Source organism: Catharus ustulatus, chromosome 1 (assembly GCF_009819885.2).
Source record: "Catharus ustulatus isolate bCatUst1 chromosome 1, bCatUst1.pri.v2, whole genome shotgun sequence".
Classification (NCBI taxonomy): Eukaryota; Metazoa; Chordata; class Aves; order Passeriformes; family Turdidae; genus Catharus; species Catharus ustulatus.
The window spans coordinates 148994329-149242874 of record NC_046221.1 but is presented as its reverse complement, the minus strand read 5'-3'; the positions used below and the strand labels follow the sequence as shown (position 1 = coordinate 149242874).

Sequence of the window (248546 nt, the reverse complement as noted above, 5' to 3'; positions counted from 1 at the left end):
CCATGTCCCTGTCCAAAAATTGTGTTCTTGAATTAAGATCGTGTTAGCAGAGTAGATCTGTGCTCATTTGAGCAAAGCTGCCTGATGTGAGCACATTTCCTTAGTCTATAGTGAAGTCCAGTGGATGAAGTGCAACCCTAGGAACACACATGATGTTCCCAGTCCCACTGTTGACATGCTGCTGGTGAAAGGACATTCCCTCACATCATCTCTTCATGTCCCATCTCTCCTCACTGTAGAACTTTTATCTGTCACTGTTAAAGCTTGCAAGTCCGTAGAGGAGCTGCAAGTCTTCCAAGAAGACAAGTGGGACTGATTTGAACAGGCTGGGCACTGGGTACAAAACCTTATCTGGGGGACAGGAAGTTGCCATCCCCAGCTCCTGCTTCTCCAGTGCCAGCCTCTCCTGCCCCCAGGTGCCAATCCATGTTTGCAGTGACACTTTCACAGGTGAGGTGTCACATCACCTCACTCTTGGCCTGTCTGAGGTCTGTTCCTCTCCTATGCACTCCTTTGTCTCATTCGTGTCACTGCCTTGTCATTGCCTTCTTGCTTTTCTGCACCTGATGTGATTGCTTGCCTTCTACTGTTATTAGCATCACATGGGAAACACTGAATTATTGCATGTGAGAAACATGCTGCCAAAAAGAAGAGTTTTCCTTTTAATAAATGGCACCGAGGCATTGGCCTTGGGAGGAGGTGAAACAGAGAGCAAATGGCTGGAGGTTTTTTTTTAGGGAAACACGGGGGTTAACCTCATCTCCATGTCAGTGATGGAACAACAGGCTAAAATAGCAGCAAGGATGCACACTGGACACCTTCTAGGAATAAACAAAAAAAAAATTCCTTTTCAGGAATAGGGATGCTGAAGCAGCTGCTTAAAAGGGATGGGGAATAGCTTTGAAGAGCATCCCTCAGCAATCCTGACCCTGTGGTACGACAGGACCAAGTTGTCCACCAAGATCTCTTTCTCGGTTCAATTTTCCTGCTGGTAAGACTTGAATGGGAAGCAAAGAGTTACCTCTGTTAATTATCATTACTTTACATTTCAAATGGAACTGCATCTTCATTTTCTACCTCTTCCAGGTAAAAACCTGCAACTGTGGAGCTATGACTAATTCCAGACTCATTTAAGTCAATACCTCGGGCTGTCAGCTGAGAAACTGGGACACGTCCCCTGCCGTGGCCAGTTCAGATGCAGAGCCAGAGCCTGGGGTGGCAGCAGGGACCGAGCCCACCTTCCCATCCAAAGCCACCGGGTGAGCCAGAGCCCAGTTCCTGTCCTGTACAGTGACAAAAACAGCTCTCAGTGAGACCTGAGGACACAAAACCAGTGGCACCCTGCAGGACCAGGGTCAGCCCAGCTCCTACATCCAGGTTTTCATCTGGTCTTTACTAAGCATCATCAGAAAATTAGGAATAACTAGAAAAAAGCCTTGGAATTAGGGGTTAAAACAAAAAAAATTATATTGAGTCCAATTATGAGCTGAGGAGAGGAAACACTTTATAGCCAGCTGGCTGGAGCCCCGAGAGCTTCAGCCATCCATTACAGAGGGCAGGGTGAGGGAGCGAGCGCGGCCACCTCCAGCCTTCACCAACAGCTCTGGGCGGATTAGGAAAGCTGCTTTTCCTTCACGGGGGAGTTTCACTGCAGAGAAATGGAGCACTTGAGGGCACATCATAAGTCTCAGCTTGAACACTCTGCTCTGGTGCTTTCCAGGCAAGGCGGGAGAGCCTGGCTGGTGCAGAGCCCTGGATGCTCAGCCTGAGGGATGCTTTGGTTCTCCGCCGTGCTGTGAAATGGGACTGAGCAGACTATGTGGGAGGCAAAATGTGTTCTGGAAAATATTGGAAACATAGTACTAAGCTGATTAACTCATTTGAACAATTTTACTTAGCTGCAACAGTTGCCCCACATGAAAAGTGCAGCTGCAAGGATTTGCACAAACAGAAACGCTCCCACATGCAGGAAAGCCAGATAAGCCCGTGCCTGTCGTCATTACAGCAAGACATTTTAGTACTTTGGGGACATTGCAGGGTATTTCTGCCTCTGTTTAAGTTTTAATCCAGAGCATGGAGGTACTGTTATGCTGACATGTTTTGTCCATATCCCTTAGGTCCCAGACTCAACCTGGTTTTGGCAATTCTTGGCAGGTAAAACTTTTGTCAGGAACATGAGAAATTGTGGGATTCAGGGCTCCCACTGTCTAATTCCACCTGGGGACAGCAGCTGCTTGTTTTACCCTGAGGCAGTATCTCTTCTGTCCTCCTCCACTTCCATGAGTTGCACAGTATTAGGCAGGGGAAATCAGGCTTTCTCCATGCTTCCCCTCTTTCTCCATGTTATTAGTCCCATAACAAGCTGCCTCTCAATCTCAAAATATGAGCCTTTTGGACAGTGTTCTGCTAATCCCATGAGGGACTTGGCAACCAACAGGAAAACCAAGATTGTCTGGAGTATTATCCAAACACGTTGGACCAAGGACCACCCTGAGCCTTCAGCATTTCTCTTGGGTCACCAGTCACACACTCCTCCCTGTTAAATTAAAACCACTCTAAAAAACAGTGTGGTTTTAAGCACTAGCAGCAGGGCGTTTATATGGGATTTTCAGCCTGATGCTTCTCCAGGGGCCAGTTTGGGACCTCCTGAGAGTAGGATATTGTCTCAAAGTATTCCCTGCAAACCATCAAGAAGCATTGGTATCTAAACACACAGTAACAGTTCTGCCGTCTCTGGCGCATTAGCTGCAAATCCATTTTACCCTCTCTAGATGTTTCACAGCTTGTGGCTGATGCTTTCGCTCCAATTTCCTGTGCTTCCAATTATAGGTTTGAAGCAGCAGCAGACCTCCACGAGAAACAGGAGCTGGGGTGGCTGCATGCTCCCTCAGTGCCAGGCAAGGCACAGAGCTGCTGTAGGGAACCAGGGGCTGTGGGCATGGATCTCCATGGAAATAGGTCCTGGGGAAGAGCAGAGCCATGCTGGGGGTTGCATTCTGCCATTCAGTTTGTTCTGAATGGTAGCACTGTAAAAATCAATATGGCACTTTAAAAATGGATTATGAGGAGTTAAATGACAAGTCTCCAAAGAGGAGTTGCAAATCAAGAGTGATCCCATGGGAGTTGTTATAGAGGGAATATTTAGGAAGCTGTTCTTGGCTGTTTACTTAAGAGGTCACAACAGATAAGCAATTGAGTAGAGATCCATGTGTGATGCTCTTGTTAGAGGGGCTAATATGACCCTAGGATGTATAAATGGGAATATTGAGTGGTAGGGGAAACATATTAGCTCTATACATGACATTAATGAGACAAAACAAGTCCAGTTCAGCTGTCAACACTTAAAAATCATGTTGTAACACTGAGGAAGGTTAGGTGAAAAGCTGTAAGGCTAATGAAAGCATGTCTTACAATGACCCAAAGGAGCACAATCCATTTGTATTATCCAAAAGGAATATAAGGGATGAATTGATCTATAAGTATCTATACATGGAGGAGGAATACAGTACCAGAGACTACTTAACCTAGCAGGCAAAGGCATATAAAAAGAGTGGAGCTAAAAAAAAATCCAGTTGAAAGTGAGGCACATTTTTCTCCTTAATGATCTTGTAATTAACCACTGGAGGAGCTGACATGGGATATGGTAGGTTCTCCATCACCCAAAAAGATACTTAAATTAAGCGTGGATGTCTTTGTACATGATGTAGCTCATGTATCAATGTGGGAATTGCTGGGCAAAACTCCATGGTCTGCATTATGCAGGAGGGCAGAGGAAACCACCATGGTGGTGCCTTCTGGCTGTGAAATCTATGAAACTATCAAAGTGATGACATCTGTATATCATATCCCAGCAGCATCCTGCCTATTTATGCAATACATGTTATGAAAATACTCTTTTAAGGATATTTAGAGGGCTTTAAATATTTTATTAGAGGGGTTTTTTTATATACTCTACCTGTAAAACCAGGTAGATGAAATAAACCTTAAAATAATAATAAAAAAAATCCTGAAATAGATTTTCTATACCCCCAAATCCCAGTCTTAAAGCCAGTATCTCAGGATACTCTGGGCTTTCAATATTATGCTCCAAGGACTCAGGCCTTTATCGTGGTTTAAAGCTTCTATTTCACAGATTTATAGATGGTAAACTCAGGAGAGACTACTGTGAATATCTAATCTGACTCTGTACATAACAGAGGCCACAGGGCATCCCTCAATTGCTTCCAGGCCACACTGAAAGCTTCCAGATTCTTCCTTCCAGACTATAGCCAAGACACAGCCTTCCCCTCCATCCTCGCGGATAAACTTCAGATCATCTCACATCTCACCACATCCTTCCTTCTGCCCCTGACAAATGAAATCTTTCCTGGCACATGTCCCTTCAAATTGCTGCTGCAAAGATCATTTGCCATTCCTATGTCTCCTTGATGGCTCTCCCTTTTGCCTTTTCACCAACACATCTCCTGTTCCTCCTGTCCCTACCTCTGCCTCTTCATCCCATCTGGTATCAGCTCACTCCAGCCTCTCATGGCCCCCTTGCTACCTTTTTTTTTCATATCCCTTTCTTTTTTCCTGAGCAAACCTCATGTGGTGTAGCACCAATTCATGTAGAAGGACCCTAAATCACATCAGTGCTGGTAAATGAAAATATTCTCAGAGCATTCGCACCCACTGGGGACAGGGAATGGGGGTTGGGGTCAGTTCATCACACCTTGTCTCTGCCACTCCTTCCTCTTCAGATGGACAGATCACACTCCTCCCCTTCTCCAGTGGGAGATAGTTCTCCACAAACTTCTTCAACATGAGTCCTTCCCATGGGCTCCAGTTTTCCACAAACTGCTCCAGTGTGAGTCTCTTCCATGGGGTGCAGTCCTTTAGGACCAAAATGCTCCAATGTGGTCCTTCACAGGGTCAGCATACCTGCTCCAGACCAAGCTTCTCTCTCCAGGTCTGCAGGTCCCTGCCAGGAGCCTGATCCAGCACAGGCTTCCCATGGGGTCACAGCCTCCTTTGGGCACCCACCAGTGTGGGGCCCCCCATGGGCTGCAGGTGGATCTCTGCTCTGGTGCCTGGAGCACCTCCTCCCCTCCTTCCTCACTGACCCTGTTGTCTGCAGGGCAGTTTTGCTCACATATTCTCACTCCTCTCCCCACTTTATTCTGAAGAGGTGTTTTTCCCCTTTTTAAATACATTATCAGAGTGGTATTATGGCATTGCTGATGGGTTTGGCCTTGACCTGGAGCTGGCTGGCATTGGCTCTGTCAGACATGGGGGAAGCTTCTGGCAGCTTCTCACAGAAACCACCCCTGTAGTGCCACTGTTATCAAAACCCTGCCACTCAAACCCAACACAGTGTATCAGTGACAGATCCTTGTCACTGGATTCTTGTGCAGGGAGAAATCGTTCATGTGAATTATTAAATGTCTGGATATCATTTCAAGGCATACAACAGTGTGGTACAGTTTCCACCTAGACAAACCCTGCATTTTAATGCTCTTTGTCCTTCTGAAAGACCCCAGCTTGATAAACCTCAGTGCAGGAGGCTGGCATCATGGGGCAAGGAAGAGGAGGTGCCACAGCAGGGGAGCAGGCTGGAAAAATCAGATCACGGAGGAGCTCATCCCAGACCTTGCTTGCTAGAGAAGAGCTCCTTGCCCTCTGTGTGTGAGTGCTGCTCTGCCTGGGGTAATAGGTAAGTGAGGAGGAGGGATGCACAGGAGAATCTACTGCCTTCACTGCTTCTGCTCCATGAAAACTGACAAACACCCTCTTTTACAAAGACTCACTGCACAGAGGTTTTTTTTAACGGAATACTGCTCTAAACAACTGCACAAGGTTACCTTACTTTATGTTGCAGCAGAGTTTAATCCTTCTGGAGCCAAACTGCATAAAATTGCCAAAAACTGACACATATCTCTGCTCAGTGCTGCCTATTGACACGCAGGCACCTCTGGCCAAGCTGAGAGGAAAACATCTGTCAGAAGGTGTTAATGAGACCATCACATGTAGCAGGCAAGACCCAACCAGCTCAGCAAGATCTGACAAAATTCATGTTCTCATCGGGTGATCGCAGCTATCTATGGTTCCACTCAGCTGTCAGGGAATCACTCGCACATATCCTTCCTCACACGGATATTTTATGAATTTCAGAGTTAGCAGGAAGCAAATCTGCCCTTTGAGGATCATCTGGCAAAAAGAGATTTGGTCAGTACCTTGCAGGGGCTGCTACAGGAAAACAAAGCAGTATTAAAGAACGCCCTAAGTGTCCGTCTCTCTGAGCCAGCGCAGTTGATGCCTGGGGGTGGGAAGTATTTTTTTTAGCAGAGATGTGAAGTTAAATGCCCCACTGTTTGTAACTAGTCCTGATGCCACGGGTTTTTTTGCAGGAATAAATGGGTAGCTTCAATCTTTATACCTGCCAGGAGTCCTGAAGGAAACACTGCTGCTGGAGAGGGTGCATGGCATGTTTTCAGGTTGTCAGGCAGTGGAGTCATGGCTTTAAACACTGGTGAGTTAAAGCAGAAGGGAGGGGGGTGGGGGGAAGGGAGAGAGGGGGAGCAGTAGTTCACAGAGAAAATTTTCATTTAATTAACTGATAATTTACATCTCACTGTACAAATCAGAGCTAAGCATATCTGTCCCAGCCAATGTATATGACTCACAGTTTGTCAAATAGATATTCTGGAAGTGAGAAGTTACAGAAATAAAAGTCATGAATTATCAGTTGCTCTTCTATTCTCGTGGACAGCAACCTTTATTACACGTAAATTCCATTTATAGCCATTGCAAACAGGAAGAATAGCTAAAATCAAGTTTGCATGGATAGAAAAGTGACGAAACAAGAATCTAAACCAGAGGATGGATTTCACCCTGTTGTGTGAGAGGATCCACCTGTTCAGCACAAAACACCTGCAAAGTGTTTCCAGGCTCTGCCTGGGGATTCCCCATCCCAGTCTGCTGCAGACAGCTGCAGCACTGACACACATCCTAAAAGCTGCAGTTTCCCTCTGTTGACCACCTGAGGAAGCTCAGATAGAGACTGTGGTATACTAAAGTTAATAAACCACAGATGAGCCCTACTTGCTAATGCATCTTGAAGGCAAATTCATAGACAAGTCCCAAAAAATTCAAAGAATTTCCAATGAGATACCTGGTTTGATGCATGAGCCCTTCTCTGCAGTATGCTGAGATCCTGCCATGCTACCTACAAAGATAAAAGCAGCAAATGCCTCTTCACACACATTTAAAAGTCACAGCACAGAATCTGAGCTGAACAGCCAAAGAAGAAATGGCTCATTTTTAATGTGAGGTCCATAAAAAGTTCGCTGTGGACAAAACAGCCCTGTCCTGCTCTTGAGAGCCAACATGGGCTTTTGCCATGGCTTGTTGGAAGGACACACATGGTTTGTCTGCAGAGTGGTAAGCTCATTTCTCAATGTTTCTTTAACATGACAAGAAATGCCAAGGGTTTGCACAGTGGGAAAAAGAGCCTCATACCAAAACATCTCAGGTGAGACACCCCTTTCAAGGCAGCTCCTGCCCCATGTCTCTCTTGTAAAGATAAATCAAGCAGGAGGACTACATTGTGTATTTTTTTTTCCTCTGGAGTATATCTATGGAGTCAACAAATAGGTGGATATAAATTTAGCTGTTTAACTGATTCCACTTTTTAGAAATTTAACAAACAAATGTGCATACCAGTAGGTATTGGGAAAACAGTGTTTTCTGTCTGAGGCAGCAAAATGAATGGAAAGCAATATTCAAACACCGAAAGTTAGCAGACTAGGTACAAAAATATACCAGTTGCTAGGAGATGGCATTTAATTTGGAATTTTAGGCAGTAAGTAAAAATTAAGTTATAAGAAGAAATGTTGTTAAGGGCAGAAATCAGGCCAAAGCAAGAGGCTGTTTATGAAAGAGAGCACAGCAAGGATGCTGCCCAGCCACATGCCGTGGGGCCAGAGGTGAATGGGAAGGTTATTGACTTGACCATGAGAACAAAAGCCCTGCCAGTGAAAGACAGCAAGAACAAAACTCTTTCCTGGTTGAGGTTGCTGAGAGATGTGCTACTAAAGTAAATAAGGGCTGTACTTCAACCTGCAAATATCACCTTTGCTTGTCATGGAAATCCAACCAGAAGCTAAAATGTTGTGAAACTCAGCTCATTCCCCCTAGTTGTGAAAATTACAGAAAAAACACAGCAAAGTTCATTGCTTGTGAAGTTGGGTCCCCAAACCAGATTCTGCTGATTTCTTTTACCACTGAAAACCTTACTTTTTTCATAGCATTAGAATTGATAAATGCTTGGTTTTAAGACTAGACCATCATGTGAAACCATATGGATTCAACAGCAAGGCTAGCAGGGAATGAGAGGGGCTGGCTGCTCCTTACAGCAGCCCAGTCCTTGGTGGAAATTGTCCAAGTAGGATTTTAGTCTGGTTGAAATACAGGGCAAAATTGCAATAGATCTCAAGAGGTCATTTTCTTCCCCCCTCACTAAGGTAAAGGGTTGTGTGTACAATGGTAATCACCTACACATACAGAGAACAAGCCCCACTTCTGGTTCCTGAAGGTATATGCAAGTATTAGAAGCAGTGTTTGCCTTCAGCAACACCCCAGGATAATTTCCACCTCAGACATCCCTTTGACCAAGGCTGGTAAGCATTTCTGCAATACTTGGTCACCGTGATTACATTCATTAGTCAGATCAAAATATTGGGGTCCCAAGATCAAGACAGAAGTTCTGGCTTTTTACAGCTTTGATATTACCTGTAATCCTGATGCTGGAGCACTACTTGTTTAGACTTACTTTGGATAGTGCTTGTCAAAATGATTAATAATTTTCTCTGGACAGCAGCCAAAGATCAGAATCCATGCTGACATCTGCAATCTGCCAGAAGGCTTTGATATTGTCAACAGGGCTATGGTGAAGCCTAAATAACCACTGGTTGAGGGGGTATGTTCTCCTTGCTCAGAAGTCCAAAGGACTGTCCTCTTTGCTGACCCAGCTTGTCTTCCAAAGGATAACTACTGATTGCAGACAGTGCTGGCTGCTTCACTGGCCTCTGCAGAACAAAGTTTCTGGCAGAAAGGCAGTAATGTGCATGATGTTAGATCAGTACTGATGGTGGCACTGGCATCTCCTCTTCAGGCAGCCCAGAGAGCAGAGCAGGTACCATCTGGTCTGCACCCTTGCCAGGGTTCTCTGCAGTGAGGAGGGGCTGGACAAGGACTGATTGGGTGTTATTCAATCCCTCTGATTGATTCCACTGGTTGAGTGGCAGAGTATCAGCCAGTGAGTGTTGGCTGGATTTTTGTCATTACCTGTGGTTAAGAGCCCAACCACCACAGCCCTGACTGTATCTCTCATATTTTATCATCTCTAGATGACGCTGCTTAAGTGGGAGGGTTGAACCAGATGTCCTCCAGAGGTCCTTTTCCACCTCAGTCATTCTGTGATTCTCTGATTTTTGTGCAAGCAATGATTGCTGAACTTACAGAGCTCACTGTAAAGCTCAGTGTGAGACCTCTCCTTTGGGAACTTGCTCTTCCACCCCTGTGAGAGGCCCAGCCTGTGCTGAAAGGCTTTCCAGTTGCACTGGGAAGACCTCCAGGAGGTACCTGGAGGATGCTTTGAGGAAGGATGATAATGATGATGTACACCTAGTGCAGGAAAGCACAGGCCCTTGCAGAAGTTCAGGGATGCACTTGGGTCACAACAACCCCATGCAACATTCCAGGTTTGGGGCAGAGTGCCTGGAAAGCTGCACGATGGAAAAGGACCTGGAAGTGTTGGCCAACAGCGATTGAACATGAATCACAAGTGCCAGATGGCCAAGAGGCCAATGGCCTGCACCAGAAAACGTGGTCAGGACCAGGTCAGTGATTTTCCCCCTGTACTTTGCACTGGTGAGGCCACACCTGAAGTGCTGATTCTGGGCCCCAGTTTTGGGCCCCTCACTTGAAGAAGGACATTGAGATGTTGGAGTGTGTCCAGAGAAGGGCAATGGAGCTGGAGAAGGGTCTGGAGCACAAGTCAGATGAGGAGCAGCTGAGGGAGCTGGGGGTGTTTAGCCTGGAGAAAAGGAGGCTCAGGGGAGACCTTGGCACTCTACAATCCCCTGAAAGGAGGCTGGAGCCAGGTCGGTCTCTTGCCCTAGGTAGTAAATGACAGGACAAAGGGAAATGGGCTCGGGTTTCACCAAGGGAGGTTTATATTGGATATTGGGAAATATGTCTTTACAGAAGGGGTGGCCAGGCACTGGAACAGGCTGCCCAGGGAAGTGATGGAGTCACCATCCCTGGAGGTGTTTAAAAAATGTGTAGGTGTGTCACTTAGGGACATGGTTTAGTGGTGAACTTGGCAGTGCTGGGTTAGCAGTTGGACTTGATCTAAGAGATCTTTTCCAACCTAAATGATTCTACAATTCCATGATGGCATGGCCACTCTGGGTTGCAGCCAGCTTTTCTCCCAGAATGACTGGAACTTCCATTGCTTCTGCTGGCAGCAAGCACAGATTTATCAGTGGGTGATGGAGGCAGTAACCTTCATCGCTAACTGCCAGGAGCACGGGGCCAACTGCCCACACTGTCCATCTGTCCACACTGTGGCCTAGCCTGGGGCTCCCTTCAGCCCAATGTGGGGTTTGAATGAAAAAGAAAGAAAGAGAAATGTAAAAGAAGCATGTGGGAAGCATTACAATTTTTTCAGCTTATTTTTTAAGAGTGTGTTCCTGGGCTTTCAAGGGACAGCAGGAGAGTTTTGCCCCTACAAAGTGAGTTACGGAGTGAAAGAAAAAATCCCAGAGTATCCTCACTTCCCAGTTTGTAATTGTTTGCAGTGATTTCAACCTGAAATATCGTGCTAAAGCAAATAATATCCTGGGCTGCATTAGAAGCATGGTCAACAGGTGATGCATGAGCTGATGCTCCCCTTCTGTTCTGCTCTTACAAGACCTCACCTGGAGTACTGCATCCAGCTCTGAGACATCGGCAATGGAAAGGCATGGACCTGTTGGAGCAGGTCTCCAGAGGAGGGCCACAGAGATTAACAGAGGGATGGAACATCTCTCCTAGGAAGGCAGGCTGAGAGAGTTGATGCTATTCAGCCTGGAGAAGAAGGCTCCAGGGAAGCCTTTAGCAGCCTTCCAGTACCTAAAGGGATTTCACAAGAATGAAAGAGACTTTTTACCAGGGCCTGTAGTGACAGAACAAACAAACTGAACACTTGATAGATTTAGATTAGATATGTGGTGATTTGACCGGGCTGGATCCCAGGTGCCTATCAAAGCCAATCTATCACTCCCCTCCTCAGCTGGACAGGGAAGAGAAAATATAAAGAAAGGCTTCTGGGTTGGAATAAGAACAGGGAGAGATCACTCAGCAATTACCATCACTGTCAAAACAGAATTAACTTGTGGGAATTTGTTGAATTTATTTCAAATAAAAATAAGAGCAGGATAACGAGAAGCAAACCTAATCTTAAAAATACTTTGCCCCACCCCTTCCTCCTTCCCAGGGTTTAACTTCATTCATTATTCTCAGTCTCCTCCCCACAGCAGTGCGGAGAACAGGGAATGTGGGTTATGGTCAATTCATCTCAGGCTGTTTCTGCCTCTTCTTCCCCCTCAGGGAGAGTCCTTCCCACAGGAATCCATGAACTTCTTCAGTGTGAGTCTTCCCCACAGGCTGCAGCTCTCCACAATCTGCTCCAGCATGGGTGCCTTCCATGGGGTGCAGTCCATCAGGAACAGGCTGCTCCAATGTGGGTCCCTTGCAGGGTCACAAGTCCTGCCAGCAAACCTGCTCTCCAGTGTGGGCTCCTCTTCAAGGGTCCACAGTCCTGCCAGGAGCCTCCTCCATGCAGGCTTCCAGGGTATCACAGCCTCCTTGGGCATCCACCTGTGCCAGCATGGGCTCCTCCAGGGGCTGCAGGTGGATCTCTGCATCCCTGTGATCTCCAGGGGCTGCAGGTGGATCTCTGTATCCCTGTGATCTCCATGGGCTGCGGGTGGATCTCTGCATCCCTGTGATCCTCCAGGGGCTGTGGGTGGATCTCTGCATCCCTGTGATCTCCATGGGCTCAGGGGCACAGCTGCCTCACCATTTTCTGCACCAGGGGCTGCAGGGGAATCTCTGCTACGGCACCTGAAGCACCTCCTGCCCCTCCTTCCTCACGGACCTGGGTGTCTGCAGTGCTGTTTCTCTCACACATTCTAACTCCAGTCTTCTCTGGCTGCAATTACTTCTGTGCAATAATTTTTTGTTTTCATTCTAAAATATATTATCACAGAGGCATTGCTACCACAGCTGATGGGTTCAGCCTTTGCCAGCTGCAGATCCATCCTGGAGCTGGCTGAGATTTGCTCTGCTGGACATGATAGAACTTCCAGCAGCTTCTCACACAAGCTACCTCTATAGCCCCCCTGCTACCAGAGTCTTGCCATGCAAACCCAATACAGATATCAGAAGAAATTCTTTACTGGGAGGTGGTCACAGTATAACTGATTTCCCAGAGAAGCTGTGGGTGCCCCATTCCTGAAAATGCTTAAGGTCAGTTTGGATGGAGTTTTGAGCTTTTGAGAAACCAGATCTATTGCAAGATGACTCTGCCCATGGCAGAGGGTGGATTAGCTGTTTGTTGAAGGTCCCTTCCAACCATTCTGTGGTTCCATGATTTGGCCATGTTTTGATTTGGGGGCACTTCACAAACCTTTAGGTCACTTTAAGCAACACAGCTCCTGAGAGGTCTGGGAAGTGAATTATGTTTCTTTTCTGTATCTAGAGCTGAAAATAAGTAACTTCTTGGAGAGGTAAGTACCCTCGAAATGCAGGGACTGGTACACAGACCAGTCAGTGACACCAGCAGCCACCTGGCTGCTTGCTCCCTGGCGAACAGCAGCTTCCAGACATTAGCAGGATGTCTGTGTGCTTTCAGCAGAACTCACCCCCACATGCACGGACTGTGGGCTGGCTGGGCCTGTGGTCTCTGCTGCCATTGATACACAAAGCCTGAGACAGTCTGGTGACCTGTGGGAGGGAGGGAGGAAGGAAGGATTCCAGGAAGGAAGGATTCCAGGAAGGAAGGAAGGATTCCAGGAAGGAAGGAAGGAAGGATTCCAGGAAGGAAGGAAGGAAGGATTCCAGGAAGGAAGGAAGGAAGGAAGGAAGGAAGGAAGGAAGGAAGGGCACAAGGCACTGCCAGTATCCAATGGCAGCATCATGTGAATTTTAAGAAATATGAAAGGGGGATAGAATTTGTTACCAATTTCCCTTTATTTTCCTATTTCTCTTCTTTTAAAATTGAATGTTGAGGAGATATGTTGATTTTGAGGGTCCTGCTGTAACCCCAACTGTAACTTGATGTTCATGGGGGAGGGAGGGAGAGAGGAAGAGGTTGGTGTATTTTTCATGTGGGGAAAAGAAGAGAAGAGAGTCCAGGACAAACTATTTCTGAGGTCTACTCAAGGCTCAGTGGGGATCCCAAACACCACCCTTCCAACCAGTTTAAAGCCACAGGAGCCAGCTGTGCACACCCTGAAGGGACCAAGGTCATGCCAGTGAATAGAAGTGACTGCTAAAACTTCCCTTTCTGCAGCAGCATGGCTCACTGAACCCAGGCAATCTGGAGAGCTGAGCTGGGCTCAGCCCAGCCAAGCCAAGCCCAGCCTGAGGATTCTCCACTTCCCTGGCTGAGCTTGAGGAGCCTTCTTATTTCCTCAGCAGCTTCTTTGGGTTTACACTCACCACCTACCTATGGAAATGGGGATGGGGACTCACACCCACCTACTCTGTGCAGCAGAGCAGGCTGTGTGGAGAAGATAGATTAAAGTAATCTTGGTGATTGTGTTTTACCTTTTGATGCCCTGGATGTTTGTTCCTTTATCATGTATTAATTATTGGCATTCTCTAGGCTTCCTTCTGTCTTAATCTGATTTAAAACAGACATTTGCATTTGAAAAGTAGCTAGCATGTATAGCAAATCCTTTCCCTTGGTTTGCTATTAATGCAGCCAGCTTTGATGTATTATATTAATTCTGTTTGCCAGGGGTGAAATCAGCACACCACCTATGGAGAGGCACCTCCTTGGTGAACCTACTGCTTTTACCCACAGGCAAAGCATCTACCTACCCTGGTGAAAAACCTGGGTGCTGACTGCAGCAGCGTGGTCACATCCCTGCTCCTCTCCCTGCTGCCTTCCACCTGGGAGGCTCTGCACTGTGCCCACAATGACACGACCTGAGGACCTGCCACCAGTGAAGGGTGGATTTACAGAACAGGGATTAGACATCCATGGTAGTGGAGGAAGTGAGAACTAACTACATGACAGGGCACCAAATCAGAAGCTGAGGGTTGTGCAGGGAACGAGGAAGGCAAGTGCAGGGGAACTCCTGGCTAGAAGAAGACTAAGTGCGATCAGGATTTGCGTGATGGTCTTTCTGAGGGTTGCATGCACTGAGGCTGAAATGCATGTGTGCTTCAGAATAATCCAACTTTTATGTAGCAATGTCTCAGCCAGTTGAGGAATAGACTAAATCAATTCTCTGGTGAGCTCAATATCAGTATTTCCTTTATTTCCTTTTTTTCTTATTATTTTTTTTATTATTTTACTGTATCACTTAAATAATTTAAGGCTTTGGGAAGTTGTCCTGAGTCTAATTGATCAGTTTGAGCTGGTGGAAAGGGCATGGGGAGCTGCTGGTGTAACCCCCTCGGGCTGTACAGCCTGTAACTGTGAGTACAGTACAACTGTACTGGTGAGTGATGGGCACAGGACAGGTGACCAAAGGAGCAGTGCCTGCCCTGCTCATGTGACAGTAGCAGAGGTGGCTCAAGTCACCAGCCTCAATCCACCATGGCTGCTTGTGCAGGCTTTCCCTCTGCTCTGCTGAGGTCTGCCAGCCAGGCTGCCTGGAGCAGCCTTTCCTCACCCTGCTCTGGCACAATATTCCAGATCAGCTGTGACTCCTTGAATGACTCCTGCTCTCAGGGCTGGGTAAGAAGGCATATTTCTGTGTGGCAGAGCTGGGGAGGGGATGGGCTTTGGCAGGAAGCAGTGCCAAGCAGTAGGGTCTAGAAACCAGGCACTCCCAGAACAGCATGTCTGATCATGGCATTAGTTGAATAGAAACAGCTCAAAATAAACTTGTTTCTTCTTAAACGCTCACATACAGTGAGCGTTTTGCACCATGTTGACTTGGTTTGAAAAGCATTTTAGTTAAATTATTACAACTTCTGCCTCTGGACAAAACTTAAAGAGTTTCCAGAGCTCATTTACCAAAGGAGTTGGAAAAGTTATTTCAAGTTAACAGCCTACATTACAGTAGTAGTTATTTGAACAGGTGGGGACTGGGGGAAGTAGGGACATTAGCCAAATCATGAATCATAAGCTAATCAGATTGCCACCCATGTTTGCACCAAAAGAAAAGCCATGCACGAAAATACATCACCAGCTACAGCACTGACTCAGCAAGGACCCAAACTTTTGTTGGGGTTTATTGCAGTAAATGGCTACACTTCAGCTTGGTAGGGGCAGAAGCTGTCTCTGGAAGCCACCAGGGAGCCTGGCTCCCCTCTGACAACTCTGAGGGTATGGGACTTCTTTGTACTGTTTGCTTCTCACTGCATTTCTTCTCCATCCAAACAGGGAGGAGTTTGGAGCCTTGCACTCTTTAACAAGGTCTTTTCTTCCTGCCCTTGGATTTGGACTCTTTCCGCAGGTGAGCAGGAGAAGCAAAGGGCCCAACTTTAGCTACCCCAGGAGGGCACCTCAGGACATCCATAGCCTTTATCTCCTGCAGGGAAGCTCCTCTCTCTGGAGCAGTAGGATGTATCTGGCTGTCCAGGAAGAAGTGGGTCACAGAGCTGTTCCCTGACCCATCCAAAACACAAGCAAAAAGCTGTGCAGAGCCATGCCATGGCCCAGCTATGCTGGGAAGCAAGGACTGCAGCAGCTCTGCACTGGGGTGGGTGTTCTTCAGTGAGAAGTCCCTAGAGTGAAAAAAATATGGAGATTTAAATGGATTTAGAATAAAGTAAAATAAAACTACACGACTGAAACTCTGTTGATGTTAGTGAAATTCCTTGTGTCTTACACCAGCGGGCAGAAAATCAGATCTAAAGTGCTGAGGCTGCTGGCAGATACTTTCCTGTTTGTGTGTGCAGTGGAGAAAAGTGCTTGTTTGGTGCTGATTGCAGACTATGGAATAAGAGCAATTTCTCATCCCACCTCCACAGAAGCTATTTAAATAGTTCTACACCCACTTTGAAAGATGCTCAGTTAGAAAGGAGTAAATCTGGAAGTTATTACTCCTCAAAGAAAGAAGTGCCAGTAAGCAGGCTCTGCTGAGGCTGCCGGTGCTCTCGGGGATAGCAGCCGCCCAGGAGCTCTCCCTTGGCCAGCCTGCCTTTGCAGTGGCACAGTTATTATTAGGCAGCCTGCAGAGCAAACACACGCTGCAGGAAAGAGCCCTTGGAGCTGACCCTTTGTCCCACTGAGGCTCGGGGCCAAAGCCCAGCTGGCTACATGCAGGCTCCTCGCAGGCTGCACGAGCCCCCACGTGCTCTCCATCCAGCACAGGAGCCGAGGGAGCAACCAGCAAAACCCAAGGATGTGCCAGGAGAAGCAATAGGCAGAGCGCTAATTAGAAAAGCCCTTATGAAATACTGGGGACAGAATGGTGTCACGTGCAGTCATTCCATGCCTCCCTTTCCTCTCCCTGGGGATTGCCAGTCACAAAGTCACAAATCAGAGTGTTTGCCAGCTCTTCCCCAAAACTGGAGGTGCAGATTTAAGCCGTGGCACCTCTGCAGGATGCTGCCCACCACCCAGCCGCTCTCCCGCTGCCCACATTCCCCTCTGCCAGACCTCCCGCCCCGCTGGACAGTGCAGGGGGAGGCCCTTCCCCAGAGCAGTTGCTGGCCAGGTCTCTTCCTGGGGGATTTGGAGGGAAATGTTAAACTCAGGTGGGGAACTGGGCCAGCTCTGTGCACAGAGAGCCAGGTGGGACCCAGGAACCTTGCAGCTGGTCACCCTCAGGTCACCTCCAGTCCTGGTCACACCTGAGAGAAGGCACTCAGGAGCCTTCCCACCCCCACCACACTACATGTTCATGGATTTAAGTTGTTTCCAAATTAGGTTGGATCCAAAGAGAGACTTTTATGAATTGTTGCACTCAAAATAGCCACAGAGCACTAAGTCCTCAAATGAATCTCACACAATGCTACTGTCAGAGCCAGCTGCTTGTACTCAGACCCTTAGCACTGCCATCCTGCTCTGTAACCAGCATACCAGGGCCCCAACCCTACAGCAAGTTTCAGGCAATGCCTTGTCTGTCTCAGGCTTTTGCCCAGTAGAGCTCTGCATTGAGATTAAGATGTTAATATTTATAAGCCTCTGGTTTTACTATCTGTTTAGTATCATGGTAAATCAGGTGCCTGCACTGCTATCTCTCCAACTCACCTGAAAATCTCACCTTCTTAACAAAGGGCAGTTACATTTTTTCTTAAAAATAAACCAATTATAAAATCACTGTGATTTTCTCACATTTAAACAGCCAATTATTTCTGAGGACATGAGAAACAGCTGTTGCAATGTTGAAGCTCAAACAGTTACATCTCTGCTATTTTAATGGGTAAGAGTCGATATTTTTATTCCCATGTGATATTACCAAGACATGATAAGCAACCATAGCATTAGTATTAATTTGTGGAGCAAAGATCACTTCAATTAACATTCCACAAACAACTCTTTGAAAGCCTGTTGTGTTTTTCCCCCCTTTTTTCCCCTCTTCCTTTGTTTTTTGATAAAGCGCCACAACCCTGGGTAAGAGCAGTTTTTACCTTTAAGAGCAATTTTAGGCAGAGACCGTTTTAAAAGTAGCCTTAACTCTTTCCAGACAGGAGAGTGGACTTCAAAAAATGCTTTGCAAAGTTTAACTTGGCATTGTGAACCACTGAATAAAGGGAGAGCACTGACTTTGCCTCCTACCAGAAGGTGAACAAATATCAAACAGGAGTCAGTTCCTCTCCCACAGTCTTCAGGTGAGGACTTCTGCTAAAAGCATTGCTCTTCAATCTGTGTATGATCACCCAAACCAAAGTGGCATCTGCAGGTACTTGGCATCTGTGGAAACCAGGCTGATAAATACAAAGCCAAGCCTGGAGCTCCAGGCTGTGGGTTCTGCAAGGCTTTGCTTTATTCTTTGGAAATCCTTGTTGCACTTAGCCAGGGAAAAGCAGGTGTGTGGCACAAAGAATGGTGATTTGAGCTAAGCATGGAACAGAGTAACATTTTTTAACTACACGTGTCTGTCGACAAGCCCTTTCAAATATCTTAGCTCCATTGTATTTTTTATCCTTTTTCCCCTAGGATCATGACAGTGGTGATAAATCAGCTCTCATGCTGTCCTATTAGCCAAGAAAATATTATCAATCCCATGTAGTTGGAAATGTGAGACCCACAGGTAGTCTAATAGAGTGATTACCTCAGGTAGCTACCTGAAACAAGCCAGTCTCAGCAGGGGAATCCCATTCCACCCCCTCAGAGAGGGGGCTCTCCTGGAAATAGTGAGGGTGATTTTAGGTCTCCTACTTGGACAAACATTTTAAACACAGAGTTACTAGATTTAAGAAAAAGGGGATAGGGATGGGTGAGTGAGTGCGAACATTTTTCTCTTATGTTTTGAGTGGATTTCAGTGCAAGAAGCAAGATTCTATGCTCAGGTTTGAACTCCATAGATGGAGAAACATCTAATGCCCAGTGAATCAGTCAAGGACATTACTCAATAGTATCAAAACTAACACAATCCAGGTGTGTGAAGCAGTAGGAAATTTTTCGCATTAAAAAAGTAGAGGGTACCTCCAGATTTAACTGACAGCTGAGCCAGGAATTCTGAGGAATTAAATTTTGAAGTCATGTAAAGCTATAGCTGGACACCAAGAGAGACCCAAAAATTAGGAGCCCACACTAATCTACCTCTCTAAGAATTTTGCCCCAAGTGACTTGCCACAGATTGGGCAGGTGTTAAGTTACAAAGTCAGAAATAGAAAACCAATTCCCTCTCCTGGCCTTTCACTTAAAGGCTTGGACAGATTCCCAGACAACTGTCAGCCACATGAAGATGTAAATTATTTGGAAGAGTGCAAAGGGTAATGAACCAGGGTCAAAAGCCCCCTGCAAACCTGCAGACCCTTAGCAGGCAGCAGTGGCCAGAGCAAACCTGGGGTTGGTGACTCGTTCTTGCCACGTGGATACACTGAAAAACCCTTTCACCACTGATTCTTCCTTATCTTCAGGCAGAATTTCTATTACACACTGGTTTCTGCTCCATCATCTACCTGCCAGGTGGCAAATGCAGGCAGAGAAAGGTAGGCTTCCTTTTCTGGAGCGCTCAGCCTCCAGTGCCTGCCCAGGCTGTGGATAACTCTCCAGCCAAAGGGCTGAAGGCTGGCTGTGTGATTCCTGCCACGCTGCCCACAGGGCCTGAGCAGCACCAATGAAGTGGGCTGGGCACAGGCTGGTTTCAGTCTGTGACATAGCAAAGTTGTAAACAGTGTGTGATGGCTGGTTTAGAAAGGTCTTCAAAAAGGCAGCTGATCACCATAGCCACTCTCTCCCCAGCTACAGGCACTCACACATCTCCTGGAGTAGGTTCTGCCTAGCACAATGGGATCCAGATCTCTCTGGAGCAACCAGACTGTAACTCAGGAATCCTACAGGTAAAATCTGCTAGTGGTGATCTGTAGAGGTTTATTTCTCTGTGGTCTAAAATGACAACCTCATTGCCTTTTTCCAGATACAAATATTTCAAACCTGAAATATTCACTGGTGCTGTGAAGTCAGCAAGAGTGTGGGTACCTTAAGTGCAGGGCAGTTCAGCTGGAAACCCAACAGTTTTCATTTCCCTCCTCCACCTCCCCTTTGCAGGGAGCATTGTACCACAGGCTTACCAGGACCTCATCCTCAAAATCTATTTGCAACAGCTACCATCCTTGGCACAGGCAGCAAAGCTCAGAGCCTTCTCTTTCTGTTTGAAACTGGTCCCCAGAGGCTTAATTTGCAGAGCAAATTTGCAGTAATGGGATTCCAGATTCCACCTTCCTGTGCCTGACAGAAGGTGCCTCTGTGAGCTGCCTTGGTTCACTTTTCAAGAAGCTGACCTCTTTTTTTTCCTGAAACAGCATCTCAGTTCTGGAATGTGGGCTGTGACAAATGTTTCAAAGAAGGACTACGGGGCTAATGAATAGATTAACATTTAATCACACTTCCCCACTATTGGGTCATTGTCAAAAATTTCTGACCCCTGTACCTAAACCTACACCAGCCACAAATATGACTTAGTTCTCAGAATCTGACTTTTTCTTATTATTCCCAACTTCTTCCTGCAACGGTCCTCCCCACAGGCAAATTATTTTTGAAGGGAATTGTCTTCTCTTGGCTCCAACTACAGGATTGACCTGGATTTTCTACCAGTAATGCACCCTTCCATAGTAAGCTCTCATCACATTTCCTGAAGAGACACTGTCTTCACACACATTATGGTGCATTTCTCCTCCTCAATTCAGCATCAGTGCAGGGAGAAGAGGAGAGGACACAAGAGAAGCCTCAGCTCATTCCTAGGACATGCATGGAAGAGCCCAGAGGTAGGGAAGCTTTTGGCTGATGCAAGGTGTCTGTCCCTCAGGTGGTGTAATACCCCTCTGTATCTGGCAGATTGAGAGGGGGATTGCAATCCAGGGAAGGCAAATCGGTTACTCTTTTAATGTAGGACAGAGCAACAAGGCAAGCACGTTGGGACAGGCTTTAGCATCAGATAGTCACTGGACATCCAGGGTCTTGTGCAAGCATCTGGAAGTCCATCGCAGGTCATTTCCCCACTATTATTTACTGAGCTAGCAGGACTGAAACAGGTGTGTTCATTGGTGCTGCAATCCCCCTTTCCAGTGCTGCGGGTGCCAAAGCAGGGTGGGGCTCCAGCTGTGTTCCTGCCATCCCCTCCAGCCTGGGTTCACCATACAGGCCATCGTGCCCGAATGATGAGGGCTTTCCCGGAACACAGGCTGCTGGCGATGGCACTGAATGCCGGGGAGCAGATAAGGTTAAGCTCAAACACATAGCTGCAAGGACGGCTGGGTGCTTCAGCAGCTCCCTACAGACCACTCGTTCATCAGCATGGTTGTGCTGTCTGCCAACCCCGAGGAGCCGCCTCAGTGGTGCGGAGGGCCCGCTCCCAGGGGACGCGGACCACACCGCAGCCCCCCACAGCGCACCCCCCCCACAGCGCATCCCTCCCCTCCACAGCGCATTCCCCCCCGCAGCACACCGCATCCCGGCCGGCGATGGCTCCGGGTGCCCCGGGGGCGAGGGCAGCCCCAGGCTGGCAGCGGAGCCACGTCCCCACCGGGGAGAGGGGCCGCGACCACGGTCCCCAGCCCTGCCCGCACCGCACAGAACGCTTGCCAGCAGGCGCCTCGTAACTGGGATTTTGGGTCTCAGCCCCGGGTTTGGGTCTGTTCCCTCGGGGCCGCTCCAGCAGAGCGGCGCCGCACTCGGCAGGGGGCGGCAGCGGCGGCGCCGCCAGAGACCCGGGTCGGGGCACCCTCGGCCGGGGGCTGAGGGCTGCACTGGCAGGGGGGCGGAGCGGGCAGGCGGCGAAGGAACCCCCGAGGCGGGGCTCACAGGATGTCACCCACGGGGCAGCCCCAAGCACACCGGTCCGGACAACACCGACCGAGAACCGCCGATACCACCCCAGCAGCGGCGCCCCCCGCCCGCCGGGTTATCAATGGGCGCGGCGGAAGCCCCGCCCCCCCGGACGTGACGCCCGCCAATGGCGGCGCGGGGTGCGCGGCGGGGTGAGGTCAGCGCGCGGGGCCGGGGCGGGGGCGGCGCGGGCCGGGTGCGGCGGGCGGGGGTCGCGGCCCCGGGCGGGCGGGGTGGGCGAGCGCGGGGCTCGGCGGCCGCTGCTGCCGCGGCCCGGGGGAGGCGGGAAGGAGGGAGGGGCGAGCAGCAGAGGGAGGAGGAGAAACAGAGGGAGGAGGAGAAACAGAGGGAGGAGGGTCCTCGCCGCCGCTGCTCCGTCCTGGGGGCCATTCAGCGGGAGCGAGGCAAGGAGCGAGCGACGCCGGGGCCAGGCGTGGGGCGCCGGGCGATGCGGGGCTTCGTCAGGCTGCGGCGCGGCGGCCGCGGGCTGTGAGCCGGCGGGTTGGGCCGGGCCGGGCTGGGCTGGGCTGGCGGCGCGGGGCGGAGAGGGGTGGGCGGGAGCGTGGCGGAGCCGAGAGCCGGCAGCGGCGGGAAGGCGGGAGCGGCGCTGCCCGGTGCCCGCCCCGCGCGGGGGGCCGGCCCTGAGTGCATGCGGGGCGCCCCGCCGGGCCGCCGCCGGGCCGCCGCCCGCCGCCCCTGAGACACCGGCGGCGAGAAAGTTGCGGCGGTCGCCCACATGCGCGGCCGCGGCCGGCGGCTTGGGGAACGGCGCCGAGCGGAGGTGGGCGAAGAGAGTTTGAAGCGCTCGCCGGCGGGAAGATGGCGGAGCGGAGCTGAGAGCGGCGCCCGGCGAGCTCGGGCTGCCCCCGCCTTCCTCCGCAGCCCCCCGGACCCCCGCCGGACACATGCAGGCCAAAAAACGCTACCTGACGCTGCTCTCTGCCGGCACCTGTCTTGCCCTGCTGCTCTACCTGGGAGGCGTGCGGCTGCGGGCGGCACGGCACTCGCCGCCCGGTAGCCGGCATGGCCCGCGCCCCGGCGGCGCCGAGCGGCCCTGGCCCCGCTTCCCCGACGCCCTGCGGCCCTTCGCGCCCGCCGAGCGCCCGGGCCCCGAGGGCGGCGGGCGCGTCTCCCCCCGTCAGCGGCGGGACGCCAGCGCCGGCCTCTACCGCGGGCGCCGCTGCCGCATGGAGTCCTGCTTCGACTTCGCTCAGTGCCGGAAAAACGGCTTCAAGGTCTACGTGTACCCGCAGCAGAAGGGGGAGAAGATCGCTGAGAGCTACCAAAACGTCCTGGCCGCTATCGAGGGCTCCCGGTTCTATACCTCGGACCCCGGGCAGGCCTGCCTCTTCGTCCTCAGCCTGGACACGCTGGACCGAGATCAGCTCTCGCCCCAGTATGTGCACAACCTCCGCTCCAAGGTGCAGAGCCTCCACCTGTGGAACAACGGCAGAAACCACCTAATTTTTAATTTATACTCCGGCACCTGGCCCGACTACACTGAGGATGTGGGGTTCGACATTGGCCAGGCTATGCTGGCCAAAGCTAGCATCAGTACTGAAAACTTCAGACCCAACTTTGACGTTTCTATCCCGCTCTTTTCTAAGGATCATCCTAGGACAGGAGGGGAGAAGGGATTTTTGAGGTTTAACACCATCCCTCCTCTCAGGAAGTACATGTTGGTATTCAAGGGGAAAAGGTACCTGACGGGGATAGGGTCAGACACCAGGAATGCCTTATATCACGTCCATAACGGAGAGGATGTTGTCCTCCTGACAACCTGCAAGCATGGCAAAGACTGGCAAAAGCACAAGGATTCGCGCTGCGATCGAGACAACACCGAATACGAAAAGTAAGTGAGCGGTGTCCCTTCCCCGTGGTTGTATCTCCAGGGCATGCCGGCACGCTCTCCGCCGCGGGCGGCCCGGGCCGCCGGGCAGATGTGAGCAGATGTGTGCCGGTGCGCTGGCAGTGGCCGGAGGAAAGCATTCATCGCTCCTTTGGGCGAGTCGATGGCTTCTCCCGTCAGCCGCGAGGCTGCCGGCTGGCCCGTGCTGCCTTGGCCGGCGGAGCTGGCGGGGATGCACTGAAGGGCGATGCGGTGTCCTGCAGCCGTGGCGTTCCTCGCCCAGGGACTGATGACCTGTATCCGCAGCCTGATGGCTTTCCAAACATTGCCAGCGGCCGACGTGCTGTTGGAGGATGCGCTGGCATTTGGCACGGCTTTTTGTCCCCCCCAGCGCCTCTTAGGCTAGATGCCCTGCGCCTTCCCTGCCCTGAGACAAAGTTTGTACGAGTCCTCAGTTCTCTCCGGGTCGCATGTGAGCCGGGCTCCCGAAGTGCGTTGGTTGCTGAGGGCGATGGCTGGGATGTGCTCCCCAAAAAGCATTGCCTGGCATGTGACCTGTATCTGTGTATCTTCACAAGCCAGTAACTTGCCTTGCCGTGTTTCTTCTCTCAGTTCAAACCAGCACAGTATCAGTAAAGAAATAAGGAAGGAGTGTTGGCTGTGTTTGTATCCTGTGTCTGAGTTTCTGGTTTTTAAATGTGAGAGGATACACCAGTGATGCGAGCTCAGCATGTGCTTTCTGTGAATGCCTGGTTGCTTGCCTTTTATCGACTTTTATTTTTATTTGTTGGTAATGTCACTATGAAGCCAGATTTTTTTCTCGCTGTACTGCTGCCCTTGTTTTCCAGTCTGCTTTTCAGGTTTGTATATATAGCTGCTGGGAAAATCGCTTCTGGGAATTACCTCCAGGATTGCGATGCTGACTAAGCCGTTTGCAGCTGATTAGTTCATTTAAATGCTGACCACCACTATGTTTGCTGCAGAATAGGTGCCTGTATATGAAGTTTTTCACATGAGAGTATTTCCTGGGTAATATGAATTACACACTGAATTAAAGCAGAGCAGCCGTACAGCACTGGGTGATGTGCAGTGGAGCTGCATCCAGAGCTGCCAACGGCTGGAGGGTTTTGTGGTGCACAGGGGAACGTGGGTGGAAAAATACTTCTGGAGAGCATTTGGGAAGACACTACGTTGGCATTAATACTGGCGAAAATTTCCGACTGGCTGGCTGTTTCTCCACCGAAACTATCCCTGGGGGTTGGGAAGAGACCGGGAAGGTCAGCATTGCAAAGTCGGGAAGCCTGCATGAACTGCCCCGGTGAACTCTGCTCACCTTTTGATTACTGTAATTCTGCTGCAGAGGGGGAGGAAAGAGCAGTGCAAATACTCAGTGGACTTTTAATCCCATTCATTTTCAGAAAACTGATGGGCGAGTGGTGAAATAATGGACACGTGGAAGCGGTACAGCATCAGTGCTGGGTGATCAGTAGAGATACTAAGCTAAGCTCATGTTGTTTGTCACCTGGGAGTCCCTTTGGCTTGTGATCTCCTTAAGGGAATATATGCTTTGGGAAAGAAGGGAGACCTGACAATTGCAGCCTTTCAGGATGTATTGGTTTTTTGGTTTTAGCTCTGAGCAATTGGAGCTAATTTACAGATGGGAAAAATCCTGGTTGTTTGCTGTATACTACAGTGTGTGTGCTGTAAAATTGTCATAAAACCAAACATACCTGCCTGTGGTTTCACGCGAGTCCAATTTTTTACAGCTATGCCATTTGGTCTAATAAAAGATAGACATTTCCCTGTGAGTTCTGCTCCCCTGAAGTGTCTTTTCCACTTATTGTGGTGAGCCTCGGGGGGTACGATAGCATGAATCCAACTGGTATGCTGTGCTATTCAGACAAAAGCATACTTGCCGCTAGGATGCAGCTGTATCTGGAGTGGGGGGCTTCAACGTTTGTTGCAATGCTGCTGTTAAAAGACAGGAACTAAAAACTGATGCTGACAAGAAAATAAGATTACTCCACGATTTGAGGCAGTCTCAGTGTATGGTCACACTGCTGAGGTGAAGGGGCTTGCTCTAGTGAACAACTGCAGCTGCTGCAGCTCTTCGACCCAGCATCTTACCCGAGCAAGGGCACCTGGCAGAGTGTGCTGCTGCCCCTTCTCACTGTGCCTGGGTGCCGATGCACAGCCGAGTGTGCCATCTGCTGCTCTCCCAGCACTGTATCCTGCCACGGCCCGTGTGTTCTGGCTCCTCTGTGCCCATAGGGACCATGCCTGGTGCTTCACTCTCTTTATAAAATCTGCCAGGGTCGCATCCCCAGGGTACCATGACACAGCTGTCCAGTTGAAATGCTTCTGTGCTGATGTGTAACTCAGGTGTGAAAGCTGTAGAAAGAACTAAATTTTTCATCCCACGTAAAGCAGCATCTGATCATCAATGGGGCTGTAGTGTTTGGAAAGAAGTGTCTCTAAATATATCTGGGCCTTGAAAACTGCACATGGAGTGGCTCTTGTGAGGCGTTTGAGGCTTGGATTTAACAATACATCCTCAAGGTTTTAATCAAAAAGAAGGAAAAACTTGCTCTCCAGGATATGTCTACTGCCATATCCATTTGCAGTTGGGAGTTGCATATTGTGCTTTTCTGTGCTGATTTTCCGATTCTCTTCTGTGATGCTTACATCACCTCATGTGAAAAACAGTAGTGTAGGTGCCCTGGCCGTGGAGAGCTGGCCTTGAGATACCGGTACTTGCTGGGATGATGTATGAATGATTTGGTCTAGGTTGGAGGCCTTGCCAAGCCAGGTAAATTAGGTGACCAGATTTTAGAAAGTGCTAGCAGGGTAGTGGTGTTATGATGTGTTAGGCTTGGAGCTGCACAGACCACAAGTTCCTTGTTGATGGGGTTTCATCTAGGTGTAACATTTGGAGCTGGGTTCACATGAGGTCCAACAGTCTGTTGGATGTGGTGTTTCCTCTCTAGGAGATTGAAAAAAACAAGAAAGGTGACTTCCTGACCCCTGGAAAAGTATATAGAGTGTCTTATTTTTTTGGGGATGAGGAGGGATGGTCATGTGTGTATTTGACTGTCTCTGTGAATTGTATTGAAAGATCCATCTGTATGTCACAGCTAATTAATTTGCATCCTAGTTATGCATCTCAGCAGATAAAGCTGAGGCAGACTAAAATGAATTACATTATCATGATTAGACTGCTAGCAAACAGGATATAAAAGAAAACAAAGAAAACCTCTGGTTTTCTTTACAGTGTCCTTGGCTGTCAGATTTGGCCTTTGTCACCCAGCAGTAGGGCAACCGGGCTTTCTGAATTCCTGCACAATAAGATTTCAGCCTCAAGCTTTCCATTTCACAAAGGGTTAAGGGAATAAAAGCTGCTGCTGCTGAAGTTTGAAGACAGCCTCTTAAATATTTAATGACAGTCTAAATATATACATATGTACAATGTGTTTTAAACAAAGGCAGAATTCATATACAGGCTTAACTGGTTCCAAATAATTACTTTTTGGAAGGTAATATAGATGACTGTGGATTCCAAAAGAAATGGAGAAATTTCATGTTCTAGTAAAGCCAGATGCAGAGAAGAGGTTTACACCAAAATAAGGATCTTTCTAGGAAAGTAAAATAATGTCTGTGGCATGTCCCCTGACATCCAGCAGCCCTGCTCTTGGAAGATGGAGAGGGTAGCGGTGACATGAGGTCTTACCAGAAGCTCATTCAGGGGGACTTTGTCCTCATCCATGCTTGATATCTAAAGTTAATTATGAGAATTAAGCAAAACGGGAAAAAAAAAAGAAGGAAGGAGTAGAATGGAGAAGGAAAAGTGAGGAAAATAATGTGAGCTATGGTGGAAGACAAATAGCATAATGAAGTGTTCTTTATAATGAGATTTTCTGATTAGTCAATGCTCAAAAAGCTTGTGTGATCATGACTGAACTGAGAAAGGGAGGTAAAACACACAGGACCTCTGCCAGAGGAGGTTGGAGGCGTGTGGTAGTGGAGGAGGAGCCGATGGAAGGAGCTGCTCACAGATCTACCTGGGGCTGCTGGGTGCTGGCGGAAGAGGGAGGGAGCAGCAGCACCTTGCATGCTTGTACCAGTGAGACATCTCTGCAGGGCACACGGTAGCACTAGGCAGGGTTGGATGTGTACTTCCACAGGAGAATATATCCAGCTGAACATTTTCATTGATGCCTGGTACCCGGTAGGTTTACCTGGTGTGCACTCTACTGGTGGAACATGTGCCAATCACAGCTGAACCTCCCAACCTTGAAAATCCTGAGTAAAGGTCACAATCATGCAATAGGCACAGAATGGGAAGAAAAGCAAGTTTTAGTTTTCCTTCCTTCCCACTAGGAATAAAATACACATACTGAAAGAAAGAAGTGGTAGAAGTGCACGTGAGAGATGACTTTGCCGCTCAGCAGACTGGCATGAGAATGTGAAGTAAGGCTTAGGCTTGCCCGTCTGACATGTGGTGGTTATGTGAACACTCCGTATGCACGTATGTACACGTTTCAAACAAAGGTGAAATTCTTGTATTTTTAATATACTGAGCTTCTGTGTATTGTACTAAAATACAAATATAAATGCCACACTTAATCACTCACTGGATTATTTTTTGAATTATCCAAAAACCTTCACAAGTCAGCTCATTTGCAGCTATTTAGGACAAGTCTGAGAAATCACCCAGGTTCAGAGTGGCTGTTGTTCAGGACGTCTGAAATGAGATGGGAACCACTCAATGCATCTTGTATATCACCATGCTGATTTGGGAGCTTGGATAAAACTCAAAAACTACTGAGAGTGCTTGGGCATTTTCCCAGAGTATCTTGGCTCCTACAGAGACCTGTCCCCACCAGACTACTTTTTAATATTGATTTCTGAGAAACTGGAAATTTGCCTGGTTTACAATACATTTATCCCAAATGCAGTAAGCAGGTAAATAACAAAGCTTTAATGGACGTCTGAGAATATAGGGCTTGCTCTATTGTGTTCTTTCTCTTGCTGTCTGTATTTATTGTAGAGTGTCCTTATGTGCCTGTTGATCCTGATTTAATGCAACTAGGGCCCTGAGGGGTAGGAGCTTCCAGAGGCTCCGGGCTGATGCCCTGGCAGCAGCTGGGGTGACAGGAGCATCCCTAAGCTCCCAGCCAGCCCTGGGATCCTCAGCCTGGCTGTTTGGACAGGCTCCTTCCTCTCTGTGGAGGTTGGGAGTGGGTGGATTTGTGTGCCGGAGCGTGTTCCCCACGTGAGCAGTGCCGCATGTGTGGCCGGGTGTGGAGGGTCAGGCCCTGGCAGAGGAGCCCACCCTGCCCGTGGGCCTTAAACCAGGCGCCCTCCTAACCTCAAGTAATTAAGTTTTCTTGTGGGCTGAGTTGTTATTATTGTAATTGGTTGCCCCAGGCCTTTCTGTATCTTTCCGTGAAGCATCTCATACGAGGCTGTGTGGTGACAAAGCGTTATAATAGATGGGTGATCTGGTCTGCAGCAGGTGTTTTCTACACGCAGAATGTATGTGAACACAGCTTTCACAGCTAGAGGGGCTCTGCTTTTATTTTTCCTGCCTAGGAAAGCTGATCTAGGATAGTTTATTGAGAGATACTCATCATTGAAGAGAGACTTGATGATACAACAAAATTCAAAGAAAAAAAGATGTGAGTTATCATTTTACGTAGAAGTAATCTGGAAACAAATAGTTTTAAGGGCTTATTGAACCCAGATCAGGACGGAGCTAAGAGTAACAGTTCCAGTTACCTGTTTTGGCAAGAGGAAGTCCTCTTCTGCCCCCAGTGAGGCCAGTGGCATCGGCAAGAAGGTGATGGAGAGCATCCCTTGGTGCTCCTGCCTCCTTTCCCTCCCTGGCTGGGTGTTTCACAGGGCAAAGTCCAACTTCTGCAGGACATTTTGTGGTGGCCTAAAGTAAGCTTCACTGAAACTGCTCCTAAGGGAGAGAGGTGGCTGGATTTGGTTCTCTTGCAGGTTGCATGCAGCTGCCTGCTGCTCCCTGCTGCGTTGAGGGTGTTCTTAGCAGTGGGCCTGTTTACATCCATGCATCTCTGAAGTAGTGTATCTTACTGGGAGAATGGGCTTGAACAAGAGCTTCCAGCTTGAGACAAACCTGAGCAAAAAAAAAATACTACTAGTCTGACTGCTGGAGATAATCCTTTTGCCCCACATACAGTCCTGGAACAGCCCACTGGAAAGAACCAGCAGTCGCTTGCGAGAGAGGGAAGTAAATGAAACTGTTCGGCACGAAGCACTTATTTACTCAACAGATGTGAGTCAAGAGAATGTGCTGTAATCTGATGATTTCTGGAGTATTATGTGTGATTGTTTTCCTTTTCTCTCTGAAGGGTTTCTTTCAGAAAATCCTCGGAGTTTTGTGGTCTTGGATAAACAAACTGTTTTGCTAACCAGAGAAGAATAATTGGTAGGTACATGGACAACTCTCTGGCCTGTGAATGGAGTTAAATGCTGTGTTCCGAGCTGCTAAGGTTGTTGCCTGGAAAGGGTGACCTAGAACAGAGACTAGGCAGAGCAAAAGCAATAAAATAGGTCTCTGTTGAAAGGATGTTCTTTGGCAGCGTAAGAGCCTGGCTGGGGCTACACCCAAATCAAATCCAAGATGGATCCTGGTCATGAGTCTTTACACTTTTATAAGTTTTGGTTAGTCTATGTATCAATTATACAACCACAGCCCCAGGCTATGAAGTCTCAGCCCCCTAGTTTGCCCCCTTTCCCTCACTGTTGTTTCTGCTTTTTGGGTACCAGTTGTCCTTGATTCTCTAGCTAGGAAGGGATTGTTTTGTCTAACTACCCTGTGAATAGAACTTACTAACACCTAATATGAAGTTTCAGAGTTACACACTAAGCAGCAGAGATTCTGAAAAATATAAAAGCTAAAACCCAAGGCATCAAGGTGACTGACTTCTCACAGACTTGGCTATATCTAGACAATGATGCAAGATTTACACTCTTGTCTCATGTCATACAAATATTAGTTTAGCCTATGAGAATGTGTGAATAAAACTTCAGGTTATATTTAAGGTTCTGCACCTTTCCACATTGCCAGGTATTTGGGACATATAGGTTTCAAAACGTTGTGGTTTACTCTGAGCAATAGTTTTGTTCCTCTTCCTCTGTTGATCCAGCTATGCTGTGCTTTTTTGTGGGGCTTTGTGTTGCTCTTTTTTCAATCCAGATTTCAGGAGGAAACAGGACATGTACCATCACTGTTTTGCCCTTAATGTAGGAGCCTCCTCAGTGAACGGCAGGAGTCATTGATGCTATGTAATGGTGACACAACTCATCCGCACAGCTCTGGAGAAGGCAAGGAGGGAGGGAGCTGTGCAGGAGGTGCCTGCGACACCAGGTATGCGCAGGAACAATTAAAGATCTCAGCCAGAGAATGGTGGGAGTCCTTTCTTCCACTTATATAACAAATCAAAATTTTTAACATTTGACAGCCATGCATGGATAGAAACTATCCTGGTATTGTGGCACAGGTGCCACATAACCTGCAAGGGTATTTGAAGGCCAAAAGGTGAGACATCAGCATCCTGCTGTGGTGGAGAAAAAAACAGTTTAAGAAATTAATTCCTAATGAGAATGAAAGAGAAGAGATTAGCTTCACATAAGAGGGGGTAAGTAGTGTTTTAAGAAATACAGGCCCTACCTCAGCACAATGTTTTGTCTTAACTGCTTTGCTGGAAAAAACTGGTATGAATGCTGCCAGGCTGGTGGCTTTCCAACACAATCTAACTTCCTAAAATGTTATCATTTTTTAGAATAAGAAAACATAACTGTAAGCCAGTCAGGAGGCTTAGACCTACTCAATAATGGGAGAAAGAAGAGGCTGTTTTCTTTAAACATTTTGTGTTTCTGCACTTGTCTCTCCCACCAGCTCTTGCTGAGATTTAGCTTCAGATTTTCGGGTGGTTTAGTGCCATCTCCTTGGCTAGGATGCTAAATGGGTGTTCCCTGAAAGTGGTAGAGGTAGGATGTTTGTGTTGGCTAAATCAGGCTCCCATTTCATACTCCAGTAAGACAGACTTCTCAGCCCTCCTGCAGTCCCTGGGAGAAGTGAGGTGCTGGCAGGGCTGTTGCAGGTGCTCCTGCCTTCCATCTGGATGTGGTCTCAAGACTGAAGTCCAACAGCCAGGATTGCCACTGGCAACCATGGTTATGTTTCTATATGCTTTTAAAGTGGAAAGAAGTCTTTCCTTTTCCTAAGAATTTTGGGGGCTTACTTTAGTGCTTTATAATGTTTAGAGCCTGTGTAAAACTGAAATACTACTAATTCATGTTTTCTGTATCCCCCTCTCAGGAAGCATCAGTGAGTGTAGGTCTAAAAGGTAAAAGGTGACAGTTGTCAGAAGCAGTATAAAGCAGTTCTTCTCTGTGTGTCTGGCGAGGGCAAATAGCCTCTAAAGCTTTTTTGGGGTTTGACTTGTCCTGGGTCACGACATGTTTGGTACATGAACATTTTAACTCTCCTTGCTTCACTCAGCTGCTACCAAGACCACTGCTTTTCCAGGCACTGAAATGCTGTCATTCCTGATCGCTCCTACAAGGGCTCCTGCGGTGCAGTTAGCAAATTCAGTAAAGCTTCTGTAAGTTGACTTATTTCTCCATGATGGTTTCTAGTCCAGAAATACATGAAAACAAAATAATTCCTGGGTTCCTAAGTGAATTTCCCATTTATTCACTTTTTCCCCCTCTAATATCCTCTTTGTGTTTATGAATGAAACAGAATTAGGGCTAATTTAGTTGATTGGCTGCAAAACAAAAGTATTCAATGCTAAGAATGGGGAATGAGAAGGCCTTTCTGAAATGTTACTTCTTTGCATAATTGTAATAGATTATAATTATACATTTGGGTGTTTAGCAGTGGATTTGCTGTAAACACGGTCGTGGGAAATCTCTCGTTGCTCACTTGTGTCGGTTCGAGTCCCAGTGCGGTCCTGTCGATGGCTGTACCAGCATCTCTAACATCATTTTCTCTTCAGGCAGGATGATGTGCCACAGAGAATGCAATCTCCAGTTCCCTTCCCGGCTCCTCCTACAAAATTACAGCTGGTCGATATGACCATGTCAGACTCTTGACACGAATCAATAAGATCAATCATTCTTCAGCTCCTAAACAAAATTGAGAGCGTGATGCTGACGGCCTGCACGTAGCAGTAAATTCCTAAAGGAAAATTGCATACCACAGTGTTTGCTGAGGGTATCCGTGGGGGATCCTGTCCCGTTAATAATTAGTTCTCTAAGGCTGTAAAACAGGAGCATGGTATAAATAGTTTGCTAGAGCTGCAGTTTGTGTTATGACCCCTGCAGCCTTCAGGCTGATGGGGAACATCACCTGACCAACAGCAGTGTGGGAGACAGGGAGCATGGCAGTGTTTGGGTAGGAATCCTGTTTTTCTTCATTCTCCTAGAAGATCTTGACTTCTGATGCTGGTTTTTGCCAGCGAATAATTGCAGACATTTTATCACAATACTGGAATTCCTGGTGCAGTCAGGTTGTTCAGTGCATTACTACCATAAAAGCCATTAGAACTGTAGTTTTTGTAGTGGTCAAGAATAAATTCAGAGGCTGCTTCTAATAATCAGAATCTTTGTCTGAAGGGAAGGACAAATTTTTGTTATGATGTCTGAGTTTATATCTCTGAAATCTTGTTTTGGTGTGTCTGCTCATAGACTCAATCAGCTGCTTCAGGAAGATAAACACATGAATGTTTAATCTTATGAGTTTGCCACCAACCATTGTGCTGGGTGTGAACAGATTTTTCTTTTAATTAAATGTAATTTATCTAATCCTAATGGGAAACATAATTATAGGATTTATTTTTTAATACTGTGATTTCAGAATTATTTTATAAAGAAGAGTAACACTTCCCCCTTAAGGGCAGTTTAAAAATCAGCAAACAAAATAGAAAAAATTAAAGTACACTTTGCTAAAAGTAATAAATCTCAGACAAGATGCAAAAAAAAAAAAAGCAGCTGATATGTTGAAGCTGCAATAAAGCTGAAAATTAATGATCAGTAGGTTGCTGCTGCAAGAGTGAGTGAATGCATTATGGATTTGAGGAGACGCCTATAGCTTATTAAATGCCAGCAAATTTTTGCATAAGCAGTAGAAAACCATGATCAGAAATTGTAAAACGGTGTGAACTCCAGCTGGAAGATCCAGTACCACAAAGGATATGTGCACCATGTGTATGGTTGAAACATAAGAAAGTGCTTTGCAGGATCATGATCTAAAGTTGCACACTAAGCTCCTTTAGTTTCTGATCGGAGGGATTTAAATGTTTCAATAAGGCATGACTGTAGTCGCAAGAAGGGATTTATCATACTTTACATAAGAAGGTGTGTGTGACTGTTTAAAATAATTTAAAACAAATAACATCCCTTCACCCTTCCACACTCCCTTACTTTTTTTTTCTCTAAACCCAAAAGCTAAGACTACTACTTGAATTGTAATGGAATAATATATCAAGTGAGTGATCACATCAGGCATGGACACTTACCAAATCACAGCGAGATAACTGTGAATAACTCTCTAGTTTCAACAATTTGCATGGCCATTAACAATTGATGGGTTTCCCTTAGAACCGCATTATCTATGGCAGCAGGATCTATTCCTGTGCACCGCTCCTGCATACTAAGTGCCAGACAAATTCTCAAAACTGAGGATAATAAAAAATCTGACAGCAGCAAGGTGAATGAAGCAGGTAGGAATTTCATGGCAACATTTTTTGAAGATAGGGAAATATTTCAGGCAGTCCTGCATTTTTGTAACTGTTCTTCATCCCCTTTCCCTGCCTACTTCTTTTACTACAGTTCTGCAAGTTTAATTCAAGCTGTTGTTAGGTTTCTCTTCACTGCTTGGTCTCACTTCAGATTTGATGGTCAGTCTGGCCCGTGGATCAATTGAAGTAAGATTTTAAAATACTTTTTGTTACAATTTTGTGTTGGACAGTTGTCTTCAGAAGCTTTTATGCATATGTGACAAAAGATAAAAATTGTGCTGAATTTAGCTGTCCTAGATTGTTGGGTGGCCCTTTCATGGGAGTGATTTCAAGCAGGTGCTAAAAATGTGCTTTCCTTATTAGAATCATGCCACCATTTTAATAAGTGTGCGACACATCCCTTATTCCTGGTGCTTTCATCTCTGCCTGACAGCATGTCAGTTCTTTCCAGGTTCCTCTACCAAGCTGACTTTTCCAGCCCCAAATCTTTCTCTTTCTCTTTATTTCTCTTTCTCACCCTCTTCCCTCTCCCCCTTTCTTCTCATGGCACTGTTGTTGTGGCGAGATGAAAGCAGCTGAGTGAGGCGGTGGTGGGGAAAGCTCGGGTAATCAAAGCACACAAGCGGCTGGAGCTGCGTGAAGGCAGGTGGGTGACACATCAAAGTCAGGGTACGTGTGCTTGCTGCTCTCACCTCTCCTTGTAAATGACCCCCCTGCCATAAACAGAGTTCCTGGGGTTAATTTGTGAGTTCACGCGCACACAAATGCAATTACTTTTCTACGGCCTTCCTAAAATTTACTTGCAGAGACCAGTAATAAAATTTTAGCTTTGTTCCTTGGAGTATGGCTTTTGCAGATGTGGTGTGTAAGGAGACAAGTACCATTGCTGTTGATAGCAGGAGGTGGTTGTTCACCTTCAGCTGAGGATAGCCCATCACCTTATTGTCCCAGTATTGTTTCAGGGTTGCTGTAGGCAGGATGAGAGCTGCAAGGTCTGAGCTGCGTCTGGCTGTCCCCAGCTGGTCCTTCTGTGGTCAGAGACCCTGAGACCGTGTTGTCAAGGGACCCCTTGGCTGGAGCAGGCAGCACCCTTTGCTCAGCCACACGTGGGTGCTGCTCCCTGAGCTCTGCACCCAGTGTGGAGGATTCAGGTCCCCTCAGCTCAGTAGAAGCCCCAAACTCCCACTCGTCTCTAAACTCTGTACATGTCTCTTGACGTGGAGCTAACAATGGGACTGGCTGTTTTCTCAGCTGTTGCCTCTCCTCAGATCCTCCTTTGTCTTTGCCATGGAGCTCAGCAGCTGAGCACCCCAAGGTCTGGGTTGACTCTTGCTCTGTGTTTGTGCAGGGAGACCTGGTCCTTGTCTTAACTGTTTGTGCTGAAGGTATCAAAAAAATCATTGCACTCTGCTCCTGCCATTTTTGACAAGACTCTTCCTCACTGCCTGCTGATGCTTGTTTTAGTTACTGTTCCTGAGAACCAAAAAAACCAGGGAACTTGTCTCTTGGATGTCTGTATCACAACATTAGTGAATTCCAGTGACAACAGGTTTTCATCTTTTGTTTTATTAGCTGTTTCTGATGGCCTGTAATAATAACCCTTTCTAGAAAAGTTTTTTTTTACTCTTTTCATTTTTAATGAAAATTCTTTATGACACAGGTCATAATAAAATAATTCTCAGTGAAATTCTGTGTGTTGTTTGGTTCTAAAATTGGTGACTGAAGAATTTAGAGATAGTGTTGTGATCCCTGGTGCCCTGTTGGTGTAGTTACTGGTTATAGCAATAGTTCTTACTTTAACTTTGGTCTCAGAGTAACCATGTTTCACAATAATCAATGCACTGATTACTGTAATTGCAGCTTGTGGTACTGTGGTCTTACAATTAACCGACTGGGCCAATAAAGTATGGAATTTAATGAATATTTGTAAACAAACTTGATTAGGAAGTAGGTTAAGGAGATATGCACTGGTGGAGGATAATAGAAGAAACCCATCCTCACCTTTGATAGATAGAAGAGATGGAAATCTGAAAATGAGCAGCAAAGCATAGAAACCATCCCACTGCTGTTCATGTTGCACTTACTGCTGCACCATGTCTTAAAAATCTCTCCTTAAAAAAAACCAAGGAAGATGACTCCCCACTGCAATGAGATCCTGTGTACACAATTTCAGTCTCTTCTGCAGAACTTTAAAGCATTATCAGACATGATGTTGAAAACTGGGTTTACAATGTAGGGGTGGTATCAACCTTAAGTAAAGAAGTGTCTATTGTCACCCCGTGATTAAATCATAATGCAATTAAAATGAAAAAGGAAACCACCATTGAAAATGGGGAATAGATTTCATAGTGGTGCCTCTGGGGAGGGGGATGGCTGACATCTGGTAGTTGCTGGAAAGTTGGCTGTGTTCTACTGTCCTTTAGGAACTGCATCCCATTTTTGCTTGTTATGGGTCATGCTTTGTGTGCTTTCCTCTGATTGTGTTCACATGTTTCAGATGCATGTCGTTCATCTCAGGTATAGAGACCTGTCCTGCACCCTCTGTCAGGCCATTTGGGAACGTTTTCTATGAGTCTGGCAAGTTAACAGTAAAAGGATACGTCAGGCTTTGGATGGTTGCTTGTAGGTTGCCAGAAATCCCTTTACACTTCCTTGCTTTCTCTCTTTTCTTTCTCTGTCTTTAAGAACTTGACTTTTACTTGCAGGTTTTCCTGGCTGAGTACATGGGTGTCTCTAACAAAAATAGCATTAAATCCTGCTTACCTCACCTCTTCTGCAAAGTTTGGCATTAATGGAAATGCATGAAAGGGAAACATGTAAGGAGCCTTGGTCAGAGCTCCTGCCCTAAGCAATAGGCTGGTGAGTGTCTGCTCCTGCTGCAGGAGCTTGGAGGGGAGAGGCTCTTCCGGCAGCTACAGTTCGTCTGTTTGCTTCCTACCTGCTGGTTTCCAACAGTATTAATTTTTATGCATTTATTGTATTTAATTAAAAGCAGGGCTGCTTACAGCAATACTTGCGGAGATTCCGCCTCTCCCCCAAAGGCAACAAATAGGCATCTGGTATTTGTTTCGTATAACACAATCCTCATAAAATGAAAACTAATAAAACATAATTATCTGTAAAGGCTTGTTTTATAAGCCTAGGAATGAGCTTGTTCCTGCATTGTTTTTGTCTAGTTGTTAAGATGGTTTTAACCCCTCTCCAGATTAACAGAGAATCAGTTATTACAGTGTTTTAAACCCTGGTTTAAAAGGTAGGAGGTGGTGTGAATGCATGCACAGGATAGCACTATCGGATCTCTAGAGGTGAGAATAGTCTTTCTGTTCCTTTTAGAAGTTTTTCCCATACAAACAATGGGTTTTATTTGAAAGCTTTGGTGAAGTAAAAGGGAAGGAAATCTGTGGGCTACACTAACAATTCAGTATTTCTGAGCTGTAGGCCTTAAAGCTGGGCTTGAGCCCTTTCTGCACACTGCTCACACTGCAATGTGCAAAGTGTCATGCTTGGATGTGTGTGGGTTTCCTTGATTTGGCCCTCACTGCATTACTGAACAGACTTTTTTAACTGCTATGTATCTTCATTTCTCAGAGCATTGCTGGCCTGATCCACCTCCAGCAGTTCTCAGGAGTCCCAGCACAGGATTCAGCGGTTTGAAGAGCTAATTGTACTAATTTCATCTTATATTTGCTGCTTGCTATTTCTTTGTGGACAACTATGCCATTTTGCTTACTTTTGGCTTGTAACCCTGCAAAGCCCTGCCTGCCACCACATGCTAGCAGTATATTTTTTTGGGAAAAAGTGAAACCAAATCATTTAAACCAATTAGTTAGTAAGGTGAGCATGCAAGTGGCTTGTGGCTGTCTAAAGATGAACTGTGTAAACCAAATCCTTTTAGAAAACTCTCAGTCCAAACATACTATTTTTAATTTTTTTTAAATAGTAGTAAGCAAGAATCCAGTTTTTTGTAATTAAAGCTGGAAGCTGTAGGGCTGCAACACACCTTCAACTCCAGCATGTTTTGGAATATGTTTGTTTCAATCCTGTCCTTCTGTGCACAATTAATTAAAGTGACAGAAGAGAGCTTTGCTCAGCTTTTTGGTGAATTGTAGCCTTCTCAAAACCAGATATGACTTAGGTATTGCTTTCTCTCTACAAGACAAGCCTTGTAATTTTGTGTCTTGGTGAGTGACTGCATTTGTTCTGCGAGTCTCAGAAACAATGGGATTGGGAGCACATAACAAATTGCTAAAGGACAGCACTTTGGAGAGAAGAATCTTCTTCAAGTGCCTCATTCCCTGCATTTTTTGTTTTGCAGAGGCTGCCTTGATCCAGCCCCAGGTATAGAGATCCACTGCTGGGGCAAGGAGATGCTCCACTGACAAGTCCTGCTTTCTGGACAGCAGAGGTGCCTGGGCACAGCCATGTGCTGAACTGCTGCTGCCCTGTATTGAAGTAATTTCCTTGAAATACATCTTCCTTGAAATATGCATGTTATTCCTCATATCTGGGGATACTAGTGTAATCTGCTTATTGCTGACTTCACTTGTTTAACAGCACTGTTGTGGCTGCTCTGAGTCCTCAGCCAGAGCACGGCCAGCAGCAGCAGGGGAGGTGTTAGGAGGCACCCGACTGCCTTATGTGATGTTGCTTTCTATGGCCAGAAGTCTTTGATCTATTCAAACAGAAGCCTGAGAAGTGGGGGATGGATTCCACATTGCAGGCTGATGTGTAAATGCATCCTTTTGCACCAAAGTCTCATTTAACGTAAAAGCTAAATGTGCCCTGTCTGTCAGAGGCTGCGGAGTCTGGCTACAAATCAAATGGTCTGAGATGTTTCCAATCCCCACACAGTATATAATGTTCCATTTACTTTTTCATGCAAGGTCTGGAATTCAACTGTTGTATTTTTTATCTAGGATATTACTCCACCTAGGTGTAGAGTAGGGAGATACCTCCCTAGAAGGTTTGCTGGTTCTTAATTCATTAATATCTCCAGAATGTTCTGTGACATTGTGGCTTTGCATTAACAGCAATAGAATTGAATTTAAAAGTTTGGGTGGCTTCTGATTCTGACTTCTTATTTCTCAGGAATTATTTGGTTTCACTTTACCAGTGCAAATAGAGTGAACCCTTTAGCTTCAGTCCTGCTATCAGTGTGGCATGGACTCATTTGTTCTCTTACCCATTGTGTGCAGAGTGATCGCTTTTGCCACATTTTCTTTTAAATGCAACGTAAAGTGAAATCCTGTTATTTGCACACATCCTGTGGCATGCATCTTCAAAGTATCTAGGCAACCTTTATGTAGATGACACTTTTAACTTTTCCATCATTATGAGTGTGGTCCTGTGAAAAGAAGCAGGATGTAAAAGGGAGGGAAGAAAGGGCTGGCTTGAACTACTTTGGGCAGCTTGAGTCACTTGTAAGACTCTTTGTAGGAAGTAGGGCACACACTGAAGATCTCTGCTCTCTTACACTTAAAACATCAACTTCAAACTATTCCATGTTTTTCCTTTGAGCTTGGGCAGGCAGGGGATCTCCTGGTTCTGCTGGAGCTGACAGTAGATCTATCAGGAAAGGGGGACTTAAGAGCCTCTGCAGTCCCACACCAAGCGGTGGACTTCCTTGTGTGGTTCTCGGCTCCAGGCGCAGGAAGATGAGTGGTCCAAAATATCTGCAGCTGTAGTCCTGGGAGGTTTGTGTGTTCTGACAGCTTTTGAGTTCAGCTGTGCTTCTCAGAAAACAAGAGCTGAAGGGAAGACTTGAAAGAGTTAAGGGGAAGCCACCATTGCAACCCCTGCAAGGAAGAAGTAAAGCTTACTCAAAGGAGATTTTTTTAATAAAAGTGTGTCTGTGGGGTCAAGTGTGACCATGACCCATCAATGTGCAGATGGAGCAGGCATCACTACTGCAGCAGTATGAGTTGAGAATTGGTCTCCAAAGCCAAGGTCACTGGGATATGCTGGACAAGGAATGTTGTGTCCCCAGACTTTGTATCAGGATGGATGTAATCTTTTAGAGCAGTTGTGCTTTAGCTAGATTGAGCAAGCATCCTCCAGGCAGGAAGCAAGGCCATCACACCATGTACTGGGGTTGTTGTGGCAGAAATAGGATTGGTGTCCTCATGCTTGATGCTTAGTGAATTGGGGCTGTGGATGATCAGCATGGTGCATGTTGGTATTAAGGAACATGGTGGTGCTGTAGGTCAGTGTACACAACATAATAACCACACTCCCCCTGTCCTCCCCATCAACAAGCAGCGCACACAAATCTCACTTTGCTGCCCTAGCCTGGTGCTGGAGAACATATGTTCCCTATCCAACTCTTACGAGGATGAGGGTGTTTGGAAGCCTGGGACAGTGGTTTGGGGAGATAAAAAGTTGTGTGTCTGTGATTTACATTTACTGGGAGGTGATTCCTTTGGGCTCTCATTGCATTCAGGGTGTCAGCCCAAATATGAGTGACCATGACAGCATCTTTTCACATGCAGTTGAGTTGGCCCAGAGGAGCAGGCCGAAGGGAAGGGTTGGGAGGCACTGTATCCATTGTTGCCCCAGATGCTGGGTTTTAGGAGGTGGCAGCTCCAAGCAACTCACTGAAGTTTCCCTGGCAGAGCAGAAGATGAAGCTCAGGTTTCTCAAGACTCCTGTTGCCAGATCCTCTTCTGCATACTCATGCCACCCCTCTGGTGTTTATCCATAGCTGAACCTGAGTGTCTAGCAATAGTAGGACAGTGAGAGTAGCTGTTTCTTAGGGAATGATAAAAGGGAAAAGTTTGGAATGGCCTGGACCAAATATTTAAAGCATGGGGAGGAAGGGCCCAGGTTTTTATGTCTGAATGCTTAGGACAGAAAATGAAAGCTGTTGCAAGGTAAGGCAACTATGTTCATAGCCAGAGGTTGGGTTTGGGCTATTATTATTATTATTATTATTATTATTATTATTATTAAAGGCCAGCTGTTTATATAATCTTGACTTAATTTCTGTGCTACAAAAGGCTAAAATCATTAACTAGGACTTCATGATTAATGTCCAGTTTGCCTGTAATAAGGTTACCGCTGGTAAATATCCCCATGCAGTCATTTATTTATTTGGCCTTATGTCCGTGGGTTGGTCATGAAAACATAGATGGATATTGTCTACTCTCACCTTGACTATTTTTAATTACAGAGCAGTAATAGTCAAGTGGGATAGCATTTTGGGTGGTTGGTGTGGGAATAAAGCGACGTGGTAAATTGAACCATGGTAGCTCACTTGGGACAGTGGTGAGTTGTTACTACATTATGGTGGGAGAAGCTGCCAAAGGAGTACTACAGTACAGTTAAGTGGGACTGTTAGTGACGTGACTGAGTGAATTCATTAGTGGCAATGGCCTATTCTTGTATTTGCTTTTCCTTACAACTGCTGGAGGAAGCTGCTCAGGTGAAACAAGACCAGTGGGAAGAAGGGAGGAGGAAAAGAGACTCCAAAGACCTGGTGCTGAAATGCAGCAGTTTCCTGGATGGGATTTACTGAATACTGGCAGTTTGCTGTCAGAGTGGTGTACTCCTGATGAAACATCTTCATGTAGGTGCTGTCTTTGTGCATCTGCTTGTTGGGTAGGTTGGAAACAAGTGGAGGAAAGGACAGACATACTTCTGTCAGGTGGAGGCTCTGTGCAAAAGAACTGAAACAAGGCAACAGCTGCCTTTGGCAGAGGATATATTCTCAGTTACTGGTGTTTTCACAGGCAAATAGCAATAAACTTGCGGGGGTGTTTGAGATAGAAAAATGCACAGACAAAGGTGCTATCTTTGAGCTTCCAAAGGAAAGCCAAAGTGAAGAGCTGGAGGCTGTAGACAGTACATTATTTTCTTAAGTATAGACAGAGCTGTTGTCTGACCTATTTCTATTTATCAGCATCTTTGTTAGGAATTAGTCGGCTGAGGGACCTTGTAATTTTTGTAGTTAGGGGAAGATAATAAAGATGACCCTGAAGTAGGAGTGGCTTAGAAAAAAACCAGTACACACTTGTCTTTAAACAGTAGAATAAAGTCCTGTAGCAGAGGGTATGCTCATGATCAAGGGCGTGAAGGTTTATGCTTGCTTCTGTAGAAAAAAGGGGTCTCTGGTTGAGCTGTGCCAAGGTGTGTGAGATGACTTCTGCCCTGCCAGGGTGGCCCAGTGCTGGGGTTTATGTGTAATGGGTGAGATATCTTCTGAAGATCAAGAGAAACAGGGTGAACATTAAAGAGCTCTCAAGGAGCTAAATATTGTGTATGAAAACCCAAGGATGGAAGGAGGGGGAGAGTTAAGAATTAGAGAAGCAGCACTACATCTTTTATTATAAAAGCTCTTCCTTCTCAGTTCTGTTTCCTCTCAAGTCTGTTAGAAGTAGGGTTGCAGTGTTTGGGTATTGAGGAGGTGAGAAGGTTACTCTCTCAATTTTTAATGTGTTATTGTTGAAACAAATATGCCTGCACCAGAAATGCTCATCATATCTTGAAACACCTCCATGTTGACCTGTAGAACTTCTGGTGTGAGGGCATTTGATTCTGGCACTCTGGCATCTTGATTCACAAACAAACCAAATCTGTGAGCTGTCAGTACTGAATGGTACACCCCAAGCATGTGATTTCAAAGCACAAACCTTGTGTGAACTTGCTCCACTGCTCAAAATTTTGTTAGAAACCAAACAAAAATGCCAAAGCATGATCATCTGAGGGACATCTGTCAGGGTTTGTGCTGAGACAGCTATACACTGAGATATCCAGCTCTACTGAGGTACTGTGTCACCTGAAACTGGTATGAAACCAGTAGGGAGGCAGAAGGGGGACAGCCTGCAGGGAGATGCCATCTGCACCACAGGCTTCCTGGGAGTTGCAGCCAGGCCTCTGGTTTAAAGAGTATGATTTTCTTTTAAACATGGTAAAAATGATGTGCAAGATGTATTTTTAAACAGAGCATGTTTGTTTTGTATCCCTTTGGCAGAGAGTTTGTGTCTGTGTAATCACTGTAGCTAAACTGTCTTTTCAGTCTCACACCCATTATGCAAATGTTGTATTACGTCCTTATGTGTTTTAGTTTTGATTTTTATTTTGTGCAGAGAATCAGGCACAGTTGCATTGGGAAGCAGGTGTTGCAGTGGTATTTGAGACACTTTGCTGCTACATGGGAAGGGTGATGGGGAGCAGGCAGGGAAGGGAAGATACAGAAGATTAGGCAATGCCTGCTTTCTGTGCCTGTGCAGGAAATGGTTAAGCACCCACCTGAGCCTCAGCTTCTGGTGATGGAAACATCTAAAGGATGTCATTGTCTACTGAATTAAAATGCAATACTTGAAAGTGTCTCACAACACAAAGGTTTATCAAACATTGCATTTGGAGAGCACTGGGAAGTGCTAAAAGGGCCCTGGCTGCGTGCATGATGGGAGCTCAAGCTGGATTCTTTCTACAGGATTTTTCTGCCCCTGCTTTCCTGTTTGAGACCTAAGAGTGTGTCTAAAGAGTGGTTAATGAAATGAACTTTGAAACCTGTTTAGATACTCTATCTGACAAAAGCTGACTTTTTTTCTTCCTAATTACAAATGCTGCCTGTGTTTTTGCTCCAGTTTTTTGTAATAGCTGATCCAACATGCCTTGCACATTTTTCCTGTTACATTATGCCTTGGAAGTTTTGACCTCTAACTTTTCATAGTAGTTTGTAAATTATGTATGCAAATGTTCTGTATTGTTACCATATGAACTCCATGGAGATGGGGTGTCTTGAGTTGTTTGGTTTGGTATGTGCATCCCCAAACTTGCAGCAGTACTCTATTTTGCACTCACTTGTACTGAAAAAACTTTTGTCTGTGCATGCAGAAAACCTGGAGTTGCTCTCAGCCCGTTTAAGATAATGGATCACTTGAAAGATTGTTGCCTAGTATTTATTGCTGCTCACCAGAGGATAATTTCAATAAGAGTTTATCATATTTATTCAGCAGCAGACTAATAAATTCAGATTTGTTTAAACAAAGACTGGAGGAAGAACCTGCTAAACGCTTATGGTTATATTCATGGCAGGCATAAGCTACTCCATTTCGCTCAATGTACTTCTACCTGCTTATGTCACCAGTTAATTTGGCTCTTAATATCTTATTTTCAGCACATTTTTTTCTTCTGGGTACTGCAGTCATATTCATCCCTGATGTAAGTCTATTGTAGATAATGGCATGTCTGATGCTGTTTGTCAGTGGAAGCGTTTGATTTGTTGTTGTGGCAAAGTCTAGATAAAGAAAAACACTGTTTCAGGAAGGCATGATCTAATATGCTGAACTTGAATCCGGGAAGGTCTTGAATATGAATTCTCCTGTGCTGTGCTTGTGGCTTTGTACAGTTCAGTTAATCTGAATTTTCCACCCTTATATTTAAATACAATAAAGTACAGTGTTTGTATATGGAAAATATGTGCAAGTACATTTGTAGTTTGAGATTTTTGCTGGGAGTAAATCTAAAAATGAAGAAACCAGGAGTGAAACGAGTAGTCAAATGATGCCTGGGAGTGCATATGAATGAATGAAAGGTACATTTTGACATAATACAAGCTTAAAGCTGTGTTAATCTCATATAACTTGCTCTACCTGTGTTTGGTATTGCTTCTGGAAGCCAAATGGATGTTAATAAAAACAAAAACTTTGACCCAAACTGAGATTTCTTGCACCAAAGTATAATTTGCAGAGCCATATCCTTTGTGGGAAGGGAGACAGAAGTAGGTGGAGTGTTTTATGTCTGGTGGTGTCCACATTTTTCTCTGCTCTGGGGTGTATGTGATTTAAGTGTCTCTGCATGTTCAGAACTGATGTATAGATCATGGGTTTCATTTACATGCCTGCATGTACACACACATCTTAATTAGAACTGAGTACGCCATGACTTTCTCTGTTTGGCTGGTTGTCATCCCACCAACTTGCCCTTTCTTTGCTTTTAATCATCTTTGCTATTAGGTCACTGCAAACTCTCTGAAATAATATGCACTACATATGTTAGCTGTGAAAACCAAATAAACCTTCAGAGGTGAAGAGTTGTTCTTAAAGTACACAGGTACCACAACAACTCGGACACATGAAACAACTCAGCATATGAAACACGGTCAGGTTTGCAGGCTTTCTTCTTGACTCTGCTACTCTTTTGGACTCTGAAATCCATTTCAGACCTAGCCACAGCAGTGGCAAGAGCAGCACAACCTGACCGAATAGTCCCATGCCCCTTTTGGTGCTGGGTGGTTTAACCAGTGCTTGTGCTCCATCAGAGATTTTGGCGTTCACAGAAGATGGTGATGTCTTGAAAAGCTCTGCCTCAGTGAAAGTCTGGTGTTTGGACCTGTGGAATATGGAGGGTTAATAATGTTTGGGAGGAAAATGTAATGGGTGGTGACCTTTTCCATGTAAAATTAAGCAGAGGAATGCCATGGTTATTAACCTAAAAAGACTATGAACAATTGTTGACTTTCTAGGAAATGTTTGTGTCTTTTGGTGGTTTTTCTTCCATCACAAATAGACTTTCTGTGTCCTGGTAGTGAATCACAATTTTTTTTCCACTTAATTTTTAGTTAAAAAGTAAAAGAGAGAAAACTTTTTTATGCTAGTGGTTGGAAAGCTGAGGAACCTGTAGGAGATAACTAAAGTGGTAAAGATTATTGAACCAAGCAATGGAAGTAACAGGTTCTTGTGCCTTTGAATCCTTGATTAAAAAAAAAATTATTAATACTACTAATATGTTGGTTTCTTAATGTGACCTACTCTCACAGTGTAAATGATTTTTTATGTGGGCACTATGCATTCTGAAATACACAGTAAAACAAAGCAACTGTTGTATACATTTTTACCATTAGGAGTAGTGTTTGAAGTCCAGTGCTGATGCAAGCTTAAAATTATTGGCCAACAGGGAGTAAGAGAAATCTGGACAATTTTTTATGCTTTTTAAAGTTTTCCCATATGTATTTAAAACACCTGAGCATGCGTATCCCTGCAGTCTCTGGGCTGCAAGTGTTTATGTGCTTGATGACCTTCTGCAGGCAGCACTTGCCTGACAGCCTCAAAGATACACTTGCAGTTAGTATTTCTGCACAGATGTTACAGGGTTTTAATTGCTTTTGTGTCCGGACTGCTGGTAGGACTCTGTTATTTGCATGAATAAATGCTAGAAGGTGGATATCAGACTGAAATGGTGTTGTGCTGGGGCTCATGGATGTGTCGATGGTACAAGATGGGGCTCCTAACAAAAGGCTGCTGTTGTTGGCTGCATCTGCCCTTCTTCTGGAAAGAATGAGAGGAGAGAGTCACCAAGCAGCGACTCTTTATTCCACCTGATCTTGCAGGACCTCGCCGTTGAAATAGCCATAAGTGGTTTTAAATGGTGCTGTCCTGTGTTGTCAACAGGGAGTGTAACACACCACCAAGTTGTCTGGAAATGCCCATTCCTTGTGTCTGTACTGCTGGGGGACAGGTGTGATGGGAGCAGCTGGAGTTTGGCTGGCACTGCTTCAGCTGCTGCTCTGCCCAGGAAACACCAGTGTTCCGCTGCATGGCCTGGAATGGGGTGGGAAGTTGAATTTTTGTTGCTATTCAGAGCAAAACAGCGATGGAAACTGCAAAATTCAGAGTTTGCAACTATCAGTTTGGGCTAGCAGATTGATTTTGAGGATAAGGGTGAGGAAGAGAACTAGGTGCTTTGGCAAATTGTATTTGTGCCATTATGGCCTTGGAGTATCAGATGTTAGGCACTCCTAAGAGCACAGGGGCATTGGAGTCTGTATATGGCTTTGTTACTAAATGGAGATAGCAAAGATAAATGGCCTGCATGGTGTTTGTGTAGAGATACTTTGTGCACTAACCATGCAGTCTCACTGCAGGGTGGAGGTTACTGGACTCTGTGGGTTTTGACCCTTGCTTCTTAGCATGGAATTGGGGAAAGTGGCATTGATATTGCAGAGGACTGTCCTTGGAGCCTCCTCTCAGCTAGTGACTGAAATCTGGTGTCAGGATTGTAAGGGGAGATTTTAAAGGCTGTGCAGCTGGGCAGCCGCTACCAGGAATACTGTTAATGAGTGTTTATGACCCTTCCTGGTGCCTTTGGTGGTTTTGGTGCAATAAATGGACACCTTTTTAGTGCTGGTTTGAAAAGGGACAAACTATTTTTGTTTGATTGCTCCTGATTTGCACCAAGTGTGCTGTAACCTCTGCCAGTCTCCATGCATTAACAAACTTCTTAAAGGTTTTACGGACATTTTCCATTAGCTGCACCGTAGCTGTTGCCATGAATATTTAATGAGCTGTACTTTTTGTTACTTTTATTCTTTTTTTCATTGCTGTGCTTTGACAAAAGTGGATATTTGCCCTCATAGATCAGATGGCCTGCACACCCCACTTGTACCTTCCCCTTCAGTTTTTATCTGCAGTTTAGCAAGACCTTAAACTTCTCCTCCTCCTCCTGGCCCTCCTCCATAGCCCTCAGGGAGCGGTTCCTTTTCCAGCAGAATTTGCAATTGAACTTCACTGAGCACAATGGCTGTCCCGTGCCTCGCCTGGGTGCCAGGGGATGAATTCCCCATGCTTCATGGATCGCTGGCCCTTCTTTATCTGCAGCAGAAACAGAGGAATGCCTACAAGACAGAGCCACTTCTGAGGGCGCACATGGATCCACAGTGTCTGGGATACCCTCTGACTATTTCATTTCTTTGCTGAAGGAACCACATTATTCTGATTTGTAGCCCAAGTCCTCTGTGGTGGCAATTTGTTAGATTCGTATTTCTTCCCTTGTCATCTTTCTGTGTCTTTGTTGGCTCCTGTTCCCCACCTCTTGTGCACATCCACAGGCTATGTTTTGTTCTCAAGGAAGACTGTCTTACATTTTCCAGGAGGGAGGATAATGCATGCCCAGGATATCCAACTGCATGGGGCAAAGGTGGAGGTGTTATGGCATTAAGATGAGTTTTACTAAGTGAGTGAGGTATCTGCTTAGCTACATTTAAACATTTCCTAAACAATAATGCATAACAACCCTGCTGGGGTTTGTGTGCCCAGCTAGCCCAGTGGAGTTGCAGGATGGGGGATGGAATTTGTCTGGACTGTGCAGCAACTCCGTGTCAGAGCTGGGGGCAGGGCATGATGCCCTTCTATGGCCATCTGTGTATCTCCTTCAATACGAATTTGGGGGTGAAGCTCTTGAGTTCATATCATTTGAATTGTGGTCACTGTTGAATTGATATCCATATGTGCTGGTGCAGATTAATGTGTAAATGGGAAATCTATTGCGAAGTCCCAGCAAGCCCTTTGTGCAGGAGCAGGTTTCCACCCCTGCTGTGTTATGGTGGTGCTTTAGCAGCCTGTGTTACACATCTGGGTTTCTGTGGTTGCAGAGGCACTGAAGGGCATGATGCTGTACCCACTGAGTAGTTCAGCAGTTATCTCAACCATGGTCCATGCTGCCGAGAGCAGGGGTGGGATGCTACATATGTTGTCTGTTCAGAGAAGTTTTGTGCAGTTTAAGAACATCTTCCTGCTGGGAATTGTCTCAGTAGGTCTATTTCTAATTGTTAATTTGGATGTAACTTGTTACAGCCAAGTTATAACCACATATCCTGGGTTGGTTTTTATGGCAGCTCTTAGTGTGAGGCTGGACTGAGGGTTAGAAAAATATTTGATGGTACAACAAAGGCTGGGGGCAAGAGGCTTTTCCTTCACTATCATCTTTTTGACTGGAGCAACCACATTGCTTCATTCTCCAAAGCTTCCTGCAAATTCTGTTTGGTCTCTGTACTTCTGATGCTGAGCTAAACCTTGTCAATAGAGAGTTTGAAACCTGCTTTGCAAATTAGTTCCTGAAGCCTATGGTCACAGTCATGACATTGTGGGTGTCATAACTGCAGGGGCCTCGTGTGCCCAACATATCTTCTGAGTTTGCTTTCCAGGACATGAAAATTGAAATAGTCAGTTCTGGAGGCAGGTGCTGAGGAGTACATGGAGGGCTGGGGCTTGAGAGACCAAAGCACTTCTCATTGCAGCCTACCTGGATTGATGCTGGATTGTGACGACAGTGAGATTGGGCTTTGCAAAACCTACTTAAAATTTCGCAATTGCTCCACAGGTAAGTAATAACTCTGAGGTAGCAAATGCATTTGTTCTATCTCACAGACCTACCACTCTACCAACTGCTGCTCATTGCAGCAGTTGCAGCCATGTAGGGGCGAGGGAATGGGGCTGCTTGTGGCACTCTGCCGGGCCCCCATGCTACCTTTAGCTGAGGAGGGAGGGAGAGATGATGTCCACAAAACCTTTACAGGAAGGGAAATGCTCCTGGTGTCCTGTAGGCATGGAAAAATGCACAGAAGGCAGAAGGAGTACTACTGGTAAATATTTAATCATGGTGTTAGGTTTTACTTTCTGAGAATAAATATGAAAATGTTTCATGGGTGGAGAATTGTAAAAGCGTTACTGGAAAGCAAGTGGTGGCTGTATTGAGCTTGCTTTCTTTCCCATGCAAAAAGCTTTTGTCTCCTTGTAGGTACTCCCCATCACCTATGGTATGCTTCCATGCCAGAATAAACTGATATATGTAATCTTGCTTCTTTTGGATTTAGGGAGTGAGGAGAACCTGTGCCTCACTCTTTGCCTTCCTCTCTGCACTGAGAAGAGAACTGGGGCTCAGGTGTAATTTTTTTGGAGGTGAACTTGGCTACTGTCTTGTCATCAAAGGACTACTAACCTGCAGTCTCTGAATTGGACATGCTTAACAAAAACATTACTAACAAGCTCCTCTCTTTTTAATCACCTTCAAAAGACATGTCTTGGAAACATCCAGGCTTCCCCACTCTCCCCTGTCCTGTCCCTGGGGGAAAAACGTCTCTGATTGCTTAAACTTGGATTTCCCTAAATGAGAGTTTACAAGCAATTGGGACACTTCCATCATTGCTCTAGCCTTTTATTCAAGATAATATTAAGAGACATCATAACATCACAGTGTCAGAACAAACAAAGCCCTATGTAATTTTATCCCATATTAATGCGGAGCGTCGCAGATGGTGCTATCATTAGACAGCAATCTATAAAAATGGCCCATGAGACAAAGCCCTGGCACAATTATTTATTCTTCAATTATTTATTCAGCCCTTTAGGATGTGTAATACTGACAGACAGCACAGAATGTACTGCCTACCAATTTGCAGATCTTGATTGACTGAGTCCTCCGTCATCGGTGGAATAAAACGTGTACGGGGGGAGGGTGATGTTGCATGGCTTTGAATTTTATTTTTTGTTTGTTTTCCTGTTTATTACATGACTTTAAGGCTACTACTTTGAAGCAACCTCATCCACCCTTTTGTTCATCTGTTTATTGCAGTTAATTGCAGGGAAGATTTAGTGTTCTGAACCTGAGGTTTTTAATCTCTTGTGTGTTTGGAGCCACGGGTTGATTTCCTCACAGAAGTAACATCAGCTGGCCAGCCTTGCGGGGCAGATTAATTGGGTGGGCGCCTGCTTTCCTGCCAACCCTGTCAATCCAGGGAGCTGTGCTCTCAGCAGTTGACAGTGCTGTGTGTTCTTCACAGACCCACTGGTTTCCAGTTGGATTAATGGGTGAAGATGCAGACTTGTTTGGTTAAGATTCTCTGGCCCAAGACATGGCCTGGTCCTGACAGCTATTACTGTTGCAGCAGCATTTTCAGAGAGGAATTTAACCCTGTGATGAATTTTAACTGTTGCTTTACCATGAGAGTGATGTCACATCCATCAAAAGGAGCGCATCTGCCTCTAAATATACCTTTGCTTCCTCTGTGATAAGACAAATGTTTCTGTGATTACCCAGTGAACCAGAACTGGGAACTGATCTGGTTTAAAGCTAAGGACTGATTTAGGTTTGTGCTCCAAGTGTCGTTGTCCAAAATGGCTCGTATTAATCAGAAAAATCCTCCTAAGCAGCTGTATTATATTAACAGTAATATTAATTCTGTAGGATTTTAGAGTCTAAATAAGATGCAAATTTATCTGTCACTAGTGTCTGCTTTCTCTTCCTGGTATGTGTTGGTTAGGTTCATCTCTTTGGCACCCATATTGTCAAAGACCCTACCTTTGTACTGAAGCATACCTTAAACTACTGCCCGAAGGTATCCTTCTGTACTGTTGGGTTGTTTTTTTATAAAATCTATAATTGGAAAAGTCTCCCCTCCTTCACCACAGCACTTGTCTTCATATGTGTGGTAAAAATGAACAATGACTCTTTCACTCAGAAGCACTATTTCAGTTATTTATAGATTATATTAACTGCGTGTCTTTAAAACAGTAAAATCCAACCCGGCTCTTTAATTTGATATTGAGTCATTCTGGCAAGTCCTTTGTATTTAGCTGGTAAATTTTGGGTTGGTGTAAGTAACCTCCTGATTTTTTAATTTAGCACTAAATCTGTAACAAGTGCCTTGTGACCAGCAAGATAAAGTCTCTAATTAGATTAGTTTGCAATTTCTAGGTGCCTAGGACCAAGTTAGCTGTTTTTTTATTGATGAGGTAGGATCTTTTGGTCATCTGCTTCATTTAACTAATTTCTTAAATTTTACCTAAATCTTATTCTGGATTTTAAAAATAGATGGAAAAAATATATATGTATTCCATATTCCAGCCCTGCTGGAGCTGCCGTTACTTGGCAGAACATTTAAATTGTGTGGAAAGGGGTTGGGGGCTGCTGTGTTGTCAGTTGTTTAACCCAGGCAGCCTCCTTTGGCTTCTGGGTCCACTTCTCCCCACATCCCCTTCCCTTTTCCAGCCTTCGTGACCAAGGCTTTGCCTGCTTCAGCATTCCTGAGACAACAGGTCCTGATCCAAGCTAAGCACGTGTGGGGGATGTTTTGTGTGTGCTGGGCCCAGGGACTCAGCAGGGCTCTGCTGGGCTCATGCTGGTTGTGGTGGGGGACCAGTGAAGCCACAGTGGGAGGGGAGCAGCCTGACACTCTTCTGTGGCTGCCAGCAGCTTGTGTCCAGGCTAGCTCTCCTGCAGGAGTGGGCTCGCCTGCTGGGATAGCTCCACAATTTAATCCGTTTTCAACCAACCCCCATTGTGTAGCTCATAGTCACACAAGCAGAAATGAGAAAAACCTCACCTTCTTTCTTATTGCTTTGGGCTGTTATTTTTCCTGTGGTATTTTTAGATTTGAGAGGCCCCTGGAGGGGCTGGGACAGCAGAGAAAAGGGGCAGGCAGTGGCCGTGGCTGTGCCCACCGGCAGCCAGCCCAGGCCCACTTCTGCTATTGGAATGGAGAATATCCCCTTTCTGGGAAGTCACTTCCCATTAAAGGCCGCCAGAGCTTCCTATCCTCACCCTTCTGTTAAAAGAGCTACTAAATTAATTCAGTGAGGGTGACTTAAAAGAACCAAGAACAGTTCCCCAAGCACCATTTTTGGCATCTCTGCCCCTTAGGAGAGCTATGCCATGGCTAATCCCCAGGATCCTCCTCCCAGCCACCTTCCCGGGTTTGGGAGGGGAGCCAAAGCCGGATCCTTGGGATGTGACACTACTCTGAAATACCAATTGCTACGGTTGCCCAGGTCTGTTTGTCAGCACTATTCAGTGCTGCTTAATCCCCTTTTGTGTCTACTCTGGAAGGACAGCTGGGACTTTGCAAGTTGGTTCATGCTGTATTCGAAGCCCTGGGGAGAAGGAAGGTGAAACCACAAATGGAAAGGTGTTGGGTGTGGGGTGTGGATGCATGTGTGCTTGGCCTTCACGAGATGTTCATGTAATGTTAAGAATATATCTGACTGGTGCTTGCAACTTAAGTAAAGCACACAAATTAGCGGCAAAGTCTGAAAAATCTCTGCTGCCACACAGGCTTTAACCCAGGCAGTTGTGCCAAAAAGATCCAGAAAAGGCTTAATGGTCGGAGATAATGCTGCTGTGTCAGCACACATTTTCAACCCTAGCTGTGAATTTCCTGGCTTTTGTGTACTTGAGTTAAACCCTGATGTTAGTAGCCCATCACCCCCTCCAAATAAGTACCCTCAAACAAAGAGAGAATCAAATCCCGGCAGTTTGCTACTTAGTGGGGGAAACCGGTGGGTAATAACATGTTCAGAGTCTTGAACGTGATGAACACTGAGGGCAGTGTTGCAGTCCATGAGCCACCTATTACATCTGCAGTAGTTTAGATCAGTATGGATATTCCTAGCCAGAAATGCCCAGAAAAATATATTTAGTTCATGGATCAATAGCTAGAGCTAACAAGTCCTTGGTAGTCAGAGCTGCAGCCACCAGTAATCTTTGTGCTGCTGCTGATAGTAAAATGTGTGTGCTAAAAAAAAAAAAATCTTTCTTAAGCAATTGTTTGATTATACTTTTAATGAATGCAGGCTGCAACCAAACACTTTCATGAAGACTGTATATTCTAATTACTGTAGTAATTTATCTACAGCTTTTTTATATTTTGCAGTTTAGTCCTTGCATCCTGCAAGCTCCCAGGCAGGGGCATGTTCTTGCAATAATCCCTTTTATGTCCTGGGCACTGGAAATGCCACATGAGCTCCTGGGAGCATGGTAAAGGTAGCACCCAGGGCATTCGCTGTCTGCGGTAACATGATCCATCTGACAGCACCAAAACAAGAAGACAGATACTGGAAAGAATAACAGAGATACCTAGCAACATTTCAGTGACAGAGGGATTTGATTTTGAGACTCAGAGTCTGTGCTGGAATCTATTAGGTTCTGATCCCCAGGTGTCCTACTCCCTCAATCTCCTCTAACAAGAAACATTCAAGAGAAAGGAAAGGGAAATCTCTCTCTTGAACTTGAGGCTGTAACTGGTGTGTGAGTGAATCTATCTAATCCAGCAAAGCAGGGACAGGGTTTATCTTTTGCCTCAGCCAAGCCCTTCTCAGTGTCTGCAATGGGGAAATGTACAAAAGTGAAATGTTCTTGGTAATCCCTGCTACGTGTGTGCCTTGGAGTACTGCTGGGACAGCTGTGCATTGAGTATGGCCTGTTGATGCTATTGGCAGTCTGTGCTCAGCTGTCCTGCCTGCCCCTTCTGAGCACTGGCACTGGTGTATCCACCCCAGCTGACTGGTAAGGCTTGGCGTGGATGGAAACATGGCCTTGAGTATCATCAGATCTGCTGACCAGATAAACTAGAAACATGAAATGTTAAAGATGTTTTGGGCAAGGTGGGTTGTCTGGATTTGTGTGATAGCTGCTAGAGAGAAATGCACACTCCAGGGTGCAATTCTTCCCCTCCTGATGTGGCATTAAAAATAGGTCAGATGACTCAGGCCCTAAAGCTTCACCATGAGCTCTACAGAGATGAGATGCTAGTTCAGATTGTAGTTACTTGAAGAGGATATGACTTGTACTTGGCTTAGATGAATATGGGTTTGGACTTGTGTTTTAAACAAGTCTTAGCAGAGGTGCTGCTTTCATGGAAGAACAAATGTTGTTATTTCCCCTACCTGTGGAAAAGCTGCATACTCAGTTTGTCTGGAAAATGAACAGCCTTTTTTTTTTTACCTTTGCTAGTTTTGGATGTTGTACTGTGGCAAGGTTCAGAGGTGCCGTTCTGCATTCTTTTGGCATTGGAAATTTCCCCAGTTGTGTTTGCCTTTGTCCTGCCCTTGCAACAAGCACTCCCATGGGCATGTACAACCACCCATTTGCCCTCACTTGGAACTGTCATGGTGCCCTTGCTACTAAATGGTTTTGTGGCTTATGGTCTGTGGAGTTAAGAGTGGGGTCATCTGTCTGTTTTAAGTCATGCGTTCTGTGAGCATTGGTTTGCAGAGCTGATTTCTAAAAAGACCTGATGACTCTGGTTGTGTACCGCTCACCATCGTGAGTGATGCTTGCAGTCCACTGTGAGAAATACAGTGCAGGGCCGTGAAATTACAGCTAACCTAGCTTCTGCCTGTGTTTAGCAGGGTTGGAATGGTATGGTTCATATCTATGCTGTGGTGATTGGAGATAGGAGGAGGAGATCTGTCCACAAACCAATTCTTCTTTTAAATCACCTTTGCCCCCTGTATCCAGATTGCTGAGCAGTCCTTGCCTTTGGTCCTACTTCCCTCCTCCATCTTTAGTGAAGAATTTTGCCTTATACTGTTGATCCCAACATGGGTTCAGGTAAAACCAGTTGTGCACCAGACCCAGCAAAGATAAAATGACTGCCACACTTCAATAGTGAAAGTATGTCTGAAAAGTTCCTTTCCTATGAAAGGCGGCTTTTTGTGTACACAGTTGACTTTAGAAGCTGGTGTTTTACAAGTGTCCTGTGCTCCTGGTTCAGGTGGTAGTTTGAAGAGGGACTAATGAGGCTGTCCCAGATGTTCAGAGGCTGGTGCAGCTGCTGCAATGTTTTGGTCTGGAAACCTTCAGCTGTATTTCACCCAAGGAGTTGAAAAGTCCTTAAACAACCAGCACTGTCAAGTGGTGGGAAGGAAATGGAGCATTTTCCTCACCTCTTTTTCTGGGACTCCTACAACCCCGAACCTCTGATCACCTTCTACTTATTTTTCTTCAGTGGGCCTCCAACTTCTGCATCATATGGACAGTATAAACACTGCATGTAGCTGCCATGTAAACATACAGGTCGTGTTTTTAATAAAAGCAGAATACACTAAATTAGAAAGTGAAGTATATTCCACATTACTCTGATATGCTGGTTTATGGTGAAAACACAATTTGGCCATTCTTTCTTTGAGTTTTTAAAGAAGTGGAATGTCTATTACTTTTACCTCTGTAGTACTTCAAATATTACAGATAAGTATAACAGCTAAAATAAGGGGTATGCTTTGTCAGTGATTTGTTGGCATTCATGACTTATTTTTTTGCACAAAAGAAAGCAGAAAATTTGAGTGAAGCTCTGTCTGAAGATTTGTCAGAGTTGTGGTTTTCACTCTTGGCTTCTGTATGGCTTATTGTCCTTTTCAGGGTGGTGGTGGTGGTGGATGTAGGTTTTTCTGATTGTTCCAAGCCATGGCTGGTGGCCTGCCTGTGAGCCAGCTCTGTGCTCTGCAGAGCAGGATTGCAGCATCTAAATATGCAAGTAAATAAAAATAATTTTTAAAAAGGGATGGCAAAATAAAATGAAATTTTGTAAAGGATGTGGAGGAGGCGAGAATGAGGATGCTCTTTTCCCGGTTTCTCCTTCTCCACAAGTTCTTTTGGATTGTGAAACCTGATGAAAAGGATTATATGCCAATGCTTTAGTCGTCCACAGAGCTACATTTCCGCATTGGGCCACAGGTATTGGAAAGCATCTCAGTGACAGACGTGGAGAAAATTGTAGCTTCTCATAACTCCATAGGCTGCTTCAAAAAATGTACCATTCAATGGATATAAGATATAATATTACAGAGCCTTAAGGGTGAGCCATGGTGTATTGTTTAATAGTTGAATTCTGTCATATACAAGTCTTCATTTTGGAGAACAATGCTTTCAAGCCATGCAGAGAAACATCCAATAAAGGTTTTAATCTGTAGGAAACTGCATTTCCTCTGTATTGTGTGAGACCTAGGTGCCACTTAAATCTCATGTATCTGTCAAAATACTTCATAGGTGAATTGAAGTAGCATCTTGGCTTCATGGTGACCCCCTGTTTTGGTGACAGCTTCCTCCCTGGGAACATCACAAGGAGCAGAGGTGTCAAGTGTCTTTGTTTCACTTGGTCAGCCACCTGCCTTTCAGTAACATCTTTTTTCCCAGGCCTCTGTGCTAAATAGAAAAAAGAAAAACCAATCCCTCTTCAGCTGGCATCCCACAGACTGGCCTCATGCACCCTCTGCAGAGCCTGTGTGCTATAGGAATCGGAGAGTAGAGGTTGGAGGGGACCTCAAGGATCATCTGGTCCAGTGGTCTAGACAATATTCCCAGTGTCCTGCCCAGCCAAGTCCTAAACACATCCAGTTCTGGAGAGTCTGCCACTTCTCTGAGGAGATTATTCCAATGACTGGTTGTTGTCATTGTGAAAATTTTTTGTCTTGTGATCAGTTGAAATCTCTCCAGAAGTAACTTTTACCCTTTGCCCTTCATTTCCCCCTGAGACAGGAAGGTCTCCATAGCTGGGACAGGGAGATGCTGCAGTGTTGTAGCAGTTGGTGTCGAGCTGGGCTGAGAGTTTAGTTTTGGGGAAAGCCAGAATGTGAGAGAAGAGATGGCTGTGAGCAGAGGCAGTGGGGTGGGACAGGGAAGCAGGCCAGCCTCTCTGCATGGCCCCGGTTGGGGTTTGAATGGGCTGAGAGTGGTGTGATGCTTGTGGGAGGATTAGAGCAATAAGGGCTTCAGTATCTCTGAAACAAGAAAAGAGTCTGGTGTATTGTGCTCACGTTCCTGAATAAAACTATTTTATAGTGGTTCTGGTAAAAGGTTTTAGCGCTAAAGAGAAAATGGGAATGTTTTGATTCTCTTTATAAGGATAGTCTATTTGCATTAATTCCTTTGTGTTGCATTGATGGGAATGTCCTGGCAAAATGTCATTTGAAAGGATTATTTTAGATTTTCTGTACATCTTGCCAATCCCTTCTTTCTTTGCTTCACCTCCAAGAAGAGAAGTGTAGGCTAAACTAAATTTTGGCTTCCTAGCTATTTAAGGGCATAAGAGTAAAAATAATTTTGAAAGAAATTAAAGCTTACAGAATGGAAAGTGTTTCTTTCTACAGTTCATTGCAACTGAAGAAATTTGTTACATTTACTTCCCGCTTTTCAGTTTTGGTGTAAAGTGCACAGGTTTATAGCCTGAGAAAGGCTAGAAGCTTGGCTTGCATGGCCATTCTTATTACATAGTCTTGCGCAGCTCTCACTTCTCTCCTTGTTTACAACCCATGTGAAGTTGTTTTTAATGAGATTTGATGTATATATATTCTGCAAAACAGTGATGAATTGAAAGTGAGTAATAATTTAGCACTTGATTTTGAGTAGTACTCTTGATACAGTGAAATTAGACTTCTATTGCATTCTAATTTTAATATATTCTTAGAAGAAAGGAAGATAATTGACTGTTTCTCACTGAATTTTATAAATGGATTTGTAACTCTTAGTGGTTCCAAAAAGAAGTAAACTTGAACGATGCATGAGAGGATGGCATATATGACTTGTGGCACAAAATAAGAAATGCTCCAAGATGTACTTTACACAAAAACTGCAGTGTGAAAAAAACTTTGCCATAGGCCATTCCTAATTTGTCATCCACTTATGAACATACTGTGTTCTTGTGATTGCTTATGAAGAGGTAGAACAGTCAAGAATATTAGTATTTTCTGCTGTGACTTAGAAGATAAGCTTGGTGGGGATTGAATACCACCTGTCCTGCTCTGCAAACCTAAAGCTATAGTTTGGGAACTGTATATTCACAGGCAACTGGCTTTTCATTTTCTCTGGGTACTGATCTTGCAAAGTTGATTGTTGGCTTTGCCATATGCGGTAATTACAGACTGAGGCCTTGCTTGTATAACACATTTGGTTCCTAAAAATACTTTAAGCTTGTTTCTTTCTTGATGCTTGCCTCTGATACCTTTTGACCTTACAGTGGAGATGCAGCAGAGCCAGCAGCAGTTCTGATGAGAGAAGGGATAGCAGAGAACCCTTGCAGCTGTGATAGCACAGAACTCTGGCAGTGGTGATAGCAGAGAACTTTTGCAGCCGTGATAGCGCAGAACCCTTGCGGAATTAAGGTCACTGGGTTGTTCAGACAGAGGTGAAACTTCTGTGCTACCAAAAAAAGTCTCCTGGTAGGTAAGCATAAGTATGCTGTTCTGAGTTGAACAAAATGTATGCACTCCTGTGTGTGGCCACATTCATAAAAGGTTTTTCTTGTGGGAAACTGCCTGAGATTTTAAATCCGATTCTGTCATTCAGGTAAAGCTGTCTCATGCAGCATGATCAGGTCTTTACATTGTCCAGAGAGACAATTTTGTAACTGTAGGCCAGTTGACAGAACAGTTGGTTTTGGTAATTTCTCTTCTGAAAAGTGTTTTCTTCTGATGCAATACATTATAATTTTCTCCCCAAAATACGGACATCAGCACATACATAAATGCACTCTTTACCAAAAGAGACATAAGAATACTGACTGATGTCGAAGAGATAGCATGCAGTTCATTCACTTGAGAAGTTTAGGAAATATTTCCTCAGCAGGAGAAAAAAGTAAGAATGTAGCTTGGAAAGCTAAAACCCACACTGATGTGCTTCTTGTTCAGCAGCCGCCTTGCCTAACCACAAGGGCAGGATTTCTCGGCTCCTCAGTCAGATCTGTGCAGAGTGGTGCTGGGTTGTCAAAAACTCCATTTGCCTTTCATTCTTCGTTTATCAGAGAGATCCATGTAGAAATCAAGTAAGCAAGCAGAAAAAAAATTCTTTAATTTTAGGAGAGATTATTCTCAAAAAAAAAAAAAAGTCAGCTGAACCTGCGCAAAGTGCATGTTTGTTTCCAGGGAAAACAGTAATGAGAAAGAGTGAGGTCATTGTGGAAAAAGATGAAAGATCTTTTTTAACAAGGACATGGAAACAGAGCTTATCTTCTTGGACAGCTTTGCCTAACAGATAAGGCCTGGACTGGAAGCGGGTTCAAGTCCCAGCTGTGCTGGAGAATTTTTGTCAATTTAAACCTCTCCGTTTGTGACCTTGTAATTTCTTTGTGCAAAGAGAAAACAGTACAGTTTGTGCTCTGAAAACTGTTCAGAGTAGAGATGAGGGCTTGGTGGCCCCCTGGTGTGATGCAGGTGCAGGTCTCTGCCTGTGCAGGGACTTGGGGCCTTGAGGGTTGAGTGTGACAAGTGGTCCTGCTCACTTGTATGTCCTGACTGAGATACCTTCACCTTCCCTTGGCAGACAAATCATTTTCAATCAACAGCAGCGCTCTCAGAGACCTTACACAGTGTAAAATACCTTCCTTTTCCACTCCCAACTTCAAAGAAATTGAGTAACCGTATTGGTCACCTCAGCATGTTTGAGCCAAGGCCCAAATGCTGGTTAATTAAGCCTTGTAGCAGGCTCTCGGAGTGTCTGAGCATTATCCCAGCTTTGCAGGTGGTGAATGAAGCATAGGAAGGTTAACTAGTGGGCTCAGAATTATACAGCCCTGTGAACCATCTCAGACCTACTCTCTTTGTATTCCTTCCTCTGTCTGAGGGTGAGGATTTATGTATTTCATGCTACCACACCCAACCTATAAGGGCTAGGTCAGTTTTAGAATAAGGTTATCAGCCAGAGAATTGGAAGAGGTACAGAGATCTTACTTTCTGAATTTCAAGACCACAGAAAATCACGTCCTGTGTTGCTTGATATTACAAACCCTAGATTTGCTAACCCAGTGCTGAACCAAACCTGAAGTGATGGGTAGCAGTGCTTGCTTGTTTCTCAGTTCTCAGTATGATGTTGCAATCTTTGTTTCCTCTTTTTGTGGTATACTGAGTTTTCTGTAAGCTGCAGAATCTCTATGATATTGCTGACAGTGTCACGAGAAGTAGTGGAGAACGTGTTAAAAATGGGCAGGCACATGCTGGTGGGCTGAACTTATTACCACAATTGTAAACTGTGAGAGGATGAAAACAATTGAATGGAAGTGTCTTAAATTTTTAAAAAGCAGATTTAAATTCAGCATCTGACGAATTCTCACAAGGAGCAAGCCCAAATGGAAGAACTCAAAGTCTTTGGTTAAATCAAAATTTAAGACTCACATTTTCATATCCCACTGGGGAAAAACAGATTCTGTGTATTTTTTATAATGTAAAATTGAAAGCAAAACCCTGTTCTGCTTCCCTACCCCCAGCCTTCCAGACCTGCTTTAAATCTCCAAAAGAAGCAGTGAACTATAGTCAGTCTGTTAGGAAAAAAATCTACAAACCCAAATCACCAAACAATTGCCAGAAAAATAATTTTTTGTTCTAGATATCTTGAAGGTAGTCATTGGTTCCAACAGTATTTGTAGCATCAGAAGCACCTGCCACAGGTTTTTGCTTGACCCTATTGCCTCACATTCCCTCGTGCATCTCTGCTTAACAAGCTGGAAACATTTAAAGGGTGCCCAGGTACCTCCTGGAATTTTAGCTGCTGATAAATCAAAGTCAAGCAGAGGCTTTGTGAACCTTCTGTTTAAGCATGTTTTAATTTTCAAGTGGTGATGCTAGATTGTTGATAGTTATTTTTTGTTCATACTTTTTTTAAAAAGTGTAAACATTATTTAATTCGTTTCTAAGTGAGAGAAGTAGTGAAAATCTGCCTGTTCTGAAGAAAAGAAAGAGAATATTGTGGGTCAGTGAAAACTGACAAAAAATAATGTTGTTCGGTTTAAGAGCCTGTTAATTCCTTGGTTAACCAGCACAGTCCCAAGCAAAACGTGACCCACAACCTGTATGTTCATATTGGCCACAGCTTTTGGTATCACCATAGTATGGGAAAAATATTTAATGTTGAGCCTTTTTCAGAAACCCATGGTTAAGTTGTAAGTGACTTCAAAATGCAGTTACTCCCTACATAAAAAATGTACAGTAGAAAACACCAGCTCAACCATGTGGAGAAACAAAGCCAGAAGAGAGAGTATGTTTTCAGTAGCAATTTAGTGCATGATTGATCTTACTGATAGCAGTAGTGTAGTGTTCATAGCTGAGTAAGCCCACCAGCAGCAACTTGCTTGTAATGTGTGTGTGTTGGAAAAATGCAAAGAAAATAAAACAAATTTCAAGTAAAATTTACAGATTAGAAAACGAACATGTTAGAGTTAATTCCCTTTCCAAAACTCCTCTGTTTAAGTGTTTATTTTGCCATTTCCTCTGACTCTCTTCTACATCTGTCTTCATATGTCTAGTACATCTGTTTTTTTTTAAATTAACACCTGAAAGGCAAAAAACAATGTTGCCAGAGGCAGTTGACTTTGCCCCTGTGTGTTTATTTTCTTATTAAATTCACTGCAATGCTTTCTGCCCTCTCACCCCTGCATCTTTCTGATGAGACAGTTGATAAAGTCATGCAGCATTTTTGCCTGTGAGTATCCCAAAGCAATTGTCCACTGCCTGGGTTATACAGACAAGAACCCATTCAGAGGGCAGAGCATGGAGAGTGGCATGAAAGAGGGCCTGGTGGCTCTGCAGCACTCTGAAGAGTGGCATTGATTTGAGATTGTGCAATTGTGTGACATGGGCTGTGTACTCAGGGCATGGTTTTGCTCTAGTCATACTTTGTGGTTGAGTTATGACTTGGGTGTTAGTGAACAAAAGCTTGTTTTCCCTGATGATGTGAAGGGAAACTTGTAAGCTGAAGACTTCTACCATGTGGAAATTTGAATATAAAAGTTGTTAAAACCACCTGGCAGTGGGTGAGAAAGATGTCCCTTTTCTCCCTGACCACTCTTTAGCAGTTTTGTGTGCGTGTCTGAACAGTCAGGGTGATTGTAAGGATGTGTTCAGAAAGGCTCTGGCACAGGATGTCATTTCTTCTGCAGCTCTCCCTTCACTGTTTATCTTTGTAACAAAGGTGCTCAGAGCAACAGGCATACTTCAGCATTGTAAAATCAGTATCTTTATACTGGTTTATCCTTTTTCTGGTGCGCAACTTCCTTCTTTTCCCACCCAAAACAATGCAGTGGCTCTTATCTTCCTTTCCATCCCTTGCAAAGAATCAATTTGAAAACCATTCTGATAATAGCACTGAGTCCTGCAGTGAGGCAGCAGTGATCCACTGACATGGCCAGCAGTGACCCTTTCCCTCAAGCTCCTTGTGCTGCTCTGGCAGTTCTGTGCTCCTTGTCTACTGACTTTCAGAAATAAGACCACTGAGCTAAATTTCAGTTCTGCCTGTTGGCACCTGTGTTCACAAGTTAACATGGTCTGGCAGGTTGATGTCTGCAAAACCTGTCTTCCCATTAACAGAAACTGTTCACGTTATTAGATGGAAAATATTCTTGAGCCTGGTCCTTATTTGTAGGTCCAAAAAATTAATGTGCTGAAACAGTAGTGACAACATCTTGGAATACAGAATAGGTCCAGTGTTATCTAGACCCACACAGCCTTAACTTTGAAACAGCCTCCTGAATTTTCCCCATTTGGTTACATTTTTACACTGTTTTTCTTTTAAACTTTAGTTTTCATCTGTTTTGTGCCAGGACTGGGTTGTTGTTGTGTTTTTTTGTTTTTTTTTTTTTTTTGGTTTTTTTTGTTTTTTTTTTTTTTTTTTTGAATGACTGCAATAGTTATGCCAGGATTTCTGATGAGTGCTGCTTCAGTGTTTGTATAAGGGCCTGATACATTTCAATTCCACTTGGGAGGATGCTTTTCAACATATATTAAACCATCAGTGTGGGCCATAAATTGTTGTAGTCTGTTCACAAAGTGTCTTTGAGTTTTGTGTGCTCTGAACTGATAAATAAAATGAATGATTGTGTTCTGAGTAAATTCAGGCTTTCCTGTAGTGCTGTTTCTTTGAGGACTGGATGTTGCATGTTGGATTTTGCATGCATGGTGTGTGAAGCTAACCTTGTTTCATAAGAACTCAGTCCACAACCTTTTATTGTGAGGTGTTACTTTGTGGCCTGGGACCAGCAGGTTGTTTCAGCTTAGTTAGCTCAGTGGCAGCAGTTCCCCAAGACCCTGCTCTCAGGTCCAAAGTCCATGGTTTGCACAATGGGCTTTAGACTGCTTTCCATTCCTTTTGTGTTGTTTCTGCTCCTTTTTGCTCATTCATGACTGCCGCATCATTTTTGTGCTGGGAAGAAGAAAGTGAGTTATTTCCTTTGGGAGATGTCTTTCTGCCTGTAAAGAAGTGGCTTTCAGTATTTGTTTCCTGCTGCTATACTTCTATCACTAGATCAGCTTCTGTTTTGCTTCTACAGTCTCTGCTTTTAGATGTGCTAAACAGGGCAGTGAGCTGTACAGACTGTTATAGGACGTGCTCGTCTCTGCCTGTTCTCATATATAAAATAAGCTTAAAGCTGCAGCATCTGACTGATGGCCTGGGTGAGTGGTGATTGTGTGCCACTGGCATGGCACAACAGTAAGGTGCTCTGGTGAGCTACTTCCATCAGCAATTTCTTCCAGTAGCTATTTACAAGATTTGCTGCTGAGTGAGATCTGTATATACACGTGTGTAACATCTCTGAGATGTATAAAGTACCTGCTGTTAAAGAGGAGTTTGTAGTACTTTGGGTTAGTCTTCTGGAACCTTAATACTTCATCCAGGACAGGTGACCAATCTCGTGTTCTACACAGTGAAAGGAGAGAGCAGCTCCAGAGCTTGTGTTGCCCTCCTCAGATTGGTATCTACATGGTTTACATCTATACCACTGTGGACCTTGACAGATGGAATGCACTGGGTTTTGAGGAAACCCATCTCTTCTTCTTGACTCAGAGAGTCTGTAGAGCTGTCTTACAGTTCCTGGCTTTCAGGTGTCTGAAGTTAGGTGTCAGGAGACTCATCCTAAATGTCTCGCTCCACTGTGGATCCTGAATGAAGGTCAAGAACTTTACTTAACACCTTTGTCTCTCATCAGATTATTTTAATGTATAAGCTCTGGATATTGTGGCTGTAATTGTGTCTTATTTTGAGGCAATTTTAAGTACCTTCCTTTTGCCTAAGCTAGTTATGTCTGCATGTGTTTACCCTGTTCAGTAGAGCTTTTCTTAGAGACACACATCTAGAATGTGTGGAGCTTCTCAGGAAATAAAGAGAGAAGGAGATTTCTAAAATGTCTGTTGAGAAGGAAAAGAAGCATTTTTTGTGAAGAATGTAGCAAGAATTAACAGACATAAAGCATCTGAAATGTTGAGCTTTTAGGAGGTTTCAAAAGACCAAAGGAGATCATGGAAAACACATTCTGCTAATGTAGGACACAGTTTAGTCCATGAAAGTTACTAATTTTTGGAAACTTTTTGTAATCGTGTCAAACTCCTTACTAAACCATCTGGACTTTATTCCATTCTTGGCTCAGTGAGTATTTGTAGCCTCTTTTATTTGGCATGAATAGTATGGAGGCTGAAACAAAAGACTCCCAAGAAGGCTAAGGAGACCTTCTCAAAGATCAATTTTATTAAGAGATCATGTGAGACAGAGTTTTGACCAACTCTGAGATTTTGCAGAATCTCAAGGAGCTGATGTGGCAAGTAGTGAAGCAGCAAGGAACAGTCATGCTAAATTGGGTGCAGGTGCAAGGAGATAGCTGAACTTTGCCCAGAATCATTTAGTGAGTCAATGTGTATGTGTCTGCCTCCTAGCAGCACAAAATAACTTTGGAAACTCAATTATCTAATCAAGATAACAAGGCATTTGAGGAAGGATCTTTTGTGTCTGGATCATTTTATTGGATCAGCTAAATTGTATGACTTTGTTAGCTGTAATCTGCCTCAATTGAAAGCTTCAGTGTGTGGAAGAGGATGGAGAAGGTGGCCTGGAGTAAGCCACACCAAATTGCAAAATCCAAATCTGGATCTTGTGCTCCACTGAAATTACAGTAATCTGGGCACATGTGATCAAGTTGTTTTGTTTATTTGGATGCATGTCTTTCTTTTTTCTCCAGTGTTGTTCACTTGTTCCAGATTCATCTCGCTTTGAAATGCGAATGAATGAAACTCTCCTGCAGTTTTCAAATGTCAGGGTAAGAATATTGGAGGGGAGTTGTGTCTTGAGCTTAGATGGATCAAAGGATGTGTATGTATGTGAGTGTATGTGGAGATTTCACATCACATGGTATGGGAAGAATTTCCACTTGGGGATGAGACAGGCAGCAGGTATCAACATGCCCAAATATATATTGACAAATGCATTTGATGTGCCTGTCAGAATAGAGCTTGCGCCCTGAGATAGGGAGCAGCTGTCTGCTGCTGACTAGAGAGGTGTTTTTGAGAAAATAAATCTTGGTCGTCTTTCCATCTGCTAATGTGGATGTGCTAAATTGGTGGAATGAAGTAGGAGGGAGGTGCAGAAGCCTACCTGCCAGTTTGACAGTGTTTTGCCCAGTTCCTTCTCTCTTCAAAAACCTGCCACCAGAACTGATTTTCTTACCAATTCTAAATAGTTATTAAAGTACCCAGAAAGAGAAGAGTTATATTCCTAGGCACCGAGTCAAAATATGATCTGTGTTGAACATTTTTGTGGTAATAAACCTACTGTGGTTGTAGGCACCAGTGGAAAGGCAGACACACTTTCCAAGGAAGCTTTCCCTTGTTTCCTGTAGTTTGTGGTCTGCTAATTAGGTCAGTTGGTCTACTTGAACTCTACAGAGATTTGCTGAAGTGCCTGTTTACAAAAGAGGACATGGCCATCTTCCTGCAAAAAGATGGCAGTTCTGAACAAAAATATTGTTCTTTCTTGATCCCTGGTTTTATTTTTAGCAGGTGACGTGATACCCACTAGTTCTCTCTGTAGAAACCTGTGTTACTTTTAATAAATGCCAGAAGTCTGGTGTAGAAAACTGGAAATCAAGATATTCACAAGTTTGCAACTGTTTGTGATGGGAATGTGGGTTGTTGCTTTCAGTCAGAGAGAGTCTGGATATTTAATTAATAAGGATGATTCCAATTCAAATGCTTATTGTTTTGCTTTCCCTTTTATATGGGAAAATGCAGACTGTGTTCTGTAAAAGTTCCCTATGGCTACTTTAGCACAAGTACATAGTTTCTTCTTCCTCATAACTCTTCACCACTAATTATAAACCGGATCACCAGTCCCTGATTCTACCCTCACATAAGTATTTATCTGCATTTTTCTGGAACTTCCTCTTTTTCCCCAAGGTTTAAACTGGCCATGGCTTTATCAGATTAGATGGAAAAAGAAAACTTAGACTCATTACATAGTCTAAGTTGAGGACCAGGGGCTATGATCTGACTGCATTCTCTCATTCATTTCTTACCCCACAAATTGTGATGCATTCTTCCCAACAGGCAAATTTAATTTCTTGGCAGTCCACAAAGTTCCTTCCTCCCACTACCGGCTGTTCAAAAAGTAACCTGCTATTAATGTTCATGCTATTAAAGATGTTCATGTTATGTGGTCCTTCACTCTGTTCCTTATTTCCCAGGACCTCTAAGGACCAGTATTGTCTAATTTGGGATCCATTGTTTAAAATAGCCATTCCTTCCAGAGCTGCAAAAGAGGAAGAGTACTGTGCCCAGTGGTTAGAGTCTATAGGGTTGGTACTTTGCTGCCAGTGCAAATGTTTGAAAGTTCCTTTTTTGCATATCTTACCATTTAAATCTTTCTGTTATTCATAAAAACACATAAAAGTTTTTTCTTATGCTAGTTTAAAGCATATTTATGTGGTTTTAGACCAAGAGAACTGATGCAAGGTTTTTAAAATCTAATATTTTAGAAATTATTTTCAGCTGTTTTAGGAAAAAAAATAGACAGAAATTAACTATGCTTTTTTTGTTTGTTTTTTTCTCCCATCTCATTATTTTGACTATAGATACTTTAGAGGCTTTTTAAACAAAAAAATCTAGTTCTATCTTGTTGCCAAAGATTAGTCTGTTGTGATCACCAGGCAGACATTTGTACAGTAAAGGTGTTAAACCATGAGATAACGGGTTTGGAGATGCTGGGCAGGAATTTGTCTTGTTCTACATCTTCTAGAAAGCAAACACAGTAGTAAAAGTTGTTTCATGCCTCTTTGTTTATGTGGTCATTAATTTAACCTAATTCTTTATTTTCTCTTGTTTCTTTGAAAATGGATTTTGATGAACCACCAAATTTTGTAGTATTGGCAGCAGGTTAACACAATCTAGAAATACATAATTATTTCTTTGCTTTTTTGGCTTGTTTGGTTGTCTGGTTTCAGTGGTGCCAAATGCCAGAATTTAGAGTTCTTGTCACCCCTTAGCCTTTGATGAATTTGAATTAATACTTAAACTGTGCTGTATATATTGTTTCAAATTAATTTCTGGTACACACATTTTTCTAGGCCATCCATTTGATTCTCTTCAGGCTTTTTTGAAGGTTCAGCCCTGAGTGAAGTGACTGTGACAAAATCCATCCTCTGGGACTGGGGGTGGGAAGAAGTTGGACTCCTTGTGCAATGAAAGGGAATTCGGTGAGAGGTTCTGATTTCTCTCCAAAGAGTTCGTTACATTTCCTAGCACAGGCCAGATACTTGTTACTAAAAACTGTTAATTGGATTGAATATGCTTGCAAACAATCATGGGGGTAGTAACAAAGAGCTGTTGGAGAGGATGGACAATGCCTTGTTCTGAGCTTCAGGATTAATGACAGTCCCGTGCTCATTATGAACTGATGGGGTGTTCTCCACTGTTAAGGTTGCAACTACTTTCCCATTGTATTTTGTTTCATCAGGTTATTTGTTTTGTTGTATGAGAAAACTTGGATTTGAAAATGTCTTTTGTCAGTTAACTTTACTTTTAACAAAGCTTTTTCTGTGTGTTTCCACTGCTAATTGAAGTCCATCAGTGGCTATATGATTTAATGGCCTTAATAGGAATCTGTGAGCACAAACAAAACAGCGCTATAAATCACAGCATGTTCATAGAAATGTAATTCCTTTCTGTGGAGAGGTAAAGAGCAAAATTACTGAGCTGTATTATATTGCATACCCTGCAGGTCATCGGAAGAACCGGGATTCCAGAGTTACTCACTTTTGTAGAATAATGTCACATAAACAGGGTAAAGTACAAGTATCAGTGACTTCTTTGTTTCCTTTGTGTGGCCATAAGCAGTGCTGCTGTTGTTGAAGAGTTTTAGCAGTTTACTGTGCTTCCACATACTCATAGCTGTACAGACAGTAATTTAGCTTAGCACATTTGGTGGCAAATACTGTTGTAAAATAATTGAAGATTGTTTTTCAAATGCCCACCTCTCTGTGGTTCTGGCAACCAAAGTAATTTGCCCGTGATATTATATGGAGATACCTTACTTTTGTTGGGATAACGTAATTTATTTAATTTTTAAGTGGTTGGCAACTGTGCAGAAGTTCAAGATGAGGAGAACTGCTGTGCAGTTGCTGGGGTATGTGGAATATTGTTCTAGCATCTGTTTTCCAACATACTATATTTTAGTATATGGACTGTAAAATAAATCTTTTTCTCCTTTTGTTAGCAAGACAAGTTTTAAATTCAAAAAAGAAATACAACAAACATTCACAGACATATCCCAGTAAAGACTGCAGTTGAATAGGTGTCATTTCCCATCTTTTCTCTCTTGACCTTGTTAGCTAGAAAATCTAGGATGTCATCTCAGACTAATTGTGCTGCTGGAGTGTATGCATTTTACTGAGATGAGGGATATCTTTTGATGTACATAGAGATTTAATTATCAATATGTCTCTTGACAACATTTCAAGAATGGTAGAGAAGAGAACAACCGGGCTATATTTTAAGCTATCATTGACATCTTCAAACTCCATAGGATGTTGACAATGCATAATGTTATGTAAAATTCCACGGTGGAATATTGAGAGCTACTGTCAAGACTCAAAATTAAAACAAAAAGGGAAATTGCAGAAAGAAGGAAATAAGATGTGGATGGCAGGTTATTTCTTCTTAAAATAATGTGTCAAGAAATACATATTTTATTGGTGTTCTTTGCATCCTCCTGCTACCTTATCTGCAGAACTACCTACTATATCTCCTGTGTTACCCATCCCAAAGGGAAACCAGTGATGAATTGGTGCAAAGATGAATTGCCAAAGCTGGTAAACTCCTAAGCTATGTTAGTCCATGTGCCGTTTCCTGCTCTGCAGTAGGATTTATGGGAAAGGAAGTCAGTTAGTTGCTGTAATGGGAAGCATGCAGAGTCCCAGTGTGGGGTGGATGGAACCAAACCTCTAAAGAGCACAGCAGCTCTGGCTGTTGACTGGGATCAGCTCTGAAGAGCAGGAGGTTCACAGGAGGTGAGCAGTTTTCTTTAATGAAAAACCAAGTAGCACTTTGAGTAGATAGCAACTTCTTAACTTGGGTTTATATTTGTTGTAAGAAGTGAAATTTTATATTAATGACATTACCAATTTGTATTTGGAATAGTTGGGGCAGGGGGGTGAGGTGGGTGTGGAGGAAGAAACAAATCTGAAAAACAACTGCAAAATGAACTAGGACATTTCTAGTTACACATGCAAAACCAGAAGGGAAGATTTGAAAACAAAAGAATTACATTTGCACTCACTTAAATGCTCTTACCTTTATATATATACCTTCTAGTATAATGCCACATGTAGGTCCTTGAAACAAAGTGCAATAAACCTTCTGCCTTGTTCCTTTTGTTCCTGTAATGTTGTAAACCATTTAGGATTAACATTTGTAATCTGGTGCTACTTCCTGGACTGAAGTGTCAGTGTGTAAAGTGCTGGTGTGTGTTTGCTGTCATTCCTCATTACTCACATGCAAGTGGCAGTCGGCAGTGATGGCATGTGGCTGTGCCTGGCTCATGCTGCCTTGGTGTGGATAGGAGGGTCCTCTGCCTCACTTGCAAATATTTGTATTTTAGACCACAAAAGCATAACTTTTTTTTTTCCCACTGAAATGCTTTGATATGGTAATGATCAAAATATGGTGTGATTCCAAAAGAGGTACACAAACTTTCTTGTTCTTGGCATAAAAATATTACTCTCTGGAAACACCTTCTGTGTCAAATGATGGATATGTTCCTGTGATTTATGTAAGTGATTGTCAGGAGGTTTTGTGGCTCATCCAGTTTTAGCAGTCAAGTACTCTTTCCTTGTCACTTATGACATACTTGATGAATTTTCATGATTAGCTAATGTGCTTCATAATTGTCAAAACTTTGCAATGGTATTCCTTGGAAATATTGAGAAGGGGGAAGTCAGTTCTTCCTCCCACTTTTTCTGCACAGTCACACTTTTTTCTTTAGTTCTTTTTTATTTACCCTGTCCAGTAGCCTTTTGGAAACCTCTCAGTTAGCTGTGCTTAACTCTTTCTCAGATTCATGATTTGTTTGTCTGTTCTTTAGCAAACAACTGTGTTATTTTTGGCTTGGGCACAGGAATACCTCAGTGCAGCAATATGTTAATTGTATTTAGCAGGATGATTTTGGTATTAAAGACACGGTGCTACTGAGAATGTGACACTGATATTTTCCATCTTGTATTTTATCACTTGTGTTTTCTAGAGAAGCAGTGATAAAGCTGTGGGTTTTTTTCCCCACACTTGACCTTTTCAGATGCCCTTGGTCTCTCTTTCGAGTCAGTGTGCACCTTGTTGTCTTGCTGTCCCCATCATTAGTTCAGACACTGCAGCGACCTGTCAAGTGCATCCTTCCTGTCACCAGAGAGACAGAGTTGTTTATGGTGTCTTTTCTAAATGTTTAAGTCTGTGATTCTGTGATTTCTGGCTTGGTGACAGGTGAGGCCCCTAATGGCCAACCTCTGTGCCACCGGGGAAGGACTCCACCATTACAGGCAGCAAGGCCAGCACCTCTCTGCTGCTTTCATGGCCCCTGTCACTTATCTGTCTGACATGGCTGGCAATAATTACAGTGCAGGGAGCTGGGAAGCAAGGGAAAACGCAGAGGAGCCTTGTGGTCCTGCTTTGGCTCTCCTGCACTCTGGGAAAAGGCAGAGAGGGCACTGCAGGGTTTGGCTGGCCATTCCAGGGTCAGCTCTGACCGGTGGGCAGATGACCATGCCTGTGCTTGATGGGCACTGTGGTTTCACCCCTCTGGGCAGAGCTGGATCCCTGCTCGTGCAAGCAGTGCAAAGAGTGCTCCTGGTTCTGTTCTGAGGACTGTGTGCCTATTCTTTAAGCTAAGCCCCCTTACTCTTGGAGCGTGCAGGATTGCTCCCTGAAAGGCAGAGGGATCAGGTATATCTGCTCTGTCTGTGGGGCTGGCTAGGGTGCTCCTGACATCCCTCCCCAACACTGGGTGTGCAGAGTCAGGCACAGTTGGCTGCTGTACATGTACCTTGTATTGGGCTGTCACCCAGAGCTCCTGAGGGCAATGTTCAGAGATCCCTGTCTGATGTACAACATCTTTGAGGGGAGAATATGTACACTGCACCCTGCAAGGCTCTGAGGTTGTATTTTATCAGTTGTCTTCCCTCCTACCTTCCATTTCAAACATTTCTGTGAACTTGAATCCTCCCATTAATTTGCCAGAAGGAAACACGAGTCCACTGTTCTTGCATCTCGTTATTGACTCCTTACTGCAGCAGGAGTTTATCTCTGGAGGCAGGAGCTCTGGATGCCCAGGAGGAGATGCCATGCTGCACCAGCAACACAGCATCCATCAGGAGTGCTGTGGAAGTGAGACCAAGCAGTCAATGCTGTTGGCATCACATGTTTGACCTGGGCCCTGCTTTGTGTTAGGGATACCAAGAAGTTACCAATGGTAGCAATTGGTGCAGCATTGCTTGTTGCTAAAATAGTGTAATGGGAGTTTATTTTTTTTTTCCCTTGGTAAAGTTTTGAATTTAATCCTTTGTCCTTGAAAAGTCTCCACAAAAATAAAATCTCTCTGAGAAGAGAAACTGGTGGATGTGCTTTCTGAATTGCTTACATAAATAACTAGGAAACTCATTTTCTTGTCTCTTCAAAGTATTGCAGACCCAGTATATCTGATGGGGTGCAGTGTTTCAGGCTTGCTCCCTGGGCCATGCAGAGGCCGGTGTGTAATTACGCCAGTCTGTTCCTGGGAAAGTTGCAATGGTGAGACCTATTAAAATCTATAGTGAATGTAAGAAAATATTCTACTGGACTCTCTACTGCTTCTCTCTCTCCACAATGTTTAGCCTGCTTCTCTGTCTTCACCAAAACCCACTTGATTTTGTCTCTGAAATCTAGACTCACCACTCCTGATGAATCTTGTGATGAAGTTGCTTGCTTTGTGGAAAAGGGGCATTAAAGTGTTTTTAAAACTTTAGAAATGAATAGGCAGAATGAAACTTGGAAATAAGTGTTCATAGTGGAAGTTCCCCAGCTGCTACTAGGTGATGGCTATTCAAAGGCTTTGACATTTGTAGTGTTGGTTTAAGTGGGGGTGAATCTATGCTAGAGTTTGGTCCTTCTGACAATCCAACCCATATGACATTACAGGAAGACATAATGTAAAAGCAAAGGGGAGTGGGGAGTATTTTAAAGCGAGTAACAGTGAACAATAACTGAAAGCTTTCTAAAATCTTGGGAACCGAACTTTGGTTTTGATGCATCTTACTGCAGATTGCCATTTTAAAAGCTGTCATTTCAGCAAAGAAAGGAGCAAGGTCCCTCTCTAGGTCAGTTCAGCATCAGAGGTTTGAGAAGAACTTGGAAAGAAAATGTAAAAATTGATATTGAAAAGGTTTTCTGATTTTTCTATTTAGAAGGTTGGCTGCCTTAACAAAGTGTTCCGATGGCTCTGTAGCAATCTGTAGATACCCAGTAACAATTACACCCATCCCTGCCCCTGAGTCCCCTCCAAGGCTCGGGGCGGTGAGGACAGGCTGCCTGACACAGGAATCTGCACCTTGGCATTTGGGCAGATCACTTGCTACAATGAGACTTCAGAGGGAGCTTTCTGGTTGCCTCTGCATTCCTGGATAATTCCTGAAAAGGCTACCCCAACAACTGATCACAGAGCTGCTATAAAGCAAATTCCTGAATGACACCATGGTGTCGGATTCCAGTCTGTGCTTCCTCTTTCTGCCCCTGCACGAAGGTGTCCAGGGCTGTGCCTGTGCGGGCACGCTGAGCTCCATCTGCAGCCGGTCCCTCCTGGCCAGGGGCAATGGGTGACCTGGCTGTCATGTGGTTTGTTGCTAACACAGAGCTGACAGAAATATTGATGAGCGGTGGTTGTGTTGCTCTGGAATAGCTGAGACTGGTAATATTTATGGCTGCATTAAACCTGACAGCCTGAATGCTCTCCATCCTGCATTTCCACCTGCTTTAGATGTGTTTGAACAGCGGATTTCCAGTGTGTTAGTGTGTGTTTGTACATGTGTGCATATGCACAGATTAACCTCTAAAGTGGTCATTTCCAGTGGAGTCTTAATCTCCAGTTTCTTTTGTAAGGAGCTGTCTGTCTGGAGAGTAGATTTGAGCCTTTATACCAGTGGGTCACATGCAGGGCAGTCGACCAGCGTGGATTTTCCTAGTTCTGCTACACAGGAGACCTAAATCTTTTTACCTGACTGGGTTTTCCTTCTCAGCAGTGACACATCTGTGATCCTTCCCTGCTCAAGCCCAGATTTCTCTCTTGAACAGACATTACCCAATTTGTCTGTATAGCTTGTGCTTTTTTCTGCCGGTGCCTTTCTGTGGTTTGGACCTTACATCTCCTCAAGGACTGAGCTGAGATCAGCAGTTCTGCTTTTATTTATTGTCCTCCCTCCAGCAAAGCAGCATGGATGGTGTTTAATGTACAGTGGTTCCTCCACTTGGCTGCCCCTGTTCTTCTCACATTCCTTACTGAGTCTGATCTTGTATTACATGAATAGCAGCATATATTAAAATATCTAAGTGCTTTATGCTGGCAAACACTGTGTTATGGACTGTGACCACACAGGAAGTTGAAAGCTTCCCTGGATGTTCGTAATTGTGAAGTTGCCCTTGGAGCACAGTTTCTCCAGTTGCGACCATCACAGCAGCAGCTGGCAGAGCTCTTGTGCAAAATTTCATGAAGATGATAATGTTACAAAGAGTAGGGCTGTTGCAGAATATTTTTTTCTCAATTACATGATACAAACTGAGATTAAAGCTCAGTGAAATCTCTGGCCAAGACCAGAAGAATGTTGCTCACCAAAGAGTCAGTGACCAGCTTTTAAAAGACCAGGTTTCACTGCTGGAAAATCTGGACAAGCAAAGCCAGTTAGTGCTTACGAAAGATGGCAATTAGATTTTTCTAATTTAGATGAAATCAATTTGATTTTTCTAATGCTTACAAATTCAGCTTCCTAAATGGTATTAATCAACATGACATAGGAGAAGCAGTCAATTTTTACAGTAACTAGAGCAGCTGTGCCCTGGGCTATGGCCCCAGCCTCTCCAGTTAAGGGATACTGTATGAGATACGATGTGAAGAAAGCTAAGAGCAGTGCTGTGCTCTTCAGGGTGACAGCGTTTTGTTCTTCATGTGGAGCTGAGATTGAAAGGGTGAGGTAACTTCTGAGAATACTTGTAAACAGTATCAGAGTGTTATTGATCATTATAGCTCCTCTTCCTTCACCTTCTGTTGAGTGTGTTGTTTTACCTGTGTGAAGGTGCAGAGGGCTGATGTGAAAACTCTGATACACACAAATCAGTGTCCATATTTTGAACAATTGTTGGTTTCAGAAAGGAATACTTGTCTCTCGGTTTACTGTTCAGCTAACTTGAAGGAATCTTTTGTATTTCTTTTCCACTAAACCATTTTTTCCCCCTGGGTACATTGATCCTGTCTCTTGCCTTCAGAAGTTTTGAATTCCATCCTACCGTGTGGTTTTCAACATCTCTGTCTTTGGACTCTCACTTGTAAACTCCTGGAAAACCGGGTGATGTCAGCTGGATTTGGCCTGGGGGCCCTTGCATATGAAAGGATCCTTGCTGGGTCCCTTGCTGGGTGGTGTCAATGTGCATTAGAACTTCTCCAGGTGGAGAAACCAGGAAAGGAGAGGCAAATCAGCATCCCCTTCTGAAGTCAAAGCACTTATATTAAAATGTGAATGGTTTCATCCAGGTGTGAAATGGCCTTTAGAAGTACTGGCATGGAAGGCAGTGGTGGGATTTGGTTTCAAGTACCACTGTCAGCTTGTGCCTTCTTGAAATCTCTCTTAGATCTTGTTTTGCATGAAGACAGTTGAAACGTTGACAGTTGTTAACATCCGTAAGTTTAATAAACGTCTATTTACATCACCAAGGTGACATACGATCTGAAGAACATGCACTAGAGAAAAATCTTCATAATGGTAAAAGACATTTTGGGTCTCCCTGCTAATGGCTATTCAGTAGTTCATAGTCACCAGGTGCTGAAATGCTGAATTTCAGGCTGGGAGCCACAGCTGGTCCCCTGGGTGACAAAGGTGCTCTGTGCTGCTGCATTGACTGCAGAGGGCTTGAGCTGGCTGGGGGATCTCAGACCCATGGGCAGGGTCGCTGAGGGTGGTACAGCAGAGCTGGATGGCCCAGGCAGTGTGAGTGACCATCCAGCCACAAGGTAATAACTGTCTGTAAAGAAAGGTGCAAGAGGTGGTGTCGATAGTGACAGTTCACATTCAGGAAGTTCTCAGCAATGGAACACTTTCTTTTTAATGAAAGTTTACTTTTACACAGTGAATGATTTATGAAACGATTTTAAAATATATTGCTTTGACTACGCCTATACACTTTGAACACTCAAAATCAGAAACCTTTGAAACAAACTTGTAAATATTCAGAATATAATGCTTTCTGAAGGATGTGTAATGTCATTATCACTAGTCAGTTACAGGAAGATATTTACACAATGTAGACATTGTTACTTAAACTCCTAGTAATACAATGATTCCATTAGTTACCAAATCCTGAAATAACCTCAAGCCCCTGAGATCTGAGGTAGTTAATGCCAGAGGGAATATGTTGTATTTTAAACAAAGCAAGCTATTTTAAACAAGGATTAGTTACTTGTCTTTTGTCTAATGCTTTGCAGTTGTATATTTGAAAAGAAGATTCACATTTTCTGTCCGTTCAGATAACAGTGAACTTTTTCTTACTGGATTTTGGAACAATAGTGTTTCCTAACGAAACACAGATAAGGAAAAGCTCTCCCCTCCCCCCAAGTCATTTGAAGTCCTCAGCCCATTTGTCACAGAGAGATATGTCACCCTGAAACAAATCTGGTATGCAGAAGAGCACTCAGCCACTGCTCTCTGGGGTAGAAAACCAGCACTGGTCACCTCGATGGTGATAGCAAGTCATCAGGCCTGTCCACACAAACCAGATTTACGTATATAAAACAGGTTACTGGGCTGGAGGATGTGCCTTGAAAAGGTGGGTTCTTGGGATGTATTTATTTTTGTTTTGAACAGATGGGGAAGGTGGATAGTTATTGGTATAAGGGTAGTGGGTGGATGTTACTGTAGCTGCCAGTGAGTGTTTATTCTCACCCTTGGGAAATATTTCCCAGGTGTTTTGTGCCAAGCAGGGGTCCATAGCTGGGGAGCCTGAGCAGGTTTTTCTGTTCATAGCATTAATACCTCTGCACTATTAGTGAGTGTGACATCCACAGACATCCACGTGGGTTCCCCCTGTGGTTTTAATAATCAGGCATTTAGGTGCTTAAATCCTTGTTTGTGGCCCTGGCAGACTTTGGGTGCATTGTCACTGACCTGCTTTGGCCCCGGGATAGTTGTGTGACCCCCAATTTATTTTTGAAACTGTTTGACTGTGTCTATACGTGCTGCAGAATTGGGCCTTCCAGACTTGCCTCCTTCACTTTAGCTATGCAGGGGCATGTGGCTGGGTCAGCAAATAGGCTGGAAATAATAGCCAGGTAATTTCCTTAGTTCCCCTTTGACTTGATTCCTCCAATTCTGTGGTGGTCATTTCTGAAATTTTTTAAGCCTTGCAACAGCAGTGAGAGTATTAAGTATGTTACAGGGTTTGTGGCTGAACTAATTTCAGGCTTGTATTTAATTATACATGCTTTATATTGGGTAATGACAAAATGGTATCCTTCATGGGAGTCCTTTCATTGTTTTGTCCTCTAGCCCAAATTAATAATTCATGTGAAAGGAGGGGCAAGAGTAAGACAGGGCTTATTTCATACAAGTGTCATCATCTTAAATATTCTCATTGTACACTATAATTTTCTTTTACCTTGAGCATTGTCTAAGTAAGTTTATTGATCCTATTTTGTTGAAATATTTGCATGGTTCGTGCTTTTCAGTTGTTAAATAGCGCATTTGTAGTCACACCCATTCAGGAAAACTCTGCCAGCCAGCCATAATTTTACTTGATATTAAATTGTATATGATGGCTTTGAAAACAAGCAGCTTGTTAGGATTGTGTTCTCTCTGTTTCTTTTGAGTCTCTTCCAGAGCTACAGTTTAAGTGTATTTCTGGTTCTACCTGAAATTTTGACTCCGTGGCATTTGTTTTCAAAAGGCGTCTGGGGAGGTGAGGGTCCATGTGCTATCAGACAACGTGAAACTAAGGAATTCATGTTAAAGCTCTGTTTCCCTGTAAACTTAGGTATCTTTGGGTATTTGGATACATTTTTCTAAGTCAGTTCCAACAAGAGATTCAAGACTTCCTAGTAGCCTAGAAGTTTGTTTCAGTAATTCAAATTTCTGTGTGAATAACTAAACTGTTTTTTTTTTTTTTTCTAATTTTATTTTTAAAGGGAAACAATCTGATAAGCAGAGTATAAGCAAGTGCCCAGGTGGAAGACAGCTATTTTCTTGTGTTCTTGCATTCATGTTGGGAACTGAGAACAAAATCCAGATGCCTACAATGTCAGGTATTAGAACATGTATGTGCAAAGTACTATTCAAGGATACAAACCAAATCAAAACTGGAAACTATTGCATTGCCAGTTAATTCTTCCTTTGATTCTTTGCTGTAGACTGAGACATACAGAATTAAGATTTTGGAGATAAATATTTCTTTGGCAAGTTTAGCAAAATTAATTTTAAACTCGCAGCAGACACATTCTTATTACACAAATTTCTCTTTATTCTTGTTCCTTGCTATGGTCTGTGCCTGTCTTTTGAGCAGAGTGATTTTTGTTTAGGGGATTTTTATTTGCAGTTATTGCAGCTACTGCAGCTGTGTAATTCTCAGTTTTGCACTGAGCCAGAATCTGTTGTCAGTTAGGAGCTGCTTCACACTTGGTGGTGATGATTTCCTTTCTACCAGCACAAACTCTCTTAAGTGCCATATTTTCTGTGCAATCGGAAACCTTTTCTAGACTTAGCTACTTGTGGGCAGAGGTTATGTTTTATCCTGGGCATGTCTGGAACTGTGGACTTGTGAAACACACTCACTTCCTTTAAGGTGTAGAGGACTAAACCATGACAGAAGCACAGTCCTATAGGAATTAACAGGTCTTTTCACAAAGTGCTTCTCGTTTTAGTCTTGAAATTTAAAGCCTTTTGGTGAGAGGAATCTTTCCTGTCTGCTCCACGTTGCTCTGGTCACTGCCTTTTATTTTTTGTTTGCTTACCTTAGTAACTGAAATTATAATATACTGTTCTGTCCTTAATGCAGTTTTTCCTTCTTTCTGTGAAATATTTCTGCCTCTTGTAATGAAACACATGGTTTTTTTAATTTTTTTTTTAAGATGAGATAGAAATTCTGATTTCAAGGCTCAGAGCATCTGCCTATACAAGAGACTGAGTGCTGAATTGCCTGATTTTCCAGGGCCCAGCATTTTTATATGTGAGCAACTAAGTACTTCACCAATTTCTGCCTTTGGGATTCCTGGCTACCTGTACTGCTTTGCCTGTTGTGTTGCAATACTCAGCACACAGTCATAATCCCTGATTTGAGAGGTAGTAATTATTGAGCAGATGCAGCATACAATGATAGTGAGGCTTTTAAGCAGCTTACTGATAGAGCAGTTTAAAGAATGTTTACCAGCTATAGTAACATTACTTCGGGTTGCCTGTCTTAATTCATTTCAGATTAATCTGTCTTATAGTCAGAAGGAAAATGAAATGAGTCAGTAACTTAAAGAGTTATGTAAAATCTGTACAGTGCTAAAATAATTGTGCAGTTTTATGTATGCTGCCGGAATTGGAATGTCAATTTGACACAAATTCACCAAAACAGAATGCTAGATGATCTTACGTCTTTTTCAAATAAAAGCCTTGAAACCTTCCTTTATGTACTGCTTTGGAGTTTACCAATCTTGTCTTCTTTCACAGGATGTCTTAGGCATACTTGTTTTTCCGTATGGCAGTTAGCTAAATCTGTCCATGTTTGTGTGTGGGAGTGTGGGGGTGTATTTCAGAGAATGATGGTCAGAGGTGTATGTGAATATGCACACAAACAGTATGCCCCATTCCCAGCCACTCATGTTGAACAAATAACCAGCTGAATCAGATAAGGATATGACAAACCAGAAACATCTAATTGTATCAAGAGCAAACAGACTAAAAAGTGACTAAATATTTTGGCAGAAGGCCCTACTGAGGAAACTAGATTAAGTGTTTCAGTTACATTATGTGGGAAGGAAGAGAGGGTCTGGATTCTCCCCTCCTCCAAAACTCTTAAGGCCAAAATATGGTTCTCTTTGACTGTTTAGAGCTGTTGAAAAATTGGCAAGCCTGGAGCATGCCAGTGCCAGCTATTAAAACTCATCATGTGGAACCCATGGCTAAATCCTTTTGCTTATTGAACTTTCTGTAGTTTGTGACTCTTAGTTAGTTTTTCCTATTTATTTTAGAAAAGAGCCAGTGGGAAAAGTCTGGGCTCCCCACCCTAAACAAAATAGAATGTGATTTCATCATGTTTTGGCCTTATCTCTGTTGTTCTTTATTTCATTGCAGGCATTCAAATCTGCTGTGATTGTTGGTTCTGCTCTTTCACTGCATCCAACTCAAGCTTTGCAAACGTAGCTTAGGGCTTATTCCAATGTATATTTTTGGCTTATTCCAATGTATGTTTTCAGCTGCTCTGTGTCAGCTGCTCTGTATCAAGGTTCATCCTATTTCGTTAGTCGCTTAATTCCTATTAAACTTGGAGCTCTGAAGGTTACTTAGACAAGAATCTTCCTTTTTTGCATTTTGTGGGTTTTTTTCTCCCTTTGTGGTTAGTTTAAGTTGCTAGGAACAGTGAATACAAACTGAATTCAAGGGCATGTCTTTTGCATCCATTACAAACACTTTGTGTCCATCACCTCACTGCTCATCATGGAAAAATGTTTGTGCCTGATTGCTGCATGCAAGACAAGTTACTTGATTAGTTTAGGTTTTAGAGTGCACAGGATTGTGTTGCACATAATTATGCCCTCTTTTTTACATCACTAGTTTCTTTGATTCTCTTCTTGGAGAGTGTGCATTTGAAGACTATGCGTGTATTCATTTTCTTCTATTAGTTTTCACTGCCATTTAGGTTAAGCTAAACGGCAAGCTTCAGTGCAGTGTATATAACCTGGTACATTTTGTAGTATCATCAGCAAAGACTGTATGACCACTTTTTCATTTATCTGTTGATCAGTGACAGATCATGAGAAAAATTCCTTTACCTCGAAGGCCAAATGTGTGACTTATTCTGTGTGCCTTGGGACAACTGTTCTTGTGTGGTAACTGGATACACAGACACTATTTCAGTCTTGAGAGCTGAACTGTTTTGGTAAATGAAGCTTATAATTGTTCTACTCCATTTCCTCATGTGTAGCTTACTGCCTTGACCTGAGTTTGTAAATGAGATGAATGGCATGAAACGTGTTGTATCTCAGTCTCTAGATAAGAGTCCTGCCTCCACTGAGCCAGAGCCTGGAGCAAACAGATGTGGAAGGCCCAGCACCAGGTTTAGGGGTACTCAGAGAGTTGGAGTGGGGAGAAGAAGGAGCTGTCTGATTTTAATACCTGTCTTGGAATAGAGGAGGTGAGAGAGCATGAAGAAACCTGCTCCTTTGGGAATCCTGGCTCATTGCAAATGGCAGTTTCAACACGAACCTGCCTCAAGACCTGCCTCTGCCCCCTCTCTTGGTTTCTGACAAAACTTTTGAAGTGCACACAGCTCCTTCATGTGTGACCTTGACCCTTTGCAAAGATCTTTGCAGAATGAATGGTGTTTTTTGCCAAAGCTGGATGTTTGCTTACTTGCTTGCAAAAGTGTTGAATAACATGCGCCACCTGGAAGAGGAGATAGTTTTTTCTCTTGTATGCTTGTATTACAATAATAATACTTCACCCAGAAAGCAATACTTCAGTGCTTCTCTGTATATGCTCGATGTGAGTTAAAGTGAAGCAACAAACATTGGGGGAGCATCCTGTGGGAGGAAAATACAGTGCTTTCTGCTTTTTCACAGGAGAATCAAGATTTACATTTGAAAACATTTGGTTCATCAGCTTTTGTGTCTTGTTGCTGCCATTGAAAAAGTAGGTGAAATAGGATAGGTTGGCTGTGGAAAAGCAGAGCTACAGAAACGGAGCACAGCCAGCGTTTGTTTCTGGCTTGTTAAAAGAGACCATGCAGATGTCTAGTAAGAATGCCAAGACTCACTCTCGGCAAAGTTTAAGATTTTCAAACTTCCTTACAAAACCTAACACTGGTTTGATACCTTACAAGGGAAAATTCACTTTAATGAAGTGCTGGTACTGTTTCCTGTATGACTTTGTAACTTCTTTAAAGCCTTCTCAGTCTGAAGGCTTGACCTGTCCTGAGCCTGTGGAGCTTGGGAGACCTAATGAGAATGGATGCACATGGGGTGTTCGAAGGTGGGAATGATCAGACAAGCTGGACAGGGAGTATGGGCATGAGAGTGGAGCTGCTGAAAAATACAGTTTTCTGTGTTTTTTGGGTTTTAGGTCATGAAACCGCCATTAGTGCTAATAGGAATTTGTGTGGCTTAATCTTCATAAACAGCATTAACATGCACCCCGCAAAACTTAATGTGTTAATGTACATGAAAACTGGCTTTCAGCTAGCATATTTGAATGAGGCAAGATGGGGTTTTGGAGGTCATTATTACCACACATTAAAGTAAAATTTATGTTGCACAACTCAAAACTCTCAAACAGATGGAGCTGGAATTGCTCCCAGCATCTGGCTGGAACGGCAGAGCTTCCTCAGGAAGGGAGAGAAGGGATGTAAGAATTCAAACCATCCCTCCACTCTTTTTAAGTAAACCCTAACCATGCAAAGTGAGGAAGCTGTGGCACAAAAAGCTTTCTTTGCTACCCGACACATCCTATTTTGTGTTTCCTTGGGCGTTTAAAATGAACAGGATGGTCTCCAGGCCATGGCTGTCGGGGTGTGGGTTTGCAGGAAAGCCAGTGTGTGGTCTGCCCTTGTGGGAGGGGGAGACAGACCCTCCAGCCTTGCACTTGCTGTCTGCTGGCATCTCCTGCCTGCCAGAGCAGCAGTCCTGAAGTGTACAAAATGCAAGGCTTGAGGTCTTTATTGTATAGCAGGAAAACAGTATCTTGGGCTGAGTTAAAGGTGGAGAGGCATGAGAGGAGTGTAGTTGCAGGAAGATGGCTTTGAGGCAAGGCATCCTCCAGGCTTTTTTCCCCTGACTTGAAAGAGGTGCTGAGTACTATGGGCTGTGTAAGCTGCCACTAACCCGGGAAGCTGAGATTCTGCCATGCTTGATACAGGAGAAGTCAGGCTAATTTTTTCTTCTGGCAAAGGACAGCAAGTCACCTTTCTGTGCAAACTCTTGCTTCTGTACTGTGTCCCTTTTCATACCCATATATAGCTTTCATTTGATAACCCTTTGAAAATAAAAACACTGGGAAAACTAGACCTGTGCCAGTTTTTAACTTAGAAGTGAGATTACCTTAGCCTTTGCCACACATTATTTAAAATATTGCTCTTTATGTCTTGATATACATTTTAATGCCCTTATATTTCCCTGCTGGTAGACAGGATCCTGATGAGGAAGGCCACAAACATTACCTACTGAACCAGGAATTTTTGTAGTCTGTAAACGACACCATAAATTTTAACCTGACCATTTAGATAGAAAAAGGCCCGCTACCCATAATTAGCACTGTGTTCGAAGCCTGTGCTGCTTGCATACTGTTTAAAGAATTTAAGAGAAATGAATTTCATATGTGAGGCTTTCTTTGTAAGCAAAGGGTAAACCAAAAGGAATTTCCTGGGATTGTTGCATGTATTAGATCTGAAGAGCTTTTGGGGTGGTGGTGTGTTTAAAATATTGTGAAAAGTGAACCTTAAGCACAGAAATTGAGGTCATTAGGATTTCTTTGTACTGAGAAATACTTGCATATGGACCAAAGCAAGGAGTTTATCTGGCTACCTGCCATTGCCTCCTACCTCACTTTTCATAGAAAGCATAGCAGAATGGGAACTCATAGCTTAAAAGAGCCTTGTGGTTTAGATGCCTTTACAGTCGCTATGCAGACAGGGGAAAAAATGTTTGATCGAGATCCTGTTACGTAATTCAAGGCTCCTACAAGCAAAAAATGCAAAGCTGAATTTAAAAAAATCTTCTTCCAAAGGCTGTGTTGTACTTCAGTCAAGAATAGTACACTGTGCACAAGTGTAAAGGCTAGGGAAAAAACTCCTGGGTTAACACAGATTTAATTTAGGATTTTTAGCTTTTGATAAAGTAATTTTCTCAGAGTAGAAGAACCTGAACTAAGGCTACACTGCTCTTTATGACAAGATGCAGGACTTAACAACAGAAACGATGGCTCTTTCTGTTGCTCTTCCCACTTGTACAATTTTAATGGCATGGGAGGAACTGTGTGTATTAGTAGCCTTGGGCTTTTGATAATTTTGATCTTTGGTGTACTATAAAATATATGTCCATGGGTTATAATTAGTGGAAGCCCCCCAATAATTAAATGACATCTGCTTTTCATCAGAATCACGGCTTCGTTAACCCCAGAGCCATCGTTTTTCACTGGCTTTCCACAGCCTCCCAGGATGCTCGGACATGACTGCTTTAATTGCTTGCTGGAGCCTGTCATTGCCCAGGAAGATTAACGGAAATGGAGAGTCCTGGGTTGTCCGGTTTGGCAGTCAAGATGGGGAAAGTGCCATCTGCATAGCAGCTGCTGTTCCTCTGGCCTCGATTAATTTATCTTGTATTGCATAATAGCCAACATTTTTTTCCTTTGTGCAATGTTTGACCTTCTGGGACCATCATTTTCCCCAGGCACGTGTGGGTGGGTTTTTTCCCTTATCTCTTCTATGACAAGCCTTATTTCAGGCCATGCTTTCAGGTCCTATTATAATGTTCTGCCACCTTGATCTGGATTTGCTCTACTGGGTGAATGTGGGCTGTTGGGGAGAGAAGGCTCATGCAGCTCCTGCCTGTGTGAGTGTGTGTGCAGTCCCTAGTGACCTGCTCCTCTTTTCTCACCTCCATCCTCAGGAGACCTCAACCTGTTTATGGATTAAGAGAGAAGGTCTGCCTGAGGCTACTTTTGAGACACATACTAGGGAGAGAAGTAGAACACTTCTGTTGAGGAATTTATCTTGGAAGTGCAAGTGGTGGGTCTTGTTGCTGTCAGGTAATCTTGCAAGTTATTTCATTGAAACTGGTACAAATTTCACGTAGCCCCAGTGGTTTTGCTCTTATCTGTTTTGTTCTCTAATCAAACAGAAAACCACAAATGAGCTCGTTGGGACACAATTACGGTGCAACATCTGTTTGAAAAGCAAACAATGTGGATAGTTATGGTTCTGAAATGGTTGCTCCGAAACAAAAACCAAACACAAAATGAAACAAAACTCCCCAGCTCCTGCAGTTTTGCTCCATGAATTTACTGCATTTGGGGAAGAGGAGAAGGGAGTAAATACAGAAGAAAGGAATACAGCTTGAAAGTAACCCATTTCTTCAGTTGAAGAGTTTTTCTCGTTGTTGTCTAGTTGTAAATAGCTTTGAGGATTACATTCATGTGGTCTTCTCCAGGTTCATTCATTCAAACTATTTCCAACTGGGTATTTATTTTATCTGGAAATTAAGTATATCTTGCTGCTTTCTTTTGCAGAATGTGAGCATTTCACAAAGAGAATGTTTGATTGGAAATAAATTAAGGTTGCTTTTGGTTTGGCTTTCTTTCGTCCAGATGTGAATGTGAGACTGTCTCACCCCCCACTCCTTTGGTTTTTTTCTTTCTGTGAGGGGAAATTACCTAAATTACTCAAATTTTTATTGTATTATGACAGAGCATCATGCATGAAGCAGTAGAAACAGTGCAGATAAAAGGTTACATTTTTGTATTCTTCTATATTTGCTAAAGAATTATCACCATCTAACAGAGTTGAAAACCTGTTCCAGCTCTAGAGCCCTCTGTCAGTCCTGATCTGTTGCATGAAAAAAAAAAAAGAGTAGATAGATTTTACTTATGTTTCCTAGGGGGTTTTGCATTCATAGGTTATAGGTATTTGTAGCTGGCTTTGAGATGTAAAAACCCCGTATTTTTACTTAGGATCAGAAGATAGATGCACATCCTGTCATTTTAAATGCACTAGGGAAATTGCATTAAAATAACATTTCCACACAGAAAAAAATAATCCATTAGGTTGTTGATGGATTCTTCAAATGTGCTGAATACTTTTAGATGCTGCTGATTTCAGTAGCACATCAGTGCTGTTTAGGTTTGGCAATTAATCCCCTTTGTACTTTACCTTTAGCTCTGGTTTTAAAGCTTTTTGCCTTGTTGGATAATTTCAGCAAATTGCCCTGTTCTCCTGTGAGGCACACATGGACACCAAAGGAAGGTGGCCCCATGTTTGGGAGAGCTTGAGCAGATGAAACTCCTTTGAGCAGCTGCTTTGGAGGGTGCTCCTGCTGTGCTAGCCAGGGAGCCTGTGACAGGAGTGGGGTTTTGAGGGCCAGGGAATCCCCCTGGAGAGAGGGTGGGAGATAATGCAGTGGAAACTCTCTGTGATTTGATGTGAAATGCCCATAGGATGCATCTCATTAGAGCAGGCTGACTGGGAACCTCCTTTTGTTAAGCCCTGGAAGAAAGCACAGCACTGGTTTGCCTGCTTGGTGTTTCCCCAGAGATTTTTGGACAGGGTTATGCTGTTCCAATCACCAAGTGCAAGAGCCTTATAGCTGTCTTCCCCAAGAGAGGTGAAGAGGAGGTCAGGATGTTTTCATCATTGGACAGGCTATTCCTTTTGGCATGAAAAAATATGATTTGGAAAGATTATTTTGTGCTCTGTGTGCTGCAGGACAAAAACTGGGGCCAGGCCTCTCTTAGTCTTCCCTTGGTCCCAGCTGGTGGCGATCCCTGTTGGGCTGCCTGGCCCCTGGAGGCACAAGTGGATGAGCCATGGGGAATTCCTGTGCCCCTCTGGCAGTCCTAGGGTGGGATGCCCTGGTGTCTTCACACTCACTGCCCACCTCTACTTTCAGCTGCTGCCTGGCACCCAGTAGAAATGACTGGGATAAGCAGACAGGCCTCCTAGGATGCCAGCAGCAGTGTAGCAGGAGAAAAAATGCTACATCCTGAGTGTCTTTCTCATCCCTTAGCTGATAGCAAAGCAATGGGGAGTGGGTAGGATTAAACCTGCAGTGAAAACCGAAAGTGCTCGCATCTGCAGCCTTCAGTTTAATTTTGGTATTTTAAATCAAACTTTTGCTCAGTGGTTTTGAAGTCTAGACTTTTTGATAGGAAAGCAAGGGAATAAAAATATCTTCTTGTGCAGGTTGTGTATGCAAAATGAAACGCTTCTTCCCCCACTTTCTCTTAAACCAAACAGATCCCTCCCACAAGAAAACTGGCAAATCTCAGAGCTGATCCCAACCCTGTGAAAAGTGTCAGAGCAGAATAAAGACTCCCAAAGCAAGTGATAATATGAAAAAGGGAGGGAACAAGAAAACCTTTGACTTCCATATGAAGCTCAGCTTGTTTGGAGGGCAGTAGATGCCAGCTTTCACTGCAGACCCAGTTTATTGTCCTTGCCCTGGAGATTATCACCACCTCTTTCCATTTGATCAGCAAGGAAAATGGAGACAATTTCTCAAAGTGAATGTAAAATATAATGCAATTGCTACTGCATTACCTTTTCACAAGGTTTTGTATTTGGAGGTCAGGGAAGGATCATACCAAAGGAGAGAGGGATAAATATGAATGATGCCAATAGAAACTAGTCAGAAATTAAGTGTGATTGCTGGGAGTGTGGGCTTTCCACATTAGCAACCAATGCCTCTGTTCTGCTGGGAGAACATGTCAGTTTTGGACCTATCTCAGATGCTGGTTAGTCATGTTTTCCAGCAGCAGGGGAAAATTTTCCCAGTCTGCTCCCCATGACTGTATGCAACTGTGTGGACAGTTTTCCATCCTGGAAAACTTGAAATCAGAGTGGAGAGTGTGTGTATGGAGGGAGGAGTGGGGGAAGGTGGATGAGAGAACTGGCCACTCCATTATTTTGTAGGTAGCACTGGCACATGGGAAGATGATGCTTCCTTCTGACAACAGAGCTAGAAGGAAATAGCATGTTTACAAAATGCTACATAAATACAAAACAAATGCTGTGGATTTGATATAATGTGGATCAGAAGGCTTAAATATGTTTTAGATGGGAAAACAGTTGAACTTCATTATTTCTATTGGGCAGCTGTCAAAAAAACCCAACCCCAGCCCTTCTTGAATTTTCAAAGAATAATTCAGCTTTTGGAGTATTTGCATGGATGGGGGAAAACCTGATTTTCAAGATGAAGAGATTTTCTTTGCCATGCTACTGGCACAGGCTTGCACTTAGTGTAGGTGCTTCTATTTTTTTTTTTTTCTTTATGTATCTTCTGTCACATAGCATATTTCTAGACAACCTCTCTCTGGGCTCTGCACAAAAACATTTAATTGAAAATGAATGTAGAAACATCTGATGTTCAGTGGTGTTCAAATTTTGGATTCAGCTCGTCTGCTGAGCTCTGTGTTACGCCAGTGGAAAAATGCTGGCTGTGTTTCATCACATCTGACTGTTGACTAAGTTAGATGCATTTTAGCTGTTGCCAGATGTACAAGATACAGTAAAATGAGCATTTCCTGTAGCAAATTAAGACTTTTTGGCTTTGTGATGATATTGGCAGAAACTGCTTGTTTGCACTGGGGATTTGGCCAGATTGTGCTGGTCAATACAGACAATAAACTGAGTTAGCAGAGGAGATCTCCTGATCTAGCTGAATTCATCTTATTCTTCTAATTAGCTAATTTTGGGGGTTGCAGCCTTCCATTGTCATTCCTGACTGTGATACTGGTTCTAGATACACCCACCATTAAGCAAAGCCAAATGCCTTGTGGCATTTCTTAGCCAGACTGAACCAGTGCAGACAAGCTTCTCAGGAAGGGGGGCATCTTGGATGAAATGACTGAGTGAGCGTGTTTCCTGGGCCACATCCCGATCTGTCATGAACTGAGACACTGTGGAGTCAGGAACACAATGCATGACTCCCCACATCATATGACTCAACACATCAAGGCCAGGTTGGGTAGGGCACTGAGCAACCTGGTCTAGTGGAAGATGCCCCTACCCATGGCAGGCATTGGAACCAGATGATCTTTAAGGTCCTTCACAACACAAATGATTCAGTGTTTCTGAGACTTTGGCAAAGGAATAGGTCACCACGCGAAGGCTTGCTAGTTTGTAGACAGACTGCCCATAGACAGTGACAGACAGGAGATCCATGACTGCCTCTTACCCCTGAACTGCTTGAGGCTGAAGTGTTTACTGGATTGCATTGTGGGGTCATATATCATGCTTCATCATGCTCATTGATTCCCAGGAGTGGGAACCGTGCACGTATCTGGGCTGTGGGGTGTTGTCTTGCAGCTGCTGCTGTTGTGCATTAGCAGTTTTGGAGTCTCAACAGGGAGTTGGGGTTTGTCTTTTGTGTCCCTGCAGTTGCTTACTGAAGAAGTGCTGCCTGTCCTAAGCAGCAGAGTGGCTGTGGTGGATACAAGAAATAAACCAGGAAAATTGCCATGTTAACATGAGGTCACTGATGGATAGAGTAAGCAAGGATCACAGGGAGAGCACAAGAGCTGGGTTAAGGCATTTCTGTCTCTTGTCCTCTAGATGACTTGGAATTTACTGCTTGAAAAGCTTTTAAGTGCTGCTAGGGCAGGCAAACTGGAAAAAAAAAACAACCAAAAAAAGCCCAGCTGTTTGTGTAAGAGGCCTTCTTATGGCCGAGTATCTGTATCAGAGGGGGCCTTAGAAAAGCAATGACACTGTAAATACCTGACATTTGTTGAGCTTTAAAGGGGAAGGTTATCAGCCTCTGAAAAAAACCCAAAAGTACTCACAGATCCACCCAGCTATGAGAGCTGGAGCAAAGGAAATTATTTTTAACTGGTGCAACAAGCATTTAGGATATTTAAAAATATTGTCAGCCTGGAAGCGGTTTAAAAAAATCCCACCCATTCTGTTGGATGCAGTAAGTTGATCTGAGTGGGGTCTGAGAGGGAATGAAGTGAGAAAATGCTGAACTCCTGGCCTGGCCTGAGTGAGAGAAGGGGTCACAGCAAGGCTGGGCTAGTCTTGCCTGAATTTGGATATTCAAGTACAGTCAGTGTAGAAATACTGTAGTCTTTGAGGGAACAGTTTAATCCATGGCACCTGTTTTAAGATGGAAGAGCCGTGGAGCTGTGCTGGACCAGAGACTTTGGAGTTTCACAGCATGACAGGAGAGGTGGTCCCTCTGCCAGCACCAGCACTGTCATGTAATGGGAAAACTCCCAGAAGTTGAAATTCAGAGATTGGAGGTCTCCAGCTGTCCTTTCCACATGTTATGTCTGGCCTGGTTGCCATTGAAGGAAGACTACCCTGTGCTGGAGCCACCCTAGCCAACTGCATGGGAAGAAGTTACCTGCCTTGCACCTACTGTCTTGTGGTAAGACAGAGGGTCCACAAAGTAGTAGGTGCACATGAGTTGTCAGCAGCAAATCTGTAGGGAGCTGAAAGCTTGGAAAGTCTGGAGAGAAAATGCTGTGTTAATAATATATGATGTGTATAAGTTATGCCTTGTTTAAAACAGATGTATGGGTCCCCAAGGAGTGTAAATGGGGCAAGAAAAGGTTTGGCCCAAGTTGTAGTACTGCCTTATCTGTCTCCTTCAAAAATGAAAACAGGTTTAAAGAAGGTTGTCCCTTTGGGAATACCTTTAAATAAATAAATACATTTACAGTTATCTACTATTACCAGATCTCTTGGGTATTGAAAGCAAAGCTCATGATTTACATTAGTAAACTAACCCTGCTATTTGCAAAAGAAAAGAAAAAAAGTTGTATTGTGGAAGGCTGGTGGAGGGAGGATATCTCTCTATCACATTTGGTGACCTGTATTAATGCACTGGGAAAGACACTTAGAAATTCATCCAACTGGGAAATTCATTGATATCTCACCCAAAAGCCCCAAATCCTTAGGGCCAGTCCAGATCTCGTTTACTCCTGTAAATAATCCCATGCAAATCGATTTACTTTCATGGGTAGACTAAACAGGATTTGTCTGTAATTAGCATGAAGTGGAACAGATTGCAGGCGTGCTTATCTTCTAATATGGAGGTGCAGCCAGGAGAGGTTGAACTCTGGGTGCTGCATCATCAGCAGAGCAAGGACAGCAGGGACTGGTGGATACTGGGAAGCTTTGGCTGAATGAAGAACCTTGGCCTTTGTCATGATTCTCTAGTAAATGGTACGAAAACAAGCTTCAAAATAAGTTTACCAGATCAAAACAGTGCAAGGTAAAAACTCATGGGAGATTGGAGCCTTTCTGTTTTATTTTTCCCTGTCACAGCACTGAATTCAGAGATTAATGCTGCCTCAGTTGTTCTTAGCTATGCTGCATTTTTCAGATTAAAGCCAGTTGTAGTTCTGACTCGAAATGTAAAACTTGTTTCATCTTTAATTTATTAGTTCTAATACATTATTTTTTAATATTTGATCTCCCAATTGGCTTTAACTAGCTGCTTCTTAATATTTGAATCCCCCAAGTGATAACAGTTTACTTACTGGTTTAAGATTAATTTGTGTTTCTTATGTTGTCAAGATGAAGACAATTTTAAATCGGGTCTTCTTTCGAAGATTTTAGGTGGGGCTGTTCTTCTGCCTGTTGGGTGTTAAGCAGTGATGGCCCCACACATGTATCATCACACCAAGTGAGTTCTTTTTAACATAATGTTGTGTATTTTAACATGCTGGATGATGCCTCCAGCTGTGTTTGGATGGATCTCTGCCTGGGATGAAACTCGTTTGTGTCCTCAGGGTCTGAGAACGTACAGGTCCCCTGGCTGCCATAGCTCATGAGTGAATGCAGCCTTTGTCCTTAAAGCTGGCCTGCTAATGTTGTGTGTTGCATTTGAAGTATGTGCAGTTACCCTGCCTTAAAATGAAGGTTTCATTTTCCTTTGTAGCTTAGATTGGGTTTTTGCTTCATTAAGTATCTCTAGTTCCATGCTTGCTGTGGGGATGATAGTTCGCATGTACAGGGAGGAATTTCCCTCTCATCTGATACAGGTTGAAGGTGTATTTTGGCTCTTTACACTGAAGGTAATAACATGACTTAGTAAGCATTTTTAAAAATATTTATAATGCTTCAGTGATATGTCTTATATGCTGGATACCAGCACCTACTCTGATAAAGGCAATATTTGCAAAAACTAAATCCTGTGTCTTGCAAGATACCATATTCTCATCCACGTGACTCAAACTTGCCTAAGCCAAGTTAAAATAGAAAAACAGGAGTGAGGGCAGTAGAACAGCATTAGATTTACTCATGCAAAACTAAAAGGAAAAGTTGGCCTTTTCAAAGGTTAGTCTTTGCTAGCAAATGTAGAGGGAGTAGATGCATAATGATAGTGTTTTTATGGAGCTTTTTCCTTTCAGTTTGTTGAAAACTGTAGGTTTAGTCTTTAACTTAGGAATAAGAAGGCCTTAGACTTTCACTTAGCCTAAATGAAATTAGAAGGAAAATAACACTGAATTTAGGAGGAGTTAAATTTGCTCAAGTATGAGTAAACCTGCCGTTTCATTTCTTATTTGTGAGCTGCTAAAGCTGGGGGCTTAAACAAACAGAAGTGGAATGGCAATATTAGGAGATCTATTTACACAGTATATGCAGTGAGCTGTTAATTGACTTGGTTGAAGAAAATAAAATTGGATATGTTTGATATATTGATATAAACAGAATCTGTTTCATAAGTAGAGCTCTGGTATTTGCATTTACTCTGTGTGTGTGTGTGTGAATAAGGGTCTGGCAGTTCACAGCCCGTGCAGGGTTCCTGTAGGGTAGGAATCCACCTCATGATAACCAATGAGTAATCTCTGATAACCTGATACAGAAAGAAAAAAAATTGAATTGATTTGATGTGATAGCGAGCATTTTGGGGAAGATCTATCACTGAGGCAGGATATGACCCAGCACTTAATATCCGGGTTTGACCTTGGTTTTTCAGTTTTAGTAATAATGAACACTTAATATTTGCAGCTAAGCCTGCAAACAACAGAAGGGAAATTACAAGCAGCTTTCAAATCCATGTGCAGAAAGGAGCAAACCAGAAATTTTTCATGCCTTGTACTGAATAACATAAATATTTTATTTAACTTTAAGGAATAACCTTTGAAGTGAAAAGTGACAGCTTGCTGAAAAATGGCCGTGAGTGTAGAACTGAAAGACTCGTATTTGAAGTAGATTTTTAGGGATTTTAAATTTTTTTTTCAAGTTGGGTCACTTCATACTTTCCAAATGCAAACCCTCCAGGTTTTATTTGCGGGCTCCTCCATACCATTGTATGTTTTTCTTGTAGTGCAGAGCAGCCTCTGGCTCTTTTTCACGTTCGGGAAGTTCCCAAGCAACAGGGCGGGCCCTTCCCTCGCGGAGCCCCAGAGCGCCCTGGAGCAGCTTTTGCAGCCTGGGGCTGGCCCACACCTCCCGCTCCGATTGTTCCCTGGGCTGCTCAGCCTGACAAAGGCCATGTGAAGAGAAGGCTGGTGCTACAATGGAGTGCCTGAGGTGAACGCGAGGCCGGGGCCCCCAGGCGTGGGGAAGGCAAGGGCAGGCCGGGCCCAAGCTGCGCCCCTCGCCTGGGCGCTGAGCCCAGCCCCGGGAGCTGGGGAGCCTGAGCCCAGGGGGGCCAAGCGTGTGCTGTGCCCGCTCTTGGCTTTTACAACTTCTTGTAATGGATCGCACAGATCGGTCACCGAGGGCCACTGGAGTCCGCCATTCCCCTGGTGGAGATCCTGGCTGTGTCAGGGGGAGCAGCTGGCTGCCAGGCTGGCCATGCACCCCGGGACACAGCCTGTGGACCCCTGCCCAAGCCGGGGAGGAGTGGGCATGGCGGTGTGAGAGTGTGCGTGTCTGTGAAAGGGAGAGAAGGGAAGCCCATGGTTCTCCCAGCTATCACATGGGAAGAACAGTCAGTGGGTAAGGTTGGACACTCTGGAGGATTGCTTTTAAGGTGGTCGCCAGCTCCTGTGCAGAGCAGCTGCAGGCAGATGGTTCCCTGCGCCCAGCATTGCCATTTGACAGGCTGTGATAACCCTGCCCATGTCCTTAAATCCCAGCCACAGGAGTGCAGGAGCCACCAACCAAATCAGCAGCCATGCTGAGCACTTCCCTTGTCTTAGCTATGGGCAATCCCACACTTTTATTCCAGTTATTAATCTGTTTTCACTGCCGCACAAACTTCAGGGCTGTCACACTCATCAGCAGCTGACTGGCAGGTCCGCTGCAGCATTTGATCTGCAGCTCAAGAACAGGTACTTGTCCTGGTGCATGTTTTGGCAGATCTGTCAGGTCTCTATTAATTTTACACTTGTTACTTCAGGGTTCAAAATGGCTTTCTTTTTTGGATTGTGCTGAGATAATTGTAACTTCATTAAGACAGCTGTAAAAGTGTAACTAAGGCTAGCACCGCATAGGCTGGCTGGAAGGAAGGTCTTTATTGCCCAACAGGTATGTTACTGTTCACAGTACATGCTAAATTTGCTGTGTTTTGCCAAAGAGCAAATGAGAAAATCTGCTTTTCCAGTGTTTCCTCATGCCATGTTTCTTGTAGCAGAGAGATAAGAACACTGTAGTTCGCTGTTGCAGCTGGGAACCAAAGTCAGTTTGCATGAGAGCAGAGGTGACAGGATGGAGGGGATGGGTTTTGGAAGCCAGTGCCCTGGATCCATAAGTGTCCATTGATGGGGGACCATGTAATGCTGTACAAGCAGGGCTTGGCATGGGGTGATTGAATCCGTAACAAACTTTCCCATCCAGGTTTACAAACCCTTGGAACCAGGCTTAAAACTGGAATTTGTAAGCAGCTCCAGCACTGTATGAACGGGGGCTCTGCAGCAATAAGAAACTAGCGGGCAACTGCTCCTTCTGCTGTTGTGCAGCTCTCTGCATGGGGCTGCCCTCACAGCAGGACCATGTGTCTGTGCAGGCTATAATGAGACAGAGCTCTGGCTGGTTTTGTTTATGAGTGAAGGGCAGAGCTTTAAAAAAAAGTCCACTTGCTAACTGTGAGTAAAGCTACGTGGTTTGACCAGAGAAGGAGATTAAGGTATAAATTCACCCTGATTTTTTTTTTTTTGTTTTAAGTTTTAATTAAAAGAGGAAGGTCTGACCTTTCTGTGCCAAGACAGCCTTTCAAATTAATTTAAAACGCATTAGTGAGTTCTGCTGAGGTCTACAAGTAGGCGACTCTTCTGTCACCACTGCTGCCATTCCTTTCCCAAGAAGCAAGAAAACTAAACTCTGCCATCCAATACAGTTTTGAAATCTAGAGTTGAACAGGACATTTACTGGACAAGGGAAAAAAAAAAAAGTTGTTAAAATAACAAGATAAACAGCAATTTGGAATGTATGTGGGAGCACTGTGAAGGGCTGGAGGAATAGGAAGGCAAGTAACTCGAGCTAGGTTTCCACAGTGGTCACCCTGAAGTTGCTATAAAGAAGTGGAAGACCTGTAGTGCAATTCTGGCCTTGATTTACATCTCATTTTTAAACAGCAAATCTAGCTGAAGGGAATAAAGCAATTTCCATGCCATGGGAGTAGCTCCCAGATCTCTCTTTCTTCTCTGCAGCTGAATAAAGAGTCATTTTACAAAGACCTTTTCCCTAATAAATAGCAAAGCAATCTCATAAGAAAGTAATGTGCTTTTTAGGCTCAGTAACCATATTGAATTAAATGTTATGCACAGTGTAATTACATTTGCCTGTCAGTTGTATTAATGTGAATTTCCTTGATTAATTTTTCAAGTTAGTTGATATTAAGTAGGTAGGAAGTTTAACATCCCCCTAGACCTCCTCTGTCAGCCTGGCTCAGCTAGTGGAGGGAGGGCAAAGCTTAGCACAATCAGTGTTCAGTGTTATTTAATTAACTCGGCCTCTTTAATAAGCACCTGGAATCTTCATCTTTCCAGTCATCTTATACAGTTGGGTACAGTGAGACTCCCTGAGCTGTGAGGAGCAGTCCTGTCAGGTGTGGGGTGCAGCCCTTGAAAGCAGCGTGAATGCCTAACTCCATGAGTTTTTACAAGGCAATGATGCCCGTGGAGGGGTTTGTAAAATGGTGATCTGCAACTTTGACCATGCTGCCTGTGCCATGTTCAGAGTGGCACTGGGAGTGTGCAAGTTCAGTCATTTCCTTGAAGTTTTTGAAGTATGTGATTGGCAAGGATGTGGAGTAGCAATTTGAGAGCAGGAGTGAATAACAGAAGCCTTATTGAGACAAGATAGTGCACTGCTTACATACACATCCCAGCTGATTTCTCCCAGTTATCATCCTGAATGTCAGCTCACTGCCTTTCCCAAAAGCTCTCAGTGCTGCAGAAGCTCTGTTTACTTCTCGAGGCTTAGTATTTGGGTCTCAGCCACATGGAGAGTATTCATTGCTCAAACATACCTGGCTAGCTGGTTACTGTACCCAGTGATCTCACAACATGCAGCACAAACTCTTGAAACCAGTGGATGTTGATACTTACGTCCGACCTTCTCTGAATTAATAAAATGCTTGAAGCTATTTTAGAGAGGAAACTGGAGTCATTTGCACAGTGGGGGTCTGTGCATTACAACTGTGCTGCTTTTTGCTTGGTGTCTGCAAACTTTATATTAGGTTTCAGTTACTGATTTGTCTCTCAAACGTGTTAACTCAGGGAGCTTGGGGAGTCCTGGTGTAAGTGTGAAGTAGGAATGAACTGAAACAAGCCCACGCACATGGGGACTCTTCTTGTGTAGATTGGTCTGGATTATAGTGATCCAAATAAACAATCATTCGGATATGTACATTCTGCAGCACTCTTGCTACACAGCTCTTGGGAGATGAAAAAAGTCTGTTTAGTGTCTACTCAGAAGGAAGAAATGGGAGCCGAGCTGTAGAAAAAGGCTGGTAGTCTGTTTTGTGTTACAGAGCTTGCCATATTTGATACACCAAATTTCTTAAATATTGGTGCCCTACACAACTGATCAGCAGTTAACATCTGTAAAACCATGGGGTGCACTGTATTTTATTTCCAGTGCACATAGCTTTTGCTCCTTAATCCCATTCTTTAAGTATTTCAAAGCACTTTGGGAAAACATACAAAGCCAAGTACACATGATCAACTAAAAAGAGATTTGGAAACAACTGAAAGCACTGGATAGGAAGGTCCAACATACAGGTTATTGCTTTAGGAGGACTTTAATTTTCTGTTGGCCTACTGTTCCCCTATGGAGCATATACTGTAGCAAACCATATGCTGCAGGCAAAGTTCAAAGCGCCCTGCCAAGCTGCAGGACAGTATGGACAGGAACGGATTCTCTTCTTGTGTTTTTTTGCTTTCTTTCCCCCATCTTCCAAGTAGATGGCATATTTGTCAGTTTTTAGCTTATTCTTATTTAAAAGAAAATTAAAAAAAAGAACAAGAACAACCCCCCCACCTCCAACTAACAGTAATTGGAAGATAAAAGATCACCCACAGCCTTCCCTGAACTTTTAGTGCTAGTGAGAGCAATGCACTGCATGTCATTTTCAGGTCCTGCCCTAGCTGGACTGAGTCCTTGCCATGCCATACATGGCGTGTTGGGAGCGTTTCTTTTTCTATGTGACCAGTGCCTTATCAAATAAGAGAAAGTGAGATCCTCTCTCTTGATTAAATAATAGTGTGAAAGTTACTTGCTTGTCAGTTCAGTGGAGCCTTGTTTGTACCTGGAGTTAAAGATTGCAGAAAAAGTGGGTAGGGAAACCTAAATCATTGCACTTGGTTGTTGCAAGCCTCAGGCTATGAGAAATAAAAATGACCAGACTCCAGATTTCTCATGTGATTGGTTGACAGCCTGTAGGAAATGAGCCTGTACACCTTGTCTTTCTATAGAAGTAATTTTTTCTGTAGAATGTGAGTATTCATAAATGTTGCATGTGTACTATGAAAACAAATTAATTTATTATTGCCTGAACATTGACCAAACTTGTATTTTCTTGATTCAGTCATGCTTGTACCTAATAGTGTGAGCGAAAGGTTTAGTAACCACAATGTTGAATGTCATGCTAAGGAAGAGCATGGGCTTAACCACTGATAGACAGAAAGCCTGGATAATCAGGGGGAAATATTTAAAGCTATAGCAGATTTACCTTCACATTTTGAAATAGCCTGCATATCTTCTGTTCTTTGAATCAACTTCTGTCTTTTTGCTATAGGGCAGAAAAGAAATTGGCCCTGTTCCATTTTGAAGGGGAAGAAACAGTTTTGTGGGGAAATCCACTTGCTCTAGGGCTCTAATGAGTTGGAAATATTTTGAAATACTTGTGATTTAGATCATAATGAGTTATGCTAATGATTCAAGTTAAAACTTCTTTTAACACTTTAAGGAGTAGGGGTAATCATGTGTGTTGCTGGTAGTGGTACATCATGTTTGGCATTCATCACAGATAGTTTTGGAGTGCCTAAATGCTCCTCAGTGAATGGTAGAGAATAGGCTGGGGTTGCTGCAAGCATCTGAAACCTCTGGCAGTCTCAGCCGGCAGACAGGAGTGGCAGAGGGACGTGGCAAAGCACTGTGTAAGACCTCTTGGTGTTCTGGAGAGGTTATCTGGATGGCACTCGATAACCTTCTACACATCAGACTCAGACCATACCTCTTGTGTTCTCTTCATGTAAATAAAGGCTGCTTAAGCAGGCCCACTGCTCAGGAAAACCTGAGTTATTCAGGCAGTAATGTGCCTTAGGAAAAGAGCTGCAGCAGTTTCTCGGGGAAAGTCTGATTCATCATTTGTCTGCATGCCTGGACAAGAAAAGGGTCATATTTCTGCTAGACACTAAAGCAAGGGGGGGAGGGTGTTTTTGACTTGATTTATCAACTAGGAGAGATGAATTGGAGCCCTCAGGGGAGGGAAAACTTCACAGAAACTGAAATATTTTTACATTGCAGATGATTGTGGCCTCCAGACTTTTTCTTGTATGGCATTTATGCAAGCACACATTCCAAAACAAAATTAAACAAACAGTCCCTTGAAGACTCCTAATTAGCCACTTTGCTCAATACTCAATTAGAATAACCATGTAGGTAAAATATGACTGCAGTGCAGAGAATTTCATTTGAAGTAGCAGTCCATAAGTAATGTTTAGGAACAAGTAATAGAGTTCATCAATGAATGCGTTTTGCTTGGAGCAAATTCAGTGCTGCAGACGATTGGCAGTAGGGCAGGGTGAGCTGCTATAAACCTGATGGAGTCTTGTAATTTAAAACAGAGGCCTAGAGTTCAGAAGATTAGGAAAGATCATGCCTCTGCCAGAAACCTTAATGTGACCTCAGGCAAGTCACTTTACCTTTCTGTGCCTTATCTGAATAAATATCTGTTTCCTATCTGTTAAATGAAGATAATGCCTCATACATGTCCTGAAATGCGAGTGTTAATAAAATAAACAGAAACCATCAGATAGGAAGTTCTCCAGAAAAACAAATGCTGAGTTGTATACGTTTGTACAGCCTTCATTTGCAAGTGTTTTTTTCTTAGACCACTTGCAAATACATGCTCCATTGGGATTTACTTGGCTTACCTTCCTTGTGAGGAGGGTAGGTCTGAACAAGATATATGGATTCAAACCCTCTGAATACTTGAGGGACAGAGAGCAGCTGGTTTCTCTAGCCAGACCTAGATCTAAAGTGGAATTTTGGATATAGCTGTTAGATGCACAGCAACTAAAACTTTGCTTTGGAGCCTGATACCAGAGCTCAGATAGGAAGTGAGATTTTGTGGCTAGACCCTGTTTCTACCAAAGCATGTTAACTAAAAAAGCATTAAACAAATTCTACTACTTAGAAATTACTATCTCTGCACGTGCCTATTAGTTTCAGTTTCTCAGAAGGGCACAACTCTCACAACTAGTAAATTATACTTACTGTTGATATCATTTCAACTGTGCTAGTAGATAGTTTTAGCTGACTTGTATGCTTTTTTGTAGTACAGACAGAATTACCTAGAAGTTATAACACTGTAGGCTTTTCTTCTCCCCACCCCACATCTCCAGCCCCTCTTTATAGTCACGTTAAAGTGTCTGCTCTGTACTTGCTCACACTTTGCTAACTGTTCATGAAAGTGAAGACCTTACTGAGAGATGCCTCCACAGAAAGGTATTTTGTCAAGTAACAATCCTGCTTTTGAAATGTTATGTCCCAGGTGAGGTAAAATGCAAAATTCAAGGAGAGATCAGAGAAATGCCTGAATATTTCCAGAAAAAAGCAGACAACATTTAATGATAGGTGTTAGTCATGGCTTTAGCTTTGTCATTAAACTATTAATGCCATAGTATTAAAAGAGCAATCATTTAAAGAAGTGCTTTGCCTAAAGAACAAAAACAAAATTATGTATTGATGTATTAAAAAAACAAAGGTTTGAAAAACATTTTTTTAAAACCCTGGGGAAATTTTATATCTGTCTCAGGTGGTACCTTTGTTTATTTAGGGACAACATTCTTTAGCTGTATTTCCAGGCAGTTGTGAATTACAGGATGCTGAGAAGACCAAGATCTTGAAAATAAATTGCAGCTTGTGACTGATAATACATTTCTGTATGTGAACTGACCAGCTGAAATCAAAGGCTGCAGAAGAGGCTGCAGAGCTGAAGCTGCAAAGACTGGAAATGTGGGGGAGATGTGAGGATGGCCACAGTAGCACAGGTTGCATGAAAAACACTTCAGCTTTGTGTGTTATTCACAGCGTAGGAAATCCTTCGCTTAAATTCAAAAGCAGTGTTACAGTTCACGGAAAAACACTTTGGGAAGTTTTAAAAGATTTTGCTTTTCCAAAGTTGTATGCATAGGATCTGGGAAACTGAGTCACTCTGTAGTTTCCCTGGGATTCAGACAACTAAAAATTCAAAAAAGGCAGTAATGAAGTATGTAAAAATGTAGCCCATTATCCATTGTTTATGATAGACAGGAAAGGAGAGGTCACAATTAGTAATAGTTTGAAGTGAAACTGTTTAAGTGTTTTGTACTTTTCCTACCTTTATTTGTAAAATTCACATCAGGTGTTCTACCTGCAGGGACCTTCAAACAGGTCATTAAAAACAACAGCAATTATGAATCAATTTATTCTAAATTTTAATTTTAAATGGCATTTGTATAACTTTCTAAAAGGGTTGAAGCTTTTGTAAAACTTATTTACATTATTTGTATTTTTATTTTTCAAAAGAAGTCAGGTCATATATCTTTACTTATCTTCCTGATTAAATCTCTCCATACTAGAGACAATTACCATTTCCTTCTCAACCTTTCCTTGTCTTTTGGAAATACCAATAAGTAATTTTAGCAACATAGATAAGGAATTCCATTATAACTGGGAAGCCAATTATCTGTCAAGACATTATTGCAATATTATTAGAAAACTGGATACTTAAGCAGCAGGTAATTTTTTTTTTGTATTTCCTGCATAACTATCATGCACTCTGTTTTGATTAGATACTAATGATACTGAGAACATTTTAAACAAATACTCTCAGTCCATGAAAATGAAAAACATTTTACTACTTCAGTTGCTCTTGTGCAGCAATAGTAATTAATACATCTTGTAATATTCAAACTATAGCTGATTAAATCACGGTGCATCAAAGAGGGCTTTATAAATAATCTTTCCATGAACCCTGCTCAGAGATCTGGGAGAAAAAAGGAAATGTGATAAACGGCATTGTTGTGCCTAAAGGTGCCTACCAACAGTGACGTTGTACCTATAGATTTCCTTGCCCATAACTCAGCTCCTGCCCTGGCCCACCCAAGGTGAATGGGACCAACTTGATTTTCCATCTTTTTATGCAAGCTTTGCAGTTCTGGGCCCAGCAGACTGGCCAATTCCTTTCCAACAGCAACTCCCTCAGTTGCTTTACCCTGTGCTTTACCAGCGGTTTGTCCTGGTAGTGGATACCTCTCCAAAAGAGCAGTCCCAACATCCAAGCATGTGCAACCTAAGCCATTTCTCCCCAGAAAGACTCTCACTGGTAGATGATAGGCTTGGACTCCGGTAAAAATGTGTTTCACATTAGTCAGCATAATAGATATGGCAATGAGCATTTGCTTGGAATAAACTATCTTGGTGAGTTGTCCCTCAAGGACAACTGCCAAGCTTACATGCAAGTAGCCTTTGGGCTTAAAAGACCTTAAATGCACTACTTAATTAATAATATTGCCAGTCCCTTACCTCAGTGATGTAATATGTGCAAGCCAGAAAAAGCAGTTTATTTTGTTTTTGAATTGAGCATGTTCTGGCTTTAGCAGCACCCTTTCTAAAGGCTGAGATTAAGGCCCCCTCATTAAGGAGGAGACACGTTTTTAGAGGAGCACTGCCAACTCAACAACAGCAGGAAAAAAAGAAAAAAACCCCTTGCGTTATTTTATGTTAGCTCTTTTTTTCTCCATTCCCTTTACAGAAGTTGATTGTAACTATGTGAATTTAGAGGAAAGAAATCGCTGTTTTCCAGATGCTTTATTTCAACTTTGTTAGGCAGCTTCACTCTTTCCCCTATGTCATCAGCTTCCCCTTGTTATTTGCATGGTTCTTTCCTATAGCTACAGGAAGCAGGGTTGTAAAAATAGGAAAATGTTCTGTTAAAACAGAATAACAAAGAAGTAGGATAGCTAATGGGCATGGGACACTAATCAGGTTGTAGGATTTCCATATCTGTATTTTGCGTAAGAGCCACCCTCTATTGCTCTCCATATCGGTTCATGACTGGGTGGTAAGCAGGCACTAGCCTTGAACACTGTCATTTGCAAAACTTCATTTTCACTGTGTCTGGGCATGCCAGCAGCCTTTGAAGTTTTATTAATAACAGATTATACTCTTTCTAAGGGGTGTTTTCAAGTTCCTGGCTTAGATGAGGGAGTGGCCCATTTACCTCTGCAACCACCCATATCTAACTGACTAAACCAAATCACTTCAAACTCCTTTTATAACATAACTGCCAAAAACTGGCAGAAAATCCCTTCTGGGTGGAAGGTTGTTCAGAAGAGCATCCATCATGCTCTTTGGGATGGCTCTGTGGGTCTGTGTCAGGCTGCACATCAGCTGTAGCACAAAGCCAGGGGGACCCCTGGACCTGCCTGCCGAGTGCTTGCTGCAGACCTGAAGCTCAGCCACCTGAAAAAGCTTTTGAGTTTGAGATCTTGGAAGGCAGTGTCCTGATTTTTGGCATTGCTAGACTTCTTTCTTTACCTGCTTGTTTAGAGCACCAGAATAAGCTCCTTGTAATTTTACATTTTTTTTCCCCTTTGAAAGCTGGAAGACATTTGGTAAGGGCAGAGTGTTACAGTAAGTCAACATGAGTTGCACCAGAAGGTCTCCCAGTAGACAAAGAAAGGAAGAGATGTGATTCAGTTTAGAAGATTCAGTTTAGATGTAGTTTGGTAATTTCTTCTTTGAGTTAACCGTGTAGGATCAGTACTTCTGAACACTTCTGTTTCATAAAAAACAGAGCAAAAAGGAGAAACAGAGTGAGAATAAGAGGTGCTTTAATACTTCTGAAGTACTACAGAAGTACCAAATGAATCAGCCTCCATTTAGCTGTTCCTGAGTTGTACCTTCCCAGTGCTAATGTTAACATTTGCCACAGAGCATACAAATCTTGGATCTTTCTATGGGAAAATACTTGGGGCATCAGACACTGACAATTTTTTAATTATAGCCCATGGCAATCTCAGCTTTACGGAAGGAATTTCATGGGGAACTGGCATTTCTGTCCATCAGTGTATTTCATTTACATTTTTAAAATATTTTGATTGTGGTTAAATAACTGGTAATCGAGTGCAGGTGGTAGATTTTGAGTATGATCTTCATTACTTTTGGCAGGAAAAGAGAAAGCTATCTTTATGAATAAATACTTATTCTTTCCAGAACTTAAATGCTGAGATTCTTTCTTTGTGGGAAAGAGTTTCTTTTGTCAGCCCATGGTTCACATCTATGACTTGGCCCTTTTTGGGACACACATACTAAATACATTTTAATCTCACAATATGCCCAGGTGTTCATTTTCTTCTTTTTTTCTTTCAGTTCCAGAGCTGTAAGTAATTCTGGACTCATTCCATCCACCTGGTTGAGTGCTTTTTTCTATTCTTGATTTCTATTTTTCTCCTTTTTCCCCATCTCCCTCGTGTTTCATTTCCTCAGCTTCTCTGCCAGAACAGCTTTATATTTCAATCACCTCCGGGAACAGAGTGGACATAATGAATTGGGTATTTTATACGGGCTCCATGAAGGAATCAGGTGTGGCAAGAACGGTTATTAGGCAGCGCTGAAGCGAAGCTCTGAGCCCGTGCCAGCCTGGGGCAGCTGCCTGGCAGTGCCATCCAGCCACGGGCTGGAAACCTCTGACTTTTTGCAGTTGCTTCTGGTCCGTGGAGCAAACATGGGCCTGTCACACAACCTCCCTGCAGTGTGGTTGGGGAATATTTGTGGGAGAAGAAATAGAACTGCGGCAGAGATCTGTGCTCTTCCATCCTTGCTAATCAAGATTGCTGATGAAACATTTATTTGTCAGGGTTGGATGTTTAGCTAAATATAGGAATAAATTTTTTGCAGTGTGAAGATGAACATCAAGGATCTTGGCACAGGGTAATGGCAGTGAAATGCAGATGCAATGAATGTCTCTTGTCAAGCTATTATCCTCCCCACGATCTAAGGAGGTGCTAGATGGAAGTGATTCATTTCTGTTTGCTTATTTGTTTGTTCTGTCCCAGGTTATTGCTACCTGTATTGCTGTTCCATCCTCAGCTTCAGGCATGGAGCAGGATTCCCTAAGAATCCTAAACAATGATACACATTTGCAAGAAATTACCTAGTTTCTGGCACTCGGACAAGAAAAAGTCTGGCCCTGATCTCATTTGTCTAAGCTGCTGCTGTAAAATTCCATGAAGTTAATCCTTGTTCCAGTCTTGGACATTGATGTTTTTTCACTTGATACCCAACTTAAATGCATTTTGTTGCCACTGGAGGTATTTTGTCCATTCACCATTGGTCATAGTAATCTTCAAATGCTTGGGGTTTTTTAAATTTTTTTTCAGCTTAACTTTTTATGCTTTTATTTCATAACCTTCTTTTACTTTTTAATTTGCACAACTAATTCTATTATATTTTAGTCATTGGTAAAGTTTCTTAAATCTCTTCTGACTTTTGCTCCCCTATTCAGGGTCGGGGCTGTTTTAAATTTGTCTGCTGCTGTATCTGTGTTAATGCATTGTCTGTGCCTGGACACAGGAATGTGACTGAGGTCTCACAAAGGCTGAATAAATAGAGCAATTATCTCCCATTTCTTATGTGTGCCACTTCTCTTCCTAAAACTCAAAACTTTGGATTATTTTTTTTAGCAGCATAACTTTGTTGGCTCATGTTTGTGTTGTGAATTGCCATGACCCTCAGATTCTTATTTCTGGTTCTGGTATTTGTGCATCAGTGTTTGCTTCCAAAGTGTATTATTTAACTTGTTAATTAGCTCTTCTGAGTGTGCTAAGTTCTTTGGATTTGAGAGTAGCTCATATTTTCCCATGTGGAGAGGTTTTGTCCTCTTTATCCCTGCTCTTTCTTATATTGCTGTGTGAAAAGACAACACACACAGATCACAAAGAAACTGCCAGATATTCAGAAGAAACGGAGATGCTTAGAATATACAAAATAAACAGGGGAAAAAAAAGAAAAATATTTTTCTTTCTTAGCTGTGGTAGTTTTAACTGCATTTTTATGAACATTAGGGGAAATAGATATCTAACACACAATTTTAATGAAATTAAGGATAAAAAACCAAAAAAAGAAAGTAAAAAATATGCCACAACAAAATGGAAGGAACTGTTAGATAGATTGCTTAGTATTTCTAGGGATGATGTTATGATTTAGCCAGCTAGAAATGGCCATAGCAGCTTTTGTAAATATGACGGATAGTGGAATAATTCATGCTTTACTTTCACTTTCCAATTCAAATATGTTTGCACATGAATTACTGTTTGTCCTGGGTATATTAAAACATCATCTTACTGGATAAATAGATCAATGCATTCAATGTTAATCATGTCTTCAAATTTATTTTAGCTGAGAGTCATGAAGCTGAAGTCTTCTGAACATATGCATTTCTCAGTAATTTTGACTTTTAATTCAGCCAGGAAATGGGGATTTAAAGTAGATTGCTAATACCATTTTGCTGGAGAGGAAAAAAATGGGATGGAATGAGCTTATTCCAGTAAAATATTTTGAAATTCACCAAATGGACAGTGAGCTCTCAGTTTGCACTGCCTGATAACACACTGTCAATGTTATTGGCCGGTATAAGCTCTTCAAATGTCCTGTTCTGTAAATAAAGACCTTTTACTGAAGAAATTTTAGGGAAGAATAGCTCAGACTTTCATTCCTAAGTAAATGCTTCACTTTTATCCCAAATTTTTAATAAGAACATTTGTGCTGCTTATCGCTACTGCTCTCAAACCACTGAATTCTCCTCTCAAATTACGAATTTCACATCACCATCAGGCAAGTTAGAGCACTTGTGTTTTGGGAGTGTTCACCTTGCTGAGTCCCACTAGGAAGAATCCTGCTTTTCAGAGCAGAATGCACCTGGTCCCTCCTCCTGCCAGAGCAGGAGACCTTCAGTTTGGCCTGTAACTTACCTCTGTCTTGATTCCTTTTTCTCTGTCTTCTGAGGCAGTGGGATAAACCCAAGGATCAGGAATATGTAAGAGGATACGCAGTGCTGCACAGCTGTTGGTGGATGGTGGAGTCCTTCATGGGCTTTGCTGGAGGTGGTCTGTGGTACAAAAGGTGGGGCTGTCTGGCCTCAGAACAGAGAGGGGAGGGGGCAGGAGCCAGCTGTTGGGTATGTTAGTTCCTCTTATCTCCAACCAGTCTTTCCCTTTCCATGCTGGTAGTGGAGGCTACCAAATGTGTCTTGCATTTTGACCCATGGCTACTATTGCCACTCACCCTTTTGTTAGCCTTTGTCCTTTCCTTTTGCACCAGGGAAACAATTTATGAGTACTCAGGGGTGCAACAGCAAGCACTGGGAAGAGAGGTCATCCAAAGTTTGGAGGGTTGCTAATTAGATTTTTTTCTTCATTAGTTAGTCAAAGCTAATTAGTGTCTGTCTTTGTAGAGATTCTGATGCAAACACAAGAAGAGGACAGTTAAGTTGGGAACTTTAAAGCACCCTTGTGTTACTAGCAGTGCCAAAAGACATTAACCCCCTGTCCTCCTCCCCTTTTCAGTTTTCGGACTTTGGTGGGTAAGATTTACCTGTTGCCAGACCGTGCTATTGAAATTCTCTGAAGTCAAATAATGTATGTAAATCACCAGCCAAGCCAGATGGGATAGCAATTCCTTCTGTTTACATCTTGGAGTCAACTTCTGGGGGAAGGAGTCTAAGGCTCACTGGGGGCTTGCTTTGAACATGTCCCCTCTCCTCCTGCCCTTTCGCCTCGTGGGCTGACCCAGCTGTAAAAGTGTCAGCCTGGCTGGCAATCCCCAACCAGCCAGACATGATGCATAGTTCCTCTGGCTCTTCCTTGTGTTCTGGTGGTTGCCAGGCTCAGGGAAGCTTTTTGCTGGACTGCTGATGCAGAAGAGAGGCATTGCACTCCTACTGCCAGCGCTCCCATGCTTATTTTGGGTGGACGTGGACAGAAAAGCAATTGCTTTCGAGGCACTCCTGTTCCATAGAGCAAGGCTCTGGTGTAGTTTATCAGTGTAAAAGGAAATGAGGATTTATAGCATTATCTGTTAACTTTACCAGGGAAAAGGATTGCTGGATTTTAAAACTACCCTGTTGGGATGTTTTTCTGGTTTTAATTATAAATTAGGATGCAAATAGTTCAAAGTCACTTTGGCTGCTGTTGTGAACTGCAACGCATGTGAAAAGCTCCCTGTGATAGCTGAAGTGATGAAAGCAGCATGTAGAAAATACCTGGTAACTGCTACATGAGGAGAAGGGGAAGAGGGCAAAGAATTGAGCTTGTTCACAACCTGAAGGTCTTTGGTACTGCAGATGTCCTCTGTGTTTGATTGCCTGGGCCCTTGGGAGAGTGCAGCTCAGCAAGGTTGGTATCAATCTGTCATGCCACTGCTGCCTTGTAGGAAATGCGTGCACTCGGAGTCCAGCTGTGGTTTGTAGTTCACTGGTGGGGATCCCAGCATCCTTCATGGGGGCAATTGTAAATATTTCCATCCTCACACCGATTAACCTCCAGGGACCCAAGGAGAGGCATGCTATCCAAAGCAAAAAATAACTCTGTGCTGCTCTGTGAACCAGCAGTACAGTGTGATCTGATGTACTAAATATTTGGGCCAGAAACTCCCAGTTCAGGATTCTTGTGCAGATGTGTGTTACCACACATCTGCTGTGAACAGTGTGACTTGCCCGAAATCTCCAAAAATTATCTTATTTGCCTTAGCAAAGCTGAGATCAGAGTCACGTGTCTGTCTGACCCCTTTGTTGAGCACACAGATATAACAACCCTCCCTTCTCTTCCAGGATTAATTATTGATCACAAAAAGCTTTTTTCTAACACAGAGAACATTATATAATTACTATTACTTATATATACTTCTTTTCTTCTTCTTACTCTTGGCTTGTGGACTGTTGTTGTCACAGACATTGTCACAGAGGCTGTCAGGAAGGTGGCTGTCTACAGCTGTCAGCTAACAGAGACCATTTTAATTAAGTTTTTTGCATTTCACATTCAAGTCACAGTTTTAGCCATGCTGAGGCTGGCTTCTCAGAACTTAGAGATAGCTTCTGCTGAGCCCAGTGGGGACCCACATCCCTTTTCTTTGGAAGTCATTCTTTCTTTCCCTCCCCACTAACACTACTAAGGAGCAGATATTATCCTTTTTGATATGTTTGATGCAAAAATTAGCCTTGATTCAACACCTGATATTCCTAAAACTTTCAATTGTACTCTTCAATGTCTGGCATTTATGGTATTGGAATTGTATCTATCTCTGTAAGGCTTTTTTGTTGGCAACCTCCAATTTTTAATGAGTGCAAAGTTCAGGAACATTAACCTAAGCATCAGACAGTCAATCATACAGGAATATCAGCCTTTCAAGTCCTCTGCTGCTCTGATTTAATATGCATGACAGTCTCTTAGAAACTTCCTTCAGGTTATTTAATTAATTCAGTGGTGTAGTTTTATGTTGGACATTTACTGACTGGGAGGAGGATTGGACTGGATCTCAAATGTTTGCCATGCTTTGCTGTGGGGTGCCATGCTCAAAATGTATCATGCATGGGAGCTGATAAGTAAGATATGACAGACACCAGGAGAAAAGGTGGTGGTGGAAAGCAGAGGCTCAGCCATTTCCACGTTGTCAATCTGTGCTGGCAGTGCTGCTGTGTCCTGTCTGCCAACAGCCACACCACTGGTGTATGACTTGGCACTGGAGTTTCCCCACTTGTGTTTTGCCTGCGTATTGGGCTGGGGCTAGAAGGACAGGTGCTAATCTCTGAGTCCAGTGTAAGTCTGGGGTGGTGTTCCTTTTGAAGTCAGCACCATTGTCTCTAAATTTGCATCTGTGCAACTAAGATCCAGATCTGGTACAAGTGACAGGAGCTTTTTTTGCCCTTTCTTGTTGCTGAAGTGCTGCTACTTAGAGAACGTGTTAGGTTTCACTGATACCTAAATCAACACAGATGTTTCTCTGAACAGAAATTTCCACTATGGGCTGAAGCTAACGTGGTTTAAGTCAAATATCTCTGAATCATTTTGAGATTTTCTGTTTACAAGGGATTTTTCTAAAATCATAAGAAATCCCCAGTCACCTCTCCTAGAGGCTTTAATATAGTCACTTTGTAATATGCTGCCAAGCTTCTTCAACCCTCCTCCTACCTCACTGCTTCCTAGATCTTAAAAGAAGGTTGAGAGCTCCTAATAGCCGTTGAAATAGTTATTGGTATAATTTTAAAGTAAGGGCTTTTCTTTACACATGTGCTTTGCCTCTCTGTCCCAATGAACTCTGAGTCTGTCATGCAGGGTGGTGAGGTCTGATGGAGAGGCTGCTCTGCCCTGGCTGGCCTGGCTGCTTTCTGGCCCTGTGCTTAGTAAACCTATTGCTAATAGCTGGTTAAATAGATAAGATCACTTGGGCAGTCTAATCCCAATAGCCTTATCTTACTGAGAGCAGTTTGCAATTATATCGAAACACGTTCCAAGCTTGTTACATGTTTAGCCACTCAGATGCTTTGCCTTTACTGAGAGTCCTCATGAAGTTGGGGTAGACATAGTGACTGCCTCCCTTGCCCCACTCCCTGAACATCCCCCATGGGTAGGGCAGCTACTTAACCTAGAGAAGAAGCCAACAGCTTTGAAGATTATGTGCCCTGATCAAGTGAGGTGAAGGATGGCCAGGAAGGATGGCCAACTTGCTTCTCTTCATGCCAGTTTGGACATTTTCTATACCAAAGCAACACTGCTGTAGTTTCACCCTAAGGAAGGAGCTGCAGTGATGGGGAAGGATGGCCTGATGGGTGTTCTGAGAGCAAACATGGAGCCACAGAGCACCACTCACTGTTATCAACAGAACTCTTGCCCCTGCAGGGACTGGTGCAGGCTCTGCATCCTCCTCCACCATCAGCATCACTTGATTGCCCAGGATGGTTCACAGCTTGCACAAAACGGAAAATTACTCCCTTTGGCTGCCTAAGTCTAGACAGGAGATGAAGCATTTTAGGCATGTTCTGTATTGTTTTGGTTTGTTGGTGGTTTTGTTTTTTTTTTATTGAGGAGTGTAAGATGAGGCTGCATTCTTTGGTATAAAATTAGTGTTGGATTGCTCTGGCTAAGCAGAGCAGGACGTGAATTCCTGCCTGCAGTTAACTGTGAGAGCCTGGGAGTCACTTTGTAAGGCTTGTGGTTTCATGTTTCTGCAGCCCCACGTGCCTTTCCATTTTTTAGATTGTGGGGTTTAGGTGTTTGTTCTTTTCATAGAACTTTTGTGTGTTCCAGAGTTATATTCTGTTTTGGGGTTTTTTACCCTTTTTTTGGGTCTTTGTTTAATGATTGCATGCCAAACTGTAATACAGAAGACTGTAACGCACTTCACATCCAACCTTCCTGAAAAGGAGACACTTCTGGGTTGGAACACCATAAACTAATAGGGCAGAAAAAAGACAGCGTAGTCCAAAACCAAGGACCCTCAAATAAATGACAGTGCTCACCATCCCAGTATGGAAGTAAGTCACGCTGTTAAACATTTGTTAACTGAAATTTCTGGAGTGCATTGTCAAGCTTCAAAATAGACTAGAGGATAAACTGTTGGGAAGGTGATTACCAGAATACCTAGAGAATCCAACATTATCAACTGCAAACTACTGGTTTCTGTTTCTCGAGCTAAAGAGGAATCTCTGGGAGGTCCCTGGCAGTGGCTTGGGCTCTGTGGCCAGAGGACAGTGGCACCTGTAGGCTTTAACCATTGGTTGATGCAATACTTGCATCAGACAGCAGCTCCCAAGTGCTGTTTCAGCAGATGTAATGAAGGGGAGCAGAAGCCAAGCTGGAGGGAAGCAGGACCAGCAGCATCAGTTATAAGGCACAAAGTTTAGCTTCTGAAATTTCCTGTTTTCCTTCTCTCCTGCTTCTGTCCCTTCACCATGGGTCATGGGTGCATAAGTGGCCTTTGTACTTATTATCCCTCCTAATCTTTCCCTGTGCAGATCTCCTTCCGTGCTAGAAGTGCCTTGCCTTCTTATTTGAAAAGCAAATAAGGATGAAATAATGGAGAGCCTTTTTTAAATTATGAAAAGAAAGAAGCTGGGGCTTGTGTGTGTATGAAAGAAATCACAATGCAGCCTGCCTTGTGCTGTTTATACAACCTGGGTTTAGATCTAAACACTACCCGAGAAGTGTCAGTGACCATAAATGGGGAGGGCTAGTGCACAGCTGGTTTTATGGGTAGGTTAAAGCAGAGATCACTGGAGCGAGACTCATAATCCTTGAAGAATTGAATGACTAGCAGCTGCTTAAGGCGTTATTCCTATTCATAATGCCTGTGCAAGTGCACTTGAAGCTGGTTACTCTTTTTGGAGACACGAGGCAGAAAATGCATAAACAACTGAGCCAGGGCGAAAACCAGGGAGCTTGTTCCTACTCTGTTGGTCTAAGTTCGAATCTGATTGCTGTAAAACCAAGAAAATTTAATTCATGTTGGGCACCTGCCCTCCACATAAAGCCAGAGTTGGGGCCCAGCCCCACTCACTGTCTGTCTTCTCAGAGGCAGAGTCAAATTCATAGGAATTTCCAGTCTTCTGGAAATTGAATGCACTTTTTTCTGAATACTTGACAGTCTTAAGTATTTTAATTCTCACTAGGTAGGAAGAGCTGTGCTCTAGAGGCAGGGAGTCCCTGCAGAGCCAACTTCAGGCACAGGTCAGGCTGCTGGGGTGGCAGAGCATGACACAGGTGGGACCCTGGCTTGGGACGTACCCCTTCCCATGGAAATCTGGGATGGGAACAGCACTTAGGGGAAGGTCCTGCCTGCCTGGAGAGGACATTAGCATGGGAGTTGTGTAGAGTTGTCCTCAGTTAGACAGAACATCTCTGGCTGGTAGTGCTGTTGCAGCATTTCTGCTACGCTCTCTGATGCTGCAGAAAGGTCGATGCTTTCTTCTAAAGTGTCTTCTTTTAAATTGTCTGGGTTTTTTAAAGACTGTTAAATGTGGAGAGGAGAAAAGCATATTTATGTGAACCTTGGGTTAAAAAAAAAGGGAATGAAATATTTAAAGACTCATTAAAAGCATTGAAGAGTTTGAAATTGCAATGGTTCTGTCAGTGTGGAAATTCGGGGGTTTGTGCATGTATGTAGATAATTTTCATATGGATTTGTGCATGTCTTTCTTGTGCAGTGTTAGTAGTGTTCATACTGAAGAGAACATCCTATAAATTACTTTTATCAATCTGTTTCTTTCCCTGTAATAATAAAATCTTTGCGTTAACGTTCTATATGTCTACGTTTCTGACAGAGAAGCTGTGCTGAACACAATTTAACCAAATTAAAAAATAACTTTTGCTTAAGAATGAGGAACTGATGGAGGAACTGATGGAGGGCTCAACTCTTTTCTTGCTGGGGGTGATGTAAATCATGAGTAAGTTTATTGGAGTCGATTACATTATAGTGGTACTAGGAAACTGTGTAATGAGATGTGAGGCTCAGAAAGTCCCATGCAGAGATGCCAAATGGTAGCACGAGATCATCAGAAAATCCCACAGAGCAACTTGTAAGTTAATTATTAGCGACATTTTATTTTCTGGAGCATAGTCTGTTGTTTACTGAAGCAGGTTATGAACCTGCACAAATCCTGCTATGATTATTTGGCCAAGATCACACCACACCATGAAAAAAATGTGTTTTCTTTCTCCCATTTTTAGTCTTATGTGATATCCTATTTTATGCCTTGTGTTTTCCTTGTGTTTTCCATCTGGAAGCTTCCACTCTGTGTATCTTTACAAATAAGGATGAGGATGGAAAAGGAAGGCTTTTCCCTGGAGATATGAAGGGCTAGCAGAAAGTCCTTTCTGCTAGCAAGTAGATTAACAATTTAGCCCATAAGCACCTTCACTGAACACTTTCAAAGGATGTAGCATATTTGAGCTGCTGTACATGGGAAAAGGCTCGCTTGGCTCACATCTTTATGTCAGTTCCTACCAAGAGGACCAGAAGAGACTGATACCATCTTATCTGACTTCAGCAATAGCTTCAGCCATCAGCCAGGGAGGATTTCCCGTTACAGAACAGAGGGATGTTTCAGTTGAACCTCATTGATGCTATTTCTAATCCTGAACTAATTAATAAGCAAAATTATACCCCAGAGAGACATTCTGGTATGTTCTTTATGATTTCACACTTCCTCATGAGTAAGAAATCATTGTGGTTAAAATTGATAGGAGGAAACTCTTGCAAGGACTGCAGGATGCTCATGTGGTGGCAGTTGTAGGTGTCCTTCACCTTATGTATGAATAGTGCTAGAAGAGTGGGAAGGACAAAGAAAAGATCATTAAAGACCAGTGCTATCCCAAAAAGGAAACAGAAGAATTTGGAGGAGTGTCGGACATGACTTCTGTATGCAAGAGCCTCTTTCAGGGCTTCCTACAGGAGACTGGGCATTCATAGGTTGGTAAGTGCAGGAAGGATCACTGTCACCAGAATAAATACATGCTGCTCTGAGGATGGAAGCACTGGTTGCAAGAACATTTCCGTGGAAATCTCTTGGAACAGGGAAATAAAAGGTTTCTGTAGGGTAGTATTGAACAAGTCCAAGATTTTTCACCAGCCAAAATATCTGGAGAGCCAAGGAGGTGGGGATATACACCCTGGAGGGAAAGGAGTGCCATGGTGCTGAAAATTAGATTTAAAGTACAGAGAAAACTGACAGGGGAAGGTAATGCCTTGGTAGATCAAACTCCCCAAAGGGGTGAAACAGAGTTGCACATGCAATACTTCTGGCATGAGCTGCTTTCTGGAATGCACTGCAATGTAACTCAGCCCCGCTTCTTCCTTTTCAATGTCAAAGAATGCACGCTTTTTCCTCCCCATAGCTTCTCTGGGGAATGGGAGGTTTGGGAGTTTTCTTCTTGGCATGATAACTAACATCCTTTGTGGTCCAGAAGGAACCTCCCTGGACTGTGTGAGCAGCTCTGCACATCCAGCCAGATGCAGTACTGCACATCAGCTTCTGACCCAAGGGAAATCAGAGTGGGGAGCCAAGTTCTTGGGAATGAGGGGTGGAAAGCTGAGTCACCAGACAAGCCTACCCCTGAGCTTTGCTCCTTTTGCTAAAAAGAGGGGACAAGGCTGTTGCAAGCACGATAATTGTACTCCCTATGTCTCTATTATTGAAATCAGGCTGGAGAAGAGGTGTGAATTAATCGTGTGTTAGGGAAGGAAGGGTGAAATGGGCTGTTACAGGCAGGAGGTGAGAGCAGCCTTGCCCCAGCACAAGCAGCCTCCCTGGGCAGGTCCTGTCTGAGCATCGGGGAGGGTCTGGTGGGACCCAGGGGCTGGGACAGGTGCTGGGCTGTTGCGTGGCTTATCTGGTGCCATGTTTAATGCTTGTGCTATAAACTGGTCAGGCTTTTCAGGAAAATGAGACTGGAGGGAAGGGAAGAGGAACAGTTATTAAAAGTATCATGAATACCTAAAAAAAAATTTCATGAAGCTTTGCTCCAAAGAAAATGAAATCTCTGAATCATGTGAATGAGGTCACCAAGGAAGGCATTCTCAGGGCCTGGAACAACTAATGCCTGCATTGTGCTGGGTGCAGTGTCCTTGGAGCTGTCTCTGGGAGAGACGAACATTTTCCAGAGGGGGTAAGAAGGTTGCTCTCTGACACACTGAATGTTTCTCAAGAAAAAAAAGTCACACGATTCCCATGAACTTGTAAACTAGCCTTTCATAGTTTTGGCATTACCTCTTTAAAAGCAATCTTAACCATCTCTGGCTGTGGATACTGTAGTCATCACAGAGTGACTTCAGAAATGTGAGTCAGATCATGACACCAGCTTCCTGCTTGCTGAGTAATCAGTCTGAGTTTTGGTATGTGCTGCTTTGCTAGCGCTCCCAGCCCATTCCCACTTCGCCACGTGTTTTATCCGGGTTTTTTAATTTGTGTTTTTCTTATGGATATTTTATTTTCTTGTGTTTATTTATGGGTCGATTTGTTGAGCAGTTGTCTTGGCCAAGCACACCAAAACATGTTGCATCCCAGAGTGGATTTTATTAATTTTTCTTTTGAAATTATTACTAGTGTTGGTGAGAGACCTGCAGGGGAGGGGCTGAGAAGCCTCTGCTTTGTGCTTGGGTGCCAGGACATTTGCTTGCTCAGGCTTTACATGAGCAGGCAGCACTGAAAACCAAGGAGGAAAATGGGGAAGTTTGGGTCAGACTCCCTGAATCAGGGAGGTGTAGGGAGATGCTGTTTGAATTGACTCTTCGCCAGTTGAACACAATAAATCATGGATCTGGGCTGAGGCTGATGCTTTAATGGTTTGATTAGTTTAAGAAGAATACTTCTATTGTGTGTCTTCGATTATGTTAAGTACTGTGTGAAGTTGTTATATCAGGATGAGCTTGGATTGCCTTTCTGTATGCAGTACAGTCTGCGCTGTCTATCCAGGATCCTACCAGTAAGCTGCTGGAATCCTCTTAAGTAAGGAACTGTTAAATTAATAAAGCTGTTAATCACATGGGGGGTAAAAAAAGAGATAGAGATGAGGAGAAAAATCTTATGTAGAAATGCCAAATTATGGTTTGAAGGTTTCCACATGGGATGGTCTTGCAGTGCTGGGTAGAACAGTTCTTGTGTTAGAGAGCTGTTTTTCATATGGTGATTTTTATGCAGTCTTTTTCTTAGATATTCTCTGTGTCAGAGTTTGCTCCTAATGAAATGTAACACTTAGATTGCACTGTGCCTCTTAAATGTTAATCCCAACAGAACCCCTTTATACTCAGTAAAACCCTGTTATTATTATCCTCCACCACAGGCAAGAATTGCAGGCAAGGAAGTGAATTGCTAAAGCCTGTCTGCAGAGTTGCCATCAGTTCCAGTTCAGGACTGTGTTCAGATCATGGAACTTTGCTTTCACTCTAAATACAGTTTTAGGACTATGGAAAAAGGTATTTTAGATGTATTTAAATGTGACAGAATTGACTTAAGTGTTATTGTAGTCAGTAGGATTTAGGTGACTTGCCATATACTCCAGTACTTTCAAAATTTTGCTTTGCATCCATGACTCATTAGAGTTGCATGAAAGAAAAGGCTCTGAAATGGAGTGTGATAAATTATTTTTTAAAATGAGTTATTAAATTGAAAAAAAAATTGAAGATTTACTTTTTCTGTTTGATTAGATATATGCAGCTGTAATTAGTGCAAACAGTGGCCTGTTTCTCATTGTTCTTCTTTTACCAAATGTGGCTGTAACACATAGTGCAGCTGTGGTAGATTGCTATGGCTCAGGCTTTTAGCACAGGATGCCCTACCTTAAATGCATATTTTGACTGAGATCACAGAATCAGAATGGTTTGGGTTGGAAGGGACCTTTAAAGGTCATTTAGTTCCAGCCACCCTGCAAAAGAGCAGCGCCATCTTCAACTAGATCAGGTTGCTTAGAGCCTTATCCAGTCTGATCCTGAGCACTTCCATGAGCTTCTTCATGTCTTGGTATGAAAATTTCTTGTATGTCAGATGTCCAGCATGACGTGCTGGTCAATGAAAGCAGTTAAATTTAAGGAAAACAAAACAAAACAAAACCACCAGAATTTTAAAAAATGTATCTTTATGGAACATTGGGAGCTGCAAGCAGAGCAGCAATGCTGACACATGTGTGGGGGCCAGATCCATACAGAGATGTGAGTGGTATGTGTCACCAGGAAACCTACAGGCAATCTTAAGCCATAATCTGACAGTTTTTTTGCATTTTTCTTTGAAGTCAGGGGAACTTTGTTCCTCTAACATGACCTTTGTATCCTTCTTTGGATCTTATTGTATGGACTGGAGGCCAACAAAGGGGCAGAAAAGCAGAGCTGTCTGGGCTTTTTTTGTTGTTTTACAAACAGGCATTCCAGCACTTTGCCTGGACATTCAGGGAGGGAAAGGGAAGCAGCAGTGCTGGTACACCACTGCTGCCCCCCAGCAGCTGTGCCCAGCCTCAGCCACGCTGCCCACCACGGGTGTGCCAGGCTCTGCTGTGTTGCCCCTCCTAGTCTTGTGCCACCAAACTGCTCCTAGCTGCTGTAGCTGAACATCCAGATCCAGTCATCTGCATTGATGGGCTTTTGTCCTGTGAGTGGCTAGCTAAGGCACCTGGTACCAGTAGCTGATGTTTTTTTGGCAGGAGGGGCAGGGTATTTGGCCTCATCTCCACTGAATCCCAGCTCTTGGCCTTCTTTCAGGGAGAGGCATTCAGAGCAGATCCAGTTGACTGAGAAAATCTGTTTTTCAGATGATGAGCTGTGTCAGAGGGATAAGGCTTTCGAGGAATGGCAGTCCCAAGCCTAACTTTAGCACTTTGGCTCGAACTGCTGTGCTGCATATGAGATGCAGCAAGATTAGAAAGGTCAGTCAACAGAAGCACTTTCCTGGCAAACTTGGGGCTTGACAGTGACCCAGAGCTGCTGCCAGCTGTTGCCTGTTGGATGGCTCCAGGCCATTCAGGGCTGTCTTGCTCCATTACCACCAATGGGGCTGGCAAATCTGATGGCAGCCTCTCAGTGTTGCCCAGACAGCCATGGCCAGACACCTCATGTGCTCTGATAGACAAGAGCTCCATCAACATTAAGACCATGAAACCACATGATAGAGCTGCTGGGTCTGACAAAGGTGTCCTGCCATCCCTTGAGCACCACTGACCAGTGCAGTCCCCCTGCACAGGTGCTGGGATGAGCAGCCCTGCCCTATGCTCCTCGGAATCTTCCTCCAGACCTTGCATTTCCTAGCAGGAGGGTACTAAGAGCATCTCATCTTCCTCTGATACTTGTCTTGCATCACGTCCAAGCCAAAAGTACTCCAAGCAACCCACCCCCAGACCAAACGACCTGTGTTACCTCCTGCAACTGAAGTCAGCCAAAAAGCCTTGGAGTGCCCTTAGAGTACTCTGAGTTGAGAGAGACACTTTTGCATCTTGGGAAGAGCAAGCGATGTTGACCTCAGACCCAGGCAGAAGCAGTATCTTTAATCTCATGTTGTACTGGATTCTTAATCTCCCTTACATTGCTGTATCTCATTTGCACATATTTTCCTGTGTACGTAGAGATAGGAGCTTTTTTCAAATATTAATCAGCCTGACTGATGGTAGAGATTTGTGCATCTGACAACAAGACATCAGTTCTGTGCAAGCCTGGTTGTGTGCAGGCATTACAGAGCACCTCCTTGAAACAAATGTTTCACAGGCAAGATTTTTAGGTGTAAGTTTCCCAACTTGTATTTACTTCAAGAAAAACAAGAAGGACATAATTCTTTGGCATATTAATACCCTTATGTTGCAATCTCAAATATAATTGGAAATTTGTTGAGTTCTTTAAATGTAATTTGTCTAATTGCTCAGTACTGCTGAGATTACTGTGGGGATAAGTGGAAGTGCGTCTTGCTTTCTCTCCTTCCCTCTGTCCCTCCCTCCCTCCCTCCTTTACCTGGTATGTTATCTAGGGAGAGAAACTTAGGAGCAGCTGAAATAGTGCTAGATTGATCATGGCGCAGGACCAGTGATAAATGGCACCCTGTGCTGGAGTTGGGGAGATGCAGGGTGTGGAGCTGCAGTTCTATTTCAGCCAGCATACAGAAAATCCACCTTTGGTTACAGAGCAAGGAAGGCAGAATTGGTATTTGTTTCTTGTTTGTGGAGATCTACCCTTTTTTTGGCTTGGATTTTTGGTTTTTTTTGAAATCCAAAGCAGGCACTGCAGCTGCTTGCTCCTGCCATCAGGGCTGGGCCAGGCTCCAGCAGGGCCGGCACAGGGCAGTGGTCAGGGCAGGACGGTGCTGGTGGTGCAGAGCTGCCTCTGGAGTGCTGCTGGTCTGGGACTGGTGACCGAGACAGTGGGACTAGGAGGTGTGCAGCTCTCCTTTGTTTGTGAAGCATCCCCAGTTTAGCCAGCTCTGCAGCAGCTTGTCATCTGGGAGGCACAGAAATGTTCTTACAATGACCTTTTTTGTTTCGTTTTTTCCTCCCTGAAAGCTATTGCATTCTGGCTGCTGTCAATTTAGGAGTTTTTTAAACCATTCCAGACATGTTTGTAGAATATCTGTTCTGAGTGTAATCTACACTGTGATCCCTGGACCCTTCCTCCCTGTCATAGAAAAATAAGCTTAATGGAGTTAAATGCAAAAATACAATTTCCACTGAACTATGAGAATTGACTGCATAAGCCTCCTATGTAAACAGAAAGCACCAATTTGTACAGCTCTGCAGTTAAATACTGGAGATTAATTTTTTACAAATGTCTGTATTTAAATTTAATATACTTGTTAAGCCTTTTCCCTTTTTCCTCAGCCTTTCATTTGTAACAGGCATGGAGTCAGTTAGAATTACTTCTTGCCAAAAGCAAAGGGGTCTAATTTCTGAACCTCATGCTAGGCATGGGAAAGTTTGCTTCCCTGGATGGGATTTGCCCACTCACCCTGCCCAGCTGCTGCAGGCCAGTGTGTCCCAGGTTGCACAGAGCTGTGCCCTGTGCTGCTCTTGCAGTGCTGCCTGTGCCTTGTTGGCAGCACCTCTTCCTCCTCACTCATTTTTGTAGGATTTCATCTCTTCACGTTATTTTGGGAATGATGGATGGAAGAAGGAGAACGTCCCCTCCATCTCTCTTCACAGCATCTCCTTGCATCCATGCATGTTTTAAAAGCTCAATAAATACGTGTTCTGGCCCAGATTCTGTTGCTGGGCTCTCTGCGTGGGGGACTCCAATTGTTTGAAGTGCTGGCACATCTGTCAGGCGACGTGGGCTGTCTGCTGACAGGGTCTCTGGGTGTGTGTGGCTGGGGAGCAGGCGCTGGGAGGGGAGCAGTGCCCCCATCCATCTCATCAGCCACTGCAGCAGCTGTGCTCCCACCCGCATCTGCGCAGCCTCTCCATTGCCCGGTTCTGGGTTTGCTTGTGTAGCACATTGCTTCCAGAATGAAATTACTCTTTCTCATGGGAAAAATAAGTCTCCTCAGCTTTATAGGCAAATTAGTCTCAAGGTGTTTAAGGAGGACTTACAGGGCGGTAGCCTTGTGGATGACATTGGAAACAAATATGAACACCAGTACCTCAGGCTTTTTTAGTTTTCTTTTGTGTGCCACTCATTTATTTAACTAACTTAGTCCCTTAATTAAAATAGTAGTAAGAAATAAAACATTAAAAATTCATGCAGCATCATATTTCATTAATAATCTCAAGAATGTTTCTACCACTGTATCTTTTAACCTGGTTTGGTTTTTTTTTTTTGCAAGTTTTGAAAAGGATGCATCTTCTCTTTTTTTTCTGTTACTATGTTTGCTGTTACCTTTCTGCTGTTCTTTATATATTTGAATGATTCCCTTGAAACTACATGATTGGTGCACATAGATGTTTATGTGCCTAACCATCTGCAGATCAAGTAATCACTGAGAATTAATGCTGAAGTTCATGTTGATGTAGTTCAGGAAAAAGAAGGTGAAATAGGAATAGCCCTTTCAGAAAAGCCATGAAATGTAGAAAAGGCCCATGTTGCAGCATCTGAATAACAGAGCTGTACAAAAGAGAAATGACAATGACATCAAAACCATCAGTAAGCACTTCACAGCTTTCCTTTGGCGTGGCAAACCCTTTGAGCTCTGTTCTGGTTGATGTGATGCTGGCTGGACCCCATGATGTGTTCTATAGCCTTGTAAATTCTCTTCCCCAGTAAATATTCTCTGTATTGCTGCTGTGTGACCCTGCTGCCTAGCCTGCTGAAGACAAACACCCAACCAAACTCAAATCTGTTGCCCATGTCCTGTCTGTGTAGCACTTAATCTTGGGAATGAGCCCCTCTTAATTTTTCTTGTTGCTTGTATTGCTGTACCTCAGGACAACCAGGCCTGTCCATAGAGGCAGCAATGTTTTATCTGTGTAAATTAACAGCCTGAATAAAAGGTAGTGTCTCAACAGCTCTCATTATTTATCTATTTTATGTTTGTCTTGCAGAACAAATAAAAGTGCATTGGGCAGTGTGTGATGTGGAACAGCTGAGGAGCCTGGCTTGGCTTTCTCCAGCTGGTATCCAGAGTGGCTTCAAAGCCATGTGTCCTCTTTATCATGTTCACAGATAAGTCTTGGAATGGGAATGGAGGCAGTGGCTGCATCAGTGGTTACTGAGGCAGTCCCCAGCTAAGTTCTCTGGCTGAATTGACTGCAGGTGTCTGCAGTTTTTGTGCCTAACGTAGTAGAATATCACCCAGGGAGGTGCCAGTGCTGATTGTGTCTGAGTATATGCAGCTTTGGTTAGCTACCAGTTACTCCTTGGCTGCTCATCTCCAAGCACAAGTGTACAACTGAGCACAGCAACTTTGTGCGCCATCGACTTTCAAGGCAGTAGGGTCACAAATAGGGGCATGCAATTTTTACTAGGTCATGAGAGATGGTTATTGTACTGTTGCTGAGTTATAATATCTTCATACAAGATGCTTGTGGCAGTGAAGATTCAATTTAGGGGTGACTGATTTACGAGATTGCACCAGTGATATATGCATCAGTCTGTGCACAGGCTGCTCAAAATGGATGCATGGGGAGTACTTCTCTGGGCATAAATGTACTATATATTATAAATACATAATGCTTATGTAGACCAGTTTATGCCTTCCAGTAGTATGTGGAAGGAGAGGGGAATGGAGAGATACCTGCCTCCACTCAAACATGGAGCACAGTACTGGTGGTGTCAATATCCCAAGGATCAGAAAGGACTTCTTAAGTGCATTCCTTATGCATAAATCTCATATGTGTTTGCAAAGATATGTATGTAAATGAGTACTGGAAGATTGAGTTTTGTATTCCATGTATGTAAATGCCTGCTCATGCACTCGGAAGTATACTGTTAGCTGTAGGTTGCAAGTATAGCAAAACCATATGGCTTAAAAAATAACTTCAGCTCTGTGCTGTGAAATGGAAGAGAAATGCAGTGTAATGTGTGAAGCTGCAGTCACTACTTTTACCTCTGGGATTTTGACACATCCATTAACAAGGAGACCTTGGTGGTGCAGTTGTTTTCGATCACTGTCAGTCTCATGGAAAATTCAGAGGAAAAAATGCACAAATGACTGGTGATATTGTTTAAACGATAGTGCTGAAACTCATTCATTTAATTTGAGTTATATATGACTATATAAATAAAATATAACTGTATATGTGTACACAGTATTCTCCTATATATGATAAAATGTTTGTCTTGTACCTTACACTCCAAAGTGTTAGGTTGTGTAACAGCATAAAGGACCTTAAAATTAGTGAAAAAAATTTAACTTGTATGTAAATGTATTTTATTTCTTCTTGGTCATTAGTAAAATGACACCATTTCTAAGAAACAGGTTATCCACCCAACAGCATGTAGAAAGGCATTGTTTAACTTAGAAAACCAAAGTGGAGTGTAATGCAGTATCCAGCTTAACTGATGACTTGAAGACTGGGTAAGCATTATACCCAGAGTGGAGCTAGAGGTGACTGTAAAGCTGGGGGTCAGTAACTTGGTTTTAGATGGAAAAGGATTTTATTGGCTGCAAGATTATCTGGGAATCTGAGTATACATAATGGTATATACATAAGGAAAACTCAATAATAGATATGCAAAAATAATAAAAGAGATTGAAATAAGTAAGATAGAGATGAGTCTTGGCAGCAAAATCCAGATGTGGATTTTGTAGCAGATACTTTTTTAATGAAAAATTTTGGGAAATATTTTCCCTTTTTCCTTCCAGCTGGCTCTTGCTTGGGCCCCTCTCTAATATAAGCCACATAAGAGAAATGCCAGTCATAATCTAATATTGCACTTGGTGAATATGAAATATTGGGAAACAATGGGGAAATGAGAAAAAGAGACTGTAGGAGAACCTTTCTTCAGACCTGGCCTCTTTTTCATGGGTTTATCCATTCTGGGAAAGAGGATTTACAATATTTTCAATAATGTTTTCCACAGTTATTCATTTGCAGCTTTTTTTTCAGCCTGGTTCTCAGGTCTGTGGTATTTTTCTTCCTTCTTATTTGTGATGCGAGTCTGATATCCACCATCATCGCCAATAACCTGAAAACAAATTGCTTTCATAAACTGGGTAAGTTAAACCTCTGACTGTCCATAGCCTCCACTGCCATTAATGGCCTTTTTGTTCATGCCCCCAGACGCCAGTCTTAAAAAATCCTCGTGCCTAGACATGACTCAGAGGATAGATGTTCAAGCATGAATGACAAATTGGTTTATCGCAAATATATGAAAAAGAAATGAGGTGCGACGATGTCAAAGTTAGATAGGCTTCTGAAAAGCCAGCATGACCTTGTGCAGTGTGTGTGCCGAGTTGCTAAATTTAACTGTGTACAGTCTTGTTAAGAAAGTGCTAATGCTCCTTTTCCAGGAGGAAAATGGGCCTTTTTGGTTCCCTAGGCACCTGACCTCTTTTGGTGCAAATATTGAATAGCTTGCACATCCCGACCTGCTTCTATTTACAACCCTTCCAGCTGAGCCCAAGGAAATACTGCTGAGAGCAGGGAAGGGAGGAGACCAAAGCACAGACCAAGTAGGAGAAGGCCCCACATCTTCTCTTCACTGCTTTATACAGCAGGTCTCCTAGAAGTGTAAGAAAGGTTTTTGGCCCAGAGTGTTTTACCTGCAGGGCCTTGAAGGCTGCCCTGTTACCTTGTTGGAAGTGGGCTCTGTGCAAAGGCCAAGCAGGAGATAGGCAAGAGCTCATGGCTTTGCTTTTCACAGCTCCTTCTTGGCATTGCAGCTGTTGCAGTGCCCAGCAGGAGTGTGCCACCCCTGACACACAGCTTTATTTCCAGAGCCATGGAGGCTGTCTTGGGTGGGATGACACCTGTAGCTTCAGGTGTTTTCCTGGCTGTTCACTGTCGGGGTGGCCAAATGTTCTCCCCATCAGTTGTACAGCAGTACCGGCCTGGCTACTGACAACTGCATCCTCTTAGGCACCGCAGTGGTAAAATGCGCAGCCAGCTGGGCAGCTTGGAACTGCAGGGCTGTCTGATTCAAAGACTTTTCCTATTCCCCTGGTGTACAATGTGGCCTCACTTGGGTTTTCTCTAGAAACTCAATTGCCCTACATATTTCTGGAGGCACGTCACCTTTGCTCCGTCAGCTGGGGCCATGCAAGCTGTTGACAGCAGTGGAAAGATGACTTCATGCGTCTTGCAGTCTGTGCTCCCGTCTCTGCTTTCCAGGCTGGGCAACATTTAAGGTTTTTCTTTCTGTTGGTTTTGGTTTGGGTTTTTTGTTGTTTTTTTTTTTTTTTCCACAGGAGAAGTTATCCTGGCTTACACTGCATTTATGATTCACTATAATCGTCAGGTCCTTTTCTGAAAGGCTGTAATCTAATTAGTCGCTCCCCACCCCACATGAAGTTTATTAGTAACAACAGGAAAGGATCATTTCAGAAAATCCTTTGTACACTATGCATGTGGCACATAGGCACAGCAAAGCAGAAACCTTGCAGAGTACAGAGTTATAAATCCCAAAGAGCTTTAAAAAAACCCAAAAAGGGTACCTCTATTTCCATTTTATGGATATGGAAGCTAACTCATGGAGAAGGCACCTGGCAGGTTTTTAGCCCAAAGGGAGCTGGATGGGCAGAGCTGGAAAGGAGCCTAATGATCTGTAGCTCCTCCCCTGTCCTGTGCCTATCCTGCTAGCAGGAAATGAGTGCTGTGCTCTGCTTATCTCTTATCTGACCCACTTCTTCACTTTATTTCCCTCTTAATTCTTTTCTTTCAAGCCCTGTGGTGTGATGGGATGGGGATTCTCATCACTATATGCACGAGAAAGAGAAATGTGTCCCAATATTTGTGTAAGCTGGCCCACTGGCATTTTTGCTTTGGAGAGTCAGCTTTTTATTGAAAAGTCCCAGTTGCAATAGCTCACAGAGGGTGCAAATCAACAAAATAAGAAGATAGGTGGTTTGCAGCTAGCTTACTAGCTGGAGGTGCTCGGACCTTGAATCACTCACCATCACTCTGCTTTGCATACAAAATATCTTGTATCAAATTACCTCTGTGCATTTTTGTCCTCTTTTTCTATGCCTCCAAGGTCTGACAGTAACAATTACTCTGCTTTCATAAACCTGCTGGACAGCAGTGCAGATGCTTGGTCACATCTTCTATTTATTTGACTTCTTTAGGCTTGCAGTGATAATTGTTTTTTCTCTGAAGCATATGATATAACCCATGAGGCCAATGTGAGGTTGCCATGAGCCATGCAATGCAGCAATCACTGGCAAATGCTGATTACCTTTGTGCTCAGATGATTTGAGAGGATGTTGCATGAAGGTGTAAATAGATAATTTTCTTTTAGCTTCTGTTAGCAATGCAACCAAAGGGATTCCCCCTCATTTAGCATTATACCAATTCAATTTGCAGCAGCCTTGTCAGCCAAGAAATACCCTGGTGAGCTTCTGGTCAAGAGTGGTTTTCTAAGTACCACTAGAAAAGCTGCCAGCCCTCCCAGGAAAAATGAGTCCTCTTTCTTGTCCATGTTTGTTGCTAGTAGCAGGCTTTAGCATTTAGACTGCTTGGTCACAGTTTGAAGACATAAAAAGAAGTATAAAAAAGTATAATTTGTCTGCTTTCTTTTACACTTATTAACAGAAAATCAAAATAATTAGTTCTCTTTGAACTGAGGGGATTCTTTTCACTTTACCATTTCCTTATTTTTCTTCATCTTAATTCTTCATGTTAAATCATGTTAAAGACTCTTGAGTCCTGCAATGAAGAAAAGTAGCAGCCTTGTTGATAAAACTTAGAATTTTTGAGAATGATGTGGAAGTCTCTCAAGGAGATTTCTGTTTTCTTTCCAAGAACAGTTACAGCTGTTCCTAAATGGATTATCTTCTTCAGCAGGACAGCCCTTCTGAGTGTGAAAGGAATATTTTTCTTTTTTACGGAGATTTAAGGGACTTTTTAAATTGCCAGCGTAGCAGCAAAGTACTTCATTAATTGAATATGGGGAAAGATTGGAAACTGAAGAGTGTATGTGGATGGTTATGGTGGCATTGTGGGCTTTATTTTGACAGATTAGACAAAATCCTTCTTTCAGTTTCATCTCCCTTGTTTTGCTGCTGGATTGCGGGTCTTTGCCTGGGAGGGGCTGCTGGCTGAGCAGAATGGTGGCCATGGATGTCACAGACGCCGCTCCCAAAAGGTCTGCTGCTGTTGGAGCTAGTCCTGCACTGTAGGATGGATCTGGGCTCATTTCATTGCCTGTATCTCTGTGCTAGGTGGGTCTTACAGGGGCAGAGCATCAGCAAAAGGATGACCCAAGCTAGGCAAGTGTGAGGCTTTTAATATCAGGGGCACAGTTGGGTTGTGGTGATCCTTCTGCCCAGTTTTGCTCTGTGTCAAGATCCAGCTGGAGAAAACTCAGTGCTTTGACTATTTGCTGTTACTTGGTTCCAGGACTTTCCCATCAGGTATTTTAATTGAACAAGTTCTTGTTCCATTTTAGCATAAATGCAGACTTCACACCAAGTGCCATAATTTTGGCTTAGTTTGTAGCCTCCTCCAAGAGCCAGCACACTGCCACGTTGGAAATTTTAGGCTCGCACAGGATGACTGCTGCTTTGAAAATGAGATAAATATCTTTTTGCTGCCTCATAAACAAATAAAAATGCAGAAGGACCAAGGTCCTGCACTTGTGCATATTCAAGTCTGAGCGGGAGCTGGGTTGGGAAGGAAAACCAGAGCATTTTTGCAGGGATGACAGGAAGGGTGTGACTGGAGAGCGCCTCTTGGGCCAGGAGCTGTGGTTGCACTTTGGAATCGTAGCCAAACTGTGTCCTGCAGTGGGGACATCTCCTCACCTTCCATTCCCTTCCCTTGCTTGGCTTGGCGGCTGCCACCGTGGCCAGCCCAGTGGTGGCAGAGCAAAATCTGGTAGGAGAGAGTCTGTGGGTCATGATTCATCTAGAGGGCAAATTAAAATGTGCCTTATTTGTAAAATCAAATGCCACACAAGGCTAATTCTTCATGTGTTTGTTATGAAACAATTCACTTCAGGTATGTTTTAATTTCCCTACTCAGCTTTCAGCTTTAAACCAGGTCTCCCTCATTTTAGTCATACATGTATGGAAGCCATTTCCTCCAGGCTGGTTGCTAGATGAGGCAGGCATCCTCCAGCTGTGGCTGCCCCAGCAGCCAGAGGGTGAGGGCCTGATGCAGGTGTGTTGGGTGGCCTCCCTGAGCTTGGGGTGGCCAGCAGGACTGCCATGACCTGCAAATGCACTCAGCATTCACCACCACCTTTGGCGAGGGAAGCACTCATGGAGCAGGAATGACCAGTCCCAATACCACTCCAGGGCCAGGGAAATGAAGCTTTTGCATTACAAGACCATGGTAAATCACAGGGAGGAATGACAGCATTGTTAGCATGGGCAAAGTTACTGTAATTTATGTATAAATAACTCCTTTGGGTCAAGATAATTCAGCTACCTTAAAATGCCTTCTCACATTCTGTAGAAATGCCTGTGATTTGCACACCATAGCTCATGGCATTTTCCTAATTACACACAGACATTTTCAGGGATTTTTTGGGTGTTCATGCTTGCAGGTCAACCCTTAGCAGTAACCCACTTCTCCAGGAGGTCCTGGAGGACATGGGACAGGTTGGCTTCTTCCTTCTCTGCTTTCCTGGCTGGGCTGGGACAATGGAGCAAGTGTGTCCTTTGCCACTGTGGCTTTGCTCAGCAAGTTCACACAGTATCCCAGGGCCACCAGCCACAAACCGCCCCAGGAGCAGAGACACCAGGCAAAGCACACGATGCCTCCTGCAATGACAGGCCATGCCATTGGTTTCCATCAGTTCTCAAAGCTTAATTTGGGATGGATTTTTGCTTACAATTAAGCTTGCCTTTACAAATGGGGAACATTTCACTGCTTCCCTTTGGTCATACTGTTTGCTTGCCGAGGAAGCAGCATGGCTGTCAAGTTTAATTCTGCACCTACGTGACCTTGTTTAGATTTGCCTGCCTCCTGGTGGCTAATGCCAAGTGTCTGAAGGCACTGTTTCCTGTGTGGGAGAAGGTGTTTTTTTAATAAAAGGTTTAAAAGGGTTTGGCATTACTGGGCATACAAATCATCGGAGCATTTCAGCAGCTTTAATTGTGTTCCAGCACAACTGTGTTTTCAGCTCATTATTGGCACATTCAATAGCATCTGTATTTTTTGTGTTAGCAATGTAGTGCTGTGTGACCTTTTACTGACTGTAGTCTTTAGCCAGGTGAAATGCTCCATCTGGTCTTTGGGGTACAGTTTGAACTCCTCATGTGGGATCCCCTGGACAGGAAACCCACAACCCTGCTGCCTCAGGTGGGTGGACCTGCAGCACTGATGTTTCTTCCAGGTATTTTGCAGAGAAATAAGTCTCAGACTTTTTGGGTATACCTGACATGAAGTGGGCTGGATCACAGGCTCCTTTCTGCACCACTAGTTCTCTTTCCATGCCATGTAAATTTTGTCCTGACACCCTTCATAAGGACCACTGGAATTAGACTTGAAAGGCAATAGCATGAGTGTGCATTACAGTAGCTCCTGGTGTGGCTGATGATCCTACCTTTGTTACAGAAATTTCTATTCTGAAGAAGAGCCAAGTAGGAAAACGGCTTTTGAGTCCTGGGGCTTTCAGTTGTGGAACAGTTTAATGGAAGTGCTGCATTCCTCCAGAAATTCATTGCATGTTGCAAACAGCAGTCAAGTTGCATCATAGTCCAGTAAGATGTGGGCAGGCTCCTCCACCCATTGTAATGACAGGAAAAGGAGAGGTGGTTCAGGTACTGTATGTGGACGCTGAAGGTGTAGAGAAGAGGAGTCCAGACTTACTGTGTACACACACACACACACGAATAAAAATAACTCTAAAAGAGCTGAGGCAGCAGCCTCATCTTGTCTGATGCCTTTGTTTGGTGGACAAAAGGCATGTTTTTCATTTCCATTAAGCTTAATATGATTGAACTAACAAGAATTGAAATGCCCCGTTCCTCGCTGCTGAGACATGCTCCCGTCTGTGGCTGCTGTCATAATGTTGGAGTGTGTTGAGGACCACTGGCAGCGTGTCCTTCATTGCACCATCTGAGGGTGTGCTCTGCCATACCTGACAGAGGAGGTGTGAGAATTTGATAATAGTTGTACCATGCAAACAATGTTTGCCTCCAACTCAGCACAGCAGGAGCAAGTGGGAAAAAAAACAACTGATGATGAGCTACAGGCAGGCTGAGCTGGAGGAGAAGCACCCTTGGGGAAAAAACAAATGAGGTCATAGACATTGAACAGTTTTGGGAACTTCACCCTTGGGTTATTTTATGGGGGATGGAACCCAGGCCTTGAAGCTTCAGTGGTAGAGCAGGACCTTTTGGTGGGCACACCATGAGCACCATCTTCAGATAAGCAGCTGTTAGAGACTTCAGGGTGTGGGTTAAGTATACTGTGGTATCTTTCCGTGGCAGAGTAGTAGTACTGCCTTCTGCTACTGTATCTACAAAACCAGTCTTTCTGCAGTCTTCTTTTCCAATAGGGAACTTTTGCCTTAAATACAGAACTTGATAAAATTAATGATTCATCTGCTATTGTCATGCCTGAAAGAAGTTGTTCACTGAATAGTTTAAAGTCTGAACCTTTAAAATAGAAGGAATGACTTAGACACTTTATAGGTTTTTTCTAACCTTAGCCTGAGAGATGGCAAGCAGGGGATTCAGTTTGAAGAGAAAAACACATGTGCACCAAGGGAATTGTGGGTTTGGGGTTTCTTTCCAAGCCCTGCTTTGCTTTTGTGGGCTCCAGCCCCACGCTCCCCTGGCCATGCTTCCTGCTGCAGGAGGACTGCAGGGCTCGGGGAGAGCGAAGGTTGTGGTGTCCTTCACAAAATCCAGCTTTCCAAAGGTTTGAAATAAAGATTTTGCAACTGAGCTGCAGAGTTTTTAAGAGGAATTCTTTGGGGATGGAAACAAATAGCTCATCATAGCATTTCACAGGATTTAGCAAAAGGCAGTGCTTCAGCAAGGGACGCTGTGGGTATTTGGTTTTTTTTTTAAATAATGGCATGGGAGATTTCTTTTTTCTTTTTGTCTCATGGTGAGCAGAGTGTGTACAACTGACTTCTGAATGGAATAGATTTCTTTTAGAAACTGGAACTGATGTTAAACTGTGATTTGACCCACTGATGAATTAATAAAACACTGAAGCACTACAATTTTTTAACAACTCTCCTAGTCCCACAGGAAATTCAGAGCAGACCCAGGACCAGAGCCCATATCTGTCACTGTGGGAGCAGACTTCCCCAGAGACTGATTAGGGTGTGAAATCCTTGGCAGTTCCTTCTTACCTTCTATCTGGGAGAAGCTGCAACTGAAGTAAGCCTTCCTGCAGGGAGTCTGAATATTTTGGCTAATCACTTTTTTTCCCACGGTCCATTTTCCCCCCTATTTCAATTTTTTTTTAATTGCTTGAATTTCCAATGAGCTAAAAATACGCAGGGTGCGCGTGCCTAGATGCTTGCATAGGTCTCAGCATACCTTCTCTGGAAATAATGGAGCAAATTCCAAAATGTGCCAAGAGGATCATTTGCAAGGGAATGAATTTGCAGTCAGCTGTAGCATTGCCATGGTAAACAGGCATACTTGTAGGGGTTTAAAATCCTCAAAGGATCTTGCAGAGCTCTGGAGATACAGAGTAAAAATGAGTTTAAAATTGCAAGCTCACTGCCACGTTGGGGAAAGGCTGCTGCAGCAAGACATTGTTTAAAGGCTCTGTTTTCACCATGCTTCTGAAAATGTGCTCTTGGAAACAGGGATTTGTGCCTAAATGGGAATCCAGACATACAAAACACTTCATTTATTCATGTAAATGTCTGTATAAAAATGCAAATGTAGTACCTATGGCTATTGCCTCCATATTGGGCTACAGTATAGCATATAAAAGGCATACTGATGAGTTTTCAGTGAATTTTCTGAAAATATTTGAACAGTTATGGGCTCTGATGTATAAAGTTACCTTTTAAAATCATTTAAAGAATTAGATATTTGGTTTTGCATCCCAATGGCTCAGCTTCCCCACAACTTTGAAAATACTTCTGATTTAAAAGAAATCTGAATCTAGAAGTCAGCTTTATTTCTAATTTTGCTGATGGTTAGCTTCACTCTGGGGTGTATTTCTTAGATAGTTCCAACCTCAGCTTATGCATTTATTTACTTAATTTAGGGTTTTGTAATTTTTTTGAAAAGCATGCTTTGATCTTCAGGCAGATGCAGTGCAGCTGAATCCAAAACACTGTAATTGAAAAGGATGGCTGAGGACTGAAACTGCCTATACCTGGCAAAAGCAGCAGCAGATAGTAACACTGGGCTTGCTGAAAAGTGCGCTTAAAATTAGTGATTAATTTCAGTTTTTAAACTGTCCTTAATTTGATATGATGTCTTGCCATGTTGCAAGTATCATTTGATAGTCTCCTGTTAAGAACTGCAAATAAGAATGTTTTGGCTGACACTTAAATAAAATACCAGCTGATTTGGAAAGATGTGGATAATGTTGGTGAGTTGTGCATAACCTGTGCCAGCACTAGTGCTCTGCTGCCAGTCTTTATCTCTTTTTATGAGAAAGAGTTAAAATACCATGCTGCCTGTGCTGCCATTCTCCCAGCACTGCTTTTGACAAGAACAAGGAGCTTTATCTGTGGGTAAGGCCAGACACTGTCTGAGCTGTCTTCCCAGGAGAGCAAGAAATGAAAAATGAGAAGAAGAAATGGAAAAAGAGGAAACTCTGGCATGTGAACGTGCACATGGGGACAGACACACACCTCCCTTCAACTCATCCTGGGAAAAGCAGCATTCCTTATCTGCAGTGTATCATAGGGAAAGGATACACAGCAATGTACAGGCAGGCACTCTATGTTATCAGTTGTGTCTGGACACGTTCAGCTGACTTCCCAGATTGTGGGGATGGTCTAGAGGGGTTTCAGTCTTCCATGCTGGGAGTCTGTGTTATAATAAAGAGAAAAATAATCAAGTTTGATCACTCCTGGTGCTATATATTTCAAAGTGCACCTGCCCCACAAGGTTCATTTCCATAATGTTCACTCTTTCTAATCTTCAAATTGAGACCTTGGGCTCTGGTGGATCAAACATAATATGGTTGTATTTAAATATATGAATCTGCAATACCACTCTCATTCTCTCTTCTCTTTGCTTGTTTTCCTGGTGGCTTTCCCTGCCTGCCTTCCCTGGTGCTTTCTCTCTCCCCACCTATTAAAAATAAAACCAGCCTGGCTGAAATGGATGGGGTTTGTTGCTGGAGGCTCAGATTTCAGGAGCCTTGTCAGACAACAAAGCAAACAATGCAATGGGATCGCCTTTATGCAGTCTGAGAAACTACTGTTGCTCAAATTTGCCATGTCCTGGTTAAAGAAGCTTTCCTGAAGGAGTGATCAGATATCTCCACCACAGCCTTGTCACAGAGTGCCTGTTGCCTCCCTTGGCTCTCTGCTTAGCCAAGCCAAACTGCCTGGAGATGCCTAATGAGGGACAAGGCAGGATGCTTTGTGCTCTAATTAATAAAAAATTAACCTCTGGTCGCTGGCTGTTTCCAGCACTCCCAGCAGCACTTGTTTGCAGGGAGGCAGCTATTATTTTCTGTCTCATTCTTTTAGACAGGCACAAATAAGAGACAAGGGAATCACCCTTTGCCAAGAGCTTTTCCAGAGTTTTTTTTGACAGCATCATATGTCCATGTAGGTATGTAGGTTTTTAAATCATTCTGGGATTGAGTATTCAAGTAATGAGTTGTATTTAACTTTGGAGCTGCCTGGATCCCACTGAAGCCCTTCAGCAGCAGTATTTAGGAATTTCTGCCCTGTTTTACCAAACACCATCAACTGCTCCCCATCTTTAAATAGTTAAAGATTACCTTAGTCTATAATACTGGTTTTGGGATGGAATTTCTTCTCCCCATTTTTGCTCTTTTGCAGTCATCATAATGAGCTTGCAAGGAGGAAATTGTCCAAAATATGTATTTTTTGTTTTTCTCAAGTCGGGGGAAAGGAAGAAACATATGTTATGATTTGCTGTCTTTGAGAGAACAGACTTTGTAGCCTTGTGTGTTCTCACCAGAGTAAGTGAATTCCTCGTTGACTGGGAGCAGGGAGATGTATGGGTTCCACCAGCTGGTTCCTGCCCTGCTACTGACTTTCCATGACCTTGGAGGAGTTACTAAACCTGCCAACTTTATTTTCTCTACCTATAAATCAACCATTATTTCTTTAACAGAAAAGGAATTTTTATTTTGAATTAATGGCAGAGGTTTAGGGTCTGACTTCTCAGCTCCATGCAACGTTGGAGACTGTAGAGCAGTTAAATTGGTTGGGCTCAATCTTCGTATGTCTTCTGCTCCACAGTTATGAGCACTATAGTTATGAGCACTGGTGGAGTGTTAATTCTTCCTACAATGACTAACAGTATTTTCAAGCTTGTGCAGGATGCAGAGAACTTTAATTTTTTATATTTTATGCAGAGGCAAGATGATACTAATGCATGATAGACTATACTCTTGAGGGAGTCATATGTGCAAGCAGTTTTTGAGAGGTGAGCAAGTTTGCGGTAAGTCAGTGTTTGGCACCAAATATCATCTTGGTATGATTTTGAATCACTTTCCCAGTGTATTAATGGCAAGCCTGGAGGAAAGATATAATACTGACCCACAGAGACTGTGCTTTTCCTAAATTGTTTTAAATGTGCTCAACAGATGACCAACTTTTGCAATAATACCACTTCCTGAATTTCCTTTCGTTTTGGCCACTGATAAAAGTTTTATTTGATGTACAGTAGAATAAACCTGAGGTGGTCAGCCTTGATTTTTGTAGCATGGTGGCTCTTCAAGGCAAGAAAAGGAAGGTTTAGAAGAGAGTTCAAATTTTTCATCTTGAGAAGTCAGACTACCATGTAAAGAAGCAGATGTTATCATCCTTTGCACAGAATACCCCTGCCAGATTTCTGCAAGACAATGCATTAAATACCTGATAGTGGCACAACAGTGTAGTTGATCTTAAATACCTTCTACCTGTGGCTGAGGTGTAGAAGTACTCAGGAAAGTGCTGTTGCAAGTTCAGAGGCAGCCTGTCGGAAAGGTGATGCTGTAGTGATACGGTCCCAGGGCTGGAAAAGCTGTCCCAGTGGTTGTATTCCAACACATCTGCTTCCAGCCCTGGGACACCATCACTGGGCACAGTAGGTTTCATCTTCTCCCTTGGGAATACCCTACTTTATTTTTCCATTGTGTTGAAGTGTTACTGTCCACCAGCTAATACTGGAAGTCAGCGTTGGTTCCTTACTGAAGGTGGAAGGAGACAGCTATGCAGGCTGGAAAGAGCAGGATGCTGTTTGCAAGTAGGAAAGTCTGTGGGAATGATCAGCTTTTATCATGAGTCAGGAGAGGACTCTTCTTGTTCTTTAGTGTCTTTGATTCTTTTCTGCCTTGAGAGAAAAGGGAAAAATACCACCTTTTGTAGAATATATATCAAGGTAAATAAAATTTGACCAAGGAAGAACATTTGGGGAATAATTTTTTTAGAGCTAAGCAGCAGCTATCTGTGAAGAATGCTTTGCTGTATTCAGTTATACATATATATATATATATATATTATATATGCATATGCATAGAAAGAAATACACCAACTTGGTCTCTTTGTTTGTCAGTGTTGTCTTTGGCACTGAAACAATGTATTTCTTAAGATAGCACTGGAGACTTTATTGCATTAAGAAATCAGAGGAAAAGAATAAAGCCATCTCACTGAACCAAAGCATTAGTGATCTAGCACATCAATTTTTTACACTTTTTGAAAAAAATTCTAGTGAAAAAGTGTGACAGTTGAAAATGAAGCAGCACCTTGTTTGCTAGGCCTCTGCAAATGTAATAGTAATTTCCAAAAAATTACCTATTTCTAGTCTAATTGTTTAATGAGTAGCTGCCTGCAAGTGACAGAAATTAATCAAAATGAGAATGCTTTTAAGGCACGTCTTTTAGCTTCTTTTCAATAATAGATAATTATTGACATTTCTAGGAAGCATATGGAGTCCCGGAACAGCAGCAGTACAGTAAGTTCCTTCAGTCTTTCTTTCAGCTTGAGCTTGGGGTTCCTCCTCTCAAAAGAAGAAGAATCTTGAGTCTGTTGATGGCAACAGCAATGCTCCCTGCAATCGAAAATTAGCTGTTCCCACCATTTAGTAATTTCTGGTTTGAGGCACATTCAGTGTTTGAGGTCTCTGCTGAGAATAGCAGGCGAGGGAAACAATAACTGAGGTTATAATTTTTGTGGTGCAGAAATATTAGCTCTCTGACAACTGGACTGAACATACCAGACTCATTTCTCATAGGACACCAGAAAAGGTTCAGTGCAGAATGTAACTCAGACAAATTGTTGATATTTCAGAGCACAGACCAGGAAGGATTAATTTATCCAATAACTTTCTTCATGTGGTCAGAAATTTTGAGTGGCAACAACCCATTTGGCAAATGACACTGCTAATGTTGTCTGCAAAATCTAACTTCACTCCTAAACTTGAGAGTGTATTTTTTTTAATTGATGAATGTGAGTGTAACCCTCATCTCAGATGTGTGTGCTGAAGGAGAGAGGGAGAGAGTTCTTAATGCCTTGAAGTCCTTTAGGGCTGTTGGTTTATCAGGCTTGGCAGGATTTGGTTCTAGTTCAAAGTACAAACAAAAAAAGTCTTGAAACAGCGGAGATGGCTGCTGAGCCTTACTGAAATTGTTTTATTTTTCAGTCTTTTGTGTTAAGAGAAAGCTGTGGTTCATATAACTTGGGAACCCTTTTTTCTTCAATCTCAGGAATTTCTTGCACGTGTGTCCCCAGTGTATAACATGCACACATTTCTAATGTGAAAGTGCAAACTCACATATATGAAATGTATTTTTGCTGTGTTGAGACCTACATAAAAACAGTAAAGACATTTGGTTCTTGCTGAAATACAAGCATATATACATGCATGCAAAGGTCTTGAGTCTGAGGTGTATCTAGGTGTATAGTCTAATCTGTCATTTAAGTTCTGTTCCAAATTAATTTTGATATTGTTTTTAATGTCAAAGACATCAACACGTTTCTTTAAAAACTGTAAATCAGTCCCTTTGTGGATTTCCCAGATCTGTCAGGTTCAGGAGTAGTAAAGGCTATTCCAGAAAGTGCTTTTAGCAGTATTTCTAAATATGAGTGCAGCTTCTGCAGTTGTTCTTCATAAAAAACACTTTTCGAAAATATCAGAAAATGTAAATTTAATCTTGATAAGTGCTTTCATTGAATGCAACCTTTCCTCTGTAGTGAGAGAGTGTATATTACATCAGCATAAATGCATTCAGATAAATCTATATACAGGCAAGTGACCTCTCATTCAAAAGATGTTTTAGGATCATTTCAAAGACCCTATTATCAAGCAGAAAGTTTAGTGTAGATTAGGGAAAATGTAATACAGTTTTAGGTTTTCTGTGTTTTTCCCCCTGTGTAACAAAGTGAATCGGGAGTTTGCCTAGAAATCATTTCCCACACTGTCTTCTGAGCTGATCATTTTCATTATTTTGGGTCTAGAAAGTGCTATTCATTAATTTTTTTCTGTTCTGTAATGCAGAGTTAGTAGATAATGCAGAGCTTTCTATTATAAATAAATAACATAGGTGAAATGGAAAAACTGGACCCTTTATTTTTTACACGTTGTTGTTTCTTTTCCATTTAGAAATGAAATTTTAAGTTTTTCAACAGCGTTTTTGAAAACCTTCACATCCTACCTTGTCAGAAGAGTCATGGGGAGTAATACAGCAAGATTGTTTAAAAGCAAGCAGTAATTTTTTAGGGATCTTGTTGTGTACAAGTAGTATAAGTATGAATGAATTACCTAGCTTGTAAATGCTGAGACGTTAGTGGGGTATTGGGGCTTGAAAACAATTCCAGAATTTATATTTTTTCCAGTATTCAGCATCCCATCAACATTCTGGTTTCCACAGATACAGCTGAAAGGGAAGATTTCTCAGATCCCTGTGCTGCTTTAATGAGGGTATTGTGTGTCAATCACAGCGGAGCTGTTACCCTCTGGACAGCCAAAGCACTGCTGGGTTTGAAGGTTCCTGCACAGCTCTGCTTCCCTGTCAACGCCATGCGGACCCCAGGAGCGGGATCCAGGTGCTGCCAGCAGACAAAATGTATCTAAGGCATCTGCCCAGGCCTGGCATATGTAGTTCAGGATGCAGTGGATGTCTGCACCCTTTGGGAGCAGCAGCTGGAGGCTGGGGAGAAGATCCTAGGAAACCCAAAAAGGTATCAGACGTCAGCCTCTGGGTGTAGCTTGAACTGCTCAGGAGAGCAGGAGAGGAATTATTACCAGTTAAAGCTTACTAGAAATTTTTTTTTTGGCAAATTTCAGTGAGTAGTAGATGACATCTTTGAGGTGTGTGGATGTTGTGTGTGGGTTATGGTAGTAGGAAACCTTATGCTGGATTTTATCATTAAGATGCATCTTCCACCTTGATTTTCCCATTGTTGCGGTTTAGCCCCAGGCAGTAGCCAAGCCCCAGGCAGCCACTTGCTCACCCCCCCACCAGTGGGATTGGGGACTGAATTGGAAGGGCAAAAGTTAGAGAATTTGTGGGATGAGATAAAGACAGTTTAATAGGGAAAGAAAAAACCACATATGCAAATGAAGGAAAACAAGGAATTAATTCACTGCTTCACTGGCTGGCAGGTGTTCAGCCATCTCCAGGAGAGCAGGGCCCCAACATGCATAATGGTGACTTGGCAAGACAAATGCCATTACTCCAAATGTCTTCTGTCTTCCCTCAGCTTTATATCATGAGCATGATATCATGTGGTCTGGAATAATTAATTAGTTTGGGTCACCTGTCCTGGCTGTGCCTCCTCTCAACCTCCCAGGCACCTGATACTTCCCTGCCAGGATGGCAGTACGAAAAGCAGAAAAGGCCTTTGCTCTGTGTGAGCCCTACACAGCAATAACAAAAGCATCTCTATATTATCAGCTTTTGTGTTCAGCATGAATTCAAAACAGAACCCCATACCAACCACTGTGAAGAAAATTACCTTTACCCCAGCCAAAACGCCAAAACCAGCATACCCATATGTTAGTTGAAAGGGCTTTCTCGGGTGGCTTGTGGTAGTCCAGAGCAGTGTTCTTGCACTGGTTTAGGGCCCCTAAATCTCTTACTTGCATATTATTAATCCACCATTATTCCACTACATTCCTGTCCAGGCCTTGAAAAATATTTTGCCTCTTTGTTTTCAAGTTTTCTTAATGACTGTTTAGCCTGTTGAGGCAGTGCCTGTGCCCCAGTGGAAGGCACCCTTGACTTCTAATCTTGTGACTCTCAAATAAACTCAATTTCAAAGTTTGTGGAAACCAAGCTTTTTTATCTGATGATTGAATGGGAATATAAAGCTAAGAACTTAGCAGCAGAGAGAAAAATGAGAGGATTCATCTTCTTTGGCTTAACACTTAGGAGGTTTCAGCACTTGCCCATTGCCTTGAATTCTGCTATGATTCGTGCATGTGGATGCAGAGGAGTTCCTGGGTAAAGCGTGTGTGGACATATAGATATGCTCTGGTAAAGACCGTGGTTGATGGTGATTTGGTTGAATTGCAGGTTTCTATAGACAAGAACAAGAGGGTGAACTATGGCAAACGCGAGCGTGATTAGCATTTCCAGCCTGAAACCCTTTGGTCAGCAGGAAAGAGGAAAAGCAAAGCAGTTTAACACATGAGAACAAGAACATTTCCTATTGCCTAGGCTGGTCCCTGAGACTTTGAAATGCCCCTCTTTGTCGAGGAAGCATGCAAATGTTCTCATTATTTTCTATAATTTGCATTATTAAACAATAGTTATTACCCAGGCTCAAGCTTTCTCAGAGCACTGAGTCAAAGATACTGTTTTGCTTGCTGACACTGCATGCTCAAAGGGACCTAATGGTGTTCTGTGCAGAAGTATTTTATCTTTAAGGACCCTTAATTGCTTTAGCACACTGTGCTGTAAACAGGCTGAATCACAGATAAACAGCAGTCCTTTTCAGCTCTGTTGTTAGATAGGGTTAAAGGCTCTGGCTCAAATTAAGAGTTAATCCTCATTCTTAAGTAAGAGGAACTAAGTCCTTAAAAGAAAAAGTGAAAAAAATACGTTTAGTAGATTCTAATCCTGATTTTTAGCCCTGGATGCTTCCAGAGCAATCTTATCTCTGATTGTGGAATCCTATTTGTGGCTGGTTTTTCCTGGCATCTGTGTTTGTCTCTCTTGCTGTTGATCATGGACTGACATTGCTTCTTTGAGGCTTGCCAGGCTTTTTCCGTTTTTCTGAAGGTCCACCCCTTTGCAGACATTGTGTCTTTCTTTGATAGTCTGGAGGTGCCCTGATGGAGCAAGGCTCTCCTCTGCTTCAGCAGTACTGCAAAACATGTTTTTTCTGATGGATCTGGAGCAAGATGGATGCTCTCCATGGAGAAATAATGTCCTCAATCACACCAGGAGCCCTGTGGCTGCTGAGGGCAAGGAGTGGGGGGCAATGGGGATCTGTGAGACCGATTCCCAAAACTGGCACCAGTGCCTTGGATTTTAAAAACAAATCCTGTGAAATGAGTGGAGTTTTCCATTGTTTTCCCTATCCAGGCTGGTGGTGGTCAGAGTGACGTGGGTTCAGGGTGAGCTGCAGCGTTGGCAGCGGCTGGCTGGCTGTGGGGAGCCCTGCTGCAGAGAGCGCGGCAGTGCTGCCCCACTGCTCCTTTCTGTTCCCCATAAGGAAGAGATGAAATGAGTTGTTGATGTCTGAGAAAAGCAAAGGGCAGGGGAAAAAGCAATAAAGTGCTTGTCTGGCACGCAGGCTGGAGCAGCAGGGAGGGAAGCTGTGGGAGATGGAGGGCTGGCACCAATTCCAGCCTTCCGTCCTGCACCAAGCTGTGTTGAAGAGCATGTTTGGCTGCAAAAGTACAGATACTTCTCTATCCTGGAGGTCAGTTTGCTTATTCATTTCTCATCACTGGCTTTCCATTTACACCAGGAAGCAGTTTAACTCTTTGAAAGACTTTGCTGGCATGAGGGGTTGCTGTGGTGCCCATGTGGCCATATCACATCCACTTACCTTACCCCATGCTTTTGTCTCTAAGGATTTTAAGTGCTGGTGAGGATGTTTCCTGTGGTCCAGCTCTCCTGCATGTATACACACACATAGTGGGAGGTCTCTGTCTGAGCTTTGATTCCAGCTGTAGGATGACTGCAGGATGGGTTGGAGTGCTGTGATAACAAAAAGACAATTTCTTTAATCCAGATTGACCTCTGCTCTGCTCGAAAAAGAACTTGTCCTCTTTCAGCCTCTCAAAGAGTCTTCTGTAAACAGCACTGAAGAGTGGATGCTCCTAATCTGTCCCAGCATCAATACAGCATGTCCTAGCTCACCAGAACCATTTTCACGTGGCAGATCTACTTGATTAAATGGGTGTGAGGTTGGCTCCCCACTAGTAACCCTTGTGCAGAATGGGATAGTTGCTGGTGGTGTGGTCAGGTGAAAGTGCCCTCTGTGGAGTAAAAGGGCATTTCCCCTGGTTGAGACAAAGCCTGGCTGCACAAACTCACTTTGAGGTCCCTCACTTAGCTCTTCAGCCAGAGGGGGTACTTCTTGCTGCAGCTTCACAGGCTTGCTTCGCAAAGGGCAGCAGGGGATGCTGGTGACTCTCTGAAACAAGGGCATTGCCTGGACACTTGTTAGCCTGGAAGACCAGGATGTCATCACATTTTATACAGAGTAATCCTGGAGTCCAGATGAGTGCTTAGATAAGTTGAATTGGGGGAGATGATTGTGATTAGGCTGCTTCATCTTCTTAACTTGGAATATTTTCTCCTTAAGGATGTTCAAACAATGGAATTGAGCCTTCAGATTCATAGCTGCCACTTTATTATCCTATTAGTCAATTATGGCTGCTGAGGAGCAGGACTAAGTGACAGTATGGCAGATTACAGCAATCTATTTTGCAGTTCTCTTACTCTGGTACCACATATCATCAGGCTGTTTAAATTTAATGATAGGGTTTTTGCATGTGTTTTAGTGCAGTTAAAGTAATCAAAATGTTTAGGAAAACCCCCACTGACCTGCATAAATACTCTCATCTTCAGCACTGCTTTCATGCCCTGTTGTAATCTTTGTTAGCAGAACTGACTCACTAATTAGGAGAAGCCTTAGAAAGAATAGATTTTTCTTCTTTTTTTTTTACCACTTTACAAAGCTTTGAGGAATAGAAGCTGGTGGTGACCTTTGTTTGGCTCTGCTTTTGAGATGTTCTCTCACCGCCCACCTGATGGAAATTAAAATGTAAAAACAGGTACATAGCTTGTTTTCTATAAGCCCAGCATAATATATTCCATGTGGGGGAAAACAGTCCCACTGAAGACCCACTGGACTTCAAGCATCAGGCACACGTGGTGCTCTTCTTGAAGAGGTGGCTGCAGTCAAACATTGCAGCCTCCAGCATGGTCCCAGCTCCAGTCACATCTGGTCTTCCTTGGAGAGAAATGGAGAAACTACCAAAATTTTGTCCCTTCATGTTTCATGGATTTGTAGCTGTCGACATGACAGCCATGAGGTCTGAAAGCAGAGTTGAGCATCCTCCAAAGCAGTATCCATAACCTTTCAGTGGAGATTGTGGTGGGTTTACAAGCTGACTGCTGGTGACCATCTGCTCCCTTGAGAGACTGAACCTGAGGACTGGGATACGTTGCTGCTGCTGGCCTGAGGTACAGCCATTCAGTGGAGCATCCAAAAGCTTCCTGGCCAGAATACATAAAACACCTGGCTTCTGAAAAATTTAAGATATTTTTTTCAAGGATTTGGGGTCTTAACTGGGATATTTAATCATTTAATCCTGCACTGAAATAAAGGTGTAATTATCTAACCTTTGAGCATATTCAGCCAGCATGCTCAGAGCCCAAGTGGGGGAGATGGATGAGGTTGCAGCTGCCAGCCACTGTGTGCTTTGATGCAAAGCAGCAACATAAGTGAAATAGGGATATGCGGAATGAAATTTAGGGACAAAGTGTTTGTGACTTGTGGGGAGCTCCTACAAATAGCTGCTAAGCACTGAGTACATAAAGCATGTTGCTTATACAGAGCAGAACGGGTGGCCAGGAGACAAACAGCTCTCGGAAAAATACGTGAAGAATGTGTTTCTGTTTAATGCTCTGAAAGAGTGGAGGATGATGAGAAGGCCTAGATGGAGGTTGTAGCTACAAGTGGACAGACCTTTCTCCTCTTTTGTCCTCAAGAGAACCTGACAGGCTTCACTTTTGTTTTTCTGCTCTGCAACTCAACTTTTTGATTGAGTTGGGGCAGGGTTTTTTTACTTGCCTTTTCCTGTGCATGAGCTGTCTGGATACTGCTGCAGTCCTTCAGCAGCAGCATTTGGGTTTTCTGCTGTTTTATTAAACCACCCTCAAAGCCCCCCAAAGGGTGATCCTCACCAACTCTCTCCCACCTGCCTCTGCCTTGCACTGGAGCTTTCCCAGGGGGAGATCAGCCAAGACCCTATGACTCCTGTTCACAGGAGCCCCATGCACCTCAGTCTGCAATCCTGTCGCCATTGGCACAGGATCTGCAAAGGCACTGCCTTCCCTGGGACTTCTGTGAGCCTGGGATAATCCTGCCTTTGCTTTGGAGGGACCACTATTCTCTGAGCAGAGAAATGATGTCAGATTGGTGTTCAGAAGTTGCTAATTAGTGAGTAATGCTATGTAAAGCTGAGCGGGGCTTCCAGAAATATACCAGTTGTGTATGAGTTAGGGAATGGTTTACAGGCAACTGGTGTTATTTTGTGCAAGGGCAGGGACAATTAAATGGATTTTCTTTGAGTTGTTAACCAGGAGGCATAATACCATTTATTACATCCATATTGGGAATATGTCACATAAAAACATAATTGATGGAAGTATTATCTTGCTTAATTGGGAAATCGAAAAAGCCACTTCCCCTTTATTTACAGTTTATTAGTAACAGTATCTCCTGTTTGGTCTGGGATGGTTTGTATATAAGTCACAGGGTTTGTGCATTAGATTCAGTATATAATTTTCTTTAAAGGCTCCTCAATCCTTAAAGAGAGAAAACTGAGAAAATTGGCTCCTTGTTTGAGAAATGACAGCTTCTGTTGAATGTGCTGTTGAAGCCTCACAGTATATTACAAGGGCGTGGTACTACCAACAGCTAGGATAACTGAAAGATTCACAGGAAAAGTAGCAAAAGTACTGGTTTTTATCTTATTTAGTAGGCAAATTCCCTAAATCTTTTGTTGCTTCTCTTCATAAGGAGTTTCACCTTGACTCTGCTTGACAGTGCCTTGCATAGTCAGGATAATTATTTTTCCAGTAGTGTTTGGCAGTAAGTGTCTCTCTGGTGATTTTGAGGATGTTCTTCCAGTAACAAGAAACTTATTTTTAAAGGGAAAATATGATTATGAAATAATGAAAATATGTGAAGAGTCTAAGGCAGAGATAAAATTCGAATGGAAGAAAACAGGAAATGAAAGAAGAATTGGCCCCATTTGGATTTTAAGCTCTTACTTTGCTTTTAAATTTTACTTTCAAATCAAGATGCTACTAGAAATCCAGACTTTTTCAACCAGCTAAAACCAAAAATAACGCGTATTTGATTTTGCGTCAAAAAATTTAAATGTTCTACTAAAAATACTGATTTCAGTGAGTAGGCAGTGCCTGCTGAGAAGAAATTAATTAGGGAAGCATTTGAGTTTTTGTCATAATCAGCTTTAATGAAGATGTTATCCTCAGTTTAAAGCACTTTTTCTTTCAACTGTGGAACCCATTTTGGGGAATGTAAGACACATTTCCTTCTCATCATCCCAGGGATGCTCATCTTTGTAACCACATCCAGAACACAGCACGGAGAAAGTGGGTGGACTTGCCAGGAGTGGGCAGCAAGGGTGGGACAAGGTGCTTGGTGTCCTTCTGCTGGGCACGACAATGCATCCACTGCCCCAAGGTGTTCAGCCAAAGTGAACCTGGGCCCATGGGCAGTGAGCTGCCGTGGGGGCAGGGGAGGGAAATTGAAAAACAGTTGGTTTTATTCTCTCAGTGTGAAAACAGATTTTAAAGAAACTTCCAAGCAGAAGCTCACTGTCTGAAACATATGGACGTTTTTCAAGTAGAGTAATTTATTAACCTCCATTCTAGTATGCAGAAGGCTACTGAGATACTGTTTTCAAGTTTGATACAAAATGATAGAAAAGCATATATCTGAAAGAAAAATTACTCCTCTGGAGTCTCTGCTCCCCATTGCACATTTTTGCCCCCTCCCAAGCTGAGTAGTTCAGGTTATCACCAAGGCAGAAATGATGAGAAGGAAAGCGACCTAAGAAGCGAGCCAAAACTTGTCCACATGAAACCAGGAGAACATTCCTGAGCTGCAGCCTGTCACGTCAAACTGATCAAAACCTTTTGACTGACCTGTGGCCCAGGACATGTCATTACACCTCTCTGTGTTTGGTCTCCACTCCCTGCACTACAGAAGCCAAATCCTGCTCTGTCTCCCTGATATTTTGGATGGGCATTGGTGGTTCTGCTGTTTTACTGAGGGACGTTGCAATGCAGTGCAGGTGGTTGGCCATGGCGATGCCAAACCAAGCAGATATTCATCCAGCTCCTAACAGGGCTTAGCCAATGAGCATGGCTCCTATTTACACAACCTTCCCTCTCTCTTGCTTTCTGTTTGCTAGTTGCCACCTTGAAATACAGGTTTATTTTCTGGCAGTGTTTTAAAATCTGTGGTGTTATGAATGGTAATGGGCAGTGGCTTAAAGCACAGAAAGTTCAAAAGCAGAGTTCATCACCACGGTAGAATAAAACCCAGGTCTCTGAACACACAGTCAACCCTGCCAAATAACCTTTCAAAAATTGGCTGATTTAAAAACAGCTTGGGCCAGGATTTGCTCTGGTCCATCAGACATTCATTACTTCTGCTCTTGAGTTGCATGATGTCCTTATCTTTATCGGGAAAATGGCTCAAATCATTGGGAGCTGCTTGAAATGATTGGTGACATGACAGAGCCTCTTATTTACTCCTAGAAGAACCATAAACATTGCATGAATGCAGTGACATGCCCTGTGCCTGCTGCTGGTTATTGCCTGGAGCCTGGAGCCAGACACTTGGCTGTGCACTTGCAAGGCAGCTCCCTGAGATCACACTGGGACTGGTCTTGCAGAGAGAGCCGCTGGCGTGCAGCAGTGACTGCATCTTCCGTGCTAGTCTGGGAGCTCTGGAGCCTAAATAATTAGCAGCACTCAGTCTGAAATTAGACAAGATGCAAAGTCCTAACCAGATGATGTCAGAAATTCATTATTTAGAACACTTTATTATAAGAAATGACACTAAATTGTTATTCAGGAAGTCTCTTTATGAGAGGGGTGGGGAGTGTGGAAACTCCAGATAGCTCATTGTGTGCCATGTCCTTGTCCAGTGCTGCCCAGGCCAAACGGCTACAGGACATACATGGACTGCCTCTCACCCAGGTGGACATTTGTCCAAAAGTTCTCCCTGGACCAGATCAAGAGGACAATTTTCACTGCTGTCTGGCCCACCTACTTCCCTAGTGAACCAAAATGGCCACAGTGGGGAACACAAGACTCCTGCTTATGCAGAACTGTCCCATACCACTGCCCCTGGCTGTCAGGTGCCATCAGACTAGTTCAGGGGTGCCTGCCTGAAACAGGACATGTGATCTGCCTTCCCTGGCACCCTTGCTGTCCATTTTATTTGTCTGCCAAAGACCACATAAATAAAAGATTTCCTTGTTACTTGCAGTGGACCCTGTCAGCATGAGTTAAATTGTTGCTACGGTTCATTTCTCAGCACTGTTGTTTGTTCACACCCTTTCTCCCTCACCTCTTTGTGTGGTGAAATACCAAAATACCAAAATTACAGGTTCGAGGCAGATGTGGTGCTGAGGTGAGTGACAGCAGCAGGCCAAGAGGCAGCTTGGGGCTGTGCTGCAAATGCTCATGATGAGTGATCCAGCCCCTTTCTAGTGCTCTCAGTGGCCATATACCAGAGCTGAACAAACACTCCAGGCCAGATATGCAGGACTGTGTAGGGCACTGTTCACATACTTGTTTCAATGGGAATTAAATCCGTGTATAACTTTCAGCCTTGCTTGTGCTCTCCCGTTAGGGGGACATAATTGGAAACACTGGCTTTGCTAAGTGTTGCATGTGGTTTTCAGGATTAGGCATTTAAATCTCATTGTGTCAATCAAGCAGACAAATATGAAATTATGTTTTCTCATCCTCTGGCTAGTTGTGTTGAAATGAGTCCCTCATACCTGGATTTGCATGGTGTTGGGAGGTGTCACATCTCAGTTATTGGGGAGCTTGTCACCCTGCAGCCTGGAGGAAAAGATGCTGTTTGATTCAGCTCAGCTGCCTGCTGCTCAGCACTGTGCCAAGGAGGAAGGGAGAAGCCCCAGTTGACATTTCCATCTCTAGAATTTTTCTTCCTATTGTCATTTCTTTTTAGTTGGTGCCAAGCAAAAAAGCAGTAAATTTTCGTACAAGCAGCTTTCTTTTCACTCTCCAACAGCATGAATTCCACATCTCCTAAGACCCATCCAGTTGGAAGCAAAGTGCAGTTAGCAGGCACTGAAAAGCATGTCTCCGAGGTCAAGGGGGCTATTTTCTGTACTTTAGTGTGTAGAAATGGGCAGTAGGTGAATCTGAAGGGTTAAAGACATGTTTTTGGGTGGGTTGGAAGGATTTAGGATGAGACTTCCCCTCCATGTGAAAGTGTGAACATATGTTGGATGATGCAGAAGCTGTTTCTGATGCAAACATAATTTCCTCCCAAAGATGCATTCAGGTGATACTAATGGCTGGACACAGTCACTGAACATGCTTGTGAGAAAGCAAAACCTCAGAGTTTTGGGCATCAGCCTAAAAATTGAATCCAGGGTGCCGAGGCTCTTCTGGAATATAACCTTGCAGTCTGTTCAAAAGCAATTTGAAAACAAAATAAAATCAAGTATTTGCTACCAAGGGTCTGATGCAAGAAAACCTTCTGCTAGCTTCACAAGAGGAGGAATGGCTGTGTCATCATCCCTTTCTCCACTAAAGTCTCTCCACTCTCTGCTGTTTTGTTGTTCCCTTCTCCTCATCCTCTGCTCTTCCCTCCTTGCAGTGCCATAGGGATGTGAGCATCCTTTCTGTGTGCTGGGGTATCCCTGACCCTGCTTCGGACTTTGGTTTGAAAGTATGATGCTTGACTCAATAAAACCAAGTCAAAAAGATCAGTGCTGAGACATTCACATTTACTGTGTGTGAATGAAACTGATAAGCAGTATTTTGGATAATTTATTATCCTGACATATGTGAAATTGTCATGAGAGTAATCATATGGCACAAAGGAGCTGTGGCTAATGAGGGGCACCCTGACTGCTGAAGCAACTGAGCTAAGCATGTCCCTTGTCACCCCTGCATTGGCTTTAGCCAAACTTCCGTATTTCCAGGGACAGCTATCTTTACCCATTCCCTCATCTGTTATCCTTATCCTGGATCCAGTCCTCTTTACTGTAAAAACTTGCCATGGAGAAATTGAACCAAGACTTTTTCTGATCATACCCTGGAGAAAAGGAGGGTATGGAGGCAAGGGCTTGGAAAATGTCTCTGCCCTCTCAGCTTGGTGAAGATCTTGTCTAGAGAGACTTCAGCAGTTTTCCCTGAGGAATTGTGTCCCCTCCTCCAGTGGGAAGTCCCATGTGATGGGCACATCTACCCCTCTGTTTGACATGATGATGTTTAGCTGCTGCTCCAGTGAAGCTGATGTAGAGGTCACGAACATGTTGAGAGTTGCTCAATACCATAGGTACCTGGAGTGCCATGGCCCTCTCCTGCTTTCCCTATAAACAAGTAGAAACCTGTGCTCTTTTGACCCCCGTATAGGATGTCTGAATTCAGTAAATAAACCATAGGCAGCCACAGACAATTCAATTATAGACTGTCACTTGGCTTTAAATCACAGGTGTGTGCTTATAGTCAATGCCCTTTGGTGTTGTGACAATTTCAGACTTCTTCCCACCTTATTTTCCTCTCTGAACAGCTAACATGAGAATATTGAGCGAGTGTTAAATAAGCTAGAGCTTGTCAAGAAGATCTGAGCATGTATACTGCTATTTCAGAGGTGAGCAAAAAGCTGTATGCATATAATACTTATTGTCGTTTATTAGTGTCATCTGCTTTGTTACAAAAATGTAGAAGAAATTGTGCTCTGCTCCTGAAATTCTCTGTATTGGGACACTAATATTTTACAGTGGTTGACATTAAGGCAGATGATACTGACTACAGTTGTTTATCTTGTTATGAGTATTTTAGGTTTCTCAAAGAATCACCAGCAAAGATATTGGCAAAAGCAGGGTTAGTATAAAAGTGAAAATGTGACTAAGTTCTCTGTACTGTTTACAAAAGATGGTTAAGGCACACAGAGAAAAATAGTACTAAAGTCTAAAATCAATGTCTGAAATTAAATCAACCTATAATTATGTTCATGGAGTCTGGGGATGGAAAAAGAGTAACCATGGGAATGGGTAAGGATGATCCTGTGTTGATTGACAAGGCTTGGAGTGGACCCCTTTGCCAAACTTAGCCCTAGACTTGACCATGATTTAGGCCTAAAGGTTCTAGCAGCACTTACATTTTATGACACTTACTCGAAAGTTTAATTTAAACATTCAAAAATAGATTCTATAGAATTTGCTGTAAGTGTTGAGCCTTGAGGAGTGGGGATATCAGCCCAGGCTTTATTTTCAGCTTTTGGCAGTGGTCCTCCAAGTATAGCGATCTTGAGAGTTCACTAACTCTGAGAGGAGTCCCACTCAGAGGGAGGTGCTGGTCACAGCCCCTGTGGTGGAGAGCTCAGAGGGTCTCACTTAGGGCTGCTGTTTGTAGGGTCACAAAAGAAATTGGCTTTAGTCAGAGTAATTTCCCAACGTGGCCACAATTTGGGTCACTAACTTTCTTTGAAAGTTTGATAACAAAAATTTTGTTCCACTTGGACTGTTACTCAGGCAGCAAAAATGAGTTTCCATGGCTGTTCATTAAAAACTAGGAGCTTGTTAGAGAGCACTTGGTCCTGGGAGCAGACAGTGTTTCTGATAAGGTCAAGAGGAGCTCAGTTCAGGTGTTGTTCATCAAGACCAAAGCCTAGAAAGCATTTCTGAGATCACAGGAGTGGGAGGGAGGATGTACTATGACATACCTTAAGATGGCACTAAAATAGAATCTGGTGCTGGCCAACCTTTTCAAAGTTTCACAACCATTGCATGTTTGGTCCATGGTGGATGAGTCTGTAGATTATTAGTAACTAAGCAGAGAAATGTCTGATTGCAGTTTTGAAGTGGTACATTAGCACCAAGTATGAAAATATGTACAGCTTATAGGACAAGAGAGCTTCAAAGTGGGGCAAAGGAGGCAGTCTCCTGTTATTCAAGGGTTCAAAGGTCTTCAGCCACAGGCTGAGGATGGAAAGAAGGCTCAGGAGGAGCATGAGTAGCAAAGATTCTCAGGTATTTAATGAAATCAATTGATCCATGTAATGGATTTGATCAGTTTTCTGTAAGGGAATGTGATTGCACCTGTGTACATTAACAACCACATTGACTCACAAGGCAACCAAGAGGAACACAGTGCTCCCCACCACTCATAGGGCTGTGCTGTGCTGTGTGGCAGTCAGCATGTCATCCTTTGGTCAGCAGGAGCTCAAGCAGGCAGGGCTTCAGGGCAAAGGCTGGCAGTAATTGAGAGCATTTATGAGGAGATTTTTGTGATTTGTTTGCACAGTCACAGGAGCTTTGCTTTGAGACCTCAGTGGTTGTAGGTAGCTCTGACCACTCAGTCAGCAAATAAATAGCTGTAGTGCATAATTCTTTGATTTGGATATGAGCAAAAATAAATTAATTTGAAAGCTTTTTGAAGGAATAATCAGCTATGTCAAACCATGCTGACAGTCCTCCTGACATAATGGGCCTCAATAGGAAATTCAAATAGTTCACCTCACTGCCAAAGCCTCCCCTTGTGCTCCTGACCCTGTACTCACTCTGTGTGTTTGCTTTCTGCAGGCTTCACCTGCAGCTGTGAAAGAAATGACTGCAAATAGGAATTAAAACTAGTTTCAAACTGTCACTGCTTCTCAGTCCCCTGCAACTTGTTTTCCATCTGTTCCTCCCCACAGCCTTCCTTCTGCAGGTGTGGGAGAGGGTTCCTTTGGTTGTCCTGAAGGAGCTGTGTCCTTGCCAGCTGACATCTGTAGGCAGCCTCCTCCAGCCTCTGGCTGTGGTCAGTGCTATTATGTGAGGAAGGCCTTACAGTTCCCAAGAGTAGCTATAAAATAGTTTCCCCAAAGTTTAACTTCCCCCACACCTCCAGTACAAGATAGGCCACAGACTTAATTTAAGCATCCCTCACTCATTTTATGTGAAATATAGTGTAGCCATAAAAGTCATGTTATTTATTGCTCACCCTTTCTCTGATCCCCCAGAAGTTCCTGGCCTGAATTTTATTTAGAGACAATTAGTTCCATGTCTTAATTATAAACTATGGACTGGGGAAAAGAAAATCTTTTAGTGCTTTAAATCCATCTTTTTTTTTTTATTGGCTGTTCTTATTGTGCAGCTAAAATCAAATAGGAATGCCAAGTGTCTCTGCTCTGTACTTCTTTTTATTCTGCATTCCACATTGGACTGGCTCTGCTCTCATCCTCGAACTTAAACACTTGCTTTCTTTTTGGGAAACTGTTTCTGCTCCTTCTCATTAGCCATACTTGGACCCAGACCAGATTCTATTGTGGAAGCATTCGTGGCTGCCTGAGTAGTGCCATTCATAACCTACCACCAAGCTCGAAAGGTCCTTTTCTCTTCCTTCATCCCATTGCTTTCCTAGTTTTCTTGCCCTTCTGACAGTTGCTATACATCTTGCTATACATCTAGTCACCTGCAGAGTCAGTCACTTTCCAGGTTGTCCTCTCTTCCAGTTCACTGCATGCTCAAAGTAAACACTGCAAAAATTAAATATAAAGAAATGGGGGTAGGTAGGGCACTTCTGCCTCCTTAGGTACTTGACTTAAATATTGCTGCTAAAAATAAGTGGTGAAAAATGCAAAAAGTGTAGTTTAAAAACTGATAGTGTGCCCTGAGAGAGGGGTGTCATTGTTCTCCAGCTTCACTGGACTTCCGACCTAATTCACCCACCCCTAGAAAAGCTGTCTGCACTTACTCCTTTAATTGAGAAGAACACAGCCAACAGCCTCAATTCATGCTGAGACCATCCCACTCAGCTGTCAAGCCCCATGGGAATTGCCATGTCCCCTGCAGCCCCCAGCCCCTTTCCCAGGGGCTAAGTGCTGCCACTGATGGATTCCTGATGCTCTGGTGCCTGCAGCCATGAGCAGTGCTTGATTTATGGAGCCTGCTGAGAGCACATAACTCTGATGGCATGAAAACAGGCTTGGGTGCATCTTGACAGCCCAGGGTTTGCAGTGCCAAGGGATCTGCCTGATGCTCTAGCTCAGCCACTGATCTGTTGCATGACAGGGGAAGTCTCGGATTTTTTAATGAATTACAGATATAGTTTGAGTGCCTTTCAGTAGAGGAGCAGTCCCTTAGGTACACTTAGAAGAACTGTAGCTTGGTCTTACTTGACTATGGTGCAACTGGAGTGTAATGAACTATAATAAAAATACCAAGTTGCTTGTCAAGCAAAATACCCAGCTGTTTGGTATTAATGTTTTCAAGAAGTAATTTTGTGCCCAGTGTATACTGTCAAAGTATTTTTGTTTGTGCTAACACTGTATAATAAAATTCTTGGAGAGTTAATAAATAGGGAAGGGTTTTTTGTGGTGGTTGTTGGGTGGCTGTTACTGAGCACAGCAGTGCATCTCCTGTGCTTTCAAGAAGGTCGAGTGGAGCTGTGACTGATGCCATGCAATGGTGAATGATACAATCTCTCCAGTAGCTGGTGGAATTGAAACCAGCTGTTGGAACTTGTACCCACAGAGCCCCTGAGTTTTCAAGGGGAGAAAAAAGAAACAGCAGTTCAATGCAGCAATCAAGAACAAGGCATCAACCTTTTCTTCTAGACTCACTTTGCTCAAGTGCTGTCAATTAGAGTTTGAGATTTCTCAGCCAAGGTGCTTCCTGCAGAGGGAGGAGCGCAGCTGATCGGGGACATGTATGTAATTCACAGTAACAAATGAGCTGTGGCATTGCTTGGGCTGAGAGAAGAGTTTTACCAGTGCTGATGGTGGATTATTTGTGTGTTTGAATTCTGTTGCAAGTTAAACAGACATGGAAACCTCTCAGGATGTTCATGTTTCCACACTAGGTGTAGTAGTTATGTAGCAAATGTATTAACTGCAGGTTTGCACCAAACATGCAAAAACAAATTAGAAATAGGGAAATACAAACACATTTTCTCATTAGGGGATATAAGTATGTGCTGACTGTAGTACAAATATAATTTTTATTCCATTTGTGTAACCTTTGGTATTTTAATGAAGTCCTGTTCCTGTGTACAGCGTATGGTTCACTGTCAGATAATTTAACACTAAGAAAATCTGTCTTGAATAAATTAGAATATATTTGCAAATTAATTGGTTAATTAGATTTTAGACATCTCTTGAGGACAGGAGAGAAACAGATGTGTGCAAAAGCCACACAGATAGTTTGGGGATGAGTGTTTCTTGTAGGGTTTTATCACTCCGTTTTGTGAAAAACAGCCTTTCACAAGTGCCAAAGATTAAAAAACTCTCGGCTTTAAATGCAGAACATTAAACTCCAATTTCCGTGGTGCTGCTGATTTTTTCTGGGGCACAGGCAGAGCCATTTGGACCTGTTTGCTGAATGACTGCACTCAGAATATGCAAGGTACCTCTTGAGCAGCTCTTTTTTCTAGGAGTATCCGTGAAGCTGTCTGGAAATCCTCTGAACTAAACACTAGCAGATCAGCAGAGAGATGCCAGCTGGCATCCTGGTGAAGTCAGGCAACTCATAAGAAGAATCAGGTCTAAGATGGAGCCCAGGACTTAGAAGAACAGTCACCGAAGAAGGAAAATTGACAGGGCAGGTTTTTTTCTCAGCTACATTGGTGTAAATCCAGAGCAACTCCACTGAGATTCACACCAGAGTAACTGAGAGCAGAATCTGGCCATCATCATCCACCTGACCTCAGGAGAGGGCTTGGATGGAGAATAATTCCTTTACCTTCCTCTTATAAACCTTTAGCACCTGGTTTTTAGAGAGGCACGAATTCAATTTTACTCAATTTGAGGACGGACATAGTACAATCATTTGGTAACTACGGATTTATTTTTACTGACTGGTAGAAGTAGAGATTCTCCTTAAAAAAATATACACTTGTGTATCCATTATTGACTTAGACCACTTCAAAAACAAATTCTGACTAAATCTTTGGAAGCTGAGGAAATTCAAATTTTAAGGGCTCGAGTTGGTCCAGAAGCTGAGTAGGAGAGGATTTTCAGCTTAAAAGCAGTTCAGCAGCTCCCTGCAATCTGGGCTGATCCTAAAAGCAGCAGAGATGGGTAGCTGGTGCTACTTGCATCCACTTTTCAGCTTTGTTGAAACAGTGCTGCAGTCTAAGCCCAAACCAGAGGACATTGATCAGTCCCTCTTGGAAGACACCCGGTGATTACTTTGTTTTTGGTTTTATCTCCAGGATCCTGTTTTGGGTGTGTTCAAGATCATTTGGCAAAAACCTCATCGTTAAAAGCAATATTTGCAGAGTACAGTTAGACAAACAAGAGGCTATTTGTGTGCGTCATTGATCATTTTACAAACAGTCCTCGGACTACGCGCAGAACTCGCCCAGTGCTGCCTGTTCGGGGTCACAATACAGACGTCAGAGGCAGAGGCGCTTTTCCTGCTGGCGTAACCTCTGTTAGGCACCAAGACCCTGATGCTGCTGGGAAGAACCTTCAAGTCATGTTCTTTCTTTGACCTTGGTGTGTTTTTCCAAGCAGCAGACAGAGCAAAGTAAAAGCCTTATTGCTGTCGATGTGTGAAAACTGCAGCCGGTTTTTTCAAACTCCAGAGGCTGAAGCTCCAGGGCTGAGGTTGCAGGGGGCACCCACAGCTGCACCATGGCTCTGCACAGGAGGCACCAAGGGAGGCCATGGGGCTTGTGGGCACAGGCACCGAGTGTCCTTGGCCTGGGACTGCTGTCAGCAGCCACATGCCTTCAGGAAGAGAGCACAGCTTTTAACAGGGTTGTTGTAGACTGGGATGTGCAAAAACCTGGCCGTGGTGACCTCGATGCACTAATTTATGAGAGCATCTGGGCTGGCCCCTGAGGGCAGCGTGACTGCAGTGTGCGGGTAAGAGCCTCGTGTGGCTGGATCGTGCCAGGCTGCTGTCCTGTCCTTTGGAGACCCAGCCAGTGCCCGTGGGGATGTCTCTGCTGGGCACTTGGCCTTTCAGTCCTGGTTAACCTAGAGCCCAGATCTCCTTTAGCAGGCAGGGAGCTCCTGTTCCTATGCAGCATCTGGCTGTCTACTGAGCCTGCTCCCTTCTGGCCTCAGCACTTCTTTCCTCTCCTGTGCAGCAGGGCTACCAAGACAGGATGAGACAGGCACCCACTTTTAGTGGGATCTGGTTTGTATCACTGGGAATACAGCACACCACCATCCATGCCTGGAGTGCTGTGGAACAGTGTGTCTTCCAGCCCAGCCAAAGCTGCCCTTCCCTCCAGGTGTAGCATGAGCAGAGTAGTTATGTTCCTGCAAATAAGTGAGAGTGTAGATGCATTAAGACCTGAGGCTATGAGGCTGCTGGTCTGCAGCTGTGATGAATATAAACACCTACAGAAAATACCCACAGACATTTCCCTGCAGAGTTCATCTGAATGCACAGTGGGCTGATTCCCTGGGCAAAATGAATTTGCACATTTGTCAGGAGTCTGGGGGTTGAGGAAAGACCCAAAAATTACCAGAAATGATAGAATTCACAGAGGAATGGGTTAATATTATCTGCCATAACTTCACTATGGGGCTTTTGTCAAATCTCTAGTTCAAGCAGTGTTTTCTGAGGCTTTTGACATTTGTGGCAGCACTGGGACAGACAGTAAGGTTGTGTGTCACTTTAAAGGCATAATTTTTTCCAGATTCCTCACAGAACTGGAGCTGAAAGCTCACTCGTGAATTTCTTGGGGAATCTGCTGAGGCAGCAATTATGTTATCCTTCAAAACTCCATGGAAAAGGTCACCACAGAACCATGCCAAACCTGTCAGGCTGAAGGAGAAGGGGCTGAGAGGCTGCTTTCTGTGCTGGCTGAGAGCTGGGAGACACCTGTGAAACCACAGCCAGCTTGAGATGCCATGGTGTGGGCAAAACAAACCACACATCTCCTTGAATGGTCAGGTTTCTGCTAGAGATGTATTTATTCAGCAGAGCAAGAAAGCCCAAAGCAGGGGAGGGTATAAACCAAAAAACTGTACTTGAGAGGTGTGGCTGCAGTGCTCAGACCTTCCTCCCCTCTGAACACAAACTGACCTGGGGGATGATAAAACAAGCAAGGAGATGCCTTCAAATTTATTTCTCATTCTTTCTGCAAACCTCCCACAGCAGAATATTAATTTGTCATGAGAAACTAGTTTTAAATAGGATGTGCAAAAGATAATAAACACTGATGTTCCCAACTAAATTACAGAGGTCTTGGTAGGTTTTGTGTAAGAACTGGCTGCATTACTAGACAGAGATCATAAATCTTTGAAAGGCAGAGGGAGGAGAAAAGAAAATATTCCACATAGAGAAAATGTGATTGTGTTAATGACTTGCTAATCCCTAGGCTTCTAGTTTTATCCATTCATGCTTCTAGCATCTGCAGATGAACTGGGGAGGGCTTCAGTAATCCATTAAAACAAGATCATTTTAAAATTTCCATCTAGGCATAATAATTTATTGGTTTAGGGTTTTCCCCCCTTCTTCTCTGCTAATTTATGAATGTCTCTCCTAAGTTTGCCAAAATGATAATCAGCCTTGATATTTTATTTGGGTTGATGAGCCTTGTGGAAAAGTCTTGTGGAGAATTTTATAGGAATGAAACCAGTTGAGATCTATAGAAATAAAATATTGATCTTAGTTTTAAAAAAAGAAAAATATGTGTTTGTAACTGTCCATCCATGAGATGAATAATTGTTGAGTAAGTTGAATGTGTTGGTCTGAAGTAGAAAAATCCTGAAGATTATTTGTTATGAGGTGTAGGCTGTTGTTATTTAGTCTTACAGAATTTGTTGTACCTCCAGTAAAGCGATCTAAGTAGTGCCTGGGCTGCTTATCAGAAGATACCCCCAGGCATTTCAGTACTAATGTGATTGGATGAAGTTTACATGATGAAATATTGGAGGTAGAGGTTTTGTGCTTAGGACTGTGAAAAAGCACCAGATACTACGGCTTTTACAGGAAATGGAAGGCCAGATGGACCAGGAGATTACTCTGTCTGATCTCCTGCGCAGCCATTCTGTGTCACCCGATTTACCCCGTGCTGCATCAGTAAAGCAGGATGAGTTACAGTGTGTCCTCCAGCTAAGCACTTCCTTCCGACTTCAAGAGATCACTTAGTGGAGGAGCCACCATCTCTCCTGGCAGTTTGGTTCAGTGCTTATAATACCTTCAATGCCGGGCATTACTACAGACTTCTATTGATGTTTGTTTCGCTTTTAACTTCCACCTCTTGATTCTTGTTATGCCCTTTTTCAGCAGGTTGAAGAACTCTTGCTTCCTTTTATTTTTCTCCCTGTAGAGCCACTTATATGCTGTAATCAAGCCACTTCTTCCTCTTCTCAGTGATAAGCTGAACAAGCTGAGGTCTTTCAGTCTCTCTCAAAAGGGTATTTACTACAGTCCTTTAAATAACTTCTCTGTCCCTTTTCTCTGTCTTCAATTATTCACCATCTTTATAAACTGTGGAGATGTTAGCACAGCGTATTTTCTGATGTCTGCCTCACTGACTCCAGGTACAAAGGGGCAATTTCTTCTCTGTGTGTACATGGTTGATGTGTCTAAGGATTCATTTGCTCTTCTGTAACAACCTTGAGCTGCTAGTCCACAATGACCCTCTAATCCTATACAGAATTGTTCCTTTCTAAGGTAAAAAGTCTTGTTTCTTATGCCATGCATTATATTTTGGTTTACTGCATTTTGTAGTCTCTTAAACAGTATCTAAAAGATGTCTCTGCTACATGAGAGTGCTCCAGAACCCTGCTCCAGGTCTGCACCTTTTTAGCCTCCAGTGTTGGAAAAAATTGCTGACACATCTAACACATGATTTGAGGCACTGCTGTAGAGAAACGCCTGTATCACAGCCCATCTGGAGTCTGAGAAGGGCAGCTGGGGGAGAACAGCTGCTCGGTAGTTTGTAGGGAGAGCTCGAGGTCTTGTTTATACCCCCTGGGGACACAACACACAAAACCCAGGCTCAGCTGGGAACTGTGCAGCCTGTTCTCCCACTGACACAGGGGGCTGCAGTTACAGTTTCTAAGAAGTAGGAAGTTGAAGTTACCCTGATAGAGAAGCCTCTTTTGCAGATGTCTTTTCACCTACTCTGTGCTTATCACTAGAATTTCAAAAATAATATTACATATTTTAAAACTAATACCAGTATTAACACACCTGTATAAAAAAGCAGTCCAGTTGCATGTTGCACTGCATCATTGCATGGTCTCTCTTACAGTCAACACTTTCCCCATCCATCTGTTGGCTGTTAGCATTTGGCTGAAGAGCTGTTGTTCCTCTGACTAACTTCATCACTGCTTGCATCCTCTCATAAACCCTTTTGTCTGGACAGTCATGTTTTCCTTGGCAATCTGCAAAGCACACAAGATCATAGGTCCCTCTGAGCACTTGCATGCTGATGCCTTTCCCTTTCCATTTGTCCTTGCACCTTCACAGCTGGAGGAGATATTAAAGGCAGAGCAGGGAGAGAGCAAAGGGCGTTTTTTGGCAGGCAGTGTCATTCTGGCCCTGCACACTTCCCTGTGGGGCTGGAGGAGGTGTCTGGCAGTGTTCCAGGCACGGGCTGGGAGAGCTGCTCCCTGGTGCAAGCGTGGTGTAGGTGTGCTTCAGCTACTGGCCCCAGAGCAGAGTTGCAAATACACTTAGGAGTTCCCTGTTCTCCTACAGCTCATGTGAAGTGTTTCAGTGTGTGTCAGATCACAGGAGAAGGTGACAACATATGCCTAACCTGATCTGTGCTTCTCATTGGGGCTCTGGCTACAAAACCTACCAGCTTTAGATTTCCTTGCTGAGGTATAAAATTTCTCATGGTTAAAACTTTATTTGGAGTAGAGATACCTCTCTGCAAAGGAGAGAGTCCTTACAAGTCTGCACAAACTAGTAAGTAATTCTGAGACAACTGAATTTGTTGGTTTCTTTAAAGAAACATAATTATTTTAAAATGACAAACTGTTCCTTTTGTTGATAAATGTTTTATATCTTTGCCTCTGTGCCTGAATAGTTTGTGTAAATAATTTATTAGCTTGCAAACAGACGTAGCACGTTCAGGCAAACACTGCCCAGCGGGGCAGGAATGCTAAAAAGGGGAAACAGGATTATGAGCAGTGCTGAGCACCGAGAGCAGGAGTGGGCATCAGTAGGGACAGAGAAACACCATCTGTATCTCCTAGGCTCAGGCCCAACATAGCTGAGATGCCTGACACTGTGGTGAGGCACTGGAGGTACAGATGTGAGCAGTCAGGCAATCACCATCAGCAGGTATGTCTGTGGGATGCTTAGGAGCAAAGTGATAGTGGTGCACAGAGCTATTAAATGGTCTGGTTTAGATAGTGTTTGGCATTTAACATCTTCAAACTGATTTGCTTGTTTGGCTTGCTTAAGAAGAGCTCTCCTTCAGTTTGCTGTGGTTGGTTATTCTTCTAACTTTGTTCTCAAAATTGGCCTTCTTCTTTGAAAAAGTAATTTTGCAAAAATCATATGTGAGGTTCTTTTATGTGTCAGGGCAGGGTCAGGCTGGAGAAGAAGGCTAAGCACATGCATCAGTGGTTTCCAGATGAGAGTCCTTTGTAAATAGTGTGGAAGTGTGTGCATATAAGTATGCATGGATGCAAATATGCTTCTGGGGTTTTTTAGACAGCAATTTTGCCTAAAAGTCCTTTATGTCACAATGGGGACTTACAGAACCATGGGAAGGTTTGAGTTGGATCTTAAAATATCATCTAGTCCAATCCCCTGCTGTGGACAGGCCATCTTTTCATAGATCAGGTTGCTGAAAGCCCTAACCGATCTGACCTTGAACGCTTCCAGTGACTGGGCATCCTGAACTTCCCTGGGCAATCTGTTCCAGTGTCTCAGCAACCTCAAAGTGAAAAATTTCTTCCTTGTATCCAGTCTAAACTTAACTTCTTTCAGTTTGAAACGATTATCCCTTGTACCTTTGAAAGAGGAAAAAACTCTTTCCAGTCTTCCTGCATGTAGTAGACACCCTGCTCTGGTTCCACATCAACTGAGGACCACTGGAGTTGCCTCAACAACACTGTGGAAAATAAGAAACACCTATTAAAAGCCTTCTGTGGTTCTAAACTGATGCTTAATGGCATGCAGCTCACTCTGACTGAGGAGGAGAGGAGAGTGGCTCCAAAGGGCACTTAGTGATGCAGAAATTAAGAGGACCAGTGCACTAGTTATAGATGCCTTTTTTTGCTGAGAACAACAAATAAGAGAAAAGTTGGATTTTACTGTAGTCAGCAGAAGTGAGCAAGCACAGAGGAGCAGATATGCAGAGTGACAGATTCCATTTTACCTGGCCACTCAGTGAAGTACAGTCCTGGTTCTCACACATGGCATGGCCTTGATGTAGCTTTATCTTAGCAAAACTGTTGAATGGGTATAGGAGGCATCACCAAAAAACATCAGTGGATTTTTTCCTGCTATATTCTCTTTCCTCTCTCTTAGAAAATAAAATCATTTTAATACTGACTGTTGACTGCAATAAGGAAAAAAATTTGCAGTTTCCTGTCCTTCTGGAGTTCACACTCCTGTTCTGCTTTATTGCAGGAGTTAGTCCTCATTGAATCCAGTAGATCAGCCAGTGGAAACTACCCTTAACAGTGCTGGGATTTTACCCTAAAATTCAGAGCTACAAAACCAAAATACACAGAATTACGGTTGTTTCCACCTCCCCACTTTGTGTCCTAATCATATTTTTGAGGTAGCTTTGTCTCATTTATAGAAAGGAGAAAGAAAATACTTGGAGGTCCAGAGGTGAAGACAAGTAGAAGAATTAATAATAAGCCACAGTAACGAAGTACCTGGATGTGTTGTGGTGTACTGCTCCTGAGGACTTAACTGCAACTGACTCCATATGAGTAAAAAATCACTTATCTATTTCATTCAAAGTTGTTCCTTGGATTTGCTGAACTAATTTCTCCTCCAAGCATGGTCACATTTTAGGTCAGCATGCCTAGACAACATGGGGCTCTGCCAGCAGTTCCTGTGTAAAGTCCCTCTTTGTTTTTTTGGAAACAAATCCAGTCATTCATAGAAATGAACTCCTGCATAATTAGAGCCAGCATTGCACATCATCTTTGCTTTCCATTTTTAGATGTTGCGTCTGGAGGACTATAACTTTTAAAGATGCCAACAAGCCACTTAGGAGCTTGATAGCCGTAATGGGAAAATCTGTGGAGCTGAATAGAAAATGATAAGCTTCATAAGGACTATTCTAAATTGTTTGGTAAAGAGCTCAGCCAGACATTCAAAGCAAGAATACAAACTATAACCCCTTTTAATTCCATCTTCAGGGGGTTATACTTTCTCTACTGTCCTGCTGAAGCCCCAGTCCTTCAGGCAGCCTAATGGAGAGGATGATATTCTTTGCAGTTGAGTCTTCTGATCTCTGCCGGGTCCGGTTATTGGACTGTTTCATAAATGGGTGCAGAACACTGATTTTATCCATATTTTACCCTCTGGGGCCTGTTATCAACCTTTTTTCTTTCTGGGTTATTTAAAACTTTCAGTAACCACAGATACTGAAGTGTGAAAGTCTGGAAAACTGATCCTCTTCAGCATTTTTTAACCTCAAGTTTTTAATGAAGAGCTATTTAAAAATAATTAAGAAAGATTTGGAGGCCTTTTGTTTTATTGACAGGTAGGTAGCAGTCCTCAGCTTCAGAGCCAACAGGTGTGTTGACAGGTGAACAATCTCACAATAGGTCTTTCATATCTCTGCATGCTCAGGCTTTAAGGTATGTCCTATAATCTCAAAATTAGAGTGGGTAGCAGATGAACTAAAATTTGTTTCTTTGTTCAGAAAATGCAGTATCGATTTTTCTTTGTTTGGATCTTTAATCCAAACTGATTCTTTAATAACTGAAATTCCAGTAGTGGTTTGGTTTAGTGGCTTTTTGGTTTTTTTAAGTTAGACAATAAATCAATAACAAAATTGTCCTTGCAGTGGGAAATTATCCCAAAGATGTTCACTGCTGGACTGTCACAGCATGTGAGTTAATGGGAGTAGATGGAGCTATTTAGGACAGGTGTTTGACACTGCTCCACTGCTAGGAAAGGGCTAAAGTCCAAACAAAGTCACTCTGTGAAGAATAGAATAGAATAGAATTAGAATAGAATAGAATAGAATAGAATAGAATAGAATAGAATAGAATAGAATAGAATAGAATAGAATAGAATAGAATAGAATAGAATAGAAGTAGAATATCCCCAGTTTTAAAAATAAGTATCATAGGAATTGTTTGTGTTGGGAGGCATATTTTAAGATCATCTAGTCCAGCCTCTCTGCCATGGGCAGGGACACCTTCTACTAGACGAGGTTGCTCAGAGCTCCATCCAGCCTGGCCTTGAATACTTCCAGGGATGAGACAACCGCAGCATCTGTGGACAATCTGTTCTAGTGCCTCATCACCCTCACACTGGAAAAATTCTTCCTTATATTTGATGTAAATCCAATCACTTTTAATTTAAAAACATTACTCTTGTCACTACAGGATGTGGTAAAAAGTCTCCTTTCCATCTTTTGTATAAGCCCCCTTTATTATATATTGAAAAGCCACAGTAAGGACTCACAGCAGCCTTTTCCAGGCTGAACAGCCCAAAGTCTCAGCCTTTCCTCACAGGGATGTGCTCCAGCCCTCTGATTGTCTCTGTGGCCTCCTCTGGACCTGCTCTGACAAGTCAGTGTCCTTGTGCTGGGGACCCCAAAACGGGACACAGTTTTCCAGATGAGGTCTCACCAGAGTGGAGTAGAGGGGGAGAACCACCCTCATAACCTGCTGGTCACACTTCTTTTGATGCAGCCTAGTATATTATTTCCCTGTTGAAGCTCCAAAGCAGACTATCAAGAGTTAGATACTACTTTCAACTTACTCCTACATTTTTCTATGCAGAATACTGAGGAGCAATGCTGAGTAGATGAAGCCCAAGTTTAGGCTGCATGGTGGTTTCATCGGTGAAGTGGAGGTGCTGCTTTGTTCTCCTGCCAGCAGGCTGGGGTTCTTTATATTAAAATATTCTAAAATGAGTTTGTGATCTCCAGAAAATGGCAAGGTAGAGGTATCATAATGATGCAAAGTGCTGCTGTAATTTATTGGTAGAAGAATCCCGTTAGAAAGCAGCTGTCTGAGCCACTGGATCATCTTAATAGCTTAGTCCTATCTTTACCTTGTAAGGATACAGTGCCTCGGTGGTCAGTAAGTGCCAGCTGGGCACTTTTCAGACAAAGAGCATTCATATGTGCTTTTGTCACTTCAGAGGGCATGGCAGGGGAGGTGGGGCCAGGTAAAATCTCACCAAGTGGCTCTGTGTGTGCATGTTCCTGAGTGTGCATCCACACATGCGAGCATCAGTATCACTGCTTTCCCACCAACCTGGAGGGTATTTACAGTATGTGGGGCTGCATTTGCATTCCTCACAAGATACAGACGAGCACTGCATTTGCTTCTTCATGGATTTTTCTTGTTCAGGCATGATGTGAGGTTTTTTTGCTGCCAGCACAGCGAGATGCGGCTGTGAAACAGGCACTCTTAGAGACTTCAAAGCCTAGGAGCCAGTGTTTGGTTTTAGAAGAAGCACTGCATGGTGCCATTAGCAGGTTCCTGGTAACTGGGGCATGACACTGCCTAGAGAGGCACCTCTGCAAGGTTGGCCTCTGGCATGCCACTTACACACCCACTCTGGTACACTTGCTAAATAAGCAGTTATTTTAAATATCAAATGATGTTGGTGAGACTGCATTTGCTACGTAAGACTACTTGCTCTGGGTGGTCTAGCCGCTACACTGGGAGCCAGTTGGATAGCATTTTGCAATCCAAGTGTTGTGCATGCCTTGCATGCATCATATAGATTTACAGGACATTATGTGTAAATATTTAGACAGAAATCTTTAGAGTATTTTTATTTGTTGGAATGCACATTGACTTTAATGGTTTGTGTATCTAAATGTTTTTCTGCATCATATTGAAGTGAACTGAATGTGATGTCACTGAAGACTTTAAAGATACTTTCAGATTTAACGGTTACCATCCCTTTTAACTGTAAAATAGTTTCTTTAGCAGTGCATTAAAGTGAAAAGTCTACTTCCCTGTTTTTTCTTTATTAATCCAACCTTCTGAACTAAAGGAAGATGCTGGCATGGAATGGAGAAAACAGTTGTGCTTTGCTGTTAGTTGCTGCATGCTATAGAGTTTCATTTCCATTGCAAGGCCTAGTAGAATTATGCAGAATTTTCAGATTGGGCTCGTGCTCACACCCATACTCAGCCATTACCAGTGTTCTTAAGTCACTGTTCACGCCTGCTGCTGTAGTTAGACAGGAGCACCCCTTGGAGTCCAGCAGCCAGGGCAGTGTGGTGGCAGCGGCTGCAGTTAACGAGCTAGACTGAAAGAAATATTCCAATGGCTGCCTTTCAGCACTTGGCAAAAAAATCCTTTTTATGTTAGTTTCAAGGTCGTCAGATGTCATTATAGCCAAGTATTAAAAATTTCAAAGAAAGGAGGCAGTGTGTTTGATTTATAGAATAATTATCTAGCTTTCGCTCTAACTTGGCTTTGGCAATGGTTTTGCAAGCACTCGAAAATTAAATCCATTTTTTATGGCACTACAAGGTATTATCTCACAGCAAATGATAATTAAACACCTGTGAAATCAATTAGCCTTTTAAACAGGGAAAAAAAAGTTTTCCAATTATGTTTTTGCACCTCCAAACTTTCTAATTCCAGAACCAGCACTTGCAGAGCAGGAGATGAACTGCCAGTAGCCGGTTAAGCGGCATTCAGATCACCCCAAAGCATTGCGCAGCCGTAAATCCAGGAGCAAGCAGTTCGCAGTGACGGCACCCTTCCAGGCAGGATGTGTGAGCCTTCCCAGCTCAGTCTTGGGCAGCCATCTATCTGACACACAGCCGAGCTGTCAGCTCTTCTACAAAGGCACTTACTCACTTGGTGTTTTCAATGCCAAGTTTTACTTGACAGTTTATTTAAAAGCCAACATACCTTAGTGGAAACCAAGCAACGAGACGCTCCGTGTGACTGAGTGGGGTTTCTTCTCAGGCTCTCCAGCCAGTAGTTTAGAGCCATCTATATTAAGCATTCACACGTGGAAAAATGGCCACTTGTTAATAGCTGAAAATTAATATACTGGAAAACCAGGAAACACTTCTCCATTTACTCTTGTGTTACAGGTGTTTACTGTCTGTCTTTGTTGTAGAACTTCATATGGTACTGAAACTTCTGGAAGATCCAGTGTGTATTCATGGGCTTGCAGATTTAGAGAGGGAGCCCTGGACATAGTTGGTTAGGTGCCATCACAATTTTTTGGCTCAGGAAGTAAAAAAGCAGCTCTACTCACATCTGATATCTACAGTGGAATGTGCTGATAGTCCCTGCCAAAGATGAGCTCTCCAGCGTCTTCCAAAAGATGGATTATGTGTGGCAGTGTTAAAATATGTACTGCTGGGTTAAACCCATTGCATTTGATTTCAGTTAAACCTGTTGTATTTGGCTTGGGTTCTGCTCCTGTATTTCCATCTGAATTTTAATAGCCATAACATGCAGCTGGATTTCAGTGAATGCTGCATCACCAGAGAGGAAGATGTATGGTCAGGATGCTGTGGTTAGCATTCCCAAGGTCCCTCTAGCTGATGGAGAAGCCACCAGTCATTTGTGTCTCAGGTTTTCAATCTAAGAGACAGGAATGGTGATTGTATCCTGTAAAAAGCCATATTGTCTACATGACAGGTGCCATATAGCTAGATAAAGTGTTACGATAATCACTGCACCCAGACATATCTGCTGGTCTAAACTGTCTTTTTAGATTTTAGACCTCTCTTCTCTCTTCAATCAGTGGTGATGAAGATGTGGCTTTTAAAATAGAATTGTTTATACTAAAATTGGTAGTGAAAATATTTCCCAGGCTAGTTTATAATCTCTACAGTGTAGTGACATGGGGAAATGCTTAAGCTGTAGAAAGGAATGTATGGCATGGCTGATTAGTCACTGCAGAACTTCTGCAGCCTGCCAGGGCTCCTTGGGATAATGGAGAACCAGGAATCCCAAACAGCCTTCTAATCCGTGTGCTGATTGACATGGTCGGCACATCAGAAGAAAAAAGAGAAAGAAGTGGGGATGGGGGAAACTGTGTGTTGGATCAAAGAGTTAAAATGGTAGGAGGATTTGGCTGGGCCGTGTTTCTCCTTTGGCTAATTGCCCTCACAGCTTTGCAGTGTTTACACCTGTGTGATCGATGGGGCCAAACATATTTCCTCAACTATGGGTGGTGGCAGGGAGGGAATAATTAAATTAAGTTGTGAGTAAATTAGAATTGATTGCAAATAGAGCTATTCTTTTGTGCTGCCTAAAAAGGTACGAGCTGTGAACAAGGTACACTTAATCATTGCGAAAAGAAGCCTGAAAGTTAATAAAACATGCCTCTAATACTTACAGAGGGATGCCAGCTTTGGATTAAATCTGTAGCTATTTTAGTTTTGAAGACTCAACTGTCATTTTTAAGGCATATGCATTTTGGATTTTAACATGTTTGAATGCTGCAGCTGAGACCCAGGCCAGCCGACCCTAAAATTGGCAGTAAAATGTTACCTCTGTGCAAGCGTGCAGAATGAAGGAAATCAGGAATGTATGAGCAATAAGCATGTGCCCCACTCCCTGCCAGTCCTCTAATGTGGAAACCTAGAGGTTTCTGGAAATAATTACCTTCTGAGCAAAGCAGTGGACTCTAAAGGCTTCTCTATAGTAAATGCAAGGGAAGATAAACAGCCAGAAGGAAAGGAAAGTGCCAGAAGTAGTGCAACACCAAAGTAACACAACTAAGGAAGAAGTATCCAGCCAGCCCCTGCTCAGTGCTCTGCTGGATTTTCTGGAGCCTGAAAAACCTTCACAGCTGGGTAAAAAAAAAGAGGGTCAGTAGGTAGGTAAAGGAGACCTGTCCACACATGCTGGCAGCTCTGAGTTTGCAGAAACCACAGCAATGCAAGCTAGAAGATCATAATAAATGTCCCTGCCATCTTCAGAAGTTACCAGCTAAAGGTAATAAGTAGTTCTGGAAGCAGATCTAACCCCCATTGCTGGGGGGAAGAATAAGAAGAAACCCTGGAAGAACCTCTTCTTAACACTTTTCTGAACACTTGGCTATTTTCTCTATAGCTTAGGACGCCTCCTCCAGTTGCAAGTGGAGGTTCTCATACTTGATTGTCTTGCTGAGGTTTTGCTGAGATGAGTCAGTGGAGATAGTGGGCAAATAAAGCCCGTTGTTGATGCAGTACTGATGTTTGCATTAAATTGGTACTTAATGTACAATATCAGTACTCTAGCTGAGAGGGTGTTCCTGGAAGTCTGTGCCGGCTCTGATTTCTCTCCTGCACAAGTGAAGGAGAAATTTCATGTCCAGCAAATACTTCAGTCAGATGCTTATCTTTAATCATAGAGATTATTTCATTCACTTCACTGAAAGTATTTTAAGTCTGAGTTAAGGGAAGTGCAGAGATGCTTTCAGGTGTAATGCTGTATGTTTTCTACTATGGAAGTGGAAGAAAATGTACATAAACATTGTGCAGTCCCTGACAAAATGCTGGCAAAAATCAAACCTGCTGCTGTGTGCATGGTTCTATCTGGGCTGAATGGGAGTCTGAAAGTGAAAGTTGCCCTGAAACTTCTGTCTTCACCATGGCCCATGGGCTAGAGTTTCATTTACCAAGTGATGTTTTTGTGGCCAAGGTCTCCTCCAAATGCTGTGTGGCAGTCCAGAAAAAAAAGTGAAATGGTCTCTGCTGCAAGCTTGTCTCTGAAATACTGTTTGGTGCATGTACATTGTTTCCTCTGTAAGCAATGCTTCCAATTGCAAAGCTATGCTTGCAGCCTGACAGAAATGTTTGTGTATTGGGGCTGGTTACATGTGTTGCACGAAAAGGCAGGGTGCTCCATTGCTGGTATGCTACCCATGAACTTGTAGGAGTGAAAAAAGCAGCTCATGTTTGCAGATGTCAAATAGATGCTTGATGCCAGAGTGGTCTCTGAGGGGTTCAAAGTAGATGCTGTGCTCAAAGATCCCAATGAGTCGCTTTAGAGAATTTTGGTTGAAATTGCAGGGAAATTTGTTCAATAGAACCTATGGTGCAGTTCATTCACTTCAACAGCTCTTGTTGGCTATTACCTTCCTCTGGACCTGTTCTTTCTGTATTTGTGGGTCCTCCTTGAAGCAAGTAGATATTTTGTGCCCATTCATCAAGGCTGGGATGAGGCTTTGTACACATGATGTAGATAAATTGCATGATGACCATGAGCTGTGCTGTTACAGACCTCCACAATAAATCACACATTAAGTTTTAAAATGCTCAAAAATGGGAGCAAGATACTAACTGGTTTTGCAGTGGAAAATGGTCAACAAAATCCTTTTCCTTTTTTCCCTTTGTAAATCTATCCTAATATCAGCAAGTTAGATATGAAAGAAAAGTTGCCCAGTATAGGATGACACTGGGATATGGAAGACTCACTTGGAGTGGCTTTGCTGTCTGCTTTTTTTGTGTTCTGGTTTTGCCATCAATGTTTTGTGGATAATGTTGCATTCCAGGGTATTAACAGGATTTTGCATTTTTAGCTAGTTAATGATGGGGAACTTCTGACTGGTGTATTCTAGCCCTACGGGGTTTTCTATTTTTGGTATTTATTAACATTTGCTGTCCTACAATGTAAAAGCAACAAGCCTCAGACCTCTCAATAAGTAAAAAAGAGTGCTTAAAATGGCAACTTTTTAAATTTTTTTTTTTTTTTTCTGTTCTAACATTTTCCCCTGTATGCTGTGTCAGTACTCACGGGTGAGCTGGGACATGGCTGCCAATCTCTATCCCACATAGAGAAAAATAAATAGCTGCCATTCAGATGGAATATGTATATATGTATTTTAACCAAAGTTGAGATAGGATTCAAAAGAAAAAAGGGACTTTGAAGTCTGTTTTGTAGTTTTAATTAATGCAATGAGGGGTTTTATTTTACTCTCAGTGGATATAATCTTAATCCATTCACAGTGACCTTTTCTTGTGCAAATTAGCTATACACGCTTGTTTAAGCAAATGGGCCTTTGCAAGATGTCTCTTCCTAAAGACAGAGCTTATAATTGAAAATTGGCTTACTCCCATCTGTCTGGCCTGTGTGAGAATACAAACATAGATCCTGACTTCTTTGTATATAAGATATAATCATGTATGTATGTATGTATATACACACAGACATACATACAAAAAAATTGCTTTGCCTGCAGGACATGGTAAAATTAGACTATTGGTGTAAAAAAATTTCAGTGCTACAAATTGCTGTCAAAATAGCATCTATGTGCAGTCTCCAGAACACTCTGGAGAATGGAGAGTGTTCAGTCTGGATCCTTTGGACTCAGATGAGGTCAATGCCATTCACAGTTCCATGGGCTTGTCAGCGTACGATTTGCTAATAACAGGCGGTAAACTGTTGGGATTTGATGTGTGGTTGTGGTGAATGATTTTGTGGTGATTGATGTAATTGGAAAAAAAAAAAAACAACAGAAGTTTCTATCAGAACTTTAATTCACAGGAGAATGGATCATTGCAGCTATGCAATTATTGCCAAAATCTGGTCATTTATTCCTCTCTCCATACTTAATAATAACCACCAAGTGAGTCACTGGAACCCCCCCAAGTGAGTCATTGGAAACCCCCCCCATCCTTTTTTAATGCCTGCTGATAAGGAGATACTTCTTTGGCATAGTTTGAATTTTTTTTGCTTTGTACAAACCTCTTGTGAACACAGTCATGCATGGTTTTGACTAAATCTGAATAGAAATCAGGGTCACAGAAGTACTGCAACAATGCTTTGGGTATCAAAATATTGAATGTGAGTTTGTTCCACTGTTTATACAGAACTGGCTTATTATTGCAAAGACAAAATTACTTCCTTCCTTATCAGTCTCATTACCACTCTCCCCAGCTCTCTCCCACAGTGGTTGCTCCTGAGGATGAACAGAAAGGAGCCAGAGAAGAGGCTGACATGCATGCATGGAGAGAGTTAGTTAACCTGGTGCTGAACAGTCTTGGCTGGGGATGATTTTATCCAGATGTGTCTCAACAGCTGTTTGCATTTTCACGCCCAGTTACTCTAAGACTCACCACTAATTGAATTTTCTCTTTTCTCCCCTGTTCTTGTTAGGTATGATTACCGTGAAATGCTGCACAATGCCACTTTCTGTCTGGTTCCCCGTGGCCGCAGGCTTGGCTCTTTCAGGTTTTTGGAAGCCTTGCAGGTAAGAGCTGCAGTTTAAAGCAGTGACTAGGCTGGCTGCAATTCAGTGTGCAATGGCAGGGAGGCGGGGAGGAGGGGAGTGTTTCATTTTCCTGGTGGACAGTAATCCACTTTGCGAAAGCTTTTATTCATACTTCTGGAGCAATTGGCAGCTTCTTCCCAGGAGGGGCTGAGCACTGAACTCATGGAAGGTTGGATTGTGTTATCTCCAGGAAAAGGGTTTCCCTGGATGTGGTGAGGCTGAGAGATTGGACAGGTTTAGAACAGCATTTTGTCAAGCTGTGAGACTTCCCCTGGGAGACACTGGCCTTTACACATAAGCCCTGGGGCAGTAAAAATAGCTTTTTGTTTTCACTTAGCCAAAACAGACCTGCTTATGTATTGCCAGTTTTGAGATGGTGCTTGCTGAACATACAGAAGGTCACCTGGAGGTGGTAAACCTCCAGATGGAAGCTTCACATGAAGGTGGATATTAGCTGATCTCTGTCTGGGACAGCATGTGAATATCCTTCACCATTTAAAAATATTTCGGTTAGTATTCCCCTTTTTACTGTGGGCCTGCAGCAGAAGGCTCCAGAATCTCTGTGGCACAGTGGTCAAACCTGACACTTGCCTACTCCACCTTCAGCCAGTGTGGTGGTTTGGTTTTTTTTTGGCAAGCATCAACCTAATCCTGGGGTCCTGGATCTTCAGGCAAGCATAGGGAGTACTTTGTGAGGTGCTGCAGCTCCCCTGTAGGTCTGGCATCCGGATTTCCGTGGGGGCTGGAGTGGAGAGGAGGAGCTGCTTGGTTTCGGTGAAATGGCAAATGAACACACCTTACAGAGTCCTGCCTCCAGGAGTTGTTTTGTGCCATTTGGGAAGTGTCCCTGACAGTAAAGATGTTAATGAATGGCATCCTATCAGTTTTCATAATCAACCTAAAATGTTCCAGCCACTGTTAGAGAGTATTGTTCTCTGCAGTGCCAAGCAGGATTCAGGTACCTAAGCGTGGGTGTATTATGTCATTTTAGAAGCCCAGGGTACCCAGAAACCCCTCTGGCTTTCTGCTGCTTCTCCAGAAGAACTCCAGTAGATCCTTTGTCATGTCTGCCTACCCTATCCAAAAACCCACCTAGGGTTTTTTGGATACCCTAAATGCTCTGGACACATAGGTGCAACCACTGAGCCCTGCACCAGCAATCACATTTGAGATGCAAGTTCTGGACTGTCACTTGCCTCTTTGTCCTACTAAAAAAGGAGATTAATAGCCTGAAAAACACTGTTCTGTCTCCAGTCTCTTCAGAGGAAGAAATGGGACTGGCTTATACGAGATGACAAGTCACTTCAGATCCTCATGAGGAGCACTCCTCAGCTCTTCTCTCAACTGGGCTCAAAGTCATGCAGCTTCTGTTAGAAATGTCATCTCAGGAGGAGAAAGCAGGGAGTGTACCTCACTGCACAGAACTTGTGGGCTCCAGGTCAATGATAAAATATATGCAACTGAGGATTTCGCTATCAGGCTGGCAGAGTATTTACCAATAAAGGTGTATTCCCAGTTTCTATCTGGATCCAGATAGTGTTGAAACTTCTAACCCACGTTAGTGGAATGTTTTAAACATGAAAACACAGTACAAGGTGTATTCTGTTTGGCTTTTTTCATGCACTGATGTAATTCCTTACAGAAGATCACAGTTGTTGGCACATAATAGTCACTTCTGTAATGTAGATTTGACCAGTCTAAGATGCTGTGCATCTTACCAAGGAAGGTACAGCCATCTGAAAGTTCCCCTTTATACCATCTTTTGGGAGGCCTGAACCCTGGTCTGGACCATACTCAGAGCACATGAGCTTGATTTGACCCTAAAGAAACTGAACCAGAGCACAGGTTTGATAAAAATCCTCTGGTACTAGGCTATTTCATCATAAGGTTTTTGGTTTGGATCTTATGTTGTGATTGAGCTGACCAGAACATAGATCATGACCAGATCATTTGTTTATGGAAATACTGACCTATTTGCTAAGTATTTGCAAACTGTGTATGCAGAAGAATGTGTAAAACTCATAAAAGTTTAATTAGTTTAGACAGATCATACTGGTAAGAAATAGGTACTATATGTGTATGCTTTATTTTTGTTTTAGGACATACCAGAATTTTTATTTTTGTAGGCAAGTGATGACACAGGAATTGTATTTGTGCGGTTGCCTCTGTTTGGAGCAGTGATATCAGACAGGATAGAGAATTTATTTACCCATCCTTCATGGAAAAGGTGGTCGGGAGTTAAATACGATCTATTTTCTGTGGCGGTGTCAGCAACATGCTATAAAGTTAGGGAAGTTGCTCCCTGCTAAGTGGTTCACAAAGCAACAAGGAAGGCCATCATTTTGTTTTAAATTCTCCAGTGTTCAGTGTGCTCCATTAAACAGTTCTGTCCTTGTCTGGCAGGGTAAGCAGTGGATTGCAAATACCACTGTCCATGCAAACCCCACCTTTCAGTGCCTGTGAATGAGCCCAAAACGGAAAACTGTGAACACTTGGACTTGCCCTCCTGTGGCTTTGTTGTTCTTTGCCATGTTGCCTCTGCTGGGCTTGTGCAGAGAGGGGGTGGTGGCATGGGTGCCCTGGTGGGGCAGCTGCTGATGGTGGCTGTGCCTCTGTGCCCTCAGGCTGCCTGCGTCCCGGTCATGCTCAGCAACGGATGGGAGCTGCCGTTCTCGGAGGTGATTGATTGGAACCAAGCTGCCATCATCGGCGATGAGAGATTGTTATTACAGGTAACAAAGAGACCGCGGCCTTCAGCAGATCACTTGGTTATTGCTGCCACCCTCTAAGTGGACAGGGAAGATGAATCCAAAAGGTCAGGGCTGTAAAAGACTTTTTTATCATGAAGGGATTGTCTGTGTCAGACTGGCTGTGAACTCATTTAATATGACATCATTCATTATCTGACCTGAAGGTCATTGCAGCCACCAGGCCACATTCTTAAGTGCAGGAGACTTTATTTTTGTAAAGAGCATGAAATCTCTTCTGGTGTGGAGCACTTGGATGCCAGTCTGAGGTAGACCTGCAGGTACTGTGATGAAAGGGAAAACATTTGAGGTGGATTCTGCTCCAGTCCTTAAAAAACAGTGAAGCAAGTATTTTCTCAGGCAGGAGTTACCATCTTACAATTTGCTGGGAAGCAGAATCTGCCCCTTTTCTGATGTGTGGACCGTGTAGCATTGCTTTCTGAAGCAGTGTTCATGTCGCTTATAGTTAATCTTGAGGTCGTAGAACAAAAGTGGGCTAAGAAGTTACAAATTGCCTGCTACTTTCAGCATCTCTTTTGGTTTTAAATGCACTATGGTTGTTTTGGTTTTTTTCAACTACATTAGTGGGTTTTACAGTTCAAATATATCCTGTAAATTCTGCAGAGAAGTTCATTTTAGGAGGAGTTCTTGAAAAACTGTTTTTTCCAGAGTTCTATTGCCCGGCATAAGGCTGAGATCCACAAGATCTGGAATAAACACAAAGTAGCCACTAAGAGCAGATTTTTTTTTTTTGTCCTTGAATTCAGTGTTATCCACAGAGAGAAGCCCTCAAAGATACAGGTGTGGTGGCACCCCAAAACAAAGTATCTTTGCAGTGTCATCACATGGCTGTTAACTTGTCTAAAGTAGTAAATATTTGTGAAGAGCTGGCCTAGCAAGCCTTGCAATGTGCTGCCTATTCTGCTTAATGTCATACAAGCTGCACATATAAAAGGGTCATTTGATTTTTTGCTTCTGTGGACAGCACATTTTTTCTGAGCAAAATTATGTCTCTCTTTAAATAATAATAATTTGCTGATCTTCATGTTTTCCGGTAACGTGCCATTCGTTCACTTTACGCAGCTGCTTCCATATTGAACAGCTACTGCGCTGTTATTAACAGTGTTTTTAAAGAGCTGGCAGAGGGCCTGAATGTCTGCTCTGGGAAATGTTTTTGTTATGTTACAGTTTTTCATTTCCTGTTTGAGAGCAACTCGGATGTTTTTATTTGCATATTCTCCTCATCATAGCACTGGGAGAGCTAACTCTAGCCTTTCTGCATTTATTTGTGCAGGGTGGTTTTTCCCTCCCCCCTACTCATTGCTGAAATGACCTTTTATTAAAGTTCTAGTAATTCCAATGTAATCATGCCGGATTAGTATTAATACATCATTTTCCCCACCTGTCTTTCTGGACAAGTAGATTAATAGGCAAATGCATTTAAAATGGGAGCTCTGACTTTTCTTTCCAGATGTTTTAACAGAGCCCCCATCAAGGCTCTTTTTAACCTTGACACTGTGTTTGCTGGTATGAGCATGGTATGGTGTGTCAAATCAGTAACCTTCATAGTCAGAGCAGCATTCCCTTTCAAAAGGTGTAGTGGGGATTGAGTATTGATTTTATGGGCTGCTTACACACATATGCATACACACCACACAGGGTTGCACATACTGCAATTAAATGTTTGTTGAGAAAATGTTGTAATGCCACTACAAAGTGACTTAAATCTTCTCTTTGCTACTGATAATGTTTCTGGGTGTGATTAATACATATCTGTGCAGCCAGTGCAGGTAATGTTCATTATCCTTCTACTTCTTGGAACACGTCACAAATAGTGATGTGATCTCTTAGAAAGACATGTGCCAGTACATGTCTTCAGGTTCTGTCTTTCATACTACTTTTATAGGCAGTATTTTATCTAAGTATTATGTTTAGATATTATACCTAAATTTGTTTTACTTAAAGGGCCTGTAAGGAAGGGAAATGAAGTAGCATTTTGGACAATCTGACCATTTTCTTCTACTCCACCTTGCTGCAGTGCTAACTCTCTCATAAGCCCAAAGTCTGTATTATATTAGCAGTGTCTCTAAGAGGATGGTCTAAGAATTGAAGGGCTGAGAGCAAAGACTGGCCCATGTGACACTGCACCCAGTGCAGCCATGGGCAAAGTGTCCTGACCTGGTTGCAAACTCTGCAAGCAAAAATTTGCTGGTTCTTGTGAAAATTTTTTACATGTAACTTCTTAAAGTCACACATTTTCTTCAGGAAAGAGGTTTCATGGGAGATAATTTGATTTGGGAACACGTAAAAGCAAATAATGATCACCACCTCTTCTCAGAATATTTTAGGAATAAGCAGTGTGTTTTGGTCAGGAAATGGTTGAATGTGGTAGGATGCAGACAAACTTCAGAAAAAGCTGGAATCACAACGACCAAATACACAGCCCAGGTATTTGTTTTTAAAACTAATGACTCAGGTAAAAGAGTTATCAAAAACCAGTGGCTGAGAACAAGTTGGCCTAATTTCATGGTTGGACTAGATGAGCTTAGAGGTGTCTTTTCCAAGTTAAACAATTCTGTGATTCCAATTAGAAATCACAGAAATGTAGGCGCAACACAACTGTTTCTAGAAAAAGATGAGCACAAAGCAGCAATATATCCTAAATGCCTTTCTAGTGCTGTGACTAGCCCTCATCACAGAAGCAAATTTCAGTTAAATCCTCTTGATAATGTCACTTTGCATTGTCCAAATTGTACTGGAGACCTTGGTCAATGTCCTAAGTTAGAAAATGGCATGTACACACCTTAGTTTCAAGAAGGACATGGTGATGATTAAAGATGTAGACATGAAGCCCTTCCCTTCTGATCTAGTGAGCAGTTACATTTTCTAATGGACAAGTGCTGCAGCAGGACAATTTAGGGTTTATTTGTAAGGCAACTTATACAACAATTAATGTGTAGATTTAATGGAAAGTGGGCAAAAAAAAGCAGTTTTCCCTTGTGAATAACAGATGTTGTGGAAGATGGTATTCCACCTAAGACAATTAGTAAAATGCTATTTGATCCACAGGCTCCCCAAAAGTGGAGTTTTAACTTAAGGTGTTGCTGTGTTTTCCTTAAGGCGCTTATTGTTGCCATGCTGTGGTAAATGCAGTTCCAGATCCTGTTAATATACTTGGAATGTGGAGATTATTGTTGAACACTCAATCCCTGCAGGTACTAGGTTGTTAAAATACTAGTCCATGAAGAGTTTTGTGGGATGAGAAGGGTGAGGACTGCATGGAGGAGCTCTTTACTATGCCTCACCACAAGGCTGCAGGGGAGTAGCTTCATTAACATAAAATAATCAAAAACTAAAAGAAAGCAGTTTTTTTAAAAAATTAGTATATTCAATATCAATATTCAATATCAGAGGTTATAGAGTTGTGTCTCATTTGTTTTACATCAGGGCTTTAACTGTTGACACACATCTCCGTTGGACAGGAGTGCTGAAGCTGTACAAGCTGCTAATGGAGGAGAGGGCTTGTCAGCAGCATATTAATTTGATGAGATTGTGTTGTTTCTAAAGCTTCTGACTGTATTACATCTTGTATTACAGATTCCTTCTACAATCAGGTCTATCCATCAGGATAAAATCCTAGCACTTAGACAGCAGACACAGTTCTTGTGGGAGGCTTATTTTTCTTCAGTTGAGAAGATTGTATTGACTACACTAGAGGTGAGTAAAAATTGTCTGAGACCTTGCCAAGCAGCGAGATTTCCATACCTGTCCAACTGCTCCTGTCCTCAGCTGGCATCAGACCTTGGTTTTCATGACATGCAATTGGTCACTGGGAAAAAAGCTCAGCATCTTGATGAGTTTTCTCCCCTAAGGAAATACTTTCTTCATTATCAGAATCCACATTAGAAGACTGACACGGTGAAAAATGGGAACTACCCAACACAGGGAAAAGTTGTCATGTGTGATCTTGACTTTGCAAGGCTTTATGGCTTATGAATCACTATCCTTGTCATTGGTAGTAAATGTATTTCTTAAGAAACCCTTCTGGAATTCTTTTTGGAAAAAATGCTACTGTAGAGCTCCTCCTTGACCATTCTTTAACATTTTGATGCCTTGTGATGGGGCTGTTGATCTGGCTCAAGCAAAAGAGAGAGCTTGTAAATGCTATGTCTTATCTTCACACACAGGAGAAAGGAAAGGCCTGATCATTCTTATAAATTATTAATAGATAATCATAATTAGACTGCTATTAAAAGGGGAGACAGATGATCTCAAATGTGGAGAGAATCCTTTCTGAATTCAGAGACAGAGGAAAGATGAAAGGCTCTTCAGAAGTAGGGCCCGGGCTGCAATTTCCAAAGCAGGTTTCTTTTCTAACTGTTTTGCAATTTTTTCACATAAATTTTTGACACATTTGTACCACTGAAAGGGGCTCATTTTGTAGGTGCAAATGCATTCATCTTATGCTAACGCTTCTGCAATTGCACCTGTCTTTGTGCACAGTTGTAATGCACAGTTGTTAAGGCTCCACATTTTCTGCTGTGCCTGCTTCCCTCTGAAAACTGCAAATGAGTGCCCATGGCTGATCAGCCTCCAGCTGCTGCAAGATAGTCCCTTAGGTTTTTCCATGTCAGTGAAGAAAACCATCCAGAGAACATTTGCAGAGCCCCTGGCATAGCTGTCCTCACAATGCTCCCATTGCCCTCAGAAGAGTGTGTGTCTTCATCTGTGCTGCCTTTGGGAACTGCTCTTCATCCTCAGACTCCTCATAAGCATTGATGAGGTTGTGATAATTACTACAGCCCACACCAGGATCAGACTTACAAAGGTGTAAGACCATGTGCCATTGCTCACAGCTTAATTAACTCTTACAGAAGTACTCCCAGGGACCATCAGGTGCCTCACAATCTGCCTTCCCTCCATGTGCCCTGTTACTGTTAGGGATTGCTAAAAGGGCAGGGCACAGGGCTCTCCCCACTGCCCCTCTCCTGCCTGTGCTGGGGCTGGACTCCAGGACACATAACCTGCACTTCCCCAGCCTTGGTGTCCAGTGCTCACACAGGTGTCTTTAGTGCTGCTTTGGGACACATTGGCCCATGTGGTTTCAGGAGCCCAAGGGACAGCTAAACTTCTAAAGCTGAAGCAGATGAGTAACCAGCAAGCTGGAATTTCTGCTCAGAGCAGAAAAAACAAAGTGAAGACAAAAGTCTTCCTGGAAGATTTAGTTTAATGAAACCAATTAACATAGGCCTGGTGTTGACGTTATGTTCTGGGTTCTTTTAATTTGTTTGGGAGACTGATTTTGGTTTGGGGTTTTTTTTTGGTTGTTGTTGTTGTTTTTTGCATTCAGGACTCTCAAACTTTTGAGACTGCTAAGACAGATTCTTTTCTTTCCACTCATTTCACATTTGAACTTGCCTAAGTAAAGTGCCAAGTTAACTTTCCTTAGGAAAATACTAAAACAGTTGAGAGTGACTTTTGTTGTCTGAAACCTGCAAGCACTATATCCTCTGCTTAAAATCTAATGCCTGGAAGTAAATTCCTAGCAGGTTCTTTTTGTTTTGTTTTGTTTTTGTGGATGTGATCCATCTTCTGTTGTATTACTGTTGTGTCAAAGAGCTCTGATGATTCTAGATATCATCAGAATAATCACTTGCCTGCTAACTGCAGTGCCAGTGTATGTCCCTGTCTGAGGGTATCAGCACAGAAAAAGTCTTCACCAAGTCAAATGTCTGCAAGGACATCACAGCCCCTTATTCTGCACACCTCTAGAAACCTTAAATCACATTTTAAGTTCCTTGGTCATCTCAGCATTTGGTGGCTGTTGTGCTTTAACCCCAGCCAGCAGCCAAGCCCCAGGCAGCTGCTCATTCACTCTCCCACCAGTGGGGTCAGGGAGAGAACTGGAAGAGTAAAAGCCAGAAAACTCATGGGTTGAGGTGAAGATAGTTTAGTAGAGAAAGCAAAAGCTGTGTACAAAAGTAAAGCAAAACAAGGAATTAAGTCACTGCTTCCCGTTGGCAGGCAGGTGCTCAAGCCATCTCCAGGAGAGCAGGGCCCCATCATGTGTAATGGTGACTTGAGAAAACAAACGCCATCACTCCAAATGTCTTCCTCTTCCTCCTTCTTCCCCCTACTTTATATCCTGAACATGATGTCATATGGTCTGGAATTTCCCTTAGGCCACTTCGGGTCACCCGTCCCGGCTGTGTCTCCTCCCAGGCACCCCCAATTTCCTCGCAACCTTGGCCATATGAAAAGCGGAAAAGGCCTTGGCTCTGTGCAAGCAATAACAAAAACATCCCTAGAGTGTCAGCCCCGTGTTTAGCACAAATCCAAACCATGGCCCTTATAGCAGTCACTGTGAAAAGAATGAACTCAACCCCAGCACAGTGGCCTAAGCCAAGCAGCTCATAGTCCAGAACAAGATGTTTGAATCATTTGGCCAGCACCCCGCTGTGGCAGGCACAAAGGAGCTGCCCAGTGCCTTGGACAAGGAGTGGGCTAGGAGTGATGCTCACAGTGTCTGCTGCAGGCTGGGGAGTGGGAGCACTGGCAGAGCAGCAGTGGGCTGCTGCAGGCACCACTGGTGCATGCCCCAGCATATCTGCATGTCTTCAGCTGCATCTTCTCTTGAAGCAAACCCAAAACATCTCTGCACAGTGTGCTGAGTCCTCCACTGAGGAAGGGGAGGGGAGAGGGACAGCACAAAGTACAGACAGAAAATGCAGGATGCTTGGCTAGGGCCTGTTGAAAAGCAGCAGTGATTAAGGCAATATGTGAACTTTTTGAAGTGTGAGGATCAGAGAGACAAAAATACTGGACTATTAATGCATTCCAAAAAGAAAAAGGAGACCTTGCCAGAGATCCTAACCCCTTTCTTCTCTTATTAAACTTCCTGTCATGCCTCATCATTGGAGAGACCAGGTACATGCTATCTCTGCAATATGTACAACACTATGCACTCTGCATTTTAATTCCTTGGTGTCCTCCATATTATCTTTTTTTATGCTTTTTAGTTCTCTTTCTGCCAAGTTTTCCCCCTCTATCCCGACAGACAGCTAGGTTTCTTATGTAGGCCTAGGAGAGTGATAAATGAGTGATCCATTTTTAGCTGTGGTGAACCAGCTCTGCAGGAGGATGCAGAAGCGGGCTGGTGAGGTTTGTGGTGCTGCAGTGGCACCGGGGCCCTGCCCGTGCTGGAGCTGTGCTGGCTCCGGGCGCGCTCAGGCGCGTTCAGCACCAGCCTTGTGTTTCCCCTGCAGCCTTGTTGGCTCCCAGTGCCCCGGAAAACTCCACCACCTGTGCAAACCTCCTGGCCATGTAAATGTACAGACTTCTACTTATCTGATTGTGCCCCAGTTCTGAGAAAGCAAGAGGGAGGAGCTGTAGTATTTATGCTTTGTGGTAAACACTCAAAAATAAATACTTTCCAGGTTCTCTCTTGTTCAGTGGCATAACTTGGAGTTGGGTAAGCAGCAGTCATTGTCTGTGTTTTTTCCAGTCCCCACTGCCATGTGGGAGATCTGACAACTGATACATCTAACTTTTCAACTAGAAATACTCAGATACATTCTTGTCAGTGATGGCATTACAGTCCTAAGTCTGTTATTCCAAAAAAAAAGTTAAATTAACTTACTCGTGTGGGTGAATTACTGCATATTAGCTATGGTAATTGGCTGTAGGCAAAATTCAGAAAAGCATGCATTTAACATCTGCCCCAGTTTAGCAGTACATGTATTGCCACCAGCGGTGGATTGTCTAACACAATGTAACTGGTGTTTTAATCTTTTCTTGTCATGGTAATCAAAAATTCCAGGAAAACCCCTGCTTGTGGCAGTACTTATTCATGTATTGACCAAATGTCCCTGAACTTAGCAGCTTAAAGAGATTTTAGCTTGTTTAGACTGCAGCAGCTGCTTTTGTTCTTTTTGTGGTGGGTCTTTTTGCTTGTTTTTTGGTTTTCCTATATTTCAGTTCAGCTTCAGAGACATGAAGTTTCACCCAGATAAATCTATGTTAAGGTCAGGGACATTGGGATAGAACAACCAACATGTTCTTGGCATTCAAGCCCTATGCACTGCATAAACTGCCAGTTACATGAAAACCTCCTTGGAAGATAACAGAAGATGAGCTGCAGAAGAAGGCAAGGCATTCCAGCTTAGCCAGCCTGGGGGAAAATTCATCCTTCACACTCACTGGCCCTTCATAGCATTCCATCTCCAGACCTGCTAACTTCTAATTCTCCAAGGGAAGGCAAATCTGTAAGAACACGTGGCTCAAGAGTGTATTGCACTTAGAAAGTTGCACCTTCTTTGGAGGCTGAAGTTGTCCTGTAAGAGATTCCCACCACGGAATCTTGTTATGCCTTTGCAGGAAGTTTAAAGAATTTCCCATCAGTGTGAAAACCACTCTTGTTCCTTCAATCAGATATCTGATGTGAAGCAACTGTAATTTCATAATACGTACCGATTGTATGGCCTGGTATCTTTTTTCTGTTTTTGCTTGTGGTATTCTAGATGCTAAAGTAGATGACCTAGCAATCTGTTCTGATTTTAAAAATCTAGGAATCTCTGGTTTTGGCCTAGATGTGGCCAGTCAGACAGTAGTTGTGAAAAGATCTGTTTCATCCAATGAGGAACTGTTACAGAACTGAGATGTGGAATCAGTGATGTATCTGAATGCTAATATCCCTTTATAATTAAGAAAAAAAATAATTAGTGCAGCTTGATTTGCTGAAAGTCTTTTTGGTTTTGAATACTCTCATTATCTCCTAATATTACCTGGCTTTTTAATGCCATCTTCAAATAATTATGTTCTGTGAGTTCTGGATAGTAAAGCTGACAATGAACTAATCAGGCTTACAACTGCTAAGGTACTCAAATAGGCAAAATATTTGACTTGAAATATAAAATGCAATAAATTGTATGGTCTCCATGTCCAGAGAGACTAATGAGGTACTCTAAAATCTATGGCACAAAGCCTGGACTGCTGAAGTAGTGTCAGAATGTGCAGGTTCTGAGTCCTTTTAAGAGAGATCAAGGAGGAGTGTCTACTAATTTGTGTGCCTCAACTTTTTGCAAAATGGGTGATGATTCCAGTCAGCTGAAGTCCCTGAAGCTTCTACCAGTGACTATGGCAGTATATTTAAAAATCATTACTTCTCTTGTTTTCCAGATTATTCAGGACAGAATATTTAAGCACATATCACGTAACAGCTTAATATGGAACAAACATCCTGGAGGGTTATTTGTACTGCCACAGTATTCCTCATATCTGGGAGATTTTCCTTACTACTATGCTAATCTTGGTGAGTGAATCTTTGCTGTAACGTAGTAGCATCTGGAATTTCTAGTGGAATATTGAAGTTTTGTCTTTGAGTAGCATGTGCCAAGTGGCTTACCATTCATTTCTAGTTAATGATGCCTTTCATTTATCCTGCCTCAATCTTTGCTGCCCACTGTAGACTGGAACATCTCTGACTCATCAACATGCATCATGTGCCTCTTGCTTGCAAAGATTGTTTAAAAAAAATCTGTGTTCCTTCATACTTTCCAGTTGCTGGTAATTAATGCCTGAGTTGGTGACCCATTCAGGGCCTGAGGGGACATAAGAGAAATAGCTTTTTCCTTTCTTTGTTTATTTGTGCTTGGCAAATGGGAAAAGTGGTAATTTACCCATGACACTTTATACTGGAGTGTACAAATGTATGGATTTACTCTGCATGCTATGTGTCTTCATATGGATCCCACTAGAAGGAAAGAATAGAGCTTAGGTTCATGGCTTTTTCCTCAAGCAGAGCTTGAACAATGAGTTCTGCAGGGAAATGTGCCTCCAGGCTGAAGGGATCCTGCTTACCAGACTGCTGCTACTTTTGGCTCAGCCTATGCCATCCCACTTGTGTGGATCTGTACTGCTCACCTGCTAAAAATTGACAGTTACTGTGTTAAAAAAGGGAGAAGAAGATTTCTGTGGTAATTCTGATGAAAAACTGCTATGACCCCACACTAATGAGTTTAGATGAGGCTGAGAGCAGTAATGAAGGGTAGATGCCAGTAGGATATGTTATTCCAGGCAAAAAGGGAAATCATAGCAAGACAAAAATTTAAAAATGGAAGGCAAAGAAGCAAGCAGAATTATCAGCTCAGGATGTAATTGAAGATGCATGTGGATAGGAATCAACCCAGAGACAGCAAAAATCTGACAGGATTATGAATGGAATTGGGGAAAATGAATAAACTTCTGGAATTTGTGGAGATAATCTGTAAAAAACATCAAGTATCCAGAGCCAGGCAGCAAAACAGAGCCTGTGTCAAGAAAGACTTTTGGCTGAACAAACTAGATGTCAATATTGTGGGACAAACTGGATGAAAGAAAGAGATTACAGGACATCTGTGGAAACAGTGAGTAAGAAAAGGAAATAATTGTCTTGGAGTCCAGTATTTCAGAGTGGAAGTTAAAGGCGCAGAGTGGGAGTTAAGGGAAGTGTGATCTCCTCTGAAGCATCTGGTATCTGAGAGGAAGGGAGATGACCTAAAAAAACCTGGCAAGGTTTGCATTAAATGCAGATTGTTTTTTCCATCCCTGAAGTCCTTTAATCTGTAGTAACTGGGGTGATTTTGTCTTTACTGAACACGTCTCTCTTCATTTCAGGTCTGAAGCCTCTTTCCACATTCACTGCCGTTATCCACGCAGTAACTCCCCTGGTTTCCCAATCTCAGCCTGTGCTGAAACTCCTGGTTGCTGTAGCCAAGTCCCAGTACTGTGCACAGGTAAGCAGCACTGTTTGGCTGTCAGTCACAGTGGAGACAAACCACTCTGCCAGGAATGCAGAGCCTAGTGACTCAGCCCTGTTTCAACCTTCTGTTTCAATTCTGATGTTTCTTCCGTCTGAGATTTCTACTGTCTGACCTACATGCATGGGAAATAAAAATTCTGAATATAATGGGAGTGGAATACGGATAGTAATTAAACCCATTGTTACATGAGACAGGTAAAATAATGAGTGCACTTTAAAGATCAGCATTGTGTGTGCTGCAAACTGCACAAGGATGTCTGTGCCTCAAGATCTGTTACATGATCTTCCTTCCTCCCACTGTGACTTTTAATCTTATCAGTGCTAGGATTTTGGTTTCTCTCAAAAAAACCTGGGGAGTTCAGTAGGAGCATCCTCTTGCAATGGAGTGTCACAAGTGGTTTTGCCTTTAATGAGAGCCACAGTAAATCAGTCACATCTGCATCATTTGGCTGAGACAGAGACTTCCCAAGTTCCTGTCCAACCTTTATTTGTCTGAAAGGATGTATATTATAAGTGATCAGCTTGGGTGAAAGCAATGTAGGAAGTGCTATTTTTATGCAGATTTTTTTCACTGCTTTTGATTTTGAAATTCCTAACTTGAATTTAATATGTCTTTCTGGATATCTGAGACCTTAGAATATGGACTGCATTGCCACAAAGGTCTTTGATCAATATTCTCTTTCAGATTATTGTTTTATGGAATTGTGATAAACCCCTCCCAGCCAAACACCGCTGGCCTGCCACTTCTGTGCCTGTCATAGTCATTGAAGGAGAAAGCAAGGTAGGTGGAGAGGAGCATGGTAAAAGGTTGCCTGCATTCTCTGATGGGACAAGAATTTATTTTTCCAGTGGCTTTGGTGAAAGCTTTGTAGTTCCCAACAAAATGAGAGCTCCCTTCTATTTCTTGGCCTTTTGTACCAGCTTAGTTACAGATTTGTGTTTCATTCATGGACCCTGTGCACTCAGAAATCATCAGCATGACAATTAATGCCTTGAATCTGAGATTCACAGGTGAGACCCATTTTTGAAATGTGACCCCGCGAGTAGATAGTGCTGACCCCATCGCTGGAGATTCCATCTCTCTGCAGGTGCATGAAAGTAGTGGTGCAGCTGCACTCACTGAGTCTGAGAAGTCACATGGGGGGTCAGCTGTGGACTCAAAAGCAAAGTTAAAAATGAGAACTTGCCTTTGAAAAGTATCTTCTTTTAAGGCCTTGTGAGGTACTGCTGCCCAAAAAAGGAAGGGACATGGGACACTTGTGTGGGAACAAAATCACCATGTCATCTCTTGCTGTGCAGCACACATCTTGTTTGTACTTTCACAAAGTCAAAATAGATGCCATCAGATGAGAAAAGAGGTTTTTTTAAATCACACTGAAGTGGATGATTCCTTTCCAAATGCAGGCCTGAGAGATGCAAGACTTCTTGCTTCTAGAATCTGAAACAGATTCTGGACCTCTCTGCAGTCTCTGTCAGCTGGCTCCAGAGCTCTGCATGGGCGAAGGGACTTCTGGTTGCTTTGCGTGTAGAATCCTATTTTGAATTTGTAATCTTGTCTTTGGTCTTTTCTCCTTGTCACCTTAACAAGAGACAGAGAGCCCTGCAAGGTTGGCAGGCATTAGGCTCTGGCATTAGCTAGCCATGTAAACAGTTTCAGGAGAATTGCTGCAAGGCCAAGAAAGGTTATAGAGATTTCTGATCCTTTTGAATGTTCTGGGTGTTTTTTATTTTCTTTTTGTAAAGCTAGCAGAGGTGAGATAGAGGAGAAATCTCAGACCAGTTCTATAGTGTTTGTAGAAATTGGCCCCAGGCACTGTTTAGATTACAAATGAGTCTCCTGAGTACACAAAGGTGTGTTTATAGTGGACAGTCTCTTCCCTCTAATATCCCAACGTATGCCAAATGGCTTCTTGTGTGGAAAGCTGTTTTTTTGGACCAAGCCTGCAGAGCAGCACAGTTCAAAGGTTGCACAAAGGAACTGCTTTTCATCTCCAAACTTGGCCAAGGCCTGCTAGCAGGCACCAATACTCCGTGCAGCTGATCACAGTGATCTGCCTTTACCAAACTTTCACTCTTCCCTTGAAATCAAATATTCTAACACCCATACTTTAGCTATAGAAAAAACCAACATGGCAAGTCTTGACTGTTGTACTATCTGAAAATTTTGCACAGTCTGTAAAAGATTAGGGATGAGAACATGGGTCTCCTGCTGGCTGCTTGCTCTGCTTCGTCTTAGTGTAAGCAAAGCAGAACCCTCAGCCCCAGCCAGATCCCCTCTTCATCAGAGCCCTGCCTCCCCAGACCAAGGCTGTCACAGTGATGAAGGGGTGCTCTCCACACAGACATCATGAACATCTTGATTGTGGAGATAATCTGAATCAAGGCATAGATTCCAACTTTTTTCCCAAATGGATTGCAGGGAATGTAGAACTGACCATGTTAATTAGGAGGGTTGTGTAAAATTCCTCCACGTCCCTGTTCCATACAGTGGATTCCTCTTACTGGGCTTGACCTTTGAAGTGTTTTCTTGGCATAGCATATTGGTAAAGAAGACTAGTAACTAACCAGGCTATTTTTCCTAGCAGATGAGGGAAACAAACTGTGTTATGTCCTTGTTACTCTTCATCAGTTCTCAAAAGGTGCTATTTAGTCTGATAAAGAAACCATATGGATTTTCATTTCTTGCTGTTATCCTTTTGATCCAGTTTTCCTATCTATTTCCTATTACTTTGAAGACTGTCCTGCTATATCTTTAAAAAGCTTATTCTGTATATAGGTTTTTTATATATAGAATGGTCTGAGTTGGAAGAGGCTTAAAGACTACCTAGTGCTGACCCCCCTGCCATGGACCAAGAAACCTCCCACTAGACCAGGTTCCTCAGAGCCCTGTGAAGCCTGTCCTTGAACACTCCCAGGGATGGGGCATCCACAGTTGATCTGGGCAACCTGTCTCACCACCCTCACAGGAAAGAATTTTTTCCTAATACCTAATCTAAACCTACTCTCTGTCAGTTTAAATCCATTTCCCCTTGTCCTGTCACTACATGCTCTTACAAAATGTCCCTCTCCATCTTTCTTTCAGGCCCCCTTCAGGTACTGGAAAACCATTTAAGAATGTGACTTTTTAAAATGCTACATACCTATATAATTCTTCATGCAGATAAAGCTCAATTTGGGTTCTTCAGCATATTCTCCTTTTCTGATGGAGAATGTTGCACCATCCTGGTAGCGTTACATCCTTCACACACAGCCTGGGCTGCTTGGTTTCCCTGCTGTGTAAGCTTACAAAGGCTGCAAAGAAAGTCCTTCTCAGAGTTCATTACCTTTGATCCTCACACCCTGTAGGAGAGCAGAGGGACAGTTGTAGCCACCAGGGAAAATGTCATCCACAAAGAAGCTGTAGGTACATCTAATTTTCAGTACAGACCAGTGCAGTTTGTCACTAAAGGAAAGCAGCCTGCTGCAGAGCGGGAGGTCTGTTCAGAAATTACTCATCAGATATAAGGTGTAGGCTGACCGCTGGGGTGATAAAAATGACACTCTTTCATTTTTGAGCTGAAGGGTCCTTTCCATCAGACAGAAATATGCCATGTACCTCAGACAAGAGGAAATAAGAATGAGGAATAAAATTAAGTATTTGCCTTGGAAATGAGTCCTTCAAATGATTTCTGTTTCCTCCCCTTCCTGCCTTGGATACCCACAGGTTATGAGCAGTCGCTTCCTACCCTACGACAACATAGTGACGGATGCAGTGCTGAGCCTGGATGAGGACACCGTGCTTTCCACCACTGAGGTAAGGGTCTCTGCTGTCTTGGGAGTCTGCTTGGCTCCTGGGCTCAGCGTGAGCATGGCAGATATGCTCTTCTCTTGGCTTTGCCAGTGAGCAAATGTTACAAGATTTCCTGCTACACTCCTCAGATTTAACGTGTTGCACTTGTTTCACAACCCTGCCACTGCCTGCCATCAGAGGAGCTTCTCACCCTGGTTAATTGGCTCATCATTAGCATATGGTTCTTCCGTTCTTTATTATTTTAGTAACATAGCTGCAGGCGGGTGTAGGCAGCCAAGAGCAGTCAGCTTTAATATTCTGCTCTCACTTTTCTGACTGGGGTAGCTTCTCCCCCCAGTTATCAGTAGGGTGTAGGTGGAGAAGGAAGGCTTGTCAGCAGAGGGGAACTGCTATCACTCCAAAAGACAGCATTGTCACCCTAGTGCAGGATTTCACTGAAGAATGCTCTTTCTCCATTGTGTCAGCCCACAAAATTGGTGATATATGCTAGTTTAGGTGCTCGAGTGTCTGTGCCAAAAGCAAGATAGCACTAAGAAAAGAAAAATACTGTAGAAAACCAATTTTTACAACTGGGATGAGTATTGATTTCTAAAACCTCTTCCTGAGAACCACAAGGGAAACCAATGACAGTTTATATAGAGTGTAATATTTGGGAAATACATTATTAATGATGGCCAGGGAATAGCTTGAAAAACTCGATTTTCTTTTGTTTTGCCTTTTTTTCTCCATGTTCATGGTCATTCTGCTCTCCCCACTTCACCTTCATAAAAATGCATTTCTGTCAGTGGTGGGGATGTTTCGCTGATGCTGCCACTACTTATATGTCAGTGAAGAAATGCGTAACATTAGTCTTCAGTCACTGCTATATACCCTAAGATGTCACTGAATTTGTTCTAAATGGATGGTATTGCAACTGCTCTTCTTCCCTGTTCAGATGTTGTGCTGTGTTTATTCTGCTCAAGAAACAGCCTTGGTAGCCTTCTTTCACTTTAAAAATGAAAGAAATAGCTGACATTGAACCTGTTTGATACCAGTGTTACACCTTGGTAGTTTCTGATAGATGAGGAAGAATATCGCTGCTGCCAAAGCACTTGTGTATAAAGTCCTGCACAGCCCAAAAAACCCCAAAGCAATAAAAGGCATTTCTCCTTGGGCTGGACTTGCTAAGCACGTTGTTGCTCAGGATGAAGCATCCCGTCTTGGCTGCCTTGGGGATCATGGTAGTACCTCTAAGGGACTTCATTGCACTGATGAGGTATTTACAGCAATCCAGCCTGTGGATTCCATGAGGATTTGAGGCTTTGCTGTGTTTTAACTGGTATTTAGTCATCCTCCAAACTCCAGAGTCATACAGGCTTTTGGAACACATATGAAATGAATAGTGTTTCTTATTCGACTTGGCCATGTTTCACCCTAAACATTTTGAAGCACAAATACTTGTTGTGTGAGACAACCTACACTTTTCTTTGTGGCTTTGTTGCTTTGCTTTGTTTTCTTTGTTGCTCCTGTGAGCAACTTGCAGCTGCCTGTGTGTTTGCGCAGTGGGTATGTGCTGTACGAGCCCCCGGTCCCTGTGCTGCAGACAGGACCAGCTGGCCAGCTCTTGCTAGAGCCCACCTTGCAGCACCAGCATGTCTGCCAGGGTGCCAGCACCAGCAGCTCTGCTTGGTGGCTCCCCATGAAGAGCTGAGAGACCTCTCTGTTGCTTCACTTCCCCCATGATACAGCTTACACAAATGTGATGTGACATTTCCTTTGAAACTACCTGCTCATGGAGGGTTGTGGTGGCACAGCTACAAGGCCCAGAAAAGGCAATTTAGAAACGTGGTCAAGGACAATCACATTCCCATTGAGAGCAGCAGTTACCAGGCACATCCTCTGGACTCTCTGACCCTGGAGTAGTACAGGTTTTCCATTCTCAACAGAACAGCACATACAGAGGGCTGTGTGCCTGGAAAGTCATTAGAAATCAGCATGGGTCAGGATCCAGAGGTTTAAGAGACTGCTAGCTTGGTTGGATTTTCCTGGTGATCAGCTGAAGAGTGGCAGTGCTGCTGGAAATTACTTAGGGTGAGACCTGAGGGGCTTTTTTAATATAGGGAGTCTCTTAGAGTGGTTACTTTAGTGCATCTCCCTAGTGCAAGGGCAGATAGTTGAAAGCACACGAGAGGGCACTGGATGCAGCAATTTTATTATTGATATAAGTTTGAGATTCTCAGGCTTCTCTAAAGAAAACAGATGTCACGTTTTATGGGAAAGGCCTTTATAGGGAAAAAAACCCTTCAGTTCTTTCATGTGGTATTGATTTGGATGAGATCAGAGCTATCACAACGGTGCACTGGCTTGTGCACATTGTCTTTCTGGTTGGCCTCAGATTCCTTGAAATAACTTTAAAGAAAATAACCAGGCTCTAACTTTGTATTTCAGCCCATGTGCGACTCTTCTGTTTCATAAGAGTACTTGTAAATGTGAGAAGTCTGACAGTAATCAACACAAAATGGGACTGTTCTCAGAGCAACTATTCTTTATCTAACCTTTATACCCTTAACTTTGACTGCATTCTTGGAAGGCTTTTCAAACATTTTTGAGCAAAGTTTTAGGTCCCTCTGGTACTGAGGGAAACCTAGTGTGCAGTGCAGAAACAAAGCCCTCTCTTTTTTGGGCTTGACTAAGACAATTAGAATTGTGTATAACTCTTATAAAATTTCAGTCTAGCTTGAGCTCCAAAATCTAAGTTGAAGGGGAGGGACTGCCAAAAATAAATTGATAAAATTGATAAAGTCTTTCCATATGTATTTTAACCAAATTCTTCTCAAATACAATGCTGACCATCCTTTTGCTAACTACCCTGATCATCCCTTTCCTAATATCACTAGATTTTGTTCGGTAGGGTCATGGGGTAGCAGCATCCTGTCACTTCACAATTTTATGAGATTTGAGTTATTAAAATAATTACAGCAAGGCAATAAAATAAAAAAGTGCCATCGGCAGCATTTGACATGCTCCTATGGCTCATACAATATAACGCATTTTTCTGCAAGTTTAGGCTCCTTATGCCATTTAAATAAATGGGAATTTTTATCTTCCTTTTTATTAAGCTATATGTTCAACCTTTTTGGTCATATTGACAGTCTTGAAAGTATGACTGGCATGGTCTTCAGAAGGCTTAAAACAGTTAGAAAATATAAAAGGACTCCACATTGACTGGCTGTTTTATTCTCACTGAGCCACCTTTACCATTTAAAGTGTTTGACTCCTGATTTTCCAAACTCTGTGTTAACAGTGATAAAATGGTAAATGCGATGCACAAAAATTTCAGTTTACCACATGGCTATTACCGCTTGGTGTTGCATCGAGGTGTAAATACATGCACCTACACCCATTCTTTCTGTAACTTGAAAAGGTTTGATATGTAAAGGGCAAGCTTGAAAATGTTAATGTAATACTGTGATGCTCTAGACTCCCTTTAACAGGAACCATTAAAATGTGCATAATTATAGGGCAAAATGTCAAGCAGTCAGTTTAATTTACTGATGAATACACAGAATTACTGTTTTGCAACAGTTCCAAGATTTTGAATTGCGAATTAGTGGCAAGGTAGTATTTTATTTTGTTGACATTTGTTGAAACAGTTTCAGTATTCGTTTGACCTGTACCTTTGTCCACAGGTGGATTTTGCCTTTACAGTTTGGCAGAGCTTTCCAGAGAGGATTGTAGGGTATCCTGCACGCAGTCACTTCTGGGACAACACTAAGGAAAGGTGGGGGTATACCTCCAAATGGACTAATGACTATTCCATGGTATTGACAGGAGCTGCTATTTACCACAAGTAAGAATCCAGAGCATCTGCTATCCTTCTTCTGTATGAAACAAAATAGTAAAGAGGGGGTGGGGGTGGGGGTGGGGTGTGAAGAACATTCTTCCGGGGAGGGGAAAAAATGGAAAGATAGTAAGTGGGTCTACTTTTTATGGGGCAATAATTTAAGTTCTTGGTTTAGCTCTGGGGATCTGGTAATCATTATTGCACTTGTTGGGTCTCTTTGAAGTCACTTGTGTTTTGAGGCAGTCAGACTGCTCTTTTTAACATCAGGAATTACACACTTCAAAGAGTTCCCGAATTCATTAAGCTGCTTGGCTGAATGGCCTGTAGCATAGCAGAAAGGAGGTTACTTCCAGACCAGCTCTGGGTATGTGTTGGCTGACAGCTGCAGACTGCAAAGTCTTATGGCTATTCTAGAAATGTAGTACAATGGGCATGTGGCAGCTCAACACATTGCAGCATGTTGGAGAAAACCTATGTTATTAGAACTTCAGCAGACCAAAGTGCTCCCTATGTTTAAAGGAAAAGAAAATTCTGGAGTCTCTAATCCACACCCCCACAAAGGAGAAGACAGGCTACAGGGGATGATATAGACCCAAAGGAGAATAATTTTAACAATAAGAACAGTAGTAGGGCAGTTTTAATAAGAGTTCTTTCCAACTGAACAGTTTGGAAAGAAAATACAGAGGATTAAATCATCAGTGTTATCTAATCACATTGTAGCACTGTGGGGCTCTCCTTCCTACTTGTCTATAATCTTCATACTTAGGCCCACATTGTTTCTCTCAACCTGGCTGCAAAAAAATCGTATGTTCTCTTTCTCCTTTAGCACTGTTTACTGTCTCGATGAGAAACTGATTTGTTTTCTTTCTTGCTGGAGGGTGAGACCAAAGAAAGGAGGTGCTGTCTTGGGAGTTGAGTACAAAACTTGGGTATTAACTGAGATAGAAATATCCTGGATAGCTGTAAACTCAGTGACTTGTATTAATAACACTGCTGTTGGTTTTCAGATATTATCACTACCTGTACACTCATTACCTGCCTGCCAGCCTAAAGAATATGGTGGACCAACTGGCCAATTGTGAGGACATTCTAATGAATTTTTTGGTGTCAGCCGTGACAAAATTGCCTCCAATCAAAGTAACACAGAAAAAACAGTACAAGGAGACCATGATGGGACAGGTATGTAATCACAGTATGTTTTAGCAGTTGGGATGTATTGATAATGTAACAGGTTCACTTCTAGGTTAGGCTTACTGACTGATACAATTCTGTCAAATATTTTTGCGGTTTTTAGTTTTAGAACTGTAAATGGACTTTAGATATGCTTATTATAGTGTAAAAAAAGGAAAAATGGCAAACATCTACTGTGGATGCTGCTTCCATTCATAGTTTTCTGACATGGTGGTCCCAAACTCCTGGAACTGATGATTGTGGTGACTGATTTTCTAACTAAGTATTCTAGACCCAAGACCTAGTTATGGAATGCTAGAAGCTTAAGTAAATGCTAGAAGGATTTTCTATTTATTATTATTATTATTAATTAATATAATGTACCAGGCAGTCCCTGTGCTATTTTATATTATGTACTGTGATTCAAGCACTGACACTGAACTGTCACGACAAAGATAATTTGTGATATGCAAATATTTTTTCCCCACAGGGAACATTTTATCCCCCAGTCATGCCATCACTCACTTGCACCCATGAAGTGCTTGCTTTAGGTCCTCTTCCAGCTGCTGGATAAGCCTTCTGTCATTGCAGAAGTCACTCTAGTAACAGGGATACATGGTAGTGTAGGGACACTCCTACCCTGTGTGAGAGAACAATGAAGGGAGTAGCAGATCCTGCAAAATGTACGAGTCCTGAACAGCCTTCCATCTGTGCTGCCACAGAGTCTGTGACCTCAGTGCAAACAGTACCATGATCATTAGGGGGCAGGTGACAGAAGGGCCCTTGATTTTCCACTCACATTTTCTCCTGGTAGCATTACTTGGATCTTTGACTGGGGAGTTGCCATGCCAGTTTGTAAACTCCAGTATCTCTATGTACTGTGCTTGCACCTGAGGTATTGGTAGCATTGGTAGCATTGGTAACATTCAGGAATTCTGACTCATCTGGGTGCCCAGGAGACATTCTGTGAGCAAGAAGGTGCCATCCAGAAAAGTACCTATTGCTTCCAGTTTCAGCTTCACCTCTCCACAGGGCTGTGCTTTGGCTGTTTGGCAAAGCCTGAGCATTCATTTTTCATCTCACAGCACGGGTGACTCGAGTCAGCCACGAACTATAACTCTCTCCTAAAGACAAGTTGTTCCTGCAGCTTTTGGAAATGTAATGGACCATGTTCATAATTCCTTGAAAGACAAATAAAAAATTACCATAACCTCAGTGTTGTGACAGAGATTAATAGTCAAATGGAAATTCAGTGTTAATGGCCAAAATATCTGCTATAATCCTCTAGCAGCAAGCTTTTACTTGCTCTTTAGTGGCTCTGTAAAATCAGGAGGCTATAATCAATGCACATTATAACCTACCACTTGAGCTAAACCGGACAGGCCTTGGACCAAGATCAAGTCTGGTACCACAGTCATTTGGCAAGTCCCTGACTTTATCTGTTTCTTCATGTTTTAATTTACATCCTTTGACTTTATGAATTTATATTTATTTTTAAAGTATAGTGGAAACATAAATGCTGTAGAGAGATGCATGGGAAGTGGCACAAAAAAACCTCTAGGTTCTCAATATTCATACTTTATCTTAAATAATAGTTTTCTTAGGTCTATAAATGTTCTTTGGGTGCAGACAAAGAATAATAGCAGCTTTAAAGCTGCTAGGGCCTTTTTTTTCCAGAGCTGCTGAGTTTCAATAGACTTTCACAGGGATTACAACTGCCCTGAACTCTGGAAAATCATATCCAGAATTTTCTGCATGTATGCAGTCAAACACCATGGTGTTTTCCTTGGGTCAGAGTTCAATATGATGTAGTGTGGGACTTCAGTTCAATTTTTGTCTCTGAGACAGTGCTGTTCGATGTGCTGGACTTGGCCTGTGGGATTCCTGGAAGCACCTTGCTTTTCACTGCAGGGCACCTACACATGAGTAATGCCAAGCACATAAGGACATCTACTCAGTTACAGTCTGGTTGAAATTACTTGTGTATCGATTTCTGCAGATCTGAACTGCAAAAGTTCAGGTTTGACCCTGAATAATTGTTTTTCTCCTATGGCTGAAGACCATGGGCAGTAACTGACCTGGGCTTGGGTCTGCACCTCTGCTGGAAAGCAGTGTATTTCTTTTTATTCCTGGTGGTTTTTAATAACTTGTTGTATCTCTGAAATAGCTGGAGGGCTTGAAGAAGAGTGAGGGATAGGGCGAAATGGAGTGCTGGCAAGGTTTGGGAGGGCCGCTTGTGGGTGTTGTGTTCCACAGGCTGGCTCGTGGTTGAACTCCACTCTGCCCTGTCCTCTGCTCTGTTTGGAAGTCAGGGGTGCTCAGCTCTGCAGCCCTGGATCTGCTATGGGCAGGGTGTTCTTCCCCCTCTTTGAGCCCCCCGAGCAGGTTCCAGCCGCCCCAGAGCCGTGTGCCCCCGAGCCCTGGCACGGCCGGGCACCATGGTGAATGCCTGGCCCCTCCTGCCATTCCTGCCATCCCGTGTGCCAAGGCCAGTTCTGATCTCTGCTCTCCTCTCCTCTCCTCACAGACGTCCCGGGCCTCGCGCTGGGCCGACCCCGACCACTTTGCCCAGCGGCAGAGCTGCATGAACACTTTTGCCAGCTGGTTTGGCTATATGCCGCTGATCCACTCGCAGATGAGGCTCGACCCTGTCCTCTTTAAAGACCAGGTCTCCATCCTGAGGAAGAAGTACCGAGACATTGAACGCCTCTGAGGACGCTGCTGAGGGGGCCGAGCCGCCCTCGCCCGTGTGGGAGCCGGACTGTGCGGCCGGCAGCGAGCGCCGACCCCGCCAGCGCGTCCCGGTGCAGGGGCCGCCGCTCCGGACTGCGCCACCGCCGGCAGGCTGCTGTCCCTGAGACTAGGTCGTGTACAGTTTCATTATGGAACATTAAATAATTATTTTTGAAATGATTGCTATGCAGGTTTAAACTTTTTTAATGATAAAAAAAAAAAACTATTAAAAACAGAGTTCTTTCTTTAATCAAAATTGTGTTGGTTGTGAATATTTCAGAGCTGCCATTTCTTTCTTTTATGCATTTGATTGTCAATGCAATTTTCATTCCTTTCTCCCTGCACAGCTAAACGCTGGAATCTCATTGGGAGAAAATGCAACAGGTCCAGAAACAAACTGAGCACAAACAGGACAGAGCTGAAGTATTAATATTTCTCATTTACTACCGACTTTTTTTTCCTGTTTTCCCCAGACCAGTAGCAGTCCCTATGGCTAAACTCCTTTGGACAGCTGGAAAACTGGAGAACCACCAAGGAACCAAATGAGAGGGTAGATCCTTCTGGTTGGGGAGCTCTATTTTAAAGGCAATCAGCCTTGCCTTGAAGGGAGAGAGGAGCATTACTGTGGAGGAGCACAGCACCCATGCACAGCAGGGCTGTGTGCTGTGCTCACAGAGGCACATCCCGAGTGTCCCTGCCCATGGATGACAGAGCACCCCAGGGCAGTGGGCACGGCTGCCATGGTGGTCCTGTGGGACACCCAGAGCCTGTGCAAGTCCCTGCTGCAGGCAGTGGTGCCACTTGGCAGCTGAACATCCAGAAGTAGCTTCCTTCTGTGGGTGAAAGGAGTGTTGACAGAAAGCAAGAAAACATGTTGGTGCTTGCAGTGCAGGAATTTGGCCTATAACTGACTTGTTTGAAATCCAAGCACAGGTTCACAGGCTTCCTTTTTTTTTTTTTTCTTCCTTTTTTTTTCTTTTCCTGGAAGTGCAAATACATAGAGAAATTCCCCCATGGAGGTCTGACACCTAAAGTAAAGCATATGGTCAGACACTGGGTCCTGGCAGCAGTGGTGTGTTCCCAGGCTTAGGGCAGGGTAACTCACACAAAAAACCTGGTTCTGAAAGACAAGTGCTGCTCATGCTCCAAAATGGTTTTAGCATTTCAAAGATAAATATTTTTTGAAATACTCCAGTTGTTTATTTCTTTGTAATCCTTTGCTTATTTATGTGTTTCTTTACATGAAGAATGAAAATAGAAGCAGTGATTTGGGTCAGAACGATGCCATTCCAGTTTGCTAAGAAAATAAGCACTTTAAAAATATTTCAAACTCTCACATGTTGGGGTGCTCTGTAATTATCGCCACCCCAAGAGGAGCTCTGTTAAGTCTCAGCAAGAGGGTTTAGTGCTGATGCCCTGAAGACCAGCAAGCCTTTCTATACCTCACTTCTTTGTAAGCGGGCAATCTGGTAGCAGGGATGAAGAGTAGTGACTCTTCAGTCACTTCCAGTCCCATCTAGGAGGGATGAAGAGTAATTGGACCAGAATGACCACCTGTTTTATTCAGGCTCAGGCACCAATATAATATGCAGCTTTAAGCAATTTGCATAACCAGGGCATGCCTCAGTCTCCTCTTTGTAAAACTGAGTTACTGGTTGCAGAGAGAATGCTGTGAAGCTTAGATAATTTCTCTTACTACTAAGATCATTATCCTTAAACAGAAAGTTGCTGTAAAAATGAAAAGTACATGTTACTAAATGTTGAATGCAACCTACATGTAAGGTCTTGCGGAGAGTGCTTTGCTTTGCATATGTATTGCAATATTTGAACAGAGCACATTGAGTTAGGACAGGACCATTACGTTTCTGACATTTTGTTTTAGAATCATAGAATGGTTTGGGTTGGAAGGGATCGTGAAAATCATCTAGTTCCAACCCCCCCTGCCACGGGCAGGGACATCGTCCACTAGACGTGGTTGCTCAGAGCCCCATCCAGCCTGGCCTTGGACATCTCCAGCATGTTCTGGGCAACCTGTTCCAGTGCCTCACCACCCTCACAGCAAAGAATTTCTTCCTAGTATCTGATCTAAATCTACCTTATTTGAGTTTAAAACCATTACCCCTTGTCCTATCACTACATGCCCTAGTAAATCTGAACCAAATCTTTAAAGGAATCTGCCAAAATGTGAGACTGCAGCTAGTGACTTAAGCTGCTGAAAGGAGGAGGTGCCACTTTTCCCTCAATTCCTGTTGCCCTCCCCAGTCCCTGGCCATGCAGTCTCACCTGCCACCTTCTGCCATGGTGGTGGCCACCAGATGCTTCTGTGAGCCCATTCAGCTCTCTAAACTCATGGAAAACTGCCCAAGGATTTACTGGATTTTTCTCATACCATTTTAAAGAGTTAAATCAGCCTGTGGAGAGAAATGTAAAGAAGCAGCCATAGGTAGGCAAGATCAGGGAGGGAAGGGAAGCAGGATATATTTCAGTCTATGTTCAGGTAAGCTGGTAATTGAGCTACCCACATCTTGTAAGAATCTGAACCTCACTTTCCTGTGCTCTCAGGTCTGTGTTTGGTGATCTGCTTGGAAGGTGAAATCCAGTGATTTGATTTTCCAGAGCGAATGGCTCAGTGGCTCCCATGACTTGGAGACCAGGTAGCTCCTTCAAGGACTGGAGTAGACCTTCTCCTTAGACTCACTTTTTGGAGAATGTGCCAAACACTGAATGAGGTTTGCAGAGCTCATGTTTTGCTCATGTACCATGTGCAGGACAGTGAGCACCCATGTCCACAGGAGCATCTGCACCTCTGGGAAGCAGTCGCTTGCCTGTAGCCAGCAAGAGGAACCTGCACTAAAACAAAATTACAATGCTGCTTGGGTTTTAGCAAATGCCATTTGGGGGCACATGGGTTGGAGTTTCAGTTAGAAAGGGAGTAACTATTTCTGGAGGGCGGCAAGTCAGGCCAAACTTTTAAGCTGTTTGACATTCTGTTATCGTCACTTTTTGGGGTGGCTGAAAGAGACTGTGCTAAAGCTCACTCTCAATGTGTTTACTGATTGCTAATTAAACAAGTAACAATGGAAGGCTTAGCTCCAGAAGGGATGTGGATAGGTAGGAGTGTTTCTCTTTGCCGTGCGTTACCCGGGTGTAGCCGTCTTGCTGGGAAAGAATGTCCCTGCCGGCCGGTCTCGAGAGCTGTGTCGGTCCGCGTGTCCACAGCCCCAGGGCCCGGGGGAAAGCTGGACACAGACCCAGCTCAGACACTCTCTGTTACACTCACTGTGGCCATCCAGTGCTCCTAAGGACAGCCAGCAAAGCCTCCCATGCCTACCTGTGTTGGACAGAGCTGTATTGTTTCCTTAGTGAATGGAATCACTCTCTTGTCATGTCCTAGGTGCAAGTTAGTGGCTCTTTATTTTTTTTTTCCTCCTCTCCCAATTCAGATGGTGCTGAAACAAGGTTCATTCCTTGTTGCTCCTTTTGTAGTTTTTTTTATTATTATTTTTCATTAACAGCAGGCTATGTTAGCCTTTATTTTACAGGTACTTGAATGCCTGATGACTTGACTGAGTGTTACGCATGTGGCCTTTTGTAAAGGTTACTGACCTTAATTTAATCAGGGGTGAGATGGGTGGATGAATGTGAATAGATCCATGCCATTAAAACAGAATAGAAGTAGGGATTAGAGTTTGGGAGAACTGATGAATTTTTAATTGAATTTATTAAAGGAAAGAAAAAAAAAAAAAAGAAACCCTTCCCAGTTATAATTTGAATGAGATCTATTGCTGGAGAAAGGTTTCGTGAGAAAAATGCGACACAAAAATAGGGGCAAATATCCAAGTTAGAAAGTGCCTGGCACTCCTTGCAGTCCCTTGGGCCTGCACAAGATTTGATTTGCCCTCTTTCTATTTTGTGAGAATCTCTAATTATTACCATACCTTTTTCTAGATGTGAATGTTAAAGCTTTGTAATAAAATTCATAATGAACACACTGGTGTGCTAATGCATGGCTGTTGAGCCTTTTGATCTTTTCCGTTGGAAAACATCATGAATTTGATCAATTTCAGGTTGCAATTTGTCTTTTAGAGCCAATTTTGGCAAAGAAATTAATGTTTCACCAGTGAACGCCTTTTACAATAGCTCATTTACCAAAAGATGTCATTTGGAGAATGGAAGTCATCATTTGAAGCAATGAAAAAAGAGCTAGATGTAGACTCAGATTTTTAAAAAAATCTATACATACCCAGTGTAAAATGCTGTCTCTTTTGCACTTCCCTACTGAAACTAAAAGAATACCCAATGTTTGCCATAATATCTGTTACCTATTGACAACAGTTCATTAATTCCTCCACTTAAATATCCTCTTACAACAGAGGGTGGTTTGGTTGTTTGCTCTTAATTGTTCTTTTTTTTTTCCTATTCCTGGGCAGGCTCTGATGTCTGTTCTGGAAACGTGGCCTTCAAGGGCATCAGCCTGACAGAGCCATTTCCCTGGGCGTTAGCGGGATTTCACGGGATGGACCTGTGGTCTTCCAAGAAGGGACCTGCCCCATGCAGGGTCTTAGCTGGTGTCTGCTGGAAATAAAATTGCATCTTCCAAAATTTTGTACATCTCACCCTTGTTTAAAACTAAGTCAAGCTGGCCTTTATACCACTATTTTAACTGTCTTCACATACATTTTTTTAGTTGGAATTAAATTAGAGGGAGTTAAATTAGGCAGGGGTTAAACTGGGGGGGAGGGGGTGTAGGACTCATCAGATGCTTTGAGATGCTGCCTCCACTCTTTCACAATGTTTTTAGTGATTATTTCACAGTGGGTTAGTGATGATCCAATGGGCCTTGCGACCTTGTACATAATTCTGTATATTTATTTTGAGAGATAATATGTATAGTGTTTGGCTTATGAGAATGGAAACCTGAAATGGGAATTCTTAGGTCGGCAAATGTAAAGCAAAAAAGCAAACAAAAATACAATCTTATTTTGTATAAAATGTACATTTTTGAGAAAATTTTTCTAATGCATTACCAATGTTTTCATAGTGCTGCCACATCTTTTTTAAAGTGTTTCTCCTTCTTTGTTTGACTATTGACAACATGGTGCAATTAAACCTAAAGCAACTGTGTGAGTGAGAGAAAAAGAGAGAATGAGAAATTTAAAAGCCATATAATTTGGTTTACTTCATTAACCTGTATACCATCATAGGTTTACCATCTAAGATAGGTTGGTTTTATAGATAGTGTCACCAAAGACTTTTTTTCTTCAGATTTATTTTGAAAAGTTGTTAATAAAGGACGTACATTTCTGTTGTAGTGTGTTTTTATTTTTAAGGTAGAATAACAAATCTTGCTTTGGTTCTTGAGAAGGCAAATTTGGGAGCAAAATTGCCATCTGTCTCAAGTCTGGGGTAGTTAAATGAAAGGCTCTTTATCTGCTTTCTCCTCAGCCTGAACTGAGCATTGGCTCTGTATATATATCCTGTGTCTCTGTTGCATTGACAAAAGTGGTGTAGCATGTACACAGTGTCCTAATCCAGCAGCACTGACAGGTGTTTGCTGTCTCACCTGAGGGCTGAACTTTTGGTCTGTGTCTCTTGTGTAAAGCAGGACAGTATCCCTGCACTGTGGCACAGTCACTGGTAGGAAAGGTGACTTACAGAAGGAGTCACTGTAATGTGTATGTGCAAAAATAATCACTCCACCAGCTTGGAGGCCTTTGAAAACTGATCCCTGCACGCTAAATATATATTTATTTATGACCCATATTTATTGTTCGGGGGTATCAGAAGCCTGTCACAGTCACAGGGGTTTGCATTCAGCCCACTTGACTCTCTGTGTGTTCAGAGCATCCTCTCTGTCAGAGCTTGGCCTTGCTGTCTCCCTGCATAGCTGGGGAAACACAAGAACTGCTGGGGATTATTCTCCTCACTTTTTCAGACATGGGCTTTAGCCTGAGATGAGTTGTGCCTCACATATGCTGGTTTCTCTCTTCTGATGGTACAAGCACACTGATTGCAGGATCTGCAGCACAGATGCCAACATCTGGTCGGGAGAATCCCACACTGGGAAAGCTCCTGATAACACCAGTGGGCCCAGAACCATGGCCTGTACATTTCAGGGCTTAGTGTTTGCTCCCATCAGAGATGTTCATGCTTACCTCACCCCCTCTGGGATTCAGACTGCCAGGGCATGAAGAGGTCCTTATACTGTCAACCCATCTGGTCTGCCAGTCATGGAACACTGGAATATCTTGGGAGGAGGTTCAAAGATGTGAGTTCTGCTCTTCTGCTTTTCAGTGCCACTACAGATTCCTTCAAAACAGTGTTCCAGCAGTCACTGGTGTTTGATACTGGCTATGGGGTTCTCCCTGCCAGAAAACGAATACAAAATGTTTCCCTGAAAATTATCTGACAACACTGCTTCAGCGCTTGAATTCTGTGGTTTTGCTATGTTATTTATACAAAACAGCTTGTGGTGGAATTCATTTGATTAAATGCAAGTAGCTACACCTGTAGAAGCCACTCTCCATTGGCATTCACCGTGAACTGAGTGGTGTAGAGCTGTCATCTGAAACCTGACTTTTATGCTATATTTACCTCGGAGGTGGGGATTTAAATGTGGGGATGGAGTGTGTGAGGTCCACATCTGTCCCTTGCAGCTTTATTTCATCTGAAAAGGGTCCAGTTGGTGTGCTCCAGTGTGGCCCTGTGATGTGAACCAAAGCACAGTCACCTCAGAAGTGCAGGGTTGACCTCAACCAAACCCCTGCTGTCGCAGTGACCTCCTCAGTAACCTGCAGAGGAGATCAAATCCAAAACCAGTCAGGTGAGTAGGATCCTTGGAGACTTGTGCCCACTTCATCTCTGCTGCATAGAAAAGTGGTCCATAAAGGAAGAAGAAGCTCCACTGGAGATCTTTGTGTTGGCATGTTGAGGAAATCCCACGCTGGTGTCAGTTTTGCCTGCTAGCCTGCCACGTTGGGAATGAAAACTATTCTTAGCTGGAATACACCAAAGCCAGGTCTGCGAAGTCCCTGGGACCTTGCTTCCTTACATGAAGTGAGGATCTGCCCCAAAACATTTAGCACATAATCAGTTCAACTTTGAATGCACTCTGGAGAGCTTTTTTGAACAACCTCACTGAAGCCCATTGTGCTGTCACTTGAATGGAGGTAGATAAGAGAGTTGGCGCTGATCACCGCCTTATTTTATTTTCCTTTTTTAATAGATTAGCAGAGAGAAAAGAAACAAGTGTCTGCTTTCCCTTTCTAAAGCTGTTAGCTAATCGTATCCACAATGTTATCGGAGAGAAACAGATTTTACTCAAGATTTTGAGCAGTGTGAGGTGACATTCTAGTCACTGCATGATATGGTTTATTCCACACTTCATTTCCCTGCATGGCTTCCAGGGCTGTGTGCAGGTTTTATGAGCTGCCAGCTCCAGGTACTGCTAGCCCTGGGAAGCTGAATTTGCACGTCACCTGCATTTCTATTGCACATTAAGGCTGGATGGGTGCTCCATGCTGCAGTGGCTGCTCTGTGCAGCTTGAGCTCTTACCTGTCTCCTTTCTGTAATTAACTACTATCTTGCTGGTGGTGGTGAAGCAAATTAAGGAACAGTTGTGTTTCTTTCCAGAAAACATAAGTAATTTCTGAGATTTTGCAAGAAGAATGTAGTGTTAACACAAACTGCTGAGATAATACTGAAAAAAAAAAAAAACCCAGCAATGAACAAAAAACCAGAAAAAGATAAATGACTTTCTCAAAGTTGCAGCAGAAATGAGAATTCTGAACCTGTGAAATATTTTCCCTCAAGTTCATCCCTTCCCCTCTACACAGAATCAGCTCCCATTCACAGCCACAAAACCACCAAAAATCAGTTGCTGGCACCTGAGAGACACATTTTGAGTTTTCTTTGTTTCTGAAATAGATCCACAGTCAGTTCCTCCTTGTATTAGGCATCCTGAGGTCTGTGGCAGCCTCAGGGAGGGTTTCATTTAGTTGCCCTGTAGATGACTGAAAAGGTCTTCCATTTTTAGGAAGAATTCAGGATCTGTTAGGATATCTTCACAGAATCATAGAATGGTTTGGAAGACACATTAAAGATCATCTAGTTCATTTAGACCATCTTGACTTGGAGAGATACCTGCAGTAACTATAGTCACATGTTTCAAAATGTTCAGCTTTTAGTTCCACAATGCTCTGCTATGTGGATACTAGGCTGGGTCTTTTTCTGAAAATCTGCCCCGTTTTGCAGTCTCATCACCTAAATTTCTGTGGAGCTGTACAATGCAGTAGATAAGGTGTGCATGATGTCATATCCACACTATTGCTACCACTGATGGAGCATCTGGGAGCTGGGAAGACAGTATGAAAATGGACAAGTTAAGAGTACCTGAAGCTGTATTTGAAAACCAAGAATTTAAAACAGTAATAGAGGTCAATGTATCAGGAAAAAAAGGTGGATTTTCCTCCTGCTTTGATTGTTGTAAATCCCTCTTGTTTGTGTTGAAGACAATGGATTGTTTTCAGCCCAAGAAAGGGCAGAATTAGACTTTCAAAGCAAGAAGTGAAAATACCATTTATCCAGTGATGTCTTGGTGCTGTTAGATAACAAAGCACCTTTACAACACCACCTTGTGAAAGGCTGCCAGGAAAATAGAGTCCTCTGCTTTCCCTGAAACAGGCAGTTAGAACAGTATGTTGATGCCAGTCAGTGACTACATTAGGAATATTTTTAATGTCTTGGAAATCCTCAAGAGAAACTAAAATAAAACATTCATCACATTATAATTTTTAAGGAAAATGTATACCAGTTCATTACAATTGCATTTCCTTTGCAGCCTTAATAGAACTGTTGTTACTAGGACTAAAACTGAGTCTAGCTCAGCAAAATCTAAAAATTGGAATTGTTTATGATACCAAGCAATAATGTTGTTTTCAAAATCCAAGGATGATTTAAATGCAATCACTTTAAGTGTTGAAATCTGTCTAGTTCACTCCAAAGGCAAATAAGTCAAATGTATATTTTTGTCACTCTCTCTTAGAGCAGGGCCAAATCCTACTTTCAGCAACACTGGGGTGAATCCAACATCATTACAGTGTTCCTCATGCCTTCCCTGACCCGTGAGCTGGGGTCTCACGGGACATTAGTGACCTTCCTTAGCTGTGAGGCATTGGGGTGAGCACAGCTTGGGCCTGACCCTTCCTCAGAGGGGCTTTGCTGTGCTCATTGTGGTGTTGGGCAATACAAGCCCAAAAATGGGACGTGATCACAGGTGGGGATGGGGATTAACCTCCTTGAATTCCATTTTATGACCCTAGTAACAGAATTCAAGTCTGATACATTTAGAGGGGTAATGTCAGTAGTAACTGAAGTTTTGAGGAAGATGTTTTTCGTGTAATGAGATCAAGGACTGGTTGATCTGACTCTTGGTCTTTGGGTAGGACTCCTGCTCCACTTCCCAACTCTTCTGATGGTTTAGTCTGAGGTAAAAAGCCTTTAACCTTTCTGCACCTGGCTGTTCCTAAATAACAAGAGGATATTCATAAATACCCTTATTTTGCAATGAAGAATGTATACTTTAGGGGTTCACAGCTTATGCTTTCTGGTCCTCAGGTGAAACATTCAGTCTAAGAGTAGATTTTTATTACATTGTGCAGAAGCCCTGGAATTGTATGAATAGGGGGAAACACTAGGTGTGGCTGCCTCTAATGTCTTTCATTGCATGTGTGGTTGTAGTTTCCACTCATTTTTTTCTATTTAACCTCTAATTGAAGAGAAGGTTTGGAAAAACATAATGATTTATGGTGACATGCAGCAAAAACAATATCACAGTCACAGCCATTTACAAAAATGGTTGAAAGTCATTAATCCTGTATAACAAAAGGGCAGACTTTTGAGGCCCAGTCTTGTAAGGCATGGCTGCCCCAGCCTGTTGAGTCCCAGCTCATTACAGTTATGGATATTCACTGTCTGCAAGTCCAGCTGTTCTGGAGGTTATCCATGTCCTCCTGTTACACATGTCCATGTGGCAGCAAGGGAAAAAAAGGCAAATCAGTGCCAGGACAAGAACAGCCCAGCTTTGCCAACAACTAGCATCTTTCTAGAATTGTGTTGTCTTTTTTATATCTCCACAGCTCTGACATTGTGTATACCCCCCGGTGTCAGGTAAATGAAGAAATCTGAGCCTTCGCATAGCCTTGGATTTGAGCTTTCTGAGGACAGCCTGCCTAGTTTGTGTGTTTGGACTGCCATGTGAATGAATAAAGTCCTGCTGTATTTTGCAGCTGGCACACATCACCACTTATTTCATTTCCCAAAATTGCAACAATCCAAGTTTTCTTGGATTTTTGGTTAAAAACAAAACTAAAATTAAAAAAAAAAAAAAAGCAAAAAAAGCATCTGTGCTGTTTCGGTCAAACCAAACTAAGGAAATTATCAGAATTTATTTATGAGCCCTGACTGCTCATCCTGACAAGGCAAACTCAGTGGGAATGTGGAGTCAGTGCCAAGCTGACCTCTGGAAGGTGCTGTCCACTCCAGTGTGCTGGCAGGACAGGGTGAGTACGTGTGTGTGTGTGCGTGCAGAAATAATGGAAAAAGTACAGAGGTGCCTGGACAATTTGTTTTGCATCCTGAAATTTTCCAGCAATGGCCTCTAGTGCTTTTCATGTGTTATGCATCAAATGTGATCAGCCACATGGCACAGTATGGTGAAGTAAATGCATTGGGTCACTAAAGTGCATTAAGTGCCATTTACTGCATCGATTTAGTTCTGTCCCCAGTCAAACTTGTAATGACTGTCTCTCTCCCTCACTGCTGCTTTCCCTTTCCCCTTTACTGCTGAGCAGGCAATAGCATCTATTTTCTTGCCCAGCAGAGTAACTCAGCCTAGCTGACAGCCCGAGCCTGCTGCCATCCATCCCTGAGCAATGCAGCAGAGCAGAGCCTGCAGGTACTCCAGGCTGGAAACCTGCATGGGCTCAGCGTGGGTTTGGTGAGCCTGAAAAGCCAAAGGCTTCTTTCACTGCCACAGCATGGCAGCTCTGGTACTGGAGAAATTCAAACCTGCCTACAATGATTTTTTTCTCTTGTAAGCTGCACTTTTTCTGTGGAAGCTTTCCATTAGCAGCGCAGGAGTTGTGTGGGACAGAAGATGCAAGTGTGTTAGCATGGTTGGGATTGAGTCTGGAGAATGGATGTCTCCATCAGAAGAGTTTCTTCTGCAGGAATTTGTTTATGTCATTTGCACTATGTCCCCATTTCCCCTTGTACCACTGTGTAAGTGCCAGAGCAGATTGGAGGTCAGTGCTCAGATTAATTCTCCATGTAGAAAAATGCTTTTCTTTCTTTCTTTTTTTCTCTCTCAAGTGCTTATACAACCTCCTTTTCTACTAAAGAGTGCTGACTCTTTCGTTTTTCACTTTAAATTTCCAAAACACTGGTTTAAGTGTACTCTGTCTTACACTCCTTTGCAATTATCCCTTTTAATCTGGTTATAAGGTTATGCTACTTCAAATTTAAATCACATCATATTAAGGGGTTTTGCAAACCTTGTGTGAACAATGAACTTTTCACATGTAACTCCAGAATCTCCTTGAATCTAAAAGAATCTCTGTGACTCTGTGATAGAAAGTTAGTGAACGAATACTCAGAAGTAAGACAGCACATTTTAACCCACAGCATAATTAATTTCAATGCTCCAGCATGGGCTGGGCAGAGAGGAGGGTATTTCTGGATAAGATCTTTGCAGCACTGCTGCTCCTGGAGGCTTCAGTTCTCCCCTCTGTGCTCCAAAGTAGCCAACTTCAAAGGGGTCCCCATAAAATATGATATGGTGCAATTATACATACAGAGTACATCATTGTTTTTAACTGATTTTATTGTATTTCTCTTCAGGATCCACAGCTCCTATCTTTGCCATCTCAAGTGTCCTCATAAAGTGAGGCTGGTGTGGACTCAGGAATAGGGACAGTCCTACTGGTAAGCTCCAGCTGCTTTGTGCCAATTTAATGACAGAGCAGGTGGAAACCCAGTTTTGCTGGGTTTATATTTCCTCTTCTGTATCAGAGGGGCTCTTGGCAGCTGGGGCACAGCAGAAAATGGGGGCTTTGTTGTTCAGTACCTACTAAGTGTCCTCTGTTGGGGGTGTAGATCTTGCCCTTGCAAGGGGATGTGCAGCACGTGCTGCACCCAGGGCTGTTGTGATCGTGCATTCAGTGAAGGCATCTGGAAGTGTCCCTGTGTGCAGCACACTGCAGGACACTGCAGCTTTGCCATTGACAGGAGTGCAGGCCTGAGCTGTCTAGTGTATTTAAAAATACTTAAGGGAAAGAAAGGGGCAACCTAATGATGCTGGAGGTACCTATAAAAGCATAAAGCTGCCGCTGGAGCAGCTGAAGAGTGAGGAACACAAGAGCTGGCTGAGTCTTTAGGGAGTTGGGGTTGTGGGATGAGCCTGGCCTGGACCATGGCCTTGGCAGACAGGGCACTGGCACTCTCACAGGGCTCTGGTGTGCTCTGGGAAGCCAGACCTTCTTCCCAGCTGCTTCAGAGGGGCTTTCTGTGCAGACAGAGGAGGAGGAGAGGGGAGGGACAAAGGCACTTCACCTTCCAGGGGAGGTGTAAGGTGAGAGCTAAGGGAAAGGAGACTTCCAAGCTTTGGCTTCCCATTTCCACATTCACTGCTCCATTGCAGAGCCGATTTCTTTGTCTGCTTCTTCCTCTTCACTCTTTTTTTTTCTTTTTCTTTTTTCTTTTTTTTTTTTTTTTAAGATATTCACATTTTATGACTAATTAACAATTAATTTGGCTAGAGAGCAAGTGAACAGAAAGATGTGGTAGAACATATGGAGGAACACACTGTGCTTGGTCCCTGCAGATCTGAACTGAGAAGCAAGGTCCAGGAATAATCAGTTTATGAGCAGAATAGGCTGGAAATAAACTTTGGAAGAGGAAGAGAAGATAAATGGGAACTGAGTTCCATGTCATTTCTCCCTGAAAATTGCAGACAAGGTGAAGAAAAGCCCTAAGGAATCATTAAAAAGATATGAGAGCAATCAGGGAAAGTGGCAAAGGTTTCCAAACTGAAAAGGAAAGGGAAGACAAATTGGGACAGAGTTTTTTTTTGTAAGGAGCAAAAGCATCACAATCATATTTCACAGAATCACAGAACTGAGTCAGTTGGAAGTGACCTTTGGGTCCAAGTCCAGCCTATGACCTAACATGACCTTGTCCACCAGACCATGGAGCTGAGTGCCACATCCAGTGTTTTCTCAAACACCTCCAGGGACAGTGACTCTACCACCTCCCTAGGCAACCCATTCCAAAGCTCAATCACCCCTTCTGTGGAGAAAATCTTCCTAATATCCAAACTAAACCTCCTTTGGCCCAACTTAAGACTCTATGTAGCCATGGAAGAACAGTGGGTGTTCTGTACTGGAGGATTTCAGGGACTAGAGAGAGACAAACCCAACCTGCTGCTGTGGGTGAGAGGGGTGTGAGAAGGAAGTGAGCTGGAGCAGAAGGTCACTTGTTATTTGTTTGGTTTCTTTTATAAGAAATCCATGGATTAAAAAAAAAGTATGGGACAACCTGAGGATTTGAAGAGTGGGAGAAAAATGCCTGAGTCTGGGTTGGGTCATATCAGAAACTGGTTGTTTAGCAAAGACAGCAGATAAGAGCTGTCTCTGGCTCATGTGATTTCCACTATCAATACTCTGTAATGTGCTAATGAAAGCATCAAGTCCTGCTGCTGGACTAAGGCACGCTGGCCCCAGACCCATGACTTCAGTGTTTGGTCCAAAGAAAGGGAATGGAGGGTACAGAGGAGAGCAGGGAGAGCTTGCATATACCCTGGACTGAAAATGGGGAAAGGCCAGGAAATGACTCCAGCTATGGAGCTGGAACAGCCCAGGGTCTGTTTTCCAGGCCTGAGGCTGAATGTCACAGCTTGACTTGCATCCACTCACCTCTATTTTCCCCCTTCCCTCTCTTCCCACCTTCAAACCCAACATGCATGTGGTCAGGTGCTGGTAGGGACAGCTCCTAACCTGTGCCATCCCTAAAATGGTGTGTGGGTGATGTCTGGGCAGGGAGCTGATACAGTCTGATCTACACCAGAGAGTGGCTGGAGCACAGGCAGCTCTGACCCTGCAGAAACACTGCCAGGATGTTCATGGACTCAGACAAGGGATCTAGAATACAGAGCCAATGCTTGGTGATGCCTGAGGAACTCAAACAGCCAGAAAAACCACCAGAGTGGAGTACCTGTTGTACAGATGGCTTGGTGCAGTTGTTTGAGTTGGTAGATCCTGACTTTGCTTTTTTTGTGTGTTGGTGGCATTGGCCAAGGTCAAGAGGTATCTCCATGCCAGCAGAAGGGGCTCTCCCTGAGGTGCTGTGGCTGCTGGGTCCCTGCCCTTCCTTCTCCTCTACTCATGGCTCCCACCTCCTGGGCTGGGAATGTTCTGGAGGTCAGGCTGCTCTCACTGCCCCTGGCTTGGGCTGGACTGGATCACAGCCATGGTGTCCTGATGAGGGAATAGCTCCCTGCTGTTCTCACTGCCACTTATTGGGCTATTCAGAGGCATGGATTTTTTTTTCCCCAGGGCTCAGCTCCCATTTAAGCACCTGCAGAGAAGGGTCAAATTTCCTGAAGTGCTCATCAGGCAGCTGCCTCCCCTGGGACACTTAATCATAGATTAAAAAAAAAAAGTATGCTGAACTGTTTAGAAAGATCTAGCCATTTGTAACCCCACAGGAGCAGTGACTGTTCTTTATTTTACATCCTTAGTGTTGGGCCCATGTCCTGATAATTTCTATAAAATTAACTCCTAAGTTTCCCCTTTGGAAGAAAAGATAGCAATTTTCTTTGTGTTTTCTTTGGAAGTTGAAGATGAAGGCTTCAGATTCCCTCCCTGTCTTAGTGCACAAAGAAGCTGTTTGCTCAATTGACACTACAGGCAAAAAATTGAATTCCTGTTTTGCTCTGTGTTAATAGATGGTACTGGTTGAAGAAGTGTTAATTTTTAAACATATATGAAGAAGACAGAAGTCCACCTAGAACAAACCCATTGACATTTTAAAGTTATTTTCTGTTTGCTATCAGTCATTAGTTCTAATAACTGGGTTGCTGCTCAGCCACAAAATGGTGACTCTTTTTGTCTTAGGCAGCAATATTCAAAGACAAAAGCAAGGACTAAATGGCCTGAAGCAGTTGTGTCCCATCTTTCAACCAAGAGATCGCACAATTTAAAGACAAGCTCTGCACACCTTCCTGAAGCAGGGTTGGATGAGTCTATGTTGCACCAGCAAAAGTACAATTGTCCTTGATGACACAATAGAAGAGGCTGTTGCAGCCTTCAGAGATGTAGACAGGGAGTTGGCTATGGTCAAAATTCAGTCTGACTGTACCTGGCTGAAGTGGTAGATTTGCACTGGACTCTCAGGACTTTCCTCCTTCTGGGCACAGCTTGAGAAGATGTGGGGAAGGGATATGATGCAGCAGGGCCACATTCCCTTCTTTGGTCTATTACTGAGATGTTGCAAGAATTTGACCTGATCACTTCTCAATTTCTGGCATCAGTTTCTGTGCCAATAAAACAGGAATGATTCCATCAGCTCCAAGATGGAGGTTAGAAAGCACTAATGAAGAGCTGACTGCAATTACATCCAAATTTAGAAGGAAAATGGGCTCTTGTTCCCTTGGACCTAATGTAATAAATAAATAAATGGAGCAGTCCCGGGTTTATTGCCAATTCTATCTGATTAGATGGAACTTAATTTCTGACATTTTTTCTGCTGGTGGCTGTATTATAAAGGCACCCCACAGAACCAGCTTGACCTCTGGGTTCCTCATAATTTTCCTGGGTATGAAGTTACTCTCTTACAGAATTAGTTTCCTCAGCATGCCTTTGTGGGGCTGGTGCTTTAAATCAGGCAGGCACAAGCAGCTGTAGCCCTGACACGGTCATTTTACAGCTGGCTGCTGTTTGTCGCCTCTCCCTCTTTCCCAGCTGCCAAGCACTGTTTTACCTTTCTTATTGCTGTGGAGATGACATTATCTTACACTGGAGAATTTCCCTGCCACAGAGTTGCTTTGGATAATGTTTGTGTACAGATGATGTTTATGAAAGCCAGGGGGCAATTTACTTACTGCAGTGGGCACCACTGCAACGTGTAAAATCATGGTACACAAATACCATTGACTAAATGGCTCCCTTCCTTCTCATAATTCATTAGCAGAACAGGTTACCTGGGGGTGGGAGGGAATCTCCATCACTTGGAGACTAAATCAGCCTGACTGTCTTTCCAAGGAGTGTGCTCTTGCTGAATTGCACAGCACTGGGCTGGATGGGGGCATTGCCAGGGGAACCTGATGGGCTCCCTTATGCAGGAGGGCAGATGAGCCAATCATGGTGAGCACACTGGTCTTAAAGCCTGAAAATCTACTGCTGCAATGCTGGCTGCTCCAACACAGAAATCAAAAGACTGATGGACAAAATATGTCCCTCTTTCTTTCTGAAATCTCTCCAAAGGCCAGGCCTGTGATATGAATTGGGCACACCAGTCTGCTCCAGAAATGGTAGATCCAGCTCACATGGAAAACTTAATTGCTTTCCCTGCCTGGGCCCCTTCCCCTTGACTTATTGCTGTCTGTGGAAATCTGAGTAAATACTGTCTGGATTGATGACAGTCAATGGAAAAGAGCTTTCTCCAGCCAAGAAGAAGGAAGGAGAGTGTTGAGCCAAAGTCCTTCTTCTGGATGCATTGCTCTCCTAAACTCAGCTTCTGCTCATGGCCTGAGGAGCGGTGGAAATGCCTTACCATGAAACCTCTGTTTCGAAGTAGTTTCCCAAGCTGCTTTTCCATATTCATCATGGGGCTTCTTTATCCCAGCAGCCAGTTCTGACCGCCTATAACCACCCCTTATTTACTTGTTGGATGCTGATGTTAGCACCAGGATGGATGTTTGCATGAGCCTGGTGCTGCATGCAGGGTGGCAGGAAGATTCCTTGACTCCAGTGCTTCTGGTGTGGCTCTGAAGATCAGAACTAGAAGCCAACAGTGCCACTCAGCTCTTCAACACACAAACCTACTGAAATTATTATGAGAGGTGTCCCCTTTTAGTTGATCTTGCACTTCAGCTGGGGCTATAAAACTGCCTGCTTGTGATAAGAAGTTACTTTTATTATGGATCATCTATTACTCCGTGCAAAGAGTAGGTTTATAGGGTTTTCTTAGTGTTGTGCAAAGAACAATAAAAATATTTATGGTTGGGAATACTTGTTTTATTCTCTCCATGATGTCAGCAGCCACCCACTCTCCTTTGGTTCTGCCTCGTCAGGCAACTTCATCAAGGCAGGGGAATTCCTTAACACTTAGCATAGCAAAACTCCAACCTCCTGACTCCCAGTGATGGATAACCTCCTCATCTCAAGTAAAAAATCTCTTTACCTCTAGACAGAGATAAAGAGAGTATGTAAGAACAGAGGTAAACAGATTCTTCATCCCTGGAAACATCCAGGTCAGGTTCCAGGAAACTTGGTCTAGAGGAAGTGTGAGGGCTGGAACTAGATGGAACTAAAGGTCCCTTCTAACCCAAACAGTTCTATGTCTCTATGATGATTTCAGTGATTTCAGGCTGGCACTGCATGTGGTGCAGGTGATCAGCAGCTGTGGTCCCACTGCCTCAGCCCTGGTGCTGGGGTTGGCAGAAGCTGGTGTCTTGTCCCATGACTCCTGGCAGCCTTCCTTGCTGGTGGCTCTAAGGGACACTTGTGCTCACCCTGGTGCTGACTCCTGTGAGATGAACTTCTGCAGCCCAAGCCTTCAGAGAGGTGACCAGAGAAACATTTCATGTTCCAGAACCAAACCATTCCAAGCCCCACCTTGCTCCAGGCTCTCTGAGATGTCCCTGTAATCACTAGTTTCAAAAATACAGACTTGTAGCAGAGAGTGTCTCCCATGGTAGCAGAAAAGTTCTGTGCTGTAGTTGATAAAGATTCTGCAAAATCAGCCCCCCTTGGTCTCCCCAAAACTTCTGGGATGTGAGGAGCAATGCAACTCTTACTTGAATAAATTAGGAATTTGCCTGTGCCTGAGCAAAACTGGGAACAGGACACATATCCATAAGACCAGCTCCACCATATATTTGTGTCTGTTGGTACTTCCCTGACTTGGGTGGTGTAGATCATTAATAACTGTGTCATTGCCTTCCTGTGCAGCCAATATAAATCAGCATAATCCATTTTCACTTAACACAGCCCTCAGAAGACAAAGACTTCAGCAGTCATGTTTGTTATCCTCCCTTAGGCAAACTGCTAAAATCAAGCTTGAAATTGAAAAATTGAAAAATTATCTCCTGGAGCTTAACATGGTGGTTACAACACAAGAATTGGTTGTAACCATGGATTATGGGTCAATTCCTTGTGCAGTGCAGGAGGATCTTCTGGTTTCTGCTGTCCTAGTTCATTCCACCCATGTGGTTAGATCAGGCAAATGTTAGTTTTTCTCTAGGAGTATAGGAACAAATAACCTCAGGAACCAGCCTCAAGTTGAGCCAGGGGAAGTTTAGAGTGGATATTTGGAAAAATTTCTTCACCAAAATGGTTGTCAAGCATTGTAACTGACTGCTCAAGGAAGTGGTGGAGTCACCATCCATGGGGGTATTTGAAAGGTGTAGATGTGCCAGTTAGGGACATGGTGTAGTGCTGGCCTGGGCAGTGCTGGGTTAATGGGTGGATTTGATAACCTTAAAGATCTTTTAAAAACTAAATAATTATATGTTTCTATACATACAATTTCTGTCTAGTTCACATACCCCATATTTCAGCTTCTTCCTTTTGCTGCTCAAAATCCTCCATTGAAATGTGCACTTAGTTAAAGACCTGTGGTGTCAGATGGGATACCAGCCCCTCTTAACTATTGATGAAGGCATGTCCTAAGTGGCATTGGACCAAATCTGTGTAGCTCTTACAGGGACTGATTTGTCTTATAAATTAAACTATCTGCTTGCATGGTACCGATTATTTTAGGTCCTTGACTGCCTAACTCTGCACTCCTAACTTGCAGGCCCCTTTGTCTGCAATTTTCCCTCTCTGCTGCTCTGTGCCAGCAAGTTATGAAGAAAATACAAAGCTTTCAGCAGTAACCCTGGGGTTAGAGGAAAATGTCCTGATAACAAATACTCCTGTTAGCTCCAGTAATCTTGGAATTAATAGTATTAGTCTCCCCCATTTGTAGCACAGACTATGGCTGCACAAAACAACAAAGACTTGTGGTGTAATCCTCCTTTCAGCACCTGTCCTGCAGCATGTGTAGTTATCCCTTTTGTATGACTGGGAGAAAGAATATGCAGGAATGAGATCAGAGAGGCCACAGGTCTTGCTCAAGAACTCAGTGCTCTGTGTAAGTTCCCATCTCCCTTTGCTTTTCCCTCCTATTCTGTCCCTAGGTCACAGGGACACAAGTGAAGTTGCTTTCCATAAGAAAATGTGTGGGTTTGAATGGCTGTGTGTGATCTCCCTCATGACCTACCTCAAACTTGTTTCTTTTGGATATTGCAATTTGCAATTTTGCACTTCCCAAATTCTCTCCCATGGAGTGTTTAATGCCTTTTGTTTCCTAAGGATTATCCTTTTATCAGCAGAAGTAACCTGCAAACCCCACTGCAATCAGTTAGGGGAATCCAGCTGATTTAGAGAGCATTTTGTCAGGAGACAAAATGAGAATGACAGATGATGAAGATCACATGCAGCAGAATTGGGAAGCTCAGACTGGGGGCTTCCCAAGAAACATCTTTGTTATGAGATGAGTCACAGGATTTCTTCTGTCTAGGACTCTCATTTTTTTGGGATAGTTTGAAGAGTAAAGCTGCAGAGTGCTACAGAAAGAGCCTTTGTTTGTTTCTTTGTTCTTAGGCTATGGAAGGAAGCTCAGGAAGCTGAACTGTTCTGACCCTCGGCCAGGAGCTGAACACGTTGCTGAGATTATTTTGCAATATTGATTGTGTGCTTGGCAGTACTAAATCTTCTGCTTGCACATAAACCTTCTCACCCTTGTTTTTGCGTCTTCATCCAAACCCCTCACTCTGCTCTACGACTGTTTCCATCTAACTCAGTGGCTCCAAACAGTAATGGACTCTGATAATGCTTTATAAGCCAAAGCTTTATTGAGGCAGTAAGAAAGATGAGCAGCAAGGTGCCCATGCAGTGCTTATGCCATCAGTGACACAAGATCACGGCGATGCCGTGGCGTCTGTGCCCTGCCAGGAACACCTGCCAGGCACACCTGGTGTCCCGCTGTCTGATGCTGCACGCGCCTTTTGCGGGAGGTGAGAGCTGCGCTGTGCCGGTGACAGGAGCAAGGCACACCTCACATGAACAGTGCTCTGCCCACACTGCTGCTGCCAGCTGGGACTGGGTGCTGGCAGTCTGTCTATCCCACCACTGGCACTGGAGGCAGGGCATCAGCAGTCTGCCTTTGTGCCAATATTGGCCATGGGGCAGGGTGTCAGGAGTGTCATCCACACTGCCTGGTGACTACAAGGCACTGCAAGTGGCCTATTACTGTACTTGACACAAATATCTCTGTTTGAGTCCATCGTTCTCAGCTCATCTGGAATAATCATCAGCACTGATAATATCAGCAGGAACAGCTCATCTCTACTCCAGCCCATCCCCTTCCCTTCCATCCCCTGTGCAAACAGAGGAGGAAGGGTCAAATGCTCTTTGCTCTTGTGACCTGGCTGTCATGTGCATTTACCCAGAGCTTTACACTGCAGCATCTCAAAGCCCTTTGTGTCACTATAGTAAGCAGGTTTTTTCCTCCACTGTGCAAATGAGGAGAACAGGAATGACAGGGACAGCCCTGGGCAGTAGTGGGGCCAGGGAGATGAATGTGGCTCCTTTCTGACCTTGCAGGAAGACAAAAGCACCATCAGGTTCGAGTGGTCCAGTTGGCATCTGTGATATCCACCATACAACGTGCCACAGATGGAGGTGGGACTCCATTTCCATGTCTCCTCTGAAACCTCATCCAGCCCTGTCCCCAGGGTGCTCCACAGCCCAATGCACTCCCATATTTTCGTCACTCAGTGTTTGGGGTATGTGTGGAATATGCCTTAAGGTAGCAAGTCAAGCGTGGTTTGTTAAGCACGATGTGTTCTTTGACATCTCCTGTGTCGTGGCAGGAGACCCTTTCTCACAGTTGTAAATACCCACCTCATAAACAATATATGTGCTTAGTCAGGGCTTCATTTTACTTCAGCTACTACTCTGTCATGAGCAATATTCTTTTAATATTTACAGTGTTTTTCTGGTGCTAGCCTTCATATCCCCTCAGAAGAAGAGCTGTCTTTACCAATGTACTGTACTAACATTCCTATCCTGAATCCTTCAAAAATATTGACTTTTCAGAATAAAGTGGAAGAAGTCCAGAATTGCATGAATCAATGATGTAGGCATATTTACTGAAATCCTCTTGGGCAAGGGCTGACACATCTAAAGATTCACTTAAAAAAATTCTGGCACATTATGATCTTATTGAATAAAAATGAGTCTAGGAAAACAGCACAATCCTGTTAAGTATTTTCAGATCCTATGGGACAAAGGTGTTCTACAAAAGCAAGATGGTGTTTATTAGGACTGAGCTGGATTAAGATCATGGAGTGTGAATAACTCACTAAATAGTTCATATGTTAAAAAGAGACAGAGAAATAGCAACCACAGTTTATGCTCTACAGTATCAACCAGTGGCAGGAAATACTTATGCTGGCTTGGTATTACACTGAGAATGACCAGTCCTTCAGTGGAGACCAACTCACTAAAGGCCTGCACAGTGCACATGGCAAACATTAGGAATGATGCTTTGAAGGTGCAGGGCTGCAACTTTCAGGTGCTTTAGACCTTCCATCAATTCAGACAATCCTTTGCTTGTAGTTCAGCCGTGCAAGGTGCCCTGCACTGTTTTAGCATTCTGAAAGTACCCAAGAAGTGCCTATTTGTAGGCCTATGGACCCATTTGATGTGGGGGGTTTGAAGGCATATGGGAAATCCTGGAGACACCCCAAGGAGGTGATGTAACATGAGGAAGAGGAAACAGGAGGAAAGCCCTGACAAGAGTGGGGATGATCAGAGGATCAGTGCCTTGCCTATAGATGAAGTAAGATCCTCCAAGGAAGAGGCTGCTGCTGACAGAAGGAAACAGCTCTGCCATGCTGAAGCACCATCCTTGCAGCTGGGGACATTGTAGAAGTCCCACTGACATGCTAGTGCCTGTGAAGTTTTCAGTGAAGAGGTCAGAGAACATTTTTGTTCTCCTTTACATCTTGCTTGCATGCAGCTGGTTCTGGCCCCAGCTGCTGGGTCCCAAGGGTGTGGAAGGAGATGCCTGGATTCACACCATCCCCTCCCTAAGCACAGAGGTGTGCCCACGGTGATGGGAGGGAAATTGCCTGACCAGGCAGCAGGTGTAGTTTGAACAGACACTTTCTGTCTTCTCCACCCTATGTACTATTCACTTTATGAGCTTGCAGCCAGATCATGTGGATGAATTAACATATATTAATAAACACAATAAACACAAAGGCATTTACTCCTTAAAAACAATGCAGTTCTCTCCTCACTTGAGGAAGACCTGAACGTTTCTTGGTGCTCTTCCTGGCTTGCGCAGATCTCTCTGAGCTAATATTCAGTGTCTACTTTCTTTTCATCCTTTAAAACCTTCATACTGCAATGTACTATATTCCTGACTCAAAAGCAATATCCACTATGCAAATTATTGGCAGAAAGAGATCATTTTGTATCCAAGGTCAGCACACATTTACACTGAATTCATTATACAGCAATTGGCTTGGAAAGGATTTTGAATGCTAAGATTGTTTATACAGTTTTTATTTCTTTATCTTATGCGGAGTTGGACTTCCACCTAGAAAGATATTTTGATGTTTTAATGGAAATCTCTAGTCATTTTGCACAGAGAATTGGAAAGAAATAGGAGTGCTGAAAAGGACTCTCTGTCCCTTGCTATTGCTCTCGCTGAATCTGCAAACAGACCAAGAGCAGTTGGCTGCACGTAGAGCCCCAGCTTTTGCAGATGTACAGCAGGCAGGTGTAAAGGAAAGCCCATGACTTAAAATCAGACCCTCTCCACTCATGGCTGCCAGTCACATGCCCTGGCCACTGTGATTCACTGTGTCAGGCAGGATCTGTCATTCATGGAAAATAATATGAATGATGACGGTTGACATGGTGTGTCATCTGAGGAATCTGGAAAATGGTAATGTGATAAAATTCCTTAAAATATTCTATTTTTATTAATCTACCTTTTAAAGAGATCTTCCTGATAGTCATGCCTCCTGAGAAATTTCTTTCTTTTCTTTTTTTTCCTTTTTAGGGAAAGAATTTCCATCTTATGAAAATGAGAAATTTCAATAGCATCCCCCCGAAAATGTAAAAAAAAAAAATTCCTAAAAGCCGTTCAGTTTGAAAATATTCAGCAATTTGTACCAGAAAACTCTTCCACTGGAAATATTGTTTACTGACTGTACATGAAACTTAGCTGAGCTAAAAGTTCCTTCCGTCTGAGGAATTAAAAATCAGACTATGTGAGAAAAATGACTTCCTGGTCACACTTTCATGCAATCATTTCATGGAGTTTGACTGCCCCATAGCAGTCTATCTTTAGCAGGATCATTATGAACTATTGGATACTGAATTAACAAAATGCCAGCTGTGTTCTGAGGGTAGAAGGCTGTAAATCAATAGTAGCTGGAAATAAAGAGTGTTGTCCAATAGCTAGATGACGAAAATCAGAGCTCACATGTTTGTACGCTTCACTCAACCTGAGCAACTGATTCCCGTTGTGACCTTGGGCAATCTTTCGACCTCCTTGCATTTTGTACAGTTTTACTGCATAATTGAGAAGCAGCAAGGCTTTGGCAAGTCCAGATTTATATATCAAAATCTTGTATATTTGGGGAAATTGATTTTCAGAAATATTTCCTACTTCTTCAGTCGTCCTAAGCAAACAATTCTTTAGAGTGTTGTCCAGTTTCTAAAATGGGAGTGGAGTGTAAAAGAAGAAAAATACCAAGAATCAATATTAGAGAAGATGAGCATGTAAATACCATAAGCTGCCATACTAAAAGAGCATTCCTCTCCTGGAAGGATGTCTCCTTGAATGGGTGAAGCCATGCAGAGTTGCATTAACTCCATCTGGTCTGGAATCTGCTTAATAAGTCAGTCACTTATTGTCCATATATTTGACATGAATCCCTGAGGGATAGTGTATAATAGTACAGACCTAGATGTGAGCAAAAGGAGCCTGACTTGCTTGTCCTGCCTGCACAGGCATGCTCAGAGCAACAGCTTAGCTTCTAGATCCTTCAGAGAAGTAACAACCCCTTTTGATATCCTCTTGCCAAGATGTTCCATGCAGCATGTTATAACTGAAAAACTCTTGGAGAAGAGTGAATGCAAACCAGAATATTTTGCACTGAAGAACAATAGGGCAGAGAGGGAGAAAGGAACTGAAATGAGATATTCTTTGTCCTGGCTACAATCCACAGATATTATATAAAAGAGCACCAGGGAAACCTAAGATATATGGGTATAAGAGTTGTGATTATGCTTAAATTTTGAATTTCTAGTTTCTGAAAAAATCATTGGACAATACTGTATTATATGATTAATGGTTTATTATTAATTTCTTAGCTCCTTGTTTACCAAGAAGTATGTTACAGCTAATCTGAAACAGCTGTTTAGGGAAGGCCTGGGACAACACATGATATTTTCAATATTCAGATGAGATAGATATTGTCAGTCCATAGCATCTAAAGGGGCTCAGTTATCCAAAATTTCTTTTGAAAAACAAGCAGTAGACTTGAGTGCTCTTTCCGTGATTTACTCACTTCTCTGAATGTGGAAGATGTCAACCATGACAATAGTTAGTGATTTATGTTAAAGTTGGATAATTTGCCCAAAAATACCAGGTGCTCTTGTGTTGTGGTGCAGAGCAGGCAACACAAGCCTTCATTTCTTTGCTGTAAAGCGGGGCTTTGGTGTTTATGGTATGGGTCCTGCTGGGTGCCTCTGACAAAAAAAAAGCTAAAATACTAATGGTGTTTGAGGTCTCAGGTGTATTGATGGGGCCCAAAGGAGATGTGGGTCCTGCTGATGTGCAGACAGTCTGGAAGGGGGACCTGGCTGCTGAGCTGCAGAGACTGAGCTGTGTGCCTGCCTGGCTTTGCACTGCTGGCCCAGGGAGTCAGCTGCTATCCTGGGGGCTGCTAAAACACAGCAGCAAGTCCCAAATGTCCTCTGTGCCTGCAGTGCTGCTGGCTGCCCCACATCCCACCTGGCCAGCCTGCAGGGAGGGCTCAGAGCACACTGCTCTGCCCAGCTGGCTGGAGCCTTTTGCAGGATCACTTTGTTTTGGGAGGGAAATGTAAATTTGAGAAGAGCTCCTCTCATTGGCATTACTGTAGGTTTTTCACTTATTTGACTGGGGAAGAAAGATATTCCCTCAGTCTCCCAATATCTTAAGAGCAACAACATCTATGAAAGGTCAGCCAAATGTAAAAGTAAGACTTTTCAAGGAGTCAAAGAGCAAGTTTGCCCCAACAATTTATTATTATGGGAGATCACAAGCAGTGATGTGAAAGAAAAGTGGGAAAAAAAGACCAAACCTTGTATTTAAGTGGCCCCAGTAGCAGTGGGGATGGTGCCTTCCAGCAGAGGAGTATGCTGGAGCTCTGAGAAGGAAGCTTCTCTGACTTTGATGTCTTGTGACAAAAAAGAGCTATTCAACATCAACAACACAAACAAAGGACCTCTGATTTCTCCACAGCTCAAACTGACTTGCAGGTGGCTACAGACCATGACTATTCAAATACTTTTTGACCCGGTAATGCTTGGCAGTGTGTCTGTTCAGGATAGCTGTATATAGAAAAAAGGGTTTAGAAATATTTTATGTTTCTAAAGATTCACTCTTGCCCTCAAAGTGCCATGAGAACAGTGAATAAAAGGAACTTACTGCCTTGGGGATGATGTAGATTTTATAGTTGGATGATGCTTCCAGGTTAAATTAATCTAGTTGCCTGTATTACTTTGAGAAGTGCTAAGAGGAGGGACCGCTCAGATGGAAAGTATGACAACATTGGAAGCAGGGAATAGCCTTTAAACATGGAAACAGAGGGCTGTGTAAGGTGAATATAGTTTCCAGTTCAATTTTCTGAAATACCTGTGTTTCTACCATCTGACTCCTTACCACCATTTTGTACAAATGGGAATTTGACTGCAGGAAAAGGGTCATGTGTGTCTTTCCTCAGCTCCTGTCCCAGACAGTGACCTGCATGACTGTGACTAATTCGGAACTTCCTCTTTGTTAAAAGAGGACCTCCTGAAATTATTTTAAGTAATTTTTAATTTTTAAAATTAGATTTTAAAATTGCCCTTTTTTTTAAGTGATAGAGAAGAGAAAAATCCTATCTCTGTTTTTACCCACTTAATTCTTTTTTCCTTTTGACATGAAGGCAGATGTAAATAAGCAATGCTGAGTGTTTGCCTAAGACGAACACTCTTGATTTTTTTTTCCTTGTTCACCTTATTGAAAGAGAGAAGGTCATCGCTGTCTTACACATAATCAAATTTAGACTGGAACTTCTTTCTTTAGGAAATAATGCTTACTCTTCTTCCCAACTTTTTTGTGTCACACTTTATTTCACTCTTTCAAAGGAGAGAATTTGCTAAATAAAACTTAGGGGTATTTTTGGATCCGGTTCTAGTTTTTCATTCACTAAAAGGATTTCCTTTTATTTTATTTTTTTTCCAATTAATTAAAGGTACAAGATAGATCCACCCTCAATATCTGATTTATTTTTGCTCTCAAAAGTCTGCCCAATATTAATTTTTGCCTAATTCTATGCAATCTTTTCAGACTAAAATTCCTTACTTTTAAAAAAATGTGTTCCTACGCATTTACCTTTACTTTGTGAGAATAAAATATATATGTGTGATATTAATGCTAAGATTTTATAATGGACCCAGTGTGTGTGCTTTGAGAGATTGGCAGTGAATACCTGACCTCTAAGGTAGGATATGTAGGCAAAGGTGAGTGAGAATTGCTTTGGACAAAAGTTAAGCTCTCAGTATATTACAGTGACAATTCCCCTTCAGCTTCCCCTCTTGCACTGACTTTTGAACCCTGCTTGGTGTTACAAACCAAAACCTGAACAGTGCCAATTCCACCTATTCTTTCTTGATCAGTTCTGTTTCTGCTACATCTTTTTGAAATGAGGTGACCCAATGTAATTTTCACTACAATTTTTGGTTTTTTCTTTTTCAGTTTTTTACTTTTTGTAGTTCACCTCTAACTGGAAATTTTCAAAGCACATTAGTGGTGTTTTCCATAGTAGAATTTTTCAGTGACTTTTCTGCAGTGTAAACTCTTAGTAGATCACTGCAAAGCTGAGTTTGATTCCCCATGTACTAATGTTCCACTCTGTGACTTCATGGGTGATCTTTAACTCCTCTCTTCTTGTTGTCTTCATCTGTGCAATGAGTGATTGCTCTTCACCTTTAATAGTGAGAATGTGAACCACTCCTGCTGGATTCAGCATCAGTACTTTGCCTATGATTTCATTTATCTGAAGTTTAGTTACTTTTACATAAATTTCTTAAAGCTTCCTTAACTCAGGCTTTGCATTAGTTTTATGATTGTTAACTCAGTAGCATTCTTGCATTCTTTTCCACCACACTATTACTGTTACTGTGAAACTGCCAACGTGACATGGCCATGACAGATCAGATGTTTGGCTCTCCTGCTCTGAGCCTGCCAGCATTGCTATCCACACATTTCACCCAGGGGTTCTCCCATTCAGCGCAAACATACAGAAAATGCAAAGAAAACATTTGTTACCTACACAATAAACTGCTCAAGGAATAAAAACCAGACAAAAACAGAGATGTGAAAAATGGGCACAGAAAGTTGAACCCTGGCTGCAGCACTGAAGGTCCAGTCCTGCTCTTACTGAAACAGTGACTAGGATTCCCCTGGAGCTAACCACTGATAAAACAATATATATAGATTTTTTTGCTATGTATGTGGATGCCTACGCACAAACAAACCCAAGCATCTACTCACACTGCTTCTCTTTCAACAGCCAGAGCAGGCCTATATTTTTCCTTTGCTTTCTTGCTCTTCTCTCTTTTCTCTCTGATCTTCTCTAGGCAGAAATTCTCCATCAGTTGTGAAGGACTGCAGCCCTCATCCAGACTTCATTTCAGCCCTTTGCTCTTTACTTGATTTGCGAACAGAGAACCAAATTTATCTCCCCTTGTTATTATTTAATTCTGCAATTAGATTGCATTGGTTTGCAAGGCACTTGAGGTTGCAGATTTCAGGAGAGTGGCGTACAAAATAAATGTCTATTGACTTGGCAAGGCTGAGGATGTCTCATTGATTCCAGTGTTCTCTGTACTATTCTCTGTCTGTTCCATGCTCAATATCCCTTACCTTTTCATTACTTTTTTTAAAATTGCTGCTGCATGTTTAATACATGTCTTCATTGAGCTACCCACAACTATTCTGGTATCTTTTTCCTTGGTGGTAACAACTAATTCAGAGCCCATAAATGTTTACAAGTAGTTTAAACTGTTTCCCACAAACCACATGCCTAGGCTGAGTTTCATCTAGTATGCTACTGTCCAATTACCTAGTTTAGTTTAGTTCATTTGAAGCTCCTCACAATCTCTGTCTTAGCTAGGCTGAACTATTTTTGTTTCATCAGCATATTTTACTCCTTCCCTTTTCCTCTCTGCAGGTTAATGAACGTGTATTTTTATTACACTTCTGTGATGAGTTGCAGTGAGATATATGGCTGTTTCTTTGAAAGGGAAATGAGACAGCTGTCTATTGAGAGTGACCCCAGTGTTGGGTTATAATCTCTGGACAATGCTATTTGTTGATCTCCTGGGAATGGGTTTATTGACTTCTTTTTATGGCACTTTAAATTGCAATTATTTACAAGCATAAGAAGACATGGGTTTTTTGATCTGCATTAACCTGAACATCAAACAGACTTATTATTGTGAATATAGTCTGACAAAGTCCCTGCATTACTGGAATAAAAGTTTCCTCCCATTTTATGTATAGAAATCAAAATCACTCAGGAAAAAAAGCTTACAAAATATGACAGGAAAGAGGGCTACCCATCCCAGTCTCTTAGGTGTGGGACTGAAAAGCAATAACACTTTTATGATACTTTTCCAGCCTTCAGCAACTTGGGTTTCTCAGGGATTTTCACAGGTAGAGTCAGTATTTGTTGTCTCTCCATGGCAAGTATTTAATCCAGAGTAAAGAAAACTCTGGTAAAAAACAGTGGATGATTTCTGAGTGGTTCCTGCTCACGTGGTTGCTTCTGCTGGTGAGGTTCTCTGGGTAGTTTCTGCAGCAAAAGGAGAATTGTTTTCAGGCCCAGGCTTGAAACACAGGTCTCTACTGAAGAGAACATGCTATGAAATATCTGTGTATCTTCAGCACAACCATCATCATCATGCCCTTGGCTCCAGGACAGCTGTCTCTGCATGGTAAACAATCCCATGGCTGGACTGCTGGCTGTCTGTGTTTTTACATCAGACAGGGACAAAATAACATGGCTTTAACTACTGGGGAGAAAGTTCCCTGAGGCTTCTCCAAATGTGCACAGCAAGCCAAGGACAGTAATGGTAGAAGCAGCTTTTCTGCCTTTAGTTGTAGGCTCTTGCTCCCTTTTTCCTCACTTGCTGGTTAATCTCTGTTCCTAATCTTGCCTTTAATCGGCATTGCTGCTCTTTCAGTTGCCAGACACTCTCAGTGGGTTTATTCTTTATCATGTCCAAGTTTTCCCATGATCTAGCAGGGCCTTCCCTGGCTCCCTACTCAGCTGGCTTGCTGTTGACCCCTACAGACTGCAGGATAATTGATGCTGAAAGGAACCTCTGGAGGTTTCTGATCCAAACTCAGCTCAAAGAAAGGACAGATCTGAGATCAGATTAAGTTGCTCAGGGCTTTATTTAGTTTAGTCTTGAAAACGTCCCAGGAGGGAGACTGCACAAATTGTCTGGGTAACCTGCTCCAATATCTGACTTTCCTCTTGGGGAAAAAGCTTTTCCTGATACCCTGGTTAATGTTTCACATTCAAACTTATGCCTGGTGTCTCTCATCTTCCCAGCATCACTGTGAAGGGCTTGGTCAATCTTCTTGATGGCCTCCTCATTGGTGCTGTCAGGCTGCTATAATGTCCACCTGAAGCCGCCTCTTCTCCAGGCTGAACAAATCAAGTGCTCCAGCTCCTAACATGTTTTCTTCTCCGTTTTTTGATGTGTTTCTTGTACTGAGGAGCTCAAAGGAATGCAGTGTGTAGATGTGGCCCAGCAGGAGCTGGGTGGGAGGACAGTCCCTCCCCACAAGCTCCTGGCTGTGCTCCCACCAGCACAGCCCAGGATGCCATTGGCCACCTTTGCTGCCAGGGCTCACTCCTGATGCACAGGCAGGGCTCTGCCTGCCAGGAGCTCTCAGTAAAGCCAGTCAGCCCCAGCCTGCCTTGGGTACAGCACAACCCATTTATCACTCTCCTCTGAGCAATTTTTACTCATGCGTTTGGTTGCCCACCCATGCAGACCACAGTGTTCTCAGTACAAATGTTGCAGGCACTGTCAAAAGCCCTGCTAAAGCTGACATAAGTGTTATCCACTGATTATCCCTTGTACACAAACCCAGTCATTTGATCACAGAAAACAATAGGTTCTATCAGAAATTATTTACATTCAGTAAATCCAAGATGACTCGGTTATAAGGGATTCCTTGCTCTTCCCGATGAATGGGATGGGACCTGAAGAACCCCAGAGTCCCAGAAATGTTTTTAGAATCTAATAGTTTTATCATTTTTTATACATTGACCTTGAGTTCACTTTTGAGTTTCATTTTTCTCATTCAGGAATGTGCATTTTGCTCTTTGACAACACTTCATCCTCCTCCCTCATGAACAGTGAAGGAAGTTAATTCAATTTTTCTGAAATATCTACTTCTTTTGGCATCTGGTTTTGTGTTTCTGGAAGACACAAATGATTCCTTTATTGACCTCATCTTCTTTATATATTTTAAAAAGTTTTATTATTTGTCTCAAGTTCTTATGTAGTCTTCATTCCACCCTTTTATTAGCTTTTCCAGTTTGTTTGATGTAGATTTCTTTTGTTACAGCCATCACCCCATGTTACATGATTTCTCTGTCTTCCTTAGTACAGTACCTGCTGAGTTTAATGATTTATATTATTATCTTTGATTACTTGTTTTTAAATCTGAATTTCCTGCAGTTCATCTAGCTGGAACACAAAAACATTCAACTTTATTTTTTCTATCACTTTTTTCTTTTCTGACTTGTGTTCTAATATTGCAGTTCTCTACAGTGCGGGTTGCTGGCAGTCTTACACCCATATGAGGACACCTGCAAATACACAGGATTCCATTTTATTTTTAATCCTGCTCCTCCCTTCTGTTTGGGGAATACAGGAGCAATGAAGCAACCCAGGACATGTGTGCCCCAGTGAGAACCATGTCACGGTGCAGCACTGCAATCTATTTTACATACCTGTGGCACCTCAGTTAGCAAAAGCCATGGCTGTGGTACTGCCTGTCCAATGCCTTCCTGCCAGGAAAGCCCTCTGAGGAGGAAAGCATAATTTCATCCACTCTTCAAGAAAGACCAGACTAAATAACATATCCAGGTGCTGGGAGAAGAAACAGCAGATTTAATGCTCTGCCTCCTTTGGGGCTTGCCCAGTGCCCCTGGATCCATGGGATTCATCCCATAACAAACCTCAGGTAATATGCAATAAAGTACCCAAATGGGTACCAAATGCCAGAATGGAGCAGCTGGTGAAGCAAAGGCCTGGTGTCATTGCCTGATTGTAGATGTCCAGAAGGGCTGGTGGGCATTTTTGAAAGTTTTCTTTGAGTTGTATATGGGATTTAAAAGCATGTGGTACAATGTTCTTCCTAGGAAAGGATCAGAGACAGATTTGCCCTTGGGATTGTTTGTTGCTTGGTGTGTTTTTAAAGAAATCTCTGGTATGCTTTTCACTTCCTTAGTTCTTATACTTGGGTTATTTAGGTTATTTCTTAGAAGTTCTGGTTACAGAGTAGAAGGCTGCTCCTTTGTTTCTGCACAGAACATTTCCTTATCTGAGTATTTCAAAATATTGCATAAATCCCTCTATAATTAATAATGGAGTATTTTACTGAATACCTGTGAATTAGTAGGACTTAAAAAATTAATAAAAAAGAAAGATCAGGATAATTAGGTAAAGTCTCTTAAAGAGAAGTAACTAGGCATAAATTAGAGACACAACTGTAGCCAGTTCTTTCTCCTGCTTTTGGATCTCTAGTTTCATTCTTCTCTTTCAAGGAAGGGCCTTTTTTGCCCCCTCAGTTTAGTTTTTGCCAGGGAAGAAGAGTGATTAAAAACAATGCACAACAATTGTAAGTATTCCCAACTATTAATCTGTTTTGCTTCTTTAAACGTTTTGTAAATATTTTATATATTTTAAAATATAAATATAAATACAAAATATAAATATTTTGTAAATATTCAATATATACAAATAATATTTACAGAGATACAGTTTTCTAAAAGCAGGCTGATGATGTTAACCTCAGCTCCACACCCCTGTAGACAATTACTTGGCATGATTTCTAGATGTATCAAGTGTCAGTAGTTCTTTCTTCATTTCTTGGAAGAGCTTATTGCTTTAAGAATTGAAATTGGTGCCTTTACCCACATGGTCCATCCTAACTAGGGAAGAAAGTGAGGGTTCAAGGAACTGCTTGAAGGCTCTCCTTGAAATCTCATAACAAAACAGGAGATGGCACCTCACCAGACCAGCATCCCCTGATCTAGCCATCTAATTTGTGTTTAGGGATTGCTCGTACATGCCTTTCTCATTTCATAAAGGAAGACATTAATAATTCCTGGCAGGGGACAAATATTTCCCTCTCCAGCTCTTTTACCACCCATGAAGATCACAGAATAAAGCCACAACTGAAGGACATTGTCTGACATTCAAACAGTGGAGATTTTTGTCTGTGGCTCTACAGCAGTCAAGGGGCAGCTGTGAGAAGATGCCCAAGCCTGGCACTTCCCATGCCTGTCCCTGATGGGACTCTGGCTGCCTCACTGTGCATTGCTTGTGGTGCAATCTGGGTGGCCAAAGGAGGTGACAAACAACCTTGTAGGTGCCAGTGTCCCCTGAGGGCTGGAGACAGCATGTGCTGCTGATCCTGCTGGATCCAGCAGAGCCCCTGGTGCATGGGCCACACTCAGTCTCCCAGGCTCAGCCTCGCCAGCCTCCCACAGCTGCAGGCAGTTTTACTTCCAACCTCATGCTCATGTCACAAACGTAAGTAGCCCAAGTCCTACCTTTAACCAGGAGTACTGCCTTAGGCTGGGATGGAGTCTCTGCTTTTGCACTGACCAATGCACATGGATGTTGGTGGATTTCAGGGCAGGAGTTACCCTTCCTCTTGCAGCCTGCACTGGGCACAGACATCCCTGCACATACACAGCATGCATGATCATACACAGATCAAAACTCCAGACCCACCCTTATCTTACCACTATAAATGCTGCCCCAGCAGCCCTTCGTCCAAAGCCTTGGGGTGACCAGCCATGCCCTGTTGCTGCGTTATGTCTACCAAAAATGTAATTTCATCCTGTATTCCTTTACCTTGTAACCCTGAATTCATTTATGGAAAATCATTGTGATTGCCAACTCAGTAAATATTGCTTTAATTTCTGAAGCAGAAAAGAAAGAGTAAATAGTGAGCTTGAAATGATTAACCAAAATTTCCAATGTGAAACAGAATTCCCAATTTGACCATGTGGAAAGAAAAATAAAATGTTTCGTTGTTCATAGATTTGAAAAGGAGATACTGCTCACCAGAATACAGTAAATTCACGAATACAAGCCGCACTGATTATAAGCCGCATCTCTGGGTGTTGGCAAATATTTCGGTTTTTGTCCATACATAAGCCGCACCCGAATATAAGCCGCTCTGTCGTTCGCAGCGAGGACCCGCGTGCAATTAGTAACAGAACCGCGGGAGGGCGGGGTTTACTGGCTGAGCTAAGGCTGTGCAGGCTCGGCCCGCTAGGGGCCGCTGACGGGGCCAGGTGCTCCAGCCCGGTGCTGCAGCTCGGGGCCGGCCGCCGCTGCCCCTGGGCTCGGTCACCCCGGGTCGGCGCTGCCCCGCGGTGGCAGGCAGGGACGGAGCTTCCCCCGCTCCTACGGTAGCGGCGGCGGGCGGGGACGGAGCTTTCCCGCGCCCGTGGCGCCGGCGGCGGGCAGGGACGGAGTTTCCCCGCTCCTGCCGCGGCGGCGGCGGGCGGGGACAAAGCACCCCGTCGGCTCCCCGAGCCACGGCAATGGCTGCGCGGGGCTCCCGTCGGCTCCCCGGGCCACAGCAATGGCTGCGCGGGGCTCCCGTCGGCTCCCCGGGCCACAGCAATGGCTGCGCGGGGCTCCTGTCGGCTCCCCGAGCCGCAGCAATGGCGGCGCGCGTTTCCCCCCCCTCCCCGGGCCGTGGCAATGGCTGCACGGGGCTCCTGTCGGCTCCCCGAGCCGCAGCAATGGCGGCGCCGGCTTCTCCCCCCCTCCCCGGGCCGCAGCAATGGCGGCGCGGGCTTCCCCCTCCCTCCCCGGGCCGCAGCAATGGCGGCGCGGGCTTCCCCCCCCCTCCCCGGGCCGCGGTAGGGCCGGCCCGGGTCCCCCCTCTCCTCCCCGGGCTGCGGCAATGGCGGCGCCAGGCCCCCCCCCGTCTCTCCCCTGGGCTGTGGCAGAGGAGGAAAGAGAGCTCTCCCGCCTCTCTCCCCGCCCCCCGTGCTGCCTACAGGGAGCCAGGCTCCACCCGCGGTGCAACAGAGTAGCGATTTGTAACAATCGCAAAATGCCGACTTTGCAGCTGCTCGGCTCAGCACTCTGGCAGGCACTTCTGAGGTTGTATTAGCCGCTCCTGATTATTAGCCGCATTTCCGGTTTAGGAGCAAAATCTTAGTCAAATTGGTGCGGCTTGTATTCGTGAAATTACTGTAATAGGAAAATCACCAGATAACATCTTCTGAGTTTGTTTGGCCACCTTTCTAGCCTGTCAAAAATTAGTGAAGACATTTTAAAACAAACAAAAAACTCAACCAAATATTATAAACTAAGAATTGGTAGGAAAACTAGAAGACAGCAGCAGAATTAATTTCTTGGCATGAGAAAAGAATTAAAAAGAATTTAGCCCATACACTTAGACTGACATAACAGGGCAATACGGACTCCCACCAGTCACACTTTCTGTGTCTTGCAGGAGATGTTTTTTATATTTACATAGTGGCCACATCACTTCTTTTCCCTTGGTCTATGCTCTATTCATGAAATTATATGTCATTTTGGCTTATATAAAAATATTTTGTTGTAACAGAAACTCAAACCTGCTGTGTTGCCTATGGTTCCCTCTGTGAAATTTTAGATCATTAGTTTCAGTGTTTTAGAGCTTCAGGCACTGCTTTGCAGTGACACTCTAGCGAGCTGTGCTGCCCATTGCAATTAAAACATGTAAAACTGCTTTAAAAATGTAGTATTTGTGAGAAATGAAGCAGCCATTCAAATCTGTTGGGAAGATTTTCTAACACAGCTATAGTATCCTCTCATCTGCTCTCTGCTTCCATTATCGATTGTAATGGAGAATATGTATTCCATGGAAATACTTACACTGGATGACTATAATTTCATAATGGAAGGTCACAGGATAAATTAAAACTAGTTTTGTATGATTTTGCTTTGTAATTTGAGACAAATCTTCAGCTGGTGTAAAATGGCAAGTTTTGCCGAGACCAAGAGTGGTAAAGAAATTTGCTTTGGCTTTGCAGCTCTGGAGCACAGAACTCAATCAGAAATGAAATACTACTAAGTGAATTTCTGAGTGAAATCTGAAATTTTCTGTTGATCAGATTTTTTCAGCTATCTTTAAAAATATGTTTTTTCAAGATCAGTTATGTTTCATAGAAGAAATCCCTTCCTTACTGAAGCTGATGAAGAAAAAGACATCTTGCTGTTTTCACTGGAGCATAGGCAACGTTAGTGCCTTCAGATGCTGCTGGCAAAAATGAAGGGAATGGAGGGAGAAAAACAGGCAGTGGCTACACTACGGTTCTCGAGATAGAAAATTACTGTGCTGCACTCAGTGTTTGCTCCTGCATAACGTGGAGGTGTCCTGATCTCATCTGCACTCAACACTTCGTGCCCACAGAATATAAAGGGGAGTTTAATAGTCCCAAAAGTCAGGGCTTTACACTGTGGCAGCACATAACGAAAGTACAGAAAAGAGCAAAGAACTACAGCTGCTGAGGACACGGTGTTTTTAAGAGAAGAACAGATAAGTAGTCAAGAAGATATGAAGGAATACTGTATCCAAATGTGACTGCTGCATGTTTGGAGATGAGAATGAAAGGCAAAGAGCAATGTAGAGGAATTAATCAGTCATGTGTCCTCATTCAGCACCAGTGCATGAAGCCATTGCAAGGTGATGCCAGTGCTCATAGAAAATAAGGTTACACAAGCTCCTCGAGATGGGATGAATTTTCATATTCTAGAAGAGTTTATACACTTTGGAATTTTTTTTTTTTGCTAATATGCACTAAATTGCTTTTTGGTGTACTGATCTCTAGAACTGTACAATAATTTTTCTAATGTGGCCTTGCAGATGGACTTGACCATAAATCTATGCATGGGATGTGCAAGCATGTCATATAAACCTTTCAGCCTGGGAAGTTATGGTTATTCCACTAAGGGGAACTGCAGCTGCTGGTATCTGTGAGTCAAATAAACTCTGCCTTATTATCATATTGCTATTTAAAAATATGGAACAAACATCTGTCTTCAAATAATAATAGAAAAGTTGATTGTTCTGTGTCTTGGGGGCATGAGTTTCTGAGGTCAGTAGGGACTAGAAAAAGGTATTGAAATATTGTGAAAATGTTGGAGGTTTGTGGATATCTCTGAAAAATAATTGAGCTTCAGTTTAATTTCAGTGGGGCCTGGGGATCTGGAAAATATTCTTGATCTACCAGACATTTGCAGAGCTAGTGCTCTTTTAAAAAGAAATGTTTTCATATGATTTCTAATTATATTCTTTTCTAATGAATGGAGACAATTTCAGATGATTTGCAGCAGGAGATAGACAGAAATGTTGAAAAATCAGATGGGAACAATGTGCACTGATGACTTTCCTTGAGTCTCTGTAGGATGATTATTATTGCCTTCTACCAGACATAGAGAGGAAAGTGTACCAGTGAATTGGTAAAAGGTCATTCTACATTTCTTTCTCATTTCCCTAATAATACAAAGGTTAATCTTTATTTAAGTCCTTTCTCTCTGAAGTAGATCCATTAGCAAGTCAAGGATCAAGCTATCATGATAGATATCCCCAGAGCAGTCACAGAGTGATGCTTTCCTTCCCCTCCATCCATGTCTGTAGAGAGCTGGTGGCTCCAGCACTGGCTCTTGTCCCACACATAAAGCCTTGTAGAGCCCAGGGCTAGTCCACATGGTCATTCCTATGCAGAGCAAATTTCCCATCTCTCCTTCCAGCACCTTGCACGACAAGTCTGACTGATATTGAGGTATTAATATTTAACCTGGTTCTGTGCTGAAGTACAGGAGGCCATCAGATACATATGACAGCTTGCTCTAGCCTCCTGCTCTGAGCAGGGCTGTCTTACTCTGGTTTCTCAGAGCCTTGTCCAGGCTGGTCTTGAATACTTCTAAAGATGGAGGTGGCACTGTCTCTCCTGGACGCCTGATCCCTAAGTGAAATCTTCCTTTCTTGTGCTAGTTTGAAGATTCCCTTGCTGTGACCTTTGCCTTATTCTTTTCTGTGGCTCTGAGCAGAGGGGTACTGGGGCCATCCTGGGGCTGCAGTCTGACAGGCCTGGAATGAGCACAGGAGCCACCACACTGCACCAGCTCTGATGGCACATCTGGAAGTGTCCCATCCTTCTCCTTTTAAAGGAAGGTGTCAGACCTTCACTGATGAGAGCTACTGCTTTAGACATTCTCCTCTTGCTACCTATTACAGATTGGCTCTATGTAAGCATAAGAAAGACTAAGAGTCAAAACTAGCAATTTTCACTTATACCAGCTTTAGCAATGCAATATTCACATCCAGTTCTTTCACCTTCTCACATTCTCGCTATCAGCAGTGCTCTGCAGCATCAAGGTTCACAGGATAGGTCCACTTGTGAGGAAAGAATTTTCTCATGTATTTGAATTGATTTAGTGTTTAATTTCATTGCCATTCCCTTCTTGCCACCTCCATTCTTGCCTCCAGCTTGTGCCTTGAGACAGGAAAGGACAAATGACCCTTCTGCCCTCTCTAAGGTCTTCACAGCCCAGAAGGGAGGTATCTCTAGTACTCTCTCTCCAGCTGCCCTGAATCAGGGGCTCAGCACTAGCTCTACAACCATCTCTAATAGCACTGCTGCACAAATGGGATCTTCCAAGAGGGCAGAGTCAACATCTGGAGGCTAGAAACCTTGTCAGCCATCCTAAGCTACTGGTTCCTATTCCTGAACTGGGACTTTCAGGTAAATAACTCCAATCATTGCAATTTCTTCTCCTAGGAGAATGTTACCGAGACTTTTATTGTTTTTATTGACCTGCCTTGCTTTCCTGTAGCCCTGCAGCTCTGCAATATTCTCTCTGAAATAAGGGGACTCGTAATTCACGGTGTTTATTTGACAGCCTTTGTGTGGCCAGGGAAAGGGGAAACAATGCTGGGGAGGCACATTTTCCCTGTTCCACTTGCTGTTATCCCCTTATGTTTTGTCTTTTCTGCCTGAGCTAATGGGGTCATGCAGTAGGCACAGACTGTCCTGTGGTTGTAATGTTCAGGTCTCCAGAATATTTGCTGAGCCTGACTTACAAACAAGTTGAACAACCAAGTCAGGGTGAATATTTTGTCAATGTGATATTTTAGAATAATAAATAGACTAGTAATTTATTTAAAAGATGCTCTCATTTCATAAATATTTCCATAAAAGCCTGAGAAAGTTTAATTATATGACAATCCTTTATCCCATTATGGAGGAGCAGAATTAAAACTAGCTTCACTTTCCCTGCTCAGCAGCTCTGTGGTTTCTGATCATACCTCTAATTGTTCAGAAGCCCTGTTTTAAATGATTGTTAAATGATTCAGGAATCATATTTATGTGGAGCAATTGTTCCTCTGATCTTCACAAAAAGCCATGATGGGAAAACCATCATTCTTTTTATAAAGGACAGTTCTTAAATCTGTATTTCTTCCTTTCACCAAATGTGCATTTTCTCTAATACAGCTTTGGGTCATTTTTAATTTTTCTCTATAGAAAACCATGCTAATTACAGCTTGATTAGATAAGTAATTAGTGAACCAGCAAGTTGCCTGCATAGCCTAGCAAAGCTGTTAGAAAAGGTTTCAGCAACTGAAGCTCACGGGAATATACAGCTTAAACTTCTCAGAATGAGAGCAGGCATCCAATCAATATTTAAGCCTATTTCACCACCTTTCTTCCTGTGATTTTAACTTGCTGCTCAGCTAACCAAAAGCCTGCGATATGACACTTTCTATTTTAGTATGTCTTTTTTTTTGCAAAAATTGAGAGGGGAATTCTTAATACCAAAAATCATTAGAAGTACTTCACGATTTCTTTGTTAGACTACAAACAGAATTATAGATGGATTCAGGAATATGGAGTCTGAATACTTCATATTGACAAGAGTTCAGACTCCACTCTAAGGTGTACCAATGCAAATCAGAAGAATTTTTCTTTTTTTTTTTTCAGAAAAGTGTAGTTACTTTGGTTTTAGCTGGTATAACTTTTAAGATTATTTTCGGGAAGCAAGTTCTTATAAAAATACATATAAAAATTGCTATTCTTATCAACTTACACTTTTGTTTTTCACTGAATAATCCTTTGCTGGTGAAGTCTAGGAATTCGGACAGACATTTGTTAGCTCCACAAAGGGAAAGTATAAAATACAGTGAAGACTCCCTATAATTTTCCTTAATCTCAAACTGAGTTACTACCAGCAGGACCCTGAAAGTAGTATTACTTCCTGAATACACAGCCTTGATGAACAATAAATTTTTCTTTCATGACAGGTTTATTGTTTTGTTGAGGAATTGCTTGAGAGGTATTTCATTGTATATAGTGAAGGTGTAATTGGGCTACAGCAGCATACTCCATTAATGTGTTAGGCAATAATTTCATGTCACCTTTTTGTACACAGGGATTTCATTGTGTTAAACTGATTGATTACTTTATCAGGATTCATTTGCTGGCATTTGTATAAAGCAGTGTCTTGCTGAAGGGAGAAGTATAAAACTTCACTCCTTTGCCAAGAGGGCAGGATCTGTGTGGGAGAAGATGACAGCAAAGCAGTGTGTGCTGCGTGGGGAGGTCTGCAGGGCATTCAGTTGTCCAGTCTCTCTTCCACCCAAGACAGACAGAATTAAACCCACCATTTGCCTTCCCTGTCACACATTTATGTAAATTGTTCTTAACAGTCCTGGTCATCTCTTGGGGTCTGAATCTGCAGATACACAGACCTCTCTCTTATGCCTCTTTCCACTGCCATTGGGGAAGCCCAAAGAGGCAAAGATGTGCTCTTGGAAATTGTACCCCGTCATGATTGGGCAGTGCCTCACCATCCATTAAAAAGAAATTGTCCCTAAGTTCTGAAAAATATTTATCATTTGTTTACTCAAAAGCAGCTGCTGCTGTTCTGACAATCATCTAAATTGGATTGTGCTGAGGAAAAGCTGACCTTCTCCTTTCTCCAGTGAGGTCTTCTGTTGGAATTTGATAAATAAAATCAGTCAAAAACCCTTTAAATTTCCTCTTAGAATATTTCCCTAGACAGAAGCCAAAGTGAGGAATATTAGGCTAAATTCTCTCTTGACATAAATCCATTGAACCTAAATTAATCTACCTCTTGGAACAACCTGATTGTGGCATCAGGTGAAGTATCCTTTTAGCGCAGCACCCAGGATCTAAACTAAGTTACATCAGCAGAGAATTTGTTTTGCTATTGCTGCAGTCAGAGAAGTCTGATTTTAGTATCACACTGATAAATGTTCCTTGCAATGCTTCATGATGAGATTTCAGCAATAGAACTTACTTGTGTTTCCTTACAATTTTAATTTACTAAATTGATTCAGACAGAAAACAAGAAGATTTTCTTTCATAACCAGCAAGGATGTTCCTGTGAAGTTTTAAAGAAAATCTATTAAGCTATGTTTGAATCTCACTTCATTAAACATTTAGGCTGACTTGCTATTTTGATATTTGTTATAATGGCTTTTGTGTCTTGCTGAAAAACTTGTTGCACTGTTGCTCTCAGCCAGAATTTCCAGAGAGCTACAATGTTTTGGAAAGCAAAGTGCAGGTTATGTGTGAAGAAGCAGTCATAAATGAAAACACTGAACTAATTATATCTACTTGAATATTTTTGCCTAATGTTATTTTGAGGAGCCCAAAGCACAGCCTGCAATAGTGAGGGTTCCCAGCCATTCCAAAACCCAAATTCCCCTGGATAAAGCAGGACAGACTCTTGCCTCTGTATTGTCCATCCCATCTCTATATTTGTCTGTGCAAGGTCTTCCTATTGAGGAGCAGTTTTCATGCACATTAGTCACCCTGAGCAGTGTGCACAAAGTTGATCCTGACCTGCACTGTGCCATCGCTCGCCAGCAGCTTCACTGCTAATCTACCATGAAGGATGCTTCATTTGCCGCCAGGTGGGCTGCACAGAGGGGCTGTGTTGTCCCACTTTTCTTGCTGCTGTCCAAAAAATTGCAATCCTGCTTTAAAATGGACAAGTGGAAAAACGCAGCCTCACGTGCCGTGCACACATTCTGCCTCATTTAGCACCTACATACAAAAAAAAAAAAAAAAAGTTAATAGAGCTGCCAAGCCAATTACATTAGATTAAATTAGATTAGTGAGCCAAAAAATGAAGACATCATGGCAGACAGGTCTAGGAATGCTGTGGCAAAAGGGAGTATGGGGCAGCCAGCTCTAGAAAAAAAATGAATTTGGTCAGTAAGCTACCACAGTAATAAAAATATATTAAAAATGTCAAATGGAACTAAAACATTTTAGACATATGGTGCTTTAGCCAAAATTTTAAACATTTGCCTTGAGCTCCATAAATGTAAAACTGAAGGAATGCGTTTAGCAGGAGATACAGATTATCTTTATCTGCATTAAACTGCACATGTTCATTGTAATGCAGGCCAGTTATAAATGCAATGCAGACCACATCTCTATAATCCCATCTAATGATGACATCTATGCTTTTTTCTTACTTTGGAAAGGGTTGGTCATTTCTATCTTGGGGTATTACTTCTGTTGACTGAAAATATGAATATTGAGCATTAGTGTTCAGCACTCCCCCAACACCCAAACCAATCAATGCTTTGATTACAGTAATTTCGCAACCATAAGGCACACCAGACTATAAGGCGCACTCCCCGGGAGTCAGCAAAATTCGCAACTTTGTAGATCATATAAGGCGTACCGGACTATAAAGGCGCACTTTGTTTTTGCAGCAAGGCTCTGTCCCCAGCTCCCCCCGCGCGGTTACTGGCCAAGGCCCCACCTCAACCCGGCAGCCATGGGCCCCCGGGCCCCCCCGGACCCGACAGTAGAGGTGCTGCGGGCCCCCGGGTCCGCCTTCACCTGGCAGCCATGGGCCCCCAGGACCGCGCCCCCAGGACCGCCTCCACCCAGCTGCCGTGGCACTGCCGACTCCCCTCACAGCTCACAACTCTCACTTCCGGGGTGGCAAATGTTGCAACTTTGTACATCATATAAGGCGCACTGGACTATAAGGCGCACTTCTGGGTTCGGGGGAAAATTTTAGTCAAAAGGGTGCGCCTTAAAGTTGTGAAATTACTGTACTGTGATTAGGGTAGTGGACTGAGTGTCAGAAGGAACATTGACTACACTTACTATCAATAATCTTATTAAACCACTGCTGTTCTCTGGGTTTAGGTCCTGCACCAGATTGCAGAGATAAAGCAGAAGCCTCCTCTGTCAATCCCTATCCAGTCTATACAGATGAACGGGAGTTATAGGGTTCTTGGATGTTTCTGACAATGACTGTAGAAAACATGCACGCAGTGGGTGTTCCCAGATAAGATAGTCAGCCCTCCCAGAATGTACAACACATCCAGGGGTTTCAGAAATATCCTCCAATTGTCTGAATAAGAAACAATGTGGGAGAAAAAAAAAAGCTCCCTATTGTTATGAGTAAGTCTGTGAAGAAAAGAGTCAAGCTTTTCTGTAGTACAATAGTTACAATATTTCTAAAAAACAAAAGCATCAACCTAATAAATTTTCTGGACTTTGAAAGTAGATGCCTTGATAATCCTTACTTTAATGACCATGAAATTTTCTCAGCAAAGCAACTGGGGGCTTTACAAATTGTATGCTTGAGATGGCATTTTGGGCAGTTTAGGATTTCTGCATCCTATTGTTGAAACCTTCAGCCAGGCACACAGGTCAGTTAGGGGCTGGTAAGCCAAAGGGGGAAAATTGTGGCTGCTGTGATACCAGTTAGAAAGAGAAGGAACTGGCTGCAAAGAGGGGAGAGTGTCTGAGTTCACCTGTGGTTAAATATTGGTTGCACTATATCAAAATCATCTGTGGGTGCTGCAGTAATACTTGAGGAAAGTCATTGAGAAAAGCATGGTAATAAATAGTCTGGGTCAGAAATACTGTTAAAAATCAGGCAGCATCAGAAAGCTGGTGACACTGTGTGGCAGTGATGGATTAACCCTTTGTTTGACTACTGACAGAATAAAATGCTTCCTCAACCTATTTACCTGGGGACAAAAAGTAGAAACCTTGTCCTATTGGCATAGGTGTGCTGGGAGTACAAGCTCTGAGAAGGCACAACACAGCCCCAGATGGAGCTCGTCGGGGCTCTGGGACTCCTTGTGCCTGTTCCAGCACAGCTATCCTCCTCCTCCTCTGTGGATGATACAATTTCTCCAAAGCCATCTTCCCCTGGCCCCTGGAACTTCCTATAATAGATAAGGTATCCTAGATACCGAGGTTGAGCCAAATTCCTTAAGAATTGGGTCACTCTCCTAACACCTCGGAAGATAATTGGTTAGAAATTAGGATGTTTAATTGGTCAGTTCACCTTTTGAACTTCTCACTTAGATTGGATGCTGTTCTTTGTATAAACTTCTATTGGTTGTAGTTTGAATCCTTCCTGAACCTATAAATATAGCTGCCTGCCCTTTGTTCTGAGAGAATCCATGTTTAACTCCCTTCACATGAAATACTCCTCCTTCTCCCTCTCTCTGGTCTCCTGTTTAAATACAGATGCTTTTCTCTATTATCAGAACTGCCAGAGGGAAGTTGTGGATTTTGCTGCCAGTTTCCCTTTAACTTCTGGGCTTGCTAGTAAAGATCAGAGGAGGAGCTTTTCCTTCCCATTTATCTCACACCATAACTCTCAACACCTTATGGGGGATCTGCCTGCTCCAAAGAGCATATGGAGGTACTCTGTTTTGGCACACGCACGAGCTTCATGCGAGATGCCTTGATTCAACATGACTTGCAAACCAGAGGAGGACGCAGCACACTCCAGACAAGTTAAACATGGCTGGCAGCCGTGCTAGGCCGTGCTCTCCAGCTGCACTCCCAGGCGTGTCCTGGCCGGGGACCCACGGGCTCGCTGGCCAGCAGGGATGGCTGCTCAGCCTGCCCAGGCCAAGGCACAGACTTTTAATGGCACAGCCTGGCAATGGTACACCCTTCAGTGGCACAGCCTGGCAGTGGCACAGCCTGGCAGCTGCCAGACTCTCCCACAGCCCCTGCGGCTGCCAGTGCCAGCCGAGCCACAGCTGGGCCTGTCCCAAGGCCTGTCCATGTCTTTGTCCCTGTCCCTGGGGCTGCCCTTGTTCCTGTCCCTAAGGCTATCCCTGTCTCTGTCCCTGGGGCTATTCTTGTCCCTGGGCCTGTCCCTGGGGCTATCCCTGTCACTGAGGCTATCCCTGTCCCTGGGCCTGTCACTGGGGCTATCCCTGTCCCTGGGGCTATCCCTGTCCCTGGGCCTGTCACTGGGGCTATCCCTGTCCCTGGGGCTATCCCTGTCTCTGGGCCTGTCACTGGGGCTATCCCTGTCCCTGGGGCTATCCCTGTCCCTGTCCCTGGGCCTGTCACTGGGGCTATTCCTGTCACCGGGGATATTCCTGTCCCTGGGGCTATCCCTGTCCCTGGGGCTGTCCCTGTCCCTGTCCCTGGGGCTATCCCTGTCCCTGGGCCTGTCACTGGGGCTATCCCTGTCCCTGTCCCTGTCCCTGTCCCTGGGGCTATCCCTGTCACTGAGGCTATCCCTGTCTCTGGGCCTCTCCCTGGGGCTATCCCTCTCCCTGGGGCTATCCCTGTCCCTGGGCCTGTCACTGGGGCTATCCCTGTCCCTGTCCCTGTCCCTGTCCCTGGGGCTATCCCTGTCACTGAGGCTATCCCTGTCTCTGGGCCTCTCCCTGGAGCTATCCCTGTCCCTGGGGCTATCCCTGTCCCTGGGCCTGTCACTGGGGCTATCCCTGTCCCTGTCCCTGTCCGTGGGGCTATCCCTGTCACTGGGGATATTCCTGTCTCTGGGCCTCTCCCTGGGGCTATCCCTGTCCCTGGGGCTATCCCTGTCCCTGGGCCTGTCACTGGGGCTATCCCTGTCCCTGTCCCTGTCCCTGGGGCTATCCCTGTCACTGAGGCTATCTCTGTCTCTGGGCCTCTCCCTGGGGCTATCCCTCTCCCTGGGGCTATCCCTCTCCCTGGGGCTATCCCTCTCCCTGGGGCTATCCCTGCCCCTGGGCTTGTCGCTGGCCTTCTTCCAGATGGCTGCAGAGGGGATGGGAGGCTGGGGTGGGAGGCGAAGGCCAAGCCCAGCGAGCTCCTGGCTGCTGGACACGAGGCTTGCTCCAGCTGACAGAACCATGCCCAAAGCAATCACTCAGCTGCCTGAAGCAGAGGAGTCCCATATGTACCGCGACAATTTGGCCTCTGGTTGGTTCAGCAAGCTTCCGTCTCACACCAAGAGGTGTTCAACAGTATCAAAACTGACATTTTTCTACATTTCGTATGTAGTTCAGACAAGGACAACCCAAAAAGTAAGTGCAAAAGCAAGCTGACAGTTACTGGCTCCGGTTACCTTCTAGAGAGCTGGAGGGAAAGGATAGGGATATGGATGGTGGAGGCAAATGGGAATCTCCAGAGTCAGTTTGTCAGATTAAACTGTTGTCTTCTTTTTGAAGTCAAGTATCCCCAGGAACTGAGCCTGGGCTTGCTTCTTCAGGTGAGCTCTCTGAACACACAGGACACATCTGGGGGCATATTGAGGGGGGTGGCCAGCTGAGGAAAGTCAATAGCAATGGTCACATGTAATACTGAAGGACAGCTCATACTCTTATGAAACTTTTCTTCAGTCTTTTCTTCCCTATTTTTCCTTCTCATGTAATTTTTCAGGCATTTGGACTAAAGAAGACATAAACAACCCCCAAACAACATGCAAGATCTTTGTGCAGGAAGAGGCTACTACCCAGAGGAACTTAGTAGCCCTGCCTACCATAAGTTTAAATGTAATTTTTTTAACATGACAATAAATTGCCAGTTTGGATTTCTTCTGTCTCTAATCAGCAGTTTGTATCCTGAGATTGCAAAACAGGTGCAGAGAGGGATAAATGTTGCTTGCTGATAAGGGCATGGCACAAGACTTGTGGCACAAAAGGGCAATAAACTCCTTGTTTATGTGGCAGTTGCACCTCCAGCACAGATAGATATTTATTTAGCTCTTAAGCATAAATCTCGCTAGTGAATTTCAGAATCTCCCTGACATCGGTGTACTGAGCCTAAGGCATATTACCATCTTAATACAGAGCTTCTGCAAGAAGTATTTCTGCATGAACTGGACTTGTTACTCCAGATGATTATAGTTTCTTTTCCAAAGAGCACAACTGCACTAGAAAAACCCATATAATTTAGAAAGAGGCCACTAGAAGCCAGTTCTGTGAAAGGAATGAGTTTTATGTGGGGATACTAAATTTGGGTGTGACAGATATACTGAAGGAAAACTGCTTTAAAATAACACATGTGCCTCAGAAGTTGTGGCTATCTGCCCATCCTTTCCTGCTTGCACTAACTTACCCAGATGTATGTGTGCCTCCTTGCTTGGAAAATACTCTCTAACTCCCCTGCCTTTAAGACCGACTGGCCCAAGTCCAAAGTCTTGGTAGTGTCATATTTCTGTCTGCATGCCTCAGTGTTCACAGCAAAAGTAATCATGGCAACTAGTGTCTGGTAAGTACCTTAGTCTGGATGGATGGATGGATGGATGGATGGATGGATGGATGGATGGATGGATGGATGGATGGATGGATGGATGGGTGGATGGATGGGTGGATGCTGGAGATTAGTTTCTCTGTGTTAACACAAATCCTTAAGAAGGTGTGGTCAAATTTTCCTTACTTCTTACTATGAGACTATGCCAATGGATATTATGCCTTACACAGAGAGGAGGCAGGGGCTGATTTTAACCCTTTTCTGGTCAAGCTGTGTGCTCAGCAGCTGGTATGTGATACTGGGCAATGGGACAGATGGCACTCACTATACCCAATGGCTACTGTCCAACAAACACATTTTTCCATTAAATACAGAAGAGCAACATCTTTTTTGCGAACATAGACATTGTTTTAATGGTGTTTTGTTGCCTTACAACCTTGAGGCAACTACGTCTCAGGTGGTTCCTTGGCCTTACCCTTGAGATGTTTCAGAAGTTGAAGCAAGACCATGATGCAGAACACCACTTGCTGTGGAAGTTGTTACACCTGCAGCATGGACAAAATACACACTGCTTGTCCAGGAGCTTGTAGACTGAACTCAAAAGCTGAGATGACAGTACCAGAGAGATGGCTTTTCTTCTTGAAACTCAGTTGCCATTTTTTTTATAATACTTCACCAGAAACATAGGGGTTTAGGGTTTTTCACTTGTTGACTGCCATAAGCAGCTCCCAGGACAAGAGCAAATTTATAAATGATTTCTCTAAACAAATAAGAGGAAATCTGTGGCTCTCACTAGGCTCTGGGGCTGTTGTGGATGCATACCATTTTTATTTATTTCTGTTCAGATTTTAAAGTGTGCAGTGGTACAATGGGAGCTCCAGCTCATTATAGAATAGCACATCTTCAAACGGGTTCACCTTCCACCTTATCAGAATTCCTTGATCCTGTTTCTTCTTTAAAAATAGAGAACATTTTTGAAGGGTAACAAATCAGGAAATATATGTTTTGCTGCTATCTTTAATGTGAAGCTAGTGTGTAATGGTGAAACAGCTAGATTAGGCCAAAATGTGAACATTGAATTAGAGAAGACAAATGAACCCAGATCAGAGAGAGATGAGGTCTAGCAGTGATCGCTTTGAAAATACTGGTCTTATGTCCATGAAGGTAAAGGTGTCTCTGTTTTCACAACAGAAAAACCAAGATGAAAGGGCCTGCCTATATTTCAAGGGATGATGCTGAATTTCTGCATCAAAAACTAAAACAAAACAAAACAAAACAAAAAAACCCCAACCCTCAAACGCAACCACCCCCCCCCCAAAAAAAAGACCCCACACCAAAAACCCCCAAAAAATCTCCTTATTTGTTATGATAGAAATGACACTGGCAAGAAAAACTAGGATAGGAATGGTGCTGTTGCCATAGTAAAAAATACTGGACTATTTTACTTTATTAAATTTACTAAAATACTGAACTTTTTTACTGGAATAGTAAAAAAAGTCCAGTTAATAAAGAACACAGTATACCTGTAAAACAGATACTTCTCTTCATATGAGAAATGCTTATTAGAGAAGCCCCCTCTTCAGAAGTTGTGGAGATTTTGAGACACTCTGACTATGTAATAAAAATAATTTATCGAGATGCATCACTGTATCTTATTTATATCATAGTACATCACTGTATTTCTTGCTTGGGTCTTAGGAGCTTTTGACACATCAACCTTGATATGCACAAGTTTATTGCTTCCTTTGTAATGTCAGTGGTCATGAATTGCTAAGTCCTTTGAACTAGGATTTTTAAAAGAGTGAGTGGAGAAAAGTGTTCTCAGTAAACATCTGTTAAGATCGTGAGACACAAGAAAGGAAACTTTGCTGTCACAGTAGCCTGCTTTGTTCAGTGTAATCTAACCAGTCATCTCCTGTACTTGGAGCTATCTTGTCAGCTAGGTATTGTTTCTCTTCTGCTGAGCAAAATCAGACTGACTTTTGTGTTACTAATTCCCTGAAGAAACCAGAACTGTTACACTTCTGAACCATTTCTTAAAGTATTACCATCTTATATCACATTCCGCGCCAGATTGGGGATTTCCATTTCTTATCTAGCTCTTCAGTGTACAGCCCCTGCACCCCCTTTGTACCTCCCTCCACATGATGTGGACACCATAAAGATTTTGTCTCCATGCACAACATATAAAATAAGGGCTTTTTTTTCCTCAGTGGCCTGTCCTCAGCTCCCAACCAGCATTTGCCTGGAGGAAAGCCAGCTGTGTCTGAAACCACTGAGAGAAGAACAGTGCTATCAAAAGACAGCCAAATAATACAAGAGGGAGCTGAAGGAGATGCTCTGAGATAATATTTCAAGTCAGCCCAAGCTTTCTGCTACATTTTCTCTTTGATCAGCCTGTAAACCAAAGAAGGTTCAATCAGATTTCAGGACATAAAACCATATTTCTGAGCTTTTTCCCTCCCTACCTTATTATATTGTAGTCTTCAGGTGGCCCTTCTTGACTGGTCAAGTTAGGACTTAGAGGTCAGCATTGAGTGCTCTGCAGATTGCTTCAGAAGTGAGGCAGATTGCTCACAGTGTCCTTTACCAGTCTTTTCTGGTAAAATTGTTAATGCTCTTCATAAGCAAACCGTGGCAGTGCGTGAACTATTAACCTTAATCCATTTGACATTCTCCCTTCCATGATTTAATTATATTTACACCTTTCAAGGAGGTTCTTGGCCTTTCTCTTTTTATCCTGGGCTTTTCTCAGTGGACTCCAGCTTTACATCACCTTCTCTGTATGCACTTAGTAAATATGGGCAATGTACCTTTCTTGTGGCCACAAGGTTTGGCTTGTATAGCGTGAAGAGTAGGAACATAAACATATTTCTATATTCTTATTTTCAGGGCATTTATTTACTAGAGATTTTCTGAACCCTTTGCATGAAATCACAGTAAGTCAGGTAAAAAAAGGGAAAAAAGTCCAATTGATGCTGAAGGCTGTCCTACAGAAAAGGCTCTTTTAAGTTGGCAGCTTGACATTGATTTTCCCTTGGTTTCTGGAACCTGCTCCTCACAGCATGGCTTCATCTGATGGTTGTTGTAGTCCCAGGTAGAGCCATGTATATTGTTTATTGGTGTATATTGTATATTTTTTCATGTAAGTGCTCGCTCAATATAAAAGAATCCTGGTTTAGAAAAGTAGCTCCCAGCACAGTTTTGAAAATAATAGATCAGCAGCTCCATGGAGTTGATGGTCTTTGTCAGCAGGCAGTGACTCACAGCTACCAGAGCAGCTCTCTTCTGTCACTGCAGAGGAAGAAGTCCCATCCATACCAGTGTGGCAGGCTTCAGCTGTCATTCTAGTTCTCAGAGATCAAAATCCAAACTGTCTTAATCCAATTTGAGTCATTCTGTGGCTGTAGCAGAGTGCAGTTGGTTGTGCAGGTGCCTTTGGTATCTCTTTCTCTGTGACAGACCCTGGGAAAGTGATGGGTCCCTGGAAACTCAGAGCCCCATATGGCACCTTCATGTGGTTGTCCTGGGTACTCAAAAGCATCACAAAAGATGGTATATGGCTTTTTGCCATAACTATATCCTTCATAGAACCCAAACCAGATCACGCCTGTGTTCCCACAACACATTTTTCTCTGCCCTTTCTGTAACTGTAGAGTGTCTGCTGATTGTCATTACTGAAAAGACCAGGCACCTCTCAGTCCATTATATGTCACTGATGTAGGGAAGCAGAGTGAATGCCATTTTATGAGGAGGGATTAAAGTCCAGCATGAAGAAAATTGAAAAAAGAGAGACTCAAACTCATTTCCAAGCAATTGTGCAACTTTGTTTCTTACTCTGATGATGATCTTTTGTTAGTGATTAATGAGAAATGCTGAAATCATCAACAGCTGGATAAAATGACAAATGGTGAGACCAAAGGCTTATGCAGTTTGGTACTCTTGCGTGTGTATGGGAGGGTGAAAATGTTTGCATAATGAAGGCTAAGAATGAGATAAATGTATACTGGGAGGAGCTTTCAATCATTTTCAGCTCAGAGGCCTTCTGTATCAGAAATTATTATTACTTCCTCTCCCTTTAACATGTTGGGTTTTCTGTGAAATCATGCAATAAAATTTAATGCACAGACCCCTTTGGGAAAGAACAATCCCTTATTGGCTGATCCCCTTTACTCACCTCTTTGGCAGCTCCTTCAAAGGCCAATCATAGATTTCTAAGGCAGAATTTATACTTACAATAGCTGCACTGGCTTCCAAAAATACATCATACATATTCAGGCATCCCCGTTCCTATTTTTACTACAATTCCTAATTTTTCTGTTAGTTGTGTCAGTTTTAGACATCAATATCTCTCTTGATCTCCTGTACAGAAAGGGACATTGCAGTTCTTCAGTTCCACAGTGGTTTTAAGGGAGAAGTTTAGGTTTCACAGCAGACTGTTCAAGAAATTCAATTTGCATAGGCTCATCTCGATAGTATTTGAATGCCTTGCACTGATGCCTTAAGCGATTGTGATTAGTATCTATTGTGATGGTTACTCTTCACCCCTGCATTGAAGTGAACTGTGTTCCCTTGAATGTTTTATTTTGGTACAACTTTATCAGTTTTGGTTTTGTTTAGCTTTGTTTTCTGGGAAAAATGCACATGTTATTCTGTATTTATTTTAGAGAAGGCAAGATTAGAGAGACAAAATAAATATGCTGTATTAATTTTAGAGAGACATGGTTAGGTTGAGGGACTTCATTCCACAGTTCCAGGCTGACCAGTTCTGCTTCCACAGATAAGCTTTGCCCTAGTTTTAGAGAGGTTCAGTTGCAGCAGAAGACCAAAGTTACCAAGTGCAGGTTTTATTGAGGGCTTTAAGCAGTATTTAAGATACTTTGGGCTCAAGATGAGGATTATTTGAATGACTGATCACATTGTGAACTCCATTTTTGTTGTGTTTGAAAAGACAACACAAGATATGAAGGAAAAATCTGATTTCTCATGGTCAGCTCTACTGTGTAAGTGCTGTGTGAATCTCAGGTGTACAACCTGAATGCCTTACATCAGATATATCACACTAGTGATAAAGGAGTAAACAGCTGAAGTCAGTCACAGTTAGGCATGAAACACATTCCAGCCAACTGCAGAATCCATGTGGAAGTCTTCATGCAGCAAGTTAGGATTGACAGGGAATGACTAATCCACCAGCACAGACTAAGAGAACCATGCCAGGGGAGGTAGGTTTGGGCTTCAAACTTCTTAGTCCTGTGA

General features: G+C 43.3%; 1 protein-coding gene and 1 long non-coding RNA gene across 2 annotated transcripts; both read left to right on the top strand.

Annotated features, from left to right (window-relative positions):
* Positions 1-22418: 22418 nt before the first annotated feature.
* On the top strand, positions 22419-197811 carry EXT1 (exostosin glycosyltransferase 1). Its single transcript, XM_033068264.2, has 11 exons — positions 22419-23555; positions 170698-170791; positions 173437-173544; positions 177157-177276; positions 182737-182869; positions 184213-184331; positions 185043-185138; positions 188061-188150; positions 191816-191976; positions 192978-193149; positions 195668-197811. The coding sequence occupies exons 1-11, from the start codon at positions 22609-22611 to the stop codon at positions 195851-195853; spliced, it is 2226 nt and encodes a 741-aa protein (XP_032924155.1). The 5' UTR covers positions 22419-22608; the 3' UTR covers positions 195854-197811.
* Positions 197812-197882: 71 nt separating this feature from the next.
* LOC117008638 lies at positions 197883-201181 on the top strand. Its single transcript, XR_004420338.1, has 2 exons — positions 197883-198527; positions 200304-201181. It is a non-coding gene; the product is annotated as an uncharacterized LOC117008638 (long non-coding RNA).
* The last annotated feature ends 47365 nt before the right edge of the window (positions 201182-248546 follow it).

Excerpts from the sequence above, each read along its gene's own strand:
- EXT1 (XM_033068264.2), top strand. The coding sequence starts at position 22,609 with ATGCAGGCCAAAAAACGCTACCTGACGCTGCTCTCTGCCGGCACCTGT. Across the intron at positions 170,792-173,436 it reads GGTTTTTGGAAGCCTTGCAG|GCTGCCTGCGTCCCGGTCAT; the intron begins GTAAGAGCTGCA and ends CTGTGCCCTCAG. Across the intron at positions 184,332-185,042 it reads AGTCCCAGTACTGTGCACAG|ATTATTGTTTTATGGAATTG; the intron begins GTAAGCAGCACT and ends ATTCTCTTTCAG.